Source organism: Heptranchias perlo, chromosome 2 (assembly GCF_035084215.1).
Source record: "Heptranchias perlo isolate sHepPer1 chromosome 2, sHepPer1.hap1, whole genome shotgun sequence".
Lineage (NCBI taxonomy): Eukaryota > Metazoa > Chordata > Chondrichthyes > Hexanchiformes > Hexanchidae > Heptranchias > Heptranchias perlo.
The window spans coordinates 129115838-129400409 of NC_090326.1; the positions used below are offsets into that span (position 1 = coordinate 129115838).

The 284572-nt window shown below is 43.8% G+C and overlaps 3 protein-coding genes across 3 annotated transcripts in view; all 3 read left to right on the forward strand.

Annotated features, from left to right (window-relative positions):
• Positions 1-6549: 6549 nt before the first annotated feature.
• armc3 (armadillo repeat containing 3) lies at positions 6550-144943 on the forward strand. Its single transcript, XM_068007120.1, has 18 exons — positions 6550-6600; positions 18904-18952; positions 23315-23432; positions 27130-27255; positions 32834-32902; positions 45120-45295; positions 50914-51108; positions 59615-59798; positions 71680-71832; positions 71955-72063; positions 76942-77191; positions 80301-80437; positions 82582-82750; positions 87187-87287; positions 91532-91639; positions 116883-117080; positions 144044-144206; positions 144326-144943. The coding sequence occupies exons 2-18, from the start codon at positions 18905-18907 to the stop codon at positions 144608-144610; spliced, it is 2589 nt and encodes an 862-aa protein (XP_067863221.1). The 5' UTR covers positions 6550-6600; position 18904; the 3' UTR covers positions 144611-144943.
• A 45835-nt stretch (positions 144944-190778) lies between these two features.
• On the forward strand, positions 190779-214062 carry msrb2 (methionine sulfoxide reductase B2). Its single transcript, XM_067999015.1, has 5 exons — positions 190779-190986; positions 196902-197008; positions 205631-205707; positions 212270-212417; positions 213046-214062. Exons 1-5 carry the CDS (start codon positions 190875-190877, stop codon positions 213151-213153), a joined length of 552 nt encoding a protein of 183 aa, XP_067855116.1. The 5' UTR covers positions 190779-190874; the 3' UTR covers positions 213154-214062.
• Positions 214063-237681: 23619 nt separating this feature from the next.
• LOC137332389 (uncharacterized) overlaps positions 237682-284572 on the forward strand; it is a 209816-nt gene continuing 162925 nt past the window's right edge. Inside the window, exons 1-4 of the mRNA XM_067996189.1 lie at positions 237682-237802; positions 239752-239840; positions 250533-250890; positions 253370-253518. Of these exons, the coding sequence (XP_067852290.1) occupies positions 237682-237802; positions 239752-239840; positions 250533-250890; positions 253370-253518 (717 nt within the window). The remainder of the gene's footprint in view (positions 237803-239751; positions 239841-250532; positions 250891-253369; positions 253519-284572) is intronic.

Genomic DNA, 284572 nt, shown 5'->3' on the forward strand with positions numbered 1-284572 from the left:
TGTGGAGATGCCACATCGTTCACCTGAGGAAGGAGGTAGCCTCCGAAAGCTTGTGAATTTAAAATAAAATTGCTGGACTATAACTTGGTGTTGTAAAATTGTTTATTTTTGTTACAGTCAGGTCAAAAGTTTGGATGTTATTGTTGCAAAGTATAATTGGAGTAAACACTGTTTATTCAACAACAGCAACAACAACTTGCATTTATGTAGCACTTTTAACTAGGAAACAGCCTAAAGCACATCACAGAGCTGTAATCAAACAATAGACGCTGAATTAAAGAAGTAAATATTCGGAGTGTGACCAGCAATCCAAAATTAATCCCACTGGCCTGCACTCTACCCTTAGCCCTGTATCTTCTGCGTCAATAGCTATCCAATTTTCCCTTAAAAGATGCAGTGGTTTCTGCCTCAATCATTACCTGTGGCAAAGCATTCCATATTCCAGCAGCGCTCTGTGCAAAGAAATTTTGCCTAACCTCCCTCCTCACTCTCAGTGACAATTTTTAATAGATAACCATCACAGACTCCCCAACCAGAGGAAACAGTCTTTCCTTATTCACTTTATCAAAACCGTTTTCTATCAAGTCGGTTGTTTCTTCAAAAAAAACTCTACTGAATTTGTCAAACAGTATTTGCCTTTACCAAATGTGGACTGACAATCCTGGATTAACCTAGGCATTTCTGAATGCTCAAAAAAATTATTTTGAATTAGGAATTCTAAGAGTTTGCCACAACTGTCATTGGACTAACTGGTCTTTAGTTACCTGGTTTATTCTTTGCTCTTTCTTGAACAAAGGTGTTACATTGGCTACTCTCCAGTCCCATAGCATATTTTGCATATTTGAGGAGGATTGAAAAATTGTGCTCAAGGCCTCCGCTATCTCCTCCTTAACCTATTTTAACAGTGAAGGGTGTATGCCATTGGGACTTGATGGCTTATCTACCTTGAGTTCTGCTATTTTTTTCAGAGCCAATTCCTTTTCTGTCGTCATCTCTAACAATTGTTCCATATCCTCCTCTAGTACGTCTGCATTCTCACTTCTCTCATCATTTGTAAAAACTGACACAATATTTAATATCTCCACCATATCTACATCCTCCACAATTAGCCTGCCTCCCTCCCTCATCCCTGAGTGGTCACATCCTCTCTTTACCCATTCTTTTCCATTTTATATGCTGATAAAAACCCTTATTATTTCCTTTTATATTGTCTGCCACACATTTTTCATATTCTCTTTTAGCCTTTTTAATTTCCCCTTTCACCTTCCCACTGCACTTTCTATAGTCCTCATGTTTTCCTTTAGTATTATTAACCCTAATTTTATCATATGCTTCCCCTTTTACATTTCCATATAGTTTTAATCTTGCTATTTATCCATGGAACTCTATTCTTTGATGCACTTGCTTTTCATCTTATTGGAATATTGTTATCTAACTATCTCATATTTGAAATGTTTTTACTGTGGATCCATTCACCTGTTTACTGATGTTGCTGCCCGGTTAATTTGGGTCAGACCCCTTCTTATCTAACTGAATGTTACCTTTTTTCATTCCAATATCCTTAACTTTCTAGAAGTAAAGGGAATTAGGGGTTACGGGGAGCGGGCAGGAAATTGGACATGATTTTAGATTTGAGGTTAGGACCAGATCAGCCATGATCTTATTGAATGGCGGAGCAGGCTCGAGGGGCCAATTGGCCTACTCCTGCTCCTATTTCTTATGTTCTAACTTTGACTCTTCATTATCCTTATAAATGCAAGTTCTTCCTTTTCTATTTTTACATCAAAACAAACAATGTTATAGTTGTTTCCTTATTGTTTTCCTACTCTCATGAATTATTTGTGCTGACACTATTTAGGCCACTGGTTAGGCCCCAACTGGAGTATTTGTACAGTTCTGGAACCCACATTACAGGAAGGATATTGCCAAACTGGAATTGCACAAAGAGCTACCGAGAAGATAAAGATTTTAGAAAATAAAGCATGCAAGGATAGGCTTAAAGAACCCCTCTTATTGGAGAGAAGGAGACGGGGGGAAGATATGATTGTCTAACATCCTTCAGCCGTATTAATTTAAAAACCTCAAATGAATAAGGCTCAGAGTTGTAGAATATCAGTCAGGATATTTGTATCCAAATGGGACAGCAGAACGAGGGAAACTGACTATAAGGTGGGAAGGGATAGAATCAGGCAGGCTGTAAGATAACATTACTTTATTGAGAGGGTGGTCAGTTTATGGAATTAATTTACAGGGGCAAATAGTTTAGATCTCTTTAAGGTAAAATTGGACAAGTTTCTTAAAGAAAGAAACATTACCAGATATAACCGTTAGTACAGCGGGAGGCAGACTAATTGGACTTATGGTCTCTTCCAGCCGTGACTTTTTCTATGTTTCTATTACTACTGCTATGGTAATACTCCTTTGAGGGAAGAAATTTAATTACAAGAACTGTGAATATTATCAGCTGCTACTAAAATGTTGCCCACTGATGATTTTTTCAGTTTTGAAAATGGCTCAGTGGGTCAGGCTATATTCCTCACTCCTCCTTGATTCTTTTTACCCCATAAAGTTATCACTTGGCAAAGCACTCCCTGTGGCTGAGAGGGCAGGCCATCATTTTTAGTAGGTGCATGATCACATTCTACTTGCAGATTTATTCACTTCCTGTTGGGAGATGTCTCAACTCTGATTGACACCTCGCACTGCAGCATGGGTGATATCAGAACTCAACCCAGTGAGAGAATTGAAGCTGTGTTCCTCCACTCTATGGCACTGTCTGTCCGTGCTCCCATACCTTACTATACCTAAACATGCTGCATCTTGCTGTATATAAATGCATGTTTCTGCTATAATTGCACCATTTAATATACAGCAGTTATTAGTATCACCTTTCACTGCCCAGCAATACATTAAAAAACAAATACTGAAAATACCTTTATAACCCCAATAGAAATTCCTCCACTTTGTGACCGATAAAATATATTTGCACTGATGAACTTTCCATTTGCCAGAGTAGAATGATGATGCCAGTGTAATGAAATAAGGTCCATCCAATTTCAAACTACAAGAGTTGCTATATTGTATATTTAACATGAATTTGTAGATAGATCTATGTGCTGGGATTTTTCAAATGGTAACCATGACACTGCTTTGTTAAGTATTCCTTAACAAGTGAGTTTCAGGACCCTCAATCCATTTGAGGGATACCCCCACAACAGAAGACTGTCCTAGTATGATTCCAAGGATGAGGGACTTTAGTTACGTGGATAGACTGGAGAAGCTGGAGTTGTTCTCCTTGGATCAGAAACGGTTGCGAGGAGATTTGATAGAGGAATTCAAAACCATGAAGGGTCTATACAGAGCAGATAGAGAGAAACTGTTCCCATTGGCAGAAGGGTCAAGGACCAGAGAACATAAATTTAAGGTGATTGGCAAAAGAACCAAAGGTGACATGAGGAAAAACTTTTTTACACAGCGAGTGGTTAGGATCTGGAATGCACTGCCCGAGGGGGTGGTGGAGGCAGAGTCAATCATGGCCTTCAAAAGGCAACTGGATAAGTACTTGAAAGCAAAAAATTTGCAGGGCTACGGGGAAAGGGCGGGGGAGTGGGACTAGCTGGATTGCTCTTGCATAGAGCCGGCGCAGACTCGATGGGCTGAATGGCCTCCTTCCGTGCTGTAACCTTTCTATGATTCTATGATTCTAGTTTTCCATAGATTGGCAATACGTATGCAATAAAATTGCAATGTTATTCATAAGTCAGTTATGTTGCACATATAAGGGTTGATTTTGAATTTTGAGCGATCGACTGGTGAAGTGCACTGACCAGTCTCCCGCACTTGAAGCAAAGAGATGGCCGTGACTTTGAGGCCTTGGCCTCATTTACGTCAGGCCGGCAAGCAGCAGATGCCAAATCTAAAGTACAATTTAGAAGTTACGGTAACTGTTAGGACATCGCCAGATATAGTAACAAAAAGCAAGATACTGCAGATGCTGGAAATCTGAAACAAAAAGAGAAAATGCTGGGAAAACAGCAAAAACAGTCAGCATGTGTGGAAATAAAAATAGGCATTTCTATGGCACTAAATTAATTAATTAAAAGCAGATTCCACACCTGGAACTTTAACTTATCTATTCTCTCCACAAATACTGTGTGACGTGCTGAGTGTTTCCAGTATTTACTGGTTTTGTTCCAGAGATAATAAGATGGTTTAGTTAGGTGGACACCACAATATAATGGATATTCAAAGGTTTTGTAATAAAACATTTCAAATTCTATCATAAATCTTTCTAATGTTTACTTGTACTGAGATTATTGAATAATAAATTCTGCTGTTTTCTAACTAAACTTGTCCCCTCACATGTGAACAATCTTTGATTTATATGAAATCTATTGTCTTTTTGCCACCAGAGATAAAACCAAACTCTTTGTCCCAGGAACAGCAGTGAGGTCAACTCAGTTCTGAGCATTATACACAAACCCATTATGGTCTTTTGTTCTTACAGACGCTGACTGACCTGCATTTCCAACATTTGCATTCTTTTTCTTTTTATTTGACGAGTCAAGAATATGTACTCAAAGATTGGTCAGAAAGGGCTCCATTCATCCAGAACCTCCAATGCCCATCTGTTATGATTTTGTCCTCCATAGCGTTATCTATTATTTGCTTATCTTCCACTACAGGTGAGCTAAAATTAAAAGCAAAGTAACAAAATATAACTTTAAAAAAGCATGAAATTTGATGGTGTACACACCTTTAATTTTATTTTAGGACAATTGGAGCTTTCAAGACTGAGATAGATAGATTTTTATTAGGTAAGGTTATCAAGGGATATGGAGCAAAGGCAGGTAAATGGAGTTGATCGGCCATGATAGTGGTTGTTGGAGGCCAATCATCTCAGCCCCAGGACATTGCTGCAGGAGTTCCTCAGGGCAGTGTCTTAGGCCCAACCATCTTCAGCTGCTTCATCAATGACCTTCCCTCCATCATAAGGTCAGAAATGGGGATGATCGCTGATGATTGCACAGTGTTCAGTTCCATTCACAACCCCTCAAATAATGAAGCAGTCCAAGCCCGCATGCAGCAAGACCTGGACAACATCCAGGCTTGGGCTCATAAGTGGCAAGTAACATTCGCGCCAGATAAGTGCCAGGCAATGATCATCTCCAACAAGAGAGAGTCTAACCACCTCCCCTTGACATTCAACGCCATTACCATCGCCGAATCCCCCACCATCAAAATCCTGGGGGTCACCATTGACCAGAAACTTAACTGGACCAGCCATATAAATACTGTGGCTACAAGAGCAGGTCAGAGGCTGGGTATTCTGCAGTGAATGACTCACCTCCTGACTCCCCAAAGCCTATCCACCATCTACAAGGCACAAGTCAGGAGTATGATGGAATACTCTCCACTTGCTTGGATGAGTGCAGCTCCAACAACACTCAAGAAGCTCGGCACCATCCAAGATAAAGCAGCCCGCTTGATTGGCACCCCATCCACCACCCTAAACATTCACTCCCTTCACCACCGGTGCACAGTGGCTGCAGTGTGTACCATCCACAGGATGCACTGCAGCAACTCGCCAAGGCTTCTTCAACAGCACCTCCCAAACCTGCAACCTCTACCACCTAGAAGGACAAGAGCAGCAGGCACATGGGAACAACACCACCTGCACGTTCCCCTCCAAGTCACACACCGTCCCGACTTGGAAATATATTGCGTTCCTTCATCGTCGCTGGGTCAAAATCCTGGTACTCCCTTCCTAACAGCACTGTGGGAGAACCGTCACCACACGGATTGCACCGGTTCAAGAAGGCAGCTCACCACCACCTTCTCAAAGGCAATTAGGGATGGGCAATAAATGCCAGCCTCGCCAGCGATGCCCACATCCCATGAACAAATAAAAAATATGATCCAATTGATTGGTAGAACAATCTGCAGGAGCGAAATGGCCTATTCCTGTTCCTAATGTTCCTAACACCAAAATGGAAGTCTCTATTAGTTAGAGCAAACATGGTCACTAATAAATCTAATAGGGAATTCAGAAGAAACTTCTTGACCAAAAGAGTAATAAGAATGTGGAATGTGCTACAAGGAGCATAGATGCATTTAAGGGGAGGCTAGATAGGCACAAGAAGGAGAAAGGAATAGAAGGATATGCTGATAGGTTAGATGAAGCAGGATGGGAGGAGATTCCTGTGGAGCACAAACACTAGCATAGTCCAGATGGGCCGATTGATCTGTTTCTGTGCTATAGACTCTATGTAATATGCAATTTTGATGTAAAAACGTAGCAATTTGGTAATGTACCTCTCAGTCTGAAAAGATAGCGCTCCACGTGTTTAAATGGGGGAAAGCCACCAGTCTCACTTTCTTTTCTGATGGGTAATCTGTCTGTGTTTAACATTCCCTGGATGTAAACAGCAGAAGGTGTCAGTTTTCCCCTCGAACCCGATGTCTGTTTTAATTTCAAAAATTGGGCCACGCGGAACCCACAGTTCACGTGACAGGCTCGCGGTATGTTTTTCTGTTGCCTAGCAACCGCCGCGGGCTCATTGTGGGAGTGAACCGAGGAGAGAAGCGCAGCGAAGCAAGGTCAGTGGCCGCAGGGACGGCTTGGTACCTGCGGAGCCCGTCCGGTGTCCGCAAATGGCGGCTACCAGTCCGTAATTGATTAATTTATTGTCGGATTATTTGCTGTTGCCGCACGCAGTGTCAGTTGGACATGTCTGGTCCCGGTCCCAGTCCCAGGCCTTGTTCGGTCGGTTGCTGGGCCTGTCACCGGCTGTCATTTTAAACGACGAGCAATAAGCTTCCAGTCAATATGGGATCAAAGTTAAATTTGTCGCGAATGTTCTCGTTTTAAAGTTGAACTTGTCCGAATAAGTCGCTGGAAACAATCGTTACTTCAATGAAAATATTCACAAATAATTTGTGGGCTGCTGTCGCGTCAATGGGAAAATCAGTAACACAATTAGACAACATTTTTTTTAGCCTAAGGTTGCAGGTCCTGAGCGAAGTTAATTCATGGAACTTGATGAAGGATCGCAGTTGGGTACCAATTTACAGTAGATAGTTTTAGAAAGCATTGAAATAGGAACTAAACAAAGTCATGGATATATTGAAATCACAACTAAAGGGGCTCTGTTTTAAATCTGGGCCAGTAGACCTGAGCCCAACGCCACCAGGACAAACACCACTAACAACTAAATGGACGAGATATAAAACTGATCATTGTTTGCAGGCACAATGCAGGAATAACAATTTGGAATTTCTCTACTGTGCATCATGCACATTATACCTCAGAATATTGATCAGAATCTTAATGTTAGAGCTAATCCCTTTGATGCCCACATCCCCATTAAAACCATCACTCTCTCTCACCCTGGTCGTTCCCTTATCTCTGCTCTCTTAGGTCCAAGGGACACAGACTTGAACCTTTATGGCAGACAACTGGTTTAGCCATTCATCGCTAGATCTGGTTAGACCACATAAAGCATTTTCGGGTCCTGCTCTCCTCTGCCAAAACTGCTCACCATTCCAGGATCATCCTGGAATGCAAAGATAACCCCCCGACTTCTCCACTACAAACTGTCTTCTTAAACCCCTCTCCCCTGCCTCCACTACTCTCACCTCCAACAAGTGTGAGGAACTTATGGACTTATTTGTCACTAAGATTGAGACCATCCGTTCAGCTGCCTCTGCCGCTTCCCTCCCTTCCCCGGCCCACCAAGCCAAACTTCCCCTAAGGTTCCCCCCTGCCCCAACCCTGAACTCACATCTTTCTCTAGTTTCTCTCCTATCTCCCCTGATGCCCTCTCCGAGCTCATTTTGTCCATGAGACCCATCTCCTGCTCCCTCAATCCTATTCCCACCAACTTGCTAATCACCCAACTTCCTTTCCTGGCCGCCACGTTGGCTGATATTGTTAACGGTTGCTTCGCCTCAGGTACTGCTCCCCCCCCTTTTCAAATCTACTGTAATCACCCCCTCTTCAAAAAAGCCACCCTTGACCCCTCTGTCCTTGCAAGCTACCACCCCATCTCCAACCTCCCTTCCCTCTCCCAAGTCCTTAAACTTGTTGTCACCTCCCAAATCCGTGCCCATCTTTCCTCCATGGTTGAATCCCTCCAATCAGGTTTCCATCCCTGCCACAGTATCGAAACGACCCGTACCTCAGTCACAAATGACATCCTATGTGACTGTGACCACAGTAAACAATCCCTCCTCATCCTTCTCAGCCTGTCTGCAACCTTTGACACGGTTGACCTCACCATCCTCCTCCAATGCCTCTCCTCCATCATCCAGCTGGGAGGGAATTCCCTCGCCTGGTTCCATTCTTATCTATCCAGTCATAGCCAGAGAATCACCTGCAATGGCTTCATTTCCAGTTCCTGCATCATTACTTCTGCAGTCCCCCAAGGATTTATCCTTGGTCTCTTCCTATTTCTCATCTACATGCAATCCCTCGGTGACATCAACCGAAAACACAATGTCAGGTTCCACATGTACGCTGACAACACCCAGCTCTACCTCACCACCACCTCTCTCGGTCCCTCCACTGTCTATGATTTGTCGCACTGCTTGTCCGACATCCAGTACTGGATGAGCAGAAATTTCCTCCAACTAAATTGTCTTCAGTCCCCACAAACTCTGTTTCCTGGCCACGGACTCCATCCCTCTTCCTGGCCACTGACTGAGGCTGAACCAAACCATTTGCAAGCTTGGCATCCTATTTGACCCTGAGATGAGCTTCCGACCACATATCTGCTCCATCACCAAGACCGCCTACTTCCACCTCCGTAACATCACCCGTCTCTGCTACTGCCTCAGCTCATCTGCTGCTGAAATCCTCATCCGTGACTTTGTTACCTCTAGACTTAACTATTCCAATGCTCTCCTGGCCGGCCACCCATCTTCCACCCTCCATAAACTTGAGCTCATCCAAAACTGTGCTGCCCATATCCTAACTTGCTCTATGTTCCCTTCACCCATCACTCTTTTGCTTGCTGACTTATAATGGCTCCCAGTCCGGCAACGCCTCGATTTTAAAATTCTTATCCTTGTTTTCAAATCCCTCCATGGCCTCGCCACTCCCTATCTCTCTAACCTCCTACAACCCTCTGCGCTCCTCCAATTCTGACCTCTTGCACATCTCCGACTTTAATCACTACGCCATTGGCGGCCATACCTTCGGCTGCCTAGGCTTTGGAATTCTAAGCTCTGGAATTCCTTCCCTAAACTTCGTTGCCTCTCTACCTCTCTCTCCTCCTTTTAAGACGCTCCTTGAAACCTATCTCTTTGATCAAGCGTTTGGTCTCCTTTCCTAGTATCTCCTTATGTGGCTCAGTGTCACATTTTTATTTGATGATGCTCTTGTGAAGCGCCTTGGGACATTTTACTACATTAAAAGCGTTTTATAAATGCATGTTGTTGCTGTTAAACAGAGGTTTTGACAATACTTAGACAAAATCAATTTTTTGACATGTTTTTTAAAAAAAGTTTAATTTGTTTGTTGGTTAAATTTTCTGCTCACCAAGGTGAGTGTGTCAGTGCTGGGGAATGAAACACTTTGACTTTTGACACCCAGTGTTAGATCAAGCATAATTTGATCTAGAAGAATGGCATGGCTTGCTGCATAGAAAAGATCTGTCTGTTCTGCCCTAATGTACCTTAGTCTCAATTCAGTGGAGCACTTGCTTACTGCATCAGTTTGAATTTTTCCATTTCTTCCACCAGTCATTCTTTTGACTTTTGAGATTGCCAGGTACTTACTGATATGTGTAACTTTGTGCTGTGAGGTAGCACCCTGTAAGCATTATGTGGACATTGCCTAGTTAATTTCACATATCACCCTTACAGCAGCAGATGAACTTTCAACTCTTCAGACTGAATTGGATTAAACCCTGATCCCTGAGGCAACCTGTTGTGCCACCCAAACTTACTTTCAGAAGGAACAAGAATAACTATTTTTTCCTGCTTTTATTTAAAAAAATAAGCAAAGTGTGTAGCAATTTTAAATGGGACATAATTTGGAGCACCTGAAGCTCTAATTTGGCAGGATTTGATCAGTGCAATCGTGTCTGAAAATCCCGATCATTTATATAGCAGCTTTAATGTAGAAAATGTTCTAAGGCACCTCAGAAATGGAAATAGATAGGGTAATGAATGCCAAGCTACAGATTGAATGATTAGAATGGGGTGCCTGAATGCTATGTTGAAAGGATGGGTATTCAGAAGCTTTTTACAGCTGGAGGGGTTTAGGGTGGGAGTTCCAGAGAGCACAGCTGAGGTGGCAGTGATGTGAAGAGAGGGAGGATGCTCCAAAAGCTAGTGTCAGGACCAAAGTGTGCAGGAAAGGTGTAGGTTGGAGGAGGTGGCAAAAATAGGGATGAGGCTATGGAGGGATATGAAGATAAGGATGAGGATTTTAAATTTAATCTATTGGGGGACAAGGAACGATTGTAGATTAGCAAAGATTTGGTGCGGGACAGGTTTCAGGCACTGAGTTTCAGATGAGTTAGAGTTTCTGAAGGGTGGAACACCAGTCAAGAGGTCAGTGGAATAATTGGGTCTGGAGGTAATAAAAACATGGATAAGGATTTTGGCACCAAAGATTGCGAAAATAGAAACTAGCTGTCTTGATAATGGATAGGATGTGGGGTTTAAGACTCATCTCTGGGCTGAACAGGACACCAGGGCTATGCATGGTCTGATTCAGCTTAAACAGGAGCCAGGGAGGAGGATAGAGTTGCTGGTAATGTTTATGACAGGAGCTCAAAATGATGGCTGTAGTCTTCCCAATATTCAGTTGAAGGAAGTTGTGACAGATCTGTGACTTCATAGTATTATAGTAGGTGCAGCACAGGAGGAGGCCATTCAGCCCATCGTACCTACGCTAGCTCTTTGAAAGAGCTATCCAATTAGTCCCATTCCCCTGCTCCTTCCCAATAGCCTTGTAAATTTTTTCCCTTCAAGTATTGATCCCTTTCCCTTTAGAAAGTTACTATTGAATCTGCTTCCACCGACCCTTTCAGGCAGTGCATTCCAGATCATTACAACTCGCTGCGTTTTAAAAAAATGTTTCCTCGTGTCGACTCTGGCTCTTTTGCCAATCACCTTAAATCTGTGTCCTCTGGTTACTGACCCTTCTGCCACTGGAAACAGTTTCTCCTTATTTACTCTGTCAAAACCATTCATGATTTTGAACACCTTTATCAAATCCCCCCTTAACCTTCTCTGACCTAAGGAGAACAACCCCAGCTTCTCCAATCTCTCCACATAACTGAAGTTCCTCATCCCTGATACCATTCTAGTAAATCTCTTCTACACCCTCTTTAAGACCTTGATATCCTTCCTATAAGGTGGTGCCCAGAATTGAACACAATACTCCAGCTGAGGCCTAACCAGTGTTTTATAAAGGTTTAGCATAACTTCCTTGCTTTTGTACCTCATGCCCCTATTAATAAAGCCCAGGATCCCATATGCTGTTTTTAACAGTCTTCTCAAGTAATCCTACAGTTAAGGGGCAGAGTGATCATAATATGATAGAATTTCATATTGTGTTTGAGAGTGATGTAGTTAAATCCGAAACTAGGTCTTAAATTTAAACAAAACCAATTGCGTAGGTATGAGTGGCATGTTGGCTAAGGTAGATTAGGAAATTAGATTAAAAGATATGATGGTAGATAAGCAATGGCGAACATTTAAAGAAATAATTCATAATTCTCAATGAATAGACGTTCCCTTGAGGAATGAACACTCCACAGGAAAAGTGACACAACTGTGGCTAACTAGAGAAGTTAAGGATAGTATTAGATTAAAAGAAGAGGCTTACATTGTTGCCAACAAGCGTAGTAAGCCTAAGCATTAGGAGGGTGTTAGAAATCAGCAAAAGATGACCAAGAAATTGATAAAGTGGGAGAAAATTGAATAAGAGAGTAAACTAACAAGAAATATAAGAACAGATTGTAAGAGCTTCTACAAGTATATAAAAAGGAAGAGATTAGTGAAAGTAAATGTGGGTCCCTTAGAGGCAGAGACAGGAGAATTATAATGGGGAATAAGGAAATTGTAGAGACGTTAAACAAATACTTTGTATCTGTCTTCACAGTAGAAGACACAAAACATACCTGAAATAGTGGAAAACCAAGGGTTAATATTAGTAAAGAAAAAGTACTGGAGAAATTAATGGGACTAAAAGCCGACAAATCCTCTGGACCTGATGGCCTACATCCTATGGTTTTAAAGGAGGTGGCTGCAGAGATCGTAGATGCATTGGTTTTGATCTCTCAGAATTCCCTAGATTCTAGAACTGTCCCCGTAAATTGGAAGGTAGCAACTGTGACCCCGCTATTCAAGAAAGGAGGGAGAGAGAAAACAGGAAACTATAGGCCAGTTAGCCTGACATCAGTAGTAGGGAAAATGCTAGAATCTATTATTAAGGATGTAGTAACAGGGCACTTAGAAAATCGTAATATGATTAGGCAGAGTCAACACGGTTTTATGAAAGGGAAATCGTGTTTGACATCTATCAGAATTTTTTGAGGGTGTAACTAGCAGGGTAGATGAGGGGGAACTAGTGGACGTAGTATATTTAGATTTTCAAAAGGCATTCGATAAGGTGCCATACAAGAGGTTGTTACACAAGATTGGAGGTAATATATTAGCATGGATTGGTTAACGGACAGGAAACAGAGAGTAGGAATAAATGGGTCATTTTCGTGTTGGCAGGCTGTAACTAGTGGGGTGCCTCAAGGATCAGTGCTTGGGTCTCAGCTATTTACAATATATGTCAATGACTTAGATGAGGGGACCGAGTGTAAAGTATCGAAGTTTGATGATGATACAAAGCTAAGTGGGAAAGTAAGCTGTGATGAGGCTGCAAAGGGATATAGACAGGTTAAGTGAGTGGGCGAGAAGGTGGCAGATGGAGTATAATGTGGGGAAATGTGAAATTATCCACTTTGGTAGAAAGAATAGAAAAGCAGAATATGTTTTTAAAAGGTGAAAGACTAAGAAATTTTGGTAGTCAGAGGGATTTGGGTGTCCTTGTACACGAATGACAAAAAGTTAACATGCAGGTACAGCAAGCAATTAGGAAGGCAAATGGTATGTTTGTCTTTATTGCAAGGAGGTTTAATATAAGAGTAAGGAGGTCTTGTTGCAATTATATAGGGCTCTGGTGAGACCACACCTGGAGTATTGTGTACAGTTTCGATCTCCTTACCTAAGAAAATATATACTTGCCTTAGAGGGGGTGCAACAAAGATTCACTAAATTGATTCCTGGGATGAGAGAGTTGTCCTGTGAGGAGAGATTGAGTAGAATGGGCCTATATTCTATGGAGTTTAGAAGAATGAGAGGTGATCTTATTGAAACATATAAAATTCTTAGAGGGCTTGACAGGGTAGATGCTGAGAGGTTGTTTTTCCTGGCTGGAGAGTCTAAAGGTAGGGATCATAGTCTCAAGATAAGGGGTCGGCCGTTTAGGACCGAGATGAGGAAAAATGTCTTCACTCAGAGTGTTGTGAATCTTTGGAATTCTCTACCCCAGAGGGCTATGGATGCTCAGTCATTGAATATATTCAAGACTGAGATCGATGGATATTTGGACACTAAGGGAATCAAGGGATATGGGGATAGAGTGGGAAAATGGAGGTCGAAGATCAGTCATGATCTTATTGAATGGCGGAGCAGGCTCCAGTGGCCGTATGGCCTATGCCTGCTCTTATTTCTTATGTTCTTACGTCCAACTTTTCCTGCCACCTACAAAGATTTGTGTATGTGCAGCCCCAGGTCTCTCTGTTCCTGCACCCCTTTAAAATTGCACCATTTAGTTTATATTGCCTCTCCTCATTCCTCCTACCAAAATGCATCACTTCACACTTCTCTGCGTTAAATTTCATCTGCCGTGTGTCTGCCTATTTCACCAGTCTGTCTATGTCCTTCCGAAGTCTGTTACTATCATCTACATTTCTGAGTTTCGTGTCATCTGCAAACTTTGAAACCCCCTATGTCCAAGTCCAGGTCATTAATATATATCAAAAAGAGCAGTGGTCCTAATACTGACTCCTGGGGGACACCACTGTAAACTTCCCTCCAGTCTGAAAAACAACCACTCATCACTACTCTCTGCTTTCTGTTCCCTAGCCAATTTTGTATTCATGCTGCCACTATCCCTTCAGTCCCATGGGCTTTAATTTTACTACCAAGTCTATTATGTAGTACATTATCAAATTCCATTTTGAAAGCCCAAATACACAACATCAACCACACTATCCTCATCAACCCTCTCAGTTACTTCATCAAAGAATTCAAGGAAGTTAGTCAAACATGATTTTCCTTTAACAAATCTGTGCTGACTTTCATTTATTAGCCTATAGTTTTCCAAATGCCAATTAATTTTATCCTGGATTATTGTCTCTAAAAGTTTCCCCACCACTGAGGTAGGTTTATCCCTCTCCCCTTTTTTAAACAGGGGTGTAACATTCGCAATCCTCCAGTCCTCCGGCACCATCCCCATATCTAAGGAATATTGTGGTCAGAGCCTCCGCAATTTCCACCCTTACTTCCCTCAGTAACCTAGGATGCATCCCATCTGGACCAGGTAACTTCTGTACTTTGAGTACTCCCAAACATTTAAGTACCTCCTCTTTATCTATTTTTATCCTATCCAATATCGCTACTATCTCCTATATAGCTACAATGGCAGCATCCTGTTCTCTAGATGCGAAGTATTCATTTAGTAACTCAGCCATGCCCGCTTCCTCCACAAGAAGATCTTTTTTGTCCCTTATCAGCCTTACCCTTTTACTATTATTATGTTTATAAAAGACTTTTGGGTTCCATTTTATGTTAGCTGCTAATTTATTCTCATAATCTCTCTTTGCCTCTCTTATTCCCTTTTTTAGGTCCCCTCTGCACTTTCTGTATTCAGCCTGGTTCTCTACTATATTATGAACCTTACATTTGTCATAAGCCTTTTTCTATTTCATTTTAATCTCTATACCTTTAGTCATCCAGGGAGCTCTAGCTTTGGATGCCCTTCCTTTCCCTCTCATAGGAATGTGTCTACTCTGAACCTGAACCAACTCTTGAAGGCCTCCCATTGTTCAATTACTTTTGCCTACCAATTTTTGATTCCAATCCACCTGAGGTAAGATCCCTCCAGTTAAGTATTTTCACATTTGATTGTTCCTTGTCTGTTTCCATAACTATTCTAAATTAAAAATAAAATCGTTGGACTATAACTTGGTGTTGTAAAATTGTTTACAATTGTTAACCCCAGTCCATCACCGGCATCTCCACATCATTCTAAACCGAATGATATTATGATCACTGTTCATGTCACCTTTTAGTTCTTTTGCCAAACACCTTAAATCTATGTCCTCTGGTCCTCGACCCTTCCACCAATGGGAACAATTTCTCTTTATCTACTCTGTCCATACCCTTCATTATTTTGAATAGCTCTATCAAATCTCCTTGCAACTGTCTCTGTTGCAAGGAGAACAACCCCAGCTTCTCCAGTCTATCCACGTAACTGAAGTCCCTCATTCCTGGAATCATTTTAATTCCATGCCTGTGGATGATGCATTTGAGGGGCACTATGTAGATGTGGAAAAGGAGGAGCAGAGGACAGAACTTTGAGGAGGGCAGAGGGTGATGGTGCTGGGATAGGAGGAGATGCCATTGCAAGAGATGCTCTGGCTTTATTTGGATAAGCAGGAGTGGAAATATGTTAGTCTGCAGAGCTGGATAATGGAGGAGGATGGTGTAGTTCGCTGTATCAAATACTGCAATGAGGACAAGGAGGGCTAATGCACCACAGTCAAGGTCACAGAGGATGGCATTTGTGACTTTGGCCAGGGCTGTCTCAGTGCAGAATCTGGGATGTAACGCAATGAAAATACATAAAGTGCAACTGCCAACTCTCAGATTGGGCTTCTAATAGTGCAAAAGAATTTTTGTTCCCATCAATATTGTGTGTACCTGTGACCCCTGGGCCAATTTGGGTCCATTGAGCACAAAACAGAGAGATTCATCTCTCGTTTTATCAACTCTTGTTCTCACAGGTGAACTTTCCAGCAGGGTCATTGAAAGTGATCAGCAATGGCAACCTTGGTTGATAATTTGTTAAAAATGGGAAAACTGAGTTCCCATCATCACCTAGTGGATAAAGACATCAGTTTTAAAAGCTATTACATTGTCATGTCATTTTATCTCTGCCTCTCATCACATTGGCAACCGCTTCATTAATGAATATGAAAGAAAGTTAGTAGCAATTTTGAACTAATATTCAATAACAACTTGCATTTATATAGTGTTTTTAACGTAGCAAACATACCAAGGCATTTTAGTTAAATCTCCCACTAAAAGTTGATGGTTTACCGTGATGCTAAAATGGATAATTCACTATGTAAATGTTTTAAATGCTCTACTGCATAATAGTACAGTAACCCTTAGTATATGTTCTGTAAAGAGCTGTATTCTTCACAAAAATATTTTGATTATTTTTTATTTTAAACCCATGTTGTTGAAGTTTGTGGACTATGTGATTCCACATGTAGAGTCTGTTTTCATTATACTTGAGCTCATTCAAAACTCTGCTGTCCATATCCTAACCTGCACCAAGTACCGCTCACCCTTGTGCTCGCTGACCTATATTGGCTGTTGGTTCACCAATGCCTCAAATTTAAAATTCTCATCCTTGTGATCAAATCCCTCCATGGCCTCGCCGCTCCCCATCTCTGTAACCTCCTCCAGCCATACAACCCTCCAAGAACTCTGGGTTTCTCCAACTCTGGCCTCTTATGCAAACCCCACTCCCTTTGCCCCACCATTGGGAACCATGCCTTCAGCTGTTTAGATCCGCAATTCTAGAATTCCCTCCTTAAACCTCTCTGCCTCCACCTCTCTCTTCCTTTAAGACTATCCTTAAAACTTACCTCTTTGACCAAACTTTTAGTCACCCATCCTAATATCTCCTTTTGGTGTCAATTTTTGTCTGATTGCATTCCTGTGAAGCATCTTGCAACCTTTTCCTATGTACAAGTTGCTGTTGTTGATGTTGCTTCTTTCCTTGTTGGATTAGAAACATATGTTCTAGGAAGCAGTCTTGGATACTTTTTAAAAAGCATACTCCTTTTTGATTACATATATAAACTTTAATCCGCTCTATCTTGGGTGAGTTAAAATCACTCAGTATTATTGCCCAATTGTTTTGCATATCTCTCTAAGTTGTCTGCAAATTTCCCCCTCTATTTCATCTCCACTATTTGCTGGCCTTTGATGCACACTGAGAATTGTACCATTTCCCTTTCTATTCCTTCTAGATTCTGTCTTCAACCTCTAGAACATCATTACATTCTAGTGCTCTAATAGAGTTCTTTATTAGTACTGCCATCCCAACCCCTTTTTCCCTCTTTATTTCTCTTGAAAATGTTATAACGAGGAATATTAAGTTCTTCATTCTTCGTTATAGCTACGATATCATATTCATCCATTGTTATTATTGTTTGCAATTTTCCAAATTCATGTTCAACGCCTTGTGCACGTTTTCTCTTTATTGGATTAACTGCATAGAAAGGTAAAAGTGTAAGGATAAAAGACTATCCATTTTTGTTATATTTGGAGACATTGTGGCAAGATCTATTGTGCCAACATTAATGGTGTAACAATGTTCTGTGCTCACTTGATAGTTCCCAAGGCTTTTAGATGGGTTTAATTTTTCTGATGTTTTTGACAAGCTGTCAAGATTCCATGACCTTCCCACCTGCATCCTTTCTCCATCCTACCTACTTGCCAAAATAAAAAGAGATAATGCTGGAAAAGCTCAGCAAATGAGGCAGCATCTGTGGAGAAAGGTACAGAGTTTGCTATGTTTGGGTTTTCCCCACCCCCACTTGTGTAGGGAATCTCCTATTCCTGAGCTGACTCCCTCATTGTTGCACAATGGAACCATCTGCCACAAAAAAACTATTTATGCCAAATATGCATTACTGAATATTCTGATTTTGTGAGATTGTATATACCACACTATTCTGCCTTCTACAGTGTTCGATGGACCTGATGCTTTTTGCTACAATAAAGCAGTGAAAATTTCCCATTGATTAAATGGGTGGAAACATACCAGCAGAGAATGGGTGACAGAGGGAATTTTATATTTGTCATCATGTTTTAGGGGTGAAACAGTTTAATGTGTACAACCACTTGAACAAAAGTACAATGGCATTCCCAAGGCACACTTTCTATAGTGACAAATCAAATACCATGAGTATAGAGGTTTTGTGTTTCATTGAATGCTCCCTTCTAGCTTTATGTGACTGTTTTGCAATACAGATTAATTGTATTCTTACAGGATCAGTATCTGGTCTTTAAATCCATGTCCACTGAATTTCCATCAAAAAGCATGCCACAAATTAAGTAATATAATTATATTTGTTTTATGTTTATAATCTATAATAGTGTAATCTCATATATAGGTATTATTTGCAGAATTCTTGTGTTTCTTTTTGTAATGTTGACCACTGTACACTTGCAGCATTTATTCATTAGTTACAGGATTATCTCATGCATTGAAAAAAATATGAATACAATTTTCCCCATTATGATTGTATCAAAACTTGGGATCATCTGCAAACTTAGTAATATTACAAGGTGTGAACTCCTTCAAATCATTTATGAACATCAGGACCCCTGTGGAACTCCGTATCACTAGCCCCTTTTTTTCCATTATGGACTTTTTATATGGACTTTTTTTTTTATAAAGTACAGTACTCTTCATACATTAAATAGATTGAGTACTTAAAATATAAAACATAATGCATTTATGTAAATTTATTTATATATTTCTTTATATAATTCTTTAAAGAATATCTGTATTTTTCTTTTACATAGGATGGGTAAGAAACAAAAGAAGGAAGCTGAGCCATCTCCAAAAGATACAGTAAGTTACAGTCTTCAAATAATCATTAGCCACTCAGTGAAATGTTTCATATTGTAACTATTTGTTTAAAACTTTTGACTGACTGATATCTGAGATGAGAGTATGATAAGTCTAGATCCACATTTTATTCAAATTTTTCTTTTCTACAAAAGCCAAATTCCAGATGATTATTAGTCCTCTCAGAAAACAAATGGTTGCAATTATTATTTAGAGAACTGGACAAACTCACTGAGCCATTGGGGAAGTTCCTCTTTTATGCTTATTTTTTTATATTCGTTCATGGGATGTGGGCGTCGCTGACAAGGCCAGCATTTATTGCCCATCCCTAATTGCCCTTGAGAAGGTGGTGGTGAGTCGCCTTCTTGAACTGCTGCAGTCCATGAGGTGAAGGTTCTCCCACAGTGCTGTTAGGTAAGGAGTTCCAGGATTTTGTCCCAGCGACGATGAAGGAACGGTGATATATTTCCAAGTCGGGATGGTGTGTGACTTGGAGGGGAACGTGCAGGTGGTGTTGTTCCCATGTGCCTGCTGCCCTTGTCCTTCTAGGTGGTAGAGATCGCAGGTTTGGGAGGTGCTGTCGAAGAAGCCTTGGCGAGTTGCTGCAGTGCATCCTGTGGATGGTACACACTGCAGCCACGATGCGCTGTTGGTGGAGGGAGTGAATGTTTAGGGTGCTGGATGGAGTGCCAATCAAGCAGGCTGTTTTGTCCTGGATGGTGTCGAGCTTCTTGAGTGTTGTTGGAGCTGCACTCATCCAGGCAAGTGGAGAGTATTCCATCATACTGCTGACTAGTGCCTTGTAGATGGTGGAAAGGCTCTGGGGAGTCAGGAGGTCAGTCACTCGTCGCAGAATACCCAGCCTCTGACTTGCTCTTGTAGGCATAGTATTTATGTGGCTGGTCCAATTAAGTTTCTGGTCAATGGTGACCCCCAGGATGTTGATGGTGGGGAATTTGGCGATGGTAATGCCGTTGAATGTCACTTATGAATGGTGTAAACAGCAGGAGATTCAATAGATATCTACAGAATACCACTACTCGTTTCTCCACCTGGAAAGAGCTTTTTCCAATATACTCAACTTTGTTTCTATTGTCAAATCAATTTTAATCTGCCATGACTTCCATGCATGTTAATTTCCTTTTTAAAAAGCCTCATGGGGAACTTTATTAAATGCCTTCAAATTATACCCGATACCCCCCATTCTTACTTTGCTATCTACTCAAATAATTCATATGGTGAGCCCCATTCCATCAAAATTTATGCTGCCTATATTTTTTAGGTCCCTATGGTATTTTAATTCATGCTGATGGTATCCTGATAAATTATCTTGGGTAATTTCCCTCCACTGGCCTTTCATCTGAGGAGGTCAACATTCTGTAGAAGCTCCCTTCATAGCCTAATTCGTAAAGCAACCCACCGACATAGTACTAAATAATAGAACAACAGCAACTTGCATGCATAAGGCGCCTTTAACATAAAGAATGTCCCAAGTCGCTTCACAGATAGGTATATGGAGTGCAGACACCAATCCAGGGAAAGGAAGAAAAGCTTGGTTAAACCATTTGACTCCAGACCTCAACACAACTTTGATCCAGACATGAACACAAGAGCTGAGTGCCAGAGGAGAGGTGAGAAGAGGAATCTCAGTAAAACTGAAGTCACAGGGAAAACCCTATAAAGGCTAGAGTCATACCTAACGGAAAAGGAGATGGTATGGCTGTCGGAGGTCAGTCATCACGGCCCCAGGACGTCACTGCATGAGTTCCTCAGAGAAGCGACCTCGGCACAACCATCTTCAGCTGCTTCATCAATGACCATCACTCCATCATAAGGCCACGAGTGGGGCTGTTTGCTGATGATTCCAGTGTTCAGCTTCATTCACAGCTGCTCTTATAATAAAGCAGCCAATGCCAGCCTACAATTCAACCTGGATAGCATCCAGAATTGGGCTGACAAGTGGCAGGTAACATTCGCGCAACATAAATGCCGGGTATTTACTGTCTCGAACAAGGTTAGATCATTAGGGAGTTCAGAGGCGAGTGTGCAGGGCTGGGAAGGGAAGCCATTGCTAGAGATGCTTTGACTACGTTCAGATAATTAGGAATACCAATTGAGGGTAGAACACAAGGTTTTTGGTTCTATTCCCTGCTAGTGCCAAGTTAGCTCTTCTCAGCTGGGGTAACAATTAAGGTGCTAAAATGGGTCTTGGTGTCCCTGGACTAGGGTCAGGAGGGGGAAAAAAATCACCTACAGTTCCCTCTTATATTCATCCAGAGCCCTGCTGGAAAATAGGCTTGCATATAATTACATGCATGGTCAAAAAGCTCAATAACATTCATGTCCAAGCTCACATAAAAAGGGTGAGAAGGCTGCTAATACCTGTGGAACTGTATTCTAGGAAGAATAAGCTCTTTCAGGAGAGAAGGGGAGAATATTGGTGGAGAAAATCATTCTGGAGAGGATCATCAGTAAAGGGAACAACTTCACTTTTGAAGATGTCAACAATTGATTAGTATCTGAGTGGGATTAAGCTTACTTACCCACACATACGTTTTTTAAAATTTGTTCATGGGATGTGGGCGTGGCTGACGAGGCCGGCATTTATTGCCCATCCCTAATTGTCCTTGAAAAGGTGGTGGTGAGCCGCCTTCTTGAACCGCTGCAGTCTGTGTGGTGAAGGTTCTCCTACAGTGCTGTTAGGTAGGAAGTTCGAGGATTTTGGCCCAGCGACGATGAAGGAATGGTGATATATTTCCAAGTCGGGATGGTATGTGACTTGGAGGGGAACGTGCAGGCGGTGTTGTTCCCATGTACCTGCTGCACTTGTCCTTCTAGGTGGTAGAAGTTGTGGGTTTGGGAGGTGCTGTTGAAGAAGCCTTGGCGAGTTGCTGCAGTGCATCCTGTGGATGGTACACACTGCAGCCACTGTGTGCCGGTGGTGAACGGAATGAATGTTTAGGGTGGTGGATGGTATGCCAATCAAGCGGGCTGCTTTGTCCTGGATGGTGTCGAGCTTCTTGAATGTTGTTGGAGCTGCACTCATCCAGGCAAGTGGAGAGTATTCCATCACACTCCTGACTTGTGCCTTGTAGATGGTGGAAAGGCTTCGGGGAGTCAGGAGGTGAGTCACTCACCGCAGAATACCCAGCCTCTGACCTGCTCTTGTAGCCACAGTATTTATATGGCTGGTCCAGTTAAGTTTCTGATCAATGGTGACCCCCAGGATGTTGATGGTGGGGGATTCGGCGATAGTAATGCCGTTGAATGTCAAGGGGAGGTGGTTAGACTCTCTCTTGTTGGAGATTTTCATTGCCTGGCACTTGTCTGGCGCGAATGTTACTTGCCACTTATGAGCCCAAGCCTGGATGTTGTCCAGGTCTTGCTGCATGCAGGCTCGGACTGCTTCATTATCTGAGGGGGTTGCGAATGGAACATAGGTATGGAAATACATAGGTATAGTGAAAAGAAGACAAATGTCCATTTATCATGATCGAGTGTTTGCATTCTCTGAGGAATAGCTTATAGTTGATTCCAGATAATAGTATTTGATTGAAGCGTAACTTCAATCCAAGCACAGAATCTCAATATGCCTGGCTGCTTGTTCCCATTATAGAGTTTCATTACATATAGGATACAGTTATGTTTTTGAAATGATCAGCATGATACACTTGGTGAACTCACTGCCAAAGTTTACTTAGAGACACCAGCACATTTTAAAAATATTTGTTTCTATTCAAATATAGGCTGTTTTTTATTTACCAAGCCACGGCATGAAGATTTTCAAGTTGGATAAATTTTTAGTTTTCAGAAATCCCAACACTGACTTGTTTATATATCTTGTTGGCAAACTACTTCATTTATCACAAATGTCAGGGTTCAACTATAGCAACGTTTTAAATTTCTGCACAGAAAACCAAAAACATTTCATTCCCACATTTCATTCTCTGCGTTGTTTTAGTTCTGCTATAAAACACCAGAGGTTACAGAAATTATTTTTTTGATTTTTCTGTGCATTTTGGAAATTATAATGAAAATTGTAAAGGAACTAGTGTTATCTAGTAGAGCTGATTCATTTTGAACTAATCCTATTTGCTCATGAATGTCATTCTGAACAGGCAAATATTAATTAAATTGACAGGTTATATCTTCTGATCTACTACACGTTATTGAAATGTTGCACCTTTCCATGATTTTTAGCATATAACAGTAAAAAGGTAAATCAGGATTTTCATCTGATAGATGCTTTAAAAATGTTTCAGTTTTATTGGGTGATGGATAATATTGCACCAAAAATGTTTATTCACTTCTTCAAGTGATAGAATATTAAATAGTGCACAAAAAATTATCTCTACTCTCCAACAGTTTAATTCGCTTATAATTGAGAGCAAAAACGTACACACAGTGGTGCTTATGCTGGATTCACCAGAGGATGAAATTCTGCTTAAAGCCTGTGAAGCCATATACAAATTTGCCGAGAAAGGTTAGTTTATTTTCGTTGACCTTTGTTTTATTATATGTCGATACTGCAAGACATTCTCCATGTTACTGTCCATGCTACAATTTTCAATACTTGCTTTATCATTGCATTTACGTTTTGCATTGATTTTATGGAATTAAACTTAAATGAAAAGTATGCTTTAGTTTGGATGTCTTGTCTTTTTTATGGAAAATATTTGCATACATTTCCTACCTGATGGCATTTTCAAATGATTTTTCTTTTTAAATATACCATATATTTTATATTTTTGTAAGTTAAAATGTAATTTAAAATCAAATTCAACTTGGGGTAATGCTGCAGCTAGAAGCTCTCCATGAAAAGTGGAAGGCATTCTGGTCTTCCAAGTGGATAAAAAGTTAAGGCTGACAGTTGCCATTTTACTTATTATGGGCTGAGAAAAATAAGATTTTGCATAGTAATGAATAGTGGCAAAATATGTTTCGAAAAAAGAATCTATATGGATTACATGCAACATAATTTAGAGAGTGGGAGACTTCTTACACAATTATTTGAGTTGCAGAGGCATTATATAAAAAATACAGAGGGGCCAGGGAATGGGTAACCATTGATTTTGGGGTATGATTAATCAGGGATAACAGATGCTCAAGTCGGGCTTGCTACTTTAACATTCCCTTTCATTTCAATTCTCACCTTTCCATCTTTGGCCTCTTATAATGTTCCAAAAAGTCTCAACACTTAAGCTATATGCTCTTTTTTTTGCAGCAGAGGATGCTGTTGATGTGGAGTGAGTCTGTCAGTATCAAGGCAGAGGGGAAATGGTTTGGCATTTGAGGTGTACAGCCTTTGCCAGAACACAGTGCTGGTGGCAGGGGTGTGCATCCATGTTGTTGGCTTGTTTTTTTTTACTCCTCTCAGAAGTGCAGACCTACTTTGTGTTGCCAGTATATTCTATTTTATTTAAGTTTTTTTCTCTCTTCCATTTCCATAATTTTCACTCCTTTTTGTTTTTGTGAGCCTCTACCATCATCCTCTCAACTATTTGCATGTTCTTTTGTTCTTTCTACATCTTTTCATACCTCAATATTGATCTTTTATGTCATCTAACAGTTTCTTATTAAGCAGTTTGCAGATCATTCATTGATTCCCACTTTGTGATCCCATCACCTCCTTCCACCTCATTTTTTGTTATGTAACCGTACTAAAATTTTAGTTTTGATCTTTTATTCTTTAGTTCTGATGAAGGGTACACACCCAAAATGTTAACCAACTTTTCTCTTTATGGGTTCTGACTGACGTATATTTTCACCATTTTCTGATTTTATCTCAGAATTCCAGCATTTCTGTTTCTTACATTTTTTTCTATTTGTTCAAGTAGTCGTTTCATCTTGCACAGGAATGAAGAATTAGAAATCAGTAGTATAAGAGGATTTTGATCTTTTTTCCATAAATAGACTCCGATACTGTTAACACTTTACTGAGCTGAGTACATAATTTATCACATTTATGTAAACAGCTGAATGTGTTTCTAACACCTTAAAAGGTTTCATTGCGTTTGTAATGCTCCACTGAATAACGTGAGATATATTTATGTTAAATATGAAAATTTTTATGTTACAGCAAGTTAAAGGTTCTTTTGCAGCTGGCTTTTTCAGAATCTAGGACAAGAATAATTTTTAAAAATATATAATCTGTAGTTCGTTGGGATCTTTCTATTTTAAAATTTCCTACTACCTACTGCTATATTTAATCATACTTTGCTATTATTACTATGACATTAGTTATAAGTTTTCTACTTGACAAAAAATAAAATGACCATTTCCATTTGAGGGACTAAAGTTCAGGTTGCTTGAGATACACAATTCTTTAACAATGGGAAGATCAGTTGATAAAGCTGTTTTTTTTAAAAAAAGCATATTGGAACCAAGATTTTATAAATAGAAGCATAGAGTACAAAAGCAAAGAGGTGATGCTAAACTTACACAGTGCATCGTTTAAGACCACTGTTACAGAGTATTATTCCAGTTCTGGGTACATTTGTTTCAGATGGATATCAAGGCCACAGACAGGGCGCAGAAGAGAATTACTAAGATCGTACTAGGGATAAGAGCCTTAGATATGAGATGAGACTAGAGAAATTGGGGCTCTTTTCATTAGAACAGAGAAGGTTAGGAGAGATCTGTAGGTAACTGCCCTATTTAAATCATTGTTAGCAATTTCAATCAAAGTATTCTTCATTTAACAAAGCAGTCAGTGGTTTGTCATTGTGATTGTTCGACATTGACTAATGGCATGTGTGAATACACCTACAGGGAAAAAGGGAATAGAAAATAAGATTAAAAGTTGGAAAAAATTAAAAGGAAAGTACATTACTTGCTGAGATGAGACTTGCCCCTTGGAACTATGAATTTAGTATGTCAATGAACACTGCCTCTGCTCTAATGTCTCATCCAAACGTCCATTCTTTATATGTGACCCTGAACAGTGAGTCCTGGCAGGTTATTTTACCACTGGGGGCATTACAGCTAATACATTTTACAACCTTCTGGACTCAACATTGATTTCAACAACTTCATCCATTTTTTTCAGATAGCAGGTGCTGGTAGTGGTTCTGCTGATGCCATTTACAGCTCGTTTAGACCCATCTTTTGTTTCTTTACTTGTCCTATTACCAGCCCCTTTTGCCTTGCACCATCATCTCTTTTGTGATTCAATCACTCTTGCCCACTGCCCTATCACAGACCTTCCATTTTGTTCTTTCCTCCCCTCCTTTTCGCGCCTGCCCCGGCTTTCCCTGGCTTTGTACTTGCCTATAAACTGTTAAATCTCTAACTTCTTCCAGTTCTGACGATGGGTCATCGGCCTGAAACATTAGCTCTGTTTCTCTCTCCACAGATGCTCCCTGTCCTGCTGAGTAATTCCAACATTTTCTGTTTTTATTGTAGAAACAATAGGGCTGATTTTCCTTCCTCATCTCCCTACATTGGGTGCCAGACCGGTGCAGCAGCCTTGAAGTGCATTGCACCTGTGAAGGCCACAGATTACCCAGATATCGTGCTTCAGGCCATTTCAAAATATCTTGGCACACCCCCTGGGAACTGGGTTGGTGGGGGGGTTGAAACAGGAGCACAACTGCAGGCTTGAGAGGGCTGCAGCTATGCTTCTAGCCACCAGCCTCAAGACCTGGGATCTGAAGATCTTGCCGGAAGAAAAAGAAGAGGAACTTACCAGATGTCGATGTCCTCTTCGGGTTTCTCCTGGGCCTCCCTCAAGCCCTTCAGTTTAAGGCGATCTCAGCACAAGCCCCAGCTTCAGCACCCATGTGTTTGGGTGACCCATGGACGGACGTAGAGGAAAGTGCGGTGGGAGGGCTGCAGTGCACCTTTTCGCGCAGGCCAAGTTACAGCCATTTGAAAAAGCTGGAAAAATCCTCGGGCAGCACAGCTGAGGGATACCTGATGGCTTCTGTCCCTTTTTCCTTTACATGTTGTCTGGGATCTAAGTTCAGGCTTAGCAATGAGGAAAACAGGCCCCAATAATTTCATATTAATGTTTAGACTGGTAAACTTTTAAAAGACAGAAAATGCTTGAATCTTACCAAATCTTTTCACAGGCTGTTTTCTAATTGTAAGATATTTATTAATATATTTAAATTGGTAGAATTAAAGTTATTATTTACGGTTGATGCAATAGATAATGATGATGATGCTTTTTGTTATAGCGGATGAAAACAAAATAAATCTCCTGGCGCTTGGAGCTATTCCAAGATTGGCTAAATTAATATCCCACGATGACAAACAAATCCATATGTATGCTACCATGGCATTTGGAGTGATGGCTACTCACAGTAAGTATCTATAACTGGTTTTAGCATTTTTAAAGAGAGAATAAACAAAGAATCAAAGCCCATTGTGCAGGACACCACCAAAATTGAAAAGAGTAAAAGAGAAGACAAGGTATATCAGGAAATAGTAATTAAATCATGCCAAGCTTGGCTTTAAACTCTCAAAGATTGTAGGAGGAAGGAAAGCCTGATAGATGTAAGCAGTTCAATAGTTTTGGGTCCAGAGAAAGAATGACTTGAAGTAGGAGACTACGATGAATCTTAATTCTTTCACAGTGAGGATGTAGGTAGGAGGCATAATTGGAACTTAGAAGAAACAAAAAAGCAAAGCTGAGAGAAGCACTGAACATAGTAGCATTGTTAAAATAGAAAGGAAGAGAGGCAGGAAAAGTAGTGAGAAAGAGGAGGCAAGAAGTGATAGAGGGATTGCCTGTCAGATAACAAGTTTTTTTTTCTTGTCTCCCATCCAAAAGTTTGAGAGAGACACTAGTTGAGCAGGATTTAAGTCTTGAATGAACTTCAGCTTAATGAGAGTTGAGTGTTATTGAGAGGAAACAAATGCCCTGAAATTGCATGATTTAGGTTGGAGGGAATGGTTGTGGTACAATCCTCAAGGTGGGACAGAATCCATATCCATCAGATTTGTGCCCCTCATGACTTATGGAACAAATTGCGCTACAATTTACAATTGGTTACCTTAACCAAGCTGCTCCTGTGTTACCTGAGGGGAATCCAAAAAAATACAGCGTCAGTATTCTTCTGCTCAATTTAGGCCTTGGGATTTTACTTTTGGAGCAGTAAGGTGCCACCCTGTTCCATCACCTCAACAAGGCAGAAATCCCTGTTACATCTATATGGGCGTGGGCGCACACTCTGAATATTCTAATACACTGTCCCCAGGATTTGGGATTAGCAGTAGGTCACAGTGGTGGGTGGAACCCCCTCCTCGCTACACTTCTGTCCCTTGGAGCTGCTTCGCAGGATTTCAGCCCCTGAAGTGTTTGACATCAAAAAAGCAAAAACGAGGTTCTTGGAGGCAACCAAAGCAGTGAGGAGATATTGCAGTTCTGTTTGAGGTCAGAGGAATTAATGAGACCAATAATGTCAATTAATGAAAGAACTAAGTCTGGAACCATCAAAGTTAAGAGATGATAGTCGTTGGTTACATGGGTAAGATGGGTATAGAGGGATATGGGCCAAATGCAGGCAATTGGGACTAGCTTAGTGGTATAAACTGGGCGACATGGACATGTTGGGCCGAAGGGCCTGTTTCCATGTTGTAAACTTCTATGATTCTATGATAAGAGAAGGCTAAAAGGAATTTAAGAGTTTTTAGAATTATGGAAGTTTTTTGATCAGGTAAATAGGGAAAGATTGGAGGGTGGGGGTGGCGGTGGTCAGTGACGAAGGGTCATCAATTTTAAGTTGTCACTAACGGAGAGAGGTTGGGAGAAATCTCTTCATGCAGAGAATTCTTGGAGTATGGAATGCTTTGCAACAGAGAATAGTTGAGGTAAAGACCATTGCATCTTTTAAGTGAAAAGTCAATCAATATTTGAAGCAAAGGATGTTACATGGCTATGTGGGGAGAGCAGGAAAACGGGATTAGTTTTCTGTTGATTTAGCAAAGAGTGGCCCACACACTGGGCTTAATGTGCTGTAAACTTCCATGGTTCTATGGATTTCTCTTAATGATTCAATATTCATTTCATCAACTCAGACTTCCTTTTTTAATGTTAAGTCAATTTATTGCATTCTTCAACAGTTTATGGGTTGATTATACTGCCATTTTTTCATTGACATGAAGCAATACTGGATGAGCATCAACACAAACTGGTGGTGTAACTTCTGACCACACTAAAGCCAAAAGGTTTGAGACCACCTCCTGAAGGTGATGATGGCAGTCTGATGCAAAACTGGTTTGGAGTTTTAAAATATTTGGATTTGTTAAGAGTCTATGCTGCTGTTATCACTCTTCTACCATTAAAATGTAACTGATACTAAGAAGCTGGCCAGTTCTGTTATTGCTGGGCAATCAGTGACATGGACACCAATAGTGTAGGGAATCCTCATTTCCTGTGATTCTTGAACCTGGACGAATAGTCAAGCAAAGAATGTCCCCATTCGGGGTAGTTTCGTTAATCAAAAGTAATTATTTAATGATATAATTCATACGAGCATGTATGAAGCAAAATCAAACTGTACATATGACCTCACTTTTACCCATTTTTAAAATTCGTTCATGGGATGTGGGCGTCGTTGGCGAGGCCGGCATTTATTGCCCATCCCTAATTGCCCTTGAGAAGGTGGTGGTGAGCCGCTGCAGTCTGTGTGGTGAAGGTTCTCCCACAGTGCTGTTAGGAAGGGAGTTCCAGGATTTTGACCCAGCGACGATGAAGGAACGGTGATATATTTCCAAGTCGGGATGGTGTGTGACTTGGAGGGGAACATACAGGTGATGGTGTTCCCTTGTACCTGCTGCTCTTGTCCTTCTAGGTGGTAGAGGTCGCAGGTTTGGGAGGTGCTGTCAAAGAAGCCTTGGCGAGTTGCTGCAGTGCATCCTGTGGATGGTACGCACTGCAGCCACTGTGCGCTGGTGGTGAAGGGAGTGGATGGGATGCCAATCAAGCGGGTTGCTTTGTCCTGGATGGTGTCGAGCTTATTGAGTGTTGTTGGAGCTGCACTCATCCAGGCAAGTGGAGAGTATTCCATCACACTCCTGACTTGTACCTTGTAGATGGTAGAAAGGCTTTGGGGAGTCAGGAGGTGAGTCATTCGCCACAGAATACCCAGCCTCTGACCTGTTCTTGTAGCCACAGTATTTATATGGCTGGTCCAGTTAAGTTTCTGGTCAATGGTGACCCCCAGATGTTGATGGTGGGGGATTCGGCGATGGTAATGCTGTTGAATGTCATGGGGAGGTGGTTAGACTATCTCTTGTTGGAGATGGTCATTGCCTGGCACGAATATTACTTGCCACTTATGAGCCCAAGCCTGAATGTTGTCCAGGTCTTGCTGCATGCGGGCTTGGACTGCTTCATTATCTGAGGGGTTGCGAAATGCAATTGAACACTGTGCAATCATCAGCAAACATCCCCATTTCTGACCTTATGATGGAGCGAAGGCCATTGATGAAGCAGCTGAAGATGGTTGGGCCTAGGACACTGCCTTGAGGAACTCCTGAAGCAATGTCCTGGGGCTGAGATGATTGGCCTTCAACAACCACTACCATCTTCCTTTGTGCTAGGTATGACTCCAGCCACTGGAGAGTTTTCCCCCTGATTCCAATTTTACTAGGGCTTCTTGGTGCCACACTTGGTCAAATGCTGCCTTGATGTCAAGGGCAGTCACTCTCACCTCACTTCTGGAATTCAGCTCTTTTGTCCATGTTTGGACCAAGGCTGTAATGAGGTCTGGAGCCAAGTGGTCCTGGCGGAACCCAAACTGAGCATCGGTGAGCAGGTTATTGGTGAGTTAGTGCCACTTGATAGCACTGTCGACAACACCTTATACACTTAATAATTCACAACGTTATTATTTAATGATTTAACAATTTACACACACATCAGGCAAATCATTAATACATATAACCTTAATCCAAGGATTTCTCATCATCGCAGCTCGAGGTCCTCCTCTTCTTCTTGCACGATGTTCGATTGCAGCATGATAGAGACTGTTTTCACCATGAGGTCTTTTTATATTGTTTTTTTTGACCAATAGGACGTAGGATTGGGGGAGTGTCATCTTTCTGTCCAATTACCTCCCTGTTGCTAGGCTTCGATCATTAACATACCTCAATGTTTGACTATTTGGGCTTTGATCATTAGTATATCCCAATGATTGACAATTGAGTCAATCAAAACTAGGTGCAATGTTCTCATGTGATTGGAATGTGGAAGCCCTTCTTATCTCTGTGCCTCAGACAATTTGGCCTCTGATTCTTAACTGTCAATGGTTTCAAATCTTTTATGACTTTGCACATCCTGTTTCACGTGGTCCCTTTCATTTCCCAGTTCTTTGAACAGATTACCAGATAGGAATGAGAGGCTCATGGCTTTGTTGTAAACAACCTTTGATGTATGCCCTCTCTTACATCACCCCCTGTGGCAATGAAAAGCTTGTGTTTTAAAGCCTATCAACCCTTTAAGCTCAATATTATCCATCTGGCTTATTTATTTAATAATCTAGATATATCTATCCGCACAGTACAATGTCTTTGATCCCGAAACTCAGACTTCTCCAATGCCATCAGCGTCATTGAGGGAAAACGGGATTTGCGAGAGCACAGTTTAAACCAATTCTGTCTATGTTACTGTGTTTGCAGGTTTTCAAATGTCTTTGTTTAAAAGGGGCATAGTTAACCCTTTCTTTCATATGTCTTGTTCAAAGGAGTTTTTAAACCCTACAATAGTATAACTCATGTCTGCTGATTCCACAGGGCATCGATCTCAGAGAACAGATTTGTAAACAACAGTGTTAGGACAGGCCAGGACTGGCCATAAGGGATATCGGGAAATTTCCAGAATGCTCCCATGAATGATTCCACAGTGCTGTATTATCAGTACCTTTCTTTTTACACGGGATTCCCAAAGAATTCCACTCTCTTTCGGGGCAGCCGGTCTGCCCCTGGTCCTATGTTCACATTTAAAATCTATTTTTGTGAGCCAGGATTTTTAAAAACAACATAGGAAGCTGTTATATAATCTTCTATTATATATTCCATTTGCTTAGCACGTTACATGAAACACCCTAGGGGTGCACTGTCTTATAGTAGAAGAGATAATTGCAGTCAACCGGTCTGTGACATTACTAGAGGGCTCAGTGAAAGTGCTCAAAGGTTAACTAATTAGGTGTTGTGAAATGAAATTATATTGATTGTTTCAAGTATGTGTCAAAAATAATTGTTGGTTCTGTTTTTGTTATATCTTGTATTTATTTAAGTTTATTCAATATCAAAAACTTGGGTAAAAATATTTTTCTTTGTAGGAGATGTCCTGGTTTTCAATATTGCTTTCTCCTTTTCTTCCCCGACCATGAAACCATGCCCATTTAGGGTCTCACCACACATCAGGAAGCCACTTCGATGTTGGTTACAGTTGTGCCTATAGCCAATTCCATATGGAAACCTGGAAATCGGCATCCAGATCCTGGATTTTGGCCTAGTTGCCTTAAGCAAGTAAAAGCTAGTACCAGCTAAGTGTACACATTAGTAAAGGGAAGTGTAGGCAAGTTAAGATTTTCTAGTATTTGTACAATAAAGTCTATTGTTAATTTATTTATCCTATAATGGTAATTTAGCAAAATAATTTTATTGTCATTATCTAGTAACATTTTAAAAAATCTTTCTTTGAGTGGTTTCCTTTAAATTGAGTTGATGTCCTATATTTAGTTGGTACACAATTATAGTTTGGTTATTCATTATGCACACATACTCTTTGTTTCTTTTTGAGTAATCATTTGTAACATCTTTGAATAAAGTAGCTTTTGGTTGCAACGGTTCTGCTTTGATAAAATGAACAAAAATACTTAAAGCAGTTCATCCATTTTTCTCCATGCTGATGTTTTCATTTTTTTTTGTCAGGTGAAGTTCGAAAATCAATGAGGCAGCTGGATTTTCTACCATCAATCATTGCATGTCTAGCTCCAGATGGTAATTCTAGATTTCACTTTCATTATTAGGGATCCAGAAACAGTATAATTCTGAGAAAAAAATTCTAAAGAGAGAAAGAATGTGGTTCTGTCCAGACAATTGCTTGTTAAATAACCTGTTGTTCTGCCAGCAAAATAAGTGTGACATCACCTACAAAATTATAGTTTGGACTGCTTTTACTAATTAGTACTTTTTGACTGCAAAACTTATTTTAAACAGATTCTACTCAATGTTTTAAAAGAAGTAACAGATAGTTGATGAAGGTATTGCAGTAGATGTTGTATGTATGGACATTTAAAAGGCATTTGATGAGGTACCACATAAGAACATAGAAATAGGAGCAGGAGTAGGCCATATGGCCCCTTGAGCCTGCTCCGCCATCCATTAAGATCATGGCTGATCTTCGACCTTGGCTCCACTTTCCCACCCGATCCCCATATCCCTTGATTCCCTTAGAGTCCAAAATCTATCGACCTCACTTTTGAATATACTCAACGATGGAGCAGCCACAGCATTCTGGGGTAGAGAATTCCAAATATTCACGACCCTCTGAGTGAAGAAATTCCTCCTTACCTGAGTCCTAAATGTCCGACCCCTTATCACGAGACTATGTCCCCTAGTTCTAGACTCTCCAGCCGGGGAAACACCCTCTCTGCATTTACCCTGTCTAATTTGCTCTTAGAATCTTATATGTTTCAATGAGATCACCTCTCATTCTTCTAAACTCCAGAGATGCATAACAGACTTATTCGGAAAATAGAAGCACAGGGATGGTGGTAACCTGGGTACGTAATTGGTTAAGGGATAGGAGGCAGAGAGTAGTGGTGAACGGATGTTTTTCTGATGGGGAGAAGTATGCAGTGGGATCCCCCAGGAGTCGATATTAGGAGCATTGCTTTTCTTGTTATATATTAATGATCTGGACTTGGCTATAGGGAGTACAACTTCAAATGATACAAAACTTGGCAACGTAGTAAATAGTGAGCAGGATAGTAACAGACTTCAGGAGAACATAGACAGACTGGTGAAATGGGCAGACACATGGCAGATGCAATTTAATGTGGATAAGTGTGAAGTGATGCACTTTAGGAGGAAAACATGGAGGGGCAGTATAATGTAAATGGTACTATTTTGTGGTGGGGGGGGGGCTGCAAAAGCAGAGAGACCTGGGGGTGCATATTCACAAATCTTTGAAGGTGGCAGGGCAAGTTGATAAGGTGGTTAAAAAAGCCTATGGCTTTATAAATAGGGGCATTGAATACAAAAACAAGGAAGTCATGCTAAACCTTTACAAATCACTGGTTAGGCCTCAGCTGGAGTTTTGTGTACAACTCTGGGCACCACACTTTAGGAAGGATGCCAAGGCCTTGGAGAGGGTACAGAGGGAGTTTACCAGGATGATACCAGGAATGAGGGACTTCAGTTATGTGGAGAGATTGGAGAAGCTGGGGTTGTTCTCCTTAGAGCAGTAACGGTTAAGAGGAGACCAAATAGAGGTATTCACAATTATGAGGGGTTTTGATAGAGCAAGTACGAAGAAACTGTTTCTTCTGGCAAGTGGGTTGGTAACCAGAAGTCATAGATTTAAAGTAATTGGCAAAAGAATTAGAGGAGAAATGAAGAGTTTCAATGAAGAAATGAAGCCGATTCCATAGGAACTTTCAAAAGGCAATTGGACATGTATTTGAAGAGGATTAAATTTGCTGGGTTATGAAGAAAAAGCTGGAGCATGGGACTAAATTGGACAGCTCTTTCAAAGAGTCCGCACAGACATGATGGGCTGAATGGCCTCCTTCTGTGCTGTAAGATTCTATAATTCTAAGTTATAATCAAAGCTATACAATTATCAAACTCTAAGTTTTGTTTTTTAAAAAAAAGTTTTACTTTTTATAATACCCATATTTTTATTTGTATGTGTCCTCTGTGCAGCCTTTCATTCCACTTGTTGATGCAGGGTAGACTGGAGTAGAGCTATTGGATGACGTATAAGAAGTTAAGGAAAAGTCAAAGATGAGGAAAGACCAGTCAGCCCATCAAGCTTGTCCTCGTATTTTAACTTGCCCAGTCTAGCATCCAGCTGTATCTTGAACTCCCTAATGTCTTTTATTCTACTACTATACCTGGCAGATCATTCTAAATGTTTATCACCCTTGGAGTAAAGGTTTTCTTTCTATCACCGGTTTTAAATTTGCTCTTACTAATTTAGATTAATTGCCTTAACTAATCTTAAAGTAATATCCTACCTTTTACATAGTTACATCAAGTCTACAGCATAGAAATGGGCCCAACTGGTCTATACCAGTGTTTATGCTCCACACAAGCCTCCTCCCACCCCTCTTCATCTAACCCTACCAGCATATCTTCCTATTCCTTTTTCCCTCATATGCTTATCTAGCTCCCCCTTAAATGCACCTATGCTATTCGCCTCAACTACTCCTTGTGATAGTGTGTTCCACATTCTTACCACTCTTTGGGTAAAGAAGTTTCTTCTGAATTCCCTATTGGATTTATTAGTGACTATCTTATATTTATGACCTCTGGTTTTGGTCTCCGCCACAAGTGGAAACATTTTCTCTATGTCTATCCTATCAAGCCCTTTCATAATCTTAAAGACCTCAATCAGGTCACCCCTCAGCCTTCCCTTTTCTAGGGAAAAGAGTCCCAGCCTGTTCAACCTTTCCTGATAGGTATATCCTTTCAGTTCTGGTATCATCCATGTGAATCTTTTTTGCACCTTCTCCAATGCCTCTATATCCTTTTTATAATATGGAGACCAGAACTGTGCACAGCACTCCAAATGTGGTCTAACCAAGGTTTCCCATTAAGACTCTTATTTTCCAAGGGTATGTAGCCTCCTTGTTCTTCCTATCAAAATGTATCACCTCACACCTATCTATGTTGAAATTCATTTGCCAATTACATGCCCATTCTGCAAGTTTATTGATGTCTTCCTGTATTTTGTTGCAGTCCAGCTCAGTATTAACTACACCCCCCAATTTGGTGTTGTCCACAAACTTTGAAATTGTACTTCCGATTCCCGCGTCCAAACCGTTTATGTAAATCGTGAGCAACAATGGTTCCAGCACCGATCCTTGTGGAGCACCACTTCCCATCTCTTGCCAGTCTGAGGAACTACCTTTAACCCCTACTCTCCGTTTTGTGTTTTGTAGCCAGCTTGCTATCCATTCTGCTACTTGACCCCTGACCCTACATGCTCTGATCTTAGTCATGCGTCTACTGTGCGATACCTTATTAAAGGCCTTTTGAAAATGCAAATATATTACGTCGACTGCATTACCCTTTCTGTTACTTTTTCAAAGAATTCAATAAGGTCGGTCAAGCATGACCTTCCCTTTCGAAATCCGTGCTGACTATTCTTTATTATATTTTCGGTTTCTAAATGTTTTTCTATTACATCTTTGAGTAAGGATTCCATTATCTTTCCTACCACCTATGTTAAGCTAATTGGTCTATAATTCCCAGGACTTTTTCTGTCTCCCTTTTTAAATATAGGAATCATACATTAGCTGTCCGCCAGCCTTCTGGTATTATTCCCTTTTCTGATGAATTTTTATGTATTAGTAATAGTGCCTTTGCTATCTCTTCCCTAACTTCTTTTAATATGTGTGGATGCAATCCATCTGGACCAGGGGTTTTATGCTGTCTAGTTTGATTAGTTTATCAATTATCTCCCCACTTTCTACCTTAAATGTCTTTATCTTTTTTGATCTCCTCTTCTAATGTCATGCACACCTTGATTACCTCAGTATTTACCAGGGAGACTACGTAACTATTCAATATTTCTGCCTTTTCACTGTCATTACCTGTGAGTTTATCTTGTGTATCCTTTAGAGGCCCTATCCCTATCCAGAATTTTCCTTTGTTAATGATTTGTCTGTAGAATACTTTACTATTTCTTTTTATATTCCTTGATAATTGAATTTCATTGCTCCTTTGCTTTGCTAATTTTTTTTTACTTCTTTCCTAATCTCTTCATATTCCCTTTTGTCATTCTCTCCTTTATTGTCTATGTACTCGGTGTATGCCTTTCTCTTTAGTTTCAATCTTACCCTGATCTCTTTATTTACCCATGGTGTTTCACTATTGGCTAGTTGTTCTTGTTTTTTAGCGGAATATATTTCACCTGAACTCTCTTGCTCTCTTTTAAATATTTCCCATTGCTGTTCTACCTCTTTGTCAAAATTTTTTTTCCAGTTTTTCTTCCCTAGTTCAATTCTCATCCCCATAAATTAGTTTTTTTTCCAATCTATTACTTTGGTCTTTGTCTTGCTTATGTCTTTCTCAATCATTATTTTAAACCTTATTATGTTATGATTGCTATTGTCTAGATCTTCCCCTACACTTACTTGTCTTATCTGCTCTGGTTTATTTCCCATTACTAGATCCAACAGTGATGCCTTTCTGGTTGGGCTTCTTGCGTGCTGGGTAAGAATGGAGTCCTGAACACACTGTAAAAACTGCATTCTCTTTTCCCCTTTCCTTAGCTCATCTTTCCAGTTTATTTGGGGGTAGTTGAAATCTCCCATAATTATTATTCTATGTTATTTACTCATTTCATATATTGGTTTACATATTTCTTCCTCCACTTCCCTTCCACTATTAGGTGATCTGTAGAATACCTCTATTAGCGTGATCGATCCCCTTTATTTCAATCCATATGGATTCTGTTTCCATCTTAATGTTAGTTATGTCCCTTTTTTTTCTACTGCCATTATGTTATCTCTGTGTAGTACAGCTGCCCGCCTTTCTTCCTTCCCTATCCTTCTAAATATTTAACTGCCGATCCTGTTCTTCAAGCAGCCATGTTTCAGTTATCCCTACCACATCTGTCTCCTCACTGTGAAGTATTGCCTCCAGTTCCCTTGTTTTGTTACGGCTGCTGTGCACATTGCTGTACAGGCAATTTAATTTGTTTATGCTAACCCTTCCTCTCATTTTATTTTTAATCATTATTTTATATTGATGTTCTATAACTGTATCTGTTCCCTGACCTTTTATGTCACCCTTATTCCTTACCTTGGTCTCACCTTTCCTCTCATTTCCTGTTACTTTTACCTTCAGGCTTATGTAAAGGAAATAAGAGGGGCAAAGAGAGAGTATGAGAATAGACTGGCGGCCAACATAAAAGGGAATCCAAAAGTCTTCTACAGGCATGTAAAAGGGTAGTAAGAGGAGGGATGGGGCTGATTATGGACCATAAAGGAGATCTACTCATGGAGGCAAAGGGGATGGCCGAGGTACTAAATTAGTACTTTGCATCTGTCTTTACCAAGGAAGAAGATGCTGCCAGAGTCTCAGTAAAGGAAGATATAGTTGAGATACTGGATGGGCCAAAAATTGATAAAGAAGAGGTACTCGAAAGGCTAGCTGTACTTAAAGTAGATAAGTCACCCGGTCCGGATTGGATGCATCCTAGGTTACTGAGGGAAGTAAGGGTGGAAATTGCGGAGATACTGGCCATAATCTTCCAAACATCCGTAAATATGGGGGTGGTGCCAGAGGACTGGAGAATTGTAAATGTTACAACCTTGTTCAAAAATAGGAGTAAGGATAAACACAGCAACTATAGGCCAGTCAGTTTAACCTCAGTAGTGGGGAAACTTTTAGAAACGATAATCTGGGACAGAATTAACAGTCACTTGGACGAGGGTAGATTGATTAGGGAAAGCCAGCAAGAATTTGTTAAAGGCAAATCATGTTTAACTAATCTGATAGAGTTTTTTGATGAGGTAACAGAGAGGGTAGATGAGGGCAGTGCTGTTGATTTTCAAAAGGCATTTGATAAAGTGCCGCATGATGGGCTTATCATCAAGATTGCGGCCCATGGAATAAAGGGGGTAGTAGCAACATGGAAACAGAATTGGCTAAGGGACAGGAAGCAGAGAGTAGTGGTGAACAGTTGTTTTTCAGACTGGATGGTGGTGTACAGTGGTGTTCCCCAGGGGTCAGTGCTGGGCCCACTGCTTTTCATGATATATATTAATAATTTGGACTTGGGTGTACAGGGCACAATTTCAAAATTTGCAGATTACACAAAACTTGGAAGGGTAGTAAACAGTGAGAAGGATAGTGATAGACTTCAAGAGGATGTAGACAGGCTGGTGGCGTGGGCGGACACGTGGCACATGAAATTTAACGCAGAAAAATGTGAAGTGATATATTTCGGTAGGAAAAACGAGAAGAGGCAATATAAACTAGAGGGCACAACTCTAAAAGGGTACAGGAACAGAGAGATCTGGGGGTATATGTGCATAAATCGTTGAAGGTGGCATGGCAGGTTGAGAAAGCGGTTAAAAAAGCATACGGAGTCCTGGGCTTTATAAATAGAGGCATAGAGTACAAAAGTATGGAAGTCATGATGAACCTTTATAAAACACTGGTTCAGCCACAACTGGAGAATTATGTCCAGTTCTGGGCACCGCACTTCAGGAAAGTGAAGGCCTTAGAGAGGGTGCAGAAGAGATTTACTAGAATGATTCCAGGGATGTGGGACTTTAGTTACATGGATAGACTGGAGAAGCTGGGGTTGTTCTCCTTGAACAGAGACGGTTGTGAGGAGATTTGATAGAGGTATTCAAAATCATGAAGGGTCTAGACAGCGTAGATAGAGAGAAACTGTTCCCATTAGCGGAAGGGTCAAGAACCAGAGGACATAGATTTAAGGTGATTGGCAAAAGAACCAAAGGCGACATGAGGAAAAACATTTTTACACAGCGAGTGGCTAGGATCTGGAATGCACTGCTCAAGGAGGTGGTGGAGGCAGATTCAATCATGGCCTTCAAAAGGGAACTGGATAAGTACTTGAAAGGAAAATATTTGCAGAGCTATGGGGAAAGGGCGGGGGAGCGGGACTAGCTGGATTGCTCTTGCATAGAGCTGGCGCGGACTCGATGGGCTGAATGGCCTCCCTCCATGCTGTAACCTTTCTATGATTCTATTTCTATGATTCAATGTTATTTCCTCCAGATCTCTCTCCCCTTACTAGTTTAAAGTCCTTTCCACAGTCCTATTTATTCTTTCCACTTGGACACTGGTCTCATTCCGGTAGAGGTAGAGCCCGTCTCAGCGATACAGCTCCTTCCTGTCCCAGTACTGGTGTCAGTGTCCCATGAAATGGAATCCCTCCTTCCCACATCACACATTCACCTTCCTGATCTGTCTATCCCTATGCCAATTAGCACGTGGCTCGTGTAGTAATCCTGAGATTACCGCCTGTGAGGTCCTGTTTTCTAATTTAGTGCCTGGCTTCTGATACTCCCTCAGCATGACCTCCTCCCTGTTCTTCCCTTTGTCATTGGTCCCGACAAGGACTACGACAACTGGATCTTCCACTTCCCTTTCCAAGTTCCTCTCCAGTTGTTCCAAGATATCCATGTAGGCAACACACCCTTCTGGACTCTGTCGCGACTGCTGAGGATGCTATCTATCCCCCTACTAATCGAATCCTCTTTTCTTTGCCGTTTCATCTCTCAGATGAGATGTTAAACTGAGGCCCCGTCTGCCCTCTCAGACGTAAAAGATCCCATGGCACTACTGCGAAGAAGTACGGGGGAGTTCTCCCTGGTGTCCTGGCCAATATTTATCCCTTAACCAACACCTAAAAACAGATTATCTGGTCATTCTCTCATTGCTGTGTGCAAATTGGTTGCCACATTTCCTACATTAGAACAGCCACTGCACTGCATTGGTTGTAAAGTGCTTTGGGTTGTCCTGAGGCTGTGAAAGGTGCTATATAAATTTTTAAATTTTATTCGTTCATGGGATGTGGGCGTCGCTGGCGAGGCCGGCATTTATTGCCCATCCCTAATTGCCCTTGAGAAGGTGGTGGTGAACTGCCTTCTTGAACCGCTGCAGTCCGTGTGGTGATGGTTCTCCCACAGTGCTGTTAGGAAGGGAGTTCCAGGATTTTGACCCAGCAATGATGAAGGAACGGCGATATATTTCTTCCCATTTTTTATACTTTAATTACATTAACGGGGGTGCCCTTAGCAGGGACTTAGCAGGTCAGGCAGCATCTATGGAGAAAGAAATAGAGTAAATGTTTCAGGTCGATGACCTTTCATCAGAATTGGAAGAAGTTAGAGATTTAACAGTTTATAAGCAAATACAGTGCCAAGCGATAAAAGAGAGGGGGGGAGGAAAGAACAAAAGGGAAGTTCTATTTTAGGGTGGAGGGCAGGAGTGATTAAATGACAAAAGGGATGCTGGTGTCTAGTGGTGTTCCACAGCGATCTGTATTGGGACCTCAACTATTCATTGTATTTACTAACGACTTAGTTAATGGGACAGAGAGCCACATATCCAAGTTTGCCGATGATACAAAGATAGGCAGCATTATAAGCAGTGTAGATGGAAGCTTAAAATTAGAGAGAGATATTAATAGATTAAGTGAATAGGCAAAACTGTGGCAAATGGATTTCAATGTAGGCAAGTGCGAGGTCATCCACTTTGGACCTAAAAAGGATAGATCAAAGTATTTTCTAAATGGTGAAAAGCTCAGAACAGTGGAGGTCCAAAGAGACTTCAGGGTCCATGTGTATAGATCATTAAAATGTCATGGACAGGTAAAGAAAATAATCAAAAAGGTTAATGGAATGCTGGCGTTTATATCTAGAGGGCTAGAATACAAGGGGTAGAAGTTATGCTGCAGCTATACAAAGACCTGGTTAGATCATACCTAGAGTACTGTGTTCAGTTCTGGGCACTGCACCTTAGGAAGGATATATTGGCCTCTGAGGGCGTGCAGTGTAGATTTACTAGAATGATACCTGGACTCCAAGGGTTAAATTATGAGGAGAGGTTACATAAACCAAGGTTGTATTCCCTGGAATTTAGAAGATTAAGGGGTCATTTGATCGAAGCTTTCAAGATGTTAAGGGGAACTGATAGGGTAGATAGAGAGAAACTATACCTGCTGGTTGGGGAGTCTAGGACTAGGGAACATAGCCTAAAAATTAGAGCCAGGACTTTCAGGAGTAAAGTTAGGAAACACTTCTACACGCAAAGGGTGGTAGAAGTTTGGAACTCTCTTCCACAAATGGCAGTTGATGCTCGCTCAGTTTTTAATTTTAAATCTGAGATTGATCGATTTTTGTTAACCTAATGTATTAAGGGATATGGGGCTAAGGCGGGTATATAGAGTTAGGTCACAGATCAGCCATGATCTCATTGACTGGCGGAACAGGCTCGAGGGGCTACTACTGTTCCTTTGGTGCAAGGCAAAAGGGGGGTGGTAATGGGATAATAAAGAAACAAAGGTGAGTCTAGAGGAAGTGTAAATGGCAACAACAGAACCATTACCAGCACCTTTTGTCTGAGAAAATGGGAGCAGTGGTTATGATCTAAAGTTTTTGAAATCAATGTTTAGGCCGGAAGGCTGTGTGCAGTGCCTAATGGAAAGATGACGTGCTGTTCCTCGAGCTTGTGTTGAGCTTCATTGGAACAGTGTAGGAGGCAGAGGTCAGAGTGGGATAGAGAATTAAAGTGGCAAGTGACCAGAAGCTCAAGGTCACGCTTGCGGACTGAACGGAGGTATTCAGCAAAATGATCACCCAATCTGTGTTTGGTCTCCCCAAAGTAGAGGAGACTGCATCATGAGCAGCAAATGCAGTATACTAAGTTGGAAAAAGTACAAGTAAATCACTTTCACCTGGAAGGAGTGTTTGGGGGCCTGGATGGTGGGCAGGGAGGAGGTGAAAGGGCAGTTGTTGCATCTCCTGCGCTTGCATGGGAAGGAGCCGGGTGTTGGTGATGATGGAAGAGTGGACAAGGGTGTCACGGAGGGAACGGTCCCTTCTCAATGCTGAAAGGGGAGGGGAGGGGAAGATGTGTTTGGTGATGGCATTGCGCTGGAGGTGGTGGAAATTGCAGAGGATAATCCGTTGAATGTGGAGGCTGTGCGGTGTAAAGTGAGGACAAGGGGGACCCTATCGTGGTCCTGGGAGGAAAGGGTGAGGGCAGAAGTGCAGGAAATAGGTCGGACACGGTTGAAGCTCCTGTCAACCACAATGGAGGGGGAATCCTCGGTTGAGGAAAACGGAAGACATATCGGAATCACTGGTGTGGAAGGTGGCATCATCGGAGCAGATGCGATGGAGAAGGAGAAACCGGGGGAATAGAATAGAGTCCTTACAGGAAGCGGGCTGGGAGGCAGAGTAATTAAGGTAGCTGTGGGAGTCAGTGGGTTTATAGTAGATATTAGTAGATAACCTATACCCATAAATGGAGATAGAGAAGTTGAGGAAGGGAAGAGTTGGAGATGGACCGTGTGAAGGCCAGGGAGGGGTGGAAACTAGATCGCTTTGCCTGATGTCCGAGCCCCCACCCCCATGTCAGACTTACCTGGCTGCTTTCCTTCCCGACCGGCAGTGAGCCTGTCAATCTGGCTGTCTGTCGCACAGGAAACCTGGAAGTAAAATTGTATTCATTCAATTAGGACGCTATTGCACATTCTGACCCACCAACATTACTTCTGGGTCTCATGCCCAATAATCTCTTTTTCCATCCCCCCCTCTTTTCCTGACTCCAGGGGTAAAAATCATGCCCATTGACTTTGTTTGTCTCTCCACAGACGCTACCTGACCTGTTGCGTGTTTCCAGCATTTTCTGTTTTTATTTCAGATTTCCTGCATCCGCAGATTTTGCTTTTGTTAAGCTTTTCTAATCTTTCCTGATAGTTCATTCTGTTTACAGAATCCATTCTTTCTGTTTTTCTTTCCACTCTAACCAATGCATGCATATTCATATTGAAATGTGGCAACCAGAAATGCATACAACATGTGAGGTCTGACCAGTGCATTGCTCTGCCTTAACATATCTATCCCAAAATCTCTTTTTGCTTCTGCCCTATCACAGCCCAACTGCCATGTAAACCTTCATACATGCCTTCATCACTTCAGATTCGATAACAGATGCAATACAAAGAAATTCCCTTTGTTGATGTCGTTCTGGCCCCCCTCGTACCTCCAGCACACACTGTCCCTCTATATTGCACAAAAACTTATGAGCCCAGATAACACATTCAGTAGATGTATGATGATGGGGATACTTGAACATTCCCAGAACTGAAATGTATGCTAATAAGTTCACTACTGACTGACAGTCCTGAATGGTAATGGTCCTTTGACTTGGGTTTTAGTGCTGACATTGTCATCCAGGAGCAAGCAGGATGCTGATACCAATTACAGACATAAGAAAGCATGGAATAACAATTGGGGAAAAAGCATTCAGCCCACACTTTCCACAGACCATTTGCAATTTTTCCTATAATGGTCTCCTGAGAAAAAAATCTTCATTGGTACTGATCCCCAAATATAATCAAATAAAATTCTCTATGATTTTAGTCTTGACTGGCGGTCACCCCTTGGCTCCCCGCCTCACGCGCACACACAATCTACCATGGAGCATTTGATAATCTCAGTATGTACTTAACTGATTTTGCAGGATTTGTGTTCCACATATGAGGAAAAGAAACTTTTCTAATCTCTAATTTCATTAGTTTCTCAATAATGACGTGTCATCAAAATAGAAATATTTCATCCAGATGGGTCTTTTCTGATGGGGAGACTTCACATGATGGGTCTCCTTTAGTTGCTTTCAGGCATCTCAAAATAACATACTGAGCAATCTTTAGTAACATTCTTGTGAGGGAGACAGTTTTCCGTTGTCTTAAAGTGTGTTGGTGAGGCAGTGCAGAGCTTTTCTGTTCACTTGACCTATACTATACTAGATGTGGAAGGACTTAATGCTAATGTTTGGTCCCAAGTGTGGAAACTGTATCTCTCTCCAGAACTGACATCTCCCATCTTGAGTACAAGAAACCATCAAGACTATAACAAAGAAAATGAAATATGCACTTGTGGCATTGCTCACAAGTAGCCTGGATCATGGTTGTGATGTTTAGCTGTTAGATTTGGCCATCCTTTAAAGTCAATGCTCTGTGGAAAAGTGGCATTTTGCAAATCCAAGTAACTGTAGCTCTTTTAAACTCTTGAGGTCAGTCAGAGGGCAATTGTAACTGCTTTTAAATTTTTGGCTCCAGGTCTGAAGAACCCATCATGAAATGAGTAAGATTCAATTTTTTTTCAGATTATTAAGTTAAAGATTTTTTTTTGCATCTGTAACAAAACGTGACACTTTGAACTGTGACAGACAGAGAATGAGAGATTTGTTATTGTTCCTTTTGCCTTTGCTACAGAGGAGATTGTTGTCCAGGAACTTGCTACACTGTGCCTAGCTTCCATGTCTATCGATTTCACCAGTAAAGTGGAAATTTGTGAGAAAGGTGGGCTGGAACCACTTGTTAATCTTCTTTCAAGCCCTGATCCTGATGTTCAAAAGAATTCCATTGAGTGCATTTCAAATTTAGCTAAGGTAGCATCTTTTTCTCCATTTATGATTGATGAGTATATTTTTAGACTTAATGCTATATTATTATTTTCCGACCTATTACCTATTGTAACTTGGTGCTGAATACATTTATATTAAGCATTATGTAACAATGAAGTATAAATTGAAACAAGTAAAATTCTCATACTTCATAATGTGACCTACGCATTGTTTTTTGTGAATTTTGTGTTCAACTAGGTGGGGAATATCTGCAAAGCCACTTTTTTCAATATTTTGTATCCAGTGTCACGGAGATATAGTACAAATTTGTTGCAGGGTAAATGGCCTAGAAATCGGATCATGCCTGAAAATGGACGCGCAGGGGATGGAGCGTGGACTGCCCGCACCAGTTACTGTCAATGCAGGCATCATGCAATGTCCATACTGCCTGCTAATTACAATCATTCATGCATGCAGCCAACATTACCTGTGCTATTCATTGGCTGCATGCTTATCAGAAGGGGACGGGGGTGGGGTGGGAGGGGGTGTGAAATTGGGAGTCCAGGATGCTACTTAAAGGCAGCCAGCACCTCTTAAAGGGGATGTGCATTTTGGCTGCAAAGACTGGAGAACAAGTTGAGGAAGAAATGGCTGAAGGAATGAGCGAGCGAGCAGACACCAAGGTTCTCTGATGCTGCACTGGAGGCCTTGATGTAGGCAGTGGAGAGGAGGAGGGACATCATTTTTTCCCCAGGGGCCAGGTAACCCTCCAGGCATCTACTTAGGAGGCAGTAGGAAGAGATTGCTGAGTATGTAAATGCCAGGAGCATTGCACCAAGAACGTGACTGCAGTGCAGAAAAAAATTCAATGATCTTAACCAGTGTTGTTAAGATAAGAAGACTGCTAAAATACTTTCTGATCTCTGCTGCACCAGTCACAGCCTCATTAATTACACCACTGCCCTCCCCTATTATTCTGCACTGTCCTGCAATCACTGCACCACACTTCACTAGACCTCCTTCTCCTCATGCACACACATTCACCACTATTACAACCCTCAGTTACCAACAACTCATAATTCTCACACAGATTGTCAGCTATTTCACCATGACAGCTACGTTCTCCAAACACCTCACAAGACTCTCACTAACACACTTCACTAGTTCTTGCAGGAGGTCTCACACAATACAAGGCAATAGGCAGCCACCGGAGGAGGAAGAGCCAGTCTGCCCACCATCCCCCCCCCCCCCCACTGAAGAGTGAGTCCAGGCCATGATTGGAAGGGGCAGAGCGGAGGCCGTGATCATTGCCGATGCTGGAGAGGCAGGGTTTCTTTATACTTTTCATCTCTTCTGACTTCTCCCTCAATCCACACACTTCTCTCTTTCTGCTCTCCCTCACACTGTCCCTTTCTTTCATTTCAGCTGCTGAAAATGTTGACACGGCTCAGCCAGTGGAGGAAGAGGAGTGCAATGTTCCTGAAGATGTACTTTCGCTTGATCTGACTATCGCAAGCATCAGCTCAGATACTGACACCACACATACTTTAGAGGCTAGGTTAGAGAAGGGATTTGCACGTGGTGACTCACCAGGTACAAGTGCGCAGAGAGGTGGAATGCCAAATGGAGAGGTCGCATACTAGTTCTGCTGCAGAGGACTCATGCTGACTTCGAGAGCCCAAGCTACCGATGAAGGCTCATGGACATACATCAGAAAATGCTAAGTGCACTGGGAAATCTGCCAGTGAGCTTGTGCACAATGCATAGAGGAGTCCAGCTCCAACTTATCTCAAAGCTTTGTGCAGATCATGGAGACCATTCTGTCCAACACGGACTGAGCGGTCAGCTCCATCAACACTGCTACGGAACCCACCATGATGGAGCCTCTTATGACAGCTTCCATGGCAGCACATCATTCCTGCACTCTTCCCCAGCGGAACCCTAGGAGTGTTGAGGCACTGCCCCAGGAGAGTGGCCTTGGCTCCATGGGAGAGGCCCTTCTGTCCTCTCAGGATGACAGCATGCCTGCTCCTTCGCCAGACACTCCGCCATTGCCCTTGCTGGTGCCATTCAGCCAGCCAGCCCAGACTGCTGCAGCTGTGCCGAGTCTGCAGTCGGGCCCTCTAGACCCAAAGTTGCTTGAGGTCATCCTCCAAGGCCATCTGAAGTATCCTCAATGGAATCTCAGCAGCCATCAATCTCCCAAGTTGTAGCTGCTGGGGAAGCACCTCGTAGGAGCACCAGGATAAGAAAGTAAGCACACAAGACAGGCACTAAAGGGTGATTAGTCATTTTTTTTTGCCAGTACTGACATGATTTGTTTGATAAATTTGCTTTTTGATCTGGATTCGGTGTTGGTATTTACCTTTGTAGTTAAGTGAGGGAAAGACCCATAAGTTGGAGTGTAAAAAGGCTACGGATGGCGGTAAGGATTGTTGGACTGTTGGTGAATTGGAGGGCTGATTTAATTGAAGCGCTCCTCAAGTTTGTCTCTGAGCTTCGGCAGATAGGGGCTCTCATGGTTGCTGCCTTTCCTCCTCTTCCCCTTCATCCTCTTCCTACTCTTCCTGTACTTGTTGCTGCCCAGCAGGTGGTAAGCACTGGTCCTTCATGATTGCGAAGTTGTGGAACATGCAGTAGGTGACGTCAAATCTGGATAACCGCTCAAGGACGTACTGTAAAGCTCCACTGGAACGATCCAGGCAGCAGAAGCATTGCTTGAGCATGCTGATTGTTTGCTCAGTGATGTTCCTTGTGGCAGTATGTGTCTCATTGTAAGTGTGCTCTGCTTTTGTGCGCGGGTTCCTGACTAGATTCATGAGCCATATTCGGAGGGGATAGCGCTTGTCGCCCAAGCCTGTAACTTGGCAGGCTGGTTGGAATAAAGGCAGCACAGAGGACTTTCACGGAGGGAAAGAGTCATGACTGCTGCTGGGATAGCAGGCACAGACCTGCATTATGTGGTGCCGGTGGTCACAAACCAGCTGTATGCTGAGGGAGTGGAATCCCTTTTGTTTGATTAAACCTAGCGCTCTCTCATTCTGCTTCACTCTGTCAATAGGAAGGAGATGTAGGTGTTTCTCCTGGCATAAAGAGCCTCGATGACTTCCCTGATACATCGCTATTCTGCGAATTATGAGATGTTGCTGTCACCTGTTGTAGCTTGAAAGGAGCCCGTGGCATAAAAGTTGAGGGCCATGGTGACCTTGACAGCCGAGGCAGTGCTGTCCATGCCCTGGTTTGAAGCTCGGTTGTGGCTGCAGCAGGTGACCTAGCTCAGTTGGCAGTCACCTTGTTGAAGTGAAGGCACCTCGCATATTGCTCCTCAGTAAAGTTAATGTAGGAAAATTGCTCCCTCAAGACCCTCTGTGGATATGGCCTCCTGTTCAGTGCCGCCCTTCTCCTCCTCCTGCTTCTGGCAGATTCTCCTGCTCTGTGGTGTCTTCCTTGCTGTTCCCCCTTGTCCTCGAGCCCCAAAGGCCACCCTAGGAGACCACCCATGTCTCCACCAGACTATTTGTGAGGCAACGAGCAACAATAGTGCAAGAGCAGCACAACCTCTCTTGAAGGCGATGCGGACAAAGTGATAGAACACAGCAACAAACACCTTGAATTCAAGCAGTAGCCAGAAATAATAAACTAGCAACTTACCTGCAAGTTCTGCATGATGCTTTTAAATAATGCTGATGAACAGGCCTTCATGTCGGTAAGTGCCAAGTTGTGCTGTGCGAGGTCAGCAGGGGCAGTCGAAATGGAAAACAGGTCCTGCAAGAAGCAAGACCCTAATTTACAAACATTATGCTGAGCTTAGAATGTTGTCAGCTTGCGCTCCTGCCGCCAGCACAACCCCCTGTACCAATATGGCACACAGCACACTTCTGGCTGCCAAAGCGCGCATGCATCCTGCTGCCGTATTGGGGACAAAGTTGGCCGCTTACCGCTCGAATAATGGGTACTACACGGCCGAATTTCTAGACCAGTATCCTTTTACACTGACCCAGAAGTGTCTTTCTCCAATCACTCATCAATGTGACATTTCCATCTCCAACAATAGCCATCTTTCTGAGACTACCAAGTTATTGGCAGCTTCAAACCGGGGCATGGACAGCACTGCCTGTGGCTGTCAAGGTCACCGTGGCCCTCAACTTTTATGCCATGGGCTCCTTTCAAGCTACAACAGGTGACAGCAAGTTATTGTAATTTATTTTTTCACTTTGTACTCTTAGCAATACTAGATTTTTTAATAACATATCTTACTGTCATTGATGGCCACGAAATTGAACTAAAAATAATAATAATAATGTATGACTTTTAATAATTGAGGGATACAAGTGTGCAGTTTTAAATTCGAACACATAGAGTATGTACAGTTATAAAAACAGATAATGCTGGAAATACTCAGCAAGTCGGGCAGCATCTGTGGAGAAAGAAACAGTGTTAACGTTTCAGGTCGATGAACTTTCGTTAGAACTGGAAGAAGTTGAAAATGAGGACAAGGGGGCCCTATCATGTTTCTGGGAGGGAGGGTGAGGGCAGAAGTATGGAAAATGTGGGAAATTTCCCACACTTCTGCCTTCACCTCTTCCCCTCTCTCCCAGAACCATGATAGGGTCCCCCTCATCCTCACCTTCCACCCCACCGGCCTCCACCTTCAACGTATCATCCTCCACCATTTCTGCCACCACCAAGCACATCTTCCCCTCCCCTTTCAGCATTCCGAAGGGACCGCTCCCTCCGCGACACCCTGGTCCACTCTTCCATCACCCCCAATACCTGCTCTCCTTCCCACGGCACCTTCCCCGTGTGAACACAGGAGATGCAATACCTGCCCTTTCACCTCCTCCCTTCCCACCATCCAGGGCCCGAATACTCCTTCCAAGTGAAAAGCGATTTACTTGTACTTCTTTCAATTTAGTATACTGTATTCACTGCTCATAATGCGTCTCTATATTGGGGAGACCAAATGCAGACTGGGTGATCCCTTTGCTGAACACCTCCACTCAGTCCGCAAGCCCCTCTCCCATTCTGACCTCTCTATCCTCGGCATCTTACACTGTTCCAATGAAGCTCAACGGAAGTGCGAGGAACAACACCTCATCTTTCGATTAGGCATTTTACAACCTTCTGAACTCAACATTGATTTTAATAACTTCAGATCATAACCACTGCTCCCATTTTTTAGGACAACAGGCGCTGGTAATGGTTCTGATGTTGCCGTTTACAGCTCCTCTACACCCATCTTTTGTTTCTTTACTTGTCCCATTATTACTCTCCTTGTCTTGTACCATCATCATCCTTTTTGTCATTTAATCACTCCTGCCCTCCACTTTATCAGAGATCTTCCCTTTTGTTCTTCCCACCCCGCCCCACCCCGGCTCTCTATTACTTAATAACTGCTAAATCTTCAACTTCTTCCAGTTCTGACACAAGTTCATCGACCTGAAACGTTAACTCTTTTTCTTTCTCCACAGATGCTGCCTGACTTGCTGAGTATTTCCAGCATTTTCTGTTTTTATTTCAGATTTCCAGCATCCGCAGTATTTTGATTTTAATTTAGTATGTATGTTATTAGGTTTCACATAAATAAGGTGAAATTTGTAGTTTTTTAAAAAACCTTTGTTCAACAGTGAATTAAAATCATGGAGATTATTTTACTGTTCTAGGACTTTCAGAGTCATGCTGCAATTAATGAACTGAATGGTATTTCTCCTGTGCTGGAGTTAATGAACTCTGAATATCCTGTCATCCAGCACTTGGCACTGCAAACCCTAATAACCATGTCTAATGATGCAGAAGGCAGAATGGCAGTGTGTCAGAATGAAGGCCATGAAAACCTTCTACAAGTTCTTGATACGCCGGTAATAAAATCTATGCACTAAACTATTGTATATAGGATAAATGTGCTTAGTGTTTGATCCAGCTGTCAATAATGTGATGCAGTCGTGAAAGTAGTCTCATTCTTTCTTGAGCAACTGAGATTTATGGTAGTCATTACTATAATGATCAACATACAATATTACATATAAATGGAAATCAGTATCTTTTGTCTTGTGGCAACAACGTAAAATTAATTTGATTCTATATGTCCCATATAAACTGCTACTGTTCGCTCAAAATTCTTTTCCAAAATGTTTTATGGTCTTCTGCACCCACTCAAACAAAACAATATGATAAAACAATATGCCTTTATGGAAAATAGTAGTGTAGTTAGACACCACATTAGGAATTCATTTAGCAATGCCATATGCACTTGAAGTGAGATGGCGCATCAGCTTAACTTCCCCTATTCTGAATAGAATATGAACAAATTTTTAAATTTCGTTATATGTCTAACAATCAGTAATCGTATAGAGTATATAATAAAAAGAAAAGTGAAAGACCATTTTATAATTCATTTATATTTGTACTTGGAGTGACTACTGCAGACCCATTTGACCACAGATGGAGGAAAGAACCCTAGTGCAATGACATGAAGTCACCTCTTGCCGTCGGGAGAAATGTCTAGCAGATCACGAGGGGGCCCCCTCATGAGCCATCCACATATTTTATTGCATCAATACTGGTGTCAAATCGAAACTTATGATTTTGCATGTAACTTCATACCAGTAAAGAGGAGAACATAAAATATAAAAACATACAACACAAGAAAGCATGGAACAAAACAAATGATATGTGGCCCATCGATCCCATTTCTCCTAAAAGCAGAACAGGTCGTTGCACTAGAGTTCTTTCCTCCATCTGTGGTCAAATGGGTCTGAAGTAGTCACTGCAAGTACAAATATAAATGAATTATAAAATGATTTTTCAATTTTCTTTTTATTATATAGTCTATACGATTACTGATTTTTAGACATAAAACGAAGCTTCAAAATTTGTTCATATTCTATTCAGAAAAGGGGAAGTTAAGCTGATGCGCCATCTATTGTGGACATTTACCCTATCCATTTAATCTGCTGAAGAAAAGTTCTTTAAAGTTTCTCTCTGTCTCAAAAGATAAATTGAGCAAACCTCTGGAGTTTTTGTTTCAATTGCCCATGACCTTACTGTTTTTATTTATTATTTTTGTTTTAACAAAATCAGTTTGAGTAGGCCAACTCAATCCTAGAAACTTTATTTTGTCACCTCTTTAAGGGAAGCCACTTGATTGTGTCCATGTAGGGATGGGCTTGTCTGCCTGTACATTTTGGCAGGCCTGTCTCAAAATAAGATCCTTAAACAGTCTGCTGTGGTGTCTGTTGGTTTGCTGGATAACCGGAATGACTGGTAAGCACACACATTTTTGTTCTGTATTTCCCCAACCATACCCTTTTGATTTAGTTTGGTATTTCATTTATTTTTATGAGAAAATCTGTTTGGAAGGTTTAACCCCACCCTTGAAGTTTTAGCAATGTTGTCTCGAAGAGGAAGCACTTGATTGCCTGTTGGAATAAGCTTGCCTGGCCCTGTATTTCAGTAAATCCTTTCATAACTAGTAATTACCATGTGAAAGTTTTGTTTTTATTTTCCCTGATATTGTTTTGATTTAATTCTGTTATTTTAGATAGTTTTTATATTAAAAATCAGTTTGGGAGGGCTGACCCTCTTCCTGGAAATTTTACTGGTATTGTCTTTTTAAAGGAGATACTTGCCTTTAAGAACGTAAGAACATAAGAAATAGGAGCAGGAGTAGGCCAATCGGCCCCTCGAGCCTGCTCCGCCATTTAATAAGATCATGCCTGATCTGATCCTAACCTCAAATCTAAATTCATGTCCAATTTCCTGCCCGCTCCCCGTAACCCCTAATTCCCTTTACTTCTAGGAAACTGTCGATTTCCGTTTTAAATTTATTTAATGATGTAGCTTCCACAGCTTCCTGGGGCAGCAAATTCCACAGACCTACTACCCTCTGAGTGAAGAAGTTTCTCCTCATCTCAGTTTTGAAAGAGCAGCCCCTTATTCTAAGATTATGCCCCCTAGTTCTAGTTTCACCCATCCTTGGGAACATCATTACTGCATCGACCCGATCAAGCCCCTTCACAATCTTATATGTTTCAATAAGATCGCCTCTCATTCTTCTGAACTCCAATGAGTAGAGTCCCAATCTACTCAACCTCTCCTCATATGTCCGCCCCCTCATCCCCGGGATTAACCGAGTGAACCTTCTTTGTACTGCCTCGAGAGCAAGTATGTCTTTTCTTAAGTATGGAGACCAAAACTGTATGCAGTATTCCAGGTGCGGTCTTACCAATACCTTATATAACTGCAGCAATACCTCCCTGTTTTTATATTCTATCCCCCGAGCAATAAAAGCCAACATTCCGTTGGCCTTCTTGATCACCTGCTGCACCTGCATACTAACTTTTTGATCTTCTTGCACTAGGACCCCCAGATCCCTTTGTACTGCAGTACTTTCCAGTTTCTCGCCTTTAAGATAATAACTTGCTCTCTGATTTTTCCTGCCAAAGTGCATAACCTCACATTTTCCAATATTGTATTGCATCTGCCAAATCTCCGCCCACTCACCCAGCCTGTCTATATCCCCCTGTAGGTTTTTTATGTCCTCCTCACTCTCCACTTTCCCTCCCATCTTTGTATCATCTGCAAACTTTGATATGTTACACTTGGTCCCCTCCTCCAAATCATTAATATAGATTGTAAAGAGTTGGGGACCCAGCTCCGACCCCTGCGAAACACCACTGGCTACTGGTTGCCAGTCCGAGAATGAACCGTTAATCCCAACTTTCTGCTTCCTGTTAGATAACCAATCCTCCACCCATGCCAGAATATTACCCCCAATCCAGTGATTCTTTATCTTGAGCAATAATCTTTTATGTGGCACCTTGTCGAATGCCTTCTGGAAGTCTAAATACACTACGTCCACTGGTTCCCCTTTATCCACCCTGTACGTTATGTCCTCAAAGAACTCAAGCAAATTTGTCAGACATGACTTCCCCTTCGTAAAGCCATGCTGACTTTGTCCTATTAAATTATGTTTATCCAAATGTTCCGCTACGGTCTCCTTGATAATAGATTCCAAAATTTTAGCCACCACAGATGTTAGGCTAACTGGTCTATAATTTCCAGCCTTCTGCCTACTACCCTTTTTAAATAAGGGTGTTACATTAGCAGTTTTCCAATCTGCCGGGACCTTTGCCGAGTCCAGAGAATTTTGGAAAATTATTACCAAATCATCCACAATCCCTACTGCCACTTCCCTCAAGACCCTCGGATGTAAGCCATCAGGTCCAGGGGATTTATCCGCCTTGAGTCCCATTATTTTACTGAGTACCAATTCCTTAGTGATTTTAATCGTATTTAGCTCCTCCCCCCCTAAAGCCCCCTGTTTGTCCAGTGTTGGGATATTCTTAGTGTCCTCTACCGTAAAGACTGAAACAAAATATTTGTTCAGCATTTTTGCCATTTCCATGTTTCCCACCATTAATTTCCCGGTCTCATCCTCTAAGCGACCTACGTTTGCCTTAGCCACCCTCTTTCTTTTTATATAACTATAGAAACTCTTGCTATCTGTTTTTATATTTTTTGCTAATTTATTTTCATAATCTATCTTCCCTTTCTTAATCAATCCTTCAGTTACTTTTTGCTGTCTTTTGAAGACTTCCCAATCTTCTATCCTCGCACTAAGTTTGGCTACCTTATATGTCCTTGTTTTTAGTCGGATACTATTCTTAATTTCTTTACTTAGCCACGGATGGCTGTCATTTCTTTTACACCCTATTTTCCTCAGTGGAATATTTTTTTTTTGAAAGTTGTAAAATAACTCCTTGAATGAACACCACTGCTCATGTACCGTCTTACCCTTTAATCTATTTTCCCAGTCCACTTTAATCAATTCCGCTCTCATACCATCATAGTCTCCTTTATTCAAGCTCAGTACGCTTGTTTGAGAACCAACCTTCTCACCCTCTAATTGGATATGGAATGTAACCATGTTATGGTCACTCATTCCAAGGGGATCCTTAACTAGGACATTATTAATTAATCCTGGCTCATTACACAGGACCAGGTCCAAGGTTGCTTGCCCCCTTGTAGGATCAGTTACATACTGCTCAAGAAATCCATCCCTAATACACTCAATAAACTCTTCCTCAAGGCTCCCCTGCCCAATTTGATTTGTCCAGTTAATATGATAGTTAAAATCCCCCATAATTATAGCTGTTCCCTTATTACATGCCCTGACTATTTCCTGATTAATACTTCTTCCAGCAGAGTTGCATCTATTAGGAGGCCTATATACTACGCCCACTAGTGTTTTTTTCCCCTTATTATTCCTTATCTCTACCCAAACTGTTTCATTATCCTGATCCTTTATCCCAATATCATTTCTCTGTATTACAGTGATTCCTTCCTTTACTAACATAGCCACTCCACCTCCCCTTCCTTCCTGCCTGTCCTTCCTGATTGTTAAATAACCTGGCATATTTAATTCCCAGTCGTTGTCACCCTGCAGCCATGTTTCTGTAATGGCCACAAGATTATACCCATACGTAGTTATTTGTGCCGTTAACTCGTCCATTTTGTTACGAATGCTACGTGCATTCAGATAAAGAACTTTCAAATATGTTTTGTGACACTTAGTTCCTGCTTTTTCCTTTTTTAACACTTTACCTTTTACTCCATACCTTCTGTCCCTTCCTGACACGCTTTCCTCTGTCTCCCTGCTCAGGTTCCCAACCCCCTGCCACAGCTTTGATGCTGGGTTAATCGCCTTACGCCTTCTAGTTTTTATTTTTTCTGTCGTGCCTAAAGTACACGTTCTTTCCGCTGCTCTACGCTTTTCCCTTTCACTTGTTTTTGAACAACTGTTTGTACTATTTGTATTGTAGATTTCCCCTGGGTCTTCCCCTCTCTTGCTGCTCTCAATTTTATTCCCTTCTGACTCCCCGCTCAGGTTCCCATCCCCCTGCCACTCTAGTTTAAACCTTCCCCTTTGTCCCTGTGGAGCTGAATTAAACTAGCCCATCACAAACTAGAATCCTTATATAATCTACTGCGGTATCAACTGGCTTTCTGAACACCTTCCATGATTGTTGCACAAAGTATAACATTTTGTTTTAATTTCCTTGGGTTTTGCCATTTTGAGTTAATTTTGTTACATTTGCTTGGAAAATTAGTTTGGGTGGGCCAACCCAATAAAAACTCACTGAAATTTTAGTGATGTTGCCCTCTTAAGCGAGGTACTTGATTCTGGACACGTTGGGCTGGGTATACTTGCCTGCATAATTTGCAGGACAGACCCACCAGAGGTGGCGGTACAGTGATATACAGTCAGGAGGGAGTGGCCCTGGGAGTCCTCAACATTGACTCCAGACCCCATGAAATCTCATGGCATCAGGTCAAACATGGGCAAGGAAACCTCCTGCTAATTACCACCTACTGCCCTCCCTCAGCTGATGAATCAGTCCTCCTCCATGTTGAACACCACTTGGAGGAAGCACTGAGGGTAGCACGGGCACAGAATGTACTCTGGGTGGGGGACTTCAATGTCCATCACAAAGAGTGGCTTGGTAGCACCACTAATGACCGAGCTGGCCGAGCCCTGAAGGACATAGCTGCCAGACTGGATCTGCGGCAGGTGGTGAGCGAACCAACACGAGGGAAAAACCTACTTGACCTCGTCCTTACCAATCTAGCTTTCGCAGATGCATCTGTCCATGACAGTATTGGTAGGAGAGACCACTGCACAGTCCGCGTGGAGATGAAGTCCTGTCTTCGCACTGAGGACACCATCCAACGTGTTGTGTGGCACTATCACGGTGCTAAATTGGATAGATTCAGAACAGATCTAGCAGCTCAAAACTGGGCATCCATGAGGCGCTGTGGGTCATCAGCAGCAGCAGAATTGCATTCCAGCACAATTTGCAACCTCATGGCCTGGCATATTCCTCACTCTATCATTACCAACAAGCCAGGGGATCAACCCTGGTTCAATGAGGAATGTAGAAGAGCATGCCAGGAGCAGCACCTGGCGTACCTAAAAATGAGGTGCCAACCTGGTGAAGCTACAACTCAGGACGACATGCATGCTAAACAGCGGAAGCAACATGCTATAGACAGAGCTAAGCGATTCCACAACCAACGGATCAGATCAAAGCTCTGCAGTCCTGCCACATCCAGTCGTGAATGGTGGTGGACAATTAAACAACTAACAGGAGGAGGAGGAGGCTCTGTAAATATCCTCATCTTCAATTATGGCAGAGTCAAGCACATGAGTGCAAAAGACAAGGCTGAAGTGTTTGCAACCATCTTCAGCCAGAAGTGCCGAGTGGATGATCCACCTCAGCCTCCTCCTGATATCCCTACCATCACGGAAGCCTGTCTTCAGCCAATTCGATTCACTCTACGTGATATTAAGAAACGGCTGAGTGCACTGGATACAGCAATGGCTATGGGTCCCGACAGCATCCCGGCTGTAGTGCTGAACACTTGTGCTCCAGAACTAGCTGCGCCTCTAGCCAAACTGTTCCAGTACAGCTACAACAATGGCATCTACCCAACAATGTGGAAAATTGCCCAGGTATGTCCTGTCCACAAAAAGCAGGACAAATCCAATTCAGCCAATTACCGCCCCATCAGCCTACTCTCAATCATCAGTAAAGTGATGGAAGGTGTCGTCGACAGTGGTATCAAGCGGCACTAACTCACCAATAACCTGCTCACCGATGCTCAGTTAGGGTTCCGCTAGGACCACTCAGCTCCAGACCTCGTTACAGCCTTGATCCAAACATGGACAAAAGAGCTAAATTCCAGAGGTGAGGTGAGAGTGACTGCCCTCGACATCAAGGCAGCATTTGACCGAGTGTGGCACCAAGGAGCCCTAGTAAAATTGAAGTCAATGGGAATCAGGGGGAAAACTCTCCAGTGGCTGGAGTCATACCTAGCACAAAGGAAGATGGTAGTGGTTGTTGAAGGCCAATCATCTCAGCCCCAGGACATTGCTGCAGGAGTTCCTCATGGCAGTGTCCTAGGCCCAACCATCTTCAGCTGCTTCATCAATGACCTTCCCTCCATCATAAGGTCAGAAATGGGGATGTTCGCTGATGATTGCACAGTGTTCAGTTCCATTCGCAACCCTCAGATATTGAAGCAGTCCATGCCTGCATGCAGCAAGACCTGGACAACATCCAGGCTTGAGCTGATAAGTGGCAAGTAACATTCGCGCCAGACAAGTGCCAGGCAATGACCATCTCCAACAAGAGAGAGTCTAACCACCTCCCCATGACATTCAACGGCATTACCATCGCTGAATCCCCCACCATCAACATCCTGGGGGTCACCATTGACCAGAAACTTAACTGGACCAGCCATATAAACTCTGTTGCTACAAGGGCAGGTCAGAGTTGGGTATTCTGTGGTGAGTAACTCACCTCCTGACTCCCCAGAGCCTTTCCACCATCTACAAGGCACAAGTCAGGAGCGTGATGGAATACTCTCCACTTGCCTGGATGAGTGCAGCTCCAACAACACTCAAGATGCTCGACACCATCCAGGACAAAGCAGCCTGCTTGATTGGCACCCCATCCATCACCCTAAACATTCACTCCCTTCACCACCGGCGCACAGTGGCTGCAGTGTGTACCATCCACAGGATACAGTGCAGCAACTCGCCAAGGCTTCTTCGACAGCACCTCCCAAACCCGCGACCTCTACCACCTAGAAGGACAAGGACAGCAGGCACATGGGAACAACACCACCTGCACATTCCCCTCCAAGTCACACACTATCCCGACTTGGAAATATATCGCCGTTCCTTCATTGTCGCTGGCTCAAAATCCTGGTACTCCCTTCCTAACAGCACTGTGGGAGTACCTTCACCACACAGACTGCAGCGGTTCAAGAAGGCGACTCACCACCACCTTCTCAAGGGCAATTAGGGATGGGCAATAAATGCTGGCCTTGCCAGCGATGCCCACATCCTATGAACGAATAAAAAAAACTTAAACCAGTCTATCTAAAATTGGATCTTTTTATCATGTGGTTGGGTGTACAACCCCTTTTTCAAATTTAGTGGTGTTACCCTTTTCAGGTGAGGCATAAAATTACAATTCACTGGCCCATTTAAAAAAGGATTCTTATGAAATTTGCTGTGGAGCATACCAGCTCACTGGCTATTTTCCATGACCAGTGGGCACAGTATGGAATTATGTCATGCAATGACAATTCACTTCCAGTTATAGGTGATCATTGTTGCTGGTGGAGTTTACTTTGCTTGATTCAAAGGAATTCTGTGTTTCTGTTATTCAGACTCCAAAAACTTATGTTTCACAATTTTATGCTGATGTCAAGAATATTTAACCATATTTAATCATTTTTGGACAACTCTGCTAATATTCTTAATACCAGTTTTAATGTTTTTTCTCTCCCCAGGAATTTAGTGATCTTCATGCAGATGCATTGCTTGTACTGGCAAACTGTCTCGAAGAGGTAGAGAATGTGATGTTGATCCGCGAATCAGGAGCCCTGGAAAAGTTTTTGTTATTTGCAGCTACGTCCACTGCTCCAGAGGCGCAGAAGCACGCAACTAAAGCAATAACAAGATCAGCTCGTAACAGTATGTCAGAACTTAATTTTTTAAGATACATTTAAGATGGATTATTACCTAAATTGGAGCAATTGAAAGTTTCTATAGGTTATTATTTTGTGGTAAAACTAAAAGATCAAAAATATTTCTTAAAACTCCAGGTTGATATCATGCAAATAGTGCTGTCTATTTTTTGTCTGCCTTCACTGATACATGTAATATTGTATTGCAGATTTTTGGGTGAAAAATATATAATTACCGATGGGAAGTATTGAAGACATATAAATTTGCACAGGGATTTTTGGAACGTGCTGCCCACTGGATGGGAAATCTCTTGCATGCTCCTTTTTAAAACTTTTTGGTACTTCAATGCTAATTGTCCATTTGAGCAGTGACCCTGTTTGGTCTTATGTGCATCATGGGCTCAGGCTGCTGCACTCCCTAACTTACAATAAAATGATGACAGCGCCTCACTTACCACAATCCTACTGCCTCCTCCCTTCTACTTAGTTGTGTGCTGCTGCTAATGTATGTTTCAGGGCAGCACACAATTTAACATTTGTACACTGTACAATTTGTCTTCATGACCTAAAAACATTCTGAGTACAACAAGAGAAATAGAATCAAGCCTTTACTTTATTCTTGCAATTCACTTTCTCTTGTCAGTATATTAAAAACCTATTTTACCAAAATCACTGATGATTTGATCTATTTCACAGATATTTAATGATGTACTTGAAAAGACTACTGTACAATAAATAGCTTAAAGGTAGACAATTTTAATGAAAAGTTAGACAGATAGGTGATGAATCAATAACTTGCATTAAATTAAAGTTTTGCAAGCACCTTTTGAAGTGGTGACCAGTGGCCACTGTCAGCCTGGCTGGAACTGTATACTATATTTCCAAAAGTCCCTTGAAACTAGGGTTGAAAATTTTAATGCAATTCCATGCAATTTCTTCCCTCAACACACAGGGTTTGTGATTGGATGTGTACCACAAGAAATCAGAATGTGCACTGTTCACTAAGTATGACGAGTGCTTCCTGTTCATTCAGGAAAAGTCCAGAAACTGACACAAGTTCCAAGAAGGTACCTGTGGCCCTGGTTATGGTTAACCATTTTGTGAACACCAGCAGCAGCTCTTATCTTTTTTCTTTTTTTCCCCTTTCTATTTCTGTTGCTGTAACATTTCTTGCTAAGAATTTGCTCATGTTATCACAGTGCTAAATCATTTTTATTCTGCAGCATGGTGTCAAATGAGATGTTAAAGAATGAATACTCAAATCTTATTTTAAATACTATCATACTTGTATGCTGCTGCCATTTTTAAACTGAGGAAGCAGAGCCACTCGTGGTACCAGTCCACAAAGTATCAGTTCCTCTAGGTTCAATTGCTTTGGGAGAAAAAAAAACAGCTACTAACTGCAGTATTGCCAGTGGAGTGCCACATTAAGCCCCTCAAGCCTGCTCCGCTATTCAATTCAGTCATGGCTGATCTGCACCTCAACTCCATTTACCAGCCTTAGCTCCATATCCCTTGATATTCTTACCTAACAAAAATCTATCCATCTCTGTCTTGAAAGTTCCAATTTTTCCAGCATCTACAGCCTTTTGGGGGAGAGATTTCCAGATTTCTACTACCCTTTGTGTGAAAAAGTGTTTACTGATTTCGCTTCTGAATGGTCTATCTCTAATTTTAAGATTATAACTCCTTGTTCTTGATTCCTCCATCAGGGGAAATAGTTTCTCTGTATTTACCCTATTAAATCCTTTTAACATTTTAAACACCTCGATCAGATCACCCCTCAATCTTCCAAACTCAAGGGAATACAAGCCAAGTTTATGCAACCTGCCCTCATAATTTAACTCTCTAAACCCCGGTATCATTCTGAATTACCTACCTCTTCCTCGGTAGCAATGTTATATAGAAATCCTGTATTACAAATAACAAGGGACTAATAATAAGCTGCTGTTGCTGACATCCACACAATTAAAGGAGAATAGTACTGTAGAGGAAAGGATTTTCAAAGCAATGTAGTTACTCCTATTAACTAAAAAAAAATGTGTTTATACATTTTTCAGTCTTCGACCTCTGAGAAGAAAAGCTTACATTTGCACAGATGTGAAGATCTGATTTTTTCTGTTGGTGGATACACAGGTTTCCACGCAGCCGATGCCAGTGATGGGCTGAGTTTGCAAACTGCTCCTGCAAAAATAGAGGTCTGCATCCTTTTCCACCTGGATGGATAACCTGTAGTAATGCACCTACCGATACACTGCTCCTCAAACAGCTCCTGGATTCACTCCCTCTCCACGACTGTTTCCTAACCTGGATACTGGTTCGTCGATCTTCCAAGCTGACTCCACCCAGTCTACGTCAACTTCATTCCACCACAGGATAGCAGACTTTAACTTCGACTTTCTCATATTGACTCCTCCATATCCCCAGTTTACAACCAGGACACCTCTCTCCTAACCTTTGGATGTAACCTGAATTCCCTCTGACCATTCACATGTACATTTTGGCTACCGTTCTGGACCTGAACCTATTACTTCGATCTCCCTTTTTCCCTTGGCTCTATCTCATGCCTCATTCCCTTCCTGTTATTCAGTCATAACACTTTTCATTCTTCCATCTTATTGGGAATGATAGAGATTTAATAGGGTAGATAACAGAGAAACTATTTCCTCTGGTGGGAGAAGCCAGAACAAGGGGGTATAATCGTACAATTAGTGCTAGGCCACTTTGTGAAATCAGCAAGTACTTTTCCACACAAAGGGTGGTGGAAATCTGGAACTCTTCCCCCAAAAGGCTGTGGATGCTGAAACTTACAAGACTGAGATCAATAGATTTTTGTTACGTAAGGGTGTCATGGGCTATGGAGAAAAGGCGGTAGAATGTAGTTGGGGTACAGATCAGCCATGATCTAATTGAATGGCAGAACAGGCTCTAGGGGCATTTTAAAAATTTGTTCATGGGATGTGGGCGTCGCTGGCAAGGCCAGCATTTATTGCCCATCCCTAATTGCCCATGAGAAGGTGGTGATGAGCCGCCGCCTTGAACCGCAGCAGTCCGTGTGGTGAAGGTTCTCCCACAGCACTGTTAGGTAGGGAGTTCCAGGATTTTGACCCAGCGACGATGAAGGAACGGCGATATATTTCCAAGTTGGGATGGTGTGTGACTTGGAGGGGAACGTACAGGTGGTGTTGTTCCCATGTGCCTACTGCCCTTGTCTTTCTAGGTGGTAGAGGTTGCGGGTTTGGGAGGTGCTGTCGAAGAAGTCTTGGCGAATTGCTGCAGTGCATCCTGTGGATGGTACACACAGCAGCCATGGTGCGCCAGTGGTGAAGGGAGTGAATGGTTAGGGTGGTGAATGGGGTGCCAATCAAGCGGGCTGCTTTGTCCTGGATGGTGCCGAGCTTCTTGAGTGTTGTTGGAGCTGCACTCATCCAGGCAAGTGGAGAATATTCCATCACACTCCTGACTTGTGCCTTGTAGATGGCGGAAAGGCTTTGGGGAGTCAGGAGGTGAGTCACTCGCTGCACAATACCCAGCCTCTGACCTGCTCTTGTAGCCAGAGTATTTATGTGGCTGGTCCAGTTCAGTTTCTGGTCAATGGTGACCCCCAGGATGTTGATGGGGGATTTGGCGATGGTAATGCCGTTGAATGTCAAGGGGAGGTGGTTAGACTCTCTCTTGTTGGAGATGGTCACTGCCTGGCACATGTCTGGCACGAATGTTACTTGCCACTTATGAGCCCAATCCTGGATTTTGTCCAGGTCTTGCTGCATGCGGGCACGGACTGCTTCATTACCTGAGGGGTTGCGAATGGAACTGAACACTGTGCAATCGTCAGCGAACATCCCCATTTCTGAACTTATGATGGAGCGAAATTCATTGATGAAGCAGCTGAAGATGGTTGGGCCTAGGACACTGCCCTGAGGAACTCCTGCAGCAATGCCCTGGGGCTGAGATGATTGGCCTCCAACAACCACTACCATCTTCCTTTGTGCTAGGTATGACTCCAGCCACTGGAGAGTTTTCCCCCTGATTCCCATTGACTTCAATTTTACTAGAGCTCCTTGGTGCCACACTCGGACACATGCTGCCTTGATGTCGAGGGCAGTCACTCTCACCTCACCTCTGGAATTCAGCTCTCTTGTCCATGTTTGGATCAAGGCTGTAATGAGATCTGGAGCCGAGTGGTCCTGGTGAACCCAAACTGAGCATCGGTGAGCAGGTTGTTGGTGAGTAAGTGCCGCTTGATAACACTGTCGACGACACCTTCCATCACTTTGCTGATGTTGGAGATTAGGGTGACTGATGGGACATTGTGACTGATGGGGCAGTAATTGGCCGGATTGGATTTGTCCTGATTTTGTGGACAGGACATCCCTGGGCAGTTTTCCACATTGTCGGGTAGATGCCAGTGTTGTAGCTGTACTGGAACAGTTTGGCTAGAGGCGCGGCTCGTTCTGGAGCACAAGTCTTCAGCACTACAGCCAGGACGTTGTCGAGGCCCATAGCCTTTGTTGTATCCAGTGCACTCACCCATTTCTTGATATCACGTGGAGTGAATCGAATTGGCTGAAGACTGGCTTCTGTGATGGTGGTGCTATCGGGTGGAGGCCGAGATGGATCATCTACTCGGCACTTCTGGCTGAAGCTGGTTGCAAACGCTTCAGCCTTGTCTTTTGCACTCACGTGCTGGTCTCTGCCATCATTGAGGATGGGGATGTTTACAGAGCTTCCTCCTCCCGTTAGTTGTTTAATTGTCCACCACCATTCACGACTGGATGTGGCAGGACTGCAGAGCTTTGATCTGATCCGCTGGCTGTGGAATCGCTTAGCTCTTGGGGCTGAATGGCCTATTTCTGTTCCTATGTTTGCATTGACATTATGGTTTCGACGGAAACTTGTATCATGGATGGCGACACCTTCCCCCCCCTACTGACTCCTACCCGCCTGGCTATACTTGCCACCATCTGCCTCCAGAAACCAGGCATGGTGACTTTGTGGCCCTTATCATCGAATCACACCTTGGTCTCTTTCCCCCTTTTACTTCAGTACCATCTCCTCCTTCGAGCACCTCACCTTGTTCCACCACTCACCTCTCTCTTAAAATTCTCATTGTCTACCAACCAACCCTCAGCCCCAACCCGAGTTTCCCACCAAGATATTCTTCCTCCTTTTCTCCTTCAACCTTTGGCTGAGTGAATCCTCATCCTCAATGATTTCAATCATCTCAACTCACCTTGTTCTCTCTCCTCTGATTTCACTGGCCTTCTGTCCTCACTTAACATCTCCCTCCACATAAACTCTACTACCCATATTCATTGCACTTGACCATGCCATCTTATGTGGCCTCTTTACTCCAATGGCCTTGATCACAGACATGGCCATCTCTAACCACTACTTGTACCCTTCATCACCCACATTCCCCTACATCCTCCAACCACATTTACTCTGCGTTCACTCCAGGAATAAAGAGTCTCCCAAGTCACTTACAACTGCAATTTGAACTCCCTCTGGCACTCCATTCGCCACGATACTTTTTCAGCTGTCGATCTGCTCACCTGCATCCTTTTCTCTACCTTTAATGCCTTTTTTTTATTTGTTCATGGGATGTGGGCATCGCTATCAAGGCCAGCATTTATTGCCCATCCCTAATTGCCCTTGAGAAGGTGGTGATGAGCTGCCTTCATGACCCGCTGCAGTCCGTGTGGTGAAGGTTCTCCCACAGTGCTGTTAGGAAGGGAGTTCCAGGATTTTGACCCAGCGACGATGAAGGAACGGCGATATATTTCCAACTTGGGATGGTGTGTGACTTGGAGGGGAACATACAGATAGTGTTGTTCCCATGTGCCTGCTGCCCTTGTCCTTCTAGGTGGTAGAGGTCGCGGGTTTGGGAGGTGCTGTCGAAGAAGCCTTGGCGAGTTGCTGCAGTGCATCCTGTGGCTGGTACACACTGCAGCCACTGTGCGTCGGTGGTGAAGGGAGTGAATGTTTAGGGTGGTGGATGGGGTACCAATCAAGCAGGCTGCTTTGTCCTGGATGGTGTTGAGCTTCTTGAGTGTGGGAGCTGCACTCATCCAGGCAAGTGGAGAGTATTCCATCACACTCCTGACTTGTGCCTTGTAGATGGTGGAAAGGCTTTGGGGAGTCAGGAGGTGAGTCACTCGCTGCACAATACCCAGCCTCTGACCTGCCCTTGTAACCACAGTATTTATGTGGTTTGTCCAGTTAAGTTTCTGGTCAATGGTGAGCCCCAGGATGTTGATGATGGGGGATTCGGCGATGGTAATGCCGTTGAATGTCAAGGGGAGGTAGTTAGACTCTCTCTTGTTGGAGATGGTCATTGCCTGGCACTTGTCTGGCGCGAATGTTACTTGCCACTTATCAGCCCAAGCCTGGATGTTGTCCAGATCTTGCTGCATGCGGGCACCTCTTAAAACCCTTACTCTCTTGAATCCTGGTCATTCCCTCCTAGTATGGCCCCCCCTCTTCACTCCCTCAAGTTCAAGGGATGCAGACTTTATCATATCTAGCACACAACTGGTTTAGCCGTCTATCCCCAGATCTGGCTGGACCATATCAAGCACTATCGGGTCTCACACTCCTCTGACTAAGCCAGTGACTACTCCAGGATCATGCTGGACAGGGAAGATAACCCCCTGCTTATTTTCTGCACATCCAGCGCTCCCTCCTGCCTCTCCACCCTCACCTCCAATACCAAGTGTGAGGAGCTCAGGGTCTTTTGTTGCGAAGATTGATACCAGCTGCCTCTGCTGCATCCCCCCCTTCCCCCAAGACCCCCCTTTGCCCAAGCTCTAAACGCATGTCTAGTTTCTCCCCTCATACCCTCTCTGAGCTCATTTTGTCCATGAGACCCTCCTCCTGCTCCCTTGACCCCATTCCCTCTAAACTGCTGACCACCCAACTTCCCTTCCTGGTCCGTATGTTAGTTGATATCCTCAGGTACCCCTTCCTTTCAAAACTGCTGTCTTCACCCCTCTCAACAAACCTATCCTTGTTCCCTCTGTCCTTGTAAACTGTTGCCCCATCTCTAACCTCCATTTCATCTCTAAAGCCCTTGAACATGTTGTTGCCTCCCAAACTCATCCTTCTGCTACTCAATGTTCAAATCTCTTCAATAAGGTCTCCACCCCTGCCACAGCACTGAAACAGCCTTAATCAAAGTCATAAATGACAACCTCTGTGACTGTGACCATTCTTCTCAACCTCTCTGCAGCCTTTGACACAGTGGACCATGCCATCCTCCTCCAACGCCTGTCCTCCATTGTCCAACTCAGTGACGCTGCCCTCACATGGTTCCACTCTTATCTATCCAATCAGAGTATCTCCAGCAATAGTTTCACTTTCATCCCCCGCACTGTCACCACTGGAGTTCCGCAAAGTCTTATCCTTGGCCCTCTCTTCTTTCTTGTCTATATCTTGCCCCTTGACAAGGTCATTGCAAACATGGGGTCAGCTTTCACACGTACGCTGATAACACCCAGCTCTATCTCTCCATCACCTCTCTTGACCCCTCCACTGACTTTGTGCTGTCAGTCCATATGTCTGACATCCAGTCTTGGATGATCCAGAATTTCCTCCAGTTAAACATTGGATAGACAAAGAGATCATCATCTGCCCCTGCCACAAGCTCTGTACCCTTGGCACTGATTGCATCCCCTCCCCAGCCACTGTCTCATGTTAAACCAGACAGTTAGCAGTCTTGGCATCCTATTCGATGCCAAGCTAAACTTCTGTCCCATATCCTCTCCATCACAAAGGCAGTCTACTTCCGCCTCCATAACAACACCCTCCACCCTACCGCAGCCCATCTGCTGCTGAAACACTCATCCATGCATTTGTTACCTCTACACACAACTATTCCAATGCTATCCTGACTGGCCTGCCATCCTCAGTGAACTTCAGTTTATCCAAATCTCTGCTGCCCATATCCTATCCTGCGCCCAAGTCCCTACTCACCCATCACTCCTGTACTTGCTGACCTACATTGGCTTTTAGTCCTCAAACGCTGCCAATTTAAAATTCTCATCCACATGTTTAAATCTTTTCATTGCCTCATGCCTCAAGCCTACAAACCCTCCCAGAACTCTGCGTTCATCTGACTCTGGCCTCTTGTGCAGCATCCCTCCCTGCCTTCCCGAACCATTGGCAGCTCTGCCTTCAGCTGACTGGGCCACATGTTCTGGACTTCCCTTCCTAAACCCCTCAGCCTTTCACCTTCCTCTCCTTCTTTAAGACCCTCCTTAAAATCCAACTATTTGACCAAGCTTTTGGTCACTTTTCATAATATCTCCTCCTTTGGCTCTGTGTCCAATTTTGTCAGACTATACCTCTGTGTAGCGCCTTCAGATGTTTTTTTACGTTAAAGGTGCTATATAAATGCAAGTTGTTCTTTGTGACATCCAGACTCGACTATTCCAATGCTCTCCAGCTGGCCAACCATCCTCCACCCTCCATAAATTTCAGTTCATCCAAAACTTTTTTTCCCATATTCTTTCCCACACTAAGTCCCACTCACCTGAACTCCCTGATCTATATTGGTTCCCAGTCTCCAATGCCTCAAATTCAAAATTCAGATTCTTGTGTTTAAATCCCTTCATGGCCTTGCTCCTCCCTATCTCCGTAACCTTTCCAGCTATAATCCCTGAGAACTCTCTGTTCCCCTGACTCTTGCCTCTTGTGCATTCCCACCCCCCACACTTCATCCCACCTTTGGCGGCCGTGCCTTCAATCGTCTAGGTCCTACACTCTGAAATTCCCTCGTTAAACCTCTTAATCTCTCCACCTCCCACTCCTCCTTTTAGAAACATAGAAAATAGAAGCAGGAGTAGGCCATTCGGCCCTTCGAGCCTGCTCCGCCATTCAATATGATCATGGCTGATCCTCGATCTCAATACCATATTCCCGCTCTCTCCCCATACCCCTCGAGACCTTTTAAGACCGTCCTTAAAACCCACCTATTTGATCAAACTTTAGTCACCTCTGCTTCTATGGCTTGGTGTCCATTTTTGTCAGATTACACTTTTGTGATATGCCTTGGAATGTTCTTCTGCGTTAACATTGCTATATAAATAGAAGTTGTTTTTGTTCTTGCCATTGCAGAGTAGATTGATTCCCTAACAGGATCAGCTGAATTTTATTCATTAACAAGCTCCTTTTGTTCTGTGTTTATCTGCTAGTAACTCTTGTCATCTAGCTTTTCATTAACCTTTCAGATCGTCCTCTCAATCTCCATGCAGTCCATTAGCAGTGTCATAATTCCTTTCCAATTTCAGCCATATTTTGTTTAATTCTATTCAGACTGCTAGAAGTGAAATTGTCTCTAAGAAGGTGGCTGAAATAGCTGACTTACATGTGAGCCTTCTCCCTCTGCGAAGTCAATTCAATACTATATTTATATTAGTGATTGGCTGCTGATGACACTTTTGAATTTAGCAGCAAATTCAAAGTAAATAAAGCAGTGTTCCTGCCAACGGAGCCAGCATCCATTGTCAAAGTGGATGATTTTCAGCCGAGTCTCCGGCAGCAGCACCATTTCAGAAATTAGCGTAAATGCTATTACTGGAGATAGAGGTAGTGAGAAAACATTGCTGCCAATAGCCTGGACAGCTATAGTGCCCCTTCCTGACTCATACAGGGAAGCAAAATGCTTTTATTATTACTGATTTGTATGACCTTTCCCTGGTATTGGGGATGAGAATGGTTCCATCCCCAGTTATTCACATGTACAATCTTATACAAGCGCAGTTGTATAAGTAGAATTGACTTCATTATAAATGGGGTGGCAACAGGAGTGGCAGCTAATTTTGGAGAATTCCCCCAGGTAGGAAGATACAGAGGAGGGAGAGGCAACAGCTTGGTGAGGATGAATGTTAATATGCTAACACAGTACTACAGAGTCAGGATTGAGTCCCTTACTACTCAGTTCTTACTCTGAGCTGTATTGACTTTGAAGGTGCTGAGTAGAGATTGGCAGTTCCTACTAGAAAGGAAGGAAAATAAAAGCAGAAAGTCATGCCTGGCCAGTTCCTTAAGCCAGTTATAGGGGATATTGTAAGCAGCCTGAGACCAGGAGCTGTGACTATTGTTGCAGTGGTATCAGGCCAGAGAGATAAAAGTGAAACTAAAAATACAGAACAGGAGGAAAACCTACCCAAAATAACCCCCATTGAAAGAAAGTTTTTTTTAAAAATGCAGTTAAATGTAACTAACTTCAAGGTATCTGAGCCAAGCCCAGTCCCAATTTGAGCAGGATACCAGCTCTGAAAATTTGTGTGGTGAGTCTTATTACTGTGTTACAACAGTTTCTGGCCTGTCAGATCCATGGATGGAGCTCAAATTTGTAATTTAAAGCCATGTGGATAATATTTTGGGCAAAACATGTTTCTTTCTGCACATTAAATTAGTCAAAGCTGGAAAGAATCTTCTAATTTTCACCTAGCCCAAATTTATGTTCCACTCGTTTAGATTTCTACTTATTAACCTATTGTAAATTTATTTATTAAGCCAATGATCATTTATTTTAAGTATTATGACAGTTTTTGCAGAGGAACTATAAAATCGCAAAAGAAATGTAACTAACACTTTACATTACTACATAGGTCTCCAGCAAGATCAATATACAGTGTTGCCAAATGTCCTCTAATGTGGGCATGTTACAATTTAATTATGTCACATAAAATAGAGGGCCATAGAGCAACATCTGTGTTTCAAAAAACATCTTTGTTTTCTACATTTACAACAATCTGCCGCTTTAGCTAACGAGCAAGTACTTTGAGTTCCGGCAGACAATAAGGCTGAAAATATTGTGCAACTATATTAACTCCCTGAGGACCATTTGCAGAAAAAAATATGTTTTGCAAGCAATCCTGTGGAGTAGTAAATAATTTGAAAATTGGGCCCCATGGCTCCCTGTCCTCAACAAGTAACATATGTTTATATTACGATTTTGTTTTGATTGGAAATAAGCCTGTAGGATCCTAATTGCAAAGATGGTGGTAATTTTGCCCTATAATTTTCAGAATAATGGATATTTGGGAGTGATTGCAGATAATTTAATCAAGCATTCCATCTGACATCATAAGCTGTGGGTTGTAACTATCATCTAAACTCCAAGTTGACATTACTGCCTTGAAATTGCACCAGAGAATGCTATTTTTTATAGGTATATGTATTGTTCATTTTCACTTTGTTTTGGCCAGTCAATGGTTTTTATTGCAGACGCCTGTATGGTTTGTGCTGTTGGTGCACGATGTTCACAGTGAACCTTTACTGACCGTGTTTGTATTACCGCAGGTTTTCAAGGAAGTTTGATTAACAGGAAATTCTGGCCAGTATATACACAGTTGTATGCCTTCATTTAAAGAATGCTACTCTGCAGTCAAGAAATGCTCTTTGTGTGACGTACATTGTTTTAATTTCCTTAATATCATTCAGTAAAGTTTATTAAATATCATTACAGTAAATGCAGATAGTAGACAACATGCTCATCTTTTGCTAAGTGTGCAGAAATTTCAGACCTGAAGGAGTTAGCATGGAGGGATATAGCCAGAAAAACAAGTCATATTATTATAGTGGAGATATGGCAGAATGATAGCTGTTGCTGAGCATCTTTGCTATTGATTTTATTAAGTTATGCACCATCTACTGGCTTGTACAAAAATTACATGTCAGTGAAATGAGAGTGATGCAAGGTATCAAATAAACAAGAATATGTGATTCTTGAACATTTAACGGTCCTTCATTAACTCAGTCTCTTTCTCATACTTTTCATTTGTTATTACAGTTATTAGATGTACGAAGAATTCTCCATACATATGGCTTTTTTGTTTTGAAACTTTCCTTCACGTTAATTTGTCTTTTAATGAAATAAGGTGAAACTAGACACATTTTCCATGAAGAAGGTGTGGAAAAAGCACTGGTAATGCTTTTGGGAATCAACAATGATGGAGTCAGAATAGCTGCTTGTGAAGCAGTCTCAGTTATGTGTGAAGATGTAGCCAGCAAAGAGTGTTTCAGAAACGAAGGTAAGTATGAATGATACAACATTATTCAAAGGTTAAATTGTTTTTCTATGAACAGTAAATGCTCTAATAGACAACTGCATGTGTGTAAAATTGAAACTAGATTTCTAAAATATTGTTTGCAGAAGGTATTCTTTGCCTGGTTCAGCTACTGACTAGTGACAATGCAGAAATGAGAGAGGCTGCAGCCCTAGCTCTAGCAAATCTAACAACTGCTAATTCCAGCAATGCTAGGTAAGCATTTTTATTATTAATGCTATGCCTACTTGATACTCTGAGTGTCATCATCCAGATTTTGTCCTGTAAATTTTGGTGTTCATTAAGATGAGGACTATCAGTGCTAAGGAATGGAACAATTATCAATTTTGCACACTCAAACATTGAAATTACCTGTGTGAACATTAGCATACAAATACTTAATATGTCTAAAATTCTTTCGTCAGCAGTTTTATTTTAAATGGGTTAAAGCCTCGTTAAATTGTCCACAAAAGAGTTTTATACTGAAGTTTCAAGCTAATATTTGCACACCATAATTTCAAGGCCCCAGTGTTAGCATGAATCACTGTCAAGTGGGTCATGATCAGATGCAGACTAAGTTGGAAGAGGGTGGAAAAGGAGAATTCCGGTAGGGAAGGTAGGGGTAAGAATTTGGGGCTGAACCTGGTTCTGCTGAGATTCTACCCTGTCCAAAGTGCCACCTTAAATTCCAGTAAGGGAGGAAGAAGGCACATCTTCTGCCCACCCCCACATCAGGCAAGTTCCTAGGCTACCCTGCAAATTCTGCCCATTTCCCCCATTTTATGGCCTCATTGGAACTGCTGTTGGGATCTTTGGATAGGCCCTCGACCTCGCCCAGAGGGCATCAGTTACATTTATTTAAATGCTGTATGACTCATTTAGGAGCTTAAAAAATGACTTGCCTTATTTTTTCTTCGGCTAGCAGAACGGTTGTGGGTTGCTTCGCCATCTGCTGGTAGACTGGCAAAGCCGCCTTTGTGCTCTGACCGGAATGGGTACCTGCCCTGATCTAGTCAATGACCCCAGCCCCGCAATTTGGAATGGGGTCAATGGCCATATGTATGGACAGCTGGGAGTTCTGCTCCACTGCACTGTGCCAGCACAACAGGACTCTAGATTTCAGGCCCTCAAGGTCCATCTACAATGGTCTAACAAGGTGCCTTAATCCCAATCTCAGAAGAACACCCCCATTGCATCAGTGTGAATTATTCCATCTCTGGCTCCAGCTGACTTTTGCCAATATGCTCCACGTTCTGGACAGATTGTATTATGGGGCTGCGTCCACATGCCACGAGGTTTGGAGTCCTCAAACTTAACGTTACGTAGGATCTTTGCAGTCAACAGGTTCTGCTGAATTTAAACTTGGGTCCCAGAAGTGAAAGGACAATATGCTCAACTTCTACACCAGTCAACATCCTTGGTGATGTGATTTGTACTGCTTAAAAATGTAAGAACCCTGAGCATGAGTTGGGATTTTGGGCTCAGACTCAAAATTGCTGTGCAACTCGAAAAAAGGTGAGACAGAGAAAGTTTGTAATACATAGGAACAGGAATAGGCCATTCAACTCCTCGAGCCTGCTCAGCCATTCAATTAGATCATGGCTGATCTATACCTCAACTCCATTTACCCTATCCCTTGATACTCTTCCCTAACAAAAATCTATTGATCTCAGTCTTGGAAGCTCCAGTTGACCCAACATCCACAGACTTTTGGGGAGAGAATTCCAGATTTCTACCACCCTTTGCATAAAAAAGTGCTTCCTGATTTCCCTCCTAAATGGCCTAGCTCGAATTCTAAAATTATAGAATCATAGAATGATACAACACAGAAGGAGGCCATTCGGCCCATTGTGCCTGTGCCAGATAGATTATGTCCCCTCGTTCTTGATTCCACCACCAGAGGAAATAGTTTCTCTGTATCTACCCTATTGAATCCATTTAACATTTAAACACCTCACAGATTACCCCTCAATCTTCTATACTCAAAGGAATACAAGCCAAGTTTGTGCAACCTGTGCACATAATTTAACCCTTTTAGCCCTGGTATCATTCTAGTGCTGCACCCCCTACAAGGCCAATATATCCTTCCTGAGGTGCAGTGCCAAAGCTGAACACAGTACTCCAAATGGGGTCTGATGAGGCTCTATACAACTGAGCATAATTTCATCCCCTTTGTATTCCAGCCCCCTAGAGACAAAGGCCAACATTCCATTAGCCGATATAATTGCTTTTTGTACCTGTCTACTAGTTTTAAATGATTTGTGTATCTTGGACTTCCAAATCTCTTTGTTCTACAGTACCTAGTTTGTCACCATTTAGAAAATACTCCGATTTATCTTTCTTAGGTCCAAAGTGGATGACTTCACACTTGCCCACATTGAACTCCATCTGTCACAGTTTTGCACATTCACTTGGTCTGTCTTTGTCCCTTTGCAACTTCCTGCTCTCATCTGCACTACTTACTGTCCCATCTAATTTAGTGTCCTCTGCAAACTTGGATATACAACTCTGCATTCCTTCATCCAAGTCATTAATAAATATGGTGAAAAGTTGAGGCGGAGAATAGATCTCCGGGAACAATACTTGTCACATCCTGCCAAACTGAGTACATGTCTCCTATTCAGTACTCTCATATTTGCCAATAATCTTTTATGCGGAACCTTATCGAATGCCTTCTGGGAATCCATACAGATAACATTCATAGATACTTCCTTGTCTACCTTATTAGTGACCTCAAAAAAATCAACTAGATTGGTCAGACATTAGATAGGCTGTACTTTTCCAACAAATGCAAAGAGCTCATGGAATTCTTTATTACTAAGATTAAGTCCATTAGTACAGCTGCCTCTTCTACCTCCCTCCCTAGCCCTGAACCCACATCTTTCTCTAGTTTCTCTTCCATCTCCCCTCATGCCCCCTCTGAGCTCATCTTGTCCCATCTCCTGCTCTCTTGGCCTTAATCCCACTAAACTGACCACCCAACTTCCCTTCCTGATCCCCATGCTTATTAACATTGTAAATAGTTCCCTCTCCTTGGGTACCCTCCCCCTCCCTTTAAAATCTGCCGTAATCTCTCCCTCTTCAAAAAACTTACCCTTAACCCCTCTGTCCTTGCAAACTACCACCCGATCTCCAACCTCCCTTTCCTCTCCAAAGTCTTTGAATGTGTTTTCGCTTCCCAAATTCGTGCTCATTGTTCCTACAATCTATGTTTGAACCTCTCCAATCAGGTTTGCCACAGCACTGAAATGACCATAATCAAAGGGTAATCAAATGACTGAGAGGTCACATCCTCTGTAACTGTGGCCCTACTGCACTACCCCCTCATTCTTTTCGACCTCTCAGCGGCCTTTGACACTGTCGACCATGCCATCCTCCTCCAATACCTCTGCTCCATTGTTCAGCTGAGTGGAACTGCCCTCACCTGGTTCCACTATTATCTATCTAGCCATAGCCAGTGAATCTCCTGCGATGGCTTTTCTTCCCGATCTTGAACTTTCACCCAAGCATCTATCCTTCGCCTCCTCCTATTTCTCATTTACATGCTGCCCCTCAGCAACATCTTCCATAGACATGAACATGTACGCTGATGATGTGCAACTCTACTTCACCACCACCTCTCTCGACCCCTTCACTGCCTCTGTATTGTCAGCCTGCTTGTCCAACATCCAGTTCTGGATGAGCTGCAATTTCCCCCAATTCAACATTGGGAAGACCAAAGTCATTGTCTTCAGCCCCCGCCAAACTCCATTCCCTCTTCACTGATTCCATTCTGCTCCCTGCAACTGTCTCAGGCTGAACCAGACTGTTCTCAACTGCGGCATCCTATTTGACCCTGAGACGAACTTCCTATCACATATCCTCTCCATCTATCTGAAAGACTGACTACTTTCACCTCCATAACATCACCCATATCCACCCCTGCTTCAGCCCATCTGCTGCTGAAACCCTCATCCATGCTTTAGTCACCCCCAAACTCGACTCTTCTGATCCTGTCCTGGCTGACGTCCCATCCTCCACCCTCCATAAACTTGAGCTCATCCAAAACTCTACTGTCTGCAATCTAACTCACACCAAGTCCCACTCACCCATCAACCCTGTGCCCACTGACCTACATTGGTTCCCAGTCCACCAACGCCTCTAATTTAAAATTCTCATCCTCATGTTCAAATCCCTCCATGGCCTTGCCACTCCCTATCTCTGCAACCTCCTCCAGCCCTACAACCTCTAAGAACTCTGTGTTCTTCCAACTCTGACCTCTTAGGCATGCCCTACTCACTTCTCCCCACCATTGGCAGGTGTGCATTCAGCCATCTCGGCCCTAAGCTCTGTAATTCCCTCCCTAAACCTCTCCACCTCTCTCTCCTCCTTTAAGAGCCCCCTTAAAATCTATCTCTGACCAAGCCTTTAGTCACCCATCCAAATTTATCCTTGTTTGATTTGGTGTCTATTTTTTGTCTCTTTACACTCCTATGAAGCATTTTGGGACGTTTCCCCATGTTAAAGGCGCTATATAAATGCAGGTTGTTTTTGATTACAATCACAACATGAAAAGTAACAGAGAATTTATTTAAAGATGAAGGGAGATCCAAGGGTAAGTACATGGGAGAGATGAACTTCCTTGAGCCAAGTGACTGTTTCTCAACCCTGACCTTTCTTACAAGTAGTAAACTTTTACTCCATAGATGTTTCCAAGGTAGTTAGTTATTTTTTAAGTTTGTTTTGAAAATGATTTTATTTACAGGGTTCATCAAGGAGCCCTGTTAGTATTTCTCCAGCAAAGCATGCTCCAGTGATGTCAACTGAAGGAGATTAAGTGTGTGTTTCTTCCATAAAACATAGAAGAAAAGATGAGAGACAAAATACATCGACATTGGGGATAGGAAACAGAATGTTTTACTGTGCCAATGGAAGACCTGCACAGCTCACAGAGGAACCCTATAAATGTGATTATTTTCAAATAATGAAATATCTAAATAAATACCTACTTGAGATACATCTGGAGGTAAACTTTTCCCCCAAGATGTACCTTTTTAATTCTGACCAAGTTTAAGAAGAAAAACTTGTACCTAATATTTATTTCATTTGTAACAGTGCTGTGTTTGAAGCTGAAGGTGTGGAGTCATTGGTGAAACTGCTGACTGATTCAAGAGATGGCATTGTTGCCAATGTTGCTACTGTTCTCACTAACCTAGCCCTACAGGAACCTTTACGCGCCAGTATTCAGAGTTATGGAGCTATGACTACCATCGTGGAACCACTGAAGTCTAGCAACACTGTGGTGCAGAGCAAGGCTGCACTAGTTGTGGCTTCATTAGCTTGTGATGCAAATGGAAGAACAGAGGTAGGAATTAGTTCAAAGCTGCGAAAACACTAAATAGTGATAACATTCAGAATGTTAATTATAATTATAAATATAAAAGCATGACTTGTAAAATCCTGCACAACTTGAGAAGAATTCCAAATATATCAGGGTATCCAACACTGCATCATTGTATAGTAGGATGCGGTCTGTGCCTATGATTCTCAATATTATATGGCTCTCGGGATAGAAAATGGAGGCAAAGTATTTCTTCTTATAGACAGAAAAATCTGAAGGGAGAGCCACCATGGATACATAATGTTCTTGGGGCAAGACAGGAGATGGTGCCCAGAGCACCGGCGTTCCTAAGATCATGGCTGGGATTGAGGCATTCTTTGGGTTGCAGCTGACCTTCCTGAAGACTAAGGTGGACAAAGATCTTCTTAGTGTTGAAGCCAGGGTTGGAAGAATTCCTATGCCTTAGGCCACAAATGTATCTGAATCTGAGATAGGTAGTAGAGGTGTTTGCAGGATTGAGGCTGTTAGCTGATGTGTTCCTGAGGTTGAGGCCAGGAGCAGAGATGTTCCCGAAGCAAGGCAGAGAGTGGACTCATTGCTGGGGTTGAAGCCATAAATGTATGCATTTCAGGGGCCAAGGCAAGAAATGCAGACATTTGTGGGGCCAAGGCTAGAACAAAGCCAACTGGGATCTGAGGCAAGTTGAGGCCTTTCTCAGGCTGAGACTAGGAGTGCAGGCATTTCTGGGTGGGATAGGTGGATGAGGAAACAGAAACATTTCAAGGACCAGGGCTAGGAGAAAAGGCATTCCTGGAGCTGACGCCAGGAGCACAGGTGTTCTTTGGGCTGAAGTAGGGAGCATAGACATATCTAGGATTGAAACTGAAACAGAGGTCCACTTGACACCTAAGATGGGTGGAGACTTTTTTTAGGACTGAGGCCAGGAATGGCATTCCTGGAGCTTGGGCCATGAGCACAGATATGCTTAAAGAAGGAGTAGAGACATTTGCAGATCCAGAAACAGTAATGTATACACTTAGTAAATGCATTTAAGCAAATTTAGGGCAAAGAGTGTATTGAGGTTGGAATGGACAGACACAGATCAGTGTGGGCCAGTGCCATTGCATGGTAATTCACTGTGGGCCAGAAACCTGACTGAGATTAGGCTCTGGGCCAAAACTTAACAGGATATATTTCTGGAGTTGGGCAACTTTATGGATAAGATAGTATATTTTTTGCAAATTTTTCATGTGCTTCCCTGGAAGTGCATAATAAATTGTTGGTTGCCTGAGGGGAAAATGGTGGATGCAGAATTTTCAAAAAGTATTCTGATTGGTTCAGCTTCTGTCTCTTTTATTGGTAGATTTTGTTCAGTCTTGGTTACTGAGTTTTGATTGGTTCCAACTGAAAGGCGTTTAAAAGAAATAGTGAGTTGATTGGTTCAGATTGTGATCTGTTTTATTGGTAGATAGTTGTTGCATTTAGCTACTGAGTTGTGATTTGTTGAATGTGAAACTTGAGCAAATCAAAAATTGTGATACCAAAGAGGAAGTAAATCAAAAAGTGTGACAGGAAGTTTATCATGCATAAGAGATAGGAGCAGGAGTAGGCCATTCGGCCCCTCGAGCCTGCTCCGCCATTTAATGAGATCATGGCTGATCTGATTTTTACCTCAACTCCACTTTCCCGCTCTTTCCCCATATTCTTTAACTCCCTTGCTGATCAAAAATTTGTCTAACTCAGCCTTGAATGTATTCAATGAATCGCAGGAACCGAGATGTTGTGCCATGTAATGTATTATTATGAAGGCCACTAATTTACAGTGATTGAATAAGTCAAATTGTGTTTTTATTAAATGGGAGGGGGTATTCTAGGATTTTTACCAGTGTTTTGGATATTCAAATTTATGTTTCTGTCCGTTTTTCCATGAAAATGTGCATCAGTGACCTCTGTTGATTTAGTTATGTTCTAAGGCCTTGAAATTCCTGGGGTCCCATTCTGTCATCCAAGGTTGTGTTGTGTGATGCTTCAGAGGAATGCCAGCAACGACAGTGTAGGTGCTCAGTCAATAACCTGACACAGGCAAGATGCCGCTGATCTTGCCATCTCCCACAGCGAGAGTTGAGCGCTGCCTCGTGAGCTCCATGGCCTTCTCCTCGAAGGGGGTAAGATATTTAACATTAGGGAACCTCCCTCCCCCTCCAACCGCCCCCCCCCCCTCCGTGCCCTTCCAGTAAGAAGACAGGCCATGGAACTTTTCCCAGGTGGGAGGGTTCCCAAGAGTGCAGAGCACTGTAGATGGTAACCAGGTTCTTTATAGACTGTTGAGCCTAGCTGCCACCTCCTTACACGCATGGTGTCATGCTGTCCTCTGAGGAAGGTGGCTTGGAGTACCAAACAGCACAACACTCCTTGTACCTGCAGTACATCCATTTTGCTAGTTGTCAGAAAGGGGGTTAGAAGATGCACTGGCCCATCACTTGCCTATAGACCTCATTTCTTGCCTCCACACTGGGTTTCCTTTCATTTCACTTTCTCCTGCCATGGCCTTGGCAAAGGCTGAAATATATTTAAAATCCATTTTGAGCCTTTATAAAGGCTAAAAGAATATTTGACCCAAAATGCAGCCAATTTTCTTTAAATTTGAGCTGCTAGCCAGATTTTCCACACTCCCCCATTAGGCTAGCTGCCAGTGCAAGGCCAATGCTGTGCTTGGTGCTTATATTAATTATTTAAATGAACCGACTCCTGAAAATGTTAGACAGCCAGGTCAATGTGTGCTTCAATTTGCCAGAATCACATTATTAGCGCTTACAGCTAAGTCTGTGATTTGTGACAAAAACTAACTTTGAAAGTAGCTCTTGGAGCCATGAGGAAAGTGCTTTGGAGATGAAATAAATATGTAAAGCTATTTGTCACAAGAGTTAGAAATTGTCTCAGATTCGGGACTGAAAAAGGTAGATGTCAAATATCTTTTGAATATCAGATGACTTGAGCCATATGTTCCTACTGAAAGTCAACAGATGATAGTTGTTTTCTGACTCTGTGGGATTTTTTTACTCATTTTTATCTGTGTAAAAACTGGCTGTTGGATACAAATAAGACTCATTTCTAACTGAGCCTGTTTTCACAGCTGAGAAATGCTGGTGGATTGGTGCCACTTGTTAAACTGCTGCATTCTAATAATGATGAAGTGAGGCGCAATGCATGCTGGGCAGTACTTGTCTGTGGAAAAGATGAGCCCACAACAACCGAACTCTGTAAACTGGGGTAAGTATGGAGAACAATAAGCAGCTATAATTGGTTGCTAAGTGTCAGGAAACAAAAATTAATACAACATCCTTTCCAATTCCATGATGCTTTGAAGTGATTTGTCATAACAAGTCAAGTATAGTGCACACCACTGCTTAGAAGATGTTTTAGATTATAAATGCCCTTTAGATAGCTTTTATCGTTCCGGCTCCTTCATAATCTCGTAGGCATTTACGCAAGTTTTTCTCCCCAGGAAGCAGCATTTTAATGGCCTTTTATGGGCCATTTCGAAATGACTTCTGCCCAGTGCATGCAGTAATTACATTTTAATGCATCTGTTAGTCATTAAAAATAATCACTTTATACAGGTGGAATAAACATTCCTGTGTTTTCGTAATGCCTGTGTTCTATTATTCTTTAGTAAGTGCTATATAACAGTTTCAGTTTCATTTATTTTAATGGAAACATATACAGGTAGTAAGAATTTGTGATCAATCTCGACAAGGAGCAGTCACCACTAATGCAGTACAGATTATATTGTAATTACCACATTCTATTTATTATAGTATTGACTGAGATGTACTCATATCAGCCTATCATAAATTCAACTTAAATCAATTGTAAATTTATATTGCATAAAATAATAAAATGTAAGTGAGCCGATTTAAAAACTGATGGCATAATTTTTTAAAATAATTTTACCCATTTGTAATTTATTTTCTTTCCCTTTCTTTTGGTTTCCATAGGCCATTTCACTAAGAAAATTGGTGGTCTGCCTGCTCTCAGGCCTTTGCCCATGCTGTAATGTAACTTGCTGCTAGGACCACACTGGAGTACTTAAGTGTGAATCTCCCTTTGATTTTTCATCCTCCTAAGGGGAAGGAAGCATATGTCCTTACCTAGCTGGTTTGCTGTCCAAGTCATGTTTAATTAGGTCCAATACTAGATGATCCCTTGATCATCTGGAAATGCTTAACAATGCACCAGTGGCATGTCTGATACCACTTAGTCTGCATTTAGACAGCCTTTTTTTGGTATCTTGGAGCATAAAGTTTGGATGTCTGATTGAGCCAAGTAGAATAGTTTGGAGCAGGCAAATGTTACATCCTGGTCAAATGGTACAGACTTCATCTGAGTTCATGCCAAGATATTGTGCCACAGAGTGCCATGTCCTATTTAAGGAGCTAAGCATTGCCATCAGCTTAAGGGAGGATGTGCTACACTATTAGTTAAAAAGTGCAACTGCTAAAAAGCTATCACTACATCCAGTATGAAAAGACCCTATCTTCAACTCACTAGAGAGGCAAGTCCAACATCAGCTCCAAATTGCACAACTCTCAGAAAGGCTGCAAGGATGGGGGAAGATAGTTACATGGCTCACCTATTTTTCTGTCAACCAGTGATGTTTCATCCAAATGGAAAGCAGCAGAAATCACATTTTTTTATTCACTGTGGTTTCCATGAACTTTCATACAGTTGTCAGTGGGGATACTGGTCTGTAGTTAAGTGATGTGACTTGAATTCCTCCTTATTAGGTACAATGTGTTCTGCTTTCCACTTGGATGGACAATATTGGCAGGGAGTAGTTGAAATAGATGATTTAAGGAAACAGCTAGTTCCTCAAATAGGCTTTTGAGAACCAGAACATCTGCATTATCAGGCTTATTAGTGGATTAACTTATCTTAATGTGTGCAGTTTACTTTATACATTTATTTTTTTAAATGTTTGTGCTTATTGACACCAATGCTGGGGAATGAGAGCATCCAGTAATCCCGTGGTCAGATACAATGCAGAACTCTAATTGCCCTCAATGTGCCTAGATTCCACTAAGAGCATTCTTAATGCATTAGCGTGACTTTCATTTCCAACATTACTATTTAGCCTTTGAGTGAGTCTCATGAGCTGCTATAGAATTTGTTGAGGTTGAAGAAAGAACTCACATCATCTATGAACTTGGTTTAGACTTCCCAAGTTTATTTTACTTGGAACCCTTAACATCCATCCAAGAGGCTTCTCAAACTGTTTTCAATTATTTTTATTTTTGGATGAAAGTCTGGGTTCAATAGGTGAATCTTTATGAAAGTTATCCTATGTGTTACCCAGTCTTCCAGTTTGCTTTCTGAGTGGGTAATCTCTTTTTATATTTCATTTTACTCGACAGAGCTTTGGACATCCTGCAAGAAATAAACCTGTCCTCTGGTCGCCGGAACAACTTTAGTGAGGCAGCTGTAAGCAGACTGCTTGACCATAACGCAGCTCTCAAATATACTCTGACTGGCTACTTGTCATCCAACAACATCATCACAGATAGTTTCTATGATCCTGGTCAGGTGAAGTATCTATTATTTTTAAAAATCTATCTCACTGAGTTAATAAACAACTAATTCAATGAAAAATAGGTGACCCAGGGCCCGGTTCTCTGTTATGGCTTCAGGCTAGTTGATAGGTAAACCTAGTAGAAAACAGTGAAATGTAAATTGGCAGCAGCAACTGCAGCTGCATGTCGGAATCTGAGTTCTCCGGCTTGAAATTGGAGATAAGTCTTTAGCATGACTTTTTGCTGCAGAACTGTTGTTAAAGCTATTTAAATATTAACTGTTATCCTGTTATTTCTGCCAACTGGTTCATGCTAATACCGATCTCCTGATCTGTATTAACATGATCCAGTGATTGCCTACCCTCCCTTTATTTAACTGGACTCAAAATAACATAATTGCAGTAATGCTGCAAGGTTTACGGAATGAGCAGCATTGCCAATGCTTGTATTTAGTGCATAGATGCAGAAAGCGGACAGCTGAAAGGAAGCACAAACTGTAAAGAACACTGACAATCCCTGCCATCAGTCACCCACAGGTGTCTTAACACCTCAGGACCAATTTCCTAGATCTAACCGCAGAACACTCTATCAGTGCCTGTAGTTATCCAGGAAGGTGGTTACTGAGTTGTGCCACTTCATGCGATCAGAGTTGGAGGAACGATCTACAGTGAGCATTGCTCTGCCTGTTGCTCCTACAATGACCACAGCCCTGAATATTTAAGCTTTAGGGTCACTTTAGTGTTTGGTTGTCATGAGATTGAGCCATTATTTGATGCAGCAACCAAACCAGAGCACCACAGAAACTCTGTGATAGCACAGCCAATGTCTGCCTGTTGCTCCTACAATGACCACAGCCCTGAATATTTAAGCTTTAGGGTCACTTTAGTGTTGGGTTGTCATGAGATTGAGCCATTATTTGATGCAGCAACCAAACCAGAGCACCACAGAAACTCTGTGATAGCACAGCCAATGTCTGCCTGTTGCTCCTACAATGACCACAGCCCTGAATATTTAAGCTTTAGGGTCACTTTAGTGTTGGGTTGTCATGAGATTGAGCCATTATTTGATGCAGCAACCAAACCAGAGCACCACAGAAACTCTGCGATAGCACAGCCAATGTATGCACTTTAGCACCAAACTACAGCAGAACACAACCTGGCAGTAAGGCTTCTTTGATACTGCCACCTTCCCAAACACATAATTGATTCCATATATATTTGGACTCCATCAAGCCATGCCCAGCCCTATGGAAATATAAAAGACTATCACTCAGTTAATATGCAGATAGTTTGTGATACTATCTTGAATATCCTCCATATTAATGTGAGGTGCCATGACTCCTGCACCCTACAGCAGTCCAATATTCAAGGACAGTTTCATGGAGACGATTAGCTGAATGGATGGCTACTAGTGGATTCTGATTGCCTGATGTTGTCTTTTACAGCAATAACCAGCTGGGTTGAGCCATGCTACATTGAGGCCCACACTGAAACCAGTGTGCTCACTGAGCACTGTTTTGGAGTCTTGAATCAATTATTCCATTGCATGGCTTACTTGAGGGGCACATCACAAAGAAGGTGTGCAAGATAGTAAACTTGTGCTGCATGTTTTATATTATCACAATTAATCGACATCAGCATGCAGGACATGACTCTATACGGAAACAGCCCTAAAAGCCCTGCACAAGTGCCAGATCTAGCTAGAGATTTTGTTGCTTCCATTTTTCTGGACACTCATTTATAACTCTGTAATTGCACAAGAGTCTTGCACAGAATCTACAGCACAGAAACTGGCCATTCAACACAACTGGTCTTTGCTGGTGTTTATACTCCGCGCATGTCTCCCCCCACTCTAATGACCTCTTCACACCCTGACCCCGTATCACTCTATCCCTTTCTTCCTCATCTATGCATCAAGCCTCCCCTTAAATGTAGCAGTGCTATCTGCTTCAACCACTCCACATGGCAGCAAGTTCCACATTCTCATCATTTTCTGTGTAAAGAAATTCGTCCTAAATTATTTATTTGATCCGTTACTGGATATTTTATATTTATGCCCCCTTGTTCTGGACTCACCCACAAGTGGAAACAGTTGCTCCACGTCCACCCTATTGAACCCATTCATAGTTTTAAAGACCTCTATTAAATCTCCCCTTAGTCCTTGCTTTTCCAGATAAAAGAACTCCTGCCTGCACAATCTTTCCTGTTAGTTGCATCCTCTCAATTCTGGTAACATCCTTGTAAATCTTTCCTGCACTTTCTCCGGTGCTTTAATAACCTTGCCGTCTGGAAACAAGAGCAGCGCACAGTACGCCAAGTGTGGTCTAACCAAGATTATATATAGATTTAACATTACCTCCCTGCTTTGTATTCTATTCTTCTAGAAATGAACTCCAATACTTTGTTTTTGCTCTTTATGGCCTTATCAACTTGTGTTGCTACTTTTAGTGATTTATGTATCTGTATTCACAGACCTCTCACTCCTCTACTCCATTTAGTTTTATACCTTCCAAGGAATAAGTGGCCTCTTTATTCATCCTACCAAAATGAACCACCTCACACTTCACTATATTTGATTTTCATTTGCCATTTATCCACCGACTCTGCAAGCCTGTTTATGTCTTCCTGCATTTTGGTGCAGTCCTCCACATTTTTAGCTCTAACCCCCAAGTTGGTATCCTCTGCAAATTTCGACACCATACCTCCAATTTCTGAGTCCAAGTCATTTTGAATATGGTGCAGGCACTGTACTGCAAACCAGAGGACAGGGCCTCAGACAGCGGTTGGATCTGTATCAGAAAGGACCTTTGCATTCCTTTTCTAAAGCTCTCCACACTTTTCCCCAAAGTGTTGAAAGTTGGTCTTGGCAGCTTCCTGTACTCAGACACCCAAAGCACGCAGAGTGGCTGTACGTACTTGCGTACATTGTAGTTATGCCCTCAGAGATTGAGATTGCAATTTGCATGATATCAGCATTCATCTGTGAGAGCCCTTACTCCATGCTTCTAGCCAGTTGGCCTATATTAGTGGACATTTACATCATGCATTCCACACCACTTAGGTACCATGTAAAGTGCACCATGGAACTGAATGATCTTTTAATGCCCGTAGCATATTTCAGCATCCCCTGTTCTAATGGATCTGAACAGAGATTTGCACCCCTTTGCAACACAGGATTGGCAGCAGGTGACATGGACCTCTGAAGACTGCCCTTTCTGACGGTGACTGAGATGCATCCCCTGACCTTAAGCATTGCTACCATGACTGATTAATTGTACTCTTCTGATGAAAGTGAGGTGCTTATGCTACTGGGATATACTGTACAAACCAAAAGGTTTGCAACATGTTAGCCATCAGAAACCTCTGGCCCTTCCACAACTCAGCCACCCTCCCAGAGCCTGCTTGAGGGTATGCAACTAATGCATCATGCAGGTGATAATGTCCATGCCAATGTGCAATCTGTGAATAACCAACTGCAAACTAACATAGTAACACACTATTATGCAATTGGGTGGACACAGATAGTTGAGCAGATTGGTTCTCCATCAATCTGTTCACTATACTAATGTAAAACCAACAATCCTCCTCCACTTTGGGGTATTGTCATTCCAAGCTCTTTCAAATCCTGTAACAGATAATCTGTGCATTCTGGGACCAGCGTCCAGTTCTGTGAGGTGGTTCCCAATCCAGAATAAGACACCGTGGATGTATCTTTGAATGTCAAAGCCCTACAAGCAGTATCTTGTACATGTGTAACCAGAACAGTGTGTTTTGCTCCATTTAATCTATTCATGCCAATTGCAACAAAGAAATTATTTGTATTTGCACCAATGTCTAAGGTGTGCATTTGGAAGACTTCACTAATATAATGCAATTCAAAGAGTGTTCTTTGCATATATTGGGGTGTACACCAATGTTAGTACAATTCATCAGTATTAATTATGATGCCTCTATGTATAGCAGAATAGTGTGCACAGCATTTTAAGCAAGAACAACTTGGTCTTATATAGTGCTCCTCACATAAAAAGAAAATGTCATAGTGCTTTAGAATATGGGAGGGGAGAGCTGGATTAAGCAGGAAGTAAATAGGTGAGGGACTTTGAAGGCATGGTTAGAGCTTTTGAAGAAAGGGAAAGACTTAAGATGACAAAGTGGTTTAGGAAGAAAGTTCCAGAGGACAAAGGCCATAATGGCTTAAGGATCAGCCTCTGATGGTGGAAGAGAGAAGACAGGAACAACCAGAAATCCAGAATAATGGTTTAGCCTGGGATCTATGGCTAGAGAAGGTTTCCCAAAGAGGGTGTGGAGAGGCTGTGGAGAGATTTGAAAACAAGGTTGAGGATCTTCAAGTCAATTTGCTGGGACATTTTTTAAGGGCAGTAAAAAAGAACAGAAGTTGCAGTACAACTGCTCACAGAGAACAAGTTAACTGTAGAGTTTATGCTTATAGGTTAAACCAGGCATGAAGGTCTTGACTCTCGAAGAACTCAATAATCAGGAGTTGAACCAGCACCGGCCAATACTGCTAATTAATGCAAAAAGAACAGATGGGTAAGTTACATTTCATTTTAGTACTTCCAATTCGATTTGAAAAGAACAAGATTGTGCTTAATATTTAGAATCTTAAAAGGGGTCAGTTGGAAACCAAGATGGGTGGTCTAAGTTTTACATTTTTTTAGCGTTCACATGAATTGCTGGTGAGTAAACAGTCAGTGTGCAAATCCCCCCCTCATATATAACATTAAACTTCACTGCAGTGATATCATGAATGGGAAGTTCTATCATAGATCCCATTTGTGAAGAATCTTAGTCTAAAGGCTCCTATGACACAATTCATACTGCGGTGAGTGACTCACCTCCTGACTCCACAAAGCCTTTGCACCATCTACAAGGCACAAGTCAGGAGTGTGATAGAATACTTTCCACTTGCCTGGATGAGTGCAGCTGCAACAACACTCAAGAAGCTCGACACCATCCAGGACAAAGCAGCCCGCCTGATTGGCACCCCATCCACCACTCTAAACTTTCAATCCCTTCACCACCCGCGCGCCGTGGCTGCAGTGTGTACCATCTACAAGATGCACTGCAGCAACTCGCCAAGGCTTCTTCGACAGCACCTCCCAAACCCACGACCTCTACCACCCAGAAGGACAAGGGCAACAGGCACAAGGGAACACCACCGCCAGCACATTCCCCTCCAAGTCACACACCATCCTGACTTGGAAATATATCGCCATTCCTTCATAGCTGCTGGGTCAAAATCCTGGAACTCCCTACCTAACAGCATTATGGGAGAAACTTCACCACACGGACTGCAGCGGTTCAAGAAGGTGGCTCACCACCACCTTCTCAAGGGCAATTAGGGATGGGTAATAAATACTGGCCTTGCCAGCAATGCCCACATCCCATGAATGAATAAAAAAAATTAGAACCCTGACGCCATTTTAACTAAAATTTGCAGAAGTGACGCCAAGTGCCAGGCGCACCAGTAAAACCTAATGGGATTGGTGTCTCAGAGCCACTGAAGCTGCATATAAAGGGGCATTCAGCTATAGATGGAGGAATACTTGACAGAAGAGGAGCAGCAGCAACCTCAGCAACCAGCAGCTGTGCTCACCAGAAGACAACAGGTGAAAGGTCTGCTCGTAGCAGTCCATACTTAGCACACAGAATGTGCAGCCAAGAGTTAGGTTCTTGGACTTATCTGAAGAGCAGTGCCTTAGGAGGCTGCGCTTCTCCAGACCTTCGCAACGTGCTGCAACAGGACCTGCTGCCTGCTGGACCAGAGGGGCATGCTTTGCCAGTGGCTATCATTGTCACTGCAGGCTTTAATTTCTTTGCCACTTTCAGTCTGTTACAGGGGACATCAGCCACATCTCCCAGTGTCCAGTACACAGCTGCAATAAGCAGGTCACCGATGCCCTGTTCACCAGGGCTGAGCATCATATTCCCCATTGACCTCAACAGTCAATAGGACAGAGGCTGAACAGTCCTTGTTACATCTTTCACGACCCCCTTCATCAAAGAACATTGAAACTATTGAGATAACTTCAATATCGATGACTTCCTGACAATGGAGCTGTCTATCCATGTGGTCTACCAACTTGTCTCTCCAAGGTGGAGCCCAGAGCTTGCATGGCAGCCGTTTGAGCTTCCATCAAAGCTGCAAAGCATGCAAACATGGACTCATGTTGTGAGGGCCTGGCTGGAGGTGACCACACTCTCCAGGTAGACTGCAGAGTGCTGATGCCATGCGAGGTAACACCACACTGGCTGGAAGTGGAATCCTCCACCCGCTCAGCCATTGTGCTGAAATACCTTGGCACAGCCTTCCGACACCTCGTAAAACTGCCTGTGTGAGGCTAGCAGTTTTCTTTTCAAGGCTATCCCCTCATCCATGTTCCCCTTAGTAGAGCTGGGAGAGGACCTTTCCCTACGGCGAACTGTTACCTGGGCTGTCCCTGCCAGCAGTATCTGCTGCTGCTCACTGGTGCTGAGTTTCACCATGTACAGAACCCTCTGCCTCACCAACTAACCCACGCAGAGTGCCAGTGTCTGAGCTGGTGCTTGGGAGGGATGGAGCGGCTGACGGAGCATCCTCCAGAGGATTGTCTCCCTCCACGACTTAGAAGAAAGAGAAAAAGGACAAGAGTTAGGACAGCAGATTGAAGCTGGACATTTGCATTTGACAGTCTTGAGAATGCAGCTTAAAGTTTTAAAGTTTACTGTATATTTTCTGAGGTGAATGAAGGGTTACACGTAATATGTAGACACCCTGCTGAAGTAAGCTGCCAGCCACTCCTTCCCCGGTACTGATGGCTTTGCCTGGGCCACTGATCTTCAAGGCATCTTGCTCTGCTTGGGTGAGGGTAATGATGTTGGTGACTCCACCCCAGTCCTCTCCCTTACATTATGTGCTGTTTTGTCCTGCAGATAAAGAGGGCGTGAGTTAGTGAATGGCACTTTAAAAAGCAAGTGGAAATGTGTAGGGCATGTGGTGTGAGGTGGAGAAAAAGCAAGATGATATGAGGATTGTGAAGTGATGAATGTAAAGGCAAGTGTGTGTAATGTGAAGTGAGGAAGGAATGCTGGGAGGAGTTGGTGATTGTGCAAATGGTAGTATGTGAGAAGAGAATGGTGTTAGTGTGTGGTGAGAAGAGAGCAAAGGAAGAATTGAGTGTGTTTGGAATGAGAAAGAGAGGTGTTGCAGTGCGCCCTTGTAATTGGATGTTTAAGGGTGTGATGGAGGGGAGGGAATTATTGAATGTGGTAAGGGAGTGGGTGAAAGGGGAGTGGGGAGCAGGTGCTGTTGAGAGAAGTTAAGAGTTGTACTCACCTTTGCTGCTCTTGTGAGGTCATTGAACCTCTTTCTGCATTGGGACCTGGGGGTGATCCAGCAGCACTGACTTCCAGATCTGCTTCATGGTGGCCTAGGGGATGCTCCTGCAGCTGGTGGGGGAGAGTACCTCCCTCCTTACCCTGACATTGTCCACTAGGACCTCCAGGGAAGCGTGAAGAAAGTGTGGTTCTACTCATCTCAGTAGACAGGATATCTTCCGGTGTTCTTTAATGAAAAATACAAGTAGTGGAAGTAACTGCACTTTATAAAAGAAGCAACCTCGCTTAAATAGGCTCAGGAGTCACGCCGGAAATTGCGCGTGGCATGTGGTTGGGCTGCCCGATTTCCAATGTGATTGGGATGGCAGCCTGTCAGTTAAAATCACCTGAGCATCACACCCACAACATCATGGGGGCTTCCTACTTGTTCTGCTCGCCCCATTCATGCCTTGAGTTTAAATTGGCCCTTAAATGTCTGCAGATCAGCATCCCATCTGGTGCAACATGACAATTTACAGGTTAGTCCCTGGATCCACTAAAAACTTGCATCGTTGATGTGGCTTGCAGGACTGAGGAGTCCTGAAAATAGGAGGCAAAACTAATTCTAAAAAGTTAAAAGTGGGATGAGAATCTGTGGACCTGACATGCCAGGATGCTACTGCCCATGATCTCTGGTGCTAACCCTGTCAATGTATCTGTCATCAGTGGGAGGGCACCAGATATAAATACAGCTGAATGCCCACACTACTTGGGATACAGCTTATGCATCTGCCAGACACGGGAATCCACAAAATAGTAGCACCAGATGCCTGCTCCAGTGGGCCACATAGAGCTTAAAAAAGCTAATAATCTTCAAGGGTCTAGGCCAAGTCCCATGCCTGGATTGCCAAGTGGGTCCCAAATCTGCCAGTTGGCAGGCCACAGTGTATGCATTCGCTCATTATACTGGTCTGCCGATGTTCCGCCAGGCCGGGATGAGGAAACTCCTCGCCTGGGTATGCCCTCCCCTGATGCCAGTATCCTTGTTTGGGATGGGCAGAGGCTCCTGATGTATCTGGACCTGGCCCAATTTGATGCACTCAAGCTGGACTTAACAGCAGAATTTCAGCCTCTGTATCTCTTCATTTTCTGACACTTTATAGATAGCTAGAATGCATTATGCTGAAAGTACTCCCCTATCCAAAGACACATGCACTCTTTGATTCTCCTGCGAATGTTTTCTTCAAATGAAAAATAATTATAACATACGCTTTTTAATGCTTTGGTTGTTATACCTAAGAAACGAAAATCTTTTTGATTGCTAGAAAACTTGCAGGATATGAAACTTTGTCCTGTGTTTTAAATAGCTTTCCTCAAAATTCTAACAATTTTTGAACAGAATATTATAATAATTGCTGCTTCTTTCCTTTTCCTCCCATGTAAATGAAAATTACTGAATTTAATATCTTATTTTTCAGACTCCAGATGACAGGAATATCAATTGAAGACAAACTCGCTGAGTTTCCGTTAGCTAGCGGTAGTCGCTTAGTTTCTAGCAGAATGAACAACAAAGATAAACCATCTAGGTCTGTCTGGCTTCTCTTTATCTGTTGCTTTTCTACAGATTTTAAATTCATTATCTTCAGATGAATGGTTGTGAAACTATAACTTAAATCAACATTTTGCGGTGATAACCTGAGATCCTAGCTTTAAAAATCCATAACTGCCAATCTTGCATTTTCTGAGCAAGCTTTGTTTGGCTTTGTCCGGCTTTGTCCACACTACTCGCAAGGCGCTTTTTTTGTCTGATTACACCTCTGTGAAGCGCCTTGGGATGTTTTTCTGCGTTAAAAATGCTCTGTAAATGCAAGTTGTTGTTCTTGTTGCTACTGATGCTTGTTCTAGGCACTTTAAAATTTGCCCACACTTTGCGAGCTGTCATTTCTGTGTACGCGCGATGTTTCAGCACAAGCCCAGAACAGCAAATGCACAATGCATTGTGAGGCGTTAATTGACTCCTGGGTTTCCTGCATGAACGTTGACAAGTATGAATAATTGATTTAGGCAGAATTTTAGCAACTAACAGCCTTTTCTCAGAAAAGGATGCACCTATTGGGCCAACAGTATTATTCAAATAAACATTATCGTTTAATTCTGGCTAAAGTGCACTAACGTGCAACATTATTACATCTTTTAAAACAAGTGATCATTTTAAATAGAGAAAATTTACTGGGTACTGCAGTGCTTTTTGTGGTGAGTCTGCATAGTGAAGTGATTGAAAATTCAATTTGCTATCCTCCCAGGCAAAACAACTAAACTTAGAAACCATGATTCCAAAATGTGTAGTCCTTCACAATCTTCATCTTCCATATTATGATTGAAAACAATCTTGTCTACCTTCTTGTGCATACAAAGCTAAATGCAAGGCTATAGGCTGAGTGTGAGACTGTTAGTTAAATGCGTAGGTGACACACCAGTGAGCATGCAAATGTGCCAGACGTTGGAAATCTTTCAGTGTAGATGGAAGTTAATTTGAAAAGGTTATTTTTTTGTAGTCCGCTTAAGCTGGTGTTTGCTTTGGAAAAGGTAACTTGATAGTTTTCACCTGTTGTTGATTTATCATCTGTTTCCAGTTGAAACCAAAATCTAGAAGCCTTGATAACAATGTACAAATGCATAGTTGCCAACTGACCGTGATTCGTGCAGACAGTACGTATTTTTGGCATTTCTGCTTCTTTGCTCTGGGCTCAAAAACTCACTCATTCAACGACGTTTTAAAGTTGAGTTGAATGGGCCTATACTCTCTGGAGTTTAGAAGAATGGGAGGTGATCTCACTGAAATGAGGAGGAATTTCTTCACGCAGAGGGTTGTGAATCTTTGGAATTCTCTACCACAGAGGGCTGTGGATGCTGAGTCATTGAATATATTCAAGGCTGAGATGGATAGATTTTTGGACTCTAGAGGAATCAAGGGATATGGGGATCGGGCAGGAAAGTGGAGTTGAGGTTGACGATCAGCCATGATCTGATTGAATGGCGGAGCAGGTTCGAGGGGCCGTTTGGCCTACTCCTACTCCTATTTCTTATGTTCTTATGTAAATCAGCCTTAAAATGCCTCTTAATCCATTATGCGTCACCTCTGCTGCGCATGCACAATAGTCATTGGTCTCCGGGGTCTTCCGCACAAACAATATTTGGAAACATTGCCAAGTGTGCGCTCTCAAATTTGTTAACGTCAATGCCAACCCAGCAGCTGTAATCTGGAGGGACACTGACAAGCCAGGCTTTATCTTGTACATGTTTAGAACATAGCTAATTACGCTACTAGCCCTAAATTCTTCTAATCTTGGGATCACTGGTAACGGGTTATTTGTCAACCCTAATAGGCAAAGACTGGTAGGGAGAACAATCAGAAAATGACCAGACAACCTATGAGAAACAAACTAAAACTTATTTCTATTTTTGGTAAGATTATGGAGGTTTAAATTTAATAACCGACTGAAATAAGTATGGTGCAGTTACCGCTTGTTTTGTTCAACATCCAAAACAGCAATTCCGTAATGCTTTGCAGAGAGACCTCCAACTTAGTGTCGGCATAATGCAGTAGGGTTCTCAACTTTTGACAGGTATTTAATGGAAATATTCTGTGTCGTTTTAAACATCTTCCTGTTTCCTTGTCTACTGTCAAAAACCAAATATTGTTGCCAACTTCCTGCATTTGGTTGGTGCAATCATGCAACTACTTCTAAATCTGCTTTTCTAGCTCTGGTTGCAGTCACTTATAAAGCATAGTGACTCGCCCCTTCTTTTTTTCATAAAATATACTTTATTCATAAAATTTGCAACCATACATACAATACAGTTGTCATATCACATTCCAAACCTATACAATACAGATTATACAATTTGCAGGTTACATCAAGTGCAGTTCAATGAACACATTGTACATAATTACAGTTCATGACACTCATTGCATTACACTCAATGCAGATTATTGATTACAGATTCATTACAGGTACATTACATCAATTTGAATTTTACATTCTGCCCGGGGGTGGGGGGGGGGGTTTCCCTGATTGCAGCCCCTCGGTATACAATGGCGGGAAGGCTCTAAATGGTTGCCTTTCCCCACAGAGCCTTTGCGGCGGCCACACCCAGCCTTAGTACGTCCCTGAGCATGTAGACCTGGACCTTGGAATATGCCAGTCTGCAACATTCGGTTGAGGACAGCTCCTTGCACTGGAAGACCAGCAAGTTTCGGGCAGATCAAAGGGCGTCTTTCACCAAGTTGATGGTCTTCCAGCAGCAGTTGATGTCCATCTCGGTGTGCGTCCCCGGGAACAGAGAGTCCTGTAGAGCACAGAGTCCTGTGTTAAGGAACTGCTCGGGACGAACCTGGACAGATACCACTGCATCTCTCTCCAGACCTTCCTTGCAAAGGCACATTCCAGAAGGAGATGGGTGACAGTCTCGCCTTCCCCGCAGCCTCCTCGGGGACAGTGGCGGTGGCGCTGAGAGTCCGGGAGTGCATGAATGATCTGATGGGAAGGGCCCTTCTCACCACCAGCCAAGCTATGTCTTGGTGCTTGTTTGAAAGCTCCGGCGATGAGATGTTCTGCCAAATGACATTGACAGTCTGTTCGGGGAACCAACCGACAGGATCCATCATCTCCTTTTCCCGCAGGGTCTCGAGGACGTTACGTGCGGACCACTTACTGGTTGCCTTGTGGTCAAAGGTGCTTTTTTGCATAAACTTTTCGACGAAGGACAGGTGGGGTGGAACGGTCCAACTGGATGGAGCGTTCCGTGGCAGCATGGCCAGGCCCATCCTTCGCAACACCAGGGATAGGTAGAACTTCAGCACGTAATGACACTTTGTGTTTGCGTACCAAGGGTCCACGCAAAGCTTGATGCAGCCGCACACGAAAGTGGCCATCAGGATGAGGGCCACGTTGGGCACCTCTTTCCCCCCTTTCTCCGGAGATTTGTACATCGTGTCCCTGCGGACACAGTCCATTTTTGATCTCCAGATAAAGTGGAAGATGGCTCGGGTGACTGTCGCGGTGCAGGAGCGAGGTATGTGCCAGACCTGCGCCACGTACAGCAACACCGAGAGCACCTTGCACCTAATGACCAGGTTTTTGCCCACGATCGAGAGGGATCGTCGATCCCACAGTCCCAGTTTCTGCTTCACCTTAGAAATACGCTCCTTCCAGTTCTTAGTGCATGCCCCGGCCCCCCTGAACCAGATCCCTAGCACCTTCAGGTAATCTGACCTGACTGTGAAGGGGACAAAGGATTGGTCGGTCCAGTTCCCAAAGAACATGGCCTCACTCTTGATACGATTTATCCTGGCCCCTGAGGCCAGTTCGAACTGGTCGCAGATGCTCATCAATCTGAGGACTGACAGCTGATACGAGCAAAAGTCGGTAACATCGTCCATGTACAGGGAGGCCTTGACCTGAGTGCCTCCGCTGCCTGGGATCGTCACCCCTCTTATGCCCGCATCCCTCCTGATGGACTCGGCAAAGGGTTCGATGCAGCACACGAGCAAGAAGGAGGAGAGAGGACAGCCCTGCCTGACTCCAGATTTGACCGGAAAGCTTTCTGATTCCCACCCGTTGATTGAAACGGCGCTACTGATGTTTGTGTAGAGCAGTTGGATCCAATTGTGGATTCCTTCCCCAAACCCCAATTTGGAGAGCATGTCCATCGTGTACGTGTGGGATATTCTGTCAAAGGCCTTCTCCTGGTCCAGGCTGATCAGGCAGGTGTTCACCCCCCTGTTCTGTACGTAGGCGATCGTATCCCTGAGTAGCGCCAGGCTATCAGAGATCTTCCTGCCGGGTACAGCGCAGGTCTGATCGGGGTGGATCACCACCTCCAGGGCTGACTTGACCCGATTGGCGATGACCTTGGACAGAATTTTGTAGTCCACGTTAAGTAGTGAGATAGGTCACCAATTTTTGATTTCTTCCCTCTTTCCTCTTCCCCCTTCCGCTTGTAGATGAGGGTGATGATGCCTTTCCTCATGGAGACTGACATGCTGCCTGCCAGAAGCATACCCCCGTACAATTCCAGCAGGTCTGGGCCTATCCAGTCCCACAGAGCCGAGTACAACTCCACTGGTAAGCCGTCGCTTCCGGGAGTCCTATTCTTTTCGAAGGAACGGACAGCCTTTGTCAGTTCGTCCAGAGTTAGCGGGTGATCCAGACTCTCCCGCTTGCTGTCGTTTAGAACCTCCGTGATAGGCGACAAGAAGGATTGGGAGGCTGTGCTGTCTGTAGGCTTTGCATCGTACAGTTCGGCATAAAAGGATTTGCAGATCCTCAGTATGCCGGGCTGCGAGGACATGACCGAGCTGTCATCTTCCTTCAGGCTTTGCTTATGTGCTGAAACTCACTTATAACTCACGTGTACTGAAACTCGCACCAGAGGTGGACTGCTCTCTCGGTCTCTCTTCATGTCGCTGAGCTCTATCTCAGTCTTCCTCTCCTTAATGCTGAATCACAATACACTTGAAAATGCTGCAAAAAGCACCAAAAGTTTTAAAAATCAGTACCTTGCTGGAGGGGGCATGCTTCCAGACCTCCCAAGGAAAAGAATTTACATCATCAGAGTTCATTTCCCGCTGCATAAATTTCTAAATTCACCACTGAATAAATTGCACTTTTGTGTACTTCAAGTACTCCCCTATAATACAACCAATGGAATGTGGGGCATAGTATCACCTTAAGTTGTGACAAGTTCATGTCCCACTGCACTCCCATTGCGACTACTTACATAGAAGGTACAACACAGAAACAGGCCACTTAACCCAACCCGTTCGTGTTGACGTTTACTCTCCATGCAAGCAAGTAGTCCCAATCACATTTACCTATCCTGTTCCCTTATCCCTTTTATCCCATTTTCCTTCATGCACTTATTCAATCTAATCTTAAATGTTGACATAGTTTCTGCCTCAATCACTAACCCTGGTAGTGAATTCCACCTAAGAGTAATTTGCCTACCTTCTCAGCCACACTTTATATGTGGCTCAGAAAGCTGAGAAAACATGAGAAATTTCTCTCACCACAGAGTTCCCGATTGCATCTGTATTGCTATGGGGAGGTATCAGGCACCTCTCCACAAGGACAGTTATTCTTGTGCCTGTCTTGCATTATTCTGACAGATGATTCAGAGTTCCAGTGGCAAATGCCTTGGTACAGGTTGCCTGCCATTGCTGTCTGCTGCAGGTGGTGCATACTTCAGGAAGACCACAGGGGACAAAAAAGACAATGAAAATTACAGGCCCAGGTAAAGGAGGAGGGAGAAAAAGATACTCAGAAAGAACATTTTTAAATGATAATCAAAAAGCCTGATTATTAAATTACAAAAAGAAAAAAAATTAAGGTACTAGAATCTATTTTTTTTCATACAGCACACATTAAATATGTTTGTAACAATTTAAATGTATCCAGGGTATTGAGAATCATCCATCATGCTTTTCTGATTCACTCAAATTACAACTATCCATTATCTGTGCTAATTCACTCAAATATAGACAGGTAGGAAAAGCTACCAATTATGAATCATGCTTTTTGTATATAACATGTGAGGTCACTGGGTTTCAGTTTTCTCAAACAAAATGTGATCCAAAAACACCAATAAAAATCGTGAAATCCAATGCAAGAAAAGGATTTTAACATATTCAGTTGTTGTAAATTAGTGTCATGGTATTAGGCCTTTATTCAGGGTTAGTTTTCAGTTGTATGTTGTTCCCTGTCAGCTTTTTTAAAGCTGCTTGTCAGCTTTTCCAAGTTTTAACGGTTGGCATGTATGAAAACCTTTAGATATAATTATAGCTAAAGTATAATGAAAGAAACTTGCACCAAATGTTCCTTAAATTACCACTAGTGGTTAAATTAAGACACTCAATTGGAAGTTAGGTACCATTATTCAGACCTGTCATTTGAAGTAACTTCAGCAGATACCTCAAAACAAAAGAAGGCCAACTTTTCTGTGAGTGGCACCCATGGAATGCTTACCCTGGGTGCTAAGTATAGAAAATAGGGACAGAAAATTGTGATGCTGGCTGTCCACTGCCTTTACTGTGCATCGGGATTTCCCCCTAAGAGGGGCAGACTGCTTGCAGCTGTAACCAGTGCAGGCTAAGACAGTCGTTCAAATGAGATGGGGTGTGTGAGCGGGGGCATTCTTGGCCTCATTTGCCTTGCATGTAATTCTCCTTTCTCCTTTACAGGTATGTTGGGCCAAGGAACAGTTGAAAACTTTTCTTCCCCACTTCCAGGGGCAGGACTAGAGCCCAGACTATTAGAATATTGGCCCTACGGTCTCCACAATGTCAAAAATACACAACAAAACAGGATGTCTCCTAATACCTAGGAAACATTTCATTGTTTTTGAAAACTGAGAAGAGGAAACACTTTGTTGAAAAAGTATTCTTTTTATCTTCTCTTTAAATGATATTCATTTATAACCAATCAATCTCTTTCCTGTCACAGATATCTTCGTTTTGCTGTCATTCTCTAGCTCTCCGCTTCTGCTTTTATTTCTCCTTTGTCTTCTCTCTCTAACTCTCTTTTCATCTCTCTCTGTTCTCTACTGCTTTTTTCACTGTTCTCTACAACAACTTGCATTTAAAAAGCACCTTTAACATAGTAAAATGTCCCAAGACATTTCACAGGAGCGTAATCAGACAAACATTGACACCAAGCCAAAGAAGGAGATATTAGGACAGATGACTAAAATCTTAGTCAAAGAGGTAGGTTTTAAGAAGTGTCCTAAAGGAGGAGACATGGAGAGGTTTAGGCAGGGAATTTCAGAGCTTGGGGCCTAGACAGCTGAAGGCACGACCACCAATAATGGGGCGAAGGAAGTGGGGGATGCACAAGAGGCCAGAGTTGGAAGAACGCATAGTTCTCAGAGGGTTGTAGGGCTGAAGGAGGTTACACAGATAGGGAGGGGTGAGACCATGGAGGGATTTGAACATGAGGTTAAGAATTTTAAAATCGAGGCGTTGGTGGACCGGGAGCGAGGGTAATGGGTGAATAAGACTTGGTGCGAGTAAGAATATGGGCAGCAGAGTTTTGGATGAATTTAAGTTTATAGACAGTGGAAGATGGGAAGTTGGAATAGTTGAATCTGGAGGTAACAAAAGTACAGATGAGGGTTTCAGCAGCAGATGAGCTGAGGCGGGGCAGAGACGGGTGACATTACTGAGGTAGAAGTACGCTGCCCTTGTGGACAAGCAGACGGACAACACTTCTTTCTTTCTGTTTGGGAGATGATGGTTAGTGTGGCATGGTGTGGTGGGCAAGGGAACTACCATTGGTTGTAAGCTGCATTTTGGTTGGGGGTTATGGGGAAAATGGGTCGGTATCTGAGCTCATGGTCAAATAGGATGCTGAGATTACGAACAGTCTAGTTCAGCCTGAGACGATGGCCAAGGAGGGGAATGGAATCGGTGGCTAGGGAATGGAGTTTGTTGTGGGGCTGATGACAATGGCCTTGGTCCTCCCAATGTTTAACTGGGGAAAGTTTTGTCTCATCCAATACTGGATGTTGAACAAGCAGGCTGACAACACTTCCTTCTTTTTGGGAGATGATGGATAGTGTTTTTTTTTATTCGTTCATGGGATGTGGGCGTCACTGGCGAGGCCGGCATTTATTGCCCATCCCTAATTGCCCTTGAGAAGGTGGTGGTGAGCCGCCTTCTTGAATCGCTGCAGTCCGTGTGGTGATGGTTCTCCCACAGTGCTGTTAGAAAGGGAGTTCCAGGATTTTGACCCAGCGACGATGAAGGAACGGCGATATATTTCCAAGTCGGGATGGTGTGTGACTTGGAGGGGAACGTGCAGGTGGTGTTGTTCCCATGTGCCTGCTGCCCTTGTCCTTCTAGGTGGTAGAGGTCGCGGGTTTGGGAGGTGCTGTCGAAGAAGCTTTGGCAAGTTGCTGCAGTGCATCCTGTGGATGGTACACACTCCAGCCACTGTGCGCCGGTGGTGAAGGGAGTGAATGTTTAGGGTGCTGGATGGGGTGCCAATCAAGCAGGCTGCTTTGTCCTGGATGGTGTTGAGCTTCTTGAGTGTTGTTGGAGCTGCACTCATCCAAGCAAGTGGAGAGTATCCCATCACACTCCTGACTTGTGCCTTGTAGATGGTGGAAAGGCTTTGGGGAGTCAGGAGGTGAGTCACTCGCCGCAGAATACCCAGCCTCTGACCTGCTCTTGCAGCCACAGTATTTATATGGCCGGTCCAGTTAAGTTTCTGGTCAATGGTGACCCTCCAGGATGTTGATGGTGGGGGATTCGGCGATGGTAATGCCTTTGAATGTCAAGGGGAGGTGGTTAGACTCTCTCTTGTTGGAGATGGTCATTGCCTGGCACTTGTCTGGCGCGAATGTTACTTGCCACTTATGAGCCCGAGCCTGGATGTTGTCCAGGTCTTGCTGCATGTGGGCTTGGACTGCTTCATTATTTGAGGGGTTGCAAATGCAACTGAACACTGTGCAATCATCAGCGAACATCCCCATTTCTGACCTTATGATGGAGGGAAGGTCATTGATAAAGCAGCTGAAGATGGTTGGGCCTAAGACACTGCCCTGAGGAACTCCTGCAGCAATGTCCTGGGGCTGAGATGATTGGCCTCCAACAACCACTACCATCTTCCTTTGTGCTCGGTATGACTCCAGCCACTGGAGAGTTTTCCCCCTGATTCCCACTGACTTCAATTTCACTAGAGCTCCTTGGTGCCACACTCGGTCAAATGCTGCCTTGATGTCAAGGGCAGTCACTCTCACCTCACCTCTGGAATTCAGCTCTTCTGTCCACGTTTGGATCAAGGCTGTAATGAGGTCTGGAGCTGAGTGGTCCTGGCGGAACCCAAACTGAGCATCGGTGAGCAGGTTATTGGTGAGTAAGTGCCGCTTGTTAGCACTGTTGGCGACACCTGCCATCACTTTGCTGATGATTGAGAGTAGACTGATGGGGCGGTAATTGGCCGGATTGGATTTGTCCTGCTTTTTGTGGACAGGACATACCTGGGCAATTTTCCTCATTGTCGGGAACAGCTTGGATAGAGGTGCAGCTAGTTCTGGCGCACAAGTCTTCAGCACTATAGCTGGGATGTTGTCGGGGCCCATAGCCTTTGCTGTATCCAGTGCACTCAGCCGTTTCTTGATATCACGTGGAGTGAATCGAATTAGCTGAAGACTGGCTTCTGTGATGGTGGGGACATCGGGAGGAGGCAGAGATGGATCATCCATTTGGCACTTCTGGCTGAAGATGGTTGCAAATGCTTCAGCCTTGTCTTTTGTCCTCATGTGCTGGACTCCGCCATCATTGAAGATGGGGCTATTTGCAGAGCCTCCTCCTCCCGTTAGTTGTTTAATTGTCCACCACCATTCACGACTGGATGTGGCAGGACTGCAGAGCTTTGATCTGATCCGTTGGTTGTGGAATCGCTTAGCTCTGTCTATAGCATGTTGCTTCCGCTGTTTAGCATGCATCCTGAGTTGTAGCTTCACCGGGTTGGCACCTTATTTTTAGGTACGCCTGATGCTGCTCCTGGCATGCTGGTCTACACTCCTCATTGAACCAGGGTTGATCCCCTGACTAGTTGGTAATGGTAGAGTGAGGAATATGCCGGGCCATGAGGTTACAGATTGTGATGGAATACAATTCTGCTGCTGCTGATGGCCCACAGCGCCTCATGGATGCCCAGTTTTGAGCTGCTAGATTTGTTCTGAATCTATCCCATTTAGCACGGTGGTAGCGCCACACACACGTTGGATGGTGTCCTCAGTGCGAAGACAGGACTTGTCTCCATGAGGACAGTGTGGTGGTCACTCCTACCAATACTGTCATGGACAGATGCATTTGTGACAGGTAGATTGGTGAGGATGAGGTCAAGTAAGTTTACACCTCGTGTTGGTTCGCTCACCACCTGCCGCAGGCCCAGTCTGGCAGCTATGCCCTTCAGGGCTCGGCCAGCTCGGTCAGTAGTGGCGCTACCAAGCCACTCTTTGTGATGGACATTGAAGTCCCCCACCCAGAGTACATTTTGTGCCCTTGCTACCCTCAGTGCTTCCTCCAAGTGGTGCTCAACATGGAGGAGGACTGATTCATCAGCTGAGGGAGGGCAGTAGGTGGTAATCAGCAGGAGGTTTCCTTGCCCCTGTTTGACCTGGTGCCATGAGATTTCATGGGGTCCAGAGTCAATGTTGAGGACTCCCAGGGCCACTCCCTCCTGACTGTATATCACTGTACCGCCACCTCTGGTTGGTCTGTCCTGCCGGTGGGACAGGACATACCCAGGGATGGTGATGGAAGAGTCTGGGACGTTGGCTGAAAGGTATGATTCTGTGAGTATGGCTATGTCAGGCTGTTGCTTGACTAGTCTGTGGGACAGCTCTCCCAATTTTGGCACAAGTCCCCAGATGTTAGTGAGGAGGACTTTGCAGGGTGTAGTGGGCAAGGGAAGTACCATTGGTTCAAGCTGCATTTTGGTGGGAGTTATGGGGAAAATGTGACCCTTAGAGGCTACCTTCCCATTCCAACAACTCATGCTTCCTCCTGCTCTCATCGCATCTCTTACCCATTCACCTTTTGTCTATCTACCACCTCTCAGTTCCGTCACTATGCATACATTTTCTCCATTCCAGTCACTCCCCCCAAAAACAGGTAGCGAGGCCGGAGGACTTGTCACCCTCAATCTGTTTGCCTCATCTCCTTCCCCTCCTACCCACCCAGCATATCTGTTTTCCTCAGAGGTTTTTTGGCTTTCAAATTTCAACTTTTAAAAAAAAAAATCAAATTAGAATTAGGAAAGACACTTGCTGCTCTGCCTCTCAATCTGTCTGTCTTCTAGTGTTAGAAATTAGAATTTGTGTCTCACAGCTATCATGCAATTAGTGCACTTACCTTTTCTAACAGCCATAAAACACAAATGAGATAATTAGTTAGCTTCAGAATTGAACTGTTTCTTTAAAAAAAATTAGATCTAACATCAGCATGGCCAAGAAACTTACTTACTTTCTCTCTCTCTCTCTCTCTCTCTCTCTCTCTCTGTTTAATATGCCTCCTGAAGTTTATAGAATATAAAACAAAAGCTACAGCAGGTATACACTCAATACTGTATAATTTATCTCACACAGAAACAGACTCATTGGGGTAGATTTTGACTTTGCATGAGCTCTCTTGATTTTTGTTTCTATTAAAGTTGCTATCACCCGTTTTACACTATTGCACAAAGTCAAAATCTACACCAGTGTTTAAAAAAATACATTCAATATAAGTTTATTTGAATAAAGCTTTTGAAAGAAACAACTGAGCATAAACTGCTAGAAGCTAAAGAAAAACGTTCGATCAGTACAGCTTAACTGAGTAGTATTGGTGCATCTCATAGAAATCATAGGTTACAATGCAGAAGGAGGCCATTTGGCCCATCGAGTCCGCGCCGGCTCTTTGCAAGAGCAATCCAGCTAGTCCCGATCCCCCGCCCAATCCCTGGAGCCCTGCAAATTTTTTATTTTCAAGTACTTATCCAGTTCCCTTTTGAAGGCCATGATTGAATCTGCCTCCACCACCCTTTCGGGCAGTGCATTCCAGATCCTAACCACTTTCTGTGTTAAAAAAAAAAGTTTTCTTCATGTCACTTTTGGTTCTTTTGCCAATCACCTTAAATCTATGCCCTCTGGTTCTTGACCCTTCCGCCAATGGGAACAGTTTCTCTCTATCTACTCTGTCTAGACCCTTCATGATTTTGAATACCTCCATCAAATCTCCTTGTAACCTTCTCTGTTCCAAGAAGAACAACCGCAGCTTCTCCAGCCTATCCATGTAACTAAAGTCCCTCATCCCTGGAATCATTCTAGTAGATCTCCTCTGCACCTTCTCTAAGGCCTTCACATCTTTCCTAAAGTGCAGTGCCCAGAATTGGACACAATACTCCAGTTGTGGCTGAACCAGTGTTTTATAAAGGTTCATCATGACTTTCATACTTTTGTACTATATGTCTCTATTTATAAAGCCCAGGATCCTGTATGCTTTTTTAACTGCTTTCTCAACCTACCCTGCCACCTTCAACAATTTGTGCACATATACCCCCAGATTTCTCTGTTCCTGTACCCCTTTTAGAATTGTGCCCTCCAGTTTATATTGCCTCTCCTCGTTCTTCCTACCGAAATGAATCACTTCGCATTTTTCTGCGTTAAATTTCATCTGTCACGTGTCCGTCCATGCCACCAGCCTGTCTATATCCTCTTGAAGTCTATCACTATCCTCCTCACTGTTCACTGCCCTTCCAAGTTCCGTGTCATCTGTAAATTTTGAAATTGTGCCTATACACCCAAGTCCACATCATCAATATAGAATCATAGAAGTTTACAACATGGAAACAGGCCCTTCGGCCCAACATGTCCATGTCGCCCAGTTTATACCACTAAGCTAGTCCCAATTGCCTGCACTTGGCCCATATCCCTCTATACCCATCTTACCCATGTGACTGTCCAAATGCTTTTTAAAAGACAAAATTGTACCCGCCTCTACTACTGCCTCTGGCAGCTCGTTCCAGACACTCACCACCCTTTGAGTGAAAAAATTGCCCCTCTGGACCCTTTTGTATCTCTCCCCTCTCACCTTAAATCTATGCCCCCTCATTATAGACTCCCCTACCTTTGGGAAAAGATTTTGACTATCTACCTTATCTATGCCCCTCATTATTTTATAGACTTGTATAAGATCACCCCTCAACCTCCAACTCTCCAGGGAAAAAAGTCCCAGTCTGTCTAACCTCTCCCTATAAGTCAAACCATCAAGTCCCGGCAGCATCCTAGTAAATCTTTTCTGCACTCTTTCTAGTTTAATAATATCCTTTCTATAATAGGGTGACCAGAACTGTACACAGTATTCCAAGTGTGGCCTAACTAATGTCTTGTACAACTTCAACAAGACATCCCAACTCCTGTATTCAATGTTCTGACCAATGAAACCAAGCAAGCTGAATGCCTTCTTCACCACCCTATCCACCTGTGACTCCACTTTCAAGGAGCTATGAATCTGTACTCCTAGATCTCTTTGTTCTATAACTCTCCCCAACGCCCTACCATTAACGGAGTAGGTCCTGGCCCGATTCGATCTCCCAAAATGCATCACCTCACATTTATCTAAATTAAACTCCATCTGCCATTCATCGGCCCACTGGCCCAATTTATCAAGATCCCGTTGCAATCCTAGATAACCTTCTTCACTGTCCACGATGCCACCAATCTTGGTGTCATCTGCAAACTTACTAACCATGCCTCCTAAATTCTCATCCAAATCATTAATATAAATAACAAATAACAGCGGACCCAGCACCGATCCCTGAGGCACACCGCTGGTCACAGGCCTCCAATTTGAAAAACAACCCTCTACACCCACCCTCTGTCTTCTGTCGTCAAGCCAATGTTGTATCCAATTGGCTACCTCACCTTGGATCCCGTGAGATTTAACCTTATGTAACATTTTTTTATTTTTAAAATTTTTTTTTTAAGGTACCGCATGGTAGGTTGTTACATAAATATCATATATATCAAGAAAAGCAATGATCCCAGCACTAACCCTTGGGGAACACCATTGTACACCTCCCTCCAGTCTGAAAAACAACCGTTAATCACTACTCTCTGTTTCCTGTCACTTAGCCAATTTTGTATCCATGTTGCCACTGCCCCCTTTATTCCATGGGCCGCAATCTTGATGATAAGCCTACCATGCAGTACTTTATCAAACGCCTTTTGAAAGTCCCCATACACCACATCAACAACACTGCCCTCATCAACCCTCTCTGTTACCTCATCAAAAAACTCTATCAGGTTAGGTAATGACGATTTGCCTTTAACAAATCCGTGATGGCTTTCCCTAATCAATCCACACTTGTCCAAGTGACTGTTTAATTCTGTCCCGGATTATCGTTTCTAAAAGTTTCCCCACCACCGAGGTTAAACTGACTGGCCTATAGTTGCTGGGTTTATCCTTACACCCTTTTTTGAACAAGGGTGTAACATTTGCAATTCTCCAATCCTCTGGCACCACCCCTGTATCTATGGATGTTTGGAAGATTATGCCAGTACCTCTTCAATTTCCACCCTTACTTCCCTCAGCAACCTAGGATGCATCCCATCCAGACCGGGTGACTTATCTACTTTAAGTACAGCTAGCCTTTCTAGTACCTCTTTATCAATTTTTAGCCCATCCAGTATCTCAAATATATCTTCCTTTACTGAGACTCTGGCAGCATCTTCTTCCTTAGGAAAGACAGATGCAAAGTACTCATTTAGTGCCTCGGCCATGCCCTCTGCCTCCATGAGTAGATCTCCTTTATGGTCCCTTATCGGTCCCACCCCTCCTCTTACTACCCGTTTACTATTTATATGCCTGTCGAAGACTTCTTCTTACCTTGGGAAACAAGGTACACAGCACATACTTGCATTGTACAATTTTTAGTGTTCAGCATCACAGCTCTGATCAAAATTATCAAGGCCAAGCTCTGGCTTTTGGGAGAGGCTAAGGTTTGAAAGTAAAAAAATTAACAACAGCATTAAAAGACATTAAGGGTCAATTCAGTGGTTAAATTTAGTCATGTTATAATGAAATAAGTAATTTTTTGAATTTTTTATTTTCTTTGAACACTTATTTGGACTTTAGAAATTTCAGTTGAAATCACAGTTGAAAATTTTTTAGAAAGCCTTTTGAGTTGTTTGAGGAGAAAAACTGCCTGATGGCCAGATTATGCAACCATAAGTTCCAAATTTACGTACCAAAACCCATTACAAAATCTAGATTATGGTATTTATAATGGCACAAAGTTGACAAATGTGTGACAGGAGGTGTGCAAAGATGTATGATTTTTAATAAGCCATAGATATATTAAAAATCTTACATCTGTGCAGACTTTCTACAAAACTACACGTTCTGTTGTTACATTTTTGTCACTTTGATGTCAAACGATCCATTATAAATTCCAATATCTACATTTATAATGGATTTACTTATGTAAACTTGTCACATTGCAATTATACCTTCCCAACAGTGGTAGACCTGTAGCGCCTCAGTTTTACATTTCCCACCTTCTCGGCCTGTACTGCAGAGAAACTCCCATGGTCCAACCAGCTCTCGGGGGGTGAAATTGGGCCATTTGGTGCCCATTTTGTAGGTGCTATGCTGACATCTAAGTCCCAAAAATGGCGTCGGAGATGTACATGCACACTTCCGATGGGAAGTGCGCAGACCGTCATCTTGCCAATGGTTTTTGCGCAAGCGCCTCCAACGACTGCCGGCAGCACATAGAGTACGGAGATGATGCGCATCAGTGTGCAACGCTGATTTAAAGCAACCGGTGACATTTTGGAATGCCACACTTCACCCAACGCCCTGTCTTAACCTTGCACAGCTGAACAGCACAAAGGACTTCATGAAATACTTGTTCGTTAGTTGCTGGATTATTTCTTCTGGCTGCTGGTGCAATTGTACGTGTTTTTGAACATTTCCATACTTGGCTAAAGTTTCAGTATTCTATAAGAGAGTGATCTGGCTGGCCTTGCAGTATTTTTAGTGGGATTTAAAATGGAGTGCTGATAAAAGTTGCTTCCAGTCATGGGTGGCCTGCTAGGGCTTCCTCTGGGAATTTAACATGACTGGGAGAATGAAGAAAAGCCATGCAGAACGGGACAAGCTACTAGAAGAGGGAGGAGGAGCAGGACACTCAACTGGAGGCCATATCCAAGGAGGGTCTTCAGGGACCAATTCTCTTACCTCAACTTCAGCAATGACCAGTGCATCCGACATCTTCCGTTCACTAAAGAGGTCGTGACTGAAATTTGTCAACTGTTGAAGCCACAACTGCAGCCTCTAAGCAGGGCAAAGACAGCATTGCCTGAGGCTGTCAAGGTAACTGTAGCTCTTAATTTTTATGGCTCTGGCTCCTTTAGATATAAACAACATCTTGCAGTTTGCAGCACACTGCTGTATAAGGGAGGTCATTGAGGTTCTGTATGCAATGAGAAACAGATTCATCTCATTCCCTCTTGCCAGAGACAAGCAGAAGGAGCGATCATGAGGTTTTGCTTGCACTGCAGGCTTCCTCATGGTGCAGGGTGCATTGACTGCATGCATATTGCCATGTGTGCTTCTCATCTGAACTCAGCCATATTCATGAACAGAAAGGGATTGCACTCCCTCAATATGCAGCTGATGTGCGACCACACACAGTGCATCATGCAGGTGAATGCCCGCTATCCTGGCAGCAGTCATGATTCATTCATCCTGCGTCAGTCCTCTGTTCCATCTGTATTTCAACCAGCACAGCAAGTCGAAGTTTGGAAACTGGGCAACAAGGGTTATCCCCTCATGAAACGGCTCATGACTCCAGTCAGGAACGTATGCACACGTGCACAGCAGGCCGACAACGAGAGCCATGCTGCCACACAGAAGATCATAGAGCACACCATAGCCATCTTCAAGCAACACTTCCACTGCCTGGACTGCTGTGGAGGAGTCCAAGCAGTACCTGCAGTACTCAGCTGAGCGGGTATCAAGATTTGTAATTGTATGCTGCATGCTGTAGAACCTGGCTATTAGGCAGTGGCAAGGGCTGTTCCCTCTTTTCAGTCAAAAACCTGAGCAGGAGGAAGAGGGGGAGGAGAAAGGGGAGGAGGAGGAAATCGCACCAGTGATATGCTCCCCCTGTACTATGTGGGAAGTCATGGACACTACCAGTGTCCCTGTCGACCATGTGTGCAGGAAGTGTGTCCAGCTGCAGCTACTGGCTAACTGTATTTCAGAGCTGGAGCTGCGGGTGGATTCACTGTGGAGCATCCGCAATGCTGAGACTATTGTGGATAGCACGTTCAGTGAGGTGGTCACACCACAGGCAAAGATTACGCAGGCAGGAAGGAAATGGGTGACCACAAGGCAGAGTAAAAGGACTAGGCAGGTAAAGCAGGAGTCCCCTGGGGCCATCTCCCTTGCAAACGGATATACTGCTTTGGATACTGTTAGGGGAGATAGCTTATCAGGGGAAAGCAGCAAGAGCCAAGTTCGGGGCACCACGGGTGGATCTGCTGCACAGGAGGGGAGGAATAAGAGTGGCAGGGCTATAGTGATAGGGGATTCAACTGTAAGGGGAACAGATAGGCGTTTCTGCGGCCGCAAACGTGACTCCAGGATGGTATGTTGCCTCCCTGGTGCTAGGGTCAAGGATGTCATGGAGCGGCTGCAGGGCATTCTGGAGGGGGAGGGTGAACAGCCAGTAGTCGTGGTCCATATCAGTACAAACGACATAGGTAAAAAAAGGGATGAGGTCCTGCAAGGTGAATTTAAGGAGTTAGGAGATAAATTAAAAAGCAGGACCTCAAAGGTAGTGATCTCAGGATTACTACCAGTGCCACGTGCTAGTGCGAATAGGAACAGGAGAATAGACCAGATGAATGCGTGGCTGCAGAGATGGTGTAGGAGGGAGGAATTTAGATTCCTGGGACATTGGGACCAGTTCTGGGGAAGGTGGGACCTGTACAAGTGGGACGGTTTACACCCAAGCAGGACCGGGACCAATATCCTCGCGGGGGTGTTTGCTAGCGCTGTTGGGGAAGGTTTAAACTAGAATGGCAGGGGGATGGGAACCTGAGCAGGGAGACAGAGCAGGGGGAAACAAGGATAGAAACAAAAGACAGAAAGGGAAGAAGCAATAGTGGAAGGCAGAGAAAACAAGGGCAAAATACAAATGGGGCCATAGTGCAAAATAATACGAAGATGACTAGCAATCTTAAAAAGACAATAAGGTAGATGAATTAACAGCGCAGATAGATATTAACGGGTATGATATAGTTGCGATTACGGAGACATGGCTGCAGGGTGACCAAGGATGGGAACTGAACATCCAGGGGTATTCAATATTTAGGAAGGACAGGCAAGAAGGGAAAGGAGGTGGGGTAGCGTTGTTAGTAAAGGAAGAAATCAATGCAATAATGAGGAAGGATATTGGCTCGGAAAATCACGATGTGGAATCTGTATGGGTGGAGCTAAGAAACACCAAGGGGCAGAAAATGTTGGTGGAGGTTGTCTATAGGCTCCCAAACAGTAGTGGAGATGTAGGGGAGGGCATTAAACAGGAATTTAGAGACGCATGCAAGAAGGGTACAACTATAATCATGGGTGACTTTAATTTACATATAGTTTGGTCAAACCAAATTACCAATAATACTGTGGGGGAGGAATTCCTGGAGTGTGTACGTGATGGATTTCTAGACCAATATGTTGAGGAACCAACTGGAGGACAGGCGATCCTAGACTGGGTATTGTGCAATGAAAAAGGATTAATTAACAATCTTGTTGTGCGGGGTCCCTTAGGAAAGAGCGACCATAACATGATAGAATTCCTCATTAAGATGGAGAGTGAAGTAGTTGAATCTGAAACTAGGGTCCTGAATCTAAATAAAGGAAATTACGAAAGTATGAGGTGTGAGTTGGCTAGGATAGAATGGGGAACTTTACTAAAAGGGATGACGGTGGATGGGCAATGGCTAATATTAGGAATTACAACAATTATTCATTCCTGTCTGGCGCAAAAATAGAACAGGAAAGGTGGCTCAATCGTGGCTTACAAAAGAAATTAGGGATAGTATTGGATCCAAAGAGGAGACATATAAAATTGCCAGAAAAAGCGACAAGCCTGAGGATTGGGAGCAGTTTAGAATTCAGCAAAGGAGAACAAAGAGATTGATTAAGAGGGGAAAATAGAGTATGAGTGTAAACTAGCAGGCAACATAAAAACTGACTGTAAAAGCTTCTATAAATATGTCAAGAGAAAAAGATTAGTGAAGACAAATGTAGGTCTCTTACAGTCAGAAATGGGGGAAATTATAATGGGGAACAAAGAAATGGCAGAACAATTAAACACATACTTTGGTTCTGTCTTCACAAAGGAGGACACAAATAATCTCCCGGGAATGTTAGGGAACCAAGTGAGAGGGAGGAACTGAAGGAAATCAGTATTAGTAAAAAAAATAGTGCTAGGGAAATTAATGGGGCTAAAAGCTGACAAATCCCATTACCTGATAATCTACATCCCAGAGTATGAAAGGAAGTGGCCCTGGAAATAATGGATGCATTGGTGGTTTTCTTCCAAAATTCTATAGACTCTGGAACAGTTCCTACAGATTGGAAGGTGGCAAATGTAACTCCACTATTTAAAAAAGGAGGGCGAGAAAAAACATGGAATTACAGACAAGTTAGCTTAACGTCAGTAGTGGGGAAAATGCTAGAGTCTATTCTAAAAGTTGTGATAACAGAACACTTGGAAGGCATTAACAGAATTGGACAAAGTCAGCATGGGTTTATGAAAGGGAAATCATGCTTAACAAATCTACTGGAGTTTTTTTGAGGAGGTAACTAGTAGAATAGATAGGGGAGAACCAGTGGATGTGGTTTTCAGAAGGTTTTTGATAAGGTCCCACACATGAGGTTAGTGTGCAAAATTAAAGCACATGGGATTGGGGAGAATATACTGGCATGGATTGAGAATTGGTTGACAGACAGGAAACAGAGAGTAGGAATAAACGGGTCTTTTTCCGGGTGGTAGGCATTGACTAGTGGGGTACCGCAGGGATCAGTGCTTGGGCCCCAGCTATTCACAATATATATCAATGATTTGGATGAGGGAACTGAATGTAACATTTCCAAGTTTGCAGGCGACACAAAGCTGGGGTGGAATGTCAGCTGTGAGGAGGATGCAAAGAGGCTCCAATGTGATTTAGACAAGTTGGGTGAGTGGGCAAGAACATGGCAGATGCAGTATAACATGGATAAATGTGAGGTTATCCACTTTGGTTGTAAAAACAGAAAGGCAGATTATTATCTGAATGGTGATAGATTGGGAAAAGGGGAGGTGCAACAAGACCTGGGTGTCCTTGTACACCAGTCGCTGAAAGCGAGCATTCAGGTGCAGCAAGCAGTTAGGAAGGCGAATGGTATGTTGGCATTCATTGCCAGAGGATTTCAGTACAGAACAGGGATGTCTTACTGCAGTTGTACAGGACCTTGGTGAGACCACATCTGGAGTATTGTGTGCAGTTTTGGTCTCCTTATCTGAGGAAGGATGTCCTTGCCATGGAGGGAATGCAACGAAGGTTTACCAGACTGATTCCGGGGATGGCAGGACTGACGTATGAGGTGAGATTGGGTCGACTAGGCCTATATTCACTCGAATTTAGAAGAATGAAAGGTGATCACATCGAAACATATAAAATTCTAACAGGACTGGACAGACTAAATGCAGGGAGGATGTTCCCGATGGATGGGGAGTCCAGAACCAGGGGTCACAGTCTCAGGATACGTGATATGCTATTTAGAACCGAGATGAGGAGAAATTTCTTCACTCAGAGGGTGGTGAAGCTGTGGAATTCTCTACCACAGAAGGCAGTGGAGGCCAAGTCTTTAGATGTATTCAAGAACGAGATAGATATATTTCTTAATGCTAAAGGGATCAAGGGATATGAGGAAAAAGCGGGAACAGGGTACTGAGTTAGACGATCAGCCATGATTATTTTGAATGGCGGAGCAGGCTTGAAGGGCCGAATGGCCTACTCTTGCTCCTATTTTCTATGATTCTAGGAAATGGAAGAAGAGGCAGGGAGACTACAAGGTAAACAGGCCCTGTCTGGCAGGGCTCTGCATGATCAGATTATTATTGAGCGATACCAGTAATCTCAATGATATCTCTCCTTTCACCAACAGTCCCACACTCCTTACCTTACTTCTCACATGACCATCAAATCATCCTCCTTATGATTACACATTGGTTCCTCCCTGAGCTCATTGAAGAGATAAAAACCACCACCAAATGCAAATTCAAATCCACATTTATAAATTAACACATGAAATTATGCAAACAAAATGAGACTATTCACCCTTGTGCATTCCTTTAGTGACTGTTTTTCGTGTGCCTTTACCTTTCTTAGTGCTCCTCCGAGGTGCATCCCCAGTGACTGGAAGGCTGCTGACCTTCAATTGACGAGACTGCAGATGGCCTTGGAGGACGACTTCGAGCAGCTCTAGGCCGAGAGGGCCCAGCTTCAGACTGTACCATCTCGGCCTGTGCTGCAGCAGTCTGGACTAGCTGGCTGACGGGCTACAGCAAGGGCACTGGCGAAGTGGCAGGGGTGGGAGCAGGAACACTAAAATCCTGAGGGAGAACAGCAGGTTCATCTCCCATGGCACCACTGCCACTCTCCCGGGGCAGCACCTCAGCAATCCTGAAGATCTGTTGGAGAACAGATTGTTGGACTGCTGCGATGCCCTGGAAGCCCCTTTCAACAGTGGTGCCCAGAACCACAAAAGCAGCAGTCTGAGCTTGCAAGTCAGCAGTCTGAGCTCCAAATGCAGCAGTCATACCTTTGATGGCAGATGTTTGTGCTGCAATGGAAGCTGTGACATAGGTCATCGGAAGCTGCATCATGGTGAGTTCCACAGATGTGCTGATGGAGGTGACCACCTGTTCTATTTGGGAAAGGATGAGCTCCAAGCTCTGCACAAAGCCCTGTGCCAAGTTGGAGCTGGACTCCATGCTCCTTGACATTGTGCGCAGGCTTTCTGGCAGGCTTTCCAGTGCACTAAGCATTTGGTTGTGTACCCCATCAACTTTCTTCTGTAGCCTGGTCATCATCTGACTCCTCTACAGCAGAACTAGTGTGTAACCTCACCCTCTGGTGAGTTGGCACCTGCGGTATCCTTTCCCCCCGTCCTGTCTCCTGTGCACTTGTGCGGGTGTGACATCACTTACAAATTCCCTCCTCTATCTTAGCCTCTAAAGTATGTGCAGTATTAGTCTCTAAGCTGGTGGCTGTGATTGTAAAATCGAGTGCCTGTTTCTCTTCATCATCACTGTCTTCTTCCTCTGCCTCCTTTGACTGGGCAGGTTCCAGTTCTTGGATATCTGAAATGACAAAGGGTCAATGGCTGGGTTGTGGTAAGGGGAGAGGAGAAAGTAAGAAGTGCGTGCTTACACCATCTGCAGCACCCGAGTCAGAAAAGATGAGGGGGAAGTGAGAAGGAGGTTTAGGTATGCAGAGACCCTTATTATCGATTCCTCCAGCACCGACAGTGGCCATGGCCTCAGCGATGGCCCTTCCAATGTTGGCCAGCACTGTCTCCTCCATGGGTGTTAAGATGTGTAGGCGCATTTGTCCTCCCCCAGTTCTTGCTGCGTCCTGTTATGTGCCATCTTCTCCTGCAGGAAAGAGGGAAGTGTATAAGTGAGTTTCCTGCAATATGTTTGGGTGATGTGGCTGTCATGGTTGAATAGCTGCCACTGTGTGTGACCTGAGAGTAGTGGTAATGTGCTAGGAAGAGAGGAAGCATATGATCTGAACGGTTGAGTACTGATTGAAAGAGATTGTTGGTAGGTCGGTGATGGGGGGGAGTAGTGCATTGAGCAGAGGATGATGCAAGTGGTGCAGTTGGTATGATATGCCACTTGCCACTTAAAACTTGAACTCACTCACCTTGACAACTCATGTTAAATCATTGATCTTCCTGCGCTACACCGATGTACTTGGCGCTATGCTCCTGGCATTTACCTCGTAAGCTATTTCCTCCCACTGCCTTGTGAGCATATGGCCGGAGGCCCGGTTGCACCCCCCCCCCCTCCACCGCGGATACAGGATGTGCTCCCCTGCTCGCCACCTCTTGCACCAAGGCCTCTAGTGCATCATCAGAGATTATCTCCCATTTTCTAATCCCATTTCACCTGTAGACAACACATGGAGGGTTCTCCCACTCGTCCACCGTAACTGTCGGAAAAGCCCTGGAAATGCCAGAAAAATGATGGACAAATTGGAGAACCCCAGCGGAAATTCACCCCCTTGGTCTTGACTCCCTGCATACCATGCCCTAGGAGATTGATTACTCTTGAATTAAAAATGTTTGATCCAAAAAAATATAGAAGTCACTCAAGAATAATTCCCAATCCAGTGTTCCCTGCAGGGAGCAACGTTCACAGGGAGTGGATCTCGAGAGACTTTCCGAGATGCGAGCGTCACTTCTGCTGGGAGTGCCTAATTGCCTCTATGGAATAAATTTGCATATTCTATATGATGGTACGCACTCTCAGTATTTAAAATTATATTTTAACCCTGCTCCCGACCTCCCCCCAACCCCCCCCCCCCCACACTACTGGGGGTGGGGGTGAATGGACTGGGTTCTAGATTTTTCCACTGCTGTCATCCATACCTTTCCACAGTCATGCAACAGAAGGTGTGTTGCAATTAAAAAAAGAAAACACTTGTACTTGTATAGTGCCTTGCCACATTGTCAGATCACCCCAAAAGCACTTTATAAATCACTGGTTTACTGAACTTTTGAAATTCACTCACTGTTTTTATGTAGACAAATGTGACAGTAAATTTGTGCATAGCAAAGTCCCTCAAACAGCAAATAAATGAATGACTAGATAATTAACTTTTTGGTGGTGGTGTTGATTGAGGTGGGGAAAGTTGGCCAGGTCACAATGAGAACTCCATGCTCCTCTTTAAATAGTACCAGGGGATCATATACATTTACCTGAACAGGCAGACAGGGCTTCTGTTCAACATCTCATCCAAAAGATGGTAAGGTACCAACATTCCTCAGATAATGAAGTAGTCCATGCCTGCGTGCAACAAGACTTGGATAACATCCAGGCATGAGCTGATAGTGGCAAGTAACATTCGCACCACACAAGTGCCAGGTAATAACCATCCCCAACAACAGAGAGTCTAGCCATCTCTTTGTGGCATTCAATGGTGTTATCATCTTTCAATATCGTGGGGGTAACCATTGACCATAAGCTCAACTGGACCAATCACATAAATTCCGTGGCTACTAGGTATTCTGCGGTGAATGGCTTACCTCCAGACACCGCAAAGCCTCTCCATCACCTACAAGGCACGAGTCAGGAGTGTGATGGAATATTCTCCACATGCCTGGGTGGGTACAGCTGCAATAACACTCAAGAAGCTTGACACCATTCAGGACAAAGCCATCTGCTTGATTGGCACATCATCCACCAGCCTAAACACCCACCCCCTGCATAACCAGCATACCGTGGCTGCAGTCTGTACTATCTACAGAATGTATGGCAGCACCTCACCAAGGATTCTTCTGCAACACCTCCCAACCCCGTGACTTCCACCAGCTAGAAGGGCAAGGGTAGCTGGTCCAAGTTTCCCCAATTTGGATCTATATTGACATTCCTTCATTGTTGTAGGGTTAAAATTCTGAAGCTCCCTATCTAACAGCACTGTGGGAGCACCTTCACCACACGGACTGCAGCAGTTCAAGCAGAAGTCCCATCACTACCTTCTCAGGGCAACTAGGGATGAGCAATAAATGCCGGCCTTGCTGGTTTAGTAGAGTGGAATAGTGGTAGTAGGACCCACAGGAGTGTTCCAGGCTGGGTTCATGGCCTAGAACACTCCAAGCTCCAATAGTTTGGCCACAAAGAGATCAGTCTTCTTACAGAGAGGATCATTTTCAAATTTGCAGTGATGTTTGAAGCTGGTCCTACTGGCTTCACCCTCAAATGGATGGTAAGTGCTGGATTTTGTCCCCCTCTTCATTTTGCCTGAGGGGCTCAGAGGGCACAGAAGGTGCATTGATGCTGGCATATTACTGCCTATATTATGCAAATAATATTGGAAGTATTTCAGTAAACCGCAGTGGGGTGCAATTCCCATTCCAACATAGTTATTAACGAGGATCATGAATTTTTAGCCCCATCAACTTTAACACGTGCTCAAATATTTTTTTATCACATACAGCAAAGGAAAGAGCAGAGGAAGAAGAGAAGAGGAAAAACTGAAAGAGGAAGAAATACTCCATGCCAAGGCTGAGGAGGAAGAGAAAAACAAACCATGGGAAGCACCTTATGATGTAATTTTCGATGCTTACCTCAGTGAAGTCACAAGAAATATTTTACCACTCCCCAGCACAAGAGATCAAGTTGTGTCTCTTGCAGTGTAAGTACTTTTTTGCACAATTTTGTGTGTAAGCAGGCATAAATTTAAAACGTCCAAACATAAGACCATAAGAGATAGGAACAGAAGTCGGCCATTCGGCCCCTCGAGCCTGCTCCGCCATTCAATGAGATCATGGCTGATCTGATTTTTACCTCAACTCCACTTTCCCGCCTTTTCCCCATATCCTATGACTCCCATGCTGATCAAAAATTTATCTAACTCAGCCTTGAATGTATTCAATGACTCAGCCTCCACAGCTTTTTGGGGTAAAGAATTCCAAAGATTCACAACCCTCTGGGAGAAGAAATTCCTCCTCGTTTCCGTCTTAAACGGGCAACCCCTTATTCTGAGACTGTGCCCCCTAGTTTTAGATTCCCCCATGAGGAGTAACATCCTCTCAGCATCTACCCTATCGAGTCCCCTCAGAATCTAGCATGTTTCAATAAGGCCTCCTCTCATTCTTCTAAACTCCAATGAGTATAGACCCAACCTGTTCAATCTTTCCTCATAAGACAACCCTTCCATACCCAAAATCAACCTGGTGAACCTTCTCTGAACTGCCTCCAATGCAAGTATGTCCTTCCTTAAGGAACTGTACGCAGTACTCCAGGTGTGGTCTCACCAGCACCCTGTACAGTTGTAGCATGACTTCCCTGCTTTTATACTCCATCCCCCTAGAAATAAAGGCCAATATTCCATTTGCCTTCTGGATTACCTGCTGCACCTGTATGTTGACTTTTTGTGTCTCGTGTACAAGGACACCCAGATCCCTCTGTACCGCAGCATTTTGTAGTATTTCTCCATTCAAATAATATTTTGCTTTTTTATTTTTCCTCCCAAAGTGGATGACTTCACATTTTCCCACATTATATTCCATCTGCCAAATTTTTGCCCATTCACTTAACCTGTCACTATCCCTTTGCAGACACTTTGGGGCATGATTTTAGCACCCGTGATCGGGTGCGTTCCTGGCGGGGGGGGGGCTCCGAAAATCGGGGATTCCCGGGGCGGGGCGGGAGCCCGGCTCCAACCCGCCCACTTCTGGATTTCCCACAGACGCGCTGACATGCGCGCGCAGTCCCCGCATGTGGGACTCCCGCCGGCAATTAAAGCCGTCGGGGTGCCACTTAAGCTATTTATTTTGGTATTTCAGGTCGTTTACAGACCTGATTAACGAGATATTTTAGGAGGGTTGGGATTTTACAAACAACTGGGACTGTTACCCGTACTGGGGGAAACACTCCCAGTTCAAATGGATGTGTTGCAGCCATCAGCCTGTGGCAGCTGCAAAGGTCCATTTGATGGGTGGGGGTGGGGGGAGACCCTTACTCATTGCAGGAGGCCACTCTGTCACTTTGGACAAAGTTTGGCCTCCACCACCCTCCTCATAACAACAAAATTCACCAACTTGCACACTTACCCTGGTTTCCAGACACATGTACCTACCTTGCGGACCCCCTCAGATGTACATCTTCCGGATGGGGGCTGCCGTAGCTGCAGTCATGACCTCCTCGGAGGGCGAACAGCATCACCAGCCTCGCCGGCCACACCGTCCGCCTCTGACACGTGGAGCTCCACAACACAGTGCTGTGACACATCCACCTGCACAGCAGGAGGGAGGGCAACGGTGGAGAGAGATGCGTCACAGAGGGCACTACCCTCGCCACAGGGTCTACAGACCGAGGCTCAGCTTCCTGGACCTCTCTGAGCAGCAGTGCACACGGAGGCTCAGAGTCACTCGACATGCAGTCGTGGACATCTGCAGCCTCCTTCATGCCGAGCTGCTCCCGGCTGGCCCGAGAACCATCTTCTTACCTGTCGCTGTCAACGTCACCACTGCCCTCAACAACTTCTCCTCCGGATCCTTCTAGGGTGCCACCGGGGACATCGCCGACGTCTCTCAGTCGTCTGCACAAAAGAGCCCTGCAAATACACCTACACCCACTCTGCAGTGACACAATGGGTGGCATCAGATGTGGGTCTTCATTGTGATCCTCAGGAAAGGGCATTATTGCACAAACCAGACAAGATTCACAAAGTCGTGGCAGTAGTGGTGCCAATATAATATGTAATGTGAGTTGATCAGAAATTAAGTATAAGTAAAAACCATGACAAACCCTCAAACACCCTTGTGCATCCCCTTCATGCTCACGACACGTTTGCCTTCTGCTGCCTACTGCACATATGTGATGCATGCCCTGTGGCTGCAGCACAGGTAGTGGCAGGTTGAGTGATGCTGACTGTGAAAGAGATGCATGAGAGGGTGAGTATGAGATAGAGCCATGAGATTGTATGAGGATTGGGTTGAGTGGTAGTGGCGGGATGAGTACTGGCGAGGTGAGTAAGTGCAGGTAAGATGAGGATGAGGTTTGAGTGGGTGTGAGGGGTGATGTGACAGAGTAGTGTTGGCAGTGCAGAAGGAGATGTGGGGTGGGGGTGGTGATGTGGCAGACGGAGTGTAGGGGAATGAGTAAGTGTACTCACTTTGGCTGATCTACTTAGGTCATTGCAGCACCTCCTGCACTGTATGCAGGTGGGCGATATGTTGGTGGTGCAGGTGACCTCCTCTGCCATCTTGAGCCAGGCCTTCTTGGTGGCAGAGGCAGGCCGCTTCCTCCCGCCCGCCGGGGGGAAGATCTCTGTCCTCCCCCTCCTCCTCACCCCATCCAATAAGAGCTGGAGTGAGGCATCATCAAACCTGGGAGCAGCCTTCCCCCTGGGCTGCTCCATGCTGTAATTTTTCCTATTTCTTGCAGCATCAGTCAGTGAAGGACTGCCCCTTTAAATAGAGCTCCTCCAGCAGACAGACCTTACTGCGCATGCACAGTCTGCCCGCCGGGCAGCTCAGCAGCGGGGAACCCGGAACAAGAGGTAAGTGGATCCAATTAGCCTGTGATTGCGTTCGGGGCAGACTGATTTCAACGGGCGCGTTACCCACGGGCCCAATCACGCCCCTGCCCCGAACCCGTCGCCCTGATAATATCGGGCCCTTTGTGTCCTCATCGCAACTTGCTTTTCCACCTATCTTTGTATCATCAGCAAAAAAAAAATTTGGCCACAAGACACTCTGTTCCTTCATCCAAGTCATTGATATATATTGTAAATAGTTGAGGCCCCAGCACTGAGCCCTGCGACACACCACTAGTTACAGATTGCCTTTTTGAAAATGACCCTTTTATCCCAACTCTTTGTTTTCTGTTAGTTAGCCAATCCTCTATCCATGTCAGTATATCACCCCCAACACCATGAGCTCTTATCTTATGCAGTAATCTTTTATGTGGCACCTTATCGAATGCCTTTTGAAAATCCAAATATAATGCATCCATTGGTTCCCCTTTATCCACCCTGCCCGTTACTTCCTCAAAGAACTCTAATAAATTTGTCAGACACGATTTCCCCTTCACAAAACCATGTTGACTCTCCTTGATTGTATTATGAGTCTCCAAATGTTGTGTTACTACTTCCTTAATAATGGATTCTAGCATTTTCCCAATGACGGATGTTAGGCTAACTGGTCTATAGTTGCCGATGACACAAAGATTGGTGGCATTGTTAGCAGTGTAGATGAAAACATAAAATTACAAAGCGATATTGATAGATTAGGTGAATGGGCAAAACTGTGGCAAGTGGAATTCAATGTTGACAAATGTGAGGTCATCCACTTTGGATCAAAAAAAGGATAGAACAGGGTACTTTCTAAATGGTAAAAAGTTAAAAACAGTGGATGTCCAAAGGGACTTAGGGGATTCAGGTACATAGATCATTGAAGTGTCATGAACAGGTGCAGAAAATAATCAAGAAGGCTAATGGTATGCTGGCCTTTATATCTAGAGGACTGGAGTACAAGGGGGCAGAAGTTATGCTGCAGCTATACAAAACCCTGGTTAGACCGCACCTGGAGTACTGTGAACAGTTCTGGGCACCGCACCTTCGGAAGGACATATTGGCCTTGGAGGGAGTGCAGCGTAGGTTTACTAGAATGATACCCGGACTTCAAGGGTTAAGTTACAAGGAGAGATTACACAAATTGGGGTTGTATTCTCTGGAGTTTAGAAGGTTAAGGGGTGATCTGATCGAAGTTTATAAGATATTAAGGGGAGCGGATAGGGTGGATAGAGAGAAACTATTTCCGCTGGTTGAGGATTCTAGGAGTAGGGGGCACAGTCTAAAGATTAGAGCCAGACCTTTCAGGAGCGAGATTAGAAAACATTTCTACACACAAAGGGTGGTAGAAGTTTGGAACTCTCTTCCGCAAACAGCAATTGATACTAGTTCAATTGCTAAATTTAAATCTGAGATAGATAGCTTTTTGGCAATCAAAGGTATTAAGGGATATGGGCCAAAGGCAGGTATATGGAGTTAGATCACAGATCAGCCATGATCTTATCAAATGGTGGAGCAGGCACGAGGGGCTGAATGGCCTACTCCTGTTCCTATGTTCCTATGTACCTGCTTTCTGTCTCACTCCCTTCTTGAATAGGGGTGTTACGTTTGCAGTTTTCCAACCCTCTGGGACCTTTCCAGAATCTAGTGAATTCTGGAAGATTACAACCAATGCATCCACTATCTCTGTAGCCACTTCCTTTAAGACCCTCGGATGCAAGCCATCAGGCCCAGGGGACTTGTCAGCCTTTAGACCAATTAGTTTACCAAGTACTTTTTCTCCAGTGATAGTGATTGTTTTTAGTTCCTCCCTCCCCTTTGCCCCTTGATTTTCTACTATTATTGTTTTATTATTAATGTCTTCAACTGTGAAGACAGATACAAAATATCTATTCAATTCCTCTGCCATTTCCTTGTTTTCCATTATTATTTCCCCAGTCTCATCCTCTAAGGTACCAATGCTACCCTCTTCCTTTTTATATACTTGTAGAAGCTTTTCCTGTAAGTTTTTATATTCCTTGCAAGTTTACTCTCATAATTTATTTTCTGCCTCTTTATTATTCTTTTAATCATCCTTTGCTGGTTTTTAAAGTTTTCCCAATCTTCGGGCTTACCAGTAATCTTTGCCATGTTGTATGCTTTTTCTTTTAACCTGATCCCATCCTTTACTCCCTTAGTTAGCCATGGTTGGTTCACCCTTTTTGTGGAGTCTTTCCTCCTAACAGGGATATATTTTTGTTGCGAGTCATAAAATATCTTTTTAAATGTTTGCCACTGCTTATCCACCATCATACCATCTAATCTGTTTACTCAGTCCACTTTAGCCAATTCCGCCCTCATTCCTTTATAATTGCCCTTATTTAAGTTTAATACAGTAGTTTCAGACCCAAGATCCTCGCTCTCAAATTGGATGTGAATTTCTACCATGTTATGATCACTGCTTCCCAAGGGATCCTTTACTTTGAGATCATTAATTAATTCTGTTTCGTTACCCATTACCAGATCCAAAATGGCCTGTTCCCTGGTTGCTTCCCCAATGTATTGGTCTAAGAAACAGTCCCTAATACACTCCTCCTCAGGGCTATTTTTGCCAATTTGATTTGTCCAATCTATGTGAAAGTTAAAGTCACCCATGACTATTGCATTACCTTTTTTACAAGCCCCCTCTATTTGCTGATTTAATATTTTGCCCTACAGTGTAGCTACTGTTAGGGGGCCTATAGACTACTCCCACCAGTGATTTCTTTCCCTTGCTATTTGTTACCTCCACCCAAGTTGATTCAACATCTTGATCTTCTGAGCCAAGATCATTTCTCACTACTATACCAATTTCATCCTTTATTAACAGAGCTACCCCACGACCTTTACCATTTTTCCTATCCTTCCGAAATGTTAAATAACCCTGAATATTTAGCTCCCAATCTTGGTCACCTTGCAACCACGTCTCTGTAATGGTCACGAGGTCATACCCATTTGTTTCTATTTGTGCCGTCAATTCATCTATCTTATTACGAATGCTGCACGCATTCAGATAAAGAACCTTTAATTTTGTCTTTTTACCATTCTTTCCTACCCCGGCCCCATTTGCTAGTGCACTCTTGTATTTGTACGCTCTGTCTCTTACATAAGAACATAAGAAATAGGAGCAGGAGTAGGCCAATCGGCCCCTCGAGCCTGCTCCGCCATTCAATAAGATCATGGCTGATCTGGTCCTAACCTCAAATCTAAAATCATGTCCAATTTCCTGCCCACTCCCCGTAACCCCTAATTCCCTTTACTTCCAGGAAACTGTCTATTTCTGTTTTAAATTTATTTAATGATGTAGCTTTCACAGCTTCCTGGGGCAGCAAATTCCACAGACCTACCACCCTCTGAGTGAAGAAGTTTCTCCTCATCTCAGTTTTGAAAGAGCAGCCCCTTATTCTAAGATTATGCCCCCTCGTTCTAGTTTCACCCATCCTTGGGAACATCCTTACCGCATCCACCCGATCAAGCCCCTTCACAATCTTATATGTTTCAATAAGATCGCCTCTCATTCTTCTGAACTCCAATGAGTAGAGTCCCAATCTACTCAACCTCTCCTCATATCTCCGCCCCCTCATCCCCGGGATTAACCGAGTGAACCTTCTTTGTACTGCCTCGAGAGCAAGTATGTCTTTTCTTAAGTATGGAGACCAAAACTGTATGCAGTATTCCAGGTGCGGTCTCACTAATACCTTATATAACTGCAGCAATACCTCCCTGTTTTTATATTCTATCCCCCGAGCAATAAAAGCCAACATTCCGTTGGCCTTCTTGATCACCTGCTGCACCTGCATACTAACTTTTTGATTTTCTTGCACTAGGACCCCCAGATCCCTTTGTACTGCAGTACTTTCCAGTTTCTCGCCATTGAGATAATAACTTGCTCTCCGATTTTTCCTGCCAAAGTGCATAACCTCACATTTTCCAATATTGTATTGCATCTGCCAAATCTCCGCCCACTCACCCAGCCTGTCTATATCCCCTTGTAGGTTTTTTATGTCCTCCTCACTCTCTACTTTCCCTCCCATCTTTGTATCATCTGCAAACTTTGATATGTTACACTTGGTCCCCTCCTCCAAATCATTAATATAGATTGTAAAGAGTTGGGGACCCAGCACCGACCCCTGCGGAACACCACTGGCTACTGGTTGCCAGTCCGAGAATGTACCATTTATCCCAACTCTCTGCTTCCTGTTAGATAACCAATCCTCCACCCATGCCAGAATATTACCCCCAATCCAGTGATTCTTTATCTTGAGCAATAATCTTTTATGTGGCACCTTGTCGAATGCCTTCTGGAAGTCTAAATACACTGGTTCCCCTTTATCCACTCTGTACGTTATATCCTCAAAGAACTCAAGCAAATTTGTCAGACATGACTTCCCCTTCGTAAAGCCATGCTGACTTTGTCCTATTAAATTATGTTTATCCAAATGTTCCGCTACTGTCTCCTTAATAATAGACTCCAAAATTTTACCCACCACAGATGTTAGGTTAACTGATCTATAATTTCCAGCCTTCTGCCTACTACCTTTTTTAAATAACGGTGTTACATTAGCAGTTTTCCAATCTGCCGGGACCTTTGCCGAGTCCAGAGAATTTTGGAAAATTATTACCAAAGCATCCACAATCCCTACTGCCACTTCCCTCAAGACCCTGGGATGTAAGCCATCAGGTCCAGGAGATTTATCCGCCTTGAGTCCCATTAATTTACTGAGTACCAATTCCTTAGTGATTTTAATCGTATTTAGCTCCTCCCCCCCTAGAGCCCCCCGTTTGTCCAGTGTTGGGATATTCTTAGTGTCCTCTACCGTAAAGACTGAAACAAAATATTTGTTCAGCATTTTTGCCATCTCCATGTTTCCCACCATTAATTTCCCGGTCTCATCCTCTAAGGGACCTACGTTTGCCTTAGCCACCCTTTTTCTTTTTATATAACTGTAGAAACTCTTGCTATCTGTTTTTATATTTTTTGCTCATTTATTTTCATAATCTATCTTCCCTTTCTTAATCAATCCTTTCGTTACTTTTTGCTGTCTTTTGAAGACTTCCCAATCTTCTATCCTCCCACTAAGTTTGGCTACCTTATATGTCCTTGTTTTTAGTCGGATACTATCCTTAATTTCTTTACTTAGCCACGGATGGCTGTCATTTCTTTTACACCCTTTTTTCCTCAGTGGAATATTTTTTTTTTGAAAGTTGTAGAATAACTCCTTAAATGAACACCACTGTTCATGTATCGTCTTACCCTTTAAACTATTTTCCCAGTCCACTTTAATCAATTCCGCCCTCATACCATCATAGTCTCCTTTATTCAAGCTCAGTACGCTTGTTTGAGAACCAACCTTCTCACCCTCTAATTGGATATGGAATGTAACCATGTTATGGTCACTCATTCCAAGGGGATCCTTAACTAGGACATTATTAATTAATCCTGGCTCATTACACAGGACCAGGTCCAAGGTTGCTTGCCCCCTTGTAGGATCAGTTACATACTGCTCAAGAAATCCATCCCTAATACACTCAGTAACTCTTCCTCAAGGCTGCCCTGCCCAATTTGATTTGTCCAGTTAATATGATAGTTAAAATCCCCCATAATTATAGCTGTTCCCTTATTACATGCCCCGACTATTTCCTGATTAATACTTCTTCCAGCAGAGTTGCAACTATTAGGAGGCCTATATACTACGCCCACGAGTGTTTTTTTCCCCTTATTATTCCTTATCTCTACCCAAACTGTTTCATTATCCTGATCCTTTGTCCCAATATCTTTTCTCTGTATTACAGTGATTCCTTCCCTTATTAACATAGCCACCCCACCTCCCCTTCCTTCCTGCCTGTCCTTCCTGATTGTTAAATAACCTGGCATATTTAATTCCCAGTCGTTGTCACCCTGCAGCCATGTTTCTGTAATGGCCACAAGATCATGCCCATACGTCGTTATTTGTGCCGTTAACTCGTCATTTTGTTACGAATGCTACGTGCATTCAGATAAAGAACTTTCAAATATGTTTTGTGACACTTAGTTCCTGCTTTTTCCTTTTTTAACACTTTACCTTTTTCTCCATACCTTCTGTCCCTTCCTGATACGCTTTCCTCTGTCTCCCTGCTCAGGTTCCCAACCCCCTGCCACAGCTTTGATGCTGGGTTAATCGCCTTGCACCTTCTAGTTTTTATTGTATCTCTCGTGCCTAAAGTACACTTTCTTTCCGCTGCTCTACGCTTTTCCCTTTCACTTGTTCTTGAACAACTGTTTGTACTATTTGTATTGTAGAATTCCCCTGGGTCTTCCCCTCTCTTGCTGCTCTCAACTTTATTCCCTTCTGACTCCCCGCTCAGGTTCCCATCCCCCTTCCACTCTAGTTTAAACCTTCCCCAACAGCACTAGCAAACACCCCCGCGAGGACATTGGTCCTGGTGCTGCTCGGGTGTAACCCATCACGACCCTGACACACTTTCATTATCATTACCCCCATCACTTTCCTGTACTACTTCCTTGTCTTTTCTCATTATCAATCTACTTCTCCACACCTGAACGCCCCCCCCCTATTTAGTTTAAAGCCTTCTCTTCCGCCCTAGTTATTTGGTTTGCCAGAACACTGGTCCCAGCATGGTTCAGGTGAAGCCCGTCCCAACGGAACAGCTCCCTCTTTCCCCAGTACTGATGCCAGTGCCCCGTGAATCGAAACCCACTTCTCCCACACCAATCTTTGAGCCCACGCATTCATCTCCCTGATCTGATTTACCCTGTGCCAATTTGCTCGTGGCTCAGATAATAATCCAGAGATTATCACCTTTGTGGTTCTGCTTTTTAATTTAGTCCCTAGCTGCTCAAACTCCCTCAGCAGAACCTCTTTCTTAGTCCTACCTATGTCATTGGTACCTACGTGAACCACAACAACTGGATCCTCTCCCTTCCACTCCAAGTTTCTCTCTAGCCCTGAGGAGATGTCCTTAACCCTGGCACCAGGTAGGCAACACAGCCTTCGGGACTCTCGCTCTTGGCTGCAGAGAACAGTATCTATCCCTTTAACTATTGTCTCTAAATACTGTCACCTACTACAACCACATTCCTTTTTACTCCCTCCCCCCCCCCACTTGAATGGCCCCCTGAACCACGGTGCTGTGGCCAGTTTGCTCATCCTCCCTGCAGTCCCTGCACTCGTCCACAAGGGCAGCAAGCACCTCGTATCTATTGGAAAAGTGCAGAAGCTGAGGCTCCAGCAGTGCTAACTCCTGGATCCCTGTACGTGCCTCACTCACAGTCACATCCTCCTGTCCCTGACCACGTGCCAATTCTACAGTATTTAGTCTAAGGGGCGTGACTGCCTCCTGGATCAAAGTGTCTAGGTAACTTACTCCCTCCCTGATGCCTCGCAATGTCTGCAGCTCGGACTCCAGCCCCTCAACTCGGAGCCGAAGTTCCTTGAGCTGCAGACACTTACCGCAGATGTTGTCGCCCTGGACAAAACTGTCTAGTAGCTCCCACATATTGCAGCTGCAACACATCTCCTGCCCTGTCATAACTTTTATTTATTTAATTGATTACTACAATGCCAATCAAATTATTTTTAGGTTGAACCAAGTACTGGCCTTGTTTAATTTATTAAAAATTTTTAGTTTTATGCTATTACTCATCCCACAGACCTAAGAAAGAATAAAACAGAAGAGATACTCATCATCAACCACCTACCTGCCTTACCTGTGACGTCACACTGTAGTTTTGTTTTGTTGTTGCTGTGACCCGCTCTCAGTACGCTCCTCTCTGCTCTGCTGTCTAAACAAATGCACCTCACCACTTACTGCACCGAATCCCCTCACTCACCAAATTCCCAATTACAGACTCTGTCGAGACCAGACTCCATCGGTAGCTGCTACTCCGTGCTCCCTCACTCCATGCGTTAGCAAAACTCTTCTGAATTTATGCTAGCTAGAATGCCAATCACCTGAGTCAGCCCCAGCTGACAGTAGATTACCAGTTCTAACAGTCACCTAATTAACTAGGTGACCAACTGCCACTTCAGGCTGCTTGTAATACATGTAGTATTTTTGAATCAGGTTCCTGATTCATAAAACGCGTCCTGAGCTTCAAATGGTTATTTCATGGATGTAGTTATGTGGAGAGACTCCAGAAGCCGGGATTGTTTTCCTTAGAGCAGAAAAGGTATGGGGAGATTTAATAGAGATGTTCAAAATTATGAGGGATTTTGATGGTTTCCACTGGCTGGTGGCTCAGTAACCAGTGAACACAGATTTAAGAAAATTGGCAACGGAACCTGAGGGGAGATGAAGAGAATTGTTTTTATGCAGCGAGTTGTTATGATCTGGAATGAGCTGCCTGAAAGAGTGATGGAAGCAGATAGTAACCGCAGGCCGAAAATGAGCCATCCAGCCAAGTCCCACTTTCCAGCACTTGGTCCGTAGCCTCGTAGGTGACGGCACATCAAATACATATCCAAGTACTTTTTAAATGTGGTGAGGGTTTCTACCTCTACCACCCATTCAGGTAGTGGGTTCCAGACCCTCACCAGCTCCCCTCTAATCGTTCTACCAATCACTTTAAATCTATGCCCCCTGGTTATTGACCTCTCTGCTAAGAGAAATAGGTCCTTACTAACCACTCTATCTAGGCCCTTCATAATTTTGTACACCTCAATTAAATCGCTCCTCTGTTCCAAAGAGAACAATCCCAGCCTATCCAATCTTTCTTCATGGCTAAAATTCTCCAGTTCTGGCAACATCCTCGTAAATCTCCTTTGCACCCTCTCTTGTGCAATTACATCCTTCCTGTAATGTGACCAGAACTGTATGCAATACTCAAGCTGTGGCCTAACTAGTGTTTTATACAGTTCTATTATAACCTCCCTGCTCTGCCTGAGCTAATAAAGGAAAGTATCCTGTATGCCTTCTTAACCACCTTCTCTACCTGTCCTGCTACCTTCAGGGATCTGTGGACATGCAGTCCAATGTCCCTCAGTCCTCTACACTTCTCAGTATCCTCCCATTTATTGTGTGTTCCCTTGCCTTGTTTGCTCTCTCCAAATGCATTACCTCACACTTCTCCAGATTGAATTCGATTTGCTACTTTTCTGCCCACCTGTCTAGTCCATTGATATCTTCCTGTAGTCTATAGCTTTCCTCCTCACTATCAACCACATGGCCAATTTTTGTATCATCTGCAAACTTCTTAATCATGCCCCCTACATTTAAGTCCAAATCATTCATATATTTCACAAAAAGCAAGGGACCTAGTACTGAGCCCTGCGGAACCCCATGGAATCAGCCTTCCAGACACAAAAACATCTGTCGACCATTACCCTTTGCTTCCTGCCACTGAGCCAATTTTGGATCCAACTTGCCACTTTCCCTTGGATCCCATGGGCTTGTACTTTTTTGACCAGTCTGCTATGTGGGACGTTGTCAAAAGCCTTGCTAAAATCCATGTAGACTACATCAAATGCGTTACCCTCATCGACCCTCCTTGTTACCTCCTCAAAAAATTCAATCAAGTTAGTCAGACACGATCTACCCTTAACAAATCCATGCTGACTGTCCTTGATTAATCCTTGCCTTTCTAAGTGACGGTTTATCCTATCCCTCAGAATTGATTCCAATAATTTGCCCACCACCGTGGTTAGACTGACTGGTCTGTAATTACTTGGTCAATCCCTCTCTCCCTTTTTAAACAATGATACAACGTTAGCAGTCCTTCAATCCTGCGGCACCGCGTCTGTATCCAGGGAGGAGTGGAAATTGATGGTTAGAGCCTCTGCTATTTCCTCCCTTGCGTCTTTTAACAGCCTGGGATACATTTCATCCGGACCTGGCGATTTATCTGCTTTCAAAAATGCTAATCTCCTTAATACATCCTCTCTCACTATGTTTATCCCATCCAATATTGCACACTCCTCCTCCTTAATTACAATGTCTGTATCGTCCCTCTCTTTTGTGAAAACAGACGCAAAGTTTTCATTAAGAACCATACCAACATTTTCCACCTCCACACATAGGTTACCTTTTTGGTCTCTAATAGGCCCTACTCTTTCCTTAGTTATCCTCTTGCTCTTAATGTATTTATAAAACATCTTTGGGTTTTCCTTGATTTTACTTGCCAATATTTTTTCATGCCCTCTCTTTGCTTTCCTAGTTTCCTTTTTAATGTCATACCTGCACTTTCTGTACTCCTCCAGGCTTTCTATTGTATTGAGCTCTCGGTGTCTGACATAAGCTTTCCTTTTTGGCTTTATCTTACCTGTATGCTCCTTGACGTCCAGGGGGCTCTAGATTTGGCAGTCCCACCCTTTTTCTTTGGGGGGAACATGTTTACTCTGAACCCCTTGACCTCCCTCTTGAATGCCTCCCACTGCTCTGACATTGATTTATCTTCAAGCAGCTGCTTCCTGTCCATTTGTGCTAAATCACTTCTCAGCTTAGTAAAATTGGCCTTTCCCCAATTGAGAACTTTAACTCCTGTTCTATCATTGTCCTTTTCCATAACTATGGTGAATCTAAATGAATTATGATCATTATCACCAAAATGCACTCCCACTGATACTCCTTCTACCTGCCCAGCTTCATTTCCTAAAACTAAATCCAGAACTGCCCCCTCTCTTGGTGGGCTTGCTATGTACTGGCTATAAAGTTCTCCTGAATGCAATTTAAGAATGTTGTGCCCTCTATACCCTTCACACTGTTTTTATCCCAGTTAATATTAGGGTAGTTGAAATCCCCTACTATTACTGCCTTATTGTTTTTGCTCTTCTCAGAAATTTGCTTACATATTTGCTCTTCTATCTCCCTCTGATTGTTTGGGGGTGTATAGTACACCCCCAGTAGTGTGACTGCCCCTTTTTTGTTCCTTAGCTCAACCCATATGGCCTCATTTGATAATCCTTCTAACATATCATCTCTCCTCACAGCTGTAATTGTTTCTTTAACCAAAATTGTCACCCCCCTCTCTATCTCATCTGAAAACCCTGTAACCAGGAACGTTTAGCTGCCATTCCTCCCCCTCTTTAAGCCATGTTTCTGTAATAGCTAAGATATCGTACTGCCACATGTCTATCTATGCCCTTAACTCATCTACCTTATTCACTATACTCCTTGCATTGAGGAATATACCTTTAAGCACAGCCAAACTCTTTTGTTATTTATTTTCTAACCTTTGTTTCCTCTGCCTTCCAAACTCACTTACTAATTTTCTGCCTTCCATTTCCAGTTCTGCTTCTCTCCCATCTGAATCTACACTCATGTTCCCATCCCTCTGCCAAACTAGTTTAAACCCTCCCCAACAGCACTAGCAAACCTCCCCACAAGAATATTGGTCCCAGCCCTGTTGAGGTGCAACCTGTCCAGCTTGTATAGGTCCCACCTCCCCCAGAACTGGTCCCAATGTCCCACAAATCTAAAGCCTTCCCTCCTGTCCCATCTCTCCAGCCACCCATTCATCTGCTCTATCTTCCTATTTCTATACTCACTAGCGCGTGGCACCTGGAGTAATCCGGAGATTACTACCTTTGAAGTCCTGCTTATTAATTCCTTTCCTAGTTCCTTAAAATCTGCCTGCAGGACCTCATCCCTCTTGCTACCTATGTCATTGGTACCGATATGGACCACGACCTCTGGCTGTTCACCCTCCCCCCTCAGAACATTTTGCAGCCACTCAGTGACATCCTTGACCCTGGCACCGGGGAGGCAACATGCCATCCTGGAATCACATCTGCGGCCGCAGAAACGCCTGTCTATTCCCCTAACTATTGAATCCCCTATCACTATCGCTCTCCTGACCTTTCTCCTCCCCTCCTGTACACCCATGGTGCTATGGACTTGGCTCTGGCTGCACTCCCCAGAGGAACCCTCTCCCTGACTGAATACCAGTTAGAGAGTGAGATGCACTCGGGACTCCTGCACTACCTGCCTGGTTCTCCTTATATGTCTGGCGGTCACCCAGTCCCTCTCTGCCTGCACTCCCTTAAGCTGAGGGGTGACTACCTCCTGAAACCTGCTATCCATGAAACATTCAGCCTCATGGATGCAATGCAGTGACGCCAGCTGCTGCTCAAGCTCCGAAACCCGAAGCTTGAGCTCTTCCAGCTGATGATACTTCCTGCACCTGTGGTTGTCCAGGACACGGGAAGCATCCTGAACTACCCACATGGCACAAGATGTGCATTCCACAGGGTCTAAGCTGCCTTGCCATGCCTCGATTTATTAGATTATTAATTAAACTTAATAGAAATAAACAAAAGACTAAAGCGGGAGGAAAGAGGCTTAAGGAGCAGGAGGAGAGAGGCTTAAAAAGGAGCCCCGATATGTACTTGAAAAGGAAAATTTTCTAGGAAAATGGGGAAAGAGTTGGGGCTTGGGGGAATAATTGGATAGCTCTTTCAAAGAGCTCGCACAGGCATGATGGGCAAAATGGTCTCCTTTTGTGCTGTATGATTCTATGATTGTAGTTGATTTTCAAACACCAAAATGTACACATTTGAAGTCAATTCACCCATTTTCAGACAAATTGGTTTATTCCTCATTTATTTAACTTCCAGTATCTGAAGATAGGCCCAAAATCCACAGGGATCATAGAAAATTCATCCCATGCTGTTTTGCCCTGTCATTAGAAGCAGGGCTTTGCTATTGTTTCTTCAGTAGGAAAAGTTCTTACAGAATCTAATCTGATTTTGAACTTGCCAATTCAAACTTGTGACACTTACGGGTGAATTGTACCTCCTCCAACAGCGGAAATTGGGCAGGGGGCAGTTAAAATGGAGCAGGAGATTTACCTGCTGGTCTCCTGCCCCAATCCCGCTAACTGCAATTTTTAATTGCGATTAAATGCAATTTTTAATTGCAGGCGCCAAGGATACCATTTCATAGCATGTGGGGTCTTTCTTTAAATACGCAGATCAGGTCCCATTGATGTTATCTGGACCTAGTGTTGCCTATGGGAGGCATTCCTGGAGGTTTGACCATGTGTGGGAGTTGGTGGAAAGCAGCGTGATCCCCGGCAACCACGTCTGCGCTAAGTGTCTGCAGCTTGAGGAACTTCGGCTCAGAGTTGTGCATCTGGAGTCCGAGCTGCAGACATTACGATACATCAGGGAGGGGGAGAGTTACCTGGACACTTTCATCCAGGAGGCAGTCACACCCCTTAGATTAGGTAGTAGTCTCATTCATTCAGTGATCAGGGACAGGAGGATGTGACTCCGAATCAGGCAGGTATGGGGACCCAGGTTGTAGTGATGGAGGAGCCTCAGCCCTTGACCTTGCCCAACAGGTACGAGGTACTTGCTACCTGTGTGGATCAGAACAAGGGCTGCAGGAATTATGGGCAAACTGACCACAGCACTGTGGACAGGGTTCCATTCAAGTGGGGGGAGTAAAAAGCAACGTGGTAGTGGTAGGGGATAGTGTAGTCAGGAGGGTAGACTCTGTTCTCTGCAGTCGTGACCGAGAGTCCCGAAGGCTGTGTTGCCTGCCTGGTGCCAGGGTTAAGGACATCACGTCGCGACTAGAAAAGAACTTGGAGCATGAGGGGGAGCATCCAGTTGTCGTGGGTACCAATGACATAGGTAGAACAAAAAATGGAGTTCTGCTGAGACAGTTTGAGGTGCTAGGGTCTAAATTAATAAGCAGAACCTCAAAGGTAATAATCTCTGGATTATTACCTGAGCCGCGTGCAAATTGGCAAAGGGACAAACAGATCAGAGATCTAAATGCGTGGCTCGAAGAGTGGTGTGCGAGACAGGGGTTTCGATTCATGGGGCACTGGCACCAGTACTGGGGAAAGAGAGAGCTGTTCCGTTGGGACGGGCTCCACTTAAACCGGGCTGGGACCAGCGTCCTTGTGAATCGAATAATTAGGGCTGTAGATGGGGCTTTAAACTAAAAAGGGCAGGGGTAGGGGTCAGGTGAGGGGAAATTTAGAAATCTAATGAGGAAAGTCATGGCAACAGAGCAGTGTAGTGATTTGGGTAAAGATAAGCATAGTGTGGCAGGAAGGGACAGAGAGTTTACCAATAATAGAGCATCAACAAATAATGTCAAAGCAGGAAAAAATGGTAAAAAGTCAAAATTAAAGGCGCTTTATCTGAATGCATGGAGCATTCGTAACAAGATAGATGAATTAGTTGCACAAGTAGAGATAAATGGGTTTGATCTAATAGCCATTACAGAGACATGGTTGCAAAGTGACCAAGGTTGGGAACTAAATATTCCAGGATACATGACGTTTAGAAAAGACAGGCGGAATGGAAAGGGAGGGGGTGTAGCCCTAATAATAAAGGAAGACAGAAGAACAGTGGTGAGAAAGGATCTTGGCTTGGAAGATCAGGAAGACCAGTATGGGTGGAAATAAGAAATAACAAGGGGTAGAAAACACTGGTGGGAGTAGTTTATAGGCCCTCTAATATTAGTAATACCATTGGTCAGAGTATTAATCATGAAATAATAGGGGCTTGTAACAAAGGTAATGCAGTAATCATGGGGGACTTTAATCTTCATATAGACTGGACAAATCAAATTGGCAAAGATGGTTTGGAGGACAAGTTCATGGAATGCATTTGAGAAGGCTTCCTAGAGCATTACATCATGGAACCAACCAGGGAACAGGCTATTTTAGATCCTGTATTATGTAATGAGACAGGGTTAATTAGTAATCTCACAGTAAGAGATCCTCTGGGGAATATTTAGTTCCCAACCTTGGTCACTTTGCAACCATGTCTCTGTAATGGCTATTAGATCAAACCCATTTATCTCTAGAATTTCACATTGAGTTTGAGAGTGATGTACTTAAATCAGAAACTAGAGTCTTAAACTTAAATGAAGTCAATTACATAGGTATGAGAGGCAAGTTGGCTAAGGTAGATTGGGAAACCAAATTAAAGGGTATGACGGTTGAAAAGCAATGGCAAACATTTAAAGAAATATTTCAATATTCTCAACAAATATACACTCCATCGAGAAATGAAAACGCCACAGGTAAAGTGATCCACCCATGGCTAACTAAAGAAGGATAGTATTAGGTTAAAAGAGGCCTATAATGTTGCCAAGAAGAGTAGTAAGCCTGAGGATTGGGATAGTTTTAGAAACCAGCAAAGGACGTCCAAAAAATTGATAAAATGAGAGAAAATAGAATATGAAAGTAAACTAGCAAGAAATATAAAAACGGATTGTAAGAGCTTCTACAAGTATGTAAAAAGGAAGAGAGTAGCAAAAGTAAACATTGATCCCTTAGAGGCTGAAACAGGAGAAATTATAATGGGGAATCAGGAAATGGCAGATGCATTAAACAAATATTTTGTATCTGTCTTCACAGTAGAAGACACAAAAAACATACCAGAAATAGTGGGGAATCAAGGGTCTAATGAGAGTGAGGAACTTAAAGTAATTAATATCAGTAGAGAAAAAGTACTTGAGAAACTAATGAAAATAGAAGCTGATAAATCCCCTGGATCTGATGGCCCATATCTGAGGGTTCTAAAAGAAGTGGCTGCAGAGATAGTGGATACATTGGTTATGACCTTCCAAAATTCCCTAGATTCTAGAACAGTCCCAGCGGATTGGAAAGTAGCAAATGCGACCCCGCTATTCAAGAAAGGAGAGAGAGAGAAAACAGGGAACTACAGGCCAGTTAGCCTGACATCAGTCGTCGGGAAAATGCTGGAATCCATTTTTAAGGAAGTGGAAACAGGGCACTTAGAAAATCATAATATGATTAGGCAGAGTCAACATGGTTTTATGAAAGGGAAATTGTGTTTGACAAACCTATTAGAGTTATTTGAGGATGTAACTAGCAGGGTAGATAAAGGGGAACCAGTGGATGTCATACATTTGGATTTTCAAAAGACATTCGACAAGATGCCACATAAAAGATTGTTACTCAAGATAAGGGCTCATGGGGTTGGGGGTAACATATTAGCATGGATAGAGGATTGGTTAACAGACAGAAAACAGAGAGTCAGGATAAACGGGTCATTTGCAGGCTGGCAGGCTGTAACTAGTGGGGTGCCACAAGGATTGGTGCTTGGGCCTCAGCTATTTTACAATCATTATTAATGACTTAGATGAAGAGACTGAGTGTAATGTATCCAAGTTTGCTGACAACACAAAGCTAGGTGGGAAAGTAAGCTGTGAGGAGGATACAAAGAGTCTTCAAAGGGATATAGACAGGTTAAGTGAGTGGGCAAGAAGGTGACAGATGGAGTATAATGTGGGGAAATGTGAGGTTATTCACTTTGGTAGGAAGAATAGAAAAACAGAATGTTTTTTAAATGGTGAGAAACTATTAAATGTTAGTGTTCAGAGACACTTGGGTGTCCTCGTACAAGAAACTCAAAAAGTTAGCATGCTGGTACAGCAAGCGATTAGGAAAGCAAATGAAATGTTGCCCTTTATTGAAAGGGGGTTGGAGTACAAAAGTAAGGAAGTCTTACTACAATTGTACAGGGCTTTGGTGAGACCTCACCTGGAGTACTGTGTACAGTTTTGATCTCCTTATCTAAGGAAGGATATACTTGCCTTAGAGGCAGTGCAGTGAAGGTTCACTAGATTAATTCCAGGGATGAGAGGATTGTCCTATGAGGTGAGGTTGAGTAGAATGGGTCTATACTCTCTAGAGTTTAGAAGAATGGGAGGTGATCTCATTGAAACATATAAGATTCTGAGGGGGCTTGTCAGGGTAGATGCTGAGAGGTTGTTTCCCATTGCTGGAGAATCTAGAACTAGGGGGCATAGTCGCAGGATAAAGAGTCGGCCATTTAAAACTGAGATGAGGAGGAATTTCTTCACTCAGAGGGTTGTGAATCTTTGGAATTCTGTACCCCAGAGGGCTGTGGATGCTGAGTCGCTGAATATATTCAAGGCTGAGATAGACAGATTTCTGGGGCTCGATTTTAGGGTCGGGTTACCTGCGGGTTTCCAGCGGGGGGGCCCCGAAAATCCCGATCTCCGATCACGTGACCGGATTCGGACGAAATCCCGGCCACTTCCGGGTACCGGACTGACGTGCGGGGCTGCGCGCGAAAGCCCCGCTGGTGGGAATCCCGCAGGCAATTAAAGCCAGCGGGGTTCCACTTGAGAGCACTTAACTTGCTCGTTGTGGTCAGTTAATGAGCTGAAGCAGCTGTCAAAAGAGGAAGTGTGGGATTTTACGTTCAAAGCAGTCAGTTTCCCACACTGGGGGAAACAGGACCCTTCAAACCAGGCGTGTTGCAGCCAGCAGCCTGTGGCAGGTGCCAAGGTGCGCTCCACGGGGGAGAGCCCTCACCCACGCAGGAGGCCACCGCGTCACATAGGGCAACCCCTGCCCTCCACCAACCCCCGCCAAGCCAGAGGACAGACCGACACGAAACCGCAGCCCCAGTCCGAGGACCCACCCACCTACCCTGCACAACCCCTCACACCAACACCTGCCAGATGGGTGGTGCGTTGACATCGTCGGAGGACGAACAGGATGACCAGCCCCAGCAGCCTCGCAGTCCACGCCGTCCGCCTCGGAGAGGTGGGGCCCCCCAACACGGTGCTGCGGCACACCCACCTGCACAGCAGGAGGGAGGGCAACCGCAGAGAGAGATGCGTCGCAGGAGGCACTACCCTCCGCACAGGGTGTACAGAGCGAGGCTCAGCTTCATGGACCTCTCCGAGGAGCAGTGCATACGGAGGCTCAGAGTCAATCGCCAGGTAGTCGCCGACATCTGCAGCCTCCTTAACGACGAGCTGCTCCCTGATGGACCAAGCAGCATCTTCTTACCTGTCGCCGTCAAAGTCACCACTGCCCTCAACTTCTTCGCATCCGGTTCCTTCCAGGGTGCCACCGGGGACATCACCGGGGTCTGTCAGTCCTCTGCACACAAGTGCATAAGGCAGGTCACCGATGGGTTGTTCCGCAGGGCCTCCCACTACATCAACTTCGCCATGGACGAGCGCAGCCAGATGGAGAGGGCGGTTGGATTCCATGCCATGGCCGGCTTCCCACGGGTGCAGGGTGTAATCGACTGCACCCACATCGCAATACGGGCACCTCCGCATGAGCCAGGGCTGTTCATCAACAGGAAGGGGTATCACTCCATGAACGCCCAGCTCATCTGTGACCACCGCCAGAGATTCCTACACGTGTGCGCCAGATACCCCGGCAGCTGCCACGATGCCTTCGTCCTCAGGGAGTCCGCCGTCCCGCCCATCCTGCAGGCACCCAACGCCGGCAACGGCTGGCTCCTCGGCGACAAGGGGTATCCCCTCCACACGTGGCTCATGACACCTCTGAGGAACCCCATCACCAAGCCGGAGTGTCGGTACAATGACAGCCACACTGCTACCAGGTCTACAATTGAGCAGACCATAGGGCTTCTCAAGATGCGCTTCAGGTGCCTTGATCGTTCTGGGGGAGCGCTCCAATATACACCATTCAGAGTGGGACGAATCATAGTTGTCTGCTGTGCCCTGCACAACATGGCCCAACAGAGAGGGGTGCCGCTGGAGGAGGCCCCATCCACACCCGCCACCCACATTGAGGAAGGCAAGGGCGAGGAGGCGGAGGAGGAGGAGGCGGAGGAGGAGGAGGCGGAGGAGGAGGACGCGCCCGAGGATGTTGGACGACCCATGCGCCGAGCCGCGACTCACCGGGATGGTCGCCGGGCCAGGGACGCACTCATACGTCAATGGTTCTCCTAGAGTCAGACACTGCGAGGCGCTCGCATCTCCTCACCTGCACATGCGAGCGGCCATACCAGCCCCCTCCACTGAAGAGTGCTGCCAGTAATCCTGCACCCACAGCAGTGTGCCCAATGGGTGGCAGCAGGTGTTCGCCGTCATGATGGCCTCCACGGAACGCAACTATTGCACAAGCCGCGGAAGAATGGACGAGAGGTGGCAGGAGTGGTGAGAATAGACTATTTAATATCTGGAATGTGACATCATTTAAGAAACAAAGTACAAAATAATAAACACCCTGGTGTATTCCCTTTGTGATTATAAGGCCTTTGCAATTCTTCTCCGGGAACCCCTACGTGGTGCTACCCCTGTGGCTCCAGCAGAGGTAGTGGCAGGTTGCTCGTCTTCTTGCCTTGACCGGGTCGATGCTTTTGGCGGACGGCCCCTGGGTTTCGGTGCCCGTGAGGGCACCTCCACAGACTGCTCCTCCTGCACCGGGGCAGGGGCAGACTCGGCCACCTGGAGAGGAGGCACCATTGCGGGTGCTGGTTGAGAGGTGGGCGACGGGTGGGACATGGGGACGCCTTGAGAGGCGTCCCCGCTTCCATGTCCCCGGTCACCATCATCCCTCTCTTGGCCTCGGCCCACATCACCCCTTCCACCCTGCTGGACGGCAGTTTGGATGGCATGTGTGAGGCCTTGCAAGGCCACCCCTAGTGTATCCCTCAGCCTGTTGGTGGCGTCGGAATGTTGCTCACCCTGAATCCGTACAGACGTTGTGAGGGCCTGCAAGGACTCGAAGTGGAGCTGTGCGTGACGCTCGAGGGAGGCCAGCCTGTCCTCCACCGCAGACAGTCCCGCACCTACCCGCGACACTGTGTCGCCGGTACCCTCCTGTGCCTGCGCCACCAATGCCCACATGCAGGAGGTGGACTCCTCCATCGCCTGCGCTATTGTGGACAATGCGCGCGGCACCTCTGCCAGCACCTCAGCAATTAGCTGGTGGCCCTCGACGACTCTCCTTTTCTCTGGTGGCCCCCTGGGTTCAGCATCTGGGTCCGGCTGAGCAGAGCCTGGAGATGAGTGCTCCCTCCGTCGCGGACCCTCCGCGGCTGCCCCTGCCACCAGGGTCTGCTCATGCTCACTCGTGCGCGGTGACTCACCAAGTGCTACCCCAACTAGTTGGCGAGGGGGACCCACCGAGGTGCGTGTCTCTGCGCTGGTGGATGGTTGGCTCTGATGTGACGATGCACCCTCAGAGACCGCCATGTCCTCTGAGGAATCGCCCTCCACGCTCGCTTGACCCAAAGACGGACCTGCAAGAGAACAGAGGGCACTTTGAGGCATGTGGACCAACTTGACAGTGCGCCTGATGGCAGGTGATGAGACGGTAACTCGCGATCATGGGTGTTGAGTGTCAGCTTTCCCTTACCGGCCGTTTCGGCAGCGACACACTCGCCATCGGCCACCGACAGGCAATGTCGCGTGCGGGCGAGGTCGAGCGCCTCCACCTCTGCGTCGGTGAGCTCCACCACTTGCGGCGGGCCACCTCCGGTGCGTGCCCTTTCGCGGTTGTTCTTGCTCCTCTTCTCCTGTGAAGGCAAAACACAGATGTGTGAGTGGGTGCGTCTTGCATCGTGAGACGCATCGAGCATCGGTGTGGTTGGGTTGAGCGTGGCGCGGAACGGATGGGAGGACGCGTGGGCCACGTGCCCATCCCATTGCATGGGGATTGGGGTGTGTGGTAGTGTTCGGGTGGGGTCAGGGACGGTGGGTACTTGCGTGCACGGCGAGGATGGTGAATGAGTGGCTGTGAGGATTGCTGATGGAGCGCAGTGGTGGCTGTGCAGGAGGGGGTTGTGATCTGCTTGGCGTGATGGTGGGGACGGGATGTGGGAGGGTGCGTTGGTGTACTCACCTTGCCAGACCTAGTCAGGTCATTGAAGCGCTTGCGGCACTGCTCCCAAGTCCTTGGGGTGTTGCCCCTGCTGCTTACCTCCGCCGCCACCTCTGCCCATGCCTTCCTGGTTGCGGCGGCAGGGAACTTGCGCCCATCCTCAGGGAAGAGTGTTTCCCTCCTCCTCCTCACGCCCTCCAGCATCAGCTGCAGTGCCAGATCTGAAAAACAGGGCGCAGCCTTTCCCCTTTGTTGAGCCATTCTCCCAGACCTCTTGCTTGCAGCAGGAGGGGCTTTGGGAGACTGCCCCTTTAACTGGAGCTCCTACATCGCGTCGACGGTACTGCGCATGCGCAGCCGGCCGGCACGCAGCTGGGGAGCGCAGAACCCGGAAGCAGGGCTTAATGGGTCCAATTATCCCGCGATCGCGTGGGGGATGCACACAATTACCCGTCCGCGTTTTCCACGCTCCCGGAGGACCACCCGCTGGGAACCCGCAGGCCTGCTAAATTCGAGCCCCTGGACTCTAGGGGAATCAACGGATATGGGGATCGGGCAGGAAAGTGGAGTTGAGGTTAAAGCTAGTTCTAGACCCTCCAGCCAGGGGAAACAACCTCTCAACATCTACCCTGTCAAGCCCCCTCAGAATCTTGTATGTCTCAATGAGACCACCTCTCATTCTTCTAAACTCCAGAGAGTATAGGCCCATTATACTCAATCTCTCCTCACAGAACAACCCTCTCATCCCAGGAATTAATCTAGTGAACCTTCGTTGCACCGCCTCCAAGCCAAGGCAAGACCTCGGAATATTTATGAAGCCCACAGAGTTAAAGTAGCCTGAGCCTGATTTCTGCCATAGCGTGCGAGTTTCCAACTGACCTCGCCACCCATAATGAAAATCAGGGCCTTTATTTCTCAGGAGTCCTTCCTTTAAGAACATCTCCTCTGGCTCCCTTGGCTGTAGCCGTCCATCTGCTTTTTTTCCCACATTCTCCAGACACCTGAAGCTAGAGAGACTGCTCTTTCAGCCATTTAAGTTAATGTTTTAGAGCCCGTTAATTGCACTTTAAAATCGTTGAACAATTGCTGGGAACCTATCTCTTAACATTAAATTGCTCAATTTCTTGAATATCTGTACATTTTCCTATCTCACAAATTTTCAGGTGCCCTGCATTTCTAACACCAATTCTTCATAGATGCCAATGCAGTCTTTCCGTAACATTTTAAATTTACATCAGGAAGACTCAGGAGTGAGGTTGAAATAATTCAATATTGCATGCTTTTCATCATCATTCTACATAGGAAAACTGTCCCTCTTGTTGTGCCCTTAAAAACCATCTTTATGATCGCCTTCCTTAAAATTTAGCATAAGGCTATATTTAACAGATTTATTGGTTTCCACTCCGACCACTGCTATTTAAAATAATCAGAATAATGTCTCTGTTATGGATTCACCGACAGCTGGGCTCCAGTCTCCAGTGTGAAGCGTGTACATCTTAACTTGAACTGTTTCAAAATTGTTAAAGATAAAGTACAGAAAATGTTCCTATTTGATGCATGATAAAAAAATTCTGATGGTAAAATGTATATAAGTTAACTTTGTGACTTATTGAGGTAAAACTTTGATATTTGAAGTTTTTTGATCATAGTCTATTTTCTTCACTATATGATTGCTATCTGCAGCTCTCTGCACTGACTAATAGAACAACCACCTAGTGCTCAGGAATTTCAAATCAGTTGATTTTAATGTACCAAGTATCAGTTTGTCTCAGTTGCTGGCACTCTCACCTCTGAGGCCAGTGAGAAGAGTATTGGAGAGTTGAGTCTGGAAGTGATAAAGCATAGATAATGGTTTTAGCAGCATTGGAGGTGAGGTAATGGCAGAGGCATGCAATGTAGTGGAGGTGGAAGTAAACATTCTTGTTGATGGATAGGATGTGGGCTTAAAGCTCGTTCAGGGTCAAATAGGGCACCAAGACTGCCCACTATCGATGGCAGCCTGATTATACAGCCAAAGAGGGGATTGTAGTCAGGGGCAAGAGTACAGAGTTTTTGATGGTAACTGAATAAATTGGCTGTGATCTTTGCAATTTTCAATCGGAGAAAATTCTGCCTCATCCACAACCTGAGCCCAGATTTTAACGGGGTCAGGAATGGGGCGGGTGGGGTGCAGGATAGGAGAGAAACTCCCGCAAAGAGTTCATTGTGAGGCCTGGGCCATTTAACTCTCAGGCCTCATGTGGATGTCAGGATGCTCACTCCCAATCGAAGCCTGCAGGAATGATGCACCACCGGCTTCGAGCGGGAGACAAAATTCGTGGGTAGGTCAGGCCGGGGACTCACGGAACCAGTCCCCAGCAAGGTAAGTGATGAAAGGGTGGGGAGGGGATCCTAATCCTGTTCCTCCTGTCTCCACAAGAAACCTTTAAAAAGTTTTTTAAAAAATAACTTACCTGAGCCAGCAGCTTTCATTGATGGGTTCAAGACTGTGTGGCCTGTAGTTGGCCTGCAGTTAAAATGGCATGCATGTCCCAAAGACATTATCGGGATGCAATCGCTATTTAAATTAGGCCCCCGCTCATCAGGGTGGGCAGGCTTCCCGTTCTTGAATTCAGGCAAGTTAAGATGGGGGACGGGGACCTGTTGGGAATGTGCAGCAAACTCCCTCCCCCCCCCACCCTTCTGTTTGCACTGTTCCTGTCAGGTGGGGGATTTATAATCAGGCTTATGATGTCAGACAAGCAGTCCAACCACACAGATATTATTATGGAGTTGAGTGTAGTGGTGGAGAGGTAGAGTTGGATATTGTCAGCATGCATATGAAAACTGACCCCATGCCTACAGATAACGTTGCCAAGGGGTAACATGAATGAGCAAAAGGAAGAGGTCATTGGTGGAACCTTTGGGTCTTCTGGATGTTACTGTCCAGGGCAGGATGGGAAGCAAATGCTGGAGATGTGTTGGGCATGTTGCGACAGGTTGGAATAGAACCAAGCAAGAGCAGTCTTGAAGATGCAAACTATCGCAGCGAGGCAATGGAGGAAATTGGCATGGTCGACTATGTTGAACACACAGAGAGATTGAGGAGGATAAGTAACTGCAGTCACAAGTCAGTCATACCGCAAATCTCCACACTGAAATTCTCATAAGGACATTAGAAAGCATGAAACATTATAAAGAAAAGGAAATTCATCTCATGAATCCCACACTGAACCTGTGTAAATTCCTCTGTGAATATGCAAGGTATATTCAGGTACAGTTCAACATTTACTCTAGCAAACTGTCAGAACTTGGAGAAATTAGTGATTAAATTGAGCCTCAAGCCCCTTTTCCTTTGATCTGTCTGTATTTAGTCTGTGTCATTATACATGCTTTTCCTCCTGCCCTGGATAGTAACATCTGGAGTACTCGAAGGTTCCACCCTTGGCCTTTTCCTTTTTCTCGTTCATGTTATCCCTTGGTCCTACTATTGGCGATTGTTTTTTTTTTAACTCTGTTTAATTTTCAATACTAGGTTTGTTGCTGAAAAGATGGGTGGACCTATAGACAAGGAAAAGCTTCATGAACTCACCTGGGAACTTCACATTGCTGAACTGAAATTTGAATTAAAATCCAACATCATCCCTATTGGGAAAATTCAGAAAGGAATCTACTACCACAGAGCCCTTCTATTCAAGGTAGAAATTCTGTTGTCTTTTCTAGTAAACAATTAAATTACTCTTTCATATAGTTTCCAAAGTAAAGTAATTTAGAGTATCTGTAATAACTTGCTTGATAAACCCATTTTTTTCTTCAGGCTTTAGCAGATAGAATAGGGATCAGTTGTAGTCTTGTTCGTGGAGAGTACAACCGAGCCTGGAATGAAGTCATGTTGATTGACTACCCTACTCAAGATACTACTGGGCTTCTTATTCCACCAAAGGCATATATAGTGGATCTCATGCACCAAGTCGGCAACTTGATGAAGCCTGACAGTCCAGATGCAGCACACTATGAAAGATGTAGCACTCATAGACATACATATTGTAAATGTTGCAAACAATTGTCTTGGTACCTAGATCAGCTTGACCGAAACAAATAAGTTGCTAAAGTCTCTGGATTCCACAACCTTAAAAAGCAGAAACTCATTACAAAATATTGCTACAAAATCGTAAATGCCATATTAAAATGGACCATTAAGTCACCATTCAAATTTATTTAGTTCATATATTTATGATCATCTTCTATGTTATTTCTTTATCACTTGGTGTAATTGCCTTGTTTCTGAATAGGAATACTTAACTATAGCTAACATGCCTGTATGTTACTTGATTTTCATAAAGACAAACATTCAGTGCCTCTTCTGCCTGTTAGCATTCCCACGAATTGTGTATGTGTGTTATTTTACTTTATAAATTGTCTGCCAAATAATAAAGTAATATTGTAATCATAAAACCATTTCTTATTGAAAAAAATTATTACTGTCCTTTCTCCTATTGCTAAATGTTTTAAAAACATGAGTCAAACAATGTAGTTGATATTATCTTTTTTCCTTGTGCTACAGTTCAGAAATGAATTCTCAGCCTATGTCTTAAAGGTACAGGGGGAATCACCTCGCTGTTGGTAAATTCTCCACTAGGTTTTAGCCAAATAGAAAATTGCATTATGGACATTTGGAGTCACCATCCCATGCTAAACTGTTTAGAAAGCTATTTCTGCAGTCACAAAATCCATCAATTTAGCAATTTGTTGGGGGATGGATCCCATCTACTGTGGACTCAATCGTCCACTGTGAGTACAGATTTTCTGTACACGTGGAATTTAGATTTAATGATGCAAGGTCTAAAAATCATGCCTTCTGCAACATAGAAAAGACAGTCACTAGAAATTCCCTTGATCAGCCACTGTAACTTTGGTGGAAGCTTCGTTTAGGCGGTGTATCCAGGGTTTCTGCTGATTTTCCGCTGAAGTTACGATGGCCGGTTGGGAGAGATTCCGAGGAAATTCGCGGCAAATTTTTTATACAATTGTCATGCAAAGCATAATATGCACTTTCCAACGTTTATTTCAGCGCAAATACTTTTAACTAACCCATTGACAATAGAATAACTACTTGCATTTATACAACACTTATACAGCCTGTTTTTGAATTTTTCAGTGCAAATCACCTAAGTACAATGGTGCTATTGCATTACTAAGGATAAATATATTTGCAGAATGTAATTGTGTGAAGTTAAATTTATGAATGTATAATTTTATACATAATAGGGAAATGACACAGTTCAGATCACATGGCACATTAATACATGAATGAAGGCAGGACTCAGGACAAACAGTTGATTCCACGTGACAGATTCTAGAAGCTTTTGCATTGCATGGCCAGTAGGGGGAAATCCAGAATTTGAAACATGAATGAAAATCCAATTGTCACCAAGAAAAGATGACACGAGACAAATTTCTCTTTTAAATACGATAACCAAAAAAGAGCTGTTATGGTAGGTTAGATGAAGTTGAATTCACCATATAATTTTTGCCGTTGTAAAGATATATAAATATCAACAATAGCCTTTATATAGAGGAAGATGTTTTAAAGTGCTAAAATAATTCAATACAAAACCGAGTGAGATCAGCATTTGAAAATATGAGTGAATGGAGGCATATAAATGTTCATTTTTAAAGATAAGTAAACTGATAATAGTAAAAAAAATTCTCTTTCAACAAAATTATATACATTTAACTCTGGGATTTTTACTAGTATTTTGGTAATCAAATTCAGTGACACTCCATTTTCTCATTAAAAACATAATTTTTATTCTATGTTCCTATGTATTTAATTTTTAATGCTCAGGATACATAGAAAAATGATAGCCAACATGTGGCAAATTGGAGTTTACCAGTGTGGGGAACGGGGCTGTGAGGTATGGCAGTACTGCAGAGGAGGAACCTGGTAGCACTGGGCTATGGAATATGGGGTTTGGTTTACTGGGGATTTCCAGGTGAATGGCAGCACATGAATATGTCCGGCACATATACCACTAAAAATGGCTTAGGGCAGGGTGCCAGGCTGACAGTTTGGGATCGCATCGGCAAAGGGTGGGAATGCCCGATGGCCAGGATCAGGTCACAAACAAGTCGGGATATGGGACCTGTTCATCGGGAACAGATCTGGACAGGGCCGGTGAGGGTGGATTGCGAATGTACGTGTGGTGCGGGGGAGGTATTGGAGAAGAAATAACCAAAAGCAAGGAGGTTATGATGAACCTTTATAAAACATTAGTTCGGCCACAACTTGGGTATTGTGTCCAATTCTGGGCACCGCACTTTAGGAAGGATGTGAAGGCCTTAGAGAGGGTGCAGAAAAGATTTACTAGAATGGTTCCAGGAATGAAGGACTTCAGTTACGTGGATAGATTGGAGAAGCTGGAGTTGTTCTCCTTAGAGCAGAGAAGGATGAGAGGAGTTTTGATTGAGGTATTCAAAATCATGAAGGGTCCAGACAGAGTAGATAGAGAGAAACTGTTCCCATTGGCGGAAGGGTCAAGAACCAGAGGACATAAATTTAAGGTGATTGGAAAAAGAATCAAAGGCGACATGAGGAAAAGCTTTTTTACACAGCGAGTGGAATGCACTGCCCGAAGGAGGCAGATTCAATCGTGGCTTTCAAAAGGGAATTGGACAAGTACTTGAAGGGATAAAAACTTGCAGGGCTATGGGGAAAGGGCGGGGGAATAGGACTAGCTGGATTGCGCTTGCAGAGAGCCGGCACAGGCTCGACATGGCCTCCTTCTGTGCTGTAATCATTCTATGATTCTAATTGGATAGATATAAGGAATGCAGGAGATGTAAAGTATATGGATTTTCAGAATGCATTTGATAAGGTGCTTCACAAGAAGCTTGTTAGAAAAATTCAGGCATATGATATAAGAGAAAATGTCATTTGACAGACAGGAAACAAAGAATTATGGTAAATGGTTGTTGCTCAGATTAGAGAAAGATTGGAAATAGTGAGAGCAGCAAGAGAGGGGAAGACCCAGGGGAAATTTATAGTACAAACAGTTGTTCAAGAGCAAGTGAAAGGGAAAAGCGTAGAGCAGCAGAAAGAAAATGTACTCTAGGCACTACAGATAAAGTGAAAACTAGAAGGCGTAAGGCGATTAACCCAGCATCAAAGCTGAAGGTAAGGCTAGGGTGTGTGGCCCAACTAAGAGTTCTATATACAAATGCACGGAGTATAAGGAATAAATTAAATGAACTGCAGGTTTAAATTCAAATTGGAGGGTATGACATGATAGCTATTACTGAGACATGGCTGCAGGATGGTCAGGATTGGGAACTAAATATACCAGGTTATAAGGTCTACAGGAGAGATAGGGAAAATGGAAGAGGGGGAGAAGTAGCCTTAGTGATTAGAGATGAAATCACTTCAATGATAAAGGAGGATATAACAAGAGTTAAGCAGCCAACAGAGACCTTATGGGTTGAATTGAGAAATAGGAAGATCTAAGACTATAGTGGGAGTTGTGTATAGGACCCCTAGCAGCAGCTCTGAAGTGCTAGATTGTATAAATGCAGAGATTAGACAAGCGTGTAAGAAAGGCATAGTGGTCTTAATGGGGGACTTTAACCTTCACATAGATTGGGAAAAGCAGACTAGCAACTGTCAGAAAGGTAGTGAATTTCTTGAGTGTGTCCGGGATAGTTTTCTACAGCAGTATGTCCTAGAGGCAACAAGGGGGCAAGCCATACTAGATTTAGTAATGAGTAATGAACCAGATTTAGTTAACAGCTTAACTGTGCGCGAACATCTATCCAATACTGATCATAACATGATCGAGTTCAATGTAATGTTTGAAAGGGAAAAAAGTGAATCAGCTGCTAAGATTCTAGACTTGGGTAAGGCCAACTTCAATGGGATGAGACAGAGACTGTCAACAGTAAACTGGGCAAATCATCTGTTAATGGGTAAAACGACTGATGATCAGTGGGAAATGTTTAAAGAAACATTTAACGTGATACAGAATCGGTTTATACCCCTGAGGGGCAAGAACTCTACTTGCCAAAAAAATAGCCATGGACAACTAAAGAGGTAAGGGACAGTATAAGACGTAAGGAAAGGGCATATAAAAAGGAAAAAAATAGCACAGATCCTGGCGAATGGGAAAGATACAAAGATCAACAAAGGGTCACAAAACAGATAGAGCTACAAAAAGAGAGTATGAAAAGAAACTTGCAAGGGATATCAAAACCAATACGAAGAACTTTTATAGTTACATTAGGAAAAAGAGGGTGGTCAGGAGCAGTGTTGGCCCCTTAAAAACTGAAAGTGGGGATATTGTCATTGACAATAGGGAAATGGCAGACATGTTGAACAATTACTTTGCATCAGTATTTACAGTAGAAAAAGAGGATAGCATGCCGGAAATCTCAAGAAAACTAATATTGAATCGGGAACAGGGACTCAATAAAATTAACATAAGTAAAGCAACGGTAATGAAGAAAATAATAGCACTAAAGAGTGACATATCCCCAGGACCAGATGGTTTCCATCCCAGGGTTTTAAAGGAAGTAGGTGAGCACATTGAAGATGCCCTCACTATAATCTTCCAAAGTTCTCTAGATTCAGGAACTGTCCCTCTAGATTGGAAAATTGCACATGTCACTCTGCTTTTTAAGAAAGGAGAGAGAAGGAAACCGGGGAATTATAGACCAGTTAGCCTAACGTCTGTTGTGGGGAAAATGCTGGAGTCTATAATTAAGGATAGGGTGACTGAACACCTCGAGAATTTTCAGTTAATCAGAGAGAGCCAGCATGGATTTGTGAAAGGTAGGTCGTGCCTGACAAACCTGATTGAATTTTTTGAAGAGGTGACTAAAGTAGTGGATAGGGGAATGTCAATGGATGTTATTTATATGGACTTCCAAAAGGCATTTGATAAGGTCCCACATAAGAGACTGTTAGCTAAGATAGAAGCCCATGGAACCGAGGGAAAAGTACGGACTTGGTTAGGAAGTTGGCTGAGCGAAAGGCGACAGAGAGTAGGGATAATGGGAAGGTACTCACATTGGCAGGATGTGACTAGTGGAGTCCCGCAGGGATCTGTCTTGGGGCCTCAATTATTCACAATATTTATTAACGACTTAGATGAAGGTATCGAAAGTCTCATATCTAAGTTTGCCGATGACACAAAGATTGGTGGCATTGTAAGCAGTGTATATGAAAACAAAGCGATATTGATAGATTAGGTGAATGGGCAAAACTGTGGCAAATGGAATTCAATGTAGACAAATGTGAGGTCATCCACTTTGGATCAAAAAAGGATAGAACAGGGTACTTTCTAAATGGTAAAAAGTTAAAAACAGTGGATGTCCAAAGGGACTTCGGGGTTCAGGTACATAGATCATTGAAGTGTCATGAACAGGTGCAGAAAATAATCAAGAAGGCTAATGGAATGCTGGCCTTTATAGCTAGAGGTCTAGAGTGCAAGGGGGCAGAAGTTATGCTGCAGCTATACAAAACCCTGGTTAGACCGCACCTGGAGTACTGTGAACAGTTCTGGGCACCGCACCTTCGGAAGGACATAATGGCCTTGGAGGGAGTGCAGCGTAGGTTTACTAGAATGATACCTGGACTTCAAGGGTTAAGTTACGAAGAGAGATTACACAAATTGGGGTTGTATTCTCTAGAGTTTCGAAGGTTAAGGGGTGATCTGATCGAAGTTTATAAGATATTAAGGGGAACAGATAGGGTGGATAGAGAGAAACTATTTCCGCAGATTGGGGATTCTAGGAATAGGGGGCACAGTCTAAAAATTAGAGCCAGACCTTTCAGGAGTGAGATTAGAAAACATTTCTACACACAAAGGGTGGTAGAAGTTTGGAACTCTCTTCCGCAAATGGCAATTGATGCTAGCTCAATTGCTAAATTTAAATCTGAGATAGATAGCTTTTTGGCAACCAAAGGTATTAAAGGATATGGGCCAAAGGCGGGTATATGGAGTTAGATCACAGATCAGCCATGATCTTATCAAATGGCAGAGCAGGCACGAGGGGCTAAATGGCCTACTCATGTTCCTATGTGTATCCCAAGAATCAATGCTGGGTCAATGCTTGGTAAATATAGATGATATAGACTTGAGTATAGCAAGCACAATCTTAAAATTTGCTGAAGACACAAAAGTGGGGATTTGGGAAACAGCAAGGATAACTGTAAAAGACTTCATAAAAACGGAGATAACTTAGAGGAATTGGCAGTCAGGCAGCAGATACAATTTAGTGTGGATAAGTGTGAGGTAATACATTTTGGGAGGAAAATCGGGGAATGGGAGTATACGCTCAATGGAAGGATGCAGAAGGGTGTGGATAAACAGGAGACCTAGGAGTTCAAATACATAATTTTCTGAGAGTGTAGGTAGATAAATCCATTAAAAAGGCAAATAAATTTTTGTGTTTTATATATAAAGGGTAAACAAGTAATGATAAGTTTATGCAAAATATTGGTTAGGCTACAGTGTGTCCAGTTTTGGACAACCCATTATTGAAAGGACATTAAAGCCCCAGAGCACATACAGCCTGGATTCACCAGGATGATGGCAGGGATGGGAAATTATAGTTATAAGAAGAAACCTGAGATGGAAGGACTACTTTGACTGGAGGAGAGAAGGCTAAGATGATACTTAATAGAGGTTTTAAAATTCTAAAGGTTTTTTTAAAGTGAATAATGATAAACTATTTTCACTGGTTGGGAAGTCAATGACGAGTGGACATCAATTTAAAATTGTCACTTAGAGAGTGAGGTTAGGAGACATTTCTTTACGCAGTGGGTTATTGGATCATGGAATGCTTTGCTTTAGGTACAGACCATTGCATCTTTTACAGGAAAATTGGATAAATATTTGAAGCAGAGGTAGATTCAGGGCTATGGAGGAATGGGGCATTGGGATTAGTTTTAGTTGCTCTCGCAAAGTGCAAACACAGATGTTATGGGCCAAATGGCCTCCCTTTGTGCTGTAAACTTCTATGGTTCTATTAGGTTGCAGTGGGCCAGTAAAATGTTGCAGTAGGTTGGGGTGGGCCAGGCTGTGAAGGATTTGGGATGAATGGACGAGAACAAGCTCCTGTTGTGTTGCTCAGGGCTGCACCAGGAGCCTGGACAGCAACACTGGAGCCAAACTTGACCCCCAGGCCCCTGAAAGAGGTTAGGCCTCAGGGGCAAAACTTAATAGATACATTTCCTACAGGAACTGAGCAATTATACTGGCAAGTCAAAATATTTTTTTGTAATTTTTTAATATTTATCAGCTGTGTGTACATGTCAGGCTGAAGAAAAAGATTGTGTTTGAAAATATTTTCAAGAAATATTTTGAGAAATTTGATGACTGCCTTTTCCTTTTTTATTGGTAGGTTCTCATGGATTGATAATTAAAATATGTCCTTAGTAATTTCTCTGGTAGTTTCTAGCCTCTTTGCTCTCCTTTGATTGATGTACTTCCTACCTCCTCAGCTCTAATTGATTGCTGTTTTACAAATATTAAATTTAAGCCAATAAACAAAGTGTGATGTCGAGTGTGACACAGGAAGTGTGACCGAGAATGTTATAGAAGAGGTATAACTCTGAAGTATAATGCCAGGATATCACATTGAAAGTGTGACCCTGGACACAGGAAGCGTAACTCCAGAGTGTGACACATGAGGTGTGTGTGGAACTGCTCTTTTTAATATTACTAATTGATCTCCTATAGCATTACACATGGGGAGTCAAGACAAACTGTAGTTCTTACTGTAGCAGATGGGTGGGGTCTAAATGGATCAGGGCAAAGGAAGAACTGTGATATTAGCGGTCACGAGAGACGAGAGGGAGAAGGTAGAGCAAAGTTAGAGTCATGAAGGAGGTAGAGTAGGGTGTGAGATTTGGGGGAACATGGGGTAGGTAACGTACTGATAGGCTGGGGAGGGAGTGGGAAAGAGGAAGGGAGGGAGAGGAGGGAGGGAAGGGGAAGTGGAGAAAAGTCAGAGGAGGGAGGGGGAGGAAGGAAGAGGGAGGAGTGGAGGAAGAATGGAGTGAAGAAGAGGGTGAGGAATGTGAGTGAAAGGTAGGGAGTGAGAGTGAATGTGGGAGTGAGGGGGAGATGGGGTGGAGCGAGGGGAGGCAGGGAGCGGAAGAAAAAGAGGGCAACAGGCCCATGTTAAATTGAAAAGAAAGTAAAATTGAAGCACCCATAAGAACATAAGAAATAGGAGCAGGAGTAGGCCATACGGCCCCTCGAGCCTGCTCCACCATTCAATAAGATCATGGCTAATCTTCAACCTCAACTCCAATTTCCTGCCCTATCCCCATATCCCTTGATTCCCTTAGACTCCAAAAATCTATCTATCTTAGCCTTGAGTACACTCTATGACTCAGCATCCACAGCCCTTTGGGGTAGAGAATTCCAAAGATTCACAACCCTCTGAGTGGAGAAATTCCTCCTCATCTCAGTCTTAAATGGCCGACCCCTTATCCAGAGTCTATGCCCCCTAGTTTTAGACTCTCCAGCCACTGGAAACAACCTCTCAGTATCTACCCTGTCAAGCCCCCTCAGACCCTTATATGTTTCAATGAGATCACCTCTCATTCTTCTAAACTCCAGAGAGTATAGGCCCATTCTACTCAATCACTCATCATAGGACAACCCTTTCATTCCAGCAATCAATCTAGTGAACCTTTGTCGCACCGCCTCTAAGACAAGTATATCCTTCCTTAGATAAGCAGACCAAAACTGTGCACAGTACCCCAGGTGTGATCTCACCAAAGCCCTGTACAATTGTAGCAGTATTTCCTTACTCTTGTACTCCAATCCCTTTGCAATAAAGGCCAGCACACACTTGCCTTCCTAATTGCGTGCTGTACCTGCATGTTTTGTGTATGAGGGCACCCAAATCTCTCTCAACACCAATATTTGACACCCAACAATGACTGACCAGAAGTGGTGGGGATGGGCAAAAACCAGTAGTTGAGTATGGCAGCAGTACAGCCGCAAATGGGCACAATATTAGGCCAGAGCCAAAGCAGTGATAATCACGCTGAAAATCTGCACAAAATAAATAAATATATGCAGTGCACTGGGACCACCACTACTCCAACCCCCATGCAATAAAGGCCAACATACTATTTGCCTTCCTAATTGCTTGCAGAACCTGTATGTTCTGTGTTTCCTGTACAAGGACACCCAAATCCCTCTGAACACCAACATTTAATAGTTTCTCACCATTTAAAAAATATTCTGTTTTTCTATTCTTCCTACCAAAGTGAATAACCTCACATTTACCCACATTGTACTCCATCTGCCGCCTTATTGCCCACTCACTTAATTTGTCTATATCCCTTTGCAGACCCTTAGGGGTCAATTTTCGGATGGCTGAGCGGGTGCGTTCGTGGCGGGGGGGCTGCTAAAATTGGGGATTCCCGGGGCGGGTCCGGAGCCCGGCTCCAACCCGCCCACTTCCGGGTTCCCCAGTGACGCGCTTAGATGCGTGCGCAGCCCCCGCATGCAGGACTCCTACCGGCAATTAAAGCCAGCGGGATCCCACGTAAAGCAACTAATTACATAGTTCAGGTCCTTTGCAGACCTGAGTGGGAGGATATTTTAGGAGGGGTGCGATTTTTATCTCAACACAGCGTGTTTCCCATGCTGGGTGAAACACTCCAAGTTGAAACAGACGTGTTGCAGCCACCAACCAGTGGGAGCTGCAAAGGTCCATTTGACAGGTGGAGGGGGGAGACCCTCACTCATTGCAGGAGGCCACTCTGTCACTTTGGACAAAGTTTGGCCTCCACCACCCTCCTCCTAACAATAAAATTCAACAACTTGGAACCTCAACTCCGGTGTCCAGACACATGTACCTACCTTGCGGAACCCCTCAAATGTACATCTTCCGGATGGGGGCTGCCGTAGCTGCAGTCATGCCCTCATTGGAGGACGAACAGCATCACCAGCCTCACCAGCCACGCCGTCCACCTCAGACACGTGGAGGTCCACAAAACAGTGCTGTGACACATCCACCTGCACAGCAGGAGGGAGGGCAACCGCAGAGAGAGATGCGTCGCAGAAGGCACTACCCTCGCCGCAGAGTCTACAGACCGAGGCTCAGCTTCCTGGACCTCTCTGAGGAGCAGTGCACATAGAGACTCAGAGTCACTCGACATGTAGTCGTGGACATCTGCAGCCTCCTTCATGCTGAGCTGCTCCTGGCTGGCCCGAGCACCATCTTCTTACCTGTCGCTGTCAAAGTCACCACTACCCTCAACTTCTTCTCCTCCGGATCCTTCCGGGGTGCCACTGGGGACATTGCCGGCGTCTCTCAGTCGTCTGCACAAAAGTGCCCTGCAAATACACTTACACCCACTCTGCAGTGACACAATGGGTGGTATCAGGTGTGGGTCTTCATGGTGATCCTCAGGAAAGGGAATTATTACACAAACTAGACAAGATTTGCAAAGACGTAGCAGTAGTGGTGCCAATATAATATGTAATGTGAGTTGGTCAGAAATTAAATATAAGTAAAAACCATGACAAACCCTCAAACACCCTTGTGCATCCCCTTCATGCTCATGACACGTTTGCCTTCCGCTGCCTACTGCACATATGTGATGCATGTCCTGTGGCTGCAGCACAGGTAGTGGCAGGTTGAGTGATGCTGACTGTGAAAGAGATGCATGAGAGGGTGAGTATGAGATAGAGCCATGAGATTGTATGAGGATTGGGTTGAGTGGTAGTGGCGGGATAAGTATTAGCGAGGTGAGTAAGTGCAGGTAAGATGAGGATGAGGTTTGAGTGGGTGTGAGGGGTGATGTGACAGAGTAGTGTTGGCTGTGCAGAAGGAGATGTGGGGTGGGGGCGGTGATGTGGCAGACCGAGTGTAGGGGAATGAGTAAGTGTACTCACTTTGGCTGACCAACTTAGGTCATTGCAGTGCCTCCTGCACTGTATGCAGGTGGGCGATATGTTGGTGGTGCAGGTGACCTCCACTGCCACCTCGAGCCAGGCCTTCTTGGTGGCAGAGGCAGGCCGCTTCCTTCCGCCCACCGGGGGGAAGATCTCTGTCCTCACCCTCCTCCTCACCCCATCCAATGATACCTGGAGTGAGGCATCATTAAACCTGGGAGCAGCCTTCCCCCGGGCTGCTCCATGCTGTACTTTTTTCCATTTCTTGCAGCATCCGTCAGTGGAGGACTGCCCCTTTAAATAGAGCTTCACCAGCTGACAGACCTTACTGCGCATGCGCAGTCCACCTGCCGCGCAGCTTAGCAGTGGGGAACCCGGAACAAGAGGTAAGTGGATCCAATTAGCCTGTGATTGCGTTCGGGGCAGACTGATTTCACCGGGCACGTTACCCACGCGCCCAATCGCCCCCCCCCCCGCCGCGAACCCATCACCCTGGTAATATCGGGCCCAATTGTATCAATTCATAATCTTGAAACTTCAACTTCAATTAAAAATGCGCAGTTTATATAACTCCTACCATTACATACAGCACAATTTTCTGGAACTTGTACATATTCTGCTGTTGTAATGGATTTTTCCACACCAAAAACTAAATGTGTTGAACTATGACCCCATTTACTTATGAATCTCCACCGACACTAATAAAACACACTTTATGACCTTAAGTCACTCCTATTGTAAAGTACAAGTTTAACATTCATGGCCAAGTTAAAACAGGTTCAAAATCTGTTATGCTTCTGATCAAAAGTCGACATAGTCAACTGCAGTGCAGCCTGACTCACACGGCCTGGAAATAAATGCATCCAGTTATCTCAAATATTTCCTTGTGTGGCTAACAATGGTTACATTTGTGATTACCAAGATACAGCATGTTTTCATTTATTACTTTTGAAGTTGAAATGTAAAATATGTAGAACACACAGATACATTTAATACAAATACACAAAATTCCCTAGATTATGTACAAGCCATAGTCATGTAGCTACAACGCTTGATATCACAATCAATTGAAAAAAGATGCACAATCTTTTCTATAAGTACCAGTGAATTCCCTGTGAGGATGGTCATGCTGAATTGAACAATAAGGTTTTGTTTTATAACAATAGGAATTGTGGCACAGTTCACAGTGTTGGTGGCTTTCTGTCCTGTTGACTTACCAAAGAATGTTTGGACTCTGTTTTCTTCTTCATTGTGCTGCCTGTCTCTTTCCAGTTGTTTACTTTCCCTCCTCTCCTGATGTTTCTCTTGCTACCCTTTTTCTTTCTGTTGTGCTTTTGCATTTGATAATTACCTCCTGTCATGGTTTTCTGGGGTCAGGGCGGGTGGGTAGGGAATAGGATGGTCAGTAGTCTGGGCAGGTAGGTATGACGATCCGGATTCTTTCCCCTCAGTCTGGTTCAGTAAAAACTGAAGTCGAATACATTTTAAATTTCAGCACAACTTTAATAGCAGGGTTCTTAGTCTGCAGCATTGATTTGGACTCCTGATAGAGTCCCTCTATGCTGGCAGAGCAAGAACAAAAACATACAGAAATCCACACGTTTTTATACAAATCAATAGGGTTGGAACATACTTAACGAGGGTCAACACCAATCATAAGCCGGGCATAGGTTGCCATGCGAGGTTACATTATTTCCGGCCAATCATAGATCGTCCATGTGCTGACCATGTTGCTGTTAGACATCAAAGGGGATACTTCCTCACCTTCCAACTTGGAATGTTCTTCCCTGTTCCTTCTGTTCCTTATCTCCCAACCTGGAATGTCTTTCAACTTTGGCTAAGCTCATTACCTATATTGATCTGCCATAAACATGGAGACATTCAGACCAGTCCTTGACTCACATCAAAGACCTATCATTGATAAGACAATGCAGGCCTGCTGACTAAGCAAACATATGGCCCAGCAGGAGGCCAGGCCACCTGTACCAATCTCAGTTACTAACTAATTAACCCTTTCTAACCATTCTGCATTCTGCTTCTTTGCCACATAGGCATCTTAATATTTTACCGAAAACTGACCACGTAGGGATTCTCATTCCCCCCTTTTATCATTTCATGATAACCAATTATTACGGTGCTCACTGGTTCTGCAGGTTCTGCAGTGCAGCAACATTTAAGTAAGCAATAAACTATAAGAATTATAACAATGAATATAACTAGCCCTTGAACTAGAGAAGTCCCAATAGAACACAGACATGTTTCATCAATACGCCTTTGTACTCTTATCTGTTCTCAGGAACAGACTCCTTCTAAACATCTCTCAAGTAAGTTGCGAATGTCCTTGGTCAGCTAAACCTATTCATGTTAATTTGAAAAGGCCTACATAGTCAAATATCCTATGGTGCTTTATATTTTGTTTCCAGCCTAACTAGACTGAATGGTACCTTTCAGACCATTTTACACCTGTGAATTGGTGCCCTCCCCATTATAACCCTTAATCCAAATTCTCCCTACAATATCCCGTTAGATGCTGTACCTCATCTTAACCAGGTTCCCTTCGTGTTGGCCACCAGTCCGGGTGGAAGAGAGGCAGAGCATCTGATAATCCTATCAAACTATAATTGTCTTCCCTTTTACATGCACCTTACCCCAGCGGGTGCTACTCCCAGTACCATTAAGATGTGTTCTTAGTTGAAACCACAGAGACAATGGGGACATTCTCACCCAGGCTCTGTTTTACTATCTTTGCCAAACCCTTCATCCTCTGCTTACATTTATTACATGCAATGAAAATCAAGAAGCACATTACAACAAACTGCACTACGACTAATACATATGAAATTAATCTAATCCAAGGATGGATCTGTATATTCAGTCCCAAATTCCAGAGGTCATTTCACCAGGTGGTGACTTTAATTTGGTCAATGTCATGCTTAATGTTGTTATTGTCCTGTTGTAGGTTATAATAAACCTTCTGGGAGAGGCGTATCTCCATTCGCAATGCTTCCAAGTATTTAGGCAACAGGGGTGTCAGATACCCAAATGTGTCCTGATATGCTTTTAAGTCCTTTCTGACATTCTCAGAAACTTGTAAGGTGGTGAGGTTATGCCGGTGTATCTCTACCAGTTCCTCGGGTCCAATCCGAACCAGGACTTCAGAAATGGAGTAGAATTCTGGACTTAAAATATCACAAGTTAGATTGGCATATTTAAACGTTTTCAAATTAGTTGTAACACAGTATTCGCCCTCTCCGGCATATACCACTTAAGTGGGTTTTAGATCCGCCTCTAGGGACTCCATGGTACAGTTAATATCCCGATTGGTACCGGTATTATTAAACCCACACTGTGCTTCTAGGCTGTGTCCAACACTATGTGGACATACAGTGACAACATGTCTAGTAACACATCCCTTTAATTTTGTTCCAGCCAATCAGCTTAAATCTACGTCCTCTAGTTCTTGAACCCTCTGCTAGGGGAAACAGGTACTTCCTGTCTACTTTATCTGGGCCCCTCATAATCTTATAATTTTGTATCCATTGTGCGGATATCTTCTAAATATTGTTTCTCCCAATTTTATTGTTAACTGATGGGAACCTAACCCTGAATTTTGGAAATCCAAATTACTGTGTCCCTCTTTACTTTAATTTCAGTCCTTTTGATTGATACCAGTGTTTCCTGACTGTTTCATTAATTAGTTGGTTTCTCTATGGACCATGTGTCAGTGCCTTGTTTAAAAGGATTTCTCACTCGCCTGGACCACATTAACCATTTTCCTGTTGTGCTGTTTTCAAGTAACTGAGCCTGTCTGAGATTCATTCTTCAATGTATCTTCTTCATGTATCTCCGCATACTAGCAGCATCTCATAGGAATGAGCTTAGTGTTCTTGGATATTAACTTTCTGCTGGCCAGTCTCTTCATCCTCATGGTATTTCCGAACATTTTCCATGGCACACATCATATGACCTGTAGGATTCAGTCCTGTAAAAGCAACTGGTTTGTTTAAAGAGTGGTTGCAATAGCTCACCAGGCCATAGGCCTTTGTAATCATGTTCTTCATCCTGATCTCCGTTTCAGATGATGGCAACATACATTTGTATCTTTTATGTCCACTGTAGCCATTCTTAGGTTTGCAGGTTATCTTATCAAAAAGATCAGGGGTGTCTAGAGTGCTTATCTCCCCCTGAATGGTCCCGATGTCAGGGTAGTGGCCAGGCTTTTGAGTGTAGTTTTCTCATTATTCATTATAGGCAAGGACACAAATATCTCCACGAGAAAGCTATCAATTTACTATTCTCAACTACACTTTCCTGACTTCCACTAGATTGTATATTTATGCCAGATTGATTTTTTTTATCATGCCCAATTCAATGACTTTAGAGAAATTCCCATATCTCCCCACCTCGAGCACTCTGTCTCGGAAGACAACAAATAGGTTAAAACAAAACAAATCAAAATGTTTTCAAAAGAAGAGAATCAGGTTGATATCACCACGCTGTGACATTTGGTATCCGCTGATGTCTGCAGCTAAAGTCTTAAATCTTTAACACCACTGGATCGTTTCCTGCACCAAATTTCTCCAGCAAAGGTTGCACCGTAACTTTGTAACTACTCTTGGTAATCCTGCACCATCAACACTCACATGGTCCAAAAAAAAACCAGGGTCACCTGTTTTAAAAGAAACACAGAAAATCCATTGCGGCTCTTCTTGAGAGCCCAAGTGATTAATTTATAGAATCATAGAATCATAGAATCATAGAAGTTACAACATGGAAACAGGCCCTTCGGCCCAACATGTCCATGTCGCCCAGTTTATACCACTAAGCTAGTCCCAATTGCCTGCACTTGGCCCATATCCCTCTATACCCATCTTACCCATGTAACTGTCCAAATGCTTTTTAAAAGACAAAATTGTACCCGCCTCTACTACTGCCTCTGGCAGCTCGTTCCAGACACTCACCACCCTTTGAGTGAAAAAATTGCCCCTCTGGACCCTTTTGTATCTCTCCCCTCTCACCTTAAATCTATGCCCCCTCGTTATAGACTCCCCTACCTTTGGGAAAAGATTTTGACTATCGACCTTATCTATGCCCCTCATTATTTTATAGACTTCTATAAGATCACCCCTTAACCTCCTACTCTCCAGGGAAAAAAAGTCCCAGTCTGTCTAACCTCTCCCTGTAAGTCAAACCATCAAGTCCCGGTAGCATCCTAGTAAATCTTTTCTGCACTCTTTCTAGTTTAATAATATCCTTTCTATAATAGGGTGACCAGAACTGTACACAGTACTCCAAGTGTGGCCTCACCAATGCCCTGTACAACTTCAACAAGACATCCCAACTCCTGCATTCAATGTTCTGACCAATGAAACCAAGCATGCCGAATGCCTTCTTCACCACCCTATCCACCTGTGACTCCACTTTCAAGGAGCTATGAATCTGTACTCCTAGATCTCTTTGTTCTATAACTCTCCCCAACGCCCTACCATTAACGGAGTAGGTCCTGGCCCGATTCGATCTACCAAAATGCATCACCTCACATTTATCTAAATTAAACTCCATCTGCCATTCATCGGCCCACTGGCCCAATTGATCAAGATCCCGTTGCAATCCCAGATAACCTTCTTCACTGTCCACAATGCCACCAATCTTGGTGTCATCTGCAAACTTACTAACCATGCCTCCTAAATTCTCATCCAAATCATTAATATAAATAACAAATAACAGCGGACCCAGCACCGATCCCTGAGGCACACCGCTGGACACAGGCATCCAGTTTGAAAAACAACCCTCCACAACCACCCTCTGTCTTCTGTCGTCAAGCCAATTTTGTATCCAATTGGCTACCTCACCTTGCATCCCATGAGATTTAACCTTATGTAACAACCTACCATGCGGTACCTTGTCAAATGCTTTGCTGAAGTCCATGTAGACCACGTCTACTGCACAGCCCTCATCTATCTTCTTGGTTACCCCTTCAAAAAACTCAATCAAATTCGTGAGACATGATTTTCCTCTCACAAAACCATGCTGACTGTTCCTAATTAGTCCCTGCCTCTCCAAATGCCTGTAGATCCTGTCCCTCAGAATACCCTCTAACAACTTACCCACTACAGATGTCAGGCTCACTGGTCTGTAGTTCCCAGGCTTTTCCCTGCCGCCCTTCTTAAACAAAGGCACAACATTTGCTACCCTCCAATCTTCAGGCACCTCACCTGTAGCGGTGGATGATTCAAATATCTCTGCTAGGGGACCCGCAATTTCCTCCCTAACCTCCCATAACGTCCTGGGATACATTTCATCAGGTCCCGGAGATTTATCTACCTTGATGCGCGTTAAGACTTCCAGCACCTCCCTCTCTGTAATATGTACACTCCTCAAGACATCACTATTTATTTCCCCAAGTTCCCTAACATCCATGCCTTTCTCAACCGTAAATACCGATGTGAAATATTCATTCAGGATCTCACCCATTTCTTGTGGTTCCGCACATAGATGACCTTGTTGATCCTTAAGAGGCCCTACTCTCTCCCTTCTTATTTTTCAGTTCTACCCATATAGACTCAGTGGGCGAACCCTCGGATATATCCCCTCTCACTACTGCCGTGATGTTCTCCCTAATCAAGAACGCAACTCCCCCTCCTCTCTTACCTCCTGCTCTATCTTTCCTATAGCATCTGTACCCTGGAACATTGAGCTGCCAGTCCTGCCCCTCCCTTAGCCATGTTTCAGTAATAGCTATAACTGTAATTTGTCAAATCTTCATTTATTTATCCAAAGGAATAATCCCTATACTCGAAACAAATTCAGAAAACAAAACAGGAGAGAGAAATTGCCTAGTTCCACTCTCTCTGAAGCACGCAGCCTGTCTGAAATAAACACAGTCTCTCCCACATACAGATGTACGCAGGGCTGCAGACTGGAATTTCTAACTCCAAGTCCTGATCTCTGTGTTTTCAAGATGTAACCACATTAAGCAGATATCATTAGCAGCCGCCTGCTAAGATACGTTATATTCCTCTTTTATTAATTTATTTATGGTTTGGGCATGTGTTTCTAGCACTGTAGCTATCCTTTGCAAATATATGGTCAGCATTTGATCCTCAGACAATTCCTTATCTGTATTTTCATTTATCTTTTAATATATCTTTAATGCGAGACCCTAAATCTCTGACCTTTTGATCCAATGTTGTCAAATCAATGGTGTTAACAACGGAGGCAAAGGCAGTTGCTATATCACTTATCACAGATCTTTACGTCTCCATATTTGCCTATCTCTTTTTACGATGTCCACCTCCATTCCATGTCGCTCTTTGTTTTAACACTTGAGTTAGGAGGTGTTGATCTAATTGTTGAGTTTTCTTAGCAGTCTCAATGCGAGTTATATAATTTGTCAGGGAAGGTCTCCCCTCTTTGGTCAGATCTTGTATTCTACTATTAATTTCAAATAAAATTGAATAGCCCCAGAACTTGTCAAAACTTCCTTATCATACTGTGGCAGGGTAAAACTGATAGGCGTTTAGTACCCTGTGTCAGTACATAGCTCAAGTAATGGACTTCCAATTGTCTAACCTATGCTTCCTTTTCATATGATTTGTTTTACATTCCTTTCTTATCAATTTTTCACTGGAGCGTGAAAACTTATATCTCAGTCAATTGTAGCCTTTGGCATTTCCGAGTAATTGGGACAATTTTACTAATATAACCTATACCAATTGTTACCTCATGTTCACCTGTGTAATGGTTAGCCTCAGACAGTTCTCAACCGACTGGGTCATTTCTATCTGTTTGAACTGGTCTTGGCATGACAGTCTGGCTTCTTGGGATGGAAGGGGTTAATATTAACTTGCTCTTGTGGTAGGAGTAACTTGATCCTTCTCCCTTTTGAGATTAAGTTCCCACCTTCAAAATTTCACTTCACACAGGTTTGACTGATTTTTTTACTTCTCACATTTGTGGATTGCTTTATACTATATTTTTGCACACTATTTTTCACATACTGTTAGTGGGTGTGATTATAATCAACGCTCCGAGCTGTTCCAGCTTTCCGACTTTTCCTATCACAATGATACCAGATAGTTTTTTAATGTATCCCGTTAATTTTTAACCTCTTTTTAAACCACAGCCAATCACAAAATAAACATTCAAAATGCCAATTTTTTGAAGATCCCATGTCTGGAATTTAACATGCCCACACTTTATAAGAACCAGAATTTAATAGGTCACTTAACCTCAATAACTCCAATTTTAATTCAGCAGTATCAGAATTAAACACACGACAAGACAAATACATTACACAAAGGAAGAAAACACACAAGACACAGTAAGAAGGGGGCGTGGCCCACAACACCGACAAAAAAAACACTGATCAAGACAGGCTTTTTAAAGGGACAGTACACTTAAACAACAAAACCTTTCTTTTTCGGGTCTCTGTCTTTTAAACATTTGTCTAGTCACTTAATTCTATCCATATTTTTTTTTACAGTACTGTCTCCATAAAGCAATTAGTTCTTTGGCTGTGGTACCTCTGTTATTTTTCCAAATTAATTCCTGAGCCTTTTTGGCAGCATCTAAGTTTTATCACTAGTTCCTGTTTATATCCAATCACCAGGAACTTAAACCCTGACTACCCTCAGTGATATTAACCACTGACCTACCGCTTACAAGTTATTCCCTCAGTACGTACGCTGACCCTCAGCCGGAGCTGACCCTCAGTGATATTAACCACTGACCTCTTCCTGCTATTTCTGTGTATTCGCCAGACTGACCTGAATCTTGTAAGGACGCCACACGAGTGTTAGCGATTGGACGATTCGTCGTCAGACTGACAGATTGGAGGAAAACCGATGTAGTAAATTAAGACTACTTACATCGGGGCGCCATTTCCTTCCTCCGTGTCTGAGATAATCCGCCTCTTACTCCGCGAACTCTCGGTGAACGACCGTTAAGATCCCACCGCTGCCACGAAATGACGATCCGGATTCTTTCCCCTCAGTCTGGTTCAGTAAAAACTGAAGTCGAATACATTTTAAATTTCAGCACAACTTTAATAGCAGGGTTCTTAGTCTGCAGCATTGATTTGGACTCCTGATAGAGTCCCTCTATGCTGGCAGAGCAAGAACAAAAACATACAGAAATCCACACGTTTTTATACAAATCAATAGGGTTGGAACATACTTAACGAGGGTCAACACCAATCATAAGCCGGGCATAGGTTGCCATGCGAGGTTACATTATTTCCGGCCAATCATAGATCGTCCATGTGCTGACCATGTTGCTGTTAGACATCAAAGGGGATACTTCCTCACCTTCCAACTTGGAATGTTCTTCCCTGTTCCTTCTGTTCCTTATCTCCCAACCTGGAATGTCTTTCAACTTTGGCTAAGCTCATTACCTATATTGATCTGCCATAAACATGGAGACATTCAGACCAGTCCTTGACTCACATCAAAGACCTATCATTGATAAGACAATGCAGGCCTGCTGACTAAGCAAACATATGGCCCAGCAGGAGGCCAGGCCACCTGTACCAATCTCAGTTACTAGCTAATTAACCCTTTCTAACCATTCTGCATTCTGCTTCTTTGCCACATAGGCATCTTAATATTTTACCGAAAACTGACCACGTAGGGATTCTCAGGTACAGAATGGAAAGATCAGTGCACTGCCTCTAAGGCAAGTATATCCTTCCTTAGATAAGGAGACCAAAACTGTACGCTGTATTCCAGGTGAAGTCTCACCAAAGCTCTGTACAATTGTAATTAGACTTCCTTACTCTTGTACTTCAACCCCCTTGCAATAAAGGCCAACATGCCATTTGCCTTCCAAATTGCTTGCTGTACCTGCATGATATACTTGCCTTAGAGGCGGTGCAGCGAAAGTTCACTAGATTAATTCCTGGGATGAGAGGGTTGTCCTATGAAGCGAGGTTGAATAGAATGGGCCTATACTCTCTGGAGTTTAGAAGAATGAGAGATGATCTAATTGCAACATATAAGATTACGAGGGGGCTTGACAGGATAGACATGGCTGTAGAGTCTAGAACTAGGGGGCATAGTCTCAGAATAAGGGTGCGGCCATCTAAGACTGAGATGACAAGGAATTTCTTCATTCAGAAGGTTGTGAATCTTTGGAATTCTCTACCCCAGAGCGCTGTGGATGCTGACTCATTGAATATATAGACAGGTTTCTGGACTCTAAGGTAATCAAGGGTACGGTAGCATAGTGGTTATGTTACTGGGCTAGTAATCCAGAGGCCTGGACTAAAATCCAGAGTCATGAGTTCAAATCCTGCCATAGCAGCTGGTGAATTTAAATTTAATTAATTAAATTCAATTAATTAAATAAAAATCTGGAATTAAAATACTAGTATCAGTAATGATGGCCATGAAACTACCGGATTGTCGTAAAAACCCACCTGGTTCACTAATGTCCTTTAGGGAAGGAAGCCTGCCGCCCTGACCCGGTCTGGCCGATATGTGACTCCAGACCCACAGCAATGTGGTTGATTCTTAATTGCCCTCTGAAATAGCCTAGCAAGCCACTCAGTTGTAAAATCTCGCTACGAAAAGTCATAATAAGAATAAAACCGGACGGACCACCCGGCATCGGACCACGAGGCACCGGACACAACAACGGCAAAACACCAAGCCCAGTCAACCCTGCAAGGTCCTCCTCACTAACATCTGGGGACTTGTGCCAAAATTGGGAGAGCTGTCCCACAGACTAGTCAAGCAACAGCCTGACATAGCCATACTCACAGAATCATATCTTTCAGCCAACGTCCCAGACTCTTCCATCACCATCCCTGGGTATGTCCTGTCCCACCGGCAGGACAGACCCACCAGAGGTGGCGGTACAGTGATATACAGTCAGGAGGGAGTGGCCCTGGGAGTCCTCAACATTGACTCTGGACCCCATGAAATCTCATGGCATCAGGTCAAACATGGGCAAGGAAACCTCCTGCTGATTACCACCTACCGTCCTCTCTCAGCTGATGAATCAGTCCTCCTCCATGTTGAACACCACTTGGAGGAAGCACTGAGGGTAGCAAGGGCACAAAATGTACTCTGGGTGGGGGACTTCAATGTCCATCACCAAGAGTGGCTCGGTAGCACCACTACTGACCGAGCTGGCCGAGTCCTGAAGGACATAGCTGCTAGACTGGGCCTGCGGCAGGTGGTGAGCGAACCAACACGAGGGAAAAGCTTACTTGACCTCGTCCTCACCAATCTACCTGTCGCAAATGCATCTGTCCATGACAGTATTGGTAGGAGTGACCACCGCACAGTCCTCGTCGAGATGAAATCCCGTCTTCGCACTGAGGACACCATCCAACGTGTTGTGTGGCACGACCACCGTGCTAAATGGGATAGATTCAGAACAGATCGAGCAGCTCAAAACTGGGCATCCATGAGGCGCTGTGGGCCATCAGCAGCAGCAGAATTGTATTCCAGCACAATCTGTAACCTCATGGCCCGGCATATTCCTCACTCTACCATTACCAACAAGCCAGGGGTTCAATCCTGGTAGAAGAGCATGCCAGGAGCAGCACCAGGCGTACCTAAAAATGAGGTGCCAACCTGGTGAAGCTACAACTCAGGACTACATGCATGCTAAACAGTGGAAGCAACATGCTATAGACAGAGCTAAGCGATTCCACAACCAACGGATCAGATCAAAGCTCTGCAGTCCTGCCACATCCAGTCGTGAATGGTGGTGGACAATTAAACAACTAACGGGAGGAGGAGGCTCTGCAAACATCCCCATTCTCAATGATGGCGGAGTCCAGCACGTGAGTGCAAAAGACAAGGCTGAAGCGTTTGCAACCATCTTCAGCCAGAAGTGCCGAGTGGATAATCCATCTCAGCCTCCTCCCGATATCCCCACCATCACGGAAGCCAGTCTTCGGCCAATTCGATTCACTCCACGTGATATCAAGAAACGGCTGAGTGCACTGGATACAGCAAAGGCTATGGGCCCCGACAACATCCCAGCTGTAGTGCTGAAGACTTGTGCTCCAGAACTAGCTGCGCCTCTAGCCAAGCTGTTCCAGTACAGCTACAACACTGGCATCCACCCGACAATGTGGAAAATTGCCCAGGTATGTCCTGTCCACAAAAAGCAGGACAAATCCAATCCGGCCAATTACCGCCCCATCAGTCTACTCTCAATCATCAGCAAAGTGATGGAAGGTGTCGTCGACAGTGCTATCAAGCGGCACTTACTCACCAATAACCTGCTCACCGATGCTCAGTTTGGGTTCCGCCAGGACCACTCGGCTCCAGACCTCATTACAGCCTTGGTCCAAACATGGACAAAAGAGCTGAATTCCAGAGGTGAGGTGAGAGTGACTGCCCTTGACATCAAGGCAGCATTTGACCGAGTGTGGCACCAAGGAGCCCTAGTAAAATTGAAGTCAATGGGAATCAAGGGGAAAACTCTCCAGTGGCTGGAGTCATACCTGGCACAAAGGAAGATGGTAGTGGTTGTTGGAGGCCAGTCATGTCAGCCCCAGGGCATTGCTGCAGGAGTTCCTCAGGGCAGTGTCCTTGGCCCAACCATCTTCAGCTGCTTCATCAATGACCTTCCCTCCATCATAAGGTCAGAAATGGGGATGTTCGCTGATGACTGCACAGTGTTCAGTTCCATTCGCAACCCCTCAGATAATGAAGCAGTCCGAGCCTGCATGCAGCAAGACCTGGACAACATCCAGGCTTGGGCTCATAAGTGGCAAGTAACATTCGCGCCAGATAAGTGCCAGGCAATGACCATCTCCAACAAGAGAGAGTCTAACCACCTCCCCTTGACATTCAACGGCATTACCATCGCTGAATCCACCACCATCAACATCCTGGGGGTCACCATTGACCAGAAACTTAACTGGACCAGCCATATAAATACTGTGGCTACGAGAGCAGGTCAGAGGCTGGGTATTCTGCGGCGAGTGACTCACCTCCTGACTCCCCAAAGCCTTTCCACTATCTACAAGGCACAAGTCAGGAGTGTGATGGAATACTCTCCACTTGCCTGGATGAGTGCAGCTCCAACAACACTCAAGAAGCTCGACACCATCCAAGATAAAGCAGCCCGCTTGATTGGCACCCCATCCACCACCCTAAACATTCACTCCCTTCACCACCGGCGCACTGTGGCTGCAGTGTGCACCATCCACAGGATGCACTGCAGCAACTCGCCAGGGCTTCTTCGACAGCACCTCCCAAACCCGCGACCTCTACCACCTAGAAGGACAAGGGCAGCAGGCGCATGGGAACAACACCACCTGCACGTTCCCCTCCAAGTCACACACCATCCCGACTTGGAAATATATCGCCGTTCCTTCATTGTCGCTGGGTCAAAATCCTGGAACTCCCTTCCTAACAGCATTGTGGGAGAACCGTCACCACACGGACTGCAGCGGTTCAAGAAGGCGGCTCACCACCACCTTCTCGAGGGCAATTAGGGATGGGCAATAAATGTCGGCCTTGCCAGCGACGCCCACATCCCGTGAACGAATAAAAAAAAAGGTAATCAAGGGATATGGGGATTGGGCAAGAAAATGGAGTCGAGGTCGAAGATCTGCCATGATCTGATTGAATGGCGGAGCAGGTTAGAGGGGCCACGTGGCCTACTCCTGCTCCCATTTCTTATGTCCTTAACTTTTTATGTTTCTTGTACCAAGTCTCTCTGAACACCAACATTTAATAGTTTCTCACCATTTAAAAAATATTCTGTTTTTCTATTCTTCCTACTAAAATGAATAATGTCACATTTCCCCACATTATACTCCGTCTGCCACCTTCTTTCCCACTCACTTAACCTGTCCATATCCCTTTGCAGATTCTTTGTGTCCTCCTTACAGCTTATTTTCCCACCTCTCTTTGTATTGTCTGCAAACTTGGATACATTACACTCGGTCCCTTCATAAATAGCTGAGGCCCAAGCACCAATCTTTGTGGTACCCCACCACTTACAGCCTGCCAACCTGAAAATAACCCATTTATCCCTACTCTCTGTTTTCTGCACTTTAACCAATCCTCTATCCATGCTAATATGTTATCCCCAACCCTATGAGCCCTTATCTTGCATAACAACCTTTTATGTGGCACCTATTGAATGCCTTTTGAAAATCCAAATATACTACATCCACTGGTTCCCCTTTATCTACCCTGCTAGTTACATCCTCAAAAAAACTCTAATAAATATGTCAAACACGATTTCCCTTTCATAAAACCACATTGACTCTGCCTAATCATATTATGATTTTCTCAATGCCCTGTTACCGCTTCCTTAATAATGGATTCCAACATTTTCCTGACGATTGATGTCAGGCTAACTGGCCTGTAGTTCCCTGTTTTCTCTCTCCCTCCTTTCTTGAATAGTGGGGTTACATTTGCTACCTTCCAATCCACTGGGACCGTTCTAGAATCTAGGGAATTTTGGAAGATCATAACCAATGCATCCACTATCTCTGCAGCCACCTCTTTTTGAACCCTAGGATGTAGGCCATCAGGTCCAGGGGATTTATCGGCTTTTAGTCCCATTATTTTCTCAAGTGCTTTTTCTCTACTGATAATAATTACTTTAAGTTCATATATTTTAAGTTCACCAATAACCTGCTCACCAATAACCTGCTCACCAATGCTTAGTTTGGGTTCTTTCAGGACTACTCAGCTCCAGAACTCATTCAGCCTTGGTCCAAACATGGACACAAGAGCTGAATTCCAGAGGTGATTTGAGAGTGACTGCCCTTGGCATTCGACCAAGAAGCCCTAGTAAAATTGAAGTCAATGGGGATCAGGGACAAACTCTCCAGTGACTGGAGTCATAGCTAGCTCAAAGGAAAATACTTATAGTTGTTGGAGGCCAATCATCTCAACCCCAAGATAACACTGCAGGAGTTCCTCAGGGCAGTATCCTAGGGCCAACTGTCTTCAGCTGCTTCACAATGACCTTCCATTATAAAGTCAGAAGTTCGCTAATAATTGCACAGTGTTCAGATCCATTTGCAATTCCTCAGATAATTAAGCAGTCCATGCCCACATGCAGGAAGACCTGGACAACATCCAGACTTTGGGTTGATAAGTGGCAAGTAACATTTGCACCACACAAGTGCCAGGCAATGACTGTCTCCAACAATGAGAAAGCATAACCATATCCCTTTGACATTCAATGGCATTATCATCACCAAATCCCCTACCACCAATCGGACAAGCCACAAAAATGCCATGGCTACTAGAGCAGGTCAGAAGCTGAGTATTCTGGTATGAATGGCTCACTTCCTGACTCCCCAAAACCTCTCACCACCTATAAGGCACAAGTCAGGAATGTGATGAAATACTTTCCACTTGCCTGGATGGGTGCAGCTGCAAAACACTAAAGAAGCATGACACCATCTAGGGCAAAGCAGCCCATTTAATTGGCACTTTACCCATTAGCCTAAACATTCACCCAATGCACCATCGTGGCAGCGGTGTGCACTATCTACAGGATGCACTGCAGCAACTCACCAAAGCTTCTTCGGAAGCTCCTACGAAACCCACAACCTCCACTACCCAGAAGGACAAGAAAAGCAGGTACACGGGAACAACATCATCTCCAGGTTCCCTCCAAGTCACACACCAACTTAATTTGAACATATATCGCCCACCTTCATCGTCGCTGGGTCAAAATCCTGGAACTCACTACCTAACAGCATTGTGGGAGCACCTTCATCATATGGACTGCAGCGGTTCAAGGAGAAGGCTCATCAGGACCTTCTCAAGGGCAACAAGGACCGGGCATTAAATGCTAGCATTGCCAGCAATGCCGACATCCCAAGAATAAATAAAAAACAACATGCATGGATAATAGGATCCCAAACCATGCATGTGTAATTGGACCACATTTTAAAGGAAAGAATTAGGTTAGAGCGCCAATGTTAAGTAATTAGGCTGGAGGCAAGAAAACAGAGTGAATTGCAGGCCCCAAGACACAGATGGATCTGTGGAAAGAAACAGTACTGTGCAAATTTGAAATACGATAAAATTAATTCTGTGGGTAAGTTTAATGATTTTAAGGTGAATTATATATTTTTTATCGGTGCCAGATTATAAATTTTATTTATAGGTTGTATATTTAGCATGATAAGAAACCAATGAGGAAGAATACATTCAGTGGTTTGATTGGTAGAAATTCCAGCTATTCAAAAGGAGTTGCTTTTCTGCTAATTTACCAAGGTATGATCAAAAAAAGGGGAACCAAAGAAATTACTCTAAATATTTTGAAAATCCTTTTGGCCACCATCCTGTACTCTGGTGGAGTTGAGAAAATTAGTACTAGAAATGGGGTTTGTAACATAATAAAGACATAAAAAAAATTAAAATTCCAAGACAATTATATTTGCATGAATGGTAGCAGTTTGGATGTTTAAAATGTATTGAATGTTTTCTGTGCCTGAGAAATCTTGGGCTGAAATTCATAGGGCCATCCAAAGCAATCACTATGAAGACAAGGGAGCAGACTACAATTCCCCCGATACAACTTTACCTACAATTCCCCATTTTTAAAAATAATTGATAGCAAGATTGGCCATTCACAGAGCATGCCAAAACTTGCAGTTTGTAAACTACACATCTCCCCTGTTGCTCTTATCCTTCTGTTTGGAAGATGGAGAAGCACTAACAGCATCAATAGTCAAGAAAACCATTTTTAGGATCAGTGAAGTTAACTGGAATTTGTATAAAACATTTTTTCTTGGGGGGAAGGAAGCTATCAGGATAATAGCCTTTTACAGCACGCAATGCAATCCTATTGTAATACACTACCCTTATAAGTCATTATTCGCCATTCATACTATGCACTTAATTATATAATCCAGTGTTCTCACTCAACCAGTATTTCAGCTGAGATAACACCCAACGGCATCTCCAGCAGTAAATGAGATGAAGTTCAATTCTGGAATTTGTACGTATATGGTTTAAAACTAGGTATGGTCAAGTATACCGGCTCGCATAGCACCAAAACATTTTAGCAAGAGGGCGAATGTTAAAGTGGGGGGGGGGGTGGAGTTCAGCATCTCTGTGATAACAAGGATCGCTTACACAGCAGAATATCAGGGAGGCCATTGAATGGATAACATTAATGACAGAAGATGGTTTACACAAAATCAAGAGATGTGGTTGCTACGAGACTGACATTGGTGGGGCGTGCAAGGCCGAATAGGGGGGCTGTAGACAGGTAAGAAAGGCCACGCATTCCTCAGAGAAACATAACAGCTTGTAAACAGAGATGAGGGTTGAGGTCACTAGCTACGTTATGTAAAACAGCTTATCTTGAGTTGCTAACGTGGCATCAGCATGGTGGGATGACTTACGACTAGTAGATAAGATCAGTGATGCTTACATACAGAACATAGCAGCTGAATGGTATAAAGATAGGGCCTGGTCCCTCCCAAAGGTTAGAGCTCTCAAGAGGACAGTTGGAAGTCTACCGCCCCAGGTCGCCACGGAGGTCAGATCTGATCAATCTGAGTCCACGGGCAAACCAGGTTGTATTAATTGCTTGTCATTTAATGTAATCTGAAGACAGTTGCATTATAACTAAAATACTATTGTGAGTCAATCTATTAAAGCTTATTGTTGAATAACCACTTGGGCCAGAGTCAAGCAGGAGTTATTTTTGAAGGATTAACAACCCCTTTGTTGTGACAGTAATGGGAATATCTGCTAACAGAATTGATTACTTCACCAATAAGAATTATACCCTGTATGCTCCTTGTCATCCGGGGGGCTCTTGATTTGGCAATCCCACCCTTTTTCTTTGCGGGAACATGTTTGTTCTGAACCCTCATTATCTCTCCCTTGAATGCCTCCCACAGCTCTGACACTAATTTACCTTCAATCAGCTGTTTCCAGTCCTATTTTTGCTAAATCACTTCTCGGCTTAGTAAAATTGACCTTTCCCCAATTGAGAACTTTTACTCCTGCTCTATCTTTGTCCTTTTCCATAACTACGCTAAATCTGACTGAAACAGGATCACTACCAGCAAAATGCTCTCCCACTGATACTCCTTCCACATGCCCAGCTTCATTCTCTAAAACTAAATCCAGAACTGCCTCCCCTTTTGTTGGGCTTGCTATGTACTGGTTAAAAAGTTCTCCTGAATGTAATTTAAGAATTCTGTGCCCTCTATACCTTTTACACTGATTGTATCCCAGTTAATATTAGGGTAGTTGAAATCCCCTACAGTTACTGCCCTATTATTATTGCACTTCTCAGAAATTTGCCTACATATTTGCTCCTCAATCTCCCTCTGACTGTTTGGGGGTCTATAGTGCACTCCTAGCATTGTGATTGCCCCTTTTTTTGTTCTTTAGCTCAACCCATATGGCCTCATTTGATGATCCTTCTAACATATCATCTCTTCTCACAGCTGTAATTGTTTCTATGACCAATATTGCCAGCCCCCCTCCTTTTTTATCCCCCTCTCTATCTTGTTTAAAAACCCTGTAATCAGGAAAGTTGAGCTGCCATTCCTGCCCCTCTTTAAGCCATGCTTCAGTAATAGTTGAGATATCATACTTCCACGTGACAATCTGTGCCCTCAGCTCATCTGCCTTATTCACTATACTCCTTGCATTGAGGTATATACCATTAAGCACTGCCAAACTCTTTTGTTGTCTATTTTCTAAGCTTTTTTTCCTCTGCCTTCCAAACTCGCTTCCTAATTTTTTATCTTCCATTTCCAGTTCTGCTTCTCTCCCTTCTGAATCTACACTCAGCTTCCCATCCCCCTGCCAAGCTAGTTTAAACCCTCCCCAATAGCACGAGCAAACCTACCCCCAAGGATATTGGTCCCAGCCCTGTTGAGGTGCAACACATCCGGGAGCTTGTACAGGTCCCACCTCACCCAGAACTGGTCCCAATGCCCCAGGATTCTAAAGCCCTCCCTCTTGCATCATCTCTGCACCCACGCATTTATCTGCTGTATCCCCCAATTTCTATATTTACTAGTGCATGGCACTGGGAGTAATACGGAGATTAGTACCTTTGAGGTCCTGCTTATTAATTTCTTTCCTAGCTCCTATCTTACTGTTTCTGTGCTCACTCACATGTGGCACAGGGAGTAATCCAGAGACTACCACCTTTGAGATGGTAACACACACATTAACCAATGATTTTTTTTATTCGTTCATGGGATGTGGGCGTCGCTGGCAAGGCCAGCATTTATTAACCATCCCTAATTGCCCTTGAGAAGGTGGTGGTGAGCCGCCTTCTTGAATCGCTGCAGTCCATATGGTGAAGGTTCTCCCACAGTGCTGTAAGGTAGGAAGTTACAGGATTTTGACCCAGCGACGATGAAGGAATGGCGATATATTTCCAAGTCGGGATGGTGTTTGACTTTGTTGGCCAGGGGCTGTAGAAACTACCGAGTTTATTCCGAACTGCTGACACACAGGCAAAAGCAACTTTTGAACTGAAGTAACCTGAGTTCAGTCGCTGGCCTGAGCTGGCTGGAACCGGTTTGAATTAGCTACGTTTCGTGAAAGACAAAGGAGATGTGATAAGACACAAGTCCTTATTTAGAAAAGGAGTAATGCGGTAATGCTACCTAAGTCCTTGGGACACAGCCAATAAGGAGAAGACACGGACTAGGCGAGCAAGCCTAAACCAACGGGAGAGAGACAGCACAGCTTGAAGAGATAAGATTTGGAATAAGAATGAAGAATCTCGGGCGTGGAGCCAGAGCGAAGACTCCGGAGACCAACCATCGTGGAAGTGGAAGAACCTACATCAGGGACGTAGAGATGACGTCGAAAGAGAGAGAGAATGGAACGCCTGGCCAGCGTCAGCTCTCCTTTTCGGGTATTATCCTTTATATTCTGTGACCACTCAGGGAGTGTCAGAGAAACCTAGTGGGTGTGCGTTTAGATCCTAGTTTGGGTATAAAACTGTATAACCTGGTGCAAACTGCATGTCTATATCTAACCAGACGTATAAGCTATATGTATATGATCTAACGACGTGAATAAAGCGAATTGAGAGTTAAGAGAGAATTGACTCTTCTCCTCTTTGTACTAAGCCAATAACCGTAACCGGTGACCTCCGGTCAACAACTTGGAGGGGAATGTGCAGGTGGTGTTTTTCCCATGTGCTTGCTGCCCTTGTCCTTCTAGGTGGTAGAGGTCGTGGGTTTAGGAGGTGCTGTCGAAGAAGCCTTGGCGAGTTGCTGCAGTGCATCCTGTGGAAGGTACACACTGCAGCCACAGTGCGCAGGTGGTGAAGGGAGTGAATGTTTAGGGTGCTGGATGGGGTGCCAATCAAGTGGGCTGCTTTGTCCTGGATGGTGTCGAGCTTCTTGAGTGTTGTTGGAGCTGCACTCATCCAAGCAAGTGGAGAGTATTCCATCACACTCCTGATTTGTGCCTTGTAGATGGTGGAAAGGCTTTGGGGAGTCAGGAGGTGAGTTATTCGCCACAGAATACCCAGCTTCTGACCTGCTCTTGTAGCCACAGTATTTGTATGGCTGGTCCAGTTAAGTTTCTGGTCAATGGTGACCCCCAGGATGTTGACGGTGGGGGATTCGGCGATGGTAATGCCGTTGAATGTCAAGGGGAGGTGGTTAGACTCTCTCTTGTTGGAGATGGTCATTGCCTGGCACTTGTCTGGAGCGAATGTTACTTGCCACTTATGAGCCCAAGCCTGGATGTTGTCCAGGTCTTGCTGCATGCGGGCACGGATTGCTTCATTATCTGAGAGGTTGCGAATGGAACTGAACACTGTGCACTGTGCACAACACATTATCTGAAAATAGACCTGGTGGATTATTCAGAATCTTAGCTCAATGCGTTTCTTTCGGTGAAAACTGTTCATGTCGTTAAAATGAATATACATAAAGTTAATTTCTTGATGAACAACTGTAGGTACTCACACTTCAATACATGTGCTGCCATTCATTGGGAGAGCGTAATTGTGTTCGAGAAAGCTTTGGAAGATGGGGAGGGAGATAAGGGAAGGAATTTGGGGCTGGAATTCCAAAGAGCAGGGCCAAAGTGGCTCAAGGCCCTGCACTGTCTCAAAAACAGGCAAGACTGATGGGATGAAAATTTTCTTAGACAGCTGCACCAACTCAATGGGTGTGAGCCACAAAACTGCCTCTGATTTGGCACTTTCATAAATATTGTATCATAGTAGGTACAGCACAGGAGGAGGTACGGCCCATCATGCCTGTGCTGACTCTTTGAAAGAGCTCTCCAATTAGTCCCATTCCCCTGCTCTTTCCCTATCGCCCTGTAATTCTTTTCCCTTCAAGTTTTTATCCAATTCCCTTTTGAAAGTTACTATTGAATCTGCTTCCACCGCCCTCTCAGGCAGTGCATTCCAGATCATTACAATCTACCGTGTAAAAAAATGTTTCCTCATGTCGCCTCTGGCTCTTTTGCCGATCATCTCAAATCTGTGTCCATTGGTTACCGACCCTTCTGCCAATGGAAACAGTTTCTCCTTATTTACTCTGTCAAAACCGTTCATAATTTTGAACACCTCTATCAAATCTCCCCTTAACTTTCTCTGTATATAGCAGATGCTTTAAAAGGAAGTGTCACAGTGGTCTATAGATGGTGCTCTTATGAAGTTGGGGCATTTTGCCTTATCTGTAAACTACGCTGCACATGGTTTCAGTACGCTTTTGATACTGGCACTGGGTACAAAAGGTGGAAAAACAGCCCATATCCCAGTAATGGCATCCTTTACTTTGATTAGACTAATGCAAAGTCTTGATGCTTCGATGTTCTATGTATTCGTGTAAGGAGTCTTACAACACCAGGTTATAGTCCAACAGCTTTATTTGAAATCACAAGCTTTCGGAGGCTTCCTCCTTCGTCAGGCAGCAGGATTCTGCTCTGAACCTGTGATTGCGCTCCTACTTACTTTCTAATGTTTCCTGTTGGAAGTGGCATCAAATGGAAGGACAAATGCTTCCTTACAGGGAGGGAGTCAAAATCAGAGGGAAATGACAAGCATATGTTCTGCAATTCCTAGCACCCGCTTCAAGAATAGCATCAACAGGGACCTGGAAACAGATTGCTTGCCAGTTTTTGTGAACAGGGAATGTTCTGGGAGAACAAAAAAATGATTGTTATTTGAAAAGTTGTCTTAACTAAACTGGTGCTAAGACCTAACAAAACTTTTTATTTATACTTAAAAATATAGTACAATATATTCACCTCCTTTCGTGCATAAAGTAATAAAAACTGTTGCCTTTATTTGTCTATTACAGCAGTTATGTTAGATTATGAAAGCACCTCTTTTCTAAAGTAGAAGCTTGTGTCAACTTGTTCCATTCCGTTAATTATGTTCAGGTGCAATTCATTCATAAAACAAAACATATTTGCACAAATTGCTAGTGCTCAGATCGTAAATAAACCTTCGAACCCAACAACATTGTAATGAAAAATCCACATACATGTAAAGCAGACTGGAAATAGTTTGCTCTACTAATCTTTATTTACATGTAAGTCACAAATAACCTGACAGAGCTTATTTCTAAATACACATTTGTTTGCCAGAGTATTGGCTTTAAAATTTTTGTAGGGCTGTTCCAGGGATGGACAGGTGGTGGAGCAGACCTTTAGTCAGCCCGAGCGGGCAGGCCCAGACCCCATTTAAAATTATAAGGATGGGGTCATTTGAATACATGGGATGAGAACTTCATGTAAGGATGCTTCAGCAGTCCCTGCCACAAACCGGACTCTGGAATGTCAGAGCGGCACCATGTCACTCCCAACAGGGAAGAGGACACACGAGAAGGGCCCAACAAGAAAGTAAGTCTTATTCAACTTTGGCTGCTAATGGAGTCAGGGAGCATTTTTTTAAAGGTAATCGATCCCCTTGGTGGCTAGTGAGGATTTGAGGTCTTTCCGAGGGCCTCAGTGGGACTCATGCCAGCTCCTAGTGACGGGTTTCACTGAGGTCTTATAAGAGCATTCTGGGTGGAATTTCCTGGGTAATCTGGAACTCTACCAGACACGCCCACTTGGTGTGTACAGGGGGTGCACACCAGGTGGAAGATTTGTCCTCTCTCCCCCACCGAAATTTAAAGGGACACTTGGTCATTGGACCCTTCTCGAGTGACCTCTTCCCTGTAGGAGTAGCATAGTGCTGCTCTGACATTGCAGATCCTGGTTTGGTGAAAGGACTGCTGAAGCATTCTTGCTGGCATGTATCCCGGCAGAGCCGGGTCACACCACATAAATCCTGGGCAGAAGTCTTCATTTTGTTCTTCTCCAACCTAGGAAATTCAACCAGGACTTTAGGACCGAATTGTAAATACTCGCTTATAACTTACCTTCACAATAATGTTCAGATTTAGCAGTGGCCCTTTTCATTGGTATTGGTAGCCAAATTTGGTGTCAACAAAATTTTGCCACACTAAATATGACTTTGGGCTGCAATATTTTTAGTGAGCAGTCTTCAACCAATTTTAGCCATTTCTAGCAGTTTTGCACCAAGCCTGATTCAAAGTCCATAATGTAAAGATTAGTTATTAGTCGGAAGATGTCATGCATGGATGCCTCGTCCACAAATTGCTAGTGCTAAGGTTCTATATAGGTCTTTGAACCCATCTGCTCAGAATAGAAGAACTCAAAACAAGCAAAGCAGAGTGGAAGTAGTTTACTTTACTAATCTTTGTTTAAGGCTAAAGGTCAGAAATAACCTGACTGAGTTTTTAACCAATTTTACAGTCAGTTCATCTGAAAGGCTCTAGGTAATAACAACTTCTATTTATATAGCATCTTTAAAATAAAAAACAGCTCAAGGTGCTTTGTAGAGAGAGAAGAAAAAAATAAATGAGAATAGATAAGAGAATGGATGCTGAACGATGGAGGGATGACTGAAAACTTGGTCGAAAAAGATTTTGAGAAGGTTTTTAAAGGGGGAGAGGTGTAGGAATTTAGGGAGGGAGTTCCAGAGCATAGGGCAAAGATAGCTGGTGATGTGAAGTGAGAAAAGGATGTACAAAAGGCCAGAGTCAGAGGACCAAGGGGTGCGGGAGGTGATAGAATGCAAATAGAAGGCTGGAGGCAGTTGCAAAGACAGGGTGGGGTGAGACCATGGATGGATTTGAATACGAGAATGAGGATTTTAAACTTAATAGATTGAACGACTTGAAGATAATTCAGCAAGGACTGGGTGATGGGCAAGCAGGACTTTGTGCAGGACAGTATCCAGGCAGCTGCATTTTGGACCAGTATAACATTTTTTCCTTAAATTAAGATGAGGATTGGAACATTTCTTCATTTGAAAAGTCAGTGTCAACATCAAACACTTCAAAATCACATGCAGCATGGGTTAGTTATATGGTAAAGCTCCTTCTATGCTGTTCCAACATTGTATTTTAACCCAAAACTCAAAGCAATACCTGCTACTGTACCAGTATGGTGTTTCCAATTCTTATACAATTGTCCTTGTGTCTTGCCTGAGACTAACAACTTAGTACTGATTAGGGGCACATATGTGTGGAATCAGACTAGGAAATGGGTTGAGACTCCGCAAACTCTTTATACTAATCTCCCCTATAGCCAGCAGAGGAAAGTATCAATCTGGGCTGCCATCTGAAGAATCAAATGTGAAAGGACATTGTGCTAGCCCACTATGCTGAAATTGTCCAAGTATTATGTCTCCATGGGCTACTTAAATGCATTCCATGGAGTCTGATGAGCCACATATAAAGTTCAAATCCACATTCCTATTAATTTGCATTTATCTCAAGTTGCTGATATTAACAGATCCTGGTGTTCTGATTTAGTATTCATGAGACAATAGTACTAAGAACAGCTTTCCCCAAATCTTCAGGTTCACAAAATTCAGCCAGGACATACCAGCAGGTGAGAAATATTAGTACAAACAGAAAATGTGTTCCCTGGTCTTAGTGGGCCAGATTGCCAGAGCTTGTAGCCATGTATGGCATATGACCTGTAATTTGACCACCACTGCATTATGATGTCCAAATCTGCTACACTAAATTCTGTGTATTATTTTCTTTACTCATATTTTTTCAATTGTTTTCTATAATAAGGTTATTCACCTCCAAAGGGCAGTCTATCAGTCTTCATCAATTGCTTAAGCAACAGTAGGTGCAATGATATTATAGCAATCGTGGTGATTAATATTGGGATATTCTCCCTCTTCATCCGATGGGATGCTCTCCTGCTGTAAGGCAGTGCTTCATTGGCCTTGCTGGGAACTGGTAAAGAATTCCTGACTAGTCCAAAAATTAATTAGTTTAGGTTTCAGATTCTGAACCATCTGTTTACAAGAACATAAGAAATAGGAGCAGGAGTAGACCATACAGCCCCTCAAGACTGCTCCGTCATTCAATAAGATCATGACTGATCTTCCACCTCAACTCCAATTGCCTGCCCTATCCCCATATCCCCTGATTCCCTTAGTGTCCAAAAATCTATCTATCTCAATCTTGAATATACTCAATGACTGAGCATCCATAGCCTTCTGAGGTAGAGAATTCCACAGATTCACAACACTCTGAGTGAAGAAATTGTTCTTCATTTTGGTCCTTATCTTGAGACTATGATCCCTAGTTCTAGACTGTCCAGTCAGGCGAAACAGCCTCTCAGCATCTACCCTGTCAAGCCCTCTAAGGATTTTATACATTTCAATGAGATCACCACTCATTCTTCTAAACTCCAGAGAGCATAGGACCACTTTACTCAATCCCTTCTCATAGAACAACACTCTCATTACAGGAATCAATCTGGTGAACCTTCGTTGCATCCTCTCTGAGGCAAGTATATCCTTTTTTAGGTAAGGAGACCAAAACTGTACAAAGGACTCCAGATGTGGTCTCACCAGAGCCCTATATAATTGCAGCAAGACCTCCTTACTCTTATACTCCAACCCCCTTGCAATAAAGGCCAACATACCATTTGCCTTCCTAATTGCTTGCTGAACCTGCATGTTGACTTTCTGTGTTTCATGTACAAGGACACCCAAATCCCTCTGATTACCAACATTTTCTTTTAAAAAATATTCTGCTTTTCTGTTCTGCGAACCAAAATGAATACCTCACATTTCCACACATTATATTCCATCTGCTGCCTTATTGCCCACTCACTTAACCTGTCTATATCTCGTTGCAGCCTCTCTGCATCCTCCTCACAGCTTACTTTCCCACCTGGCTTTGTATCGTCAGCAAACCTGGATACATTACACTTGGTCCCCTCATTCAAGGCATTGATATAAATTATAAATAGCTGAGGCCCAAGCACTGATCCTTGCGGTACCCCACTAGTTAAAATCTGCCAACCTGAAAATGAATTGTTTATTCCTACTCTCTAATTTTCTGTCCGATAACCAATCTGCAATCCATGCTAATATTTTACCCCAAATCCCATGAGCCCTAATGTTGTGTTACAACCTTTTGTGTGGCACCTTAATGAATGCCTTTTGAAAATCCAAATATATTACATCCACTGGTTCCCCCTCATCTACCCTGCTGGTTACACCCTCAAAAAACTCTAATAGATTTGTCAAACACGATTTCCCATTCATAAAACCATGTTGACTCCACCTAATCATACTATTATTTTCTAAGTGCTGTGTTACTACGTCCTTAGTAATAGATTCTAGCATTTTCGCTACCAGGGAAACACAATTTTGAGAGGTAACACAATTTGAACTGCAGTTAAATTCATGAGTGAATATTTTTCTTGTAATATGCAGATAACCATTATGAAGCATGGCAAAATGAACGTCTTAACTGAGTTGTAACTTCCTCCAGCTAAACACTGGGAGGACTGAAATCATCATCTTTGTGCCTGCCACAAATTCTGCTCCCTCACCACTGACTCTATCCCACTTCCTGGCACTGCCTCAGGGTGAACCAAATTATTCACAAGCTCTGTATCCTGTTTGACCCAGAGTTGAGTTTCCGATCCCATATCCTCTCCATCACAAAGACTGTTTACTTCCACCTCTGTACCATCACCTGCCTCCAACCATATCCCAGACCATCTGCCGCTTAAACCCTAATACAAACCTTTGTCACTTCCAAGCTTGATTACTCTAATGCTGTCCTTGCCAGCCTCCCATCCTCCACTCTCTATCTTCACCAGCTTGTCCACAACTCTGCTGCTTATATCCTATCTCGCATCAAGCCCCACTCACCCATTACCTTGGTTCTCACTAACCCACACTGGCACTCAATCCCCAACACCTCAAATTTAAATGTCTCATCCTTGTATTTAAATCTCTCGCTCATCCCTATGTTTGTAACCTCCTTCAGGACTACATGCATGCTAAACAGCGGAAGCAACATGCTATAGACAGAACTAAGCGATTCCACAACCAACGGATCAGATCAAAGCTCTGCAGTCTTGCCACATGCAGTCGTGAATGGTGGACAATGAAACAACTAATGGGAGGAGGAGGATCTGTAAACATCCCCATCCTCAATGATGGCGGAGTCCGGCACGTGAGTGCAAAAGACAAGGCTGAAGTGTTTGCAACCATCTTCAGCCAGAAATGCCGAGTGGATGATCCACCTCGGCCGCCTCCCGATATCCCCACCATCACAGAAGCCAGTCTTCAGCCAATTCAATTCACTCCACGTGATATCAAGAAACGGCTGAGTGCACTGGATACAGCAAAGGCTATGGGTCCCGACAGCATCCCGACTGTAGTGCTGAAGACTTGTGCTCCAGAACTAGCCGCACCTCTAGCCAAACTGTTCCAGTACAGCTACAACATTGGCATTTACCCGACAATGTTGAAAATTGCCCAGGTATGTCCTGTCCACAAAAAGCAGGACAAATCCAATCTGGCCAATTACCACCCCATCAGCCTACTCTCAATCATCAGTAAAGTGATGGAAGGTTTCGTCGACAGTGCTATCAAGTGGCACTTACTCACCAATGACCTGCTCACCGATATTCAGTTTGGGTTCCGCCAGGACCACTCGGCTCCAGACCTCATTACAGCCTTGGTCTAAACATGGACAAAAGAGCTGAATTCCAGAGGTGAGGTGAGAGTGACTACCCTTGACATCAAGGCAGCATTTGACTGAGTGTGGCACCAAGGAGCCCTAGTAAAATTGAAGTCAATGGGAATCAGGGGGAAAACTCTCCAGTGGCTGGAGTCAAAGGAAGATGGTGTGGTTGTTGGAGGCCAATCATCTCAGCCCCAGGGCATTGTTGCAGGAGTTCCTCAGGGCAGTGTCCTAGGCCCAACCATCTTCAGCTGCTTCATCAATGACCTTCCCTCCATCATAAGGTCAGAAATGGGGATGTTCGCTGATGAATGCACAGTGTTCAGTTGCATTCGCAATCCCTCAGATAATGAAGCAGTCCGAGCCCGCATGCAGCAAGACCTGGACAACATCCAGGCTTGGGCTGATAAGTGGCAAGTAACATTCGCGCCAGACAAGGGCCAGGCAATGACCATCTCCAACAAGAGAGAGTCTAACCACCTCCCCTTGACATTCAACGGCATTACCATCGCCAAATCCCCCACCATCAACATCCTGGGGGTCACCATTGACCAGAAACGTAACTGGACCAGCCACATAAATACTGTGGCTACAAGAGCAGGTCAGAGGCTGGATATTTTGCGGTGAGTGACTCACCTCCTGACTCCCCAAAGCCTTTCCACCATTTACAAAGCACAAGTCAGGAGTGTGATGGAGTACTCTCCACTTGCCTGGATGAGTGCAGCTCCAACAACACTCAAGAAGCTCGACACCATCCAGGACAAAGCAGCCTGCTTGATTGGCACCCCATCCAGCACCCTAAACATTCACTCCCTTCACCACCGGCGCACTGTGGCTGCAGTGTGTACCATCCACAGGATGCACTGCAGCAACTCGCCAAGGTTTCTTCGACAGCACCTCCCAAACCCTCTACCACCTAAAAGGATAACAGCAGCAGGCACATGGGAAAAACACCACCTGCACGTTCCCCTCCAAGTCACACACCATCCCGACTTGGAAATATATCGCCGTTCCTTCATCGTCACTGGGTCAAAATCCTGGAACTCCCTTCCTAACAGCACTGTAGGAGAACCTTCACCACACGGACAGCAGCGGTTCAAGAAGGCGGCTCACCACCACCTTCTCGAGGGCAATTAGGGATGGGCAATAAATGCTGGCCTCGCCAGCAACGCCCCATCCCATGAACGAATTAAAAAAAAGCTCCTTCAGTCTTACAACCCTTCCACCCCACTTCGTTTCAGTTACTCTGACTGCAGCCTCTTTTGTATTTCCCTCTTTTTTTGCCCCACCATTGGATGCCACACCTTCAGCTGTCTAAGCTGACATTGTGAAATTCCCTTCCTAAACCCCTTTGCCTCTCCACCTCCCTGTTCTCCTTTAAGATCCTTCTTAAAACCCATCTCATTGACAAAGTTTTTGGTCACCCCTCCTAATCTCTGATTCTTTGACTTAGCAACCATTTTTTCTTACACTTCTGTGAAGCACCTTGGGTCATTTTTTTGTACACTGAAAGCACTATAGGACAAAGCACTCCACTTGATCATTGCCCTGCCTGTCGATTCAATATTGACCCATCTCCACCACTAGAGTACTGTGGTTGTAGTATGTACTATTTACAAGATGCATTGCAGGAACCCACCAAGCTTACTTTCACAACAACTCCCAGTTATGTGACCTCGACCACAATAGCAACATCGTAGGAAGACGATCACCTTCAAGTTCCTCTCAAGGTCACACACCATCCTTAGAGACATATATTGTTGTTTCTGTATCATCATTGGGTCAAAGTCCTGGAATTTTCTGCCTGACACCATTGTGGGAGCACCACAAGGACTGCAGCAGTTTAAGAAGAAAGCCCACCATCACCTTCTTAGAGCAACAAGGTATGCGTAATAAATTGCCAATGTCATCCATATCCTGAGAACCAATCTCCCTTCACCCCAAAACAGGCACCCTTGTACTGTCAAGGCCACTGTGTACAAGCTGGCAGCAGGCAAGGTCACTGGGATGGAGTTGGCAATGAGAATGGGAACTGGAAGGTCATAGGGCCCAAACAACAACAACAACAACAACAACAAGCATTTATATAGCGCCTTTAACGGAATAAAACATTCCATGACACTTCACAGGAGCCTTATCAGACACAATTTGACACTAAGCCTATATAAGGAGGTATTTGCACAGGTGAACAAAAGCTTGGTCAAAGAGTTAGGTTTTAAGGATCGTCTTAAAGGAGAAGAGAGAGATAGAGAGGCGGAGAGGTTTAGGGAGGGAATTCCAGAGCTTAGGGCTTAGGCAGCTGAAGGCCAGACACAATGGTGGAGTGAAGAAAATCAGGGATGTGCAAGAGGCCAGAATTGGAGGAGCGCAGAGATCTCGGAGGGTTGTAATGCCGGAGAAGGTCACATAGATAGGGAGGGGCCAGGCTAGTGAGGGATTTGAAAACAAGGATGATAATTTTAAAATTGAGGCATTGCCAAACCAATGAAAGGAGCCAGATAGTGAGACATAAGGTGGTGGCAGGAAGTAGGAGTAGCAAGACCACAGGACCACAGCAAGAGTGATTGAGTTCTTTGATAAAGTATCAGAGAGGGTTGATGAAGGTAGTGCAGTAGATGTTGTATACATGGACTTTCAAAAGGCATTTGATAAAATACCAAATAATTGACTTATTCGGAAAATAAAAGCACAAGGGATTAAAGGGACGGTGGTAACTTGGGTATGTAATTGGCTAAGGGTTAGGAGGCAGAAATGTGGTGAACGGATGTTTTTCTGACTGGAGTGAAGTATGCAGTGGGGTCCCCCAAGGGTCAGTATTACAGCTATTGCTTTTCTTGTTATATATAAATGACCTGGACTTGGGTATAGGGAGTATAATTTCAAAGTTTGCGGATGATACAAAACTTGGCAACGTAATAAATAGTGAGGAGAATAGTAGCAAACTTCAGGAGGATGTAGGCAGACTGGCAAAATGGGCAGACACATGGCAGATGCAATTTAATGTGGATAAGCGTGAAGTGATGCACTTTGGGAGGAACTACACAGAGAGGCAGTATAATGTAAATGGTACTATTTTGAGGGGTGGGGGACAACAGCTGAGGGACCTGGGGGTGTCTATTCACAAATCTTTGAAGGTGGCAGGGAAAGTTGATAGGGCGGTTAAGAAAACATATGGGATACTTGGCTTTGTAAATAGAGGTTTTGAATACAAAATAAAGGAAGTCATGCTAAACCTTTACAAATCACTGGTTAGGCTTCAGCTGGAGTTTTGTGTACAACTCTGGGCACCACACTTTAGGAAGGATGTCAAGACCTTGGAGAGAGTACAGAGGAGGCTTACCAGGATGATACCAAGGATGAGGGACTTCAGTTATGTGAAGAGATTGGAGAAGCTGGGATTGTTCTCCTTAGAGCAGAGAGGGGAGACCTAATAGAGGTATTCAAAATAATGAAAGGTTTCCTCTGGCAAGTGGTCAGTAACCAGAGGTCATAGATTTAAAATAATTGGCAAAAGAACTAGAGGTGAACTGAGGAGAAATGTTTTCACACAGGGTTGTTAAGATCTAGAACACGCTACCTGAAAGGGTGGTGGAAGCCAATTCCATAGGGAGTTTCAAAAGGCAATTGGACATGTACTTGAAGAGGACTAATTTGCATAGCTATGGGGGAAAAGCTGAGGTGTGTGACTAAATTGGACAGCTCTTTCAAAGAGCAAGGACAGACACGTCAGGCCAAATGGCCTCCTTCTGTGCTGTAAGATTCTATGACTCTAACAGAGAGACATTAAAGATAATGAAAGCTTTAAAAAAAAAGAACTTTCAAATTGAAACTTTTTGCAGTAAATTAACATGAGCAGTTATCTGGAAGCCAGTGTCAGACAGAGATATTAAAATTGATGCAGTCATGCACAAGTCCAGAGCATGCTCAGGGGGCTAATTGCAGATCACACTGAACAATCAAAAAGAAACAGTTGTATTCAAGAGAAGGTAATTGAAGCAAGAACCACAACTGGACTATTGTGGCCCACTTTAACCCCTGCCCATATTCAGTGATTCTATCAGATGTGACCAGTTTCATTTGCCAACTGCTTTAATGTTCTATTCTGTCCATAAGGGCCAGGTGCTTTGCTGTCTTTAAATGTCCTCAGTCTATTGCATCTGTGCATAATTTCTGTATCTATATGAACTAACTCAGAGACATCACAAAAACACATCAGTATCAGATCACAAAATTCCTCATTACTTGGTTTGACTTCTGGACTGAAATACTATTGTTGCTTACAGCAAACAGAAATCGTTGTAATCATCCCCCACTGGAGGAATATACTTGATGGGAGCCTGCGCTGAAAGCTATATGGAGCATAGGACAGTCATGTGTGTGATGATGCAAGCATGACCCTAGGCTTTCTTAAAGGGACATAAGCACAAAAAGATTCCTCTATATGATACACTGATTTGGGTCTATATTATGGTATGTTGAGGATTTCATTTGAAGAATTAAAGCTAGCACACAGGTTTAGAAGCACTATAATAGGAAGGAGAAGGTACCTGTAGCTATAATATTTTTATACCATCCATAGCACATGAGAAATTTATATTTTCAATATATTAGTTGATCGCCCATCACATTGCTTATGGTGAATCAGAAGTTACTCTATTCTATAACGACAGAAGCATTATACCATTATAACCTACAATGTATTAAAGTTGATTTCCTGTGACAGTGCTCACAGACAAAAAAGTGCTTTTTTCCTGTAACTGTCTCTGCTTCTATCTCATTCTATAATTAATTTTGTGCTGCTTTCTCTGTATTTGTCTTCCACCTTTTCTGTCTGTCTCTCTCTTTGTATGATTCTGATACACTTTTCTCATTGTGGTGTGTATATTAAACTGCCTGACTCTCATTGTTTCTCTCTCAGTTTCTGTAAGTTTCTCTTCCCCTCTGTCTTCTTTCTCTTTTGTATGTCTCCCAAATCTGTGTGGCTCTCATGCATTTTTTTTTGGTGCTGTACTCAATATCTCTCTTGGGAGAATGGGCAGGTCGGGAAGTATTTAGGCTGGGTGGGTGAGTGAACAGGTAAACCAGGAAACACTCAAGACATGGGCAAGCCAGATGGGCCATCAAACACTTAATGTGAGATAGCAGGCTGAGAAGCACTTGTGTATCTGAATGGGCAAGCAGCAAGCCCAGTAAGCACTTGAGGTGAACAGGTGTTCAGGTGGACTGGGAAACACTCAGTAGATAAGCTGGAAACCACTTGGGCTGGACAGGCGAGCAAGCACCTGAATTGAGAAGTACTCAGGGCAGGGACAGGGTGGGTGAGCTATCGGGATGGAAAGTGTTCGAGATGGGATTGTGAATACGTGAGCAGGAAGAACTCCGAGAAGGTAGGCACGTCTCGATTGGGTGGGTGGGAAGGAACACCAGGAAGCATATGGGTGGGCCAGCAAGTACTCAGGATGGATGTGAGCAGGAAATTCCAGAAGCATTCAAGGTGGATGAGTGAGCAGGTGCCTCTTATGTTGACTGAGTAGGAGAATTTTGCACTCCAGCTCCCCAAAAGGCCAGTAAAGGACTCAGGAGCAAGCGTCTCTGAGAATGCATTTTCCAATTACTTACGGTACTGCACGTGTGATTATTTGCATAAAATTAAACATTCTATTTGCAATTGTTTGATTTTTTTCTGGATTTCTTGTAAATATTACTTTTACCAGTAATTTTTTTAGGTAGGTGAAAAGTTCAAGATGGTGACTCAAACCAACTTCCAAAATTGTTTGATTGGTTTCGACTACTTCAATTTGGGATTCGTAGCCTTGAAAAAAATGAGTAATTTGATGCTCTATTTTGCTGCGTGCTCATTCCTCATTGGTACTTCCCAACTGAATCAATTGTTTTTGATTGATTCATATTACATTGAGTTACATTGAAACTACAGCACAAAGACAGGCTATTCGGCCCAACTGGTCTATGCCAACAATTATGCTCCACATGAGCCTCCTCCCTCCCTACTTCATCTAACCCTATCAGGATACCCTTCTATTCCTTTCTCCCTCATGTGCTTATCTAACTTCCCCTTAAATGTATCTATGCTATTTACCTCAACTACTCTTTGTGGTAGCATATTCCACATTCTTATCACTCTTTGGGTAAAGAAGTTTCTTCTGAATTCCCTATTGGATTTATTAATAATTATTTTATATTTATGACCTCTAGTTTTGGATTCCCCCCACAAGTGGAAACATTTTCTCCACGTCTACCCTATCATACCCTTTCATTATCTTAAAGGCCTCTCTCTATCAGGTCACCCCTCAGCCTTCTCTTGTCTAGAGAAAAGAGCCCCAGCTTGTTCAGCCTTTCCTGATAAATATTTAGTCAATTGGATATTTGATAGTGTAATATATAAGTCCTGATTTCAGCCAATCAAACGTTTTTCCCTATGGTCATGTGATGCCCTGAAGTAGGGCACTTTGAGATGTGATGCTCTGAAATGTGACAGGTTCAGGTGCGAAGTCTTTGAAAGGCATGATGCAATGGATGAGCGCCAGATGCTAGACTTAATTATATAGATGGGTGGTGGCACCAAACTTTTTCTATGGCCCTCATCTTATGCCTCACATTGATTTCTTCTGTAGTTTACATTCATACAATGTATTTACATGACAAAATTAACTGTACGACAAACATCAACTCAGAAAAGTAGTTATTTTGTTTTATTTTTCTAATTGGCAGTGCATAAAATGGAGGCATTGCTGGCAGACATAATGATTATCTAAGATAATAACATAGTTTGATTGTAATAATATTGTACGTTGCTTACAATATAAATAGGGTGGGCATACGTTAAATATGAGAAAAAAATGACGTACGGTTTTATATTCAAATTCAATTTCTATAAGCAGGCTTTTCCATTCATTGAACTACTTGGACATACAGTCATTGATAAAGCTAAATGCACTGTAGAATTGCTGTAGTTGGGTAAAATGAATGCTCACGAAAACAACCGCAGGAATAAAACCCAATTTATCTCCGCCGTGCACCTGGAAAACTCCCAACAATGATCAAACAATATCGCAAATAGGTTGTCAGAGATAAGAGGGATCTGGTGCAAATACGTCCCTTTAGCGCTGCGTTTCTTTGTTCACACAGTCATTGCTTTCCTGGAACGACAGTGAGAATGAGAACAACAGTACTCGTTTAAACATGCACATTAAAACAAAAACCGCACTGTACTTCGGCCTAGGGTCTTTGCAACAAAATGACAGTCCCATATTTTGAAAGCAGTACCGCACTTGTCTCTCCCGTCAGTGGGGATTCTTTTCTTTTGCCCTTTGACACACTGACAAATATGGTAAAACATGCTAATAAGCTGGCGACGTCAGAGAGCGAGGGTGGGGGGCAGCGCTGAGACGCCGGAGAGGCTCTTGCGGCTGCAGCACAACATCGCACTAATAGGGCGAAACATGGCTCGATTTGTCGTTTGTTTCTCCAAAGTTTTCTTCAGGGAAAACTTCCCCAAAGCCGTCATTGCATCGAAGAGTCTTCAGTGGCCGCGGCATGTTTATACAAAGACGGGTAGGTAGAGCTGGGGTTGGCTTTTTTTCGGACCTTGATCATCAATGAAATCTCCCACGGTGAAGGCTGCAAGTTTGAGTGGAAATTTCCACTGTGCTCAGTATGCACATCTGGTGTTTCCGGAGGAGATGCTTTTGGGTTTAAAAAAAATAAAAGCAACTGATTTGAATACGCTTTGTGCGTTTTGCAAGTGACGCTTGCAAAATATTGCGCTTACTGGGGTTAGAAATGTAACGAAATGTTCAGCTTTTTATTCATCTCGTACGAGTAATGTAGCGTTTTCGCATATCGTAATTTCACTGGTTCTAAAGTTAAAATAACAAAACTAAACACATTCGGTTCAGTGCATTTCTCGGCTCTTATTTCAAGAACTGGTAACACGATCGTATATGTGGAATGGCTTGGCACCAACTCAGAAGAGTATTTGTCAAATGTAGGAATTTCTTCTGTGCTAGTATGGCCAAATCAGCAGCCAAATGCAGCTGCCTGCACTTCAACTTGATATGCTTGGGTGTTAGTGCTGGTTGAAAGATCGCTGGTAAAATTGGTTTGATATTTGAAAGGCAAACATTGAACCTGTTGGGAGGTCAGAGCACCGTTTGTTGTGTTTCCCATTCGACCTGAACTTTATATTGTTGCGTAGAAACCGTCGCTACTGTCAGAAATACCGTAATAATAGGGAGGGAATGTACCTGCAGCCATCATGTGTTTTGATTATTCTCAATAAGTTTTATACTTACAGTGCATTGTAAATTGAAGTGTCTAATAATAGACAGATATCTGATCAAGAATAGCTTCCCCACCATGTACAATACAGGTGTCAGTCTTGGCTCAGCGGTAGAACCTTCACCTCCAAGTCAGAAGGCTGTGGGTTCAAGCTCCACTCCAGAGAATGGAACATCTAATCTAGGTTAGGAAGGGAGTGCTGCACTGTCTGAAGTGCTATCTTTCAGGTGTTAAACTGAGGTCCTGTCTACCCTCACAGATGGATGTAAAAGATCTGATGTCACTATTTAAAGATGGTCAGGGAGTTCTCCTGGTATCATTTATCTCCGTTTGAAACAATTTGTGCAAATTGGCTGCCACTTTTCCCTACATTGCAACAGTGACTACACTTCAAATGCTTTATTGGCTGTAAAATGCCTTAAAACATCCTGAGGTTGTGAAAGGCGGTACATAAATACACATTCTTTCTCTCTGCTCCAGCCAGGCAGTACCTGATTTATACTGCCTGGCTCCATTTGAAATGTCCTGCTTTGGAGAAAACTTTATGCCAATAAGGTTGGCTGCTAGGAGACAAAGAATGCCCTTTGCAGCCATAGCTAATGTCACCTGACAGACACATGCAAATTTTGGCTCAGGATCCCTAAGGCTGGGCACATGCAGCGACCAGGATCATTGTGTAGCATATATTAGGGATCCTAAAGTAATGTTTCAGGACTGTGTTGCTGTACATCCTCTACAAGCTCTGTGCCAAGTAGACCAAGTGCCGCCTCTTCAGAAACACCGATGGTTGTTAATTTTGTGGCCTTTCTCCTATACTGGTCTATTCTCAATGGTTCTGTACCATCTCTTGCAAGGAGAGAAGCAAAGGTAATAACTTGACATTGTTATGAGGATACATAGCAATGAGCAATGGCCATTTTGCAGGACATAGCAGATGTGATTACGTGGACATGCTTCATTGATAAGGATGGAAAGTAAAGTGCAGCTTTCTAGGAAGATTGTACACGAATGCAGTATTGCAGGTTTTTTAAAATTTATTCGTTCATGGGATGTGGGCGTCGCTGGCGAGGCCAGCATTTATTGCCCATTCCTAATTGCCCTCGAGAAGGTGGTGGTGAGCCGCCTTCTTGAACCGCTGCAGTCCGTATGGTGATGGTTCTCCCACTGTGCTGTTAGGAAGGGAGTTATTGAGGATGACAGAGGTGGCCTATGGGAAATGGCCATGCATGCTAAGCACTGAAATGAGTGAAAGATAGGTGCCACCTAAAAGATTATTGCTCAAGATAAAGAATCACTGGATTGGGGGTAATATTCTGGCATGGGTGGAGGATTGGTTATCTAACAGGAAGCAGAGAGTTGGGATAAATGGTTCATTCTCGGACTGGCAACCAGTAGCCAGTGGTGTTCCACAGGGGTCGGTGCTGGGTCCCCAACTCTTTACAATCTATATTAACGATTTGGAGGAGGGGACCGAGTGTAACATATCAAAGTTTGCAGATGATACAAAGATGGGAGGGAAAGTAGAGAGTGAGGAGGACATAAAAAAACCTACAAGGGGATATAGACAGGCTGGGTGAGTGGGCGGAGATTTGGCAGATGCAATACAATATTGGAAAATGTGAGGTTATGCACTTTGGCAGGAAAAATCAGAGAGCAAGTTATTATCTTAATGGCGAGAAACTGGAAAGTAGTGCAGTACAAAGGGATCTGGGGGTCCTAGTGCAAGAAGATCAAAAAGTTAGTATGCAGGTGCAGCAGGTGATCAAGAAGGCCAACGGAATGTTGGCTTTTATTGCTAGGGGGATAGAATATAAAAACAGGGAGGTATTGCTGCAGTTATATAAGGTATTGGTGAGACCGCACCTGGAATACTGCATACAGTTTTGGTGTCCATACTTAAGAAAAGACATACTTGCTCTCGAGGCAGTACAAAGAAGGTTCACTCGGTTAATCCTGGGGATGAGGGGGCGGACATATGAGGAGAGGTTGAGTAGATTGGGATTCTACTCAATGGAGTTCAGAAGAATGAGAGGTGATCTTATTGAAACATATAAGATTGTGAAGGGGCTTGATCGGGTGGATGCGGTAAGGATGTTCCCAAGGATGGGTGAAACTAGAACTAGGGGGCATAATCTTAGAATAAGGGGCTGCTCTTTCAAAACTGAGATGAGGAGAAACTTCTTCACTCAGAGGGTGGTAGGTCTGTGGAATTTGCTGCCCCAGGAAGCTGTGAAAGCTACATCATTAAATAAATTTAAAACAGAAATAGACAGTTTCCTAGAAGTAAAGGGAATTAGGGGTTACGGGGAGCGGGCAGGAAATTGGACATGAAGCTGAGTTCGGATCGGTCAAGGCCCTGTGGGTAGCGGAGCGGGCCCAGGGGCTATGTGGCCGGGTCCTGTTCCTACTTGTGTTCTTTAGATTTGAGGTTAGGATCAGATCAGCCATGATCTTATTGAATGGCGGAGCAGGCTCGAGGGGCCGATTGGCCTACTCCTGCTCCTATTTCTTATGTTCTTATGTGAGGATATTGAAAGAGTACAGTGTGTCAAGCATACTTCTATCTAAGAGAATGATGTGGTGCTTGGACGAATCTTAGCAGACTAACTGAAGTCTCTGAGCTTCTAGCACACATAAAGTCATGTCTTTTAGAAGTCACTGACATGGGTTGCCGCTTCCTCCCATGTACTTTGGGCCAGTCTTCAAAGAATGGACATGGCTGACACTGAGAGCTATCCATTTGAGATACGCTTGCTCCCACAGACCTCACTGCTGGCAACTGAGAACCTTAGGAATCTCAGTGCTGTTCCTTCAGTCTATTTCATATTTTTTACAGTTGCAGTGTAAATTACACAGCCACAAACCCTTCCCCCTTTAAGACCCAACTGCAGGCCTTTGAAGCATCCCAGATTGGCTACCCACATACTTGTGAGCTCCCAGTATGGGCAATACACACACTGGGCGCTTGCTTCTTTAATGCTTAGGAAGTGGTTACAAATGTCTGAAAATGTTACATTAACACTGAATCATGTTGCAGATATTTGATTTTTTTTCTAAAGCTGAGGACAGTATGCCGGTACAGTAAAACCTTTCGTAGAGTTCGTCTGTCTCAAATTATCTTAGTAGGGACTGGGGAGGCCATATTGCTTAGTTTGCAGTACTGTACATGAGTTGCTATAACTTATTTTAATGAAATAATTGGATAAAACAACTGCCTGGTTTAGTCTATTGGAAAATACCTATGGACTCTCCCTATCGAATGTTGCAACTTCAATCACCATGGACTCTGTGTAAATGAGAATAAAACAGGTTCTTCCATTGGCACCTCGGTGGAGATTCCCTCTGCACTGTTTCTCATTACTTACAACATCAGAATCTTGTTCATAGTTAAAAGTGGAATTTGTTATGGGCGGGGCACTCAGTTTTTAAATCCCCAGTAAATTTTTTGGAGCTTTTGACTCCAACCTTTGTATCAGACCCATTAATCCTTATAAGAGAGTCATTAGTCTCCTGCGAGACCTGAATCTTTCTCTCCCCAGTGTAAAATAATATATAATTGCTTTAACAATAGAGGAGTGAACTATCCCCTAGGACCAGCATTTGAATCTCCTATCGCACATTAGAGAATTATTTCTCTAATAATACTGAAGAGTTATTTCTGGGGAAAAGATAAAGTAGATACAGGTAGAGGGACAGTCCCAGGTTTCATTGTATTTCAGTAAAGCATAATTACGGCCTGACTAGTGGGGTATCGCAGGGATCGGTGCTTGGGCCCCAGTTCTTTACAATATAAATCAATGATTTGGCTGAGGGAACCAAATGTAATATTCTCAAGTTTGCTGAAGACATAAAACTAGGTGGGATCGTGAGTTGTGAGGAGGATGCAAAGAGGCTTCAAGGCGATTTAGACAAGTTGGGTGAATGGGCAAATACATGGTAGATGCAGTATAACGTGGATAAATGTGAAGTTATCCACTTCGGATGGAAAAACAGAAAGGCAGAGTATTATTTAAATGGTTATAGATTGGGAAATGTTGATGTACAAAGGGACCTGGGTGCCCTTGTACACCAGTCACTGAAAGCAAACATGCAGGTGCAGCAAGCAGTTAGGAAGGCAAATGGAATGTTGGCCTTCATTGCAGAAGCAAGGATGTCTTACTGCAGTTATACAAGGCCCTGGTGAGACCACACCTGGAGTATTGTGTGCAGTTTTGGCCTCCTGACCTAAGAAAGGATATACTTGCCATAGAGGGAGTGCAGCAAAGGTTCACCAGACTGATCCCTGGGATGGCAGGACCATCGTATGAGGAGAGATTGGGTAGATTAGGCCTGTATTCATTAGAGTTTAGAAGAATGAGAGGGGATCTCATTGAAACATGTAAAATTCTGACAGGGCTAGACAGACTGGATGCACGGAGGATGTTTCCCCTGGCTGGGGGGGTCTAGAACGAGGGGTCACAGTCTCAGGATAAGGGGTAGGATATTTAGGACTGAGATGAGGAGAAATTTCTTCACTCAGAGGGTGGTGAACCTGTGGAATTCTCTACCACAGAAGGCTGTGGAGGTCAAGTCACTGAATATATTTAAGAAGGAGCTAGATAGATTTCTAGACACAAAAGGCATCAAGGGGTATGGGGAGAGAGCAGGAATATGGTATTGAGATAGAGGATCAGTCATGATCATGCTGAATGCCGGAGCAGGCTTGAAGGGCCAAATGGCCTACTCCTGCTCCTATTTTCTATGTTTCTATGACTTGGCATTGTTGCCTGGCCTGTGAAGTATTTGCTTTGTTTTGTTCTTTTTTAATCTTTACTTTTATTTTTTGATTTTTTTTTCTTTCAGCTTCTCTCCCACAGCTGCTAGAGATTAAAAATTCCATAAATTATTTTGAATACAGAGTGGTCTCACGTTTGCTGAGGATAATGTTTCATTAGCATAAAGGAAGCTATATAATCACTACTGTTTATAAAACAGTTTTATTTGCATTTACCAGTATGGTTAAGTTCCACCACCATCAGTCGATACTGCCGCTCTCAACCATAGCAGTAGTGGGAGATAGATTCGAAACCTTGAATATTCAAGTTAAGAGCTGGAACATTGCAATCTGAGAGCATTCTAGCCCACTTTCCTTTTTATCAGATATCTTAAGAATAGTTCATAGTATTTATCTCATGTTTGTTTTTATATAGGTTTGAGATCACTAACCCGATATGATGAATCAACTGTAAATGTTGATTGGCAAAAGAAGCTAACTCCAGAGCAATACTTTGTGACTCGAGAAAAGGGAACAGAATTGGTGAGTAGTTTTTTAACCCTGAATCTGAAGCATCTGTGCCAGCTTTAACTCTGACTTCTGTAAGACCACATTTAAAACCATTAAACGCATTTTTTTCATGATCAAGGTGAGGGATGTTAGTGCTGGGGAATGGAACTTTCCTGTTTCAGTCACACAATGTTAGCATCAAGCACTCCCGGGCAAGGTATAGCACAGCCAGCTTAAAACACGCTCTGCTTTGGCCCAACAACATACTTCTTCACAAGCTCAGAAAAACACCCCAGGGTGACATTCTTTCCTTTTCTTACACCAGCCATCCTGTGGCCTTTTGGTGTCAGATTGCCATTCAGTGCCAAATCAGGGACTGTTTTGTGCTGTAGGCCCACATCCATTGGAAACTGAATTGAGACAGCTGAAACTAATTTCACAAGATCATTACAGATGAGGGATGCCAATTCACCCATCTTACCTCATCCATCCAGAAAGGCCTTTCATTCACCCCATTCCATTTCATTCTTAAATGGTTCCAAAGTTTTTGCCTCTACCATTCTATCTGGGTGTACTGATCACTTTTGAGTGAAGATCTTCCTGATATTGGTCCTAAATTTGCTTTTTATTGGTTTGAACCCGTGTCCTACTCTCACAATTTAGTTGAAATTTCACTTAAGACCCTTACAGCCAGCAAACAAAGGAGACTTCCAATGATCAGTCAGGGCTGTATTTGAACCCAGTTCGCAGAGGTGAAAGGCCCAGGGCTTTGTCCCCTCATTCACTCTGTACTTTCTTCAGCTTAATGACTTGCCCCACTTACCAACCAATCCTATTCATTCTGCCACTAATGATTCACTTTACATTCATTGACTTCCTTCAAATCAAAAAACCTCAGTACACACAATCTCCACTCATGCCCATCTTTCCCTTAACTCCAAGTTTGAACCTCTCCAATCAGATTTCCGCCCCTGCCACAGAACTGAAACTCAGGTGGCTATTCTTCAAGTGTCAACCAAGACATTTGGTAGTGGTCAGATATTTGACTGTTAGAGCATCACAACTGAGCCTGATCCTGCCTTCATCCAATGTGGACTCTCCTTCATCCAATGTGGACTCTCCTTCATCCAATGTGGACTCTCCTTCATCCAATGTGGACTCTCCTTCATCCAATGTGGACTCTCCTTCATCCAATGTGGACTCTCCTTCATCCAATGTGGACTCTCAACCAGAGGTCAGGATTCAGAGCCTTGGCTGGTGTTTTTGCCTGCTTCTTTCTGTGAGGCCAATAAGTGCTACCCTGGCTTACATTAACTAATTCTTCATGGCCTGTGGCTCAAACCTGGGACCTTTCTAGTCTGTATGGACTCAGTAACACACCAGGTAGTGCATTTACTCAGTGAGTCATCAGGGAAGCTGAAGAAACAGAGATTCACTGCTCATAATGCCACAGTTACACTGTAAGTTTGCTGTTGGTGTAGCAAGAACTTTTCCAATTTACCAGAACCAAACTTGTGGTGTAATGCTATGAGTTTCATGAGTCTCTGCTGCCATCACCTAAATGGAAATTGGTCAATTTACTTTGAAGAGTGTCATCAGCTGCATATGTTGGTAGTTGATGATAAAAACAATTTGAAACTAATGAATCATTAATTTGCTACTGATGGTGAGGCTCTAGAAGTGGTCATGTACTCCAGCTGACCCACAACTGACTTTTCAAACTTTAGGGGATCCACTGTGTCGCCTTTTAAAAGTAGAAAGACATAAAATGGAGCTCTGATGTTCCCATCTGAAGAGCAAGCAATAGAACCATGGTTGTCTGCCCGTACCATTCTCAAAAAGCTGTTGATATTGCATTGCTTGCTGTAGTTTAAACTAGGTCATAAATAATACAAAAAGCGATTGCCAGATTGGTATTGGTGACACCTCATTCTAAGAGCACAATAGTATCAGGTTTTCAATCGTATATAAACAAATTTCAATCAGAGATTAACAAGCTTGTTATTTGCATATCAAAAGATTTTGTACATAAATATCATATGCAAATACCAATGTAAATGAAAACCTTCCCTAACTGCTAATCCCTGACTGGTCTGTTTGTGTGTAAACAAAAAATATTTGGGCATCTGCTCTAGCAATTACAGTGATCAAATTTTTGCAAGTGGTATGAGCCCACCTCACAGGTGCTTTTCCATGTGTGTTAAATTGTTCCTGTCTAGAGAGAGTGACCTCTGTTGCCACTGAACCCCTTTTATATATTTTTAATCATGTGCTAGTGTCTGGGCTCCTCTGCATAATGTGGAAACTTGATGCTACTGAGTGCAAATACAGGGATCCCATCTCCCCACATTTGCAGCAACTAGCAGCCAACTGAAGGCAGATTTGTGGATCTTGGATGCCCTTTGTTCCCTGGGCACCCGGCTTTTTACAACAAGGAGTGCAACTGATGGGGAGACAACTGTAGGTTTGCTGTCAGCTGCACTCCTGAAATATAAAAGCTTCTTTAGTTTCAAATTGTTTTTATCATCAACTGCCAACATATGCAGCTGATGACACTCTTCAAAGTAAATTGACCAATTTCCATTTAGGTGATGGCAGCGGAGACGCATGTTTTCATGGGCCTCCTAATCTGTCATTGTAATAATGACCTTCTCCTCGGGTTGCTAAGCACACTGAGCTAGCTTGTGTCGTGACGCAAAATAGTGTTATGATGAGAGCAGGCACAGCATTAAATCACTATCAGTTTTTAGGCCAACCAAGTTCAATTTCACCCTCGACCTACCACGTGATTCCATGAAGATAAAAAAATCCTTGTGGCCTCTTTAAACAGGTGGCCAGTTTAGTGCTATTTTGAGCTGTGGGCCCATGCCCACCTGGAACTACTAGACTGCTAGAGAGAGAAGGATTCAATCTGGTTTGGGCTGGATTCACACCCAGATCTTAGAGTGAAAGGACAACGTACTAACCTACTATGCCCCCCAGCTCGCGCGCTCTCCTCGTTAGACAATTATTGTGCAATGAGCTGCCTATATAAATGCACATTCTCTCTCTTAAATCATGCCAGTCCATGCACAGTCATGATATAATTTTAAAGGAGGTTGTCTGTATGTCAAGTTAATTTTTTTAAAATTCGTTCTTGGGATGTGGGCGTCACTAGCAAGGCCAGCATTTATTGCCCATCCCTAATTTCCCTCGAGAGCCACCTTCTTGAACCACTGCAGTCCGTGTGGTGAAGGTTCTCCCACAGTGCTGTTAGGAAGGGAGTTCTAGGATTTTGACCCAGCGACGATGAAGGAACAGTGATATATTTCGAAGTCGGGATGGGTGATTTGGAGGGGGACATGCAGGTGGTGTTGTTCCCATGTGCCTGCTGTCCTTGTCCTTCTAGGTGGTAGAGGTCGCGGGTTTGGGAGGTGCTGTTGAAGAAGCCTTGGCAAGTTGCTGCAGTGCATCCTGTGGATGGTACACACTGCAGCCACTGTGCACCAGTGGTGAAGGGAGTGAATGTTTAGGTTGGTGGATGGGGTGCCAATCAAGCGGGCTGCTTTGTCCTGGATGGTGTCGAGCTTGAGTGTTGTTGGAGCTGCACTCATCCAGGCAAGGGGAGAGTATTCCATCACACTCCTGACTTGTGTCTTGTAGCTTGTGTGGGGAGTCAGGAGGTGAGTCACTCGCCGCAGAATCACTACTTTAACTGAATACAAATATTCATATGAATCTCTAGGAGAAAAAGACATATTACATATTCAAGAGGTAAGCAAAAATGCCATGCAACATTCCAGTCTTAAATGTACCTTGTCTGTACATTTATTTTCCATCAGTATAATGTAAGCATCTTTATGCAGTGAGGATATAAGTTCCATTTACATTGGCATATAGTCAAACCTCTGAAATATTTTGCACACCACCACAGGTGCAGATAAATACACTATTGATTTCTACGTGTACATAAAACTGAAAAAATATTATTGGGTACTGTAACAGAAAAGGCCCCAGTGTAATTCTAACATTTGAAATAATTTTGGAGGGGGTGTACAGTGCTAAATGAAACATTTATTTTCTTCGTTCCATAGTGAAATACTTCTTGATACTGATGATGTTACTGAGGGATTTATTATGCTCAGTAACCTATGCTGGATTCGGAACAGACTTTGCAGTTAAAAACCAAAAACATTCTAAACTTAAAGAATTAAACATGATGTTTCAGAGTTCATTTTTATTCAGTTTCATTGGAGTAATTGTGCCTTTCAAAGTGTTAAAAATATTAAACAAAATGCTACACAACACAATTGATTTGTAATTCTGAGTTCCCTTCAGCAGGCTTTCACTTTCCACTCAGTTCAGATTGTTGGTGACCATCTGTTCCTCCCTTTGTTATTTTGTTCCAGTTGCACTGTTGTTTCTGCATTATTTTCAAGTTCTTGTGGCTCCTCGTGATGTGGTGGAATGACACCTCAGAGTCTGATAATCACTCTTGCTAATTTTGGCCAACCTGACCCAGTCCCATCTGATACAGGTCAAGAGTCAAATCTCTAAGTGTTTGCAATGTGAAAGGGGAATCACATCTAAAGAATATATATATTTGTTACTCCTTTCTTGACATATATTTAAAAATAGTTGGATGACCTGTAATTTTCTACAACAGGTCATATAGGCCACATACATTAATTAATTTTGATTAAGAAACACTTGTACAGGCTATGATCACAATGACAAAAAAGTACCTTACATTTGTTTGAGTGCCTCATCCTCCTGCATGTTAGACTGTGATAACTAGGGATAGAGCATGACACACATGAGGCGCTCTCCTCTCCTTATTTACTTTGCTAAAAAATGTACAACATTGTAGAGTGTTGCAGCGGCTGCCTATCAGCTCTCTTGTCAGTTGTATATTCTACAAGGTTGGGTTTCTATGTTGTTGTCTAGTGGCAGGAAAGTACGAATCTCTTTAGAGTTTTCCTCTCCATCCCAACCAGAACTCACTTGGAGTTTTTAAATGAATAGTCGTTCATCGATTCCTGAGTATTGCAGTTCATAGCAACGGGTTTTCCAAAAGTGAGGTGTTTTAACATTTAAATAAACTTACTTTGTTAGCTTGGCTGGGTAGCACTTTCATCTGATTCAGAAAGTTGTGGGTTCAAACCCCACTTCAGGCCTTGAGCACATATTGTAGGCTGACACTTAGTACAATTCTGCATTGTTGGAGGTTCTGTCTTTGGAGATGTCAAATCAAGGCCCGTTTGCCTGTTCAGGTGTGCAGTTACTAATTTGTTCTGGATTTCTAAAAATACTAAATATAATGAGGCATCTGCCATATACCCTTCTTCACATGCTCAGTTAACCACAATGAAATTATTTCTGTTCTCATCCCTCTTTCAGTTGCCTATGATCTGTTTAATTTTTTTTGATTCTGCCTGGAATGTTTTTCCAACATAAAAGGTGCTATACAAGTGCAAGTTGTTGTTCATCTCTGGGACATTGAAGTCCCTCAGAATTATCGCATCATAACTTTATCTACTTAGAGTTCTCAGTCAATAGCAATTGCCAATTATAGACAAAAGAAAATGAAAATCTGCAAATACTGGAAATCTAAACCAAAAATGTTGAAGATAAACAGCATGTCAGCAGTTGGCAAAGAAAGATTAGTACTTTGTGTGGGATCCATCGGAACATCAGAGCTGCCTATTAGTGGCATAACTAATTATGACAGAGGCCATTTATATTGGATGAAGTTTGTAAACCAGGAAAAGTGCCTAAATTCAATGAATTAGGAGTAATGCACATGTCTTTGGCTTATGTGGATATATTAGTGATATCTCTATTACTTTTATCCACATATGGCAATGACTTTCGCTAGTTTTTGGCTCCCCATTTGATTTACAGACTCTCCTCTGCTTTTGGCTCCAAAGACTCCCTGGCTTTCGGCCGCCCATCCCTCCTTGACTTCACATTTGGTTACAATGGACAGCCATTTGCAGTGGTTAAAACAGTGCTGTCTATTAGTCCTTTATAATAGTTGTCCTTTCATTACCTGTACAGTTTCACTTCCATATGTCATCTTTTCACCTTACCTTCTCCTCAATCTGGCTATCAATCTTCATTCTGTCTTTACTTACTCTGATCCACCCTGAAATCCATGCTAAATACCTGTTGAAGATGCCTACATCTGAAGATGTGTTTATTAAGGGCTCAGTTAATGTCTGTTTCTCAGATTGCTCTTCTACTCTGATCAGATCTGATTCAACCACTACCATTTTGAGGTCCTCCAACTGCTGCCACAAATTCTTCAATGTCTGCTGTATTTTCCAATTTTCTCCCCTTTTCTGTCTTCTTCTGTAGGTGCTGACTCTTTCTGCAGTACAGCTTTCTGACTTCCTTGCCCAAACATCAATTCTTCATATGTTATCCTAGGCAATGCGTATCAGTAAGCTACTTAATCATGAAGGGCTTCACAGCTGAGCCTGAACCTATTTTTCAACCAACCTGCATACACACTCACTTCTCATTGGGAGCCATTGGAAGCAGTCAGTATTGCAAAGCCCGTTTGATTTTCCCCTCTTTCATTCTGAGCGATGAATATTTTTTAAAAGTTCAAAATTGATGCTAAACCAGTCCTGTGCATCAGCATGCTTGTGCCATGTTGCTATTTTCCATCAGTGCACAAGGAAGGTGATTCGCTTAATCAGCTAACCATGTTTAGCAGGCCATATGAGCTCACAAAACCCACAAAAAAAGGGTCTCTAATGCCATATGAAGGTTGATTTATTTCACACTTGAGTGTTATTAATGGCACAAAACCTGCATGCTTGCAGTTGACATCACTCCAGGAGGATGCACTCGCACATCAGTTGCGTTGACCACTTGCCACTTGTGAGAAGCTCTTGGTACCTCCAGTCTATTTACTTATTTCTTACGTTCGTATTTGTCATATGTCTATTGACTAATTAGTGACTATTTACCTTGGAGCAGGGAGGATAAGAAAGATCTCTTTGGGGTCTGTGACAGACTCGGTCATCGATTCCCGAGTAAGGCAGGTGTGCAGTACTCCGAAGCACTCTTTATGATCAACTTGCCAGCCTGACTTAGTAATGGAACTTGGAGAGTAGGCCTACTACAAGGGGCTAGGATTCTGATAAACCGGAAAACCCACAGAAGGAAGCTGTGCCATTTTAGTTGGTTATACTCCAGCAGCATCCGTGCACACACTTTAAGATCATAAGAAATAGGAGCAGGAGTAGGCCTGCTCCGCCATTCAATAAGATCATGACTGATCTTCTGCCTCAACTCTACTTTCCCGTTCTATCCCCATGTCCCTTGATTCCCTTAGTGTCCAAAAATCTATCGATCTCAGACTTGAATATACTCAATGACTGAACATCCATAGCCCTCTAGGTTAGAAAATTCCAAAGATTCACAACCCTGAGTGAAGAAATTTTTCTTCATCTCTGTCCTAAATGGCTGACCCTTTATCTTGAGACTATGACCCCTAGTTCTAGACTGTTCAACCTAGAAACAGCCTCTTAGCATCAAGCCTGTTAAGCCCTCTAAGAATGTTAGACATTTCAATGAGATCACCTCTCATTTTTCCAAACTCCAGAGAATATAGGCCCATTCTACTCAATCTCTCCTCATAGGTCAACCCTCTCATCCCAGGAATCAATCTAGTGAACCTTTGTTGAACCCCGCTCTAAGGCAAGTATATCCTTCCTTAGGTAAGGAGACCAAAACTCTACACAGTACTCCAGGTGTGGTCTCACCAGAGCCCTATATAATTGCAGCAAGACTTCCTTACTCTTATACTCTAACCCCCTTGCAGTAAAGGCTAACATACCATTTGCTTTCCTAATTGCTTGCATGTTAACTTTCTGTAATTCGTGTACAAGGACACCCAAATCCCTCTGAATACCAACATTTCTTAGTTTTTCACCCTTTAAAAAAATATTCTGCTTTTCTATTCCTACCAAAGTGGATAATTTCACATTTCCTCATATTATACACCATCTGCCACCTTCTCACCCACTCACTTAACCTGTCTATATCCCTTTGCAATCTCTTTGCGTCCTCCTCACAGCTTACTTTCCCACCTAGCTTTGTATCGTCAGTAAACTTGGATACATTGCACTCGGTCCCCTCATCTAAGTCATCAATGTTAATTGTAAATAGCTGAGGCCCAAGTACTGATCCTTGCGGCACCCCACTAATTGCAACCTGCCAACCCGAAAATGACCTGTTTATTCCTACTCTCTGTTTTCTGTCCGTTAACCAATCCTCAATCCTTGCTAATATATTACTCCCAATCCCATGAACCCTAATCTCGTGTAACAACCTCTTTGCTTTGGCCACCTAAGCTTTGGCTTTGCAAACCTACAGCTAAGCTGCCTGGACTTGGGTAAGTGGGCGTGTTCTTACAAGGAGAGAATGTGGACTCCATATCAGGCAAATAGATACGCTACCGATGTGGATTTTTCTGAAACTTTGGAGAGTATGGTGCCACAGTGATGCATATCAGACACTTAGTTGACAAAAAAAAGTCAAATTTAAATAGTACATGAATTTTCTTGTCACCTTTGTTTATTGCGTTTGGTTGAATTGTTTTTTTTAAATACATATTGTGGCTTTTAACATTATAAACTGTAATATTTTATTGTCTTGCAGCCTTTCAGTGGAATCTATCTGAATAATACTGAGCCAGGCATGTACCATTGTGTGTGCTGCAATGCTGCACTATTCAGGTAAACCACCAGAGCAAATCAAAGTCTTATATAGTCTGTACCAGTATTACATGCGGGTATATCAGGCCTCTCAATGTCATCAGTCAATATATGCACTAGAAAATGTTTAAACAAAAATTATGTTTTAAAAACTACTGATGAATAGCGGTAATGGGAAAAGCCGTGCAGTAAATCAGAGCTGTTCAAGCTTTTTGTCTTTTTAAGCAACTTAGGTACATATCATGGTGATTCGAGGGTCACGTCTAAAGTTTAAATCAATATTGCAGACATCTCAAGCTGTGAATATTAACAAAGCTTGGAGCTGATTTAGGATTTATCCACTAATGAGGCAATAGTGCTGAGAACAGCCCTTTTCAAACCTCCAGGTCCATGAAATTCAAACAGCAAGTATGAAATATAAGTTTAAATGGGGCACAAGACTGAGGCGTCTGGTGTAGTGTTGCAAATTGCTACAGCTGTAATAAATGATCAAGGCCACTGGTCCGTGGTGGAATGAACAGAATCACAGAATACAATCTCCAAAAAAAAATTCAAGAATCAGAGATGTCAACCTGCAGAAGTTAATGCAGATACTCCAAGTTTTTCAGTAAAATTTGGCAGCCCACATTTTCTCATAGCTTCTCAAGTTTTCAAAATTCATGCCTGACTCTAACAAGGATCAAACTTCACAGACAAGTACATTTTTAAAAATGTGAGCCCAAGTGCAATCTGATTTTATTTTTAGTGGCCTGCCCCATTTCACATTAATATTTGCCTTTGAAGTTTTTTTAACTTAAAATAAAGTAACGTAAAAAATCAGTGGGAAATTGAGATATGGGGCTCGATTTTCGCACCCCCCGAGCGGGTGCGTTCATGGCAATTAAAGCCAGCGGGATGCCACTTAAAGTAATTAACTAGGTACTTCAGGTCGTTTACAGACCTTATTGACCTGATATTTTAGGAGGGGTGGGATTTTCAAGTCAACTCGGACTGTTTCCCGTACTGGGGGAAACACTCCCAGGTGAAATGGACGTGTTGCAGCCATCAGTCTATAGCAGCTGCAAAGGTCCATTTGACAGTTGGTGGGGAGACCCTCACTCATTGCAGGAGGCCACTCTGTCACTTTGGACAAAGTTTGGCCTCCACCACCCTCCTCCTGACAAAATTCACCAACCAGCACACTTACCCCGGTGTCCAGACACATTTACCTACCTTGCGGACCCCCTCAAACGTACATCTTCCGGATGGGGGCCGCCGTAGCTGCAGTTATGACCTCCTCAGAGGACGAACAGCATCACCAGCCTCGCCGGCCACACTGTCCACCTCTGGCACGTGGAGCTCCACAACACAGTGCTGTGACACATCAAGCAGCCCGCTTGATTGGCACCTCATCCACCACCCTAAACATTCACTCCCTTCTCCACCGGCGCACTGTGGCTGCAGTGTGTACCATCCACAGGATGCACTGCAGCAACTCGCCAAGGCTTCTTCGACAGCACCTCCCAAACCCGCGACCTCTACCACCTAGAAGGACTAGAGCAGCAGGCACATGGGAACAACACCACCTGCACGTTCCCCTCCAAGTCACACACCATCCCGACTTGGAAATATATCGCCGTTCCTTCATTGTCGCTGGGTCAAAATCCTGGAACTCCCTTCCGAACAGCACTGTGGGAGAACCGTTACCACACGGACTGCAGCGGTTCAAGAAGGCGGCTCACCACCACCTTCTCGAGGGCAATTAGGGATGGGCAATAAATGCTGGCCTTGCCAGCGACGCCCACATCCCATGAACGAATAAAAAAAAACATCCACCTGCACAGCAGGAGGGAGGGCAACGGCAGAGAGAGATGCGTCGCAGAAGGCACTACCCTCGCCACAGGGTCTACAGACCGAGGCTCAGCTTCCTGGACCTCTCTGAGCAGCAGTGCACACGGAGGCTCAGACTCACTCGACATGTAGTCGTGGACATCTGCAGCCTCCTTCATGCCGAGCTGCTCCCGGCTGGCCCAAGCACCATCTTCTTACCTGTTGCTGTCAAAGTCACCACTGCCCTCAACAACTTCTCCTCCGGATCCTTCCAGGGTGCCACCGGGGACATCACCGATGTCTCTCAGTCGTCTGCACAAAAGAGCCCTGCAAATACACCTACACCCACTCTGCAGTGACACAATGGGTGGCATCAGTTGTGGGTCTTCATAGTGATCCTCAGGAAAGGGCATTATTGCACAAACCGGACAAAATTCGCAAAGACGTGGCAGTAATGATGCCAATATAATATGTAATGTGAGTTGATCAGAAATCAAATATAAGTTAAAAACCATGACAAACCCTCAAACACCCTTGTGCATCCCCATCATGCTCACGACACGTTTGCCTTACGCTTCCTACTGCACATATGTGATGCATTCCCTGTGGCTGCAGCACAGGTAGTGGCAGGTTGAGTGAGGCTGACTGGGAAAGAGATGCATGAGAGGGTGAATATGAGATTGAGCCATGAGATTGTATGATGATTGGGTTGAGTGGTAGTGGTGGGATGAGTACTGGTGAGGTGAGTAAGTGCAGGTAAGATGAGGATGAGGTTTGAGTGGGTGTGAGGAGTGATGTGATAGAATAGTGTTGGCAGTGCAGAAGGAGATGTGGGGTGGGGTGGGGTGGCAGACGGAGTGTAGGGGAATGAGTAAGTGTACTCACTTTGGCTGACCTACTTAGGTCATTGAAGTGCCTCCTGCACTGTATGCAGGTGCGCGATATGTTGGTGGTGCTGGTGACCTCCTCTGCCACCCCGAGCCAAGCCTTGGTGGCAGAGGCAGGCCACTTCCTGCCGCCCGCCGGGGAGAAGATTTCTGTCCTCCCCCTCCTCACCCCATCCAATAAGACCTGGAGTGAGGCATCATTAAACCTGGCAGCAGCCTTTTCCCTGGGCTGCTCCATGCTGTAATTTTGCCTATTTTCTGCAGCATCAGTCAGTGGAGAACTGCCCCTTTAAATAGGGCTCCTCCAGCTGACAGCCTATGCTGCGCATGTGCAGTCCGCCCGCTGCGCAGCTTTCCAGCACGAAACCCGAAAGCAAAGGTAAGTACCTTCAATCCAGCTGCGATTCCGTGCGGAGCACCCTGATTTCACTGGGTGCGTTACCCACGCGCCCAGTCGACCCCCCGCTGCCAACCTGCCGCCCTCCTAATATCTGGCCCATGGTGCAGCTGAAGGATTTTGACCAATCAAGTGCGCAGGATGTTTGATGGACGTGCAGCCAATGGAATTGTGTGCTGTTTGGATCAGAGATATTGGACTGGTAGCTTTTTTGTGTAATCGTCCCCCTCCCCCCCCCCCTCCCCCCCTCCCGAGAGCAAAATTGAAACGAGCAACTCTTGAGGTTCCAATGAGGAAAAACTGGTATCACAGTCGTGATTAGCATTCCCTCGATATTTAGGCCACAGAGCTTGGGATTTTCTTGAACATCTGCTGTTCATCTCTTTTCTTCCCTCGCCTGTCCTTGTCATCAACTGAAGACCATCAGGAGCTTGCTGAGATAGAGAAAGTGAACACAAACCAAATGAATGTGGAGGACCTGGAGAGCCTGTTGTTCATGAATGGCAGGAAATGGTGCAAATCTACAGAGAGGAGAGGGGCTCAAGGATTAGCACGTGAGCCAGGGAATCTCTGAAACATCCAAAATACAATGTGGAGAAGGAGGAGTGTGGAGGTCAATGAAGCAAAGGATGTGGGTTGAACGTGTTGTCGCCTCCTAAATCCGTATCCATCTTTCCCACAACTGCATTTTTGAATCCCCCTAAATCAGGTTTCCGCCCTCCCTCAGTACTGAAACGACCCTTATCAAAGTCACAAATGACATCCTATCCTTCCTCATCCTTCTCGACCTGTCTGCAGCCTTTGACGTGGTTGACCACATCATCCTCCTCAATGCCTCTCCTCCGTCGTCCAGCTGGGTGGGATTGCGCTCGCCTGGTTTCAACCTTATCTATCCAGTTATAGCCAGAGAATCACCTGCAATGGCTTCTCTTCCCACTCTCGCACCATTACCTCTGGAGACCCCCAAAGATCTATCCTTGGCCCCCTCCCATTTCTCATTTACATGCTGCCCCTCGGCGACATCATTTGAAAACATAGCGTCAGATTCCACATGTATGCTGATGACACCCAGCTCTACCTCACAACCATTTCCCTCGACCCCTCCACCGTCTCTCATTTGACACACTGCTTGTCCGTCAACAAAGATTTCCTCCAACCAAATATTGGGAAGACCGAAGCCACTGTCTTTGGTCCCCGCTGCAAACTCCATTCCCTAGCCACCGACTCCACCCCTCCCCGGGCCACTGACTGAGGCTGAACCAGACTGTTCGCAACCTTGACTTCCTATTTGACCCTGAGATGAGCTTCTGACCACATATCTGCTCCATCACCAAGACAGTCTACTTCCACCTCCGTAACATCGCCCATCTCCACTCTTGCCTCAGCTCCTCTGCTGCTAAAACCCTCATCCATGCCTTTATTACCTCGAGACTGGACTATGCCAATGCTCTACTGGCTGGCTTCCCATCTTCCACCCTCCATAAACTTGAGCTCATCCAAAATTCTGCTGCGCTATCCTAACTCACACCCAAGTCCCATTCTCCCATCACCCTGTGCTCGCTGACCTACATTGGCTTCCAGTCCGGGAACGCCTCGATTTTAAAAAAATTCTCACCCTTGTTTTCAAATCCCTCCATGGCCTCGCCCCTCCCTATCTCTGTAACTTCCTACAGCCCTCAGATCTCTGCACTCCTCCAGTTCTTGCCTCTTGCATATCCCCAATTTTAATCACTCCACCATTGGTGACTATGCCTTCCACTGTCTAGGCCCTAAGCTCTGGAATTCCCTCCCTAAGCCCCTCTGCCTCTCTATCCTCCATTAAGATGCTCCTTAAAACCTACCTTTTACCAAGCTTTTGGTCACCTGTCCTAATACCTCCTTATGTGGCTCGGTGTCAAATTTTGTTTGATAACGCTCCTGTGAAGCGCCTTTGGACGTCTTACTACGCTAAAGGCGCTATATAAATGCAAGTTGTTGTTATGGGTGCGTGGCCCCTACATCCCCCGTTGTATAGAGGTAGGGGTGTATTTTCCAATTGGCAAAATTCACATATGAATGCTTAATGTACTCCTCCTACATCCCTCTGTGAGCTGTTTTAGACATTGCCACGGATTACTGACCTGCATAAAAGTAGCTCACAGAAGAAGAATGTACAAGCTCATGTGTATGCCCATGCCTTCAGCCATCTAGAACCCACACTCTGGAATTTGCTTCCTAAATCCCTTTGCTTCTTCACTTCCCTATCTTCCTTTAAGACCTTCCTTAAAACCCACTTTTTTGACCAAGCTTTGACTTGTCCTAATATCGCCTGGCATCCATTGGTAAGTCAATTGGTAAGTCAGTAATTAGAGGGCATAAATGTAAGACCTTCACCAAAAGGGAAGGCTAAGAGAATTTTTTTATGCTGAGAGCTGTTAGGAGATGAATGTTCTACTGGAGACCATATTGGAAGCAGAATTGATAGCTTTTGAAAGGGAAGTGGATAAATATTTGAAAAACATTTAACAGGATATAAGGAAAGAGAAAAGAAGTGGAACGAAATGGATAGCTCTTTCAGAGGGCCTTGCAGGCACAAGTAGTGGAATAGCTTCCTTCTGTGCTGTAAAATTCTATGAAATATCAGAAAAAAAATCTTGAAATATCACACGTACATCTAGTGCTGGATGTAAATACATTTTTTTAACTCATTCTTGGATTGTGAGCGTTGCATTTATTGCCCATCCCTAGTTGCCTGAAAAGATGGTGGTGGGCCGCCTTCTTGAACAGCTGGGTAGCGGTTTTGATACAATTGAGCAGCTTCCCAGGCCACTTCAGAAAGCAGTCAAGAGTCAACCACATTGTTGTGGGACTGGAGTCGCATATAGGTAAGGATGGCAGGTTTCCTTCCCTAAAGGTCATTAGTGAACCTGTTGGGTTTTTATGACAATCCGGCAGCCTCATGGACATTTTTACTGATACTGGCTTTTATTTCCAGATTTTTTTTTAATTGAATTCAAATTCTCAAACAGTCATGGTGCGATTTAAACTCGTGTTCTCTGGATTATTTGTCCAGGGCTCAGGATTATTAGCCCAGTAACATAACATAACCAGTACACTACTGTACCCTAGTTGACGGAGAGATTCTGTGGAATCACAACTTGGATTAATTTCATACTGATTCAGCACGTGTTTCCATTTTTTAATTTTAACGTGTTTGTTCATTTGCATGAAAATTGCAGTATTACAGTATATCTTATTTATTCCAAGTTTATTTGTGAATGAAGTAAAGGGAATTAGGGGTTACGGGGAGCGGGCAGGAAATTGGACATGAATTTAGATTTGAGGTTAGGATCAGATCAGCCATGATTTTATTGAATGGCGGAGCAGGCTCGAGGGGCCGATTGGCCTACTCCTGCTCCTATTTCTTATGTTCTTATGTAACAAAATAGGAGCTTTATTAATACTGTGTTTATGGTAATGAAATTGTTACATTTTATATGGTTAACAATAGCTCTGAAACTAAATATGATTCTGGCACCGGTTGGCCTTCTTTCTGGCAAGTCCATGGTACAGTGGGTAATGATGAAACCAATACCAATGCACTACGTCGCACAGACAACTCCATGGGATCGACTGGAACAGAAGTTATCTGCAAAAAGGTAGATATAAACAGTTTGAATCCAGTTTTGCCAATCTTCTATTGAAATTCCTTGATGTGTTTCAAACATCAAATTTCCTGTTCATATATATCATCAGGAAAAATCACTTGCTTTCAATGAAAATAAAGGTTGACTGCTATGAGATGGATGGCCAGAAACAAACTGTTAAAAAGATCACATTCTCTCAACTTAGTAGAATGTGATTCCAGTTTTACACATTTATTTTGTTGCAAAAAGACCACCTCAGTGCTTACTTGGTTAAAATATGAGGTGGTCAAAGTCAAGGTTGCAATTTTATCTCTTGGAAAGTACCGTGTGCTCCTAACAAACTTTAAAAGATAGTTTTAGATTGTATAAGCATGACAGTTAGCCATGTATGATTTATAGCATACAGCTACTTTTAAAAGTGGTTCAGAATATTAGAATATTAGCAGTTAATGGTGGACTGGCTCATGTCACTGCATACAAAAGGGTGGGGGATGCTGGGAAGATCTCCCCATAAAACCACACATATTTAAATGGGGTACGCACCTGCCAAGAATTTAATTTAAGTGGATTTAAGTCTGCTTCTAAGCATTCTTAGCATCATGTCAAATACACTGAACTCTCTTTTATCTTTATCATGTAGTGTGATGCACATTTGGGCCATGTGTTTGATGATGGACCAGAACCTACAGGACATCGATTTTGCATCAACAGCGTTGCATTAACTTTCAAACCCAAATCAGTACAGTGATTTCTAACAGAATGTTATGTAGCAATTTGTTATGTAATACCTAACCTAGACTGAGTTCCAAACAGTGTCAATACCATAAGATAGTTTCACTATTTGCTTTCATCATAGTTTTTTCTGTGTAGTTCATTCTCTCAAATATTTATTGTGCATTAACAGAGCAAATTGTACCAGTGATTGTGCCAAGATATTGGAGATACACTGTAAAGTTAAAGTGAAGATCATATTTCATTTTTATGTTACATAATCTATTAGCTTTGTAATTTTGTAAGAAATTAATGTTAAATCAATATTGAAGTGATTTTATTTTATGCAAATAATTAATAAAAAATCAAATAAAAAATCTGTTACATTTCTGAGATAAAAAACAGAAAATGCTAGATATACACAGATGAAAAGAGAAAAGATGGGATAATGTTTTGAGTAGAGATCCTTCATCAGAGCCCAATCCCATCTGTAATATTCTATCTTTACTCCTTTTGGATGCTGCCTAAAATGCTGTGTGTTTCTAGAATTTGCAGTTTTCCTTTTATCTCTGCTGTGTTAAACTTTTGGTTTTCCAGCTTCAACTAACCCAAGTTTTAGAAGTCATGTAGATGCAGTTCTAATTAATCTGGTGGCATTTGTTGAGATGACCGCATTTCTATGCAGTATTCAAAAGGCCAACCAAAAATTAGATTTCATATATTCAGGTGTGTATTCAGACAACTGTGATATCCTGGTTCTAAAGAGAACCAGAGACTTCCCAATCTGCTTCCTCTTTGATGTGTTAGAGGTTAATTGTGTGACTTATTGTGTGAATAAATGTGATATGTAATTTAAAAAGTGAGTTGTAACTTGACTGTATATATTTATTCCTGTAGTTCATGAATGTCATCTAATACATTAAAATGGGTGGTTACCCTGAACTACTGTGAACGACCATTGTTTTAATTCCTCTAGCTAATGTCATTAATTGGAATAATTCTTTTTGGGGGAGGCAAAAAATATAACTTGGCAGCATATGTATTAATCAATACAGTTTGTTTTAATAATAGATAACATCTGGTATGATGCACTCAGTCACTCCTAAGCAAAGAAATTATGTTAACATATATATTAAGTAAAAGACATCTGTAAATTGCCATGATTCTTCAATTGTAAATTATGACTAAACTTTTAATTTGCGTTCCTCCTTGGACTCAGATCAACAATCACCGCCTCTCTCCACATTTCCCTCCAGAATGTCTGCTCACTCGTGAACAAGGCCCTTGCTATCCATGACTTTATTGTGGATAATTGCATTGAGTCCTGGCTTTGACTGAAACTTGGCTCATGATGGCAAAACCTTGCACCTTACTGAAGCGTGCCTGCCTGGATATACTTTCCATCATCATTTTTAAGGAATTGTGTATTTGAACCAATAAGTTTATCTTTTCATCTATACCTTTTCATTAGGATCAGAGGTACCATATCCAGGACCCCACCATTGGGATCCTATCTCTACCTGCTACAAGTTTGAAAAGGTACAGCCAAGTGTTCAGGCAGTGGTACCAGGGGTGTGTAACTCCCGTCCCCACAGATCCAACTCCTCTCATCCAAGAGAATTGATGAATGTCAGACAGCCAGACTTTCAGTAGTAAATGAGAGAGAAAAGATATTCCTTCGATGCTAATACACCCTCTTTATAATAACAGGTCTCCCTGTTAATGTTTACCTTCTGTACAATTTCCTTTTTCAAAGTATTTACAGCTTTGCCTGAAATATAATACAGACAATAAAGGCCATACTACCCCCTGCTTCGTGTGATATATTTGGAGGCAATCCTTATAATGGGCAGTGAGGGAGGTCAAAATATAATGGTGCATACATACCTTATGGATGGCTCCTGTATAATAATCATATAATCTCACAATAAAGCTACAGGGCACGTCAACTGATTATTTTGACTTTCAATTTTTTGTCAGCTTTTTCCACCAGTATTACCAAGAGAATAAAACACTTTACTGAGGTCCAAAACGTTTATTTTTTTACAACAATTCCCATAGTATAAACGGCAAGAGAATTTTAAATATTAGCTATGAAGTTAACGAGATTAGAAATGCTTCCATGCGAATGAAAATATATTTAATATAACAGTGAGTGCAAAAATCAATGGCTGGTCGCTGTTACCGAGCGTTCGTGCTCAGTTGAGATTAGTAATTTGCTAACATTTTCGGTTACCTAAAAGCAAAACAACCGCAACACATAAAGGTAAACACGACCAGTGATCAAACCTTTGATTCATTCCCACAACCATTACAAAAAAGGTTACATATTTTGCAGTACAAACTGAAACAGTGCAAATCCAATTCTTAGAGCAGCAGTTCAAAATATAGAAATTCCTGATTGCATTTTACCCATTTCCTCAAAGCTTTTTTGTATCCACCACGGTTATTAGAAAGTACTATTTTACGGATTTTGTTAAATATCACAAGCAAAAGCAATTAGGTAATGATCTATTTTAGCAGCGAGAGCTTTATGGCAGAATGATCTATTTGAAGATTAGACATTTGTTGGTTTAGAACTACTATCAAGCAAGCGCTCGACGGCACAATAGCTCCCGGCATGGCCTCGAACGTACTGTAAAACATTCCGACGGTAACTGACCAAGCTGTAACGGAGTGAAGAAGCAGCGACTGCCAGGCTTGTTTGTTCAATAAATAGGAGACCCGGTGACTACACCAAAGGGCGAAGGGAGCTGACGCAGGGCCGGCGTGTTCCTCCTGTATCCATAGAGACCGTTGTATCCAAATATAGGTTTAACTCCAGAGAGAAAGAGAGAATGTCCCTTCACCTGTTCTGTGGAGCGACCTGTCACCAAACACACACCAGGAGAGGTTCTTAGTGTTTCCTTAAAAATATTAAAAATGGCTAACATTTAAGGAACGAATACATAAATTGCAACAGTTATACATTCCTTTCTGGCGCAAAAACATAAAAGGTAAAGCGGCTCAACCATGGCTAACAAAAGAAATTAAGGATAGTATTGGATCCAAAGAGGAGTCATATAAAGTTGCCAGTAAAAGTAACAAGCCTAAGGATTGGGAGCAGTTTAGAATGCAGCAAAAAGAGATTGATTAAGAGGGGAAAAATAGAGCATGTGAGTAAACTTGCAAGGAACATAAAAGTGGACTGTAAAAGCTTCTATAAGTATGTAAAAAGAAAAAGATTAGTGAAGACAAATGTAGGTCCCTTACAGTCAGAAAGGGGAGAATTTATAATGGTGAACAAGGAAATGGCAGAGCAATTAAACAAATACTTTGGTTCTGTCTTCACGGAAGAGGACACAAATAACTTCCCAGAAATGCTAGGGAACCAAGGGACTAGTGAGAAGGGAGAATTAAAGGAAATTAGTATTAGTAAAAAAAAGTGCTGGAAAAATTAATGGGACTGAAAACCGATAAATCCCCAGAGGCCTGATAATCTGCATCCCAGAGTACTAAAAGAGGTAGCTATGGAAATAGTGGATGCATTAGTTGTCATCTTCCAAAATTCTATAGCTTATACAACAGTTCCTACAGATTGGAGGGTGGCAAATCTATTTAAAAAAGGAGAGAGAGAAAACAGGGAACTGCAGACCAGTTAGCTTAACATCAGTAGTAGGGAAAATGCTAGAGTCTATTATAAAGGATGTGATAACAGGACACTTAGAAAATATCAATGGGATTAGACAAAGTCACCCTGGATTTATGAAAGGGAAATCGTGTTTGACAAACCTACTGGAGTTTTTTGAGGAAGTAGCTGGTAGAATAGTTAAGGGAGAACCAGTGGATGTGGTTTATTTGGATTTTGATAAAGTCCCACCTCAGAGGTTAGTGTGCAAAATTAAAGCACATGGGATTGGGGGTAAAATACTGGCATGGATTGAGAATTGGTTAACAGACAGGAAATAGAGAATAGGAATAAATGGGTCTTTTTTGGGATGGCCGGCGGTGACTAGTGTGGTACCGCAGGGATCAGTGCTTGGGCCCCAGCTATTCACAATATATATCAATGATTTGGATGAGGGAACCAAATGTAATATTTCCAAGTTTGCTGATGACACAAAACTAGGTGGGATTGTGAGTTGTGAGGAGGATGCAAAGAGGCTTCAAGGTGATTTAGACAAGTTGAGTGAGTGGGCAAATACATGGTAGATGCAGTATAATGTGGATAAATGAGAAGTTATCCACTTCAGAAGGAAAAACAGAAAGGCAGAGTATTATTTAAATAGTTATAGATTGGGAAATGTTGATGTACAAAGGGACCTGGGTGTCCTTGTACACCAGTCACTGAAAGCAAACATGCAGGTGCAGCAAGCAGTTAGGAAGGCAAATAGTATGTTGGCCTTCATTGCAAGAGGATTTGAGTATAGGAGCAAGGATGTCTTACTGCTGTTATACAGAGCCTTGGTGAGACCACACCTGGAGTATTGTGTGCAGTTTTGGCCTCCTGACCTAAGAAATGATATACTTGCCATAGAGGGAGTGCAGCGAAGGTTCACCAGACTGATTCCTGGGATGGCAGGACTGTTGTATGAGGAGAGATTGAGTTGACTAGGCCTGTATTCACTAGAGTTTAGAAGAATGAGAGGGGATTTAGACGAATGAGAGGGGATTTCATTGAAATGTATAAAATTCTGACAGGGCTAGATATGCAGGGATGCAGGGAGGATGTTACCCCTGGCTGGGGGGTCTAGAACGAGGGGTCACAGTCTCAGGATACGGGGTAGGACATTTAGGACTGAGATGAGGAGAAATTTCTTCACTCAGAGGGTGGTGAACCTGTGGAATTCTCTACCACAGAAGGCTGTGGAGGCCAAGTCACTGAATATATTTAAGAAGGAGATAGATTTCTAGACACAGAAGGCATCAAGGGGTATGGGGAGAGAGCAGGAATATGGTATTGAGATAGAGGATCAGCCATGATCATATTGAATAGCGGAGCAGGCTCGAAGGGCCGAATGGCCTACTCCTGCTCCTATTTTCTATGTTTCTATTACATTTCCTGCTGTATCATCAAAATCAGAGAGTCAACTCTGCTTACACTGCACAGTATTGTCATTCCCAAGTATAATGATCTTTCTGATGTTTGCAATGCAGATGAAGAACCATTTTGCCAACAAAATATCAGTGACTGTACTTTAGAAGTAATTCATTAGCTGTGAGGCACTTTGTGATGTCACGTGGATGTGAAAGGCACCATATAAATGCAAGTTCTTTCTTCATCCAGCGCTTTATATGAAGTGTTAGACAATTTTTGTTACAACTTCTTTTGAATACAAGTGTGAAGAGCCTCTCAACTATGAAAGACCACTCTGGGAATAAGGTGGCCATCTCCCTCCAGTAATGTTCTCTCCGCTGCATTTAAGTCTGCCGTATTACTTTCCATCGTTAGCGTCCTGCTTGGCATAAATAAGTCTAGAATAAAACACTGGCCTGTGAATCTGTGGTTAAATTTCGCCCCTGCGTAATCCCTTAGTCACAGCTTCCTACTGGAGACGAGGCAAAAGCAATAGTCACCCATTATTGTGAGAATGACTCCCACTTCAGATATTTATATTCTCCCGCTGATATTTAAAAGTTGGAATGAGTATTCGTCCCACTTTTTGCATGCTTCCCTCTCCCTCTGCTATTTCGCAGTAACCATTTATATATCCTCTGGGTCTCTGATACATTTTTATTTTTCTAATTTATTGTATTATTACCTCCTTTTATCACACCGTTATCATTTATGTTATTTAATCATCTGACCTTCACCTAATCACAAACCATTCTTGTCGTTGGCTCCCTTTCCCCAGGCTCGCTTCCTGCTTATGAATTGTTAATCTGTAACAATTCCCAGTTTTGACCAAAGGTCGTGGACCTGAAACATTGACCCTACCTTCCTCTCTCTCCACAGATGCTATCTGACCTATTGAGTGTTTCCAGCAGTTTCTGATTTTGTTTCAGATTTCCAGCACCTGCAATATTTTGTTTTTTGAGGAGTTAGTTGACGGGATGCAGTGAAGGGCGACAGACTCTCAGCTAGTATCGTTTCGTTAATTTGTGCTGATGGTGTACCTGCTCCGTTCTTGTTTCTTGTTCGCAGATAACTGGCTGCAGCTCCTTGGAACTGGAATCGATCGACCATCATGCCATGGACTGAGGTTCCACCACGGGACTGAGGGCAGAGAATTAGCAGGAAATAGTCAATGAATATTTACAACTGCACTCTTTTAATTAATTACTGATACATACAAAACAGAACCAACAAGTGGAATAAACTATTTTATAAATAACATGGCGCTATCCTGCAATAAGATTCGAGCAACAATCGTTCATCACGCTGACCAATGAATCGGTTTCTGACTCTGGCTTGTCCTTTCTGTTCATTTGCTGTAATCTAATCGCTGAGGGACAGTCCCTTAAATCCGCCTGGATACACAGGTCGCCGGCTCGGATCTGAATGCATCAGTTTGACCAGAAACTAAAGAATCGAGTAGATCTTCGAAAATTATTAAAACATTTCTCGAATCAATACTTACTTGACCGGTCTTTCTCAAAAGTGGTATAAGAGGTCTTGTCCTAAAATAGGCCAACACATGGCGATCATTCTGTGGGTTATAAGGCGGGATGACACTTCTCGCTTTGGGCGCAGAGTGACTGTGATCTCTGGAGATCGAGCTCACAGCCACACAGTCCAGGAGGAAATCTTTCTCCCTCCGTCTCAGCGCTTCTTTCGGAGGAGAGGGGGCGAAGCGAGGAAGCAAGGAACTAATCCCCGTAACCATGTTGTTATCAATGATGAGAATTCAACCCTGAGAAAAGGGGACGGATAATCGAATAATTTTTAAAAGGCGGCTGCATGCAACCTACAGATGGATTCGATAATTATAACCGGCATTAAATTCATTTTCTTAGAAACGACTATCCAATGGGAGTAAAGATTTATTTGTTTTGTATTGCTATAGAGACAGGTACAGGAGACTGGAAACCTAAAACTTTAAAAGCAAACAAAAGGTCATCGACCTGAAAAACTAACCCTACCCTTCTCTCTCCACAGATGCTACCTGACCTGCTGAGTGTTTCCGGCATTTTCTGTTTTTATTTAAAAGCTGAGGTGAAATAACCTTTAGATTAATCTTCATTCTATTTTGAGTGTTCTCTTTTATATTTAAACTTACGAAGACGATTAAATCCTCTCCATCTTACTGTCTGCCAGGTTAAAAAGAAAATATATTGTTTTTTTGTCTACTTATATATGTTTATAATCCACAGATTCTATATTTTTAATGACCCTTTGAACCTTGTGCGAACCATTGGGAAGGGGAACTAATCAATATGAGTACAGCATTAAACTTCGATTTATTTAAAGAGATCACCTGTCTGTAATGACTACCTATTTCCAGACCAACAGAAATAACTATATACATGGATGTGAGTGTTTGGAGACCACCTGTTCAGAAAACCACTTGAAGCCAGTGCTTTGGCCTAACTAAAAAAACGACCGCGGACTGGATCTCGTTTATGTCACACACTGTCTCCCACAGGGATGTGGTTACTCATTGGTGCCACTTGCACGGGACTGGCAAGAGCCATTGCACATGTTTGCTTGGGTGAACTATCTGCAACAATGCCTAAAAGTCTCCAGTTCCAGCTCTCCATGGGACGCACGGTATCCTGCCTGAAAGATGCACTTACGCTGCGCCTCAATTACACTTGTCATGGTCTTAATATGCGGCAAGACCTGCAGGTGTCACTTGGCTTGCATCACATTACTCGTATTTGCCTTGCAAATTAGTGCCCTCACACAGCCAGTGACAGGAGCCGAAAGCTTTGTGGCACTTCACTGCTAGCTGTACCTACTCATATGACATTGCCTAGCTGAGGCAGTGATGCCCCCATGAGAAGTTTACTGTGCTCTTAGCTGATGCACAAATTATGTGACCCCTGCAACCTTCTCTTAGCAGTCAACACACATCATGGGCGAGGCATAATGTTGAACCATTATTATGCTGCAACATGGGATCTAATTAACCAATGAGACATTGTCTGAATGAAATGACCCTGAGAGATTTGACTGTGCTGCAAGGTCAGTGTTCTCCGTCTGCCTTCACACAGCACCTCCCCTGCCCCATGTGAAGTCAGTATGCAGAACTTGTCCGAGTCTTGCTCAGTTCACACTACCCAGGCTCCCCTGAACATCTGTATACTGAGTAACCCTCTGTGGGTAACTTGCACACCTCCACTGTGCTCGGAGTTAGTGTATTTAATCTTCTGCCTGTGAACATACTGGCCCCCAAACCTGTTCTGATTGGTGAATCCTTTGTCCCTGTACAACATGGTCAGTAGTCACTGCAGCAAACTGCTTTTCATAGGATTGTTCTTCTTTCCAGCCCTAGCCTCCTCCCCATTGTTGGACATAACATCTTCATCATTTAAATTAAGGTCTATGGGTGCTGAAATTCTAACCTCTTTTACATCCATGCAGGATGGATACTCTAGACCTATTTTGGCCAAGGATATATTTTCAGCCGCCAAAAACCCATGAATGTGGGAATCCTTTCCCTTTATTTATTGATTGCTTTGCACAATATGTGGTTGTATCACTGTCAGACTATACTCCATATTACTCAAGCATTTTTTGTCCAATCATTAATAGTTGGGTGTGAGTGGTGCCAGATTCTCTGCATTTGGGCTGGCTATACAATTGGCAGCCTCATGTCTCACAGTAGCACTCATTCACCTAGGCTGTGGCTCAGACCCTCTTTCAGACCAATAACTGGTTTGTTGGTGTTGAACCTTTTGCATTTGTAGCATTTAATTTTCCTATCATTATCCCTCTGTGATCTCCACATGTTAACAAGGTGCAGACTGATCAACTAGTTCAAAGAAAGAAAGAAAAAATATTTAACATAGCGCCTTTCACAACCTCAGGATGTCAAAAGCTTCTCACAGCCAATTAAGTACTTTTGAAGTGTAGTCACTGTTATAAATGTAGGAAACGCGGCAGTCAATTTGCACAAAGCAAGGTCCCACAAACAGTAATGAGATAATGACAAGATAATCTGCTTTTTAGTGATGTTGGTTGAAGGAGAACTCTCCTGCCCCTTTGAAATAGTGCCATTGGATCTTTTACATCCACCTGCCAGGGCAGACTTGGTTTAATGTCTCATCCAAAAGATGGCATCTCCGACAGTGTAGCACTCCCTCAGTACTGCACTGGAATTTCAGCCTAGATTTTTGTGCTCAAGTGTCTGAAGGACTTGAACCCACAACCTTCTGACTCAGGCAAGATTGCTACCACTAAGCCACAGCTGACATGTTGGCTCTGGAACAAATACTTGTGCATAAATATACAGCCTCTAATTGCAGTTTTGTGCAGTATTTCAGCCATCTCAGGCCTTCTCTCTGGAACTCCCTGCTTAAATACTTCCCTCTTGCTACCTATCTCCCCACCTTAAAAAGCCTTTCACCTTTTTGACTCTGCTTTTCACCATGCTAAACATGTTCAACCAATGCAGAGCAGCAATCAACAAAGCCAATACGATGTTATACTACATAGCCAAAACAATAGAATATGAGTCAGTTCTGCTCGTCACAAAATAAGAGAGACATCAAGTGATGGAGGCAGTGCAGAGAAGATCCACAAGGTTGATGAACTATATCTGGGGTTTGAATTATAAGGAAAAACTGTTGAAACCTGGGCTTTTTAGGCTATAAAGAAAGTGTCTGAGAGGTGATCTTATAGAGGTATACAAGACTGCTAAGCGTATAGCGAAGGTTAACCTGGAATATTACTTTAAATTAAACTTTTATTGTGTACAGTTCTGGTCACCCTATTATAGAAAGGATATTATTAAACTAGAAAGAGTGCAGAAAAGATTTACTAGGATGCTACCGGGACTTGATGGTTTGACTTATAGGGAGAGGTTAGATAGACTGGGACTTTTTTCCCAGGAGAGTAGGAGGTTAAGGGGTGATCTTATAGAAGTCTATAAAATAATGAGGGGCATAGATAAGGTAGATAGTCAAAATCTTTTCCCAAAGGTAGGGGAGTCTATAACGAGGGGACATAGATTTAAGGTGAGAGGGGAGAGATACAAAAGGGTCCAGAGGGGCAATTTTTTCACTCAAAGGGTGGTGAGTGTCTGGAACAAGCTGCCAGAGGCAGTAGTAGAGGCGGGTACAATTTTGTCTTTTAAAAAGCATTTGGACAGTTACATGGGTAAGATGGGTATAGAGGGATATGGGCCAAGTGCAGGCAATTGGGACTAGCTTAGTGGTATAAACTGGGCGACATGGACATGTTGGGCCGAAGGGCCTATTTCCATGTTGTAACTTCTATGATTCTATGATTTTAAACTGTGGAAGTAAAACTAGGGGACATGGGTTCAAATTCATAAAAGATAATTTTAGAACAAATATCAGGAAATCCTTCTTCACACAAAGAGTGAACAATGTGTGAAATACATTTCCAGATAGAGTAGGGGAGGCAAAAGCCCTGGAATCATCTAAGAAACAAAAGGATACTACAATGTAGTGACTTTAGAATCTGGATGAATGAATTAAGATGGCCCAAAGGATTTTCTGCATCCATATTTGCCTTGTGAAATTGTGATCTCTCCTAGCTTCCACTTATGTCTGGTACCTGTTTATCCCCTCTGAAGTACCTTGGAATGCTTTCAACCTTAAAGATGCAACATAGTTTATTACCAGTTTTTTATTTCTGATTCTGAATTATGGAAAATTTGGTGTGATAAAAAGACAATTAACTCTCCCTTACTGTAATCAGATAATTTACTGTCTACAATTTCTTTCTGGTCTCATTAAATTATTTAATTAAATTATAACTACCATCAGTATTTAATGGTGAAGGAAAGTATAGGAGTAGTGCTTTTGTTTAAAGTGTTGATGAATCTTTGGCCTGGTTATACTTATGAGTGTTTACAATGGTACTGCCTTGAAATGTGCTTTTGAGCTGGATATTACCGTAACCAAAACAGGTTTGGCACACGGCCAATCTGGCCAATTACCGCCCCATCAGTCTACTCTCAATCATCAGCAAAGTGATGGAAGGTGTCGTCGACAGTGCTATCAAGTGGCACTTACTCACCAATAACCTGCTCACCGATGCTCAGTTTGGGTTCCGCCAGGACCACTCGGCTCCAGACCTCATTACAGCCTTGGTCCAAACATGGACAAAAGAGCTGAATTCCAGAGGTGAGGTGAGAGTGACTGCCCTTGACATCAAGGCAGCATTTGACCAAATGTGGCACCAAGGAGCCCTAGTAAAATTGAAGTCAATGGGAATCAGGGGGAAAACTCTCCAGTGGCTGGAGTCATACCTAGCACAAAGGAAGATGGTAGTGGTTGTTGGAGGCCAATCATCTCAGCCCCAGGACATTGCTGCAGGAGTTCCTCAGGGCAGTGTCCTAGGCCCAACCATCTTCAGCTGCTTCATCAATGACCTTCCCTCCATCATAAGATCAGAAATGGGGATGTTCGCTGATGACTGCACATAGTTCAGTTCCATTCGCAACCCCTCAAATAATGAAGCAGTCCGAGCCCGCATGCAGCAAGACCTGGACAACATCCAGGCTTGGGCTGATAAGTGACAAGTAACATTCGCGCCAGACAAGTGCCAGGCAATGACCATCTCCAACAAGAGAGAGTCTAACCACCTCCCCTTGACATTCAACGGCATTACCATCGCCGAATCCCCCACCATCAACATCCTGGGGTCACCATTGACCAGAAACTTAACTGGGCCAGCCATATAAATACTCTGGCTACAAGAGCAGGTCAGAGGCTGGGTATTCTGCGGCGAGTGACTCACCTCCTGACTCCCCAAAGCCTTTCCACCATCTACAAGGCACAAGTCAGGAGTGTGATGGAATAATCTCCACTTGCTTGGATGAGTGCAGCTCCAACAACACTCAAGAAGCTCGACACCATCCAAGATAAAGCAGCCCGCTTGATTGGCACCCCATCCACCACCCTAAACATTCACTCCCTTCACCACCGGCGCACTGTGGCTGCAGTGTGTACCATCCACAGGATGCACTGCAGCAACACGCCAAGGCTTCTTCGACAGCACCTCCCAAACCCGCGACCTCTACCACCTAGAAGGACAAGAGCAGCAGGCACATGGGAACAACACCACCTGCACGTTCCCCTCCAAGTCACACACCATCCCGACTTGGAAATATATCGCCGTTCCTTCATTGTTGCTGGGTCAAAATCCTGGAACTCCCTTCCTAACAGCACTGTGGGAGAACCATCACCTTCTCGAGGGCAATTAGGGATGGGCAATAAATGCTGGCCTCGCCAGCGACGCCCACATCCCGTGAACGAATAAAAAAAAACATAAATTGGTTGAAATATATTTTGTTTGTATGCAGCCTTGGCAATGGAACATTTTCTTTATTTTGGACTTAGTGATATCAGATATCTTCTCTTTAGCTATGGCATGGGAAATCCAAAACTCTTCCATTATCCCGACAATGTATCTTCACCACAGTCTGAAATCTACAACTGATTCCACCAATATGCCAAGCCAGAGACTAGCCAATTAGCAAATGTAAAGGTTTGGATATAGTTCCGATAGTGGACTTAGAATGAAAAGGTGTATTCTCTGTCTTCTTCCACTTATGTATCTGCCTGTAAACTATTTTTGGCATAAATTGAACTTTTTTTGCATGAAACGGAATCCCTGCAATTTTGCAACATGCAAATATGATTTTTGCTTTTACAGAACTATAACCACATATTGTTTATGATTCTTTTCTATTCTTGCCTATCTGATCCTAGCCAGAGCATCTCCAGCAATGGCATCTCGTCCCGCCCAAACACCGCTACGTCTGGAGTTCCCCAAGGATCTACTGTTGGTGCCCTCTGCTACCTCATCTATATGCTGCACTTTGGCAGCATCATCTGCTGACATGGGGTCAGCTTCCACAACATCCAGCTCTACCTCTCCACCATCTCTCTCGACCCCTCCATTGCCTCCGTGTTGTCAGACTGCATGTCTGATATCTCGTCTCAGATGAGCCGCAATCTCCTCCAGATAAACGTCGTCTTCGGCCTCTGCCACAAATTCAATATCCTTGCCACCAATTCCATTCCCCTTTCCAGTCAGTGTCTCAAGTTGAACCAGACCGCTCGAAACTTCAGCATCCGATTTAACCCTGAGCTGAGCTTCCAACTCCATATCCTTTCCATCACAAAGACCACCTACTTCCACCTCCGTAGTTTCAGCACATCCAAAACTCTGCTGCCGATATCCTATCTTGCACCAAATCTCCCTCACCCATCACCCCTGACCTTGCTAGCCTGCATTGACTCATGGTCCCCAAACGCTTCCAATTTAAAATTTCATCCTCGTGTTTAAATCCCTTTCTGGCCTTGCCTCTCTCTATCCCTGTAACCTCCTCCAGCCCAACAAAACCCGCCTGAACTCTCTGTTCCTCTCACTCTGGTCTTATGTACATCCACAACTCCCATCATCTTACCATTGGCAGCTGTTCCTTCACCTGCCTTGGCTCCACATTCTGGAATTCCACTCTAAACCCCTTCGCCTCTTGACCTCTCTCTCCTCCTTACACACACCTTTGTTGTCTTGGCCTCTGTTGTCTGATTATGCCTCTGTGAAGTGCCTTGAGATGTTTTCTGTCAAAGGCACTATATACATGCAAGTTCTTGTATGTTCTCAAAATACTTCTTGCAAGAATCTAAGTCCTTTTTATTGCTACTGAAAACATATAACTAATTTTTATGTTTTTGTTCCAAAATACGTTTTCATTGCTAGTTGTAGTTGTATACCATATTGGCAATTGCATACTATTACAAATTTCAGATCTACTTTAGATATCCTTTTTAGGTTTAATGTCACTGGTTTCTCCCATAAATGGACCCCACATCCCTTATGATAAGGGTTTACCTTTACAGCCCAATATTTACTCATATGACTTGGGATGGTGGCAGATGTTGAACCAGATGTTGTAATCTTGCATGTGCAACCATGTCGTGTTTCTTCAATCGTTCTAAACATTCTGGTTAGATGAGACCAATGAAAAAAATTAAGAAGCTAGTTTATTTTACAGATTACACATGACTGAACAGAGAAGTGAATCCTGAATTTGAATTTCTTCTGCAATGCTTCCAGTAACATATAAAATAACAAAACGTACCACACTATCCCTGCTAGTGGGTTAACAATTTTTCCTGGTCAGGTTTTTTCTCTCTGAATCTGACTGGCTCGATCTTAAATAGGGGGATGGGGATCCTTGCCCTTATCAGCCTTCCACAACTGATCCCAGACCGAGTGTTTCTCTTTTATTTTGTACCCTACCTCGACAAGAAGTTGGCAATTTGACTTCTGATTTTTCCCCTATCCACGGGGTTCTGCGGTCGTGTTGCCAATCAAAGCAGCCACCGCCCTCCCAGGTGCGGGTTTGTTATGAAACTCCGCCCCCCCCCCACCACCCCACTGAGCTTGCAGGCAAGGCAGATATTTTGAACATACCAGGTGTGAAAGTATGCAAAAGGTTCCCTATTATTAAAATTACTCCAGCATTTTCCTCTGTTAAAAAAGGTGCTGACATAGACTATCTCACCTGGTATCAGAGACTGACCCAGTGAATTTTACCCAACATTTTCTCTCCACATCTCATTGCTACAGATGCCACTGGGCTTTATAGTCAAGCAACTACTGAAAAATTGAGTGAGACTTAAGGAAAGTAACAAACCCTGACAACAACATTGAAAACGTAATAGAAGTAATCAATGCCCCATCATTTGAATGGGGATGTTGCTTTAATTGGTGTATTTGGTCTTTCTATCGCAATGTCTAAAAGTGAAAATTAAACATGTATGCCTGTCAGAGCAAGGGGAGAAAAAGAGAGATAGGAACTAATCTGGAACAAAATATTTGCAGCAACAGAATGTCCCCAACAATTGGATATTATTACACATTATGTAGTGTATTTAGATACTAGGTCATTGAGAACTTGCATTAGAGAGACATTCTCTTCATAAAAGAATCTGTCAAATCTCTTCTTCTCTCTTTACATACAGCAGATTGATATTAATCGTACTGAAAAGCTCTTCAGTGTGACATTATCAAGATAAAAATGGCAATGGCCCATTTGATTAATTTCCCTCCCAAAGAAAGATTTGTTAAATACCTTTTCATGAAAAGTGTATATATGTGTAACTTTAGTGCCACTGTAAAACAGTTTCCGACTGTGGTGTACGCAAGTGTTTACAACATACATAACAGTACTTCTTTTACAGACGGCAAGGCGCGGACTCTGAAGATATCATCCAGAAGCTGGCTAAAAGGGGTATGCACCTAATTGAGTGCAGTGACAGTACTCTGCATCATTAGTTGTCTTTATTTGGTCCCTGTACATTCGATCATCCATCAGGGAACTGCCCTCTTGCAATCTAAGTAGGCCCGGAGCTTCTAATTTTGAGAATTTGATCCAAACACCAAACATCTATTATAGGGGGGCATTAATTGTAATTTACGTCAGGTGAGAGGGTTCAAGTATCTGAATTCAGTATGCAGCTTCATACATGCCAACTATTTGCTTATGATGTGGATAGTCAGTGTTTCTGCTGTGTTATCCATGCATTAGTGTTTGTAGATGAAAATTTATGTTTTTATTGCCTCCAGCACAAAGGCTAAGACTCATTCCAGAATGTCCCAAAAGTTGTTTGTGTACATGTGCAGACTTTTGAGCATTTACCAATTTCTGAGTACTTGTGTGAGTGTGCAAAGATCCAGAATTGTGCGACAACATGGGATCCCACTAGCTTAGACTGGCATGTCCACAAAAAACAGGACAAATCCAATCCGGCCAATTACCGCCCCATCAGTCTACTCTCAATCATCAGCAAAGTGATGGAAGGTGTCGTCGACAGTGCTATCAAGTGGCACTTACTCACCAATAACCTGCTCACCAAAGCTCAGTTTGGGTTCCGCCATGACCACTCGGCTCCAGACCTCATTACAGCCTTGGTCCAAACATGGACAAAAGAGCTGAATTCCAGAGGTGAGGTGAGAGTGACTGCCCTTGAAATCAAGGCAGCATTTGACCGAGTGTGGCACCAAGGAGCCCTGGTAAAATTGAAGCCAATGGGAATCAGGGGGAAAGCTCTCCAGTGGCTGGAGTCATACCTAGCACAAAGGAAGATGGTAGTGGTTGTTGGAGGCCAATCATCTCAGCCCCAGGATATTACTGCAGGAGTTCCTCAGAGCAGTGTCCTAGGCCCAACCATCTTCAGCTGCTTCATTAATGACCTTCCCTCCATCATAAGGTCAGAAATGGGGATGTTTGCCGATGATTGCACAGTGTTCCATTCGCAACCCCTCAGATAATGAAGCAGTCCGTGCCCGCATGCAGCAAGACCTGGACAATATCCAGGCTTGGGCTGATAAGTGGCAAGTAACATTTGCGCCAGACAAGTGCCAGGCAATGACCATCTCCAACAAGAGAGAGTCTAACCACCTCCCCTTGACATTCAACGGCATTACCATCGCCAAATCCCCCACCATCAACATCCTGGGGGCCACCATTGACCAGAAACTTAACTGGACCAGCCACATAAATACTGTGGCTACAAGAGCAGGTCAGAGGCTGGGTATTCTGTGGCGAGTGACTCACCTCCTGACTCCCCAAAGCCTTTCCACCATCTACAAGGCACAAGTCAGGAGTGTGATGGAATACATTCCACTTGCCTGGATGAGTGCAGCTCCAACAACACTCAAGAAGCTCGACACCATCCAGGACAAAGCAGCCCGCTTGATTGGCACCCCATCCACCACCCTAAACATTCACTCCCTTCACCACTGGCGCACTGTGGCTGCAGTGTGTACCATCCACAGGATGCACTGCAGCAACTCGCCGAGACTTCTTCGACAGCACCTCCCAAACCCATGACCTCTACCACCTAGAAGGACAAGGGCAGCAGGCACAAGGGAACTACACCACCTGCACATTCCCCTCCAAGTCGTACACCATCCCGACTTGGAAATATATCGCCGTTCCTTCATCGTCGCTGCGTCAAAATCCTGGAACTCCCTTCCTAACAGCACTGTGGGAGAACCTTCACCACACTGACTGCAGCGGTTCAAGAAGGCGGCTCACCACCACCTTCTCAAGGGCAATTAGGGATGGGCAATAAATGCTGGTCTTGCCAGCGATGGCCACATCCCATGAACGAATAAAAAAAAATTTGGCTGCAGGTAAGCCATCAGCTGTATAAACTTATGAGGAAAGCATGCTAGAGCTCAATAGACTCAGAGCTATCTAGGAACATAGGAACATATCTGCATTTGGCGAAAAAATGTTTTAATGTGAAGGCTGCTTCAGATTTGAAAAAAGGTGTCCTACTGGGTTATCAGTTGGAAAAGAAAATCTAAAGCCTGCCCATGATCTATGGAAATTGCTCCCAACCAGGTAAGCTAAAACTAAGAGGCTGTGGCACTGCAAGGGGCTTTCCACTGGCTGCTCTCAGTGGGCAGTGAGTGCATGGGAGCTCGATTCATCAAAGAAACAAAACAAAAATCAATTGTGGGTTCATACATGCCAACCCATCAGCATTTCACACTGACATCAATGTTTTGGGGACTGATAACTATGTTAGTATTTGCTGCTAAAAATGAGTGCAGCTGGCCTCCCCTCTTCCCCTGTCATATTCCTCCTGGGTCTGGTGGCTAATGCCCTCTCAGCCATTAGATCAGCCATGATTTAACTGAATGGCAGAACATGGTTGAGGGGCTGAATGGCCGAGTCCTGTTCCTGTGTTAGCAGCACTAATGGCCAGGATTGCAGCAATCTCTGTTTACTGCAGGTAGGAACTCTTGAGAGAAAGGACAATCCCAACTGGGAGCCCTGCGAAGAGGAAGCAAGACCCTCTTTCAGTATATTAGCCACTGGACTTGGGTAGCAGCTTGGGCTTCAAATGCTGAATCACACTACACATCAAAAGACTGGAAAATGTACCAAAAAGTGTCAAAAGTCAAAACTTCTTGGGCAGGCCTGTCCTCTGACTCCCTAGGAAATAAAGTTTTCATCATCATCTAAATCTACTACTGCAAAAATTGCACTTTTGTGTACTTCCATTTTTTCTCCAATACAACTGATGGAAAATTGGTATTTGTTACCTAAACATTAATGCAAATCGTGAAATCCAATGTAATAAAATGAAAAAAAATTAATCTTTTCACAGATTTGCAAGCAGTGATCTTGGTCATAGGCCTTTATCCAGTGATGTTTATCAGTTGTACTGTTTTTTTCAGTTGACAGCTTTTTTGGGGAGGAGCCAGCTTTTTTGAAGTTGTTAGTCAGATTTTCCGAGTTTTGTAGATTGACGTGTAAGATGTCAAGTGGCAATTTTATGATTTGATAAAATATTCATGGTAAGGCATATTTCTGTAAGAGAATTGCTTGATTCACACTGCAGTCCTTTCCGTAACGGTACACATATTCCACCAGAGGCCGCCACACACCGGAGCGAACACCGCAGATTCTGCCGCAGACTGGGAAAACAAGCTACCGGAACATTGCAAATCCATCACACCAAGTATTGGTTCAAAACACATTGCGAGATGCTGTGAAATGTGTCAATTGAAATATTTTACGATATAAAACCGTTATAAAAAGGCGACGTTCAGCTGCTCTAATTTTATCTGCGGGCCCATTATTACTGATGATGTAAAATATACGCATTGGGGATGTCTTCGCAATGGAGTTAAGACTGTAGTAGATGCATGACTCTAAACATTAGACTCAAGAAATTCTGGTGAGCACGCCACCTCACTTCTTAACCCTATTCTCACAATGGGAAGGTTTTAAAAATGACAATATGCACCAATAAATTAAATGCTTTTTTGATTCTCAACATGTTATTCCCAAACTAGTTATCTCAATTCTACACAACAGAGATTGATGGTAAACCACCAACATTCAATAGAAACAAAACTGATCTGATTTAGTGCATAAAGTACATGTTAAAAACTGGAAACACATCTTCGCCATTTTCTCAAAATTTAAATACAATTATATATATATTGTGAGCAATACAAATGTTTATCATAAAATAAGGATTTTGAAAAACATGTTCTTAACTATGGACCAACACATATACAGAATATTCTTCACAGGCTTATCAATTAGCAACTGGATAACAATATAAATTGCTTTAGCGCGCGTGTATCTGTGTGAAAGAGTTTTAACAGTTAAAGAAAAAAAGTTAAATGACTATTTTGTGCTGAACAGAGTCACTTGCATCAACTAGCTTCTGGCCTTCTTGCAGCTCTTCCTACAGTTCACTATGTGGAGATGCCGGTGATGGACTGGGGTTGACAATTGTAAACAATTTTACAACACCAAGTTATAGTCCAGCAATTTTATTTTAAATTCACAAGCTTTCGGAGATTTTCTCCTTCCTCAGGCAAATGTTTGAGGAAGGAGAAAATCTCCGAAAGCTTGTGAATTTAAAATAAAATTGCTGGACTATAACTTGGTGTTGTAAAATTGTTTACAGTTCACTAGGGGGAGACACGTGCCACGGACGAATCATCGTTCAGTCACCAACATTATAATGAACGGTCTAAATACACATGCCTCGTCTGAATACACATGCCTCACATATTAAGTTTTATTTTAAAAGTTTATCTTCGTCGTTGTCTTTATTGGACCAGTCTTTGCTCCACAATAATTACAGCGGCTTCCCTTTCAAATTGTAAGTGCATATTGATATGTAGAATTGGAATTTCCCTTTAAGCTCTATCGCCTAATCATCGTATTAATGTGCGATTGCTTTGTTAGATGTAAATATATATTGAGTATTCACATTCCTAAATTCACTTTTACTAATTCAATGGATTACAGTCTGCCGATATTTTGATAAAGTATTGCAGGTAAAATAAAGAAATCGCCTTAGACCCTTTAAAAGTCTGGTTCAGTATTAAACTTTCAAACGGTTGTATATTTACTGCTAATTCAACATTGATGCTTGTGATATTTATTTTATTGTCAGGCTTCTGGTGCTGTTCCGATAATATTATTTGAAACACCATTTAACACAAAAGATTATGTTTTTAAAAAGTGATTCATAGAAACTTTCAGAGCACAAATGATCATTTCCAAAAAGGATGGAACAGCAATTTATTCCCAAGATTTTCCCATAGTCAGGAAAGAGAGTTCAATAATAAACCCTCTATTATAATAGTGAACACCTTATCTCCAAAAAATTGCCTTGTGGGCTATATTTAATTTATCCTTGGCTGATATGGAACTGTAACAAACCTGTCATTTCAAAATTATATTGTTTAATAATTGAGATTGATAGATGGAAGAGACTGAACGTGAGATTGTGATATTATTGAATGATTTTCAGCAAAAAATAAACCGCGTTATTATTATACTGTATGCAGTCACCGTCCAGCATATGTATCTTTTCAATATTTTTAAATTATGGTTTTGATGAACAGGGACAAAAAGGGACAATTATCAATGTAATTGCCAGCCTGGAATAATGAGATAAAACTATTAGAAATTAAAATGTCCGACGTTAGGTTTGTTGGAATAAATTTATATTTTCCCCATAAATTTGAGAAATTATTGCAGCCTCCGAACTCTACACATTCTCTACTATTCTTCAGGTTAAAACATGAAATTTAAAAATCAGTAACTTCGACAAAAGCAATCAAATGAAATAAGCACAGATAAATATAATGCGTTATATGCAGCATGCAACAGACGCCTAGTGCCAATGCCGTGTAATTTTGCGATGCAGTATTACGGTTTATTGTCTAGACATAAGCAATGCTGCAAGAAATCGGTGTAAATGGGGAATTCCCTGGACATCACTTAAACCTCATAATGCGTAAAGGCAAAGACGTCAAGAAATCGAAATAAATTGTTCGCAATTTTAAATATGGTACCTTCTCAAGACTGCACAGCGTGGAAATCATGCCATCTAACATTTAATTTAATTGCTGAACGCTCTCTGAAGCGATATGAAATGACTGCATAATTCATAATGTTCAGATGTAACGTCCCCGTTTTCTGTATGTGAATAGCGTCCAGCCCCCTTGCTGGTTTGAAAGAGCGCATGTGTTGGGGTTCCCAGCGCCTTCTCCCTTCCTCACTACAGGCATTGCCAGGCTGGGCTGAAAGGGGTTTTCATGTTTTTAACAACGTGACCTTCATGATTCTGGACAGAATGGCGTAGAAAAGCACGTCATTGGTTATAAAACCGGTAAAAGAAGCTAGGTACCAGCTTTGGGCACTGTGCTGTCTGTCAGTCCCTCCGGCAGGTGTCGCCCGCAGGCTCAACCGAGTCAGACCACACAAAGTCAGACTCTGTTTTCACTTAGTTGGGTCGGTCACTCTCTCTTTCTTCTGTCCCTCTTTTTCTTTCTCATTGTAACCAACCAGCACAACAACCCAGACACGGCATACAGCCCTAAATTTATGGCATCCAGCTAAAGGGGCTTAGTGCAATTTGTGAGGATAGCTCATACATACATGTATACACATTTGGTTGGGACTAATGGGAAGTAAGTGTTTAAAGTTATTGCCACGAAAACTAGCAGCAACAATCGGGGCAAATTTTACTATTTAGTTTTGCAGCATAGAAGCAGATATTGGGAATTTCCCCGCGATGATCAGCACGTTTGATTTGCTTCCTGCACAGTTTTAACGGATGGAAAATCTTGTGTGCTGGAAATCGGGCGGGCTGACTTCCTGATCTGCGCTCCTGTTGCACAAAGCTGTGTGACAGGAGCGCTAAATCATGACATTTACTTTAATGTCGAAATGTACTTTGGATTGGATAATTATGGCTAATTTTTCAATTGCTGCCCTTACACGTTATTCAAAAACTTATAGATTTCCTGTAGCATTATTCACAGGTAGTCCAGGATCTGGACTGCTTTCTGACGCTGACCGTAGTCTCGCTGCCGTCTAAACGTGACAATGATTTACCTATTACTGTAACACAGATAATTTACTAAAGCAATGTATCACTGACTTGCTTGAGGTAAAAAATATCACACACCCGACTGAAAGATACAGAACTTAACAGGTTTCCGCCCCTGAAGTTGCCTTATCAAAGTCACAATTTATCCTGTGACTGTAGTGCACTATCCCTCCTCATCGTTTTCGACCTGTCTGCAGCCTTTGACAGGGTTGACCACATCATCCTCCTCCAATGCCTCTCCTCTGTTGTCCAGCTGGGTGGGACTGCCCTCCTCTGGTTCCATTCCTATCTTTCCAGCCGTAGCCAGAGAATCTCCTGCAATGGCTTCTCTCCCTGCTCATGTACCTTTGGAATCCCTCAAGGATCTATCCTTGGCCCCCTCCTATTTCTCACCTACATGCTGCCCCTTGGCAACATCAACTGAAAACTTGTCAGATTCCACACGTATGCTAATGACACCCAGCTCTACCTCACCACCACCTCTTTCAACCCCTCCACTGACTAAGATTTGTCACGCTGCTTATCCAACATCCACAACTGGATGAGCAAAAATTTCCTTCAATTAAACATTGGGAAGACCGAAGCCATTGTTTTCAACCCCCGCCACAAATTCCATTCCGTAGCCACCGATTCCTCTCCCTGTCCCCTCCCTGGCCACTGTCTGAGGCTGAACCAGGTTGTTCGCAAACTTGTCATCTTATTTGACCCTGAGTTGAGCTTCCAACCACATATCCTCTCCATCACCAAGACCGCCTACTTCCACCTCTGTAATATCCGCCCCAGCCTCAGTATATATGCTGCTGAAACCCTCATCCATGCCTTTGTTATGTCCAGTCTTGACTAGGTTGCCAAGGTTACAAACAGTCTGGTTCAGTTTAAACAGTGGGGAGGGGCATGGAATTCATGGAAGGGGTACGGAGTTTGTGGTTTCGGTCTTCCCCATGTTTAATAGTGCTGTGGTAGGGGCAGATACCTGACTGGAGAGATTCAAACATGGGGTTGTGGAACTGATGGACACACTTTTGACTCTGCATTCGAGAACTTTGGAGAGCAAAGGGAGGTTGGAAATGAGATGGTTGGGCTGGGACAATAATGTCTCTACTTGTAAGACAGGGAAGAGATTTCTAGAGTTAATGGAAAACTGTTTTATGACTCAGTTTTGAAAAGAGTCGGCAAGGGAAGAAGACATCCTAGAATTTCAAAATTTGCTGACGACACCAAATTGGGGGGCATAATTAATACAAAGGAAGAATGTGTCAAAATTCAAGGGGACATTAACAAACTTGCAGAATGGGCGTGTAATTGGCAAATAAATTTCAATATAGGTAAGTGTGAGGTGGTGCATTTTCGTAGGAAGAATAAGGAAGCCACATACTACTTGGATAATAAGAGTCTAAATGGGATAGAGGAGCAAAGGGATTTAGGGGTACAGATACACAAATCACTAAAAGTAACGACGCAGGTTAATAAGACCATAGAAAGGCAAATCAAGCACCGGGGTCATTTCTAGAGGGATAGAATTGAAAAGCAAAAAAGTTATGTTAAACATGTACAGAACCTTGGTTAGACAACACTTGGAGTACTGTGCACAGTTCTGGTCTCCACATTATAGAAAGGTTGTAGAGGCATTGGAGAAGGTGCAAAAAAGATTCACAAGGATGATACCAGAACTGAGAGGATACCTTTATCAGGACAGGCTGCACATACTGAAGCTCTTTTCTCTAGAAAAGAGAAGGCTGAAGGGTGATCTGATAGAGGTCTTTAAGATAATGGTAGGGTGTGATACGGTAGACGTGAGAAAATGATTTCACTTGTGGGGGAGTCCAAAACTAGAGGTCGCTAATAAATCCAATAGGGAATTCAGGCAAAACTTCTTTACCCAAAGAGTGGTAAGAATGTGGAACCCGCTACCACAAGGAGTAGTTGAGGCAAATAGCATAGATGAAGTAGGGAGGGAGGAGGCTCATGTGGAGCATAAACGCAGGCACAGACCAGTTGGGCCAAATGGCCTGTTTCTGTGCTATAGTTTCGATGGAACTCGATGTAATATGAGTAATAGGGACACTCTATCACAAAGGAAATTACTAAAACCTAAACAAAATGACCAAAGTTTAGGAGGGCCAACTATATACACTTGAGGAGTCTTGTCAAAGTGAGCCTTGAAGGTATGAATATGGCTAGGAGAGTGGAGGAACTGTGGAGTTCCTTCAAGGAGGTGATTCTGAACGCAACGGACCAATGTGCGCCCATGCAAAGCAAAGATACAAAGCTTAAAGCCACTCCTGCCTGGTTGAACGGGACTCTCAAGCAACTCATAAAAAAGGGGAAAAAAGCATTTAAGGCCATGAAGGAAAATTTTGACTCAGAATTAGACAGATTCAATGCCAAAAGACATGCCTGAAGTGTAAAAAAGGCATCAAAATGGCAAAGAAAAATTTTGAATTGATTATGGCAAGAGAAGTGAAGGATAATAACACATTTTTTTTTAGTTAAGAGAAAAAGAAAAATGAGGGAAGAAGTGGGGCCACTGAAAGTAAGATCAGGTGAGGGCATGACAACTGATGCTACACAGGCTGCAAAAGTGCTAAATAAGTTTGTTGCCTCAGTTTTTACCAAGGGGGAGACAGGTAACATATTTGATCTGGAAAGGGAGCCAGAGGGTGTTGCTGGAGGTAAGTTGTAACGCTATTCACATCACCACCAGCATGGTTGCCGAACAGCTGTGCAAACTTAAATCTTAGGGGCTGGATAAGATGCATTTGAGGATCCTTAAGGAAATAAGGGAGGAAATTGTAGGAACTCTGGCACAAATTTTCCAGAAATCAATGAATATTGGAGAGGTGCCTGGGGACTGGGGACTGGAGAAAAGCAGATATTACTCATATTTTAAAAAAGAAGGCAGCAAAAGTGAGCCAGGAAACTACAGATTAGTGTGTGGGTAAAGATGTGGATACCCTTATTAAACATAAGATCATGGAGCATCTGGGTAGAAATAAAATCATTAAAGTTAACCAAAATGAGATCATGAAGGGGAGGTCTTGTCAATCTAACTTCCTGGTTTTCTTTGGGTGTGATAAAGGGGCTTGATAGGTGCATGGCAGTGAATGTGTTGTGTTTCGATTTCAGTAAGGCCTTTGATGCAGTTCCTCTGGAAAGGCTGGTGCTGAAAATAAAGAAAGCAGAAATCAGTGGAATTATTTTACAATGGATAAAAATCAGGAGAGATGTAAATTGGGCTGAAAATTCGCTATCATCTGTTTTACACTATCGCACAAAGTCAGAATTACCCCAGCGAGTGGCATGGAGGAATGTGGGCCCATTAACAAAATTGAAGCTCATGGGATTAAAGGGGCAGTGACAGCATGGATTTGAAATTGGCTAAGAGACAGAAAGCAGAGAGTAGTGACGAACAGTTGTTTTTCAGACTGGAGGGAAGTATACACTGGTGTCCCCCAGTGGTTGGTATTAGGACCACTGCTCTTTTTAACATATATATTAATGACCTGGACTTGGGTATACAGGGCATAATTTCAAAGTTTTCAGATGACACAAAACTCGGAAATGTAGTAAACAATGTGGAGATAGTAACAGACTTCAGGAGGACATAGACAAACTGGTGAAATGGGCAGACTCGTGGCAGATGAAATTTAATGCAGAGAAGTGTGAAGTGATGCATTTTGGTAGGAAGAATGAGGGGAAGCAATATAAATTAATGGTATAATTTTAAAGAGGTTGCAGGAACAGGGAGACCTGGGGGTGCATATACACAAATCGTTGAATGTGGCAGGACAAGTTGAGAAGGCTGTTAAAAGCGCATACGGGATCCTTGGCTTTATAAACAGAGGCATAGAGAGCAAAAGCAAGCAAGTTATGCTAAACCTTTATAAATCACTGGTTAGGCCCCAGCGGAAGTATTGTGTTCAATTCTGGGTACCATACTTTGGGAAGGATGTCATGGCCTTAGAGAGGGTGCAGAGGATATTTTACTAGAATGTGGTAAAGTTGTATCTATTGTATGTACTAGTTGTATCCATTTTCACAATAGAGGAAGAGGACAAAACACTAGGGATGAAGGACTCAGTTACGTGGAGAGACTGGAGAAGCAGGGGTTGTTCTTATAGCAAAGAAGGTTAAGGGGAGATTTGATAGAGGAGTTCAAAATCATGAATGGTTTGATAGAGTAAATAGGGAGAAACTGTTTCCAGTGGCAGAAGGATTGGTAACTAGAGGACACAGATTTAAGGTAATTGGCAAAAGAACCAGAGGCGAGATGAGGAGATTTTTTTTTACACAGTGAGTTGTTATGATCTGGAATGCACTGCCTGAAAGGAGGTGGAAGCAGATTCAATAATAACTTTCAAAAGGGAATTGGATAAATACTTGAAGGGGAAAAATGTGCAGGGCTATGGGGAAAGGGCAGGGGAATGGGATTAATTGTTAGCTTTATCAAATAGCCAGCACAGGCATGATGGGCCAAATGGCCTCCTTCTGTGCTGTATCATTCTATGATTCTGTGATTAAAGATAGATACAGGTGAGACTACAATGGATAATAAGGAAATGTCAGACTTGTTAAATGAGTATTTTGTTAAATGAGTACTTTGTATCCATTTTCACAATAGAGGAAGAGGACAAAATACCAGTGGTACAAGAAAACCTAAAGATAAGTAAAGGGGAGGAACTTAATGGTCTTAATATCAGTAAAAAAATGGTAATGGAGAAAATAATGCAACTTAAGGTTGACAATTCTCCAGGACCGGAATGTTTCCACCCTAGGTATTAAAAGAAACAGGCGGGGAAATTGCAGATTCATTTGTAATATTTTTCCAAAGCTCTCTAGATTTGAGAATTGTGCCCTTGGATTGGAAAATTGCAAATGTTACTCCATTATTTAAGACAAAAGGGAGGGAGAAACCAGGAAACTACAGGCCTGTCAGTTTAACATCACCTGTAGGGAAATTACTGGAATCTATCATCAGGGACAGAGTGTCTGAACATTTGGACAAGGACGAGCTGATCAAAGAGAGTCAGCATGAATTTGTGAAGGGTAGATCATGCCTGAGTAATCTAAATTGTGTATAAATTAAATGGTTCAATTTTAAAGGGGTTGCAGGAACAGGGAGACCTGGGGGTGCACATACACAAGGTGGACAGAGGAGTGTCTGTGGATGTTGTCTAAATGGACTTCCAGAGACACTTGATAACGTTCCACACAAGAGATTATCAGCATAAATGAAAGTGCATGGAATTGGAGGTAACCTTAGGACATGGGTTGCAAATTGATTAGGAGGTAGGAGACAGAGAGTAGGGATAAAAGGAATGTACTCCGATTGGCAGAACATGACTATTGGTGTTCCCCAGGGATCTGTACTGGGGCCTCAGCTTTTCACCATTTCTATCAATGACTTGGATGAAGGAATAGAAAGTTGTATATCCAAATTTGCAGATGACACTAAGCTAGTGAGCAAAACTGTGGAAGATGGAGTTCAATGTGGGAAGTGTGAGATCATCCACTTTGGATCCAAGAAAGACAGACTGGAATATTTTCTAAATGGCGAGAGATAGAAACTGTGAAGGAGTAAAGGATTTGGGTGTCCAGGTACACAAATCACTAAAAATCTAGTGCACAGGTAATCAAAAAGGTGACTGGAATGTTGGCCTTTTTCTCAAGAGGGTTGGAATACAAAGGGAAGTAAGTTATGTGTTTACAGCCTTGGTCAGACCCTATCTGGAGTATTGTGTTACTAGAGTTTCACTCCATGTTTGTCAACCCCTTGAGGTTGCCTCATTCATGGCATCTCACACTGCTTTCTCTGGAGTCAGCTTGAGTCAGGAATATCCTATGAAGACCTTAGTGAGGAGTTCTGTGTTAGAAAAATGCACTTCATCAAAGAGGCACTAGGGGGCCTGCAGCCACAACCATCTGCCCAGACAGCTCTACCTGTGACTGTGAAAGTGACAACTGCATTCAACTTTTATGCCACAAGCTCATTTCAAGCAGGCAATCTGTGTAATATTACTCAGGGTGCCATCCGGGCATGTATTCTTCAGATAACTGTCGCACTTTTTAGGAGAAATTCATCCGGTTTGGATTGATAGCAAGTCAACGGCTTGATAGGGCCACCCAATTTTATCATGTTGCTGGGTTCCCCAAAGTGCACGGTTCAATAGATGGCACCACTTATCATTGTGAGTTCCTACTGTTAACCCCCTCAACTTTCTTAACAGGAAACGGTAACATGCGCTGAATGCCCATATTGTGTGTGACCAGACGCAAAGAATCCTTCATATAAATTCCAGATTTGCTGGAAGTTACCATGATGCATTCATCCTCAGAAATTCTTGAGCTCAAGGAAGAAAGCCAAGGCTTGTGGATGACAAAGCATACCCCTTGCTGCCATGGATATTGACCCCTGTGAGAGTTGCAAGGACAGCATCTGAGGAGCGCATGCCTGCACCAGAGTGATCATTCAGAGGACTATTGGGGTTTTAAAGAGGCACTTTCGGTACCTTGATAGATCAGGAGGAACATTGCAATATTTTGCAGATTGTTTATACCTTGCTGTATTCTGCACAACTTTGCCATCTAAAAAGGGCTGGACATGGAGGTTCCTGAGGAGGTGGCCCCAGCGGCTTTGGAGGCAGGCCAGCATGAAGTAGAGCATCTGGAGAACCAGCACTTGGAGTACTCCTTGGTGACAGCTTTGAGGGGCATCAGAACTGAACTTATCAATAAAGTATTGTCATCAGTTTAATACAGTCGACCTTTGGCACTATTGCCATAACTATCGGATTGTCGTAAAAACCCAACCGGTTCACTAATTTCTTTCAGGAAAAGAAACCTATTGTCCTTGCCCAATCTGGCCTATATGTGACTCCAGTCGCAGACCAATGTGGCTGACTCTTAACTGCAGTCTGAAGTGGCCTACTAGGGATGGGCAATAAATACTGGCCTTGCCAGTGATGCCCACATACCGAGAATGAATAAGTAAAAAATAGTGTACTGGCAGTTTTGTACCAATCAATATTGAAATATGCAAAGTTAATGGATGTTTAAAAATGAATAAAAAATGAAAAATGGCAATAATATTAATTCATACACAGAAATATGAAAGAACTATGATAAATAGGCAACTAATACTGAATGAAAACAAAGTCAAATATTTTGAAGGAAAAACATACCAGCTACAAATACTACAACAATGAAGAAAAAAGCAAGGTAATATACTTTTATGTTAGAGTACATTTAAAATATTTTGTGACTATATGATTGCAACTCATCACCAGAACAAAAGATTTACTGTAGATCTGGAATCAGCACACAAAATAACTCTGTACTAGGCAACCTCACTTCAGGAATCTGCGGAATCAGAGAACACTCTCATTCAGAACATCAATCTTCACTCCACCGATCCATTTCTCTGTGGAAATAAGCATGGTCATGTTTCAAATATCTGAGCCCTGAAATTCCTCCATTGTAGAGGTGTGAAAATCAAGTCAGGGTGTGGGGGAGGAGGTGGGGAGATGAGGAAATTGGGTCAGGACTCTGTCATGCCACCACCATCATTTTATGTGTGGCTGAAATTCCTCTGAAAGTGGGTGCACTAGTAAGAAATGCTTGGCCCCCTCTGTGTGGACATAGGGAAATGATGGAATAATGATGGGTAACATCATCCATCCAAAATCCTGTCATTTCTGCCTACTTTACCCTCATCGTATAAAACAGGAATATTTGCCAGTGGGGGCAGATATTTTGTCTCATTATTTCAGCACTGTTTTGCTAATTGTTTTCTTTTGTTGTTCAGCTACTAATGACTCGCTGTTCATCCTGCCTGCACCCAGAACTCTCTGGGACTCCAAGGAAATTTGAAGACAACTCTCTGGAAATCTCAGATCATGGATTTTTATATGGGAATACCATTGTTTATATCATAGTATCATAGTAGGTACAGCACAGGAGGAGGCCATTCAGCCCATCATGGCAGTGCCGGCTCTTTGAAAGAACTATGCAATTAGTCCGATTCCCCTGCTCTTTCCCCGTAGCCCTGTAAATATTTTCCCTTCAAGTATTTATCCAATTCCCTTTTGAAAGTTACTATTGAATCTGCTTCTACCATCCTTTCAGATAGTGCATTCCAGATCATTACAACTCGCTGCATAAAAAAATGTTTCCTCATATCGCCTCTGGCTCTTTTGCCAATCGCCTCTGGCTCTTTTGCCAATCTGGTTACCAACCCTTCTGCCGCTGGAAACAGTTTCTCCTTATTTATTCTATCAAAACCATTCATGATTTTGAACACCTGTATCAAATCTCCTCTTCTTCTTTTCAAAATGTATCATTTCAGACCTCTCTGCGTTAAATTTCATCTGCCATGTGTCTGCCCATTTCACCAGTCTGTCTATGTCCTCCTGAAGTATGTTACTATCCTCCTCTCTCTGTTTACTACATATCCGAGTTTCGTGTCATCTGCAAACTTCGAAATTATATCCTCTATACCGAAGTCCAGGTCATTAATATATATCAAAAAATGCAATGGTCCTAATACATGGGGATCATGTATACTTTCCTCCAGTCTGAAAAACAACCATTCACCACTACTCTCTGCTTTCTATCCCTTAGCCAATTTTGTATTCACGCTGCCACTGTCCCTTTAATCCCATGGGCTTGAATTTTGCTAACAAGTCTATTATGTGGTACTTTATCAAATGCGTTTTGAAAGTTCATATACACAACATCAACCGCACCACCCTCATCAACCCTCTCTGTTACTTCATCATTGTTGATGATTTATGTGGAGGAAGAAGAAGATGAGGAGGAGGAGGAATGCAGAGAGGCCTGACTCACATGACATCACTGGAGGAGGTTGAAGCCAGTACCCAGCAGCTAAGCCAGGAGAACTGTATAAGGAGGCTGTGCGTTACCAAAAAGACCCTGGAGTAGCTGTGCTTCATGCTGCAGCCAGCACCACCATTTGGACCACACTGACGTTGCTTATTAAAATCACAATGGGCCAGAAATCATGCAGAGTGGCGAGACAACGTTCACCGCAGCTCCTGCGAACTAAATTAACGAAAATGCTTACTGCGTATTCTGTGGCATTGAATTATTTTAATTTGAACTTTAAAAAATAGTGCTATCAACTCAGCCTCTGCGCAGCGTGAGTTGCCGTGCAGCTGGAGAAGTGTAAGGAGAAGACATGCCCACAGTCAGGAAGAGAATCACACCGACAGAATCAGGCTGCATTGCTCAAATAGGCAAGCAGACTTCATTCATTTAAAGTTAATATTCCGTATTGTAAAAAGTCAAAGAAATAATTGAATTTAAAGGGACAGATGGGAAAAGAAAAAAAAAATTAATGACCAAAATCTATTCAAATAAGGAGTAATGAGACTCCACATTTTTAAAAGTTAATTTTTAGTTGTTTGGTAGTCATTAAGACTTACTGCACTATTAAAACTGAGCTTAGACCTAGTACTCTTCAGTGCGCCTGTTTGGTGGCGACATTAGTTACTATCCAGCTGGGCAGATAAGCAAGTTGGTGCTTTTTCAATGATTTTTTTTCTCTGGTTGCAGCTTGCGATGGCCCTTTAATTTGAAGCTGTCATATTGCCTGCGAACCATTAGGAGCAAGTTGCGGATTTCCGCGTTTCACTGCGCATGTGCAAAAACGGGAACTTGCTCCTTCAATTCGCCACTAAAAACTGAGAGAACTGTTGAGCTCCTCCCTTATTTCAGGAATGATTTCTGGCCTAATATCTCTGAACTTTTTTTGTCATGGCACTTTTCAGGCTGCAACAGTTTGCAAATGACACCTGCACACGTCAAGTCACTGATGCCTTGTTCAGAAAGACTGCCCAGTTCATAAGTTTTAGAGTGTCTCTGCAGCAGCAGAATGACAGAACTAAAAATTTCTACCTTGTGGCTGGATTCCCCAAGGTGCAGCGGTTATAGATTCTACTCATGTGGCTGTCTGGGGCACCATCTATTAATTCCCTAAATTATTTGGACTGTAAGGCCTTCCATTCATTGAATGAAGGCTGAAATGCAATCAACAGAACCAAATTCTATATGTGAATGCTAGATTTTCTGGCACTATGATGCCTTCATTTCACATCAGTCCACTGTGCTAGCTCATTGGATGAAAAGGGTCACCCATTGCTACCATGACTCATCACAACTGTATAGATAGCCACCACACCTTGCGAGGAACGTTACAGTGAGACCTATGCTGCCGCCTAGGAGTCCTGAAGGTAAGATTCAGAAGCCCAGATTGATCTGGTGGAGTTCTCCAGATTACATCCAGCAGAGTTTCTCGTATTGTGGTTGCATGCTATGTCCTGCACAAATTCTCCCTGTAGGAAGGACTACCCATTGATGTCCCTGTGGAGGAAGGAGAGCCAGCTGTGGTTCCACATCAAGAAGAGGAAAAGCAGCATGAAGAGGAGGCAGAATAACAACCTTTACTGGCTGCAAGAGCCCTCCGAAGATAGCTCATCACGGACACCTTCTCTGCTTATTAAAACAAGCAAATCAATATTCACAGCGAGTAAATGCATCCAAACACTTGCCCTCCCCTACATGCTCTAACTCCACACAATCCTGTTCAGTCTGCCAACTGAAATAGATTCCATCAAGTCTCAAATTTCAGACTCAGCAAGGGACATTGCATAAAATCAGAAAATCCTCATGATCAGAAAAAGGTTTATTTTCAGCACCTCCTGACATTACAGTGCTTACACTTGACTTCCCCTTGGTATCCCTGTGTGATGTTCTCAGGCCTAACTTAGAGCTCTTTCTAGTGCTATCTGGTAGCCAGGTGCACAAGATGCGGCTGTTTGTAAAGAGCTTGATAGGGTAGACAGAGAGAAGATGTTTCCACTTGCAGGGGAGACTAGAACTAGGGGCCACGAATATAAGATAGTCACTAATAAATCCAATCGGGAATTCAGGAGAAACTTCTTTACCCAGAGAGTGGAACTTGCTACCACAAATAGTAGTTGAGGCGACTAGTATAGATGCATTTAAGGGGAAGCTAGATAAACACATGAGGGATAAAGAAATTGATGGATATGTTGATAGGGTTATATGAAGAAGGGTGGGAGGAGGCTCCTGTGGAAGATAAACACCAGCATGGGCCTGTTGGGCTGAATGGCCTGTTTCTGTATTGTGCATTCCATGTAATTACATGTATGATTATGAGCCTCTTGGGACTGAGCTGGCCCTCCTCTCAGGACAGCACCAAATTCTGACCTCTACCCATCCAATCCCGTGGACATCTTTGCCATTTCCTCTTTTCCATCCATCTTCTCACCTTCCATTCCTCCTTCACCCTGTTCACTCAGAGAGCTCTTCCTCCGTTCTCTCTTCCCCTCCACACCTCTTCCCTTTCCATGGCTCCTCTCTTCATCCTGCTTGCTTCTTTCCCTATCCAGCCTCCGCCCTCTTCCTCATTTCTTCAACACCTAGTCTGGTCTCTGAATAAAATTCGCGCTTAAGATCCTATTTATGTCTTGATTATCAGATTGATGCCCCAAAATGTTACGCTTTAAATAACGGTTTAAAGTCTTTGTACACTACACTTCAGCTGTAGAAGAAATATTTTCAAACCAGAATGTAGTTGGTAAAATATATACTTCCAAATATTGAAAGTTTGTGAAGCATTCTGTGTATTATGTCAGGTCCGGTTCCGTTCTTGCCGGTCTGAAACATCACTTTTGGCACTGTGTCGGAAAAAGACTAGATTGTATTTTGCTGTCACCCTATACGACAAATTCTGGGGAAACAACAGTAAATTCGTGTTATATTTTGAAGCAGGGTCTGAAATCGTGCACACGGTATGAATTCGGGGTCTTTGAGATGCTGCTCAATATTAATCAGTTTTTTTTGTAAATTGTAATTTAAGAAGAAGCTTAAAATAGAGAACATTCCGCTCTTTTCAAATAACCTCATAAATTATTGTGAAATGTACAATCTTCTTAAATGGTCTTTAATCTCCTTCAACATAATATAAAATACAGTAGATTTAGAGAAACCGAAAAAGAAATTGTGATGTTCTTGCCCAAATTGTTCTTCGACGATTACAAAATATTGTATTCGGGTGCAACTAAAGTAGTCTGTTAAATTGTAGAAAGATTCTATGGAATGAACCAAACCTGATCACCGAATGCCAGTAACAGCGATAAAGGGTTAACCAGTAACCCGAAAAATGCTCCGCTTTTTAGAAGAATCGGACTCGGCTTTTCAGTTTCTGACCATCTGCCCAGATTCTCGGCTTTGGAGTTTGGTTGTCTCTTGTTAAATCTCTACAATATGCTACATCAACATTTTAATGGGAAAGGGAGGATATCTCATTTTGTAAAAAGATGTTTCGGGTTGGAAACTAGTTCCGTTTGAAAGACACAGAACGCCCCTTCTTTGTTAATGAAATGCACACCCATTCTATGCCCATTACTGCGTGAACTGTTTCATTGACTATTTGCAATCAGTCGGTTTTCACCGACACAGTATTGATCAGAGCTATGGTCACTGTGATTGATGATCCTGCTTCTGTTATCTATGCCCTCCTATGAAAACTTTACAGTTCATTAGGGTCAGTAGGTTACAAATGTTTGTTGTAAAATATATGTACCCTGGGCAGCATTAAATAGGTGGATGTTACCAGCAATTAATTCGAGGTCATATAGTCCCGTTGGTATAGGTCACTAGTGCAAGTGCATCGTGTTGGGTTTATTGAAAGCGAAACGTCGCTAGCAGGACTGTACAAGTTGGCGGGTTGTATTATTGCGATTAGTGTGAGGTGTGGTATAAATTGTAAATGGAAAAATGAGGGGCGTTCGAGGGTGTTCGAGAAAAAAAAAGGAGAAAAATGAAAACCGAAAAAAGAGAAAATTATTTATCGGAAAACAGCAGAAAATCCTGGTATACACCGCAGGCCCATCGGCACAAGAAAAGAGCAATAACTAGTTAAAGGTATCAGAATTTACATATTTATGTTATCCCACATCACATGTTTTCAGAGGCGAATTAACATCACAGAATCGGCACAACTATTAACGGTGACTTTTCTAATGCGTCCGATGTGCAAGTGTTATCAGATACAGATTGTAAGGATTTTATTTCTAATCTCAGTTTTAAGTACAGCAGACGCAATAAAAAACGTCTCATGTTCACAAAACAACTAAATCTAAAAATAATAACTATCGTTCCAACCATCACGGCTTTCCGACGTTACAACTGTGACTATAATTCAAAAGTACTTCATTGGCTGTATCGTGAAAGGCACTATATAAATGCAAGTTCTTAATTTCTCTTTCATATAGATTTTTACAAACCCATTGATAAGAAATTCAGGGTGCAGAACGGAACCTTGCAATGTTTGGCATCTTTTAGATGAGAATATCAATTATAACCCAATTAGCCATCCAATTTTTATTATATACCCTCTTTTTGTGTCCATTTATGAGGTAAGTCAGTTTAACATAATTATACTTCCAAAAAACAAACAATTGGACAACTCTAGTCTGTAAGTAGAAATCAACAGAGGACTGTGCCGGTGGAACGAATAATGCTACAAACAAGCCTCAATAAGTTTGATACTAACCAAATAATAATTCCCACTAAAGATTTTAGCTTCAGTTTGGTTGTGACAGAAAACTATCTGAAGTTGCAATTGCTGCTGTTGCTTTTATATTTCCTTGTTTTCCATGTCGTTTACTGCCTCAGGCAGTGTGCAGTAACCCAAAATTGCAACGGAGAGCCTCATTTGTTTCTTTCATTATATGTGAACTATTTGAATGGATTGTATTGTTTCCATCTGCCCATAACGCACAGGCTGTCCTGGTCAAAGGCACCAATGACATCCTTTGTGACTGTGACTGCAGAGTTTTATCTCTTCTTGCTCTCCTCAATCTCTCTGAGGCTTTTGATCCTGAAAACCACTCCATCCCTTCCATTGCTGCTCCAAATAGCCCCCCACAGTGGTAGCACCCTTTCATAGTTCTGCCTCTCCTAACATAGCCAGCATGAATATTGCCCTTGGTAATTATATGCATAAGCATGGAGTTAACTTCCATATGTATGCTGAAGATATCAAATTTTACCTCAACCATCATCTCAGAATCCATGACTGTCACTATGTTGTCCAACTGCTTGTCCAACATGAAGACTTAAAAAAACTTTCAACGACTTAATATTGGTGAGGCTGTAGCTATTCTGTTCAGCTTCCACCAGAAACTCTGCATCTAGCCTTGATTCTGTTTCTCTCTGCAGCTGCTTGCTGAACCTAATGTTGTGCAATATCAGTGTCCTCTATGGCCCGTATTAGCATAGTTAATGGAGGATGTCATTCTAAAACTGTACAGTGCTCTTGTCAGGACACATCTTGAGTACTCAGTCCTGTTTTGGAGTTTTTGTCTCCCCATATCCAGAAGCACATTGATCACTATGTGAGGAAGAACTTCCTGACATCAGTCCTAATTTTGAATATCAGCAGTTTGGACCTTTGTCTCCTTGTCCTACTGTCATAGTTTAACAAAGTGGTATTTCAGATTTACTTCTCCGGCTCCATTTACTATCATATACACAAAAATGAGGTCACTTCTACACCACTGTTTTTAAGGTTGAAAAGCCCAAGTTTTTCTTGGGTGGAAGGAAGTGCTCTTCCCAATGGAGGGGCTAAAGGGACTCCAGACAGGGAGCTTGGCATCCGTGGCACGAGGTGACCAAACAGGTCAATGTCAGGAGCATTGCACCGAGAACCAGGCTGCATTGTAGGAAGAAGCTTAATGAGCTGACCAGGGCTGCTAAGGTAAGACTCCTAACTCTCATATCTGTTACTCTCTGCTGAGCCCTACACCACCTGTAGTCCCAGTACTCACAAGCCTTCCCTTCACTCTCCTCCAATCACAGCAGCACACTCCTTCTGCTGTTACTAGCACACTTTGCATCCGCTACTCTCCTCACAATTACTTCCTTCACTTCCCCACACCTCTGCCATCTTTCACACAACATCCACACTAATCTACCCTGACATGCACATCCTTAAAACATCCCATTAGGCTACCACTAACAAACTCCCATCTTTCTTGCAGGAGGAGCTGGCACACAATACCATGGAGCAGGTGTGAACAAGAGGAAGGCGAGCATACATCCATATCTTGTTCCCACTGGAGGAAGAGGTGCTCAACATTGTGGTAGGTGGTACATAAGACTCGTGGTGACTGCTGAGATTGGAGGACATGTCCTGCAAGGTTTCTGCACATCTTAGCCTCTTTTTTTCCTTTTCACTGCAATCTTACCCTACACACTCTGCATGACAATGTTCAGCTGTTTTGCTCAGCCATTCATCTGTCTCTGCTTAGTCTTGCTGCCTCCCGCTAACCTTATCCCTCTCTTCCATTTCAGGTCCAGAAGCTGAACAGTGTCCTGAGGAAGCAGAGGAAGAGGAGGGCAGCACACTTGAAGAATAAGCGGCACTCGACCTTAGCCTTGCAGGCACCAGCTCAGAAAGTGGCACCAGCAAAACTCAGAGGGAAGGCTTTATGGGGTCTGGACTGTGAAATGCATCCAGCTAAACTGCACAGGAGCAAGGACAGGAGAATAGGACAGCACAGGAAGCAGCTCGCCAGAGGGAGAGCTCACATCCCAGCTCTGCTGCACAGGGCACAAATGAAGACCTCCAGGGCCCAGCCTATAAAAGATGGGAACACACACAGAATTTCTAAGTGCACTATGATGCCTGTCACTCAGCTTGTGCACAATGGTAAGAACATGGAGGAGTTTGCTTCAACTTGTGTGGGGTCTTCATGCAGGGCATCAAAATTATGCAGTCAACTATGGAGCAAGTGGTGAGTTCTATGAATATTGTAGTGGGGGCCACAGTGATGAAGTCTCTGGTCGCAGCTATGATAGCTTCGATGGGATTCTTGGCTCTGCGTTCAAGCAACTTCTCTGACTTTCAGAGCATCACATCATTCTTGCACTCTGTTCTCTTGCAGAGCAGTTAGAATGCTGAGACTGAGCTCTATAAGAGTATCAGTGGCACCGTGGGGTGTCCATTCTCAGGATGACACCTTGCCTGTTCTCTTGCCAGCCTCTCAACCAGTGCCGCTGTTGGTTACGGACAGCCAGCTGGGCCACACTGAGATGCAACAGTCAGCATCCAGGCCCTCTATGGCCAGAGCCCCTCGAGGTCGCCCACCTCGACCATCTCAAGTGCCCTCAGTGGACATTCAAAAGCCTTCCACCTCCTAAGCTGTAGTCACATGGTACCAGGCACTAGGGCTTTGTAGAAGGTTGAATTTTAGTTCTCAAATGTTAATGTTTTGGAATTACGAAATTAAGACTGATGCAGCATTTGACTTTTCCTTAGTTTAACTGTTGGCCTTAACATTCATATTGTTTTGTGTGTAACACCCAAGAAGGTGTACACTTTGAGGGCATTCATGTGGTGGGTGTAAGAACCTTGGTCAGATGGTAGGAGTTACAGTCAGGGCATTGGGGAGAGGAGGGATTATTCAACTGAACCGCTCCTCGATTATTTACTATCGCACAGCTCTGACAGCTGGTGGGATTGGTGGCCCTTGCTCTTTGTCAGTGTCCTCATATTTCTGCTGATCTTCCTGCTCCTGCTTGTCCACTTCTTCTTCCCCATGTGTCTCTAAGGATTGGCCCTTTTACAGGACATTGTTATGAAGCATATAGCAGATGATGACGAATCTGGAGATTCTGTCAGGGCTGTACTGCGGTACGCCTCCAGACCAGTTGAGGCACTGGAATCTCTGCTTCAGAAGGCTGATAGTTTGAATCAATCAGAGCTCTGGTAGAGGCATGGGTCTGATTGTAGCACTCCTCAGTGTCTGTGCTCAGGTTCCTTATAGGAGTCATGAACCAAGTGGTCAGAGGATACCTGCTTGTCCCCAAGCAGCCAGCCTGACACCCGATGGTTTGGATGGAAGAGAGGGGTGTATTGAGGACCTACAGAGAATAAAGGAACCATGGCTACGAAACCAGACACAGACCTGCATTATGTGCTGCCCGCCTTTGCACACAAGCCTAGACTTTCAACGAGAGGAATCCCTTCCAGTTCACGTATATCCCTGGCTCTTTATGTGAATCACGCAAGGCAATTTGCGTGCAGTCAAGGATGCTACCTCTCTGTGGGAAGCCTGCTATCCTGGCAAAGCTCGCTGCTCTTTCCTGTTGCTTCACTGCCTCCATGGGAAACGGGATGAATGGGTTCCTCTTGGCGTAAAGGCTTCCATCACATCCCTGATGCAGCAGTGAACTCCAAACTACGTGATGTCATTTAAGTCACCTGTTGCAGCCTGGAACGACCCTGTGATATAGAAATTAACAGCCATCATCACCACAAGCAGTGCTATCCATGCCCTGGTGTGGAGCTCCAGTTGGTGCTGCAACAGGGGACACAGCTCAGTGATAGTATCCTTCATTAAGTGGAGGTGCCTCACACACTGCTCCTCAATCAGGTCCAGGTAGGAAATGTGGTTCCTGAATACACAAATGGTGTACGGCCTTCTGCGCCCTCTCCTCCTTTGCTCTCTTCCACCAGCATCTCCTGGTCTGTGCACTCTCCTTTGCTGGTGCTGCTCCTCCTTATCGTCCAGCCCCAGTGGTAGACCCAGCAAAACACCCATTATAAATATAATTGTCGTGAATGCAAAGCCCAGGAAGACTCCTGCACCTCCAAAACGTTCTTCTGATAAATTTTTAAGCACTGCTCCTTCAGCCAATATGACCAGAAAAAAAACCCACGCAGCCAAAAATGACTAATCAGAGACTTACATTAATGAGGATCCCATTAAATAGCACATCTGCAGCCTGCTTTCTGACTGTTCCCGTCATGATTAGGTGGGGGGGGGGGGCTTAAGAATTAGTGAATCAAGCACTGGCACAGACTAATTTCACAGAAGGATCCTGAAACAGGCAAAGGACTGTGATTTAAATGTTTTTATTTAATTAGCTGAATGCTTATTTCAGGCAGACGTCAGGGATGACTAAGAGACACCTAAATCAAAATGTCAGTCAACACATTTCAAGCCCATGGGATCCAAGGGAACGTGGCAAGTTGGATCTAAAATTGGCACAGTGGCAGGAAGCAAGGGTAATGGTTGACGGGTGTTTTTGTGACTGAAAGGCTGTTTCCAGTGGCGTTCTGCAGGGTTCAGTACTAGGTCTCTTGCTTTTTGGAGTATATATTAACGATTTGGACTTAAATGTAGGGGACATGATTAAAAAGTTTGCAGATGATACAAAAATTGGCCATGTGATTGATAGTGAGGAGGAATGCTGTAGACTGTGGGAAGATATCAATGGACTGGTCAAGTGGGCAGAAAAGTCGCAAATGGAATTCAATCTGGAGATGTGTACGGTAATGCATTTGGGGAGGGCAAACAAGGCAAGGGAGTACACAATAAATGGGAGGATACTGAGAGGCGTAGAGGAACAGAGGGAGCTTGAAGTGCATGTCCACAGATCCCTTAAGGTAGCAGGACAGGTAGATAAGGTGGTTTAGAAGGCATACAGTATACTTTCCTTTATTAACTGAAGCATAGAATATAAGAGCAGGGAGGTTATGCTAGAACTGTATAAGACACTAGTTAGGCCACAGCTTGAGTACTGCATACAGTTCTGGTCACCACATTACAGGAAAGATGTGATTCCACTAGAGAGGGTACAGAGGAGATTTACAAGAATGTTGCCAGGACTGGAGAATTTTAGCTATGAGGAAAGATCGGATAGGCTCGGGTTGTTCTCTTTGAAACAGAAGAGGCTGAGGGGTGATTTAATTGAGGTGTACAAAATTATGAAGGGCCTAGATAGAGTGGATAGGTAGGACCTATTTTCCTTAACAGAGAGGTCAATAACAAGAGGGCATAGATTTAAAGTAATTGGTAGAAGGATTGGAGGGGAACTCAGGAGACATTTTTTCACCCAGAGGGTGGTGGAGGCCTGGAACTCACTGCCTGAAAGGGTGGTAGAGGCAGAAACCCTCATCACATTTAAAAGTACTTGGATGTACACTTGAAATGTCAGAACCTACAAGACTACGGACCAAGTGCTGGAAAGTGGGATTAGGCTGGGTGGCTCATTTTCGGCCAGTGCAGACATGATGGGCTGAATGGCCTCCTTCTATGCCATAGATTTTCTATGATTATATGATTCTAGTGCATGTTGCACGTGTGCGATTGTCCCCTGATATTTTTATATTTTACAGCCGTTTAATGCCTGAAACAAGAGCGAAACGAGGTCCAATTTCTTCCCCTACATCTACAGTATTACCTTTACCAATCCAATTGGACACTTCTTCAAAAAATTCTATTAAATTTATCGAACAAAACTTGCCTTTAACAAATCTGTGCTTTCTGTCCTCAATTAACCCATGCATTTCTACATACCCTAATTTGATCTTGAATTATGGAATTTTCTTTGGGGAATCTAATTATGTATGCAGGGAGGGAGCAAGAACGCCAGACTGGTCTCCACTGCTGGAAGGGAAGGAAATCAGGGTTTGCTGCAGCCGTCAAAAGACTGCTGTAGCTGTAATGGCTAGAACCACAGCAGGTAACTAAGAAGTGGAGGGAGAGAGAGAGTTGGAGCAGCACCTGAAGGCTGAAGAGTGATAGCAAAAGGAGAACACCATCTGGAATGACAAGAGCCACAAGATTCTCAGAAGCAATAGTGGAGGCAATGCTGGCAGAGATAAGGGAAAGAAAATAAAGGCTCTTTGGCATCCAGGGAGTCGTGCCCCAGAAAAATGAGGTGCAAGCAATCTGGAAGGAGGTAGCACTCATGGTCAGTGCCAATTCTACCATCCACGAATGATTATTCAGTGTTGCGAACATTTTAGTAATCTCACCAGGGTGGTCAAGATAAGTGAAGGCATGAGTGCCCATGCAGGTGCTGAGATATTGCAGGAAGCATGACTCGCCTCCACACTATGCAGGACCACATAGTGTCTAAGATGAAATGAATGAGGCTCTTAAAGGCAAGAGAGACCCACACCATCTCCATATAGATACACCTCCTTTCCTGCCATTCCACTGTCCCATATCACATCTCATCCTGCAGTGCGTGAGTGAGAAGTGAAGAGACTACTGTATTGTTTAATAGAGAGTGTCTGCCGACACCTTAGGGGAAAAGACATTGTGAATTAATCTGTAGCATGTCTAATTTTTTGTGTTATTTACAAAGGATATAAAGGCAAAGGATTGCTACAGGTGGAGGAATCGTGAACAGCAGGCCCCTCAGTAGGCATAAAGAGGAAGCTCTGCAACTCCGGGACAGACACAGTGGGGAGGCTGTGGGAAATGGAGAAGTTGAAGGAGAGTTGTATGATTCGGGCTAAATGTTGGTACTTGTGGAACTGTGAGGTTTTGCTGTCTGCAGACTTTCTGATGATTTGAAAGGGCTCCTGTTATTTCTCAGTCACACCTTCTATTATCATAGTATAGTATGGTACAGCATGGAAGGAGGCCATTCGGCCCATCATGCCTGTGCCGGCTCTTCGAAAGAGCTATCCAATTAGTCCCATTCCCCTGCTCTTTCCTCATAGCCTTGTAAATTTTTTCCCTTCAAGTATTTATCCAATTCCCCATTGGATAATTTACTATTGAATCTGCTTCCACCACCCTTTCAGGCAGTGCATTCCAGATCATAACAATTCACTGCGTAAAAAATGTTTCCTCATGTCGCCTCTTGTTCGTTTGCTGATCACTTTAAATCTGTGTCCTCCAGTTACTGACCCTTCTGCCACTGGAAACAGTTTCTCCTTATTTATTCTATCAAAACTGTTTATGATTTTGAACAACTCTGCCAAATCTCCTCTTAACCTTCTCTGTTCTAAGGAGAACACCCCAGGTTCTCCAGGCTCTCCACGTAACTGAAATCCCTCATCCCTGGTACCATTCTAATAAATCTCCTCTGCACCCTCTCAAAGGCCTTGACATCCTTCCTAAAGTTTGGTGCCTTGAATTGAACACAATACTCCACCTGAGGCCTAACCAGTGTTTTATAAAGGTTTAGCTTAACTTCTTGCTTTTGTACTCTATGCCTCTATTAATAAAGCCAAGGATCCCATATGCTTTTTTAACAGCCTTCTCAACTTGTCCTGTCACCTTCAAAGATTTATGTACATACACCCACAGATCTCTCTGTTCCTGAACTCCCCATTAAAATTATACCATTTAGTTTATATTGCCTGTCCTCATTCTTCTTTTCAAAATGTATCACTTCACATTTCTCTGCGTTAAATTTCATCTGCCATATGTCTGCCCATTTCACCAGTCTCCTGAAGCCTGTTACTATCATCCACATTGTTTACTACATTTCTGGGTTTCATGTCATCTGCAAACTTCGAAATTATACCCTCTATACCCAAGTCCAGGTCATTAATATATATCAAAAAGAGCAGTGGTCCTAATACTGACCCCTGGGGAACACCACTGTATACTTCCCTCCAGTCTGATAAACAACCGTTCAGCGCTACTGTCTGCTTTCTGTCCCTTAGCCAATTTTGTTTCCACGCTGACACTGTCCCTTTAATCCCATGGGCTTCTGATTCATAAATCAGAGTGCACTCTCCCAGATACATCGACTGAGGCAGAGGATAAATCACTGGGTGAATCACAGAACACCAATGAGCAGGAGAAGCTGGAAGGGAATGATGAGGAAACAGCCATCTCCCCCTCAAGAGGGCAGGAATTGCTACCCTTGGCTAAGGACCCAAAGGACGAAGATCTTTGGGGCCCAGTCTTTAAAAGATTCATGATTCAGAAGCATAGATTTTATGCTGGCAGTGGAGACAGTCTCCTTTTAGGTAGTATGAGCGGTGGATAAACTGAAGGACTGCATAACCTGCACTTGCAATATAATGCAGGAGGTATGGCGATGTGAAGAACATTCTGATGCGTGTGGAAGTCCAGGAATCAATGCAGTCTCAATATGTCAGGAAGAGGCCCTAAGGGCAATTGTTGCTTCTAGAGTGGCAGCAACGACTGCTTCCGTAGATGCCCTGAAGAGTACACTAGCTCAGAGCTTTCAGGAGTTAATCGTGACTATTTAGCCTGTTCTCAGGCCATTAGCCCAACTGAGCCTGTGCCTAGCATAAGTGGGCAGCATGGAGTGGGTAAAGATGTCTCTGCTCCTCATGGCAGTGACAATGCACAGCATCAATAAAGCCCCTCCAATGTCAGCACAGGAGGGAGCTTCTGGTCTGGATCCAGGAGGCATTGGATGCGCACATGACATGACATTGAAAATAGGTCCTGCAAGAACATTGCATCATTGAGGCAAATGCCAACTTATTTCTCAAGGGTTCCATCGTTACAGTTCCAGCCACAAACCTCACAACTCCCAGATACTGAGCTAACACCATGTTAGGGTTAGGGTCATAATTTTAAAAAGTACTGGCTCAAAGGGTAGCCATGGTGATAAGAAGTAACAGTGGTAGTAGGGCATAATGAGGGGTTAAATATTATGGTAGTAAATGTGTACATCTCTAGCAATTCGGTGTTTGAATATGTTTTCCAGCGAGACCTCCTGTTATTCCTCATATTGTGATTAAAGTTTGCAACTGTCCTCTGCTAGAGAGGATATCAAAAGTATTACAGATTAGTTGAATGGTTATTTGAGAGCAAGGCAAAGGATCATGAAGGGATTTCTGCCTGTCCTTGATTAACCCATGCAAGAGGTTGGTGATGATTTCCTGCTTGATGGCACACGGAGTTGGCCTGTGACTCGGCCAACGTTGTCTACCTCATACGTTGCAGGAAAGGATGCCCCAGAGCATGGTACATTGGCGAGACCATGCAGACGCTGCGACAACGGATGAACGGACACCGCGCAACAATCGCCAAACAGGAGGGTTCTCTCCCTGTTGGGGAACACTTCAGCAGTCATGGACATTCAGCCACCGACCTTCGGGTAAGCATACTCCAAGGCGGCCTTCGAGACACACAACAACGCAAAATCGTCGAGCAGAAATTGATAGCTTTGTCTTTCTAGGTGGTAGAGGTTGGGGTTTGGGAGGTGCTGTCGAAGAAGCCTTGGCGAGTTGCTGCAGTGCATCTTGTAGATGGTACACACTGCAGCCACAGTGCATCGGTGGTGGAGGGAGTGAATTTTTAAGATAGTGAATGGGGTGCCAATCAAGCGGGCTGTTTTGTCTTGGATGGTGTCAAGCTTCTTGAGTGTTGTTGGAGCTGCACTCATCCAAGCAAGTGGAGAGTATTCCATCACACTCCTGACTTGTGCCTTGTAGATGGTGGAAAGGCTTTGGCGAGTCAGGGGGTGAATCACTCACTGCAGAATACCCAGCCCTGTAACCTGCTCTTGTAGCCACAATATTTATGTGGCTGGTCCAGTTAAGTTTCTGGTCAATGGTGACCCCAAGGATGTTGGTGGCGGGGGATTCGTTGATGAAAATGCTGTTGAATGTCAAGGGGAGGTGGTTAGACTCTCTCTTGTTGGAGATGGTCATTGCCTGGCACTTGTCTGGTGGGAATGTTACTTGTCACTTATCAGCCCAAGCCTGGATGTTGTCCAGGTCTTGCTGCATGCGGGCATGGACTACTTCATTATCTGAGGGGTTGCGAATGGAACTGAACACTGTGCAATCATCAGCGTACATCCCCATTTCTGACCTTATGATGGAGGGAAGGTCATTGATGAAGCAGCTGAAGATGGTTGGGCCTAGGACACTGCCCTGAGGAACTCCTGCAGCAATGTCTTGGGGCTGAGATGTTTGGCCTCCAACAACCACTACTATCTTCCTTTGCAGTAGGTATGACTCCAGACATTGTAGAGTTTTCCCCCGAGTCCCATTGACTTCTATTTTACTGGGGCTCATTGATGCCAGTCGGTCAAATGCTGCCTTGATGTCAAGGGCAGTCACTCCCACCTCACCTCTGGAATTGAGCTCTTTGTCCATGTTTGGACCAAGGCTGTAATGAGGTCTGGAGCCGAGTGGTCCTGGCAGAACCCAAACTGAGCATCGGTGAGCAGGTTATTGGTGAATAAGTGCTGCTTGATAGCACTGTTAATGACACCTTCCATCACTTTGCTGATGATTGAGAGTAGACTGATGGGACGGTAATTGGCTGGATTGTATTTGTTCTGCTTTTTGTGGACAGGACATACCTGGGCAATTTTCCACTTTGTCGGGTAGATGCCAGCGTTGTAGCTTTACTGGAACAGCATGGCTAGAGGCACGGCTAGTTCTGGAGCACAAGCCTTCAGCGCTACAGGCAGGATGTTGTCGGGGCCCATAGCCTTTGCCGTCTCCCTCCCTATCTCTATCTCTCCCTCTCCCTCTATCTGTCCTTTTCTCTACATCTCCCTCTACCTCTTCCTCAGTTTCTCCCTCTTTTCTCTATTTCCTCTGTTTCTCCCTCTCTTTCGTCTCTGTCTCTCTTTCTTTCAATGTCCACCTCTCCATCCTTTTTCTTTTTTCTTTCTCCATCTCTCCCTCTTTCTATCTCTATCCGTTCCACTGTCTATCTCTCCTTCAGAATCTTTCTTTCTCACTCCTTATTTCGATCTCTCCCTCCCTTTCACTCCCTCTCTATCCCTCTTTTTCTCTCCCTTTCTCTATTTCCCCCTCTGTCACTATCTCTTCCCTGTTCACTCCTCCCCTTTATCTCTTCCTCTCTCTCTCTTTACCTCTTTGCCTCTCTTTCTCTCCATCTCTCTTTCTCTGTCTATCGCTCACTATCTCTTCCTCTTTTCCTTACTGTTGATTCATCTGTTAATCATAATTTAGTATTAAAGGCACTAGAAATAGATAAATAAATAACTGCTGTACAATAAATAAATAAATTAGATAATGGCAGCACAGGCAGTGTGTTAAGACTGTAGAATGGGAATTTGCAGACAGTGAGATTGTCATTGAGCTGGAATGTGAGATGGAGCCACTCTGGCACATAAGGAAGGGGAAGAATATCTGGATAATTTATTCCAGAACTGATCCACAACACAGAGATACAGGTACAGGAAGAGTAGTGCGCGACTGACAGTCAGCAGGGTGGGTTGGGGGGGGGGGGGGTGGTGGCAGGGGGACGGGTGGGGGGGTGGTGGAGCTGGGGGAAACCTAGTGGAGGCAGAGAAAGAGGAACTGCAGAAACTGGTCCTATCCATTAGGTATGGTATACTCGCCACCTGTGGGGATAAGGAGGAAGGCTGCAGGTAGAATGACTAGAAGGCTAACCAAGGCACCATGGAGCAGGAGACAATTCAAGGTGGTGGGCAGGGGGTGGAGGGGAGTAGCCGAATAGAAAATGTGTAGTCTTTGGGGATATAATTATTAGGCGGATAGACAGTGTTCTCTGCAGTCGCAATTGAGAGTCCAGGAGGGTGAGTTGCCTACCTAGCACTAGGGTAAGGGATATTTCAAAGCAGCTGGATAAGAAATTGGAAGAGGAGGGGGAAGAAAGACTGTTGTGGACTAGTGGGGTTCCAGTTCATGGGTCACTAGCATTAGTAGTGGGACAGGAAAGAGCTAATTCCATGGGACGGACTGCACTTGATTGGGCGGGGACTGATAAATAGGACTGGAGAAAAGACTTTAAACTAGTAAAGGAGTTTGGATGGAAATAATAGTAACCTAAAGATAAGAAAAAGAAGGGATGAGAGCAACAACAGCAACTTGCATTTATATAGCGCCTTTAATGTAGTAAAACATCCCAAGGTGCTTCACAGGAGCGATTATCAAACAAAATTTGACACCGAGCCACATAAGGAGATATTAGGACAGGTGGCCAAAAGCTTGGGCAAAGATATAAGTTTTAAGGAGGAGAGAGAGGTAGAGAGGTGGAGAGGTTTACGGAGGGAATTCCAGAGCTTAGGGCCTAGGCAGCTGATGGCACGGCCATCAGTGGTGGAGAAATGAAAATCGGGGATGCACAAGAGGCCAGGATTGGAGGAGCACAGACATCTCGGAGAGTTGTAGGGCTGAAGGAGGTTGCAGAGATAGGGAGGGGCGAGACTAGTGAGGGATTTGAAAACAAGGATGAGAACTTTAAAATCGAGGCATTGCCGAACTGGGAGCCAATGCAGGTCAGTGAGCACAGGGGTGATGGGTGAGCAGGACTTGGTGTGAGTTAGGATATGGGCAGCAGAGTTTTGGATGACCTTTAGTTTGTGGAGGGTGGAAGGTAGGAGGGTGGAAGGTAGGAGGCTGGCCAGGAGAGCATTGGAATAGCAGAGTCTAGAGGTAACAAAGGCACAGATGAGGGTTTCAGCAGCAGATGAGCTGAGGCAGGGGTGGAGACGGGCGATGTTACGGAGATGGAGGCAAGTGGTCTTGGTGATGGAGTGGATATGGGGTCGGAAGCTCAGCTCGAGGTCAAATAGGACGCCAAGGTGCCAAACAGTCTGATTCAGCCTCAGATAATGGCAAATGTCAGAGTAGAAAACGAAACTGTTTCCACTTGTCGGTGACTCTAGAATGCAGGGGCATAAATCTAAGATCGTCCCAAACAGATCAAATAAGGAATTTAGGAGGAATTTCTTTACACAGAAGTGGTGAGAATGTAGAACCTGCTGCTACATATATTGAAGCAGATAGCATTAATGCATTTAAGGGGAGGCTTGATGCATACATGAGGGAGAAGGGAATAGAGGGATACGGGGGCAGTTTGGGAAGAGGTAATTAGAGTAGGAAGAGGCCCATGTGGAGTATAAATCTTGGAATAGACCAGTTGGTCCAAATGTTTCTCTGCTGGAGATTCTATGTAGAGTCATAGAGTCATAGAGTTATACAGCACGGATCGAGGCCCTTCGGCCCATCGTGTCCGCGCCGGCCATCAAGCCCTGTCTACTCTAATCCCATATTCCAGCATTTGGTCCGTAGCCTTGTATGCTATGGCATTTCAAGTGCTCATCCAAATGCTTCTTGAATGTTGTGAGGGTTCCTGCCTCCACAACCCTTTCAGGCAGTGAGTTCCAGACTCCAACCACCCTCTGGGTGAAAAAGTTCTTTCTCAAATCCCCTCTAAACCTCCCGCCTTTTACCTTGAATCTATGTCCCCTTGTTATAGAACCCTCAACGAAGGGAAAAAGCTCCTTAGTATCCATCCTATCTGTGCCCCTCATAATTTTGTACATCTCAATCATGTCCCCCCTCAGCCTCCTCTGCTCCAAGGAAAACAAACCCAATCTTCCCAGTCTCTCTTCACAGCTGAAGCGCTCCAGCCCTGGTAACATCCTGGTGAATCTCCTCTGCACCCTCTCCAAAGCGATCACATAATAGCCCTTCTCTCCCTGTCTTCCTCACACTCTCTACTTCTCTCCATCTCTCCTTCTGGCTCTCTCTATCCATCTCTCTCCCTAGTTCTCTCCCTCCTTGTCTGTGCGTGTGTGTGTATGTGTGTGTGTGCGTCTGTCTGTCTGTCTTGCTCTCCCACTGTCTCTCTTTATCTCTATTTCTCTATCTCTCCCTTTATCTTTCCATCTCACCATCTCTCCCTTTCTCTTTCTATCTCAATCTCTATTTTTCCCAACTCTCTCCATCTTTCTACTCACCCTCTCTTTCTCTCTTTCTCCCTCTATCACCCTCTGTCTGTCTGTCTCTCTCTTTCCCTCTCTGTGTTTTTCTCTATTTCCTCTCTCCCTATATTCTCCCTCTCCCTCCCTCTGACTATCTCTCTATGTTTACCTCTTTCTCTTCTTTTCTCTCCCTCCATATATATTTCGCTTTATCTCCATTTCTCTATCCCCCACTGTCTCTCTTTCTTTCTCTCTAACTCCTCCTCTATCTCTTGTTGTTCTTTCCCTCTCTCTCCTTCTCAATCTCTCCCTCTGTCTCTCTCCCTCTTTTTCACTGTGCTCTCTATCTCTCTCCCTCTTCTCCTTCTCTCCCTCTATCTGTCTAACTATATCTCCCTTTCTCTCCTGTGTATCTTTTTCATCTCTCTCCACTTCCATCGCTCACTGTCTTTCTTTCTCCATCTCCACCTCTTTCCTTGTTTGTTGTTCTTTTCCTCTCCCTCTGGCTTTTTCTCTTTCCCTCTTTCTCCATCTCTCACAGTCTCTTTCTCTCTCTCACTTTCTCCCTATCTCTCCATTTTGCCTATTTTCTCTCTTCTTCTCATTCTCTTTCAATCTCAATGTCTCCCATCTCTCTCTCTTTATATCTCTCCATTTCTCACCCTCTCTATCTCTACATCTGTCCATCACTATATCACTCTCTCCCCTCTCCATTTCTCCCTCTCTATATCTCCTTATTCCTCGTTATCTCCCTCTTTCCCCCTTTCTCTATCAACTCTCCATTATATTTCCCCCCTTTGTCTCTATCTCTCCCTCTCCCTCTCTATCTATTTCACCCCTTTCCTTCTTCCTCTGTCTATCTCCTCCTCTTCCTCTATCTCCCTCTCTAATTCTCCCTGCCTCCCTCTTTCCCTGTACATCTTTCCCTCTATTTTTCCCCTCCCTCTTTGTCTCTCTCTCATTCTATCTCTCTTCCTTCATAAGAAGTTAAGAACATAAGCAATAGGAGCAGGGGATGCCAATCAAGCAGGCTTCTTTGTCCTGGATGGTGTCGAGCTTCTTGAGTGTTGTTGGAGCTGCACTGATCCAGGCAAGTGGAGAGTATTCCATCACACTCCTGACTTGTGCCTTGTAGATGGTGGAAAGGCTTTGGGGAGTCAGGAGGTGAGTCACTCGCCGCAGAATACCCAGCCCCTGACCTGCTCTTGTAGCCACAGTATTTATGTGGCTAGTCCAGTTAAGTTTCTGGTCAATGGTGACCCCCCAGGATGTTGATGGTTGGGGATTCGGCGATGGTAAAGCTGTTGAATGTCAAGGGGAGGTGGTTAGATTCTCTCTTGTTGGAGATGGTCATTGCCTGGCACTTGTCTGGCATGAATATTGCTTGCCACTTATGAGCCCAAGCCTGGATGTTGTCCAGGTCTTGCTGCATGCGGGTACGGTTGCTTCATTATCTGAGGGGTTGCGAATGGAACGGAACACTGTGCAGTCGTCAGGGAACATCCCCATTTCTGATCTTATGATGGAGGGAAGGTCATTGATGAAGCAGCTGAAGATGGTTGGGCCTAGGACACTGCCCTGAGGAACTCCTGCAACAATGTTCTGGGGCTGAGATGATAGGCCTCCAACAACCACTACCATCTTTCTTTGTGCTAAGGATGACTCCAGCCACTGGAGGGTTTTCCCCGATTTCCATTGACTTCAGTTTTACTAGGACTCCTTGGTGCTACACTCGGTCAAATGCTGCCTTGATGTCAAGGGCAGTTACCATCAACTCACCTCTGGAATTCAGCTCTTTTGTCCATGTTTGGACCAAGGCTGTAATGAAGTCTGGAGCCAAGTGGTCCTGGCGGAACCCAAACTGAGCATCGGTGTGCAGGTTATTGCTGAGTAAGTGTCGCTTGATAGCATTGTCGACGACACCTTCCATCACTTTGCTGATGATCGAGAGTAGACTGATGGGGCGGTAATTGGCCGGATTGGATTTGTCCTGCTTTTTGTGAACAGGACATACCTGGGCAATTTTCCACATTGATGCCAGTGTTGTAGCAGTACTGGAACAGTTTGGCTAGAGGTGCGGCTAGTTCTGGAGCACAAGTCTTCAGCACTACAGGCAGGATGTTGTCGGGGCTCAAAGCCTTTGTTGTATCCAGTGCACTCAGCCGTTTCTTGATATCATGTGGAGTGAATCGAATTGACTGAAGACTGGCTTCTGTGATGGTGGGGATATCGGGAGAAGGCTGAGATGGATCATCTGCTCGGCACTTCTGGCTGAAGATGGTTGCAAACGCTTCAGCCTTGTCTTTTGCACTCACGTGCTGGACTCCGCCATAATTGAGGATGGGGCTGTTTACAGAGCTTCCTCCTCCCTTTAGTTGTTTAACTGTCCACCACCATTCACGACTGGATGTGGCAGGACTGCAGAGCTTTGATCTGATCCGTTGGTTGTGGAATTGCTTAGCTCTGTCTATAGCATGTTACTTCCGCTGTTTAGCATGCATGTAGTCCTGAGTTGTAGCTTCACCAGGTTGGCACCTCATTTTTAGGTACGCTGGTGCTGCTCCTGGCACGCTCTTCTACACTCCTCATTGAACCAGGGTTGATCCCCTGGCTTGTTGGTAATGGTAGAGTGAGGAATATGCTGGGCCATGAGGTTACAAATTGTGCTGGAATACAATTCTGCTGCTGCTGATGGCCCACATCACCTCATGGATGCCCAGTTTTGAGCTGTTAGATCTGTTCTGAATCTATCCCATTTAGCACGGTGGTAGTGCCACACAACATGTTGGATGGTTTCCTCAGTGCGAATAGGGGACTTCGTCTCCATGAGGACTGTGCGGTGGTCACCCCTAGCAATACTGTCATGGATAGATGCATCTGCGACAGGTACGTTGGTGAGGATGAGGTCAAGTAGTTTTTTCCCTCGTGTTGGTTCGCTCACCACCTGCCACAGGCCCAGTCTGGCAGCTATATCCTTGAGGACTCCTCCAGCTCGGTCAGTCGTGGTGCTACCGAGCCACTCTTGGTGATGGACATTGAAGTCCCCCACCCAGAGTACATTCTGTGCCCTTGCTACCCTCAGTGCTTCCTCAACATGGAGGAGGACTGATTCATCAGCTGAGGGAGGATGGTAGGTGGTAATCAGCAGGAGGTTTCCTTGCCCATGTTTGCCATGAGGTCCGGAGTCAAAGTTGAGGACTCCCAGGGCCATTCCCTCCTGACTGTATATCACTGTACTGCCACCTCTGGTGGGTCTGTCCTACCAGTGGGACAGGACATACCCAGGGATGGTGATGGAAGAGTCTGGGACGTTGGGTGAAAGGTATGATTCTGTGAGTATGGCTATGTCAGGCTATTGCTTGACTTGTCTGTGGGACAGCTCTCCCAATTTTGGCACAAGTTCCCAGATGTTAGTGAGGAGGACTTTGCAGGGTCGACTGGGCTTGGTTTGCCTTTGTCGTGTCCGGTGCCTAGTGGTCCATCCGGTTTTATTCTTATTATGACTTTTCGTAGGAAGATTTTACAACTGAGTGGCTTGCTGGGCCATTTCAGAGGGCGATTAAGAATCAACCACATTGTTGTGGGTCTGGAGTCACATATAGGCCAGACTGGGTAAGGACGGGAGGTTTCCTTCCCTAAAAGTGAACCAGATGGGCTTTCATGACAATCTGGTAGTTTCATAGCCACCATTACTGATACTAGTTTTTTTTTATTCCAGCATTTTATTTAATTAATTGAATTTAAATTTACCAGCTGCTGTGGTGGGATTTGAACTCATAACTCTGGATTATTAGTTCATGACTCTGGATTATTACTCCAAGCCTCTGGATTAACTAGTCCAGTAACATAACCACTATGCTACCGTACCCCATCCCCCTATCATGCCCTATCTCTCTAGCTTTCCCCTCTACCTCGCTATCTCCCTCTATCTCTGTCTCTCCCTCTATCTCTATCCTCTCTATCCCTCTCTCCACTAACTCTCCCATCTCTATCTCTCCCTCTATATCTCTCCCTCTCTAGCTCCCTATCTATCTCCCTCTATCTCTCTGCTCTATCTCTCCCTCTCTATCTCTCTCTCTCACCCTCTAACTCTCTCTATCTCACCCTCTATCTCTCTCCTATCTCTCCCTCTATCTCTGTCTCTCCCTCTCTTTCTCTATCTCCCTTCTCTATCTCTCCCTCTCTCTATCGCTCTCCCTCCCTCTATCTCTCTCTCTATCTCTCTCTATCTCCGGTCTCTATCTCTATCTCCCTCTATCTCCGGTCTCTATCTCTCCCTCTCTAACTCTCTCTATCTCCCTCTCTTTATCGCTCTCCCTCCCTCTATCTCTCTCTCTATCCCTCTATCTCTCTCTATCTCTCTGTCTCCGTCCCTTTAACTCTCTCCATCTCTCTCCCTCCCTCTATCTGTCTCTCTCTGTCTCTAACTCGCTCCATCTCCATCTCTCTCTCTTTCTCTCTCCTCCTTGACTAATTTATTACAGTTCTTTGAGGAAGTAACAAGCAACGTGGATAAAGGGGATCCTGTGGGTGTGGTGTACTTGGATTTCCAGAAGGCTTTTGACAAGGTGCCACATCAAAGGCTACTACACAAAATAAGAGCTCATGGTGTAGGGGTAACATATTAGCATGGATAAAGGATTGGTTAGCTAACAGGAAACAAAAATAGGCATAAATGGGTCATTTTCAGGTTGGCAAGATGTAACGAGTGGATTGCCACAGGGATCAGTGCTTGGGCCTCAACTATTCATAATCTATATCAATGACTTGGATGAAGGGACTGAATGTATGGTTGCTAAATTTGCTGATGACACAAAGGTAGGTAGGAAAGTAAGTTGTGAAGGGGACATAAGGAGTCTGCAAAGGGATATAGATTGGTTAAGTGAGTGGGAAAAAAATTAGCAGATGGAGTACAATGTGGGAAAATGTGAACTTGTCCACTTTGGCAGGAGGAATAGAAAAGCAGCATATTATTTAAATGGAAAGAGGTTGCAGAACTCTGAGGTACAGAGGGATTTTTTTTTATTCGTTCATGGGATGTGGGCGTCACTGGCGAGGCCGGCATTTATTGCCCATCCCTAATTGCCCTTGAGAAGGTGGTGGTGAGCCGCCTTCTTGAACCGCTGCAGTCCGTGTGGTGACGGTTCTCCCACAGTGCTGTTGGGAAGGGAGTTCCAGGATTTTGACCCAGCGACGATGAAGGAACGGCGATATATTTCCAAGTCGGGATGGTGTGTGACTTGGAGGGGAACTTGTTGTTCCCATGTGCCTGCTGCTCTTGTCCTTCTAGGTGGTAGAGGTCGCGGGTTTGGGAGGAGCTGTCGAAGAAGCCTTGGCGAGTTGCTGCAGTGCATCCTGTGGATGGTACACACCGAAGCCACTGTGCGCCGGTGGTGAAGGGAGTGAATGTTTAGGGTGGTGGCTGGGGTGCCAATCAAGCGGGCTGCTTTGTCCTGGATGGTGTTGAGCTTCTTGAGTGTTGTTGGAGCTGCACTCATCCAAGCAAGTGGAGAGTATTCCATCACACTCCTGACTTGTGCCTTGTAGATGGTGGAAAGGCTTTGGGGAGTCAGGAGGTGAGTCACTCGCCGCAGAATACTCAGCCTCTGACCTGCTCTTGTAGCCACAGTATTTATATGGCTGGTCCAGTTAAGTTTCTGGTCAATGATGACTCCCAGGATGTTGATGGTGGGGGATTCGGCGATGGTAATGCCGTTGAATGTCAAGGGGAGGTGGTTAGACTCTTTCTTGTTGGAGATAGTCATTGCCTGGCACTTAGTTGGCACGAATGTTACTTGCCACTTATCAGCCCAAGCCTGGATGTTATCCAGGTCTTGCTGCATGCGGGTTCGGACTGCTTCATTATTTGAGGGGTTGCGAATGGAACTGAACACTGTGCAATCATCAGCGAACATCCCCATTTCTGACCTTATGATGGAGGGAAGGTCATTGATGAAGCAGCTGAAGATGGTTGGGCCTTGGACACTGCCCTGAGGAACTCCTGCAGCAATGCCCTGGGGCTGAGATGATTGGCCTCCAACAACCACTACCATCTTCCTTTGTGCTAGGTATGACTCCAGCCACTGGAGAGTTTTCCCCCTGATTCCCATTGACTTCAATTTTACTCGGGCTCCTTGATGCCACACTCGGTCAAATGCTGCCTTAATGTCAAGGGCAGTCACTCTCACCTCACCTCTGGAATTCAGCTCTTTTGTCCATGTTTGGACCAAGGCTGTAATGAGGTCTGGAGCCGAGTGATCCTGGCAGAACCCAAACTGAGCATTGTGAGCAGGTTATTGGTGAGTTAGTGTCGCTTGATAGCACTGTCGACGATACCGTCCATCACTTTGCTGATGATTGAGAGTAGACTGATGGGGCAGTAATTGGCTGGATTGGATTTGTCCTGCTTTTTGTGGACAGGACATATCTGGGCAATTTTCCACATTGTCGGGTAGATGCCAGTGTTGTAGCTGTACTGGAATCTGGGTGTCCTAGTACATGAATCACAAAAAATTAATATGCAGGTACAGCAAGTGATTAGGAAGGCAAATGGAATGTTGTCATTTATTGCAAGGGGAATGGAATATAAAAGTAGAGATGTTTTGCTACAGTTGTACAGGGCATTGGTGAGACCACATCTAGAATACTGTGTGCAGTTTTGGTCTCCTTATTTATAAGAAAGGACATAAGTTTTTTTGGAGGCAGTTCAAAGAAGGTTCACTTGACTGATTCCTGGGATGAGGGGGTTATCTTATGAGGAACGTTTGGATAAGTTGGGCATGTATACACTGGAGTTCAGAAGAATGAGAGGTGATCTTATTTAAACATATAAGATCCTGAGGGGACTAGAAGGGGTAAATGCTGAGGGGATGTTTCCCCTTGTGGGAGAGACTAGAACTAGGTGCCACAGTTTAAAAATCAGGGGTCTCCCATTTAAGACAGAAATAAGGAGAAATATTTTCTCTCAGAGCGTCGTGAGTCTGTGGAACTCCTTTCCCCAGAGAGCGGTGGAGGCAGGTTCATTGAATATTTTTAGGTCTGAGTTAGATAGATTCCTGATTAACAAGGGAGTCAAAGATTATAGTAGGTAGACGGGAAAGTAGGGTTGAGGTCGCAATCAGATCAGCCATCATCTTATCAAATGGCAGAGCAAGCTCGAGGGACTGAATGGCCTACTCCTGTTCTTAATTGGTATGTTCGTATGTTCCCTCTATCTCTCCCTTTATCTCTCTTTCTCTCTCCCCTTCTATTTCCCCCTCTCTTTCTCTTCCTCCCTCTATTGCTCCCTCTATCTCTCTCGCTCTCCCACCATCTCTCTCTATCTGTCTCTATCTCCCTCTCTATCTCACTCTCTTTCCCTCCCTCAATCACTTTCTCTCTATCTCTCTCCCTCCATTTCTCCCTCTATCTCTCTCTCCCTCCTTCTATCTCTCCCTCTATCACTCTCTATCCCTTCTCTATCTACCTCTCCCTCCCCCTCTCCTCTCTATCTCCCTCTGTCTCCCTCTCTCCCTCCCTCCCTCTATCTCTCTCCCCCCTTCTATCACTCTCTATCTCCCCTCACTATCTACCTCTCTCTATCTCCCTCTCTCTCCCTCCTCCCTCTCTCTCCCTCTCTCTATCTCCCTCTGTCTCCCTGTAGCTCAATCTTTCTTTCTCCCTCCATCTCTCACTCTATCTCTCTCCCTCCCTCGATCACTCCCTCTATCTCTATCTCCCCTCTCGATCTGACTCTCTCTCTCCCTATCTCTATCACTCTCTCCCTCCATCTCACTATATCCCCATCTATCACTCTCCAACTCCCTCTCCCTCTCTCACCCTCACTATCTCCCTCCCTCTATCTCTATCACTCTCTCCCTCTATCTCTCTCATTCCACTATCTCTCCCTCTCACCCTCTCTCTATCTCCCACTCTACAGAAGATTTTGGAGGGGGAGGGCGAACAGCCAGCTGTCGTGGTGCACATAGGCACCAACGATATAGGTAAAAAAGGGGATGAGGTCCTAAAAGCAGAATATAGGGAGTTAGGAGGTAAATTAAAAAATAGGACCTCAAAGGTAGTAATCTCAGGATTGCTGCCAGTGCCACGTGCTAGTCAGAGTAGAAATAGGAGGATATTTCAAATGAATACGTGGCTAGAGGAATGGTGCAAGGGGGAGGGATTCAAATTCCTGGGACACTGGAAACGGTTCTGGGGGAGGTGGGACCAGTACAAACCAGATGGTCTGCACCTGGGCAGGGCCGGGACCGCTGTCCTAGGAGGAGTGTTTGCTAGTGCTGTTGGGGAGGGTTTAAACTAAAGTGGCAGGGGGTTGGGAACCTGAGCAGGGAGAGAGAGGAAAGCGTAACAGGAAGGGACAGAAGGTGTGGAGTAATAGGTAAAGTGTTAAAAAAGGAAAAAGCAGGAACTAAGCGTCACAAAACAGATTTGAAAGTTCTTTATCTGAATGCACGTAGCATTCGTAATAAAATGGACGAGTTAACGGCACAAATAACTACGTATGGGTATGATCTTGTGGCCATTACAGAAACATGGCTGCAGGGTGACAACGACTGGGAATTAAATATGCCAGGGTATTTAACAATCAGGAAGGACAGGCAGGAAGGAAGGGGAGGTGGGGTGGCTATGTTAATAAAGGAAGGAATCACTGTAATACAGAGAAATGATATTGGGACAAAGCATCAAGATAATGAAACAGTTTGGGTGGAGATAAGGAATAATAAGGGGAAAAAAACATTAGTGGGCGTAGTATATAGGCCTCCTAATAGTTGCAACTCTGCTGGAAGAAGTATTAATCAGGAAATAGTCGGGGCATGTAATAAGGGAACAGCCATAATTATGGGGGATTTTAATTATCATATTAACTGGACAAATCAAATTGGGCAGAGCAGCCTTGAGGACGAGTTCATTGAGTGCATCAGGGACGGATTTCTTGAGCAGTATGTAACTGATCCTACAAGGGGGCAGGCAACCTTGGACCTGGTCCTGTGTAATGAGTCAGGATTAATTAATAATGTCCTAGTTAAGGATCCCCTTGGAACGAGCGACCACAACATGGTTGAATTCCATATCCAATTAGAGGGTGAGAAGGTTGATTCTCAAACAAGCGTACTGAGCTTGAATAAAGGAGACTATGATGGTATGAGAGCGGAATTGATTAAAGTGGACTGGGAAAATAGATTAAAGGGTAAGACGGTACATGAGCAGTGGTGTTCATTTAGGGAGTTATTTTACAACTTTCAAAATAAATATATTCCACTGAGGAAAAAAGGGTGTAAAAGAAATGACAGCCATCCGTGGCGAAGTAAAGAAATCAAGGATAGTATCCGACTAAAAACAAGGACATATAAGGTAGCCAAACTTAGTGGGAGGATAGAAGATTGGGAATTCTTCAAAAGACAGCAAAAAGTAACTAAAGGATTGATTAAGAAAGGGAAGTTAGATTATGAAAAGAAATTAGCAAAAAATATAAAAACAGATAGCAAGAGTTTCTATAGTTATATAAAAAGAAAACGGGTGGCTAAGGCAAACATAGGTCCCTTAGAGGATGAGACCAGGAAATTAATGGTGGGAAACATGGAGATGGCAAAAATGCTGAACAAATATTTTGTTTCAGTCTTTACAGTAGAGGACACTAAGAATATCCCAACACTGGACAAACAGGGGACTCTCGAGGGGGAGGAGCTAAATACGATTAAAATCACTCAGGAGATGGTACTCAGTAAAATAATGGGACTCAAGGCGGATAAATCCCCTGGACCTGATGGCTTCCATCCTAGGGTCTTGAGGGAAGTGGCAGTAGGGATTGTGGATGCTTTGGTGATAGTTTTCCAAAATTCCCTGGACTCAGGAGAGGTCCCGGCAGATTGGAAAACTGCTAATGTAACACCGTTATTTAAAAAGGGTAGTAGGCAGAAGGCTGGAAATTATAGGCCAGTTAGCTTAACATCTGTGGTGGGTAAAATTTTGGAGTCTATTATTAAGGAGACAGTAACGGAACATTTAGATAAGCATAATTTAATAGGACAAAGTCAGCATGGCTTTATGAAGGGGAAGTCATGTCTGACAAATTTGCTTGAGTTCTTCGAGGATATAACGTATAGGGTGGATAAAGGGGAACCAGTGGACGTAGTGTATTTAGACTTCCAGAAGGCATTCGACAAGGTGCCACATAAAAGATTATTACTTAAGATAAAAAATCACGGGATTGGGGGTAATATTCTGGCATGGGTGGAGGATTGGTTATCGAACAGGAAGCAGAGAGTTGGGATAAATGGTTCATTTTCGGACTGGCAACCAGTAACCAGTGGTGTTCCACAGGGGTCGGTGCTGGGTCCCCAACTCTTTACAATCTATATTAACGATTTGGAGGAGGGGACCGAGTGCAACATATCAAAATTTGCAGATGATACAAAGATGGGAGGGAAAGTAGAGAGTGAGGAGGACATAAAAAACCTGCAAGGGGATATAGACAGGCTGGGTGAGTGGGCGGAGATTTGGCAGATGCAATATAATATTGGAAAATGTGAGGTTATGCACTTTGGCAGGAAAAATCAGAGAGCAAGTTATTTTCTTAATGGCGAGAGACTGGAAAGTACTGCAGTACAAAGGGATCTGGGGGTCCTAATGCAAGAAAATCAAAAAGTTGGTATGCAGGTGCAGCAGGTGATCAAGAAAGCCAACGGAATGTTGGCTTTTATTGCTAGGGGGATAGAATATAAAAACAAGGAGGTATTGCTGCAGTTATATAAGGTATTGGTGAGACCGCACCTGGAATACTGCATACAGTTTTGGTGTCCATACTTAAGAAAAGACATACTTGCTCTCGAGGCAGTACAAAGAAGGTTCACTCGGTTAATCCCGGGGATGAGGGGGCGGACATATGAGGAGAGGTTGAGTAGATTGGGACTCTACTCATTGGAGTTCAGAAGAATGAGAGGCGATCTTATTGAAACATATAAGATTGTGAAGGGTCTTGATCGGGTGGATGCAGTAAGGATGTTCCCAAAGATGGGTGAAACTAGAACTAGGGGGCATAATCTTAGAATAAGGGGCTGCTCTTTCAAAACTGAGATGAGAAGAAACTTCTTCACTCAGAGGGTGGTAGGTCTGTGGAATTTGCTGCCCCAGGAAGCTGTGGAAGCTACATCATTAGATAAATTTAAAACAGAAATAGACAGTTTCCTAGAAGTAAAGGGAATTAGGGGTTATGGGGAGCGGGCAGGAAATTGGACATGAAGCTGAGTTCGGATCGGTCAATGCCCTGTGGGTGGCGGAGAGGGCCCAGGGGCTATGTGGCCGGGTCCTGCTCCGACTTCTTGTGTTCTTTAGATTTGTGGTTGGGATCAGATCAGCCATGATCTTATTGAATGGCGGAGCAGGCTCGAGGGGCCGATTGGCCTACTCCTGCTCCAATTTCTTATGTTCTTATGTTCTTATGTTCACTCTCTATCTCTCTCTCTCCCTCCCTCTATCTCTCTCTCTAGCTCTGTCACCCTCCCTCTATCTCTCGTTCTCTCTCCCTCCCTTTTTCTCTCCCTCTCTCTCTCCCTCTCCCTCTCTCTCCCTCTCTCTCCCTCCATCACTCTCCATCCCCTATCTCTACGTCTCTCACTACCCTGTCTCTATCTCGCCCTCTGTTCCCTCTCTCTCTCTCCCTCTCTCCATCACTCTCTCTATCTCCCTCTATCTCCCTCTCTCTCCCTCCCTCTCTAGCTCTGTCACCCTCCCTCTATCTCTACGTCTCTCACTACCCTCTCTCTATCTCGCCCTCTGTTCCCTCTCTCTCTCTCCCTCTCTCCTTCTCTCCCTCTCTTTCTCCCTCTCTATCTCCCTCTTTCACCCTCTCTCCCTCTCACTTTCCTTCTCTCCCTCCATCACTCTCTATCCTCTATCTCTACGTCTCTCTCTATCTCCCTCCCTCTATCTATCTCTCTATATCCCCTATCTCTCCCTCTCTCTCCCACCATCTCTCTATCTCCCGCCTCTATCCCTCCCAACTCTCTCCTGCTCTCTATCCCTCTCTCTTTCTATCTCCCTTCCTCTATCTCTTGCTCGCTCTGTCACCCTCCATCTATCTCTCTCTCTCCCTCTCTCTATCACTCTCCCTCAATCCCTCTATCTCCATCTATCTATCTCTCCCTCTCTCTATCTCTATCTATCTCCCTCTCTCTATATCTCCCTCCCTATCTCCCTCTCTCTATATCTCCCTCTCTCTATCCATTTCTATCTCTATCTCGCTCTCTATCCCTCTCTCTCTATCTCTCTCCATCTATCTCTCTGCCCATCTCTCGACATCCCTCTCCCTCTCCCGACCCCCTCTCTCTCCCTATCTCTATCTCTCTCTATATATATTTATATCTCTGTCCCTCTCTTTATCTATCTCTCCATCTCTCTCTCGCTATTTACCTCCCTCTCCACCTCTATCTCTCTATCTCCATCTCTATCCCTCTCTCTCTCCATCTCTCTGAATCTCTATCCCGCTGTCTATCCCTCTCTGTCTCCATCTCTCCCTCTCCCTCTACTCCTCTCTATCCCTATCCCTCTCCCTCTCTCTATCCTTCTACCTCTCTATCCCATCCCTCTCCCTCTCTCTATCTCTATCCTTCTATCTCTATCGCTATCCCTCTCTCTATCCCTATCCCTATCTGTATCTCTCCCTCTCTCTCTTCATCTCTATCTCTACCTCTCTATCCCTATCCCTCTCCCTCTCTCTATCTCTATCCTTCTATCTCTCTATCCCTCTCCCTCTCTCTATCCCTATCTCTCTATCCCTATCCGTCCCTCTCTCTATCCCTCTCTCTATCTCTCTATCACTATCCCTCTCCCTCTCTATCTCTATCCCTCTCCCTCTCCCTCTCTCTATCCCTCACCCTCTCTCTATCCCTATCTCTCTATCCCTCTCCCTCTCTCTATCTCTCTATCTCTCTATCCCTCTCCCTCTCTCTATCCCTATCTCTCTATCCCTCTCCCTCTCTCTATCCCTCTCCCTCTCTCTATCCCTATCTCTCTATCCCTCTCCCTCTCTCTATCCCTATCTCTCTATCCCTCTCCCTCTCTCTATCCCTATCTCTCTATCCCTCTCCCTCTCTCTATCCCTATCTCTCTATCCCTCTCTCTCTATCCCTATCTCTCTATCCCTCTACCTCTCTCGATCTCTATCCTTCTATCTCTCTATCCCTCTCCCTCTCTCTATCCCTATCTCTCTATCTCTCTATCACAATCTCTCTATCCCTATCTCTCTATCCCTATCTCTCTATCCCTATCTCTCTATCCCTCTCCCTCTCTCTATCTCTATCCTTCTATCTCTCTATCCCTCTCTATCTCTCTATCCCTATCTCTCTAACCCTCTCTCTCTCTCTATCCCTATCTCTCTATCCCTCTCCCTCTCTCTATCCCTATCTCTCTAACCCTCTCCCTCTCTCTATCCCTATCTCTCTATGCCTCTCCCTCTCTATATCCCTATCTCTCTATCCCTCTCCCCCTCTATATCCCTATCTCTCTATCCCTCTCCCTCTCTATCCCTATCTCTCTATCCCTCTCCCACTCTCTATCCCTATCTCTCTATCCCTCTCCCTCTCTCTATCCCTATCTCACTATCCCTCTCCCTCTCTCTATCCCCATCTCTCTATCCCTCTCCCTCTCTCTATCCCTATCTCTCTATCCCTCTCCCTATCCCCATCTCTCTATCCCTCTCCCTCTCTCTATCTCTATCCTTCTATCTCTCTATCCCTCTCCCTCTCTCTATCTCTATCCTTCTATCTCTCTATCCCTATCCCTCTCCCTCTCTCTATCCTTATCTCTCTATCCCTCTCCCTCTCTCTATCTCTATCCTTCTATCTCTCTATCCCTCTCCCTCTCTCTATCCCTATCTCTCTAACCCTCTCCCTCTCTCTATCCCTATCTCTCTATGCCCCTCCCTCTCTCTATCCCTATCTCTCTATCCCTCTCCCCCTCTCTATCCCTATCTCTCTATCCCTCTCCCACTCTATCCCTATCTCTCTATCCCTCTCCCACTCTCTATCCCTATCTCTCTATCCCTCTCCCTCTCTCTATCCCTATCTCACTATCCCTCTCCCTCTCTCTATCCCCATCTCTCTATCCCTCTCCCTCTCTCTATCCCTCTCCCTATCCCCATCTCTCTATCCCTCTCCCTCTCTCTATCTCTATCCTTCTATCTCTCTATCCCTCTCCCTCTCTCTATCTCTATCCTTCTATCTCTCTATCCCTATCCCTCTCCCTCTCTCTATCCTTATCTCTCTATCCCTCTCCCTCTCTCTATCTCTATCCTTCTATCTCTCTATCCCTCTCCCTCTCTCTATCCCTATCTCTCTAACCCTCTCCCTCTCTCTATCCCTATCTCTCTATGCCCCTCCCTCTCTCTATCCCTATCTCTCTATCCCTCTCCCCCTCTCTATCCCTATCTCTCTATCCCTCTCCCCCTCTCTATCCCTATCTCTCTATCCCTCTCCCACTCTATCCCTATCTCTCTATCCCTCTCCCACTCTCTATCCCTATCTCTCTATCCCTCTCCCTCTCTCTATCCCGATCTCTCTATCCCTCTCCCTCTCTCTATCCCTATCTCTCTATCCCTCTCCCTCTCTCTATCCCTATCTCTCTATCCCTCTCCCTATCCCCATCTCTCGATCCCTTTCCCTCTCTCTATCTCGATCCTTCTATCTCTCTATCCCTCTCCCTCTCTCTATCTCTATCCTTCTATCTCTCTATCCCTATCCCTCTCCCTCTCTCTATCCCTATCTCTCTCTCTCTATCCCTATCTCTCTATCCCTCTCCCTCTCTCTATCCCTATCTCTCTATCCCTCTCCCTCTCTCTATCCCTATCTCTCTATCCCTCTCCCCCTCTCAATCCCTATCTTTCTATCCCTCTCCCTCTCTCTATCCCTATCTCTCTATCCCTCTCCTTCTCTCTATCTCTATCCTTCTATCTCTCTATCCCTCTCCCTCTCTCTATCCCTATCTCTCTATCTCTCTATCCCTATCTCTCTATCCCTATCTCTCTATCCCTATCTCTCTATCCCTCTCCCTCTATCCCTCTCCCTCTCTCTATCTCTATCCTTCTATCTCTCTATCCCTCTCCATCTCTCTATCCCTATCTCTCTATCCCTCACCCTCTCTCTATCCCTATCTCTCTAACCCTCTCTCTCTAACCCTCTCTCTCTCTCTAACCCTCTCTCTCTAACCCTCTCTCCCTCTCCCCCTCTCTATTCCTATCTCTCTATTCCTCTCCCTCTCTCTATCCCTATCTCTCTATCCCTCTCCCTCTCTCTATCCCTATCTCTCTATCCCTCTCCCTCTCTCTATCCCTATCTCTCTATCCCTCTCCCTCTCTCTATCCCTATCTCTCTATGCCCCTCCCTCTCTCTATCCCTATCTCTCTATCCCTCTCCCCCTCTCTATCCCTATCTCTCTATCCATCTCCCCCTCTCTATCCCTATCTCTCTATCCCTCTCCCACTCTATCCCTATCTCTCTATCCCTCTCCCACTCTCTATCCCTATCTCTCTATCCCTCTCCCTCTCTCTATCCCGATCTCTCTATCCCTCTCCCTCTCTCTATCCCTATCTCTCTATCCCTCTCCCTCTCTCTATCCCTATCTCTCTATCCCTCTCCCTATCCCCATCTCTCGATCCCTTTCCCTCTCTCTATCTCTATCCTTCTATCTCTCTATCCCTCTCCCTCTCTCTATCTCTATCCTTCTATCTCTCTATCCCTATCCCTCTCCCTCTCTCTATCCCTATCTCTCTCTCTCTATCCCTATCTCTCTATCCCTCTCCCTCTCTCTATCCCTATCTCTCTATCCCTCTCCCTCTCTCTATCCCTATCTCTCTATCCCTCTCCCCCTCTCAATCCCTATCTTTCTATCCCTCTCCCTCTCTCTATCCCTATCTCTCTATCCCTCTCCTTCTCTCTATCTCTATCCTTCTATCTCTCTATCCCTCTCCCTCTCTCTATCCCTATCTCTCTATCTCTCTATCCCTATCTCTCTATCCCTATCTCTCTATCCCTCTCCCTCTCTCTATCTCTATCCTTCTATCTCTCTATCCCTCTCCATCTCTCTATCCCTATCTCTCTATCCCTCTCCCTATCTATCCATATCTCTCTATCCCTCTCCCTCTCTCTATCTCTATCCTTCTATCTCTCTATCCCTCTCCCTCTCTCTATCTCTATCCTTCTATCTCTCTATCCCAATCCCTCTCCCTCTCTCTATCTCTCTATCCCTCTATCCCTATCTCTCTATCCCTCTCCCTCTCTCTATCCCTCTCTCTATCTCTATCCCTCTCCCTCTCTCTATCCCTATCTCTCCCTCTCTCTATCCCTATCTCTCTATCCCTCACCCCCTCTCTATCCCTCTCCCCCTCTCTATCCTGATCTCTCTATCCCTATCTCTCTATCCCTCTCCCTCTCTCGTCCCTATCTCTCTATCCCTCTCCATCTCTCTATCCCTCTATCCCTATCTCTCCCTCTCTCTATCCCTATCTCTCGATCCTCTCTCTATCCCTATCTCTCTATCCCTCTCCCTCTCTCTATCCCTCTCCCTCTCTCTATCCCTATCTCTTTATCCCTCTCCCTCTCTCTAACCCTATCTCTCTATCCCTCTCCCTCTCTCTATCTCTCTATCCCTCTCCCTCTCTCTATCTCTATCCCTATCTCTCTATCCCTCTCCCTCTCTCTATCCCTATCTCTCTATCCCTCTCCCTCTCTCTATCCCTCTCCCTCTCTCTATCCCTATCTCTCTATCCCTCTCTCTCTATCCCTATCTCTCTATCCCTCTACCTCTCTCGATCTCTATCCTTCTATCTCTCTATCCCTCTCCCTCTCTCTATCCCTATCTCTCTATCTCTCTATCCCAATCTCTCTATCCCTATCTCTCTATCCCTATCTCTCTATCCCTATCTCTCTATCCCTATCTCTCTATCCCTCTCCCTCTCTCAATCTCTATCCTTCTATCTCTCTATCCCTCTCTATCTCTCTATCCCGATCTCTCTAACCCTCTCTCTCTCTCTATCCCTATCTCTCTATCCCTCCCTCTCTCTATCCCTATCTCTCTAACCCTCTCCCTCTCTCTATCCCTATCTCTCTATGCCTCTCCCTCTCTATATCCATATCTCTCTATCCCTCTCCCCCTCTCTATCCCTATCTCTCTATCCCTCTCCCTCTATATCCCTATCTCTCTATCCCTCTCCCACTCTCTATCCCTATCTCTCTATCCCTCTCCCTCTCTCTATCCCTATCTCACTATCCCTCTCCCTCTCTCTATCCCCATCTCTCTATCCCTCTCCCTCTCTCTATCCCTATCTCTCTATCCCTCTCCCTATCCCCATCTCTCTATCCCTCTCCCTCTCTCTATCTCTATCCTTCTATCTCTCTATCCCTCTCCCTCTCTCTATCTCTATCCTTCTATCTCTCTATCCCTATCCCTCTCCCTCTCTCTATCCTTATCTCTCTATCCCTCTCCCTCTCTCTATCTCTATCCTTCTATCTCTCTATCCCTCTCCCTCTCTCTATCCCTATCTCTCTAACACTCTCCCTCTCTCTATCCCTATCTCTCTATGCCCCTCCCTCTCTCTATCCCTATCTCTCTATCCCTCTCCCCCTCTCTATCCCTATCTCTCTATCCCTCTCCCACTCTATCCCTATCTCTCTATCCCTCTCCCACTCTCTATCCCTATCTCTCTATCCCTCTCCCTCTCTCTATCCCTATCTCACTATCACTCTCCCTCTCTCTATCCCCATCTCTCTATCCCTCTCCCTCTCTCTATCCCTCTCCCTATCCCCATCTCTCTATCCCTCTCCCTCTCTCTATCTCTATCCTTCTATCTCTCTATCCCTCTCCCTCTCTCTATCTCTATCCTTCTATCTCTCTATCCCTATCCCTCTCCCTCTCTCTATCCTTATCTCTCTATCCCTCTCCCTCTCTCTATCTCTATCCTTCTATCTCTCTATCCCTCTCCCTCTCTCTATCCCTATCTCTCTAACCCTCTCCCTCTCTCTATCCCTATCTCTCTATGCCCCTCCCTCTCTCTATCCCTATCTCTCTATCCCTCTCCCCCTCTCTATCCCTATCTCTCTATCCCTCTCCCACTCTATCCCTATCTCTCTATCCTCTCCCACTCTCTATCCCTATCTCTCTATCCTCTCCCTCTCTCTATCCCGATCTCTCTATCCCTCTCCCTCTCTCTATCCCTATCTCTCTATCCCTCTCCCTCTCTCTATCCCTATCTCTCTATCCTCTCCCTATCCCCATCTCTCGATCCCTTTCCCTCTCTCTATCTCTATCCTTCTATCTCTCTATCCTCTCCCTCTCTCTATCTCTATCCTTCTATCTCTCTATCCCTATCCCTCTCCTCTCTCTATCCCTATCTCTCTCTCTATCCCTATCTCTCTATCCCTCTCCCTCTCTCTATCCCTATCTCTCTATCCCTCTCCCTCTCTCTATCCCTATCTCTCTATCCCTCTCCCCCTCTCAATCCCTATCTTTCTATCCCTCTCCCTCTCTCTATCCCTATCTCTCTATCCCTCTCCTTCTCTCTATCTCTATCCTTCTATCTCTCTATCCCTCTCCCTCTCTCTATCCCTATCTCTCTATCTCTCTATCCCTATCTCTCTATCCCTCTCCCTATCTATCCATATCTCTCTATCCCTCTCCCTCTCTCTATCTCTATCCTTCTATCTCTCTATCCCTCTCCCTCTCTCTATCTCTATCCTTCTATCTCTCTATCCCAATCCCTCTCCCTCTCTCTATCTCTCTATCCCTCTATCCCTATCTCTCTATCCCTCTATCCCTATCTCTCTATCCCTCTCTCTATCCCTCTCTCTATCTCTATCCCTCTCCCTCTCTCTATCCCTATCTCTCCCTCTCTCTATCCCTATCTCTCTATCCCTCACCCCCTCTCTATCCCTCTCCCCCTCTCTATCCTTATCTCTCTATCCCTATCTCTCTATCCCTCTCCCTCTCTCGTCCCTATCTCTCTATCACTCTCCATCTCTCTATCCCTCTATCCCTATTCTCTCCCTCTCTCTATCCCTATCTCTCGATCCTCTCTCTATCCCTATCTCTCTATCCCTCTCCCCCCTCTCTATCCCTCTCTCCCTATCTCTCCCTCTCTCTATCACTATCTCTCTATCCCTCTCCCCCTCTCTATCCCTCTCTCCCTCTCTCTCCCTATCTCTCTATCCCTCTCCCTCTCTCTATCCATATCTCTCTATCCCTCTCCATCTCTCTATCCCTCTATCCTATCTCTCTATCCTCTCCCTCTCTCTATCTCTATCCTTCTATCTCTCTATTCCACTCTCTATCCCTATCTCTCTATCCCTCTCCCTCTCCCTCTCTCTATCTCTATCCTTCTATCTCTCTATCTCTCTATTCCTCTCTCTATCCCTATCTCTCTATCCCTCTCCCTCTCTCTATCTCTCTATCCCTATCTCTCTATCCCTCTCCCTCTCTCTATTTCTCTATCCCTATCTCTCTATCCCTCTCTCTATCTCTCTATCCCTATCTCTCTACCCCAACTCTCTCTATCCCTCTCCCTCTCTCTATCTCTATCTCTCTATCCATATCTCTCTATCGCTCTCCCTATCTCTCTATCCCTATCTCTCTATCCCTAGCTCTCTATCCCTCTCCCTCTATCCCTCTCTCTATCCCTCTCCTCTATCCCGCTCTCTATCTCTATCCCTCTCCCGATCTCTCTATCCCGATCTCTCTATCCTCTCCCTGTCTCTATCCCTATCTCTCTATCCCTCTCTCTATCCCTATCTCTCTATCCCTCTCCCTCTCTCTATCCCTATCTCTCTATCCCTCTCCCTCTCTCTATCCCTATCTCTCCATCCCTCTCCCTCTCTCTATCCCTCTCTCTATCCCTATCTCTCTATCCCTCTCCCTCTCTCTATCCCTATCTCTCTATCCCTCTCCCTATCTCTCTATCCCTATCTCTCTATCCCTCTTCCTCTCTCTATCCCTCTCCCATCTCTCTATCCCTATCTCTCTATCCCTCTCCCTCTCTCTATCCCTCTCCCTATCTCTCTATCCTCTCCCTCTCTCTATCCTCTCCCTCTCTCTATCCCTCTCCCTATCTCTCTATCCTATCTCTCTATCCCTATCTCTCTATCCCTCTCCCTATCTCTCTATCCTTATCCTCTCTATCCCTCTCCCTCTCTCTCCCTCTCCTCCCTCTATCCCTCTCTCTATCCCTCTCTCTATCCCTCTCCCTATCTCTCTATCCCTATCTCTCTATCCCTATCTCTCTATCCCTATCTCTCTATCCCTCTCCCTCTCTCTATCCCTCTCTCTATCCCTCTCCCTATCTCTCTATCCCTATCTCTCTATCCCTCTCCCTCTCTATCCCTCTCCCTCTCTCTATCCCTCTCCCTCTCTCTATCCCTCTCCCTCTCTCTATCCCTCTCCTATCTCTCTATCCCTATCTCTCTATCCCTCTCCCTATCTCTCTATCCCTCTCCCTCTCTCTATCCCTCTCCCTATCTCTCTATCCCTATCTCTCTATCCCTCTCCCTCTCTCTATCCCTCTCCCTAGCTCTCTATCCCTATCTCTCTATCCCTATCTCTCTATCCCTCTCCCTCTCTCTATCCCTCTCCCTCTCTCTATCCCTCTCCCTATCTCTCTATCCCTATCTCTCTATCCCTATCTCTCTATCCCTATCTCTCTATCCCTCTCCCTCTCTCTATCCCTCTCTCTATCCCTCTCCCTATCTCTCTATCCCTATCTCTCTATCCCTCTCCCTCTCTATCCCTCTCCCTCTCTCTATCCCTCTCCCTCTCTCTATCCCTCTCCCTCTCTCTATCCCTCTCCCTATCTCTCTATCCCTATCTCTCTATCCCTCTCCCTATCCTCTCTATCCCTCTCCCTCTCTCTATCCCTCTCCCTATCTCTCTATCCCTATCTCTCTATCCTCTCCCTCTCTCTATCCCTCTCCCTAGCTCTCTATCCCTATCTCTCTATCCCTATCTCTCTATCCCTCTCCCTCTCTCTATCCCTCTCCCTCTCTCTATCCCTCTCCCTATCTCTCTATCCCTATCTCTCTATCCCTCTCCTCTATCCCTCTCCTCTATCCCTCTCCTCTATCCCTCTCCTCTATCCCTCTCCCTCCCTCTATCCCTCTCCCTCTCTCTATCCCTCTCCCTCTCTCCCTCTCTCTATCCATCTCCCTCTCTCTATCCCTCTCCCTATCTCTCTATCCCTATCTCTCTATCCCTCTCCCTCTCTCTATCTCTCTCTCCCTCTCTCCCTCTCTCTATCCTTTCTCCCTCTCTCTATCCCTCGTCCCTCTCTCTATCCCTCTCCCTATCTCTCTATCCCTATCTCTCTATCCCTCTCCCTCTCTCTATCTCTCTATCCCTATCTCTCTATCCCTCTCCCTCTCTCTATGCTCTATCTCTCTATCCCTCTCTCTATCCCTCTCTCTATCCCTCTCCCTCTCTCTATCTCTCTATCCCTATCTCTCTATCCCTCTCCCTCTCTCTATCTCTCTATCCCTATCTCTCTATCCCTCTCCCTCTCTCAATCTCTATCTCTCTATCCCTCTCTCTATCCCTCTCTCTATCCCTCTCCCTCTCTCTATCTCTCTATCCCTATCTCTCTATCCCTCTCCCTCTCTCTATCCCTATCTCTCTATCCCCCTCTCTATCCTCTCTCTATCCCTCTCTCTATCTCTCTATCCCATCTCTCTATCCCTCTCCCTCTCTCTATCCCCTCCCTATCTCTCTATCCCTATCTCTCTATCCCTCTCCCTATCTCTCTATCCCTATCTGCTCTATCCTCTCCCTCTCTCTAACCCTCTCCCCTCTCTATCCCTCTCCCTATCTCTCTATCCCCTATCTCTCTATCCCTCTCCTCTATCCCTCTCCCTCTCTCTATCCCTCTCCCTCTCTCTATCCCTCTCCCTCTCTCTATCCCTCTCCCTCTCTCA

Coding starts and splice junctions, on each gene's coding strand:
- armc3 (XM_068007120.1), top strand. CDS start 18,905: ATGGGTAAGAAACAAAAGAAGGAAGCTGAGCCATCTCCAAAAGATACA. Junction 51,109..59,614: donor TACAAGTTCTTGATACGCCG/GTAATAAAATCT, acceptor TTCTCTCCCCAG/GAATTTAGTGATCTTCATGC. Junction 59,799..71,679: donor AACAAGATCAGCTCGTAACA/GTATGTCAGAAC, acceptor TAATGAAATAAG/GTGAAACTAGACACATTTTC.
- msrb2 (XM_067999015.1), top strand. CDS start 190,875: ATGGCTCGATTTGTCGTTTGTTTCTCCAAAGTTTTCTTCAGGGAAAAC. Junction 205,708..212,269: donor TGCAATGCTGCACTATTCAG/GTAAACCACCAG, acceptor GGTTAACAATAG/CTCTGAAACTAAATATGATT. Junction 212,418..213,045: donor CAGAAGTTATCTGCAAAAAG/GTAGATATAAAC, acceptor TTTATCATGTAG/TGTGATGCACATTTGGGCCA.